General features: G+C 40.3%; 4 protein-coding genes across 6 annotated transcripts; 1 reads left to right on the top strand and 3 right to left on the bottom strand.

Annotated features, from left to right (window-relative positions):
* Window positions 1-84,108: 84,108 nt before the first annotated feature.
* Window positions 84,109-114,978, bottom strand: shcbp1 (SHC SH2-domain binding protein 1). The gene is made up of 13 exons (XM_073070087.1): window positions 114,772-114,978; window positions 111,537-111,704; window positions 110,818-110,933; window positions 110,278-110,486; window positions 109,255-109,350; window positions 104,738-104,971; window positions 104,209-104,383; window positions 101,981-102,101; window positions 97,909-98,040; window positions 92,376-92,494; window positions 88,963-89,049; window positions 85,969-86,113; window positions 84,109-85,493 (listed from the first exon to the last, which is right to left on the bottom strand). The coding sequence occupies exons 1-13, from the start codon at window positions 114,902-114,904 to the stop codon at window positions 85,138-85,140; spliced, it is 2,091 nt and encodes a 696-aa protein (XP_072926188.1). The 5' UTR covers window positions 114,905-114,978; the 3' UTR covers window positions 84,109-85,137.
* A 7,706-nt stretch (window positions 114,979-122,684) lies between these two features.
* vps35 (VPS35 retromer complex component) lies at window positions 122,685-164,424 on the bottom strand. The gene is made up of 17 exons (XM_073070086.1): window positions 164,309-164,424; window positions 155,376-155,474; window positions 153,605-153,701; window positions 152,831-152,954; window positions 152,028-152,210; window positions 150,433-150,646; window positions 142,722-142,805; window positions 141,846-141,955; window positions 141,218-141,314; window positions 137,128-137,276; window positions 136,775-136,982; window positions 134,307-134,462; window positions 133,556-133,678; window positions 129,420-129,599; window positions 128,894-129,133; window positions 127,303-127,446; window positions 122,685-125,703 (listed from the first exon to the last, which is right to left on the bottom strand). Exons 1-17 carry the CDS (start codon window positions 164,309-164,311, stop codon window positions 125,524-125,526), a joined length of 2,391 nt encoding a protein of 796 aa, XP_072926187.1. The 5' UTR covers window positions 164,312-164,424; the 3' UTR covers window positions 122,685-125,523.
* A 282-nt stretch (window positions 164,425-164,706) lies between these two features.
* On the top strand, window positions 164,707-189,416 carry orc6 (origin recognition complex, subunit 6). Its single transcript, XM_073070625.1, has 7 exons — window positions 164,707-164,836; window positions 170,115-170,244; window positions 172,822-172,985; window positions 185,670-185,759; window positions 188,060-188,172; window positions 188,275-188,346; window positions 188,872-189,416. Exons 1-7 carry the CDS (start codon window positions 164,772-164,774, stop codon window positions 188,997-188,999), a joined length of 762 nt encoding a protein of 253 aa, XP_072926726.1. The 5' UTR covers window positions 164,707-164,771; the 3' UTR covers window positions 189,000-189,416.
* Window positions 189,417-191,254: 1,838 nt separating this feature from the next.
* Window positions 191,255-276,034, bottom strand: mylk3 (myosin light chain kinase 3). Of its 3 annotated transcripts, none has more exons than XM_073070085.1 (13): window positions 275,880-276,034; window positions 235,080-235,173; window positions 230,206-230,680; window positions 227,044-227,561; window positions 226,828-226,933; window positions 219,305-219,398; window positions 217,267-217,376; window positions 214,742-214,883; window positions 214,137-214,207; window positions 211,130-211,258; window positions 202,602-202,754; window positions 196,897-197,029; window positions 191,255-194,941 (listed from the first exon to the last, which is right to left on the bottom strand). In XM_073070085.1, the coding sequence occupies exons 1-13, from the start codon at window positions 275,970-275,972 to the stop codon at window positions 194,867-194,869; spliced, it is 2,193 nt and encodes a 730-aa protein (XP_072926186.1). In that variant the 5' UTR covers window positions 275,973-276,034; the 3' UTR covers window positions 191,255-194,866. The 3 variants fall into 3 exon arrangements, with proteins under 3 accessions (XP_072926186.1, XP_072926184.1, XP_072926185.1); XM_073070083.1 differs by lacking the exon at window positions 275,880-276,034 and adding an exon at window positions 239,000-239,787; XM_073070084.1 differs by lacking the exons at window positions 191,255-194,941; window positions 196,897-197,029; window positions 275,880-276,034 and adding exons at window positions 200,228-202,439; window positions 239,000-239,787.
* Between the last annotated feature and the right edge of the window lie 12,324 nt (window positions 276,035-288,358).

The following is a 288,358-nucleotide window of genomic DNA, read 5'->3' as shown; positions in this document are numbered from 1 at the left end:
AGGAATTTAATTATAATTGAGCGTGGCTTATCTTCTCTGTCTCGGGTAGGCCGCGGGACGATCGCGCGATATGCCCTCTCAATTTCCAGCTCCATAGTCGAAGGAATCACCAGCGCATCCCACAGCAACTTTCGTACAAACTCCGTCATAGACAAACCCTCCGCTGCTTCGGGAATGTTGTATATCCTGATATTTTTCCGCCGTGATCTTCCCTCCAGGTCAAGCAGTTTACTTTCTTGTTGATTTAATATTTTTATCATCTTACTTAGCATCTGTTCCACATTTTGCACGTGATCTTCCACCTTCTCAATTTGAGTCTCTGCCACCGCTATTTTTTGATTGGCATTGGCGAGTTCTGACTTAATATCATGTAGATGCTGTTTTATATCTTTTTGGAACTCCCGTATCTCTTTCAAAATTTTTATCATATTTGCCACTTCGCCTGAACGAGGCCCATTGTCAGCCTTGCATTCGGGTAGGAGAACTGCTCACTGCACCCCTCTCGTCCACAGGCTCTGCAGTGATGCTCTTTTATTTCCATTCTTTTTCCCCATTCTTGCCCCTCTTATCAGTTCAAATACTTACAAAAAAATCCTAAATTTGATGGGTTAATGGGGCAAAATTTGCGTTTTTCCGGAGGAGCTATTGACTTAAGCTGCCATTCTGGACGATGACGTCACCGGAAACCCAAAACAAAAACTTTCAAATAGAAAAGCAACTTAGCACCTTACAACATCTATCAGAAATTTTTAGCTTGAGTGTATCTCAAATCATGTAATGGTTCACTGAGAGATGACTTTTGATGATTTTTGAGTAATTTTCATATCCTTTCAAACAGGAACCCACCTAACCATCTGCAGGGTGAGGACAGCTGAGAAGTAGTGGCAATAGACTTGGGCGCAAGTCTAGGATTTGATATTGAATTTATCAATTTACAGTTTTAAACTTCTCCAGGTTAGCAGCACCTTGACTGTCTGGTAAAGCCCCTAAAGAAAAGCCATTTTCTCCTCTCCTCTAATGAAGCAACAGACAAGATCAATTTTCTCCACACAACAACATGTACCAACATGATCTTTGCACTTCGCATATTATCTCACATCTTCACATAAGCAAGAGATAATCTGTAGATGTTAGAAATCCGAGCAACACACACAAAATGCTGGTGGAAATACTCAGCATCTTAACATGTTTGCTAGCACCATCTTCTTAAGATGGGTCCAGTGAACAACACAATCAAGGATGACATCCTCCAGACAGTTCAGGAAATAAGTTCTTCCACTACTTCTTTTTCTTTCCAATGTGGTTCTGATACTGTTGGACCATGCGATCTACATTTTGGTGATGTGTTGTTTGAGCCGATCGAGTGATCTGGCACTTTACTGTCTCTGAGGGACTTCCATGAAATTTTGAGCAAAGTGTGTAGCCTAGAGGCCAAAAAGCCCGGAGACAGGACGGGAGCCCATGATCGACCTCATTTCGCACCAATCTCGCCAATTACTGCTTTGAGGAAGATTGGAATCATCGAGCTGAGTACAGAAGATGAGCACAAGTTCAGTGCCATCTACCAGCCTCTCGCTCACGGCTGTCTGCGGAAGGTGCTGACATGCGATGGTCTCTCTTGCCTTCATATCCACTGCTCCCAGTGGAAGATCCCTGCGTTTGAACGGTCTCTCGCTTGATGCTGCCCAAGTCCTGGGTCATGGTCAAGGTTTATTCGATACTGTTTGTGACTTGGACTCCGTAGTTCATGTTATGAAGTCTTTCTGGTTTCTGGTTGTTCTTTTTTATTGCTATTTTGTGCAATTTTGTTTGGGGTTTTTGAAGATAACGAATGCCACAGCGCTGGTTTAGGTTAAAATTAAACTGAGTTGGACTGAAAATGCCTGCAATATTTCAATGACTTTGGTGGTTTTGTGTTTTATATTTTGTGTTTTGAGCTCTTCTTTCCCATTTGCATGATTTGTTCCTTTTTTTGTGCATTAGGAGTTTGATGTTTTTCTTTGAATGGGCTCCATGGTGTTTCTTTGTTTGTGACAAATCTCAGGGATGTATACTGTATACATACTTCGATAATAAATGTACTTTGAAATTTAATGTCCAGATTCCTGCTGGGCCCTTTTGACTTTCAATACATTATTACTTAACATAAATTGAAAAGAGGAAGATTTTAGAAAATCATTTGAAAGTTTGCAGAACTTTGGAAGTGCTCACAAACTGTGTTCAATCATAAATTGTTCAAGCAATTGAAATGGTGATTTTGTTGGCTTATGATCTGTTAAGAATAGCAGAGATATTACTTAATAAACAGCTGGTGACAATTATTGGAAAACACTTGGTGTGCAAGTGAATGTAACCAGTCGGGTGCAAAATCCTCTGAAATAATAAACCAAAGTGATTGAGAACAACCATTGTATTCCCTGTGTTAAAGTGGGCTGTTGAAGGAAGGTTTTCTGTGGGTCAACACTGAGGAATCGCGCAGTACAAAATGGTTGTTTCTGTTTAATTGAGCCGACCAATTATCTCAGTGCCAAAGCAACTTGATGATAAATAATGTATCAAATAAAATACTTTAATAAGCAACATTATGTTGCTGAAGGTCAGTTTAAGTAAAAACCAAAATATGCTGAAAATACTCAGTCGTGAGATAACAACTATGAAGAGAAAAGCTCGGTTAATGTTTCAGGACAATGACTTTTCATCTGATCTTTTCCTAAAACTTTAGTTACGTTTCCCTTTCCAAAGTTGCCAACAGGCCTGCTCAGCATTTCTGAGATTTTCTGATTTTATTGCAGATTTCAAGCAACTGCAATAATTTCCATTTGGATAAAAATATAGGTCAGTTGTGCTTAAGTATTTACTCGGATAATATTGGTGTAGTAAATGCATAGATAACATATTCCAGAACTACCTTATGCAGCAATTATGCAGACAATGGATTAGACTGAAGCTGCACAGTCCTACTACATATAATCATGAATGGTGGTAACAATTAAATGGTTAATAGGAAGAGGAGACTTCAAGAACATTTCCATTCTCTATGATGATGAAGCCAAGCACTTTATGGCTGCAGGCAGGACTGAAACTTGCACACTCATACTCATTTAAGAAGCACCAAAGCAATGATCCTTCTTGGCTTTCCCTGAGGTCCCCATTATCACACAAGCTAATATCCAATCAATTCATGATATCAATAAATGGCTGAGGGCACAGAGTACAACAAATACCACAGGATCAAGCCATATTTTAGCTGCAATATTGAAGACTTGCATTCCGGAACTTGTTCTGCTTCTGGCTAAGTTCTTTTAGTATAGTTATAAAACTGACAATATGAAAAATTTCCCAGGTACGCCCTGCTCAGCAAAATCAGGACACATCCAAATTGGTTAAGTACTATCCAATTAGCCTACTGTTGAACTCCACAAAAACAATGGGAGGTATTATCAGAATTGTTAACAAATTCTGTTGCACTTACTCACCAATAATCTGCTCACCAACACCACTCAGCTCCAGAACTCAGCACAACCTGGTCATAACATGGACAAAAGAGACAAACTCCAGAGATGTGGTCAGAGTGATTGGTCTTGAGCACAAGACAGTATTTGACAAAACATGACGTCCAGAAGTTTTGTTAAAATGGACCTCGGAGGATGGCTATCAATGGGAGAACACACTAGTGTTGGGAGGTATACCTTGCTCAGTTGTGGCTTTTGGAGATCAAACGTTCCAGCCACAGGACATCCTTGCAGGAATCCATCAGCTCCTTTACCCAACCTGTTTTAGCTGCTTCATCAATGACCTTAGATTTATCATCAGGTCAAACTTGAAGATGTTTGCTGATGATTGCATAATATTCATTTCCATCCACAACTAATCCTTCAGTGTGAGAACCCATGTTGTCCACAGCAAGACTTAGACATCATTCAGACATAGACTATCAAGTGGCAAATACTGTTTGTCCCACAGATGTGCAGGCAATGGACATTTGTGAGAAGAGAAAGTCTAACCACCTATCTTTGACATCCAATGGCATTATCTTGCTGAGTTCTCCACCATCCTAGGGATCACCATTGATGAGAAGCTCAAATGGAACCCGCCACATTAACGCTGTGGCCACAACTGCAGGACAGAAACATAGAAACTATAGAAACATAGAAAATAGGTGCAGGAGTAGGCCATTCGGCCCTTCGAGCCTGCATCGCCATTCAGTATGATCATGGCTAATCATCCAACTCAGAACCCTGTACCTGCTTTCTCTCCATACCCCCTGATCCCTTTAGCCACAAGGGCCATATCTAACTTCCTCTTAAATATAGCCAATGAACCGGCCTCAACTACACCTAGGTATCTTGCCAAGTGACCTGCTTCCCAATATCCAAAGGCACCTTTACCATCTAAAAGGTCAAGCCAGAAGTGAGATAAATGCTGTCCACTTGCCTGATTAAAGCATAACTCCAAAAACTCTCAAGAAACTCAGCACCATCCAGAACAAAGTGGTCTGTATGAGCGGTACTCCCTCTGTCCTGCAAAGCATTCATTCCCCGCACTTGCAGAGCACAATGTCTGCGGTGTGCGCTATCAGTCACCTAGGCAACTCCATCAGCACATCCCAAACCTACAATGTCCAACACTCTACCACCAAGAAGGGCAGAGAGAAGTAGAGTCATGGGAATGCCACCTCCAGCGATAGGTTCCCTCCAATTACACATCATCTTGACTTGGAATTAAACTGCTGTTCCTCATTTGATGTGAATTGTGCAATCCCCACCCAACCACACTTCTGAAGTATGTTTATCAGATATTACAGAAGCGTAAAAGAGCAACTAGTGATGAACAAGAAATGCTGAACTTGCTAGCAATGTTCAGATTCTGATCATGAATATCATAAATAATTTAAAAAACAATATTTTAAAGTAATATAATTATAGATTATTACAGATTTGTTTTGAGTGCAATGATCGATTCCAGGGACTCAATAACATTTTACGTATAGGCAATTTGATGCTTGTTATTCCACACAGAACAAGTTTCCATGAATTCTAAGGCAAGAATTCTTAGCTATAAATAGAAATGTTATAAACTAGAGCAGCAGGCTGCAATCAGCCAGAGTGGTCATTCGTTGGAGACACATCAGAAGGTTTAAGGAGGGCTCGGGGTTTATCGGCTTTTTCTCAGCATTCAGCACGAGAGGTCATTTGTTGGCGATGCAGCGCGAGGTTTGAGGGGAGCTCAGGTGCTCGTCAGCTCTTTTTCGACGGGTTGCCATCTGCACGGAGCCGATGAAGAAAAATGGAGGTGTGAGTGGAGCTGCCATTGTGTGAGTGGACAGTGTTAGAGTGGTCTATCTTCCGCTCAGCAGGCTTAGGCAGGCACAGCTGGAGGTTCGAAGTTATTTTTGAGTAAGTTTTTTTTTCTGTTGGTACATAGCTAGTGTGGTGAAAATGGATCTGGGGGTAGTGGTATGCTCTTCGTGTGAAATGTGGGAACTCTGGAAGACCTCCAGTCTCCCTAATAGCTACACCTGCTTAAAGTGCATTGAATGCTGCCCCTTAGAGACCATGTTAAGGAACTGGAGCCATACCTTGATCACCTTCAGCTCATACAGGAAAATGAGGAGGTGATAGATAGGAGTTACAGGAGGTAGGCACCTGAGTGACTGTCAGGAGAGGGAAAGAGAATAGACAGCCAGTGCAGAGTACCCCTCAATAATATAGATAGCACTTTGGATGGTGCTGCTGGGGGGGGCGGAGGTAACCTGCTGGGGGGTGGGGGGGAAGCCACAGTAACCAGGTCTCGGGTACTGAGTCTGGCTCTGTGGCTCAGAAAGGATGGAGGGAGAACAGTAGTGCAGTAGAGATGCAGGGTTCCTTAATTAGAGGAGCAGAAAGCAGATTCTGTGGACAGGAAAGAGAAATCGAGATGGTATATTGCCTCATATGTGCTGGGGTTAGTGGTGCCTTGGATTGGGTCCACAGAAATCTAAAAGAATCATGGTGTAGGTTTTCACAAATAAAACAACATGAGGTGTTTTATGTTTAAGGAAAAAAACCATACAATTCATTTATTGAACTCCAAAAAGCTGAACACGATCTGTGGCAAAAGTACTTTACATATTATGTCAGATCAGATCAGTCTCTTAAGGTGAACACCAACTCAGAGTCGGTGGTTGTGAATTATGTATGTTTCCACCAATTACATTACCCTACAGTGGCACGCGTTGACACCAACAACGTAGGTAGGAAAAGGGGAGAGGTCCTGAAGAGAGAGTATAGGGAGTTGGGTAGAAAGCTGAAAAGCAGGACCTCCAGGGTAGCAATCGCTAGATTGCTGCCTCTGCCACGTGCCAGTAAGGTTAAGAATAGGGTGATTTGTCAGATGAATGCATGGCTGAAGAATTAGTGCATGAGTTTCAGATTTCTGGATCAGTGGGATCTTTTCCAGGAAATGTATGACCTGTACAAAAAGGATGGGCTACAGCTGAATCCAAGGGGGACCAACATCCTTGCGGGCTGGTTTGCTAAAGCTGTTGGGAAGGGTTAAAATTCAATTGGCAGGGGGTTGGGAACCAGTGTGATAGGGCTGAGGATGGGACAGTTGGTATGCAACTAGATGCAGTGTGCAATGAGATTGTGAGGAAGGACAGGCAGATGAGAGGAAAGAATGCAGTCAGTGGGATAAGTTAAAGTGTAACAGGGGCCAAAATCAAAAAGATGATGAATACAGGACTGAAAGTGTTATGTTTGAATGAATGTAGTATACAGAATAAGGTAGATGATCTTGTAGCACAGTTAGAGACTGGCAGGTATGATGTAGTAGGCATCTCTGTAAAAAGGTCATAATTGAAAACTTAAAATCCAAGGATATTAAATCGAAGAATATCGCATTGAAAAAACAGACAATAGACAGATGGGGTGAGGTGGCTCTGTTGGTAATAATGAAATCAAATCCTTAGAAAGAGATGATGCAGGATCAGAAGATGTTGAATCCTAAGGGTAAAGAGACCCTGATAAAAGTTATATACATACCTCCAAACAGTCTTCAGAATATGGGCTTACAAATGGAGATAGAAAAGGCATGCAAAGAGGGTAATGTTGCGATAGTCATAGGGAATTTCAAGATGCAGGTTAATTGGAAAAACCAGGTTGGTTCTGGGTCCCAAGAGAGGGCAAAAATTGTTTTTCCCACTGTACATTACAACATAGCATGATGAGAACCCTAAAGGAAGTTTATACTTGGTTTGACTCTGGAGACAAATACGTTTGCATTATTAATTCAAAATGGTCTACACTATTATATGGAAAAAATAGAAAACCGAATCATGAATAAAGTACTTCAAAGTTCTAAGTTCAAAGTGTTTATTTATCAAAATACATATATACTACCATATACAGTACTACCTTGAGATTCATTTTCTTGCTGGCATTTACAGGAAAATAAATACATATGTGAATTTATGAAAAATTACACATAATAAAAGACTGACAACAAGCAAGGTGCAAAAGAAGACAAATAGTACAAATAAAAAAGTAGTGAGAACATGAATTGTAAAAGTCCTTGAAAATGAATCTGTAGACCATAGTATCAGTCAGAGTGGTGGTGAATGAAGTCATCCATGACAATTCACAAGCCTGATGGTGGGAGGGTAATAATCGTTCCTGAACTTGGTGAGGTGAGAACTATGCCCCATGGTAGTCACAAGAAGATTGCATGTTCTGGATGGTGAGGGGGATTTTTGAAGATGGACACTTCTTTCTTGTGACAAAGCTCCTTGTAAGTGTGCTCAATGGAGGAGAAAGCTTCACTTGTGATGGACTAGGCCGTATCCACAACTTTCTGTAGTTTTTTTCTCTTCCTGGGCATTTAGTGTTTCCATACCAGGCCATGATGCAACCAGTTAGGATGTTCTCCACTGTGCATGTATAGCAGTTTTTCATGACATGCAACTTCTAAGAAAGCAGAGATGCTACCATGTCTTCTGTGTGATGGTATTTACATGCAGGTCCCAGGACAGATCCTCTAATACACTAACGCCTACCTCCGATCCCCATTTTTATGTGAAGACCTAACTAAAGTTTTCATTTCGACACTGGTTCAGGTTTACTGCTCACTGAGATATGCACTTCAAATACCAGTGAAAACAACTTGAAAATACAAAATAAAGCAAGCCAAGTAGAGATTTGTGTTGCATAGCAAGTAATAACTGGCTGGAATACATATGCCAGGGAAGGTCATTATTATGAATAGCATGAAGGGACTATGCAATTAGAGATCAAGTTGATCAGCAGAAATTTGTCTGGAATTAAGATCTATGAAAAACAGGTGTGCATTTTAGTTCTGCCGGTCTTTCGCAGTCTCAAATATTCTTCTGTTCTTAGATGTTTAACCATATCCTAGACCATTTAAAATGATCAGATATTTGACCTAAAGCATTTCTCAATAAATATCAGTCATTCTTCCCCATTGAGCACATTTGCTAGGAAGTTGTAATACACTGGACAGCAACTAAGCAAGGAAAATAACCAAAGATCAAATGTCTAGGGAAAGGAATTACTCCTTTACGTCTCTCAAAGGCAGCTGAGCAAAGAGTAGAAATATCATGTATTAATGTAATGAGTATTCTTTCAGTTTTGACAGATGGTCCCAACAGTTCTGAAGGTTCTGTGATCTTCAGAGCTTTCTTTAATCATTTTCATCTGTATCCTTGTCGAGAAGTGCTCATTGAGAAAATCTATATTTTACATTTGGTTCTGTAAGAAATACCCAGTGGGATTCAGTATCATCAGTCACTCCCATAAGTCGGAGTGGAAGATTATGCACACAGCTCCTGATCAATGTCATGACCCTGGGGATAACCTGCTCTGGATCCACATTTCTTAGAAACTTGTACATTCTCAGTCAACTTGAAAATGACCCATGTTTGCACTTGTTGAATTGAAGTCTGAGGCAAATCATCAGCCTTTGTTATTTGATGGTCAGATGAACATAACTGCAGTCACAATTGCATTCACTTACTATGACAATGTACTGTCATAAAATAATACAAAATGAAGAACATACCATCTTTTGTCACAGCAATTATCATCCTATCTGACTTAATCAACATGACTTCTTAGTTTCCCAATATCTCTCACCTCTTCATCCCATCGAAAAGCCTTTCTCTTCTAAAATCCTAACAGTAACTGTGGCTTTGTTGTTTCATTGCCCATTTATATTAATCTTGATCAAGCCTCATATAAACCTCTCAGCATAATTGAAGTGAGCTGAGATTTAAATTGCTAAGACAAGATCAAATTTTATGTATCTGTCAGGCACCTGAGACCAACAGGAGTTTAAAATAGAGTTCCTGTTGTTTTCTAAGAGCCCAGCAGACCACGACTGGGAACGTTGATGGGTAGCTGCTTTGACAAAAGAACAATTCCAGATAAAGAGCTATTGATTATTTGCCCTTGAAGGTCTAAGGATTATGACCTGAGTGACAAAAAGTTAAAACAATTACAGTTATTATTCTTATGAAACAGAAAGATACTACACCTTGGACAGAAAGGCATGGTGCAGTCAAAACAGAATAATCAGTTGATCACAGAAGAGTCATGTCAAATAACTGTCAAACTAATCACTTAAAGGTGACGATCATGTAAGTTGTAGATTCTGCATGCTTATTAATAATCAGTATTACTGCAGTGTGACTGAGAAGTGCATGCTTATTAGTAATCAGGGATTTCTATGTTCTGTTAGACTTGTATTAACAATTAGGATTACTGCAGTGCTTGTTTCAAACCTACATCCTTTTAGATCTTACTAATAATCAGGATTAGAGTATGTTATTGTGCAGTACATTCTTAATAATTACTGAATGCAATGTTAGTTAATATTTCTTTGTAAAAATGTTTAGGGTAAAAACATTTTTCAGAAACCTTTCTCCTCAGTTGTTCTACAGGTCCACATGTTAGACTGTTAGACAAGGCAAAACCATAAGCATCCTCGCACCATTGCTCTGTTTTGGGATTGATTCACACCTGTTACTGCTGCAAACAGCCAGTTATTCACCCACAAAAGGCAGGGGTCTCCCATTGAATGGGAGCTGATAAAAGTTGTGCCACAGTAGCAAAGCAGTAAGTGCGACACTATTACAACTCAGGGCTTCATAGTCTGGAGTCCAATTCTGGCGTACTCTGTAAGAGAGCTTGAATCTCCTTCCTGTGTGCACGTAGGTTTCCTCCAAATGCTCCAGTTTCTGTTCACAGTCCAAAGATGTAACAGTTAGTAGGTTAACTGGTCATTGTAAATTGTCCTGTGATTAGGCGATGGTTAAATCAGTGGGTTGTTGGGTGCTGTCTCGGTGGATTGGAAGGGCCTGATCCATTCTGCATCTCTAAATAAAATAAATAAAGAAATTGATGAGATGGGCACAAAGAGCAAAACCAGAAAGGAGCTCTCTGCTCCTGGCTGTCCCTTCCCAGTTATCCTAAGGCCAAACCCTCATGGTCATGAGGTTGTCAAGTTTACAGATCATGCAGTGCAGTTCAGCCAATGTTCAATGATGCTGAATGTGTACTTTATCTAATTGCACATATCATTTGCTACATGCACAGTACCTGTGTGTGCAAGGTTTGTACAACTGAGCCGAGATCTATGCGGTCAGGGAATAGTTTTTGTAGCATCCCTTTCATGCCCTTGCCAGGTATTGATTTCCACAGCAAGCTGTGCATAGCCTCACAACACCGATTCAATAGAAGCACTTTCCATGTTGATATATCTACCTTTGACACCTGCAAAACTTGTGATTGCAGTCTATAAAGCAGTGTTAATAACATCAATCCATTGACATATTAATAGTTTGCTTTGCATAAGACAAGAGCATATACACTCCTCTACTGAGAGGTCTCATGTTAACTGAGCAATTACAAACATTATAAACCACAATAAACCCATACCAAACTTCCCTGTTCACCTTTAAATTATAAACTGATATTAACCTATGTGTTTTTTTGCAATTATTTCTGAAACCTGTCAGATACATTTGGAAAATTGAACACAACACATTGACTCTCACATTCAGTAAATTATTTTTTTCTTTAAAGAATTCATCACTTTCCAGTTACTGAAATCATGGCATTATCTCTTTAATTTTGTAGATTTTCTAGTCTTTTTATTTAAAAAGTAATATTGTCTCCCATCAAGACAGAAATACACTAAAAGCTGTAATACTATATGCCTTCGCCCCATTGCAGGCTAGTAGCTGTCCATGGTTCTGAAGTTACAGGATTTAGTGGAATTGATATCATCTGCTTAAACTGTAAACCTCCAAGTTAAACTGCACTTCAGATCAAGCACTGAAGCTAGTTGCAAAAAAAATTGTTGGAAGGTTAAGCAGTTCATAAATCAGATTTAGAGAAGTTCACACAGATTTTAACCACACTTTATACATTAATAAACTACTGCAGATTTATATTTCCCAGATTTATAATTTTCCCCCTTCTCTCAGTCTCTCATTTCAGTAAAAATTCTTTGAGCTCTTCAAAGTATTAGCTCAGCTGTCTACTTTTCACTCAATTCTAAGTATTCTATGAGAAAATTCCATGGGCATTTGAAGTATTATGTTTCTTTAAAACATATCTACCAACCTCCAGACTATATGAAATTTTAAAGCCAGTTTGATTGTATCCAGACATTTTTGCATTTTCATAGTGAATATTGGTAGAAATAATGAATACATAAAGTTTTTGAAAAGCATTTTCACACCTTAGTTAATGGTATGTTTGGATGTTAGAAAGGGGAAAACTAGAACTTGAGCTGTGTATGACCATTGGTACTGTTTTATTGTCAGTCTGTTCTATTGTAACTCACTGTTGTATCCAACCTGATTTTACTAATTCCAGTGTAGTCATTATAAGATGTTGAGAGGCATTGATTGTGTGGATAGTCAGAGGCTTTTTCCCAGGGCTGAAGTGGTTGACAGAAGAGGACACAGGTTTAAGGTGCCAGGGAGTAGGTACAGAGGAGATGTCAGTGGTAAGTTATTTACTCAGAGAGTGGTGAGTGCATGGAATGGGCTGCTGGCAATTGTGGTGGAGGCTGATATGATAGGGTCTTTTAAGAGATTTTTGGATAGGTACATGAAGCATAGGAAAATAGAGGGCTTATGGGTAAGCCTAGTAATTTCTAAGGTAGGGACATGTTCAGCACAACTTTGTGGGCCGAAGGGCCTGTATTATGCTGTAGGTTTTCTATGTTTCTATGTTTCTATCTCATTCATCCCCTATAATAATGAATAGGAAAATTCAATCTAGATAGTTTAGACAAACCTATATCTAATAATAGAAAGGTCAGAAACTAGGAAAAATATATTTTAGGTAATTAATGAAGAGGAGCTGACAATATATTTCGCCCATCTAAATAATATTGGAAGTATAGGAGTCATTGCATGAAAGGCTGAGAAAGCAGAAGCATTCAGTACTTGAATAAATTTGCAGCACAACTGCAAACCAAATGTTGGGAAATGGGCTTAAGTTGGGCTCTTCTTTCTCAGCCCCCATTGACCCCATGGGGTGACAGGAATTCATCCATGCAATAAATTTCTGGGAGACTAACCTGAATACTTTTATGACCTTTTAAACCTTGAAGCTGCAGTGGAAAGCACTGCAGTAAATAATGTGCTTTTAAGCCATTTAAATTAATTATCAATATTGCAAACTCTGGTCAGAAATGGCAGGTTCCGAAGTGGCAGCCAAAAGCAAGTACAGCACTTGGAAACAGCAGGGAGGCCTCCACAGTCTCAGAAAACCTGGTGGCTGTGAAGGGCTCCAGATCCGACTGAAGCTCAGGGACCTGAGGCCCCCACCCCACGTCCTTCTGGATAAGGTGCAGGCATTCAAAATCAGGATTGAAGCCCTCAGTACCAAACAGCTTTATCAGGAGTAATTGGGGTCGGCTGTGTATCCTGTTTCACAGATACATGGGTTACACCACCCCCTCCTTCACAATCACCCTCCCAGTTCTCAGGACACAGTGCTCTAACCTGTGGGGTTTTTGCATGGACCTGATGGCAGCATCAGATAAGGGAATTTCCTTTATGATAAACCTGTTGTGGTGCACGGATGTGGCGGTCTTGTCCCATTCTTGCTCCCCTGACCTGGAACACCTGGCAGTGAAGTGTTCACCATTCTACCTTCCCAGGAGTTCTCTGCTGTCATCCTGACTGCAGGGTGCATCTCACCTCGGTTAGAAGTTGGCGCTTCAGAGATGAAGTGCTATAACCAACAAGAATGAAACGGCGTATCACAGCATGGGGGGAGACTTTAATTGGATTAGCTTGAAGAAGTCCCTGCCTAACTGCTATCCATGTATGACCTACAACACTGGAGGAAAAGCACACGGGACCACTACTCCACCATGCCTACAACCACTCGTTCCCAAGCCCACACTTCAGTAGATCGGACCACATGCCTGCGTGCAGACCAGGATTAAAGAGTGCATCGTCGCTTAGGATGACAGTGAGGAGCTGGACAGCAGAGGCAGAGGGACGAACGCAGAAGTGCTTTGATTCAGTGGACTGGAACAACTTCAAGGATTCATCATAAATGAACATGCCACAATAATCATCAACTTCATAAAGACATGCATGGGCAAGTGTGTATCCATGAAAACATTCTGAGTCTTCTTCAATCATAAGCCCTGGATAAAAGAAAGCTAAATCTTAATAGATGTAAGAGATGGTGATCCAGAGTAATATAAGAACTCCAGGCACAATCTCCAGAAGGATACTGTGCGCACAAAGGGGCAATTTCAGACTAAACTGGAATCACAGAGGGATGCTCGGCAGCTGTGGAAGAGCTTGCTCAAAATTACATCCTACAAGGCAAGATCAGGTAGCATTAATGGCAACAAGCCATCACTACCAGAGGAGTTCAATATCTTCTTTTACACGCTTTGATAGGGAGAGCTATGAGACACCATTAAAGCCCCCACATCCCCCAATGACCTAGTAATCTCAGTCTTCGAGGTTGGCATCTGGGCATTCTTCAAGAGGGTGAATCCATGAAAAACATCTTTTCTAGATGACATTCTGGCCAAGTCCTAAAGATCTGTGTGGACAAGATGGATGTAGTTCCAAATGGCCGTCATAGCTGGGGTGGTGGTGGGGATGACCTTCCACTACCTATGAAGTGTTGTGAATGGGATGTGTCTCAAATTAGCCTCTGATAATCAAGTCCAAGCCCTGGCCTTCACATGGTGAAACTGTTTGCACTGACAGGAAAAGGACCGAAGGCAGGTCACAAAACCAGTTGCTTCGGGCAGGTGGGAATCATAAGCTTGGGAAGGCAGCACACCTAGAAAACCCTGATTTAAAAACTCAGCTGCCTTGCTCCTATACCCACTTTGGGAGAAAACCCTGAGGAAGGAATCCGGAATCCAGAATTCAACATCATTCCGGTAGTTCCTGCAGTTCAGCCATCACCAAAACCTTATGCCTGGCGTTCCCTCTGACATCAACATTTGGACAGAGAGGGGGATCATGACGCTTGGGCAACTCATGGGCTTTATACATCTCCTGCCCAGGATTGGTGACAAAAACCTCCTCAATCAACTCAATACGTGGGGTGATGGGCAAGTGGCAATGGTGACAGGCGTAAGGTGGTGTTAAAGCCACTAGTCATGGATCTGCACTCAGGCGGCCAAGGCAGAATGGTCATTCTCTTCTCACAAGACAAGGGCATGTCTTCAGCAGCCACCTTGGTGACAAAGCAGCCCTCTTCAGGGTCCGCACTGCTCTCCCCTCATGGACAAGGGTCTGGAAATGTGACCTCACCCTATCTTGTCAACATACTGCAGCTGACTAGACATCTATTTTGCAGTCAAACTACCTCAAAAACCACAAAAGAAAGAAGAACCACCAGAAAGCCGAGCAAACTCTGTGTTGGAGCCTAGAACGTCAGGACCCTCATGGACAACAGGACCAGCGACAGATCAGAGAGGCAAACTGCGCTTGTAGGACACGTGCTTCAGAAGTACAATGTCGACATTGCAGAGCTCAGTGAGACATGCCTGGCCGAGGCTGGTGAAATCACAGAAGCTGGGGCTGGCTACATGTTTCTCTGGAGTGGCACGGGAAAGGATGAGGCTACAGAAGCCAGAGTTGGTTTTGCCATTTGGCCCACAATCGTCAGGAACCTGGAGTCTCTCCCCAAAGGCATCAACAATCACCTCATGGTAATCATGATCAGTGCCTAGGTACCCAGCATGACCTACACCTCTGAACAGAAGGAGCTGTTGTACCAGGCCCTCAGCCAGCTACTACGCTCTGTACCCAAAGATGACAAGATCCTGCTACTGGTCTGATTTTAGTGCCCGAGTAGGCAGAGACCATCAGTCTTGGCCAGAGGTCATTAGCAAGCATGGCCTGGGGAAGGAGAATTCAAATGGGCAGTTACTACTCACCTTCTGTGCAGAAGATGGGCTAACAATCACCAGCACCCTCTTTCAGCTTCCAGTCATCCACAAGGCAACCTGGATGCACCCACGCTCCGAGAACTGGCAACTGATTGAGTAAGTGATCACAAGGCGCTGAACCACCAGGGATGTGATCATCACCAGAGCGATGAGGGGTGCAGACTGCTGGACTGACCGCATCCTGCCAAGACGCAGGCTGTCATTTCAGATCAATTTCATTTCATTTCAGACCTGCACGGGTGCCAGCAGGCTGACACTAAATAGAAGCACCACTGCTCTTCGAATGTGCTGATGCCTTTGTAGAATGCCAGGCACTAGGCATCGTGGCCTTTGGCCAAGCCCTCCCGACCAGTCACAGGGATATTGAAGGCCTTCGAGGACGCTTTCATGCAGTCTTCATAGCGTTTTGTGGGGCCTCCCTGATTTCTGGTGCCATGTGCCAGCTCGGGAAAGAATAGCATCTTTGGAAGGCAGTTGTCTTCCATCCAGACCACATATCCAAACCATTGAAGATGAAACTTCATGATCAGTGTGCCTGTGCCAGAGCTCTCAGCCCTTCGTGGCACTTCTGTGGTGGGGACTGTCGTGCCACGAGATGCCCACGACCTTGTGAAGGTATTGCAGGTGGAACTTGCCAAGCATCTAGATGTGCCTGCGGTAAGGGATCCATGTTTCACAGCCATACAGCAGAGAAGGCAGAACAACTGCCCTGTAAAATGCCATCTCGGTCTTCAGCCAGATGCCATGTTCTCCCCACGCATACGTCCATAGCCTGCCAGAGGATGCCCCAGCTTTTGCAAGTCTGTTTGAGACCTCTTGATCTGGACCGCAGGAGGAGGTGAGGCAGCTTCCCAGATAGGTGGAGGCTTCAACATGGTTGAGCCATGTGCCTTCAGTCTCAAAAGAAATAGACAAATGCTAAAGAAATGGCAAGGTTTCCACCCAATGCACCACAAGGCGTGGAGAAGGACAACAACATCCATTTAACAAGCAGATCTCTGCAATGCCAGAGGGGAAACCACAGAGAGTAACAACTCAACATACCCTAACCCTCTTGATATACTATACTGTTCCCTATCTCCTCTCAGCACTAGCACCGGTTATTACCTAGTGTAGGACTAAGCTCTCCTCCCTTGCACAAAGAAAATGCCCCCTTTTATACCTTCTAACATTCCTTCTAAACTAGAACACAATTATCATCCTGGTTATACACCATCATTTAGTGATTCTAGCTACACCTCTTTATCTGTTATGACCTTCAGCCCAGTTATAGAGTTTAGGAAACAGAGTCTGTAAGGAGGAAAACATTTTTCATTTTCTAATCTTGAGGAAATATGTTTATACAGATCTCCAGACTATCACCACATTCTAAGCTGACATCACTTGGTCTTCAACCTTCCATTTTAGTTTGTCATGCTCCAAGGAAGAATCACAATTAACTCTTCCCTTGCACATGCCTTGCTCTCTATACACACACAGAGCACAATTCCAAAGACATATTCAAATTCGCTGACAACATCACTGCTCTTGGACGAATTACAGGAGGTGAAGAGTCAGCATACAGGAATGAGATAGGACACCTGGTTCAGTGGTACGACAACATCAACCTCACACCCAACATCAGTAAAACAAATGATCTGATTGTAGACTTCAGGAAGAGGAAGGGGGGTGGGGGTAAACATGCTCCAGTCTACAATGGGGAATCAGCAGTGAGGACGGTCAGCAGCTTGAAACCCCTGGGCATTGACAGATCAGGTGACCTGTCCTGGGCCCAACACATGGATAGAATCACAAGGAAAGCACACCAGCATCTTTATTTTCTTAGTAGATTGAGGAGGTTTGGCTTGTCACAAACACTCTAACAAACTTCTGCTGATGTGCTGTTAACAGTATCCTGACTAGTTGCAATATTGTCTGGTGCGGTATTTCAAATTCGCAGGAAGATAAGAAGTATTCCAAACTGGTTGCAAAATAATTTGGGCATCAGATCTATTTACTCCATAAAACATCCTGACTGCTTTCTCGAACACATGCTCCATCTAGTATTGCTCTCAAGGGATAAAGAAAAACTTGCAAATGACTGAGGTATGTGCACATATGTCTGTGGACCTTTGCTTAAGTAGACACTTCACATTAAAATATTTCCCTAATTTCACTTAGATTGTCAATTTACTCTCCTTCCCTCCCCTGCTTTTCTTTCTGCCATATGCCCCATCCTGCCTGAGAGAGCAGGCGCAGTTTGTTCACAGTTCCTCAGCCAATACCACATTCCATTTAAGTATAACCAGAGTTTTGAAATATCGCTCTGTTCCATTTCCCTCCTTTCTGTGCAGAAGAAAACCTGGCAGCCATTCTCCTTTGAGAGCTAGTCATCGAGAAAAATCATCGTGTTCTTGTGATCCAAGCAGAGCGTACTGGTAAGAGCTGGATCAGGACTCAGGCTTTTGTAATTGAGGTCTCTGAGTAACTGCATTGTGATAGTGGTGAATCCTATCCTATCACAGTCTAACGATTGGCAAGTGTGAGGAAATTCACTTCTTTAATGTTGTAATTTTTCAACACAATGCAACAGAAAATAATATTAAATGAGAGAAGCTGACAATGGGCATTGATATCATGAGCAGAATACAACAGGTTCCTTCTGTGATTCACACTTGCTAACCTAGTGCATTCTCTGTATTAGGGGTGCAGAGGCCAGCACAGACATCCTCCCCCACTCCCCCCACATCCTTCTGCAATCACCAGGAGGCTTCCAGTCCTGTGATTCTCCCTCCTGCTGATCTTCTGACCTTCAACCTGATGATTAAAACATAAGGTATCCGCTGATTCTTATTTCTGAATGCCACACTAGCTTTAAGAAAGTGGAAGTGATTTGGCCTCGCAATTATTTACCAATAAAGTCATCTTCAGTCACTGCTACATTTAGAGGGACCAGCCCTCAGATCAGATAAGTGTCAATGAAAGCATGCAAAGACAAAAAGATATAAGCTACTTTTCTAATGCAGGTGCTAGAAGCTTCCACATCAAGGAAATGTGTTGGGAATGAAGTGGATTTCATTCCAGGAGGCAATTAATTAACAGTATAAAAAAATCTACTTTCAGTACTCAAAGATAGGATTGTCAAAACCGTTCCTAGTTTCCGATCTTAATCAGGTGGACATTGTGATAGATGGTAACAGAGGTTAAGAGATCCTTACCAATACATGGGTGTATACAGCAGTTAGCAGAGAAGGTCTTTAGATACTTAGCTCTGGGTCAGATCACTTTTAAATGAGTGTGGCCTTCATAACCAGTGCAGATCAATGGGTATTTGTTTCATTGGATAAGATAGATTTTAAAAACACAGATACATCTCACTGGAAGACACACTTCAAACTTATATCAATACAGCACTACCAATTCTCCTTCCATAGGGGCAACGCACCCAGCGACACATGTGAGATCATCACATCCAGCACCTGAGTCTTCTTAACTAAATATTGAATATTAATGCTGCTCTTCAGGTCACCACTAGCAGAATTGAGATTGAACTTGACAGACTAGCTCTCAGTAGGACTGTTGAAAAGTTTAATGGTAGGCGGTGGAGTGCATAATCACGGTCAGCAGTAAAGACTCATAAACCTATTTGATCTGAATGGAAAAAACTGCAGGCAAGTCAGAGTAAAATAATTAGTAATGTACTGATATTCAATGTAATATAACATAAAAGTAATAGAATATAATTGTGAAAGAATCCTTGCAATGTAACTTGTAATTCTTACAATTTATATAAGATGGTACCATCCTAATTTGGGTGCTGTAACTGCATTACAAAACTAGTCATTCATCAGTTTAAAATTATTCTGTGTGTTATTTAAGTACTTAACTTTTTTACATGAAATTCCTTCTGCTTTAACTTTAGAAAACATTTATATGTGTATTTACTGTTGCTCCATGAAAACAGTAATGGAAAAACTTCAAATTTAGGCTGCAAGTAGTTAAATTACAAATTCAAAGCTGTATTATACTGAATCTTATGGGCTTCTACTTGCACAAAACACTAAATAGTTGGCCTTGAAATTACTCAATAAACAGCCGTTACGATGAACAGTGATATATTTGGAAACAGTGATTGTTAGCTATTTTGAAAAAAAGATACTGAATATTTATATCAATTTCACCTGTGAAGCAATCGCTTATTCAATATAAGTTGTTTTTAAATTGACTTTTCACCATTTAAGTGTCATGCAAAGACCATTCAATTTTCATCAACGTTTTAGCAGAGTAGCATATTTCTAAAAGCTGGAAAAAAACTGCAGCTCTCTCTCTCTCTCTGGAATTTTAAAATTTAGTTTAGTGGTGTAAATAGAGGAGTATAATAGCAGTGATTTAGGTAGAAAATTTTACATTGGGAAACCATTTTAACATTGAGCTTCAGAGCTGTGAATCAAAACAAGATTAAAAAGCTGCCTTTGTCATTTGTATGTTACAGGATCTCATTGCCTTCTTGAAGCAATTTGTATTCCACAGCTCTCTTTATACAATTGAATATTAACAGCAGAAAGATTCATAATAAAGTCCAGACTCTTCTAGCCTATCATAGATGATAGCCAATAATTTAATCATGATTGTTACATTGCAAATAAAATGAAACTGATTGATGTATTTAAGTACTCCATTTCAAATATAGGAAAATTCTGTGAGGTAAACAACATCAACAACAATTTTGCAGTAACTGAGATCAAAGAAGTGTCTGATTTCTCTTATCTGTCTTTCCACTAACTCATGCCACTGTTCGTATTGCCTTTCAAAGTACATTAGCATCATTTATAGGCAGAATTGCGGTACTGCAACAAACAGGCTTTAAATGCTTTAGTAACAACATCATGATATAAGCATTATTGTACAAAGCAATCATCAAGATACTTTTTTAAACTTTGACCTCTGGCCTTAATTCCTGAGGGTGTCAAATGTCAAATTTAACACAATAACTATCCATATTTACCCACACTTCAAAAATTTCTTCAGGCATACAACCTGGACCCCCATAGCCTATGAGTTTTGTAAAACCATTAAGCAGTTAAAGGTGAAAATGTCGATTTGCTCATCTTTGCCTTGCAGCGCTCAGCTTAATAATGAAACCTACTATAAAGGCAAGAGGGAGTTTTCAACAGCAGCACAGAATAAAAGAGAATACATCAATGGAAACCAATTCCATTTGAAGAATGCCCAAATAGTTTCTGACCATCAACAATCGCTAAATGAATGTGTGGATTCCAGGGAGCATCCACATTGCCATTAAACAAGAGGATTCCATTTGGCCATTTGTCTGAGGAAGGAACAAATTGAATTCTTGGCTCCTGGCATTCATTTTACTCAACCGAAAATGGTTCATGATGCAGTCACAAGAGGCCGCGCTCTGATAGGGAGTTCACAACAAGGTAAACTAAGGAGGGAATTGGATGTCCTTGGACACAAGCCATAGAATGAAAGCAAGCCTGCATTCAAGAAAGTAAATGAACTGTTAACATGAAGAAATCTGCAGATGCTGGAAATTCAAACAACACACACAAAATGCTGGTGGAACACAGCAGGCCAGGCAGCATCTATAGGGAGAAGCACTGTCGACGTTTCAGGCCGACACCCTTCGTCAGGACTGTTATTATTTATTGGAAAGGGAATGAAATATGAGTTCATGTTTTCCTCATTGGAAATGCAAATGGTTACTGGGACTTGTAGCAAGAAACTCAAAATGATTAATGCTTTATGACATGTGCTCTGATTGACAGACAAATGCTTAGATCATTTACTAATCAACTCAAAGAGACGCTTTGCAATGAGGACTGATAAGGTCTCTGTAACGTGTTCCCCAAAATAGACCATACAGAGATCACTTAGGTGGAGAAGATTTACCAAATGTGCTGGTCATCTTTGTATCTAAAGTAGCAGGCCCTCAGGTCAACAGGACAAATGACAGTATCAAATCAGGTCTGTGATTGTCATTCACAATAAACAATACCTTTCATTATTTCTTTACATTCTTACATTCATTGAAATAGTTTTATGGACATAATCTTGGAACATACCTCTCTTTGCAAATTCATTATTCACTTCACACACCACTTCCAATACGGTTGTTGACAAATGAGAATCTTTTACTCCAGATCTGTCACATTTTTATTTCATGAATCCTTTGAAAGCTAGTGTTATTCTGAAAAGAAAGAGCAATGAAGGACTAAATATTTGGTCAGGCATCCAGTGTTATATGTAGTTTACTTTCCAACAGAAAATAGAAAACAGAGTCAACTGTGCGCATACAGAACAGTGCAAAAGTCTTAGGTGTGTATATATATATATATATATATACACAAACGTATATATAGCTGGGCATTTTTTGCATACTTTTTTTGTCAATGTGGAGTGGAGAACGAGTTTGTAAATCCGATGGGAGCAAAACATGTTGGAGAGCCATAGGAGGGGTATGGGTCAGGTAGCAGCGAAGTGCCAGGGATGAGGGGAGGGGGGCGCGGGTGCTGACGTACCCAGCCCTGAGACACCAGGCAAGGTCATTTGATTACAAACAATTAGTTTATTCTTCATTGCAGAATGTCTCTCTTGTGCTTCCTGCTCCCTCCCCTCTCCCTTCCCTTTTTCCCAACCTTGATTCCCCTCTCTCTGCTCCCTTCTCACTCTCAGTCCACAGCAGAGGCCCGATATCAGAATCAGGTTTATCATCACTCACGTACTGTATGTCATGAAATTTGTTTTTCTTTTGCAGCATCAGTACAGTGCAATACGTAAAATTACTACAGTGCTGTGCAAACGTCTTAGGCACCCTAGCTATATATATATGTTTCTCCCAACTGTTCATGAACAACACTGAAGTAAGAATTATGGCTGCTAATTTGTGCACATCCCTAAACGTAACAATATGGAAATAAATAGTGAGCTCATTGATTATGGGATAAATATTGACCAACACGCCAAGGAGAAATTCCACAATCTTCTTTAACATACTGCTATATATTCATTTAAATTCACCTGAGAGCAGCTTGGCTTAACTTGTTATGTGAATGATGGGACTTCTGCCATTTCAGCACTCCCTCAGCACTTCACTGGACTGTCAGCTTCAACTTTGTGCTCAAAGCACTTGCGTGTGGCTTGAATTGACAATCTACTGGTAAGTATACTCACGACCGACCAACACATTGAATCTCTGTGGAATATGGCAGAGGTACATCCAAAGCAATCAGCAATAATGCAATCAGATGACTTCAAAGTGATTTTTTAAATCATGTTTCCATCCAATAGAACTAATTTGTGTTGTGCCCACAACTAAACATCTCAGTTTAGCCAAAACTTGAGTACATTTTTATTTAAACTGCTGGCTAGATGACCATCAGGGCTAGAACATATTGATTACCCACTGAGGGCAGTTGGCTGAAAGCATAATACTGACAATCTACATGCTCCATTAGCAGACGATTTCTCCCTAGCTCCCAAATGGTCCAGCTAGATCCTGGTCAATCTGATTCCCCGTTTCATTCACTCATCTTCTTCGGTACATGCACTTTGATATTCACACCTAACAAAAATCTACTCATGGAAAATCAAAACTGCTGATGCAGGAAACCTGAAGTAAAACAGAAACCCCTCACAGGTCAGGCAGCATCTATGGAAGAGAAGCAGAGTTAACATTTTATGTTGAAATATTTTGTAAAAAATCACCCTTGAGACTGTTAGCTGTCTCATTATCCAAACTTTCAGGGTTGAGAATTTTACTCTTCCACCCCCTGCAGCATAAAAACCATTTTCTTGAATTCACTTCTAAATGGCCATTTTAGATTGTACCCTGTTGTTCTGAATTTCCTTAGAAGCCAATAAATTTCCCTCCAGCTGCTTCAAAGTCTTATTTTTAAAGTTCAAAGTAGTGCAAATTCCATTTATGTAGAAACTTTAATATGGTATTATGCCCAAAAGCACTTCATGACCATTGTCAAACAAATACCGGGGAGCCGTGACACAGAAAGATGGATTTTAGAATCATCTTAAAGGGAAAACCAGCATAAGAGAGGCGGGGAGATTTAAGGAGGTGCCCCAATTGTTTCAAAACTATTTGCATTCATTCCTTTTATATTAGAATGTGTGATTTTTATCAGAAAGGAACTCAAAAGGCATATGCTTTGACATTTCAAGAGTACTTGGTGATTAAATAATAGTGAAAAGGAGCAACCAAAATTGAGAAGCAATTTTAACATTTTCAAATAAATCATCTGAAATTATAGGTTACATTAAAAAAGACCACTTTTACCTGCTTTGTGTGCAATTCAATGGCACGATTTTAGTTATAAATGAAGGGCATCTGAAAATCCTGGGACATAAGCCAGAATTCCCTTTTGGATTTACTAAGGTCAAAGTTGTTCTTGTGTTCCAATTCTCAGTGGTTATGGACTTGATTCTATAAATAACCGCATATTACTGATAAAGGACATGCAAGCAAGTGTAGGACTTCAATAATATTTTACTGACAGCTTCTCCATAGAACATCCTGGTTACATTTGCTCTTGTACACAGACATACCAGTACAAAGAGGTAAAAGCTATTTTCAAAGAATTACATTTGACATTAATCTTTATAATTTAATGGATAAAAGCTAGCAATTATGAATTTTTCATCCAATGTAATGTTGTAACAATTTACCTTCTCCACATTTAACTGTATTTCAGTTGGTAGCACTAAAATCTCAGTCAAAAATTAGGGATTCAGGTTTCACCATGAAAAGCAATCGATGCTGAAGCTCCGGTGCTGGAGATTCAAGATTCAAGATTCTTTAATGTCATTTCAGTACACATGTGTAAAGCAGAATAAAATAATTGTTACTCTGAATCTGATGCAGCACAAAAAATAACAAGATAAAAACACAACTATAATTAAAATCGCTCTAAATATAAATGCATAAGATAGTTTATATACCTAGATTGATTGTATATCCATAAAGTGACACTCGGCACAGGAGTGTCTTAGAAAAGATGTGCTGACATTGGAGAGGGTCCAGAGGAGGTTCACAAGGATGAATCTGGGAATGAAAAGATTATCATATGATAGCTCTGGGTCTGCACTCGCTGGAATTCAGAAGGATGAGGGGTAATCTCATTGAAACCTTTCAAATGTTGAAAGGTCTAGACAGAGTAGATGTGGAAAGGATGTTTCCCATGGTGGGAGAGTCTAGGACAAAAAGGCACAGCCTCAGGATAGAGGGGCACCCTTTCAAAACAGAGATGCGGAGAAATTTCTTTAGCCAAAGGGTGGTGAATCTGTGGAATTTGTTGCCACGTGCAGCTGTGAAGGCCAGGTTGTTGGGTGTACTTAAGGCAGAGTTTGATAGGTTCTTGATTGAACATGGCATCAAAGGTTGCGGGGAGAAGGTCAGGAACTGGGTTTGAGGAGGAGTAAAAAAAGGATCAGCTATGATTGAATGGCGGAGCAGACTTGATGGGCCAGATGGCATAATTCTGCTCCTTTGCCTTATGATCTTATAAAATGACTGACAAGAAATGATAAGCTAGTGGTGGTTGTGCGTGTGGAGAGGTAGGTGTGAAGGTAGATGGGGCAATGTCCTTTCATTCTTAGACTATGTCTCCAAACTACGGCAATCTCTGCTGGATCTAAAATATTCGGGTACCATTTCCCAGATGGGCAGAGTGATTTCCACTATATACAGGGCAATATTTATAACCAAAGCAAGAACGTTGAATGTTAGTCATTTTCAAATTGTAGCTTGCATCATCGTTTTGTATGTAAATTGGCATTCACTCCCCTATATTCCAACAATGGACATTTTTCAAATTGGCTGCATAATATTAATAAAAGGAAGTAATTCAGCCCATCAAATCCATGTTAGCTCCTGTGAAGAAATCCTATTTGTTCCATTCCATCTTGTCCTATTTCCCTGTAGCCATACAAACCATTCTCTCATACACTTCCTATCAATTCTTCTCTCATCCCTTCTTCTATCAACATATATCAAGGACTAATTTACAGTAACCGATTAAACAATGTGGAGCAAGTTTTTTTTTAACAGTTAAAGTGCTGGGTCCCTGGAATACACTGCCAGGGATGGTGGTGTAGGTACAATAGAGGTGTTTAAAAGGCACCTAGACAGGTATATGAATGTGCAGAGAATGGAGGAAATATAGATGGGTTGATTGAATGAATTGGGTTAGTTAGTTAACTGGTTTAATTAATTAATTACTGGTTTAATTAGTTCAGCACAACTCAATGGCCAAAGGGCCAGCTGTGGGGTCTATAGTGTTCTTGTCCTACGTTCTTTGTCTCACCTGCTACATCTTTGTGATGGGGATAGAAACCAGAGCACCAAGAACTGTGCTGTTTCAGTCACAGGAAGAATATATAAATTCCACATAAAGATCATACCTATCCTTGAGACAGTGAGACAGCAGCACTAACTGTTGTATCACTGTGCATCTCATGTTAAGCAAAGGTTGGTTAAGATGCAATAACATGCTTTATTAGAGTTCTTGTAATACAAATCCAACAAATTACTTTTGACTCTGTAAGTATCAGTTTCAATATATCAATGATGTTGGTTTGAGAATGTTCTGGTATTGCCTCATCCTTTCTACATGATGAAGCATAAATCCTGTTTTAATTAAATGTGTTTCCAAGGACAGTATCTTGAATCTAATTGGAAAGTTGCTGCAGGAGACTGGAGAACTGAAGAAAGATTTAAAGACTATGTCGCATAGTGCCAAGTTGTTGAGTTCCCCGTGACTGAATTTTACTTCCAAATAAAATTCAGTGGGCATTGGGAATCTATTCCATAATGTAGGTTGAAGCCTGCACGTGTCACCTGTTACTCAAGCCCTTTACAGCCTCCTTTCATCTGTCCATAACTCTATCACTCTCCGTTAGTGTCAGAATCTACTTTCACCTGTCTGCTCACAGTCCTCCGACTTGAACTTGACCTGCACTCCAATATTCCACCAAGCTCCTGCCTTTTCATGCCTGTATTTTTATTGACCTTCATCAAATGATAACTAATCTTACCTCCAAAATCCTTCTCCTCATCTCTATGACAACCCCCACTAGTTTGAATGCATCCACTTGCAAGCAACACCCCCTCTAGCCAATCCAGTGAATTTGCAGTATTGGCCAACAGTTAAATGAACCTTTACAGACCCAATACAATTTCTAGCATTCAGAGCATCTGTAATTTTATCCAATTTTGTCCATTGGTTTATCCAGCCGATCCTAATCCCCTATTCACTTTAAGTCAATTTTTTAGCTACGTATTATTGAGCTGTTACAAAAATGAAGTTTTATAAAATTTAATTTTTGTCCTGTATTGAGGCTTATAAAGGAATGTCAGCTAATCATAATTTGTTTATCGATGGCTGTTTTTGAAAGATGGTAACATAACCTTGGACAATAAGGAAACGGGATATGTGAATTGTCGTGATGTATAAGGTGCTATGTAAATGCAAGTGGTTGCTGTGAATAATAGTATTCCACACTGAATACTCCAAACATTTCTCAGATAAGGCTTCATACTACATGTTGGCTTTTTATAGAAAGAAATTTAAATGCTAATTGTAATAGACCCTTGGGCTTAATTATTGATTTACATTCATTAATAATTCAAAGAAAGAAGAGCCTTGGTTCTAATAATGCCTAACATCTCAAGCAATCGCTTTTAACATTAAAGTATCACGGTAGAGTAATAACAGATTATTGACCAGAGCAGAGATCCAGCTGTGCAGAGAGCTGGTGATCAAACAAAAACTCCACAGTGAGCACCAGAAGTGAATCAGACAGGAGATGTGTGTATTAAATGATTTTCAAATCAATGACATTTTAAAATGATTTCTCTCTCCTCACCTTTCCTTATTCTGGTATTATGCCTTAGAGCAGTTGACTGAATCTGTAGATTCATGCCTCATTTAAACTATGCCTTAGTCCACAGATATTTATAAATGCATTTTTTTTCTCATTTTATTGCACTGCAGATATCAGGATTGACAAATCTTGTATCATTAAAATAAAATTGTATTCATAGCAGGTTAAGAACTTTTGATGTATTTTAAGGCAACTTAAATCTGCTAATACCTGTCTTTAACGATAGGTGCAAAGATGACACACAATATTGCAGATATGCCTTCGGCCAATATTAAAACTGAGCAGTGCCCAGGGAGTAGAAATTCACATTAGTCACCTCATGCTGAAGACCTTGGCACGGTAGCAGGAAATATCAGAAATCCAAGTGCTCATTGATTTTCATTACATTTTGAACCACAGAAAAGGGAAAGAAGGGAAACACATGGAGTAGATTTTCTATAAAATTTGTTATCAGCAAATTTGTTGATAAAACCTAAACTTGCCTTCAATGTTAAAATGCATCTTTATTGATAGATTCTCCTTAAAGGTAAGGATAAAGACTAATCTTTGTTAGGCCAACTGAATAATATCCAAAAAAATATTTTATTCTGTTTGAACCAAGTTAAAATCACTCTTTCTGTATTTCACAGTTAGGAGCTTAGAAAATCAAAATTGCACCACTATTCTCTCTCTGCTTGATACATAACAAATATCAAATATTGTGTCAAACAACAACACACACAAAATGCTGGTGGAACGCAGCAGGCTAGGCAGCATCTATAGGGAGAAGCGCTGTCGACGTTTTGGGCCGAGACCCTTCATGCTTTAAATATTGTGTAATGGCTTCTCTGTAATGCTAACTGCTGAGGTAATGGGTTCTCTGTAGCCGAAATGTTTGGGTTATGACTAGATAACAGGACTTGGCCAATGGGAGAGATGTTAATCTTGCTTGTGTGTCTGAAGGCTGTAGGTTCCGCGGGCTTTTGCCAGAAGGCGCGAGGGGAATGAAGAGAGGAGACGCGACTTGAGCGAGTCGGTGGGCGGGAGTCCAGAGGTCGGCGACGATTGAAGGAGGATCCGCGAAGGGGAAACAGTGAGCTCCAACGATTTGTGCACCTTAGACTGGTTAATACGATTATTGGCACCTTTTTCTTTTATATTTTGTTTCTCTACGAACCACATAGTCAAAGTAAGAGTTATAAAATCTTAATCGTTTAACCGCATATTGTGTACTGTTTGTTATTTCTGGGTACTGATTTGAAACTGGGGGACATATTGCACAGCATCCACCCAAACAAGAGCTCTAAAGTTCAGCCAGGCAGGGGGTTATCACCCCCGAGATCATGCCAGTAGGCAAAATAAGTGTTACAATTGTTTTTAATTATTCCATACTGTTTTCATCTATTGCCCGAAGTATATATTATATTGGTATTCAATACATTAATCATAGTTGTCAAACAACATATTTTTATCATTAACAAATTAATAGCTTTTCTTTTAGAGAAAGTAGCCTTACCTCTGAGACAGAAGGTTGAAACCCAGCTCTATGTCATAAGCCCATAATCTTGCCTAGTACTGCCAGAGAACAAGGATTTTAGAAATCCAGAGACCCGTCTGGATATTGCAAAGGTTGAATTGCATGATAAGGATCCATTTTTATTGTATGAAGAAGATCAAGAAGTTTTCCTAGTGTATGGCTATACTGTCCTTTGGTGTTTGAAAGTGGTTCAGCCTTCTCAGACATTTGGGATTTACTGTCACCAGCAGCAGAACAGCAACACGTAAGGATACAGTCTTATTAAGAAGTAAGGGGCTCTTTTCTGACAATCAGTCAGGTATTTCTATCTAATCCTTTAAAAATATATTAACAAATTAGTTTAAATTATACATTTGCTCAGAGGAGGGGCCAGCAGCTTTCTGAATTACGAGATGATTTTACAGAACACACAATATATTTAACCTATCAGCACCAGGAAATAAGTACAAAGAACTGAGCAGGTCAAGCAGCATCTATGGAAGTGAATAAACAGTCGACGTTTTGAGCCGAGACCCTTCTTCGGGACTGAAAAGGAAGAGGGAAGATGCCAGAATAAAAATGTGGGTGGAGGGGAAGGAGGCTAGCTGGAAAGTGGTGGGTGAGAAAGGAAACTGATAGGAGATTAGAGTGGACTGTAGGAGAAAGGGATGGAGGAGGGGACCCAGGGGGAAATGATAGGCAGGTGAAAAGAGGTCAACTGAACATAAGTAGCCTCAGTGGGTCCAAACGGCGAGACCTGGAAATGGATTTGGAAACCATGTGGAACAAGATGGCGATGAAGACAAGCTCCCAAGAAGGTTATGTGGCTGTGGTACTGGGTCTGGGTGAGTGCATGGTCAAAGAGTTGGAGGGCAGCAGAGATCACAGCTGGGGAGCAATGAAAGAGGGTTTCACAGAACTTCTGTCGAAGAGAAGATTTAAACTTCTTCAGGGTAGGCATACCTCAAAGAGACTTCGCAGCAGAGCAGCAAATCATAAGCACAGGAAAGTCTAAAGTAACATCACATCTGGTACAAAGGTAAGCAATGGACTGGAAATTCGCATAAATAGTTTGAACTGTGTTCACTAGATAATCTGGAATTCCTTCTAATTTCATTAAACATTCAACCTGAATTACAATAACGCAAGAACAAGCCATGTCCCAAGGACCAAATGGACCAACCTGCAGCACAACATTGCCAGACAATTTGGAGAAAGCATATTATGAACATCCAGAACAGAACCTTTTAATAATTGACCATATCCTAAGGAGAATGGAGCCAATTAGTGAGGCATCCTGCAGATCAATATCAAAAAGAATTGCCTTCTTGTCCAAGCTACCAGTTTACTGATGCTGCTGCCCAGGTTTACACAAAGAAGGCAGTGTGTAGGATAGCTCATGTATGCATAATGAAGGTGGGGAGGGGGAAGTCTTTATAAGAGCCAAACATTTTGAGCTGTAAGGAAATGTTCATGTATAGGGGATAGCCTGTAAATAACAATGAACAAATCAAAGTTGTAGCTTCCTCATTCACTAATCCTTCAAATACATGAGATGATACCACAACACTGAGGAAGGTTAGTCGTGAATAGTTTGTGTTATGAAGAGCTTCTGAAACCAACGAATATGAACTCAAGAAGTAACTCTTCCATTCAATAATCTGACCCACCATGCTTGCATATCCTTTGACTTCCCAGAGATTCGAAATACCGATCCAGGCCAGTCCTGAGCATATTCACCAAAGGCCCACTCATACAGAGAATTTCTAAAGATGTGGTGAAACAATTTAAGGTCTAATATTTGTGTTGAGGGATAAATCTTAATTTTGAACTGCTGTCACTATTGTATGCACCAAAAGACGTCAAGACGTCTCTCAGAGATTCCTCATACACAGAAAATATGAAGCTCACTTCAGTTTTCACCATTGTTTAAGGTTTGCAAATAGAGGGAAGTTGTCAATTAATCACAAATTACTTCAAAGCCATAGCGTAAATTTATTTATAATACCCTAATATTTTCACAAAATAGATGACAGTTCCACTGTGACATGCATCTCTGAAACTAGATGTGATGAAGTATAGATCTTCCACACACAAATACAGGAACATTGATATCCAAATTCCAGTACAGCCCATCACATCTGTACAGTCCATTGCACTCCAGCATTGAATTCCTTACACCACAATTTCTTTGCAGCCTGCCAACAATTACACTCATAATGTTATATTTTCAATTTCTTACATGTGCAAAAGGAACAGAAGCAAAAGAGAAGACCTTCAAACAATGTAAATTTTGAATGAATCTGATTAATTTACACATTTTTTTAAGTCTGGTAAGTGCTATTAATGTTTATGTTTGTTTTCATTCCTTTAACTTTTGTACTAGTAATCACATTCAACCTTTTGAAAGCTGGCTCAATCTGAGTATGTAGATTATCAACTGTCAAAGATTTCTGTGAGTGGGAAGCTGCTCTGAGGGAATTCACATGCATTCTGTACTCTAGAGTGAAACAATTTATAGTCCCCCTTCATTGTGTGTAATTGCCAGAAGAGTTATGGCCGGGGTTTTTACAAATGCATTACAACTCTGTACAATTCTACTCTAAAATGTATTATTCCACATTAATTGCTCTCCTATTCCTCGGGAATTTTCTATAAGACCAAATCATTTAATTTTTACAGGCTGACTTAATCAAACTTACTTTTAGTGAACATTTGTATTACAGCATTGTAAATCTGAAATTTATCTTCCCAACACTTTCCTTTTCAAGTAAATTTTGCTGCATCTGGGCTAAGTGTGCAGAAATAATAAGTAGTGCCTAATGTTCCAAAAGTGAAGTTGCTAAGGAGAAATTCAAATTCCAGTAGCTGTGCGTTTATACTGTCAGTAGCAATTGAATTGGCCAGACTACAAATTAATGATTAGCAATGACTTTGAAGTTCCAATTGTAACAATAAACTCACATTTGTTTGGGGTCCATTTCTATGGTGCAAAGTAAAGCATTTTGTGCTAATTAAAATGTAAAATATATTGCTGATACCAAGAGCATTTCAAGTGGTACATCCAACATAAATCTTTCGCTCTTCAAGGTCATGCATTGGGGGGGGGGGGGGGGGGGGGGGAAGAAATTCCCTTGCATCAAATGAACATTTTATCTCAGCCCTTGAGAACCACGGCTCTCTCAGCAGATTGAAGGACTTGATGCCGAATTCAAGGCTTTTTTACTGTGAACTTGTACCTCACCAGGGATCATATTGCTGTAGCCTGAGGGGTATTTTGTCCTGGGTACACTTGTAACATGTTAAGCTCACCATACTCCTTAAGAAAATCTAATGTAAACCTTGACTTCCTAAAATTCAGCAAAGAAACTCAGATTTTAATTATTGTGCAGATGCAATTTGAGAACTTACATAATCTAAAATTTTATGAAGTATTTTCTATTTCCTAATAATTTTGATTGTTTTCTGTATGAAATTTTAACACTCAAAGTGCCATTGTGGCGACCCACTTCCCAGCGCACTCCAACCCGCTCACAAAGTGGTGCGCGCCAGCATTGAGGCCAGTCCCAAAAAGGGCGCCAAGCCTGCTTCACCAGCAAGGGGAAAAGCCCGCGTGTGGGACGGGACTGTGAATACGCGCCCCCTACAGCATTCCCGCCCAGGGAGGGCGGGATCAGGAAGGCTTTAAAGCGAGGCCGCGAGGTTTGAATAAATCTCTTTTGCAACTGCAGCTCACCGACTCCGTGTCGTTATTTGAATGCTGCGTGTAGCACACCGCTACAATTGGTGACCCCGACGGCCCAAACGATATTTGGACCGGAGATGAACGACGCTAAGCTTTGTTAAAACTGCTAAGCTTCTGGATGCTGCGACCTCACCTATGGTTCCAGCAAGCAGAAGCCCAATTCCACATTTGGCAGATAACCTCGGATGCCACACGTTACTACTACGTGGTGAGCTCCCTCGACCAGGAGACAGCTGCCCAGGTTGAGGAGTTCATACAGTCGACCCCGGAGGACAGCAAGTACACAGAATTCAAAGCCTTGCTCCTAAGGACTTTCGGACTCTCACGGTGCGAGCGAGCTGCCCGCTTACTGCACCTGGATGGTTTGGGAGACAGACCTCCATCGGCTTTAATGAATGAGATGTTGTCTCTGGCCAGAGGACACAAGCCCTGCCTCACGTTTGAGCAGACATTCCTGGAGCAGCTGCCCGAGGACATACACCTGCTGCTGTCCGACGCGGATTTCAGCGACCCCCGGAGGGTGGCGGCCCAGGCGGACGTGCTGTGGAAAGCCAAGAAGGAGAGTGGGGCGTCCATCGCACAGATCACCAGGCCACGCTCCCAGCAGCAAACCAGACCTGGCCCGACCACAGAGCCCGCTAACCCCAGAGGGAGGGGTGAGGAGGCCAACGAACAATGGTGCTTCTACCACCAGCGGTGGGGCGCAGAAGCCCGCCGCTGTAGCCCGCCCTGCAAGTTCCCGGGAAACGCCAGGTCCAGCCGCCACTGATGGCTACGGTGGCTGGCCATCGGGATAGCCTCCTGTATGTCTGGGACAAGCGGTCGGGACACTGCTTTTTGGTCGACACCGGAGCCGAGATCAGCGTCTTACTTCCTGACTATTGTGGACCAGTTCACAAGATGGCCAGAGGCGGTCCCGCTCACCGACACCACCTCTGAATCTTGCACCCGGGTACTGATTGCCACCTGGGTATCTCGCTTTGGTGTACCAGCCCACATTACCTCTGACAGAGGCGCCCAGTTCACCTCCAGCCTGTGGTCAGCTATGGCCAGCCTTTTGGGGACACAGCTGCACCACACAACTGCCTACCCCCCACAGTCGAACGGACTGGTGGAGCATTTCCACCGTCACCTGAAGTCGGCTCTCATGGCCCACCTCAAAGGGCCTAACTGGGTGGACGAGCTTCCCTGGGTCCTGCTCGGAATCCGCACGGCGCCCAAAGAAGATCTGCACACCTCGTCGGCCGAGTTGGTGTACAGCGCACCCCTGGTCGTCCCAGGGGAGTTCATACCAGCCCCAAGGGGGCAAGAGGAAGAACCCGCAGCAGTCCTGGGCAGACTAAGCAAGAGGCTCGGTAACCTGGCCCCCATACCCACTTCGCAGCATGGGCAGAACCCGACCTGTGTACCCAAAGACCTGCAAAACTGTAAGTTAGTTTTTGTACGGTGGGGTGGACATCGGGCACCGCTACAGTGGCCCTACGAGGGGCCGTTTACGGTGATCAGAAACAATGGGTCCACATTCGTGCTGGACATTGGGGGGAAAGAGGAGGTTTTCATGGTGGACCGACTCAAACCGGCCCACGTGGACGTGGCACAGCCGGTCGAGATTCCAGCACCGCGGCGCAGAGGCAGACCTCCCAAACAGAGTCCGACCCAGACTGTGAACATTGGGGGGTGTATCGCCGGTTCTGTGGGGGGGGGGGTTATGTGGCGACCCACTTCCCAGCGCACTCGAACCGGCTCACAAAGCGGCGTGCGCCGGCATAGAGGCCAGTCCCAAAGAGGGCACCAAGCCTTCTTCACCAGCAAGGGGAAAAGCCCGCACGCGGGACGGGACTGTGAATACGTGCCCCCTACAGCATTCCCGCCCAGGGAGGGCGGGATCAGGAAGGCTTTAAAGCGAGGCCGCGAGGTTTGAATAAATCTCTTTTGCAACTGCAGCTCACCGACTCCGTGTCGTTATTTGAATGCTGCGTGTAGCACACCGCTACAATTGGTGACCCCGACGGCCCAAACGATATTTGGACCGGAGATGAACGACGCTGCATCTGTTCATGCAGTTTTGTTAAAACTGCTAAGCTTCTGGATGCTGCGACCTCACCTATGGTTCCAGCAAGCAGAAGCCCAATTCCACATTTGGCAGATAACCTCGGATGCCACACGTTACTACTACGTGGTGAGCTCCCTCGACCAGGAGACAGCTGCCCAGGTTGAGGAGTTCATACAGTCGACCCCGGAGGACAGCAAGTACACAGAATTCAAAGCCTTGCTCCTAAGGACTTTCGGACTCTCACGGTGCGAGCGAGCTGCCCGCTTACTGCACCTGGATGGTTTGGGAGACAGACCTCCATCGGCTTTAATGAATGAGATGTTGTCTCTGGCCAGAGGACACAAGCCCTGCCTCACGTTTGAGCAGACATTCCTGGAGCAGCTGCCCGAGGACATACACCTGCTGCTGTCCGACGCGGATTTCAGCGACCCCCGGAGGGTGGCGGCCCAGGCGGACGTGCTGTGGAAAGCCAAGAAGGAGAGTGGGGCGTCCATCGCACAGATCACCAGGCCACGCTCCCAGCAGCAAACCAGACCTGGCCCGACCACAGAGCCCGCTAACCCCAGAGGGAGGGGTGAGGAGGCCAACGAACAATGGTGCTTCTACCACCAGCGGTGGGGCGCAGAAGCCCGCCGCTGTAGCCCGCCCTGCAAGTTCCCGGGAAACGCCAGGTCCAGCCGCCACTGATGGCTACGGTGGCTGGCCATCGGGATAGCCTCCTGTATGTCTGGGACAAGCGGTCGGGACACTGCTTTTTGGTCGACACCGGAGCCGAGATCAGCGTCTTACTTCCTGACTATTGTGGACCAGTTCACAAGATGGCCAGAGGCGGTCCCGCTCACCGACACCACCTCTGAATCTTGCACCCGGGTACTGATTGCCACCTGGGTATCTCGCTTTGGTGTACCAGCCCACATTACCTCTGACAGAGGCGCCCAGTTCACCTCCAGCCTGTGGTCAGCTATGGCCAGCCTTTTGGGGACACAGCTGCACCACACAACTGCCTACCCCCCACAGTCGAACGGACTGGTGGAGCATTTCCACCGTCACCTGAAGTCGGCTCTCATGGCCCACCTCAAAGGGCCTAACTGGGTGGACGAGCTTCCCTGGGTCCTGCTCGGAATCCGCACGGCGCCCAAAGAAGATCTGCACACCTCGTCGGCCGAGTTGGTGTACAGCGCACCCCTGGTCGTCCCAGGGGAGTTCATACCAGCCCCAAGGGGGCAAGAGGAAGAACCCGCAGCAGTCCTGGGCAGACTAAGCAAGAGGCTCGGTAACCTGGCCCCCATACCCACTTCGCAGCATGGGCAGAACCCGACCTGTGTACCCAAAGACCTGCAAAACTGTAAGTTAGTTTTTGTACGGTGGGGTGGACATCGGGCACCGCTACAGTGGCCCTACGAGGGGCCGTTTACGGTGATCAGAAACAATGGGTCCACATTCGTGCTGGACATTGGGGGGAAAGAGGAGGTTTTCATGGTGGACCGACTCAAACCGGCCCACGTGGACGTGGCACAGCCGGTCGAGATTCCAGCACCGCGGCGCAGAGGCAGACCTCCCAAACAGAGTCCGACCCAGACTGTGAACATTGGGGGGTGTATCGCCGGTTCTGTGGGGGGGGGGGGTTATGTGGCGACCCACTTCCCAGCGCACTCGAACCGGCTCACAAAGCGGCGTGCGCCGGCATAGAGGCCAGTCCCAAAGAGGGCACCAAGCCTTCTTCACCAGCAAGGGGAAAAGCCCGCACGCGGGACGGGACTGTGAATACGTGCCCCCTACAGCATTCCCGCCCAGGGAGGGCGGGATCAGGAAGGCTTTAAAGCGAGGCCGCGAAGTTTGAATAAATCTCTTTTGCAACTGCAGCTCACCGACTCCGTGTCGTTATTTCAGCGCTGCATGTAGCACACCGCTACACCATCTTCATTGCCCTACACTCCCTAATTCAAGTAGAGCATTACAATGATACAAAACATTTAATAATGAATTAAGATCCAAAAACACCTACAGTAGCTGTACTAAATTGCCTTTCAAATGAAAATATATGTTTCCTTAAAATGTGACCTTACCAGCTTATCTTATCTATGAGTTGATTGTTAAAATAAAATAAGTATAATAAGATTTAGAAACTGTCTGTTTCTCAAAGGCAGACGAATACTTCTCAGGATTCAGTCAGCATCAGAAATTGCAAAGTCATGTAAACATTCTTAAATTGATTTGACTCAGAACTCTTACAAGTGTCTCAATTATTCTATGCATTTTTATTTAGAAATATCTATAATTTGTTTAAGATATGTATAGTGTTGCTATCTGTGTACCATGATTAAAGTACTGGAGAGTATAACATCGGTAGCCGAGCGAAGGGCGCTGAGTAGGCTACGGTCAATTATGGAAAACCCTGAACATCCTCTACATAGCACCATCCAGAGACAGAGAAGCAGTTTCAGCGACAGGTTGCTATCGATGCAATGCTCCTCAGACAGGATGAAGAGGTCAATACTCCCCAATGCCATTAGGCTTTACAATTCAACCGCCAGGAGTAAGATATGTTAAAGTGCCGGGGTTGATTGTATTTAATGTATTTAAGTAAACTACTTAAGAACTTTTTAAAAGCTATTATTAATGCTTTTTGAGAGAGTGATTTAGATGCATATCATATTTTTACTGAGTTAAGTATTGTATGTAATTAGTTTTGCTACAACAAGTGTATGGGACATTGGAAAAAATGTTGAATTTCCCCATGGGGATGAATAAAGTATCTATCTATCTATCTATCTATCTATTTTAAAATCAGAATTAGAATTAATGTCACTGGCATATATCATGAAATTTATCATTTTGCACCAGCAGGACTTTGCAATACATAATAATAAAAATCTATAAATTTCTATAAATAATGTATATATAATTAAATTAAATTAAATGAGTTGTGCAAAAAGGGAGGGAAAAAGTAGTAAGGTTCATGGGTTCAATCTGATGGAAAAGGGAAAGAAGCTATTCCTGAAGTCTGAGTGTATATCTTTAGGCTCCTCTGCTGGCAAAATAGAGCTGCAAAATGGAATATAGAAAGAGACATACAAAGGATCTAACAATACTGTATAAAAAATAACATTCCGGAAAAAAAATTAGACATGAAAACTAACATCAGTGGGAAAAGGAGTAGATGTGTTGAATAATTTCTTTGCATTGGTATTAAGAGCTAAGAGATAGGATAACATCATAGATATGTCAAGAAAAGTGATGTTAATTTGGTTACAGCATCACATAAATATTAGCTTAAGCCATGGATTACTAATGAAGAAAATAATAACACTAAAAAGCATCATATCCCAGCACCAAATGATTTCCATCTTGGGAAATCAATAATCTTCTCATATTTGCTTATTTTGAAACTATCCCATTTGATCAGAAAATTGTACATTTTTCTATGATTTAGAAAGATCAGAGAACATTAACAAGGAAAATTATACATTAACTTACTAATAGCCAGGATTGCATAATTAAGGATGTAAAGAATGATCTCCTTGAATTCTTTCACTTGGCCAGAAAGAGTCATCATTGAACTAAAATGCCAAACACGGAAACCTGACTGAATTTTGGAAGTGGTGATTAAAATTGTGAGAAGATCTGTGGATTTAATCTACATAGTTTTAAAACATTTGATGAAATGCAATATGTAAAACTGTTCGCTAAAGGTGGAATTCATGGAACTGAAGGCGAGTTATTAACTTGGCTAAGAAATGGGCCGAGTGTTAGGAGCTAAGTCAGGTTAATGAACAGGTGTTCAAATTGGCCTCAACATTCCATCATATTCATTTGATTGAATAGAAAGCCCGCATTCAAGTCTGCTTTTGGCACAAAGACAGCCAACGTGAACTGTGTAGATGGAAGCATGAAAGTACAGGTATATATCTTGAAAGATTAGGTGGATGGAAAAATTGCAATAAGTAATCCTTATGTAGGGAAATGCAAAATTATCTGCTTCAAGCCCATAGACAACAAAATGCATCCTATTTAGTGAAAACCTAGAACAAGTGGAGATTTAAAAGACATTTAAGATAATTAGCTGTTGCAGATACATATTGGAAATAATGAAAAGGCTAACTATATATGACATTTTACTTAGAGGAGTACTAGGAGGAAGTAATACAAAACCCAATTTAGACTATACCTGAAGTACTGTGAGCCGATCTGAACACCATAACTTATAAAGAATACATTGGCATTGAAGAGACTGAAGCAAATATATACTAAAATCATTCATAGGCTCAACAATAACTTACAAGATGAAATACCAGAAAATAAAAGAAATTACTGACTGAAATTTAGACTAAGGAGGGAGTTGGTCAATGTTTTCAAACTGGTCGTTAAAGAAGCTATTTCCATTGGTTTGGGAGTCTAAGACAAGGCATCAAAGCTGAAAACGTTGCGTCTGGCTTTTCCAGACTTCTGCTTGCAATGGCTGTTAGAAGTTCTGAAGCATCTTCCATAAAAAGCAATTAATGTTAGGTCAATCGTTATTTTTAACAACCAAAGATAATTAATTTAATGGCATAACATCAAAGAGTCAACTGGCATTCATTTGATGCTATTTTCCCATCACAAGATGGAAACGTTAAGGAAAGTTCTCAGTGCTGAAGATGAAAAAAGACAAAGAGTGGAATATTCTCCTTCATCTACTAAACAGACCTGAAGCAGACACTGTGATGTCAGCTCCTTGCTGTTCTTTCTTCATGATATTCTGTTTCAATGAATGCAATGGAACCAAGTTTCGGAAGGGCAATACAATAATTGACTGATGCTATAATACTGGAAATCAAAATTTCATTTGTATTCCCTGTTGCCTATTGGCTGTCAAATCATATTTGTATCTGATTACAGTAATTTAACCTCTGATCTTCTGCAAGATGGAAAGTTAACTACTTTAGAGAGTGCTCTGCTAATAAATGAATATTGAGTATTGCAGTCAATGACATCTGCCAGGTCATTAATGAAATGGAATTGAAGCAAAAAAACTACAGATTCTGTACATACAAAACAAAAGCAGAAAATGCAGGAGGCATTCAGTAGGTCAGATAGTATCAGCAGGATAAAAAACCATTGATGTTTCAGGTCAAAGAGCTTTTGTCAGAACTGAAAAATCTTACACTGATAAGGGTTTTTTTTACCCAAAACCACAAGTCTGTTTCTTTCTTTGCTATCACTGATTAACCTGCGAAATGGCAGAATGCAGTTGCTCAAATACATATTCCTATTTATTCTTGCAGTTATCCTACAGAAACAGACAGTATAGCCCATCATGGTTATAAGTATGAAACATCACTAATTCCAACTTTTTCCTCTTTTATCCAAAGCAGTATCAATTTTTCCTTTATTTCCTCAAATATAAAGGTTGTTGAAGGCACACTGTAAATCCAAGTCGTTTGCTTCATAACCAAATCAAACTCAGGATGAATTAGCTTTGTAACCTTGTTCAGCATTTATCATGATTGTTTTTTGTCTAGTATTATTCATTTTTTATTTTGCTTTTAATCTGGATGTGCATCCTAAAGCATTAAAATGTAGAATTAAATATTTGCATATTTTTTCATTTAAGTCCCTATTTAGACCCAAAACTGATAATGATCTGCACATTCACACACATGCTGTGGAACATGAAAAGGTAAGCAGGTTCAACCATTGAGATCTGCCTTCTTCTGTGGGCAGAGACCCAGCCATGGACCTGTACCTGGATATCATCGTAGACAAGAAGGACACTGCTGTCTCCAGTGCTTTAGTCTCTAGATCATTCCAGGTAGCAGCCATATATTGTAGGCTGCAGCATATCCCCACATTTATAATGTGCCAAAGACTCTATAAAAGGAAAGAAGAATTCATCACCTTCTTTCTCATTAGAGAGCAGCAGGGAGTACATCCCTCTGCAAAGGAAGACATGGCCAACAGCTGGAGTTGTAAAGTTGTAATGTTCTAACCCTGAGCAGCCCCAAGAATATTGAGTAATTTCCCATCAAAACTGTAGTGAGTTCAAGCTACGTATTTGATCTGATCTGATCTGATCTGACAACAGTCCATTCATGCTCGGTAACTCAGTGCATGTAGATCTCATCTCTAAACTACCCTTCACCATATGGAAAGAGCTGGGATCTGAGATGACTGAAACAAGAGTAAGATGGAATGCATCTGGCATGGGTTTCCCAGGCAATGCCTTCTTAACAATGTCATCTTATGTGTAACCGAACTGTTATCCCAAACAATAGTGGAAGAATTGGAACTGGATTTGGAATTGGTTTGTTTTTGTTACATGGCCAAGGTAGGTACTGTGAAAAGCTTGTCTTGCATTTCAAATCATTGCGCAGGGCATTCATGTAGTACAAAATAAAGCAGTAACAGAATGCAGAATAAACTGCAACAACTACAGAGAAAGTGCAGGGCAGCTAGACAACAAACAAGATCGTAATGAGTCCGTCTTATCATACCAGGTTACCATTCAAAAATCTTATAACAGCAGAGTAGAAGCTGTTCTTGAGTCTGGTGGTACATGATTTCAAGCTTTTATAAATCCTGACCAATGGGAGAGGGGAGAAGAAAGAAACACCAGGGTGGGTGGGGTATTTGATTATGCTGGCTGCTTTACTGAGGTCATGAGATGTATAGACAGAGTCCATAGTGGGGAGGCTTGTTTCTGTGATATACTGAAATGGATGCACAACTCTGCAGTTCCTTGTGATAATGAGCAAAGCATTTGCCTTATCAAGCCATGATACATTTGGATAGCATACATTCTATGGTGCATTGATAAAAATTGGTAAATATCAACAAAGGCATACCAAATTTCTTCAGCTTCCTGTGGGAGGTGATTTTTCTTTATGCCTATTTCTAGAGATACCCTGTTTATACTTGGCCTTTAAGAACAAGCAGGTTGCTATCTATTTCTATTCAAGAGACAACTATGATAATATTAAACAGAATTAATTTCCTTCCTTTACTTCCTATTGACCTTCATAACACCCTGTTCCCTATGAACCAATAAAAACATGAAGGACCACATGCAGTCTCAGCTCTCAAGGAGATAGAGTGGCAGCATTGCATTTCTTTTTAGAAAAGGCTTCCCAATTGAGACAGAACACACTCATGGTGTGTTTTATTTTGTTGCACACAGTCATTATTCATTTGTAGATGAACACTCAATACTCAAGACCCTGTTATCTTCTGTTGCATTGGGACTTGAGTTGATTAATGCCTCAACTCTTGTTTGATAGCTAAATCTTCACTGGAAGCTGCAGAACGATAGTTAAAGGCTTAAAACTGTGCAACAAAATAATACATTGAAAAATTTAGTATGATATTTTACAGATCAGTTTGAATTTAATGAAGTCTCCAGGAATGAGAAATATAACAATAGAAGAAGCTGTTGCAACATTATTTTCATAAAATTTAACCCATTTGAGCTTTACCACTCCAATCATTTCCATCTCTTTCCTATTTTTGTCTTCTCCAGCTCTTCCCTATATTCTGGAAGGCCCTCCCTAAATCTCTCCACCCATCCTCTTTATGGGCTTCCTTAAAATCCCCCTCAAGAAGCACAATTTGAGTTCTGTTCTTAATATCTGTCTTTTGGTCTGCTATCCATTTCAGTTCTTGATGCTTCCATGAATTTTCTGTGGATGTTTTTCAGCATTTAAGACTCCATTGACAAAAATTTGTATTTCATCATTTTTTATTGTGCTACAGACATTTTTTTTAAATCACCTAAACTGTGAAACTTATTAAATAATCAGTAGATAGTTAGATAGGTAGATACTTTATTGATCCTGGAGGAAATTACAGTGTCACAGTAGCATCACAAGTCACAGATCTACATATATACAAATATCAGAAGAAAAGTAAGAAAGAATAAAAAATATGTTATCTGAAACAGTCTAACAGGAGGGGGGAAGGTCGTCGCTTCCCCAGCAATAGTTTGACCCATTATGGAGCCTAATGGCCGAAGGGTAAGAATGTCCTCACATAGTGCTCTTTGAAACAGCACTGTTGTCTTAGTCTATTACAAAAAGTGCTCCTCTGTTCAGCCAAGGTGATGTGCAAAACTGCTAGGATTTTCCGTAGGGTCCTTTATTCTACTACAGTCTCCAATGTGTCCAGTTTGACTCCTATAACAGAGTCAGCCTTTCTGGTTAGTTTGTTGAGCCTGTTGGCATCACCCGTGTTGATGCCATTGCCCCAGCACACCACCGCATAGAAGACTGTACTGCCAACACAGACTGGCAGAACATGAGAAGCAGAGACCTGCATACTCCAAAGGATCTCAGTCTCCTCAGGAAGTAGAGGCGACTCTGGCCCTTCTTGTACACAGTCTCTGTGTTGGTGTTCCACTCAAGTCTGTCATCCTGGTGCACCCCCAAGTACTTGTAGGTCCGCACCACATCCACGTCCTCACCATCAATAGTAACAGGGAGCAATGTAGGCTCAGTCTTCCTAAAGTCCATCACCGTCTCCTTTGTCTTACTGATGTTGAGCTGCAGATGATTCAGCTTGCACCATTTGACAAAGTCCTCCACCAGGGCCCTGTATTCATCCTCCCATCCTCCCTTTATACATCAAACTATTGCTGAACGATCAGAGAATTTGTGCAATGTTGTATCTAAAGTCTGAGGTATACAGGGTAAACAGGAAGGGAGCCAACACACTCCCTTGTGGGGTCCTGGTGCTGCTTATAGCCATGTCTGACACACAGCTCTGAAGCTGCACAAACTGTGGTCTGCCAGTCAGGTAGTCCATTATCCAGGATATGATGGAAGTGTCAACCTGCACTGAAAAGAGCTTTTCCCCCAACAATGAGGGTGGTATGGTATTGAAGACACTTGAGAAATCAAAATAAGCATGATCCTGATAGTGCTGCCCTGCTTATCCAAAATGGGATTGCTCCTGAAACCAAGGAACATGGTCAAAACCTTCAAGAAGTATCACCTTAGCCTTTACCTGAGCTAAAGGAAAGGCTGCACTGGAGAGTGACTAGTGACCAGGTGCAGCATGTTTGGGTGCAGTGATTATGAGACACATTGAAACCCAGTAATTATTTATTTGAGTGTAAGAATTCTCTGTTCAGGCAAGTACATTTATAGATAAACATAGGATGGCGTATTTTAATATAATCTCGTCTACTTTCCGAATAGTTTACTGCTTTCTTTTCCTCAGAGCTGAACAACGGGTTGTAGATTACACAACACAGCTCCACTTTGAAATGTTAATCAAGAAAGGGTGAATGTTTCCCAAGAAGTGAGGAATGCACAAAGGAAATTGTGTTCAGAAGTTACAGATCCAATATTCCACTTGGCAGGACTTCCGCTGAAATTGGACACAAATTATTTAAAACATGAGCAAATGCATTTTCCCCCATCATTTTATCCATGAAAAATAGTCAAAAAGGGTCCAATTTTTGGATGTGTCGTATTCTGCCTTGATCAACCACTGATGTCTCCAAGTGTCTTGGAACAGAGGTCGTTGCTCCTCAAATAGAAGATGAGAAAAGGCTCTACTCTACTCATGGCCACACCAACCAGACTTCCATTTCTATCATTAATTCTCATCCTAAGTTTTCAAAATATAATAAACAATCAACAAATTCTTAAATGCAACAGCAAAAAATAAATGAAAACAGAAAAAAGTAACAAGTTCAAAAACTGAAGAGCAGAAAGACTTAAGTTGTTTCATTTCCTGTAATAAATGTTTGCAGAAATTGATGTATGTACTGTAATTATGGCATCTGAAAGATTTACCATAACTTGAGGCAGTTACTGCTATTGCAAAACCTGTATCTACTTCAAGCAGCTGTAGAAATCCAGTGATGCTTCATCATCTGAGTGTAACAAATAAATTTGGAGAGTAAATGCTCCAACTCCTGACGATGTAATAAAGCAAAAGTCATTGATAAAGCACCTGAGGATCACAGAACCCAGGACCCAACCCTGAGAAAATCAGCTCTAGCAATGTCCTCAAAATGAGGTGATTAGCCTCTAGTAGCAACAGAAATCTTTCTTTACACCAGGTACAAATACAAGCTGCGGGCAGTTTGCTCCTTGAATTCTCATTGAATTACAGTTTTAATAACACTCCTTAATGCAATCCCCCGAGCAGAGCCTTGATGTTACAGGCAGTCCATTCCCACCTCACCAATCAAAGTCGGTTCTATTGAATACTAATGAAACAAAGCTTCTCATCAATGGTCACTGAGAGCAGGTGACCTGATCATTGATGTATTATGTGCACCTTAAATTGAAATGTTGATTATACCTTCCAATCTGTTCTCAAGCATCAAAAAAGGGATAGTAATTACCAAGGTTCAATATGTCCTCTTTCTGAGGACAAACATACAAGTATACATGGACATTTTTTTTCAAGTTGCCAATGTTAAAGCGGTTCTGAAACTTCTTGGATAGAACCATGGCTAGTTCTGGAATATAGGTCTTCAGCAGCATAGACAAGTGATCCCGATGCTGTCAATCACTTCTTCGGTTAGTACGGAATAGTTTACAGTACACTGCTTGAAGAATGGATTGTGGCTTCAGAGGAACATGTCTGGAAATTCACCACTCATGTTAGAATGAGGATGTTCATGATTTACTTGTTTATCATCTAATGTTTAAGAATACAGGATTAAATGTTTAAGAATGTTTAATATTATTAGAGAGCTGCATTGCTCTTTAAACTCCTTCCCTATTTATTATTTCTAAACACCTTATTATCACTGAGGCTATACTGTTTGCTACGATAGTTCTCCTTCACCATTCACCATCCCCTTTTTCCTCACTTACCCTATCTCCTTGCCTGCTCCTCCCTATATTTCTTTCTTCGTGGCTTTCTGTCCTCTCCTTTTATATTCCCCCTTCTCCAGCCCTGTATCTCTTTCACCAATCAACTTCCCAGCTCTTTGCTCCACCTCTCCCCTTCCCGATTTCACAGACAGACAGACATACTTTATTGATCCCGAGGAAAACTGGGTTTCGTTACAGTTGCACCAACCAAGAAAAGTGTAGAAATATAGCAATATAAAACCATAAATAATTAAATAATAATAGGTAAATTATGCCAAGTGGAAATAAGTCCAGGACCAACCTATTGGCTCAGGGTGTCTGACACTCCGAGGGAGGAGTTGTAAAGTTTGATGGCCACAGGCAGGAATGACTTCCTATGATGCTCAGTGTTGCATCTCGGTGGAATGAGTCTCTGGCTGAATGTACTCCTGTGCCTAACCAGTACATTATAGAGTGGATGGGAGACATTGTCCAAGATGGCATGCAACTTGGACAGCATCCTCTTTTCAGACACCACCGTCAGAGAGTCCAGTTCCACCCCAACAACATCACTGGCATTACGAATGAGTTTGTTGATTCTGTTGGTGTCTGCTACCCTCAGCCTGCTGCCCCAGCACACAACAGCAAACATGATACACCACAGACCTGTCACCTATCACCTTATGTTTCTCTCTCCCCTCCCCCACCTTTTAAATCTACTCCTCATCTTTTTTTCTCCAGTCCTGCTGAAGGGGCTCGGTCTGAAACATTGACTGTACTCTTTTCCAAAGGTGCTGCCTGGCCTGCTGAGTTCCTCCAACATTTTGTGTGCATTGCTATGATAGCTTGGCCCACTCCTATTTAGACATAGGTGGCACATTTGTTATTTTCCAGCCCTCCACATATTTCTTACAACTTTTGGCGGTCGAAAGGTTAATGTAAGTGCTTCAGCAATCTTAAACAAAATCTATTACATAGCCAGCCTCTGGAGAATTCTGTCAAATTTCACCCCGTTCATTGTGCTTACTATCTCCTCTTTTTGACAGTTTTCATATCATTGGTAAAAACTGATGAAAAGCAGTAAGTATCCCAACATTCCCCTCTGTCTTCGTGGGCTCCCCTTATCACCGACGGCTTTGTGGATTTCTTCTGGGAGCTGTAGTTTCTTCCCACGTCGCAACGATGTCCTAGTAAATAAATTGGCTGTTACAAATGATCTGTTACAGTAGGTTAATGGCAACAAGAACCAAAGGGAAGCTGATGGGCATGTGAGAGAGAGGATCTGTCCCAGATGTACAAGGAAATAAAGATGGGGAAATGGAGCTGATAGGATTGCTCCCCTGGGACTTGGCATCAACCTGACATGTTGATAGGCTTAAACAAGAGAAAACCTGTAGATGCTGGAAATCCAAGCAACCAACACCAAATGCTGGAGGAAATCAGCAGGCCGGGCAGCATCTAGGAAAAGAGTACAGTTGCCGTTACAGGCTGAAGGGTCCTGCCGAAGGGTTTTGGCCCGAAACATCAACTGTACTTTTTTCCTAAATGCTGTCTGGCCTGGAGAATAGCCTCCTTCTGTAGGATTATAAGTATATGTCTCTACCCTTGGGTCATGTCAAGTTCCCAAGAAGTTCTGCTCATTCACCTCAGTAAGATTTAAGTGGAATGCATTCCAATTGAATTCCATTGTCATCTCCACGTTCTTAATAAGAGTCCATATCCTTTACTCAGTGGTCCCCAAACACCGGGCCGCAAAGCATGTGCTACCGGGCCACGAGGGAATGATATATTTGGTGATGTGAAATTATATGAGTCAGCTGCACCTTTCCTCATTCCCTGTCACACCCACTGTTGAACTTCAACGCACGCGAGGCCATTACGCACGCGAAGTCATTACCCACGCGAGGTCATCAGTCGCCTAAACGCAGTGATACCCTAGCACCAGGGTCTCGTGTAACCGGCCTCCTCACACGGCTGGCGAGAAGTGCCATTGCTACTGGCCTGGACCGCGGACAGATGGGCGCCGCCTCTAAACCTGTTTAGCACACCGATTGCTCGTGGGGAACCCAGTGCTAAAATATTCGCAGACGACCTAATTCGGGCTTAGGGTTTCATAAGTAGCAGAGCAGCTACCTTGCTGCAATCTACTGAAAGTCATCCCTCGAGCCAAACTTTTGTCACCCGATAGATCCTACCTACCTACAAGGAGAGTGGGCACACACCCCGTCACACTCCTCACTTGGTCGGTCAGTTGCTCTCTCTGGACTGCGACCTGGTACTTTGACCTCCGGCCCTGACCTTGTCCTCTCACTGGTGTGTTGCAACGATTTTATATGTTCATACGAGGAAAATATGCGCTGTGTGTTTAATATCCAGACATTACTTAAAATGTTATGATGCTATTGACTTATAGGTAAGTAATAATTGACTTACCACTATATTCATGCGAGGAAAATACGCGCTGTGTGTTTAATATTAAATCTGTTAGATAAACACATTTAGAAATGAAATTGAGTGTATTAGCCCCTTATAAGTGACTTATAGTTGACTTATCACCTATATTCCAGTTGTGATTAACACCCCCACCCCCCACCTCCTTCGGTCGGTCCGCAAGAATATTGTCAATATTAAACCGGTCTGCGGTGCAAAAGAGTTTGGTGACCCCTGCTTTTACTCCATTGATCCCAGAAGATTTATAAAGTGTTGTTCGTGAGTGTTTGCATCCTTTCTTTCCCTCCATCTTGTTATTGTCCAGCACTAGTTAGACATTCACCTACGTTATTCAGTGTGTGAACCACAGTACATCTCTTACTGATGAACTGTATTCACCCCAACCATGTCATGGTTTGTCCCCAGGGCCGCTTGGATTTCAAACTGCAGTTGTGTGCATGCAAGCTCTGGCCTACTGTATTTTGTCAGAACAGTGTGATTTTGAGCATGTCACACGGGATGATTAGAAAACAGAATAATATACTGCCCAAATTTTTGCTGAAGCATGGTTCACAGATTTTTTAAATAGGAAATGCCATTACCTAAAAATGCTATTGAATTAACTGGAAGCCCAGAACTATTCTGCTCATAGCAGCACTTTTAAACTAATACCTGAGAATCAAACTAATTTGATCAACTTGTAAAGTGCCGAGATTTCCTTTGACATCAATAAATCACTCTGGCGGCTTTCTGGAAGAAAATCTTCAGTAACAAATACGGAATAATAGTTGGGTTGTGTCAATATGAATTAAGTCAAGCTGACCCTAGCAATATTTTAAAACTATTATAAAATTTGAGTGACTTAAAATTTTTTTGTACTTTTGAGATGAGCACACATCAGATATATAATTTGTGAACAAGTCAAGGCATTTTTCATAACAACTGCAATTATTTCCATGGTCATATTTCAAAAAGCTGCATTTTTTCCAATGAGTTGTATATTATCAGTGAAAATTGACCTAAATATTGCTATTACCGCTCCTGTGTAAATAACATCAGTTAAAGTCTATAAAACTGTTGACTGAGTTTATTCTAGGATTCCTCCAGTCATTTAGCTTGGTTTGAAGTGGGTTTCAGCCTGGGCAGCAATGAAATATTTGTAAAAATCATCTAGGAAAAAAAGGTGGGTAATTAATTTACCACCTTATCGTTCTGACAGCTGACAAGTCTGTACTGAAGCTTTAGTGCACATGTTAAAGGTACTGCAGACAACTACTGTACACTGAAATGTGTAGTTTGATGCGCATATTGTATGTTAATTAATTTTGAATGTATTATATTGGTATAATTTATTGATAATATGAATCTAGTGTACAGACCACAAATAAAAGAATAGTTTGTGCAAATAGACAAAATAAGATGATTCCTTCACATTTTACACGATAAATAATCACATTACCATCAAAAAGATGTAAATTGAATAATAGATTAAAAATATTCAACCGGATATGGTTAATTTACTCAAACACTTTCGTAGTATGGGTAAACAAAGTACATTTTTGACTTACAATAGCATATTCACAGAAAAAAGAATGACCTGAACCGTCAATGTAAAATGCTATTGAAGTACCACTGTGCTGGAAGTCAATGTATGCCTTTATTTTATCGCTTGCTGAACAGAGCAGCCTCAATCTTCAAACTTTCTTCCTGTTTTATATTACAACAGGTACTGAAGGATAGTAGTAGAGATGGGGCTCCATGTTACAGATACCTGAATGAACACTTCATTTTTCTGAAATTTGAATGTAATGAGTCCATGAGACACAGGATCAGAATTAGGCCATTTGGCCCATCGAGTCTGCATCACCGTTTCATCTTGGCTGATCCATTTCCCTTTCAGCCCCAATCTCCTGCCTTCTCCCCATCTCCCTTCATGCCTTGACTAATCGGAATCCACCTCTGCCTTAAATATACTTAAAGACTTGGCCCCACATCGGCCTGTGTCAATGAATTTCACAGATTCGACACTCTCTAGCTAAAGAAATTCCTTCTCATCTCCATTCCAAATGGAATTTATATTCTGAGGCTGTGTCCCCTGGACTTAGACTCCCCCACCATAGTAAACCAAGGACATATTCGGCACAGCTTTGTGGGCTGAAGGGCCTGTATTGTAACATGTTTCTATGTTTTAAACATCCTCTCCACATCCACTCTATCGTGGCTTTTCATCAATCAATAGGTTTCAATGAGATCCCCCCTCTTTCTTCTGAATTCCAGTGAGTACAGGCTCAGAGGCATAAAACACCCCTCATATGATAAGCCTTTCAATCCTGGAATCATTTTCATGAACCTCTTTTGAACCCTCTCCAATGTGAGCAGATGCTTTCTTAGATCCCGGACCCAAAACTGCTCAAGATACTCCAACTGGGGCCTCACCAGTGCCATATAAAGCCTCAACATTACACACTTGTTTTTATATTCTAGTCTTCTCCAAATGAATGCTAACATCAAAATCAGAACATAACTGCCTGCTGTGTTCCACCAGCATTTTGTGTGTGTTGATCAAAATCAGAATCACCGGCATGAGACGTAAAATTTGTTAACTTAGAAGCAGCAGTTCAATGCAATACATAATCTAGCAGAGAAAAAAAGTAATAATTAATAAATAAATAAATAAATAAATAAATAGATCGATTATGTATATTGAATAGATTTTTTTTAATGTGCAAAAACAGAAAATCTGTATATTTTAAAAAGTGAGGTAGTCTCCGAAGATTCAATGTTCATTTAGGAATCAGATGGCAGAGGGGAAGAAGATGTTCCTGAATCATTGAGTGTGTGCCTTCAGGCTTCTGTACCTCCTACCTGATGGCAACAGTGAGAAAAGGCTATGCTGGAGGTCTTTAATAATGGACGCTGCCTTTCTGAGACACCGCTCCCTAAAGATGTCCTGGGTACTTTGCACGCTAGCACACAAGATGGAGCTGACTAGATTTGCAACCTTCTGCAGCTTCTTTCGGTCCTGTGTAGTAGCCCCTCCATACCAGACAGTGATGCAGCCTGACAGAATGCTCTCCACGGTACAACTATAGAAGTTTTTGAGTGTATTTGTTGACACGCCAAATCTCTTCAAACTCCTAATAAAGTACAGCCACTGTCTTGCCTTCTCTATAACTACATCGCTATGATGGGACCAGGTTAGATCTTGATACCCAGGAACTTGAAGCTGCTCACTCTCTTCACTTCTGATCCCTCTATGAGGATTGGTATGTTTTCCTTTGTCTTACCCTTCCTGAAGTCCACAATCAGCTCTTTCGACTTACTGATGCTGAGTGCCAGGTCGTTGCTGTGGTACAACTCCACTAGTTGGCATATCTCACTCCTGTACGCCTTCTCATCACCACCTGAGATTCTACCAACAATGGTTGTATCATCAGCAAATTTATAGATGGTATTTGAGCTATGCCTAGCCACACAGTCATGTGTATATAGAGAGTAGAGCAGTGGGCTAAGCACACACCCCTGAGTTGTGCCAGTGTTGATCATCAACGAGGAGGATATGTTATCACCATCTGCACAAATTGTGGTCTTCCAGTTAGGAAGTCGAGGATCCACTTGCCGATGGAGGTACAGAGGCCCAGGTTCTGCAACTTCTCAATCAGGATTGTGAGAATGATAGTACTAAATGCTGAGCTATAGTCGATGAACAGATTCTGACAAAGATGTTTGTGTTGTCCAGGTGGTCTAAAGCCATGTGGAGAGCCATTGAGATTGTGTCTGCCGTTGGCCTATTGTGGCAATAGGCAAATTGCAATGGGTCCAGGTCCTTGCTGAGGCAAGAGTTCAGTCTAGCCATGACCAACCTCTCAAAGCATTTCATCACTGTCGATGTGAGTGACACCGGGTGATAGTCATTAAGGCAGCCCACATTATTTTTCTTAGGCACTGGTATAATTGTTACCTTTTTGAAGCAAGTGGGAACTTCTGCCCATAGCAGGGAGAGGTTGGAAATGTCCTTGAATACTCCTGCTAGTTGGTGGGCACAGGTTTTCAGAGCCTTACCAGGTACTCCATTGGAACCTTCCACCTTGCAAGGGTTCACTCTGTTTAAAGACAGTCTAACATCAGCCTCTGAGACAGAGATCACAGGGTCATCAGGTGCAACAGGGACCTTCACAGCTGTAGTTGTGTTCTCCCTTTCAAAGCGGGCATAGAAAGTGTTGAGTTCATCTGGTAGTGAAGCATCACTGCCATTCATGCTACTGGATTTTGCTTTGTAGGAAGTAATGTCTTGCAAGCCCTGCCAGAGTTGCCGTGCATCTGATGTCTCCTCCTACCTCATTCAAAATTGTCTCTTTGCCCTTGAAATACCCCTCCACAAATCATGCCTGGTTTTCTGGTACAGGCCTGGGTTGCCAGACCTGAATGCCACAGATCTAGCCTTCAGCAGACGACTAATTTCCTGGTTCATCCAGAGCTTTTGTTTTGGGAATGTACAGTATGTCTTTGTGGGCACACACTCATCCACACAGGTTTTAATGAAGTCGGTAACAACTGCAGCATACTCATCCAGGTTCGAAGATGAATCCCTGAATAGAGTCCAGTCCACCGATTCAAAGCAGCCCTGTAGGCGCTCCTGTGCTTCCCTTGTCCAAACCTTCTCAGTCCTCACTACTGGTGCTGCAATCTTCAGTCTCTGCCTGTACTCAGGGAGTAGAAGTACAGCCAGATGATCAGACTTCCCGAAGTGAGGGCATGGAATAACACAGTAGGCATTCTTGATGGTGTAACAATGGTCCAGTGTGTTGTTTCCTCTGGTATTGTAAGCGATCTGTTGATAGTAGTTACTTAGTGATTTTTTTCAGACTGGCCTGGTTATAATCTCCCAAAATGATGGTGAAAGCGTTAGGGTGCGCTGTTTCATGCATGTTGATCCCATTGTCAGATCATCTAAAGCCTGCTTGACATTGGCCTGAGGTGGAATGTAAACTGCTACCAAAATGACCCCAGAGAACTCCCGTGCTAGGTAAAAAAGATGGCACTTTACTGCTAGATATTCCGGGTCTGGTGAGCAGAATTGGGCAGCACTGATATATTTGTGCACCAAGAAGAGTTGATCATGTGGCATACTCCTCTACCTCTGCTTTTGAGAGACTCTATAGATCTATCCTGACGGTGTATAGTAAACCCGTCAATCTGGATCACTGCATCTGGTACAAAAGGGGTTAACCAGAATTCTGTGGGAAAAAAGGACACACGGTCCTAATGTCCCTCTGATTCAGCACCCTGGCTCTGAGATCATCGATTTTATTCACCAGAGGCTGCACATTCGCCAGCATACTCATCCAGGTTCGAAGATGAATCTCTGAATACAGTCCAGTCCACCAATTCAAAGCAGCCCTGTAGGCGCTCCTGTGCTTCCCTTGTCCAAACCTTCTTGGTCCTCACTGCTGGTGCTGCAGTCTTCAGTCTCTGACTATACTCAGAGAGGTAGTCAGTATAGGGAGTTTCAAACCCTGTTTCCTTAAACGCACTTGTAGCCCCAATCTGCACCCTGTGCCTCTTCCGAGGTGTCCTCCTTGGGCACTTCACGGTTTTAAGCAGCGATAGTTCATTTAAACATAATTAAGACATCCTTGTTGACTGTACTGACCTTGGAAGCAGTTGTGCTTTCTAGCTGTATCAGGCTGAAATGCAGATGTTTAATCATATCCATTGAGAGTACTGCTGCTACTCAAGTTGCACCTACATTATATATGCATTCCTCACCACCGACTCAATCTACAAATTAACCTTTAGGGAATCCTGCAGAAGGATTCCTGTTCCTTTGTACCTCAAATGTTTGAATTTTCTTTCCTCTTAGAAAATAGTCCACACTTTTATTTCTTCTACCAAAGTGCATGACTATGAACTTCCCAACACTATTCCATCTGCCACTTCTTTGCCCATTCTCCTAATCTGTCAAAGTCCTTCTGTAGCCTTTCAGATTCCTCAACACTACCTGCCTGTCCACCTATCTTTGGATTGTCCACAAACTTGGCCACAAAGCCATCAATTCCATCATCAAAATCATTGACATTGTTATGACCCCAGCCCCCTCCTTTGTGAGAATCGCAAGAGCCCTAGTCAAGGGGGGGTCAAATGACCCAAGAGGGGGAGAGACGTGCTGAATAGACACAGGAAAATGGGAGAGAGAGGGAGACGTGCGGAAGACCACGTTCCCCTGGGAAGCAGAATAAAGTGACTCTGACTATTGTCTCATGAAGAACACGTGTAAAGCCCTCGGGCAACGTGGGCTGGTTGAGAGAGAGATTGACACCGGCGATCCCGTGAGGAAGATAAAAGGTGGGCTGCTGAGGCGGGGCCACAGACGCACCAGAAGGGACGCTAGAAATCCTGCGACGGCCGGTGGTGGGGTTCGTGTGCGTCTTTTCCTTGCCTGGGATTGGCGACCTCACCACGGAAGAACGGCTTAGCTGCAGGGGAGGCCACAGATGAGAGTCCACTCCCCAACGAGACTTCCGAAGAACCGAACTCCTACAGGTTGGAAAACCTGTCGGGTAATTTTCATTCAATTCTCTCTCTCTCTCTTTCTAACAAAAGTGCACCAACGCGACACCACAACGACGGCAGCTGGTGGAACTGCAGTGACCGCAAAAGACTTTTAGATATCCAGCAAACAATATATATCTACATTACCCCTAGACAACGATAGAGCTTATTTCTGATTGATTGTTACTATACCTGTGCTTTAGATTGAGTTGTGACAACGTATATGATCTGAATGTTTTGTATTAACCATACGTTTGTGCCCCTTTATAAATAAAAACGTTTGAAAATAGTAGCACCAGGCTTCAGCGGACCTATCTATCTTTGCTGATAAGTCACCCGGTTACTGGGGAACGTAACAAGTGGGTTGCTCATCCCGGATTTGAAACCAAAGGGGAGGGTCAGTAAGTCCAAACTTAAATCTGGTTACGCAGGTAGCCAGACAGGAAACCAGCAAAGATGGATGTGGGTGAATTTATGAGAAACCCGACTGTAGAGGCGCTAGGGACGGCTACCAAATCAGACTTGGTAAATCTGGCAAAGGGATTAGGCCTCGCAGAGGTGAGGTCATCAATGAAACGGGGTCATGAGCTCCAGCTAAAGCAGCTAGAAGCAGAAGCAGAAGAGAAAGAGAAACAAAGGAACCATGAATTGGAGCTGGACAGGCGAAAGCAAGAGCGAAGAGCTCAAGGGCAAGAGAGAGAGGAGGGGTTTGATGTTAGTCGGGCGTTGAGGTTGGTCCCCCCCTTCGAGGAGACGGATGTTGATAGTTATTTCTTGCTTTTTGAAAAGGTGGCAGTGAATCAGAAGTGGCCCAGAGAGCAGTGGGTGGCGTTGTTACAAAGTGTGTTACGAGGAAAAGCACAGCGGGTATATGCCGCGTTGCCCCCAGAAGGGGAAGGGAATTATGATCAAGTAAAGGAGGCCATTCTCCGAGGTTACGAGATAGCACCTGAGGCGTATAGACAAAGGTTCCGAAATTTAAGGAGAGGGTGGAATCAAACGTATACCGAGCTAGCCCATGAGAAGGGTGTGCTCTTGGATCGTTGGTGCACCGCGGAAAAGGTGGCCGAGAATTATGGGTGTCTCAGGGAGTTATTTTTGATTGAGGAATTTAAAGGTTGTGTTCCGGAAGAGATCCGGATGTATTTGAATGAGAGGACGAATCAGTCCATCTCAGAAATTGCTAGGTTCGCAGATGAATATACCCTAACCCACAAGACAAAGTTTTCCTCGCCAAAAAGTTACCAGAGAGACCGTGGGAACGGTAGAGAAAGACCGCCGGCTGAGGCAGAGATCCCGCTGGGAGCTAATGGTAAAATTGAGGAGGAGAGGCAAGACGGCAGGCGAGGTCCTGGCTTGACCTGTTTTAATTGTGGAAAGGTGGGTCATATTGCATCTAAATGCTTTGCTCCGAGAAAGGAGCCAGAGAGAGGGAAAGCAGCAATCCCTATCGGGTGTGCAGTGGTAATCAGAAAATCGGCAAGAGGGTCCCAGGGGAGCAGAGAGCGCGAGGGGTCGGAGATTTATCTGTGACACGGAACCGTGTCTGTGAGGAAGGGGGACCCGCCAATTCCCATACAGATTTGGAGTGACACGGGGGCGGAGCTATCATTAATTAGCTGTAACGTATTACAATTCGGACCTCCGACGGGCGAGGTAGCCCTGAGAGGAATAGGAAAAGGGACAGAAAGGGTGTCTTTACGTAGGGTCATTTTGGATTGTGAGCTGGTGTATGGATCAGTTGAAATGGGGGTGCCATCAGAATTCCCGAGAACTGACGTGGATGTCCTCCTTGGGAACGATTTAGCAGGAGGAAAAGTTTGGTCGGCCATAACTATGACCCGCCGACCGGTGCGTGTTGAGGCCCCGCCCATAGAGTCCCCGAGCTATCCCGCATGCGCGGACACTTGCAGCCTGTCGAGAGCGGCAGCTGAGAACGGGAGCAGTTTAAAATTGGCCCGTTTTGATGTGGCCCAGACGTCTTTACCAACCCTGTGCCACGAGGGTTTCGAGGGTGGTAAAACGAGGAATAGTAACGTAAAAGGGGGTAAGGGAGAGAAGGTAGCTCTTCCCTTAGCGAAGAAAAAGGTCCTAGAGGTAGGAAATAAAGATGAGAAACAGATAAAGCTGTTAAAAGGTCCAGGGTTGGACATGGATGATTCTAAAGGTGTTCCCGATAATGAAATGAGGGCAGTCCTAAATGAAGAGGATGCCATTACCTTGAAGAGGTCTGCTGGGTTGGCAAATGGGGTTGTTTCAGCCCGCGGGGTTGAGTTTACTCCGGAAGTGAGTTGCCCAGAGAGTAACTGGGAGGATCAGGGGAATTTAGAATTTGAAAAGGGTAAGGGTATTGAAAGCCTGGAAGAGGCCAATGCCCCGTTTGAGTGTGTCCAAGATGGGGATGCACGTGGTCCTGAACCTAGTCACGGAGCTCAGAAAAAGTCTGAGGTATTTGACTCAGCTGGACGAGACGGCCGTCCTTTTGGAGCAGATAGACTTGGTTCGGAAAAAAAGGGGTTAACCTTGGGAAGTGTGAGTTCCCAGATGGTTGTGCTGAAGGGGGTGTTCAGAGTTAATGTGGAGTTTACGAATGGGGAGATAACTGTTGTTGTGGAGGAGAACGGTAAATCTGTAGTTCCCAAATCAAATGAAAAAAAGTTAAAGTCTAGATTGATGCCTGCGCATCGATTACAGGTTGATTTGGAATGTAAGGGTGCCTCACACGCTATTGTTATTCAAGAAAGCGCTGTGAGGAAGCCGAAATTTAAATGCGGCCGGAGAAAAAGGTTCGAACTGAAACACATCAGCCTGCATGGTCTTGACAAAAGGGTTAACTACCTGTGTAGCATTAAAGAATTGGGTGGAAATTCCCATGATGGACTAGGTTGGGGACACGGAGTTAAGAGAATAACCCTCGTGGAAAGGAAAGGCGGGAGAGTACCTCACCAAATTACTCAAGTTTCCCACGGGGGGACTCTCCGGAAAAGAGTCGGTGGTTAATAGAAAATGCCATTTTTAAACAGCAACACCGGTTGTACGGGTTTGCGCCAAAGCCTGTGAATAATAAAGACAACCCTTTGGAGACCTGCCGGTGAAATAACACGACCGAAACGATTAGTATTTGTATAAACTTTTGTAGATGCACCTAAGCTAAGATCACACCTCCTTAGTTTTGTTGCTGAAGAAAATAAATAAATAGGTGGTTATTGAGCTGAAGTTTGATGCTACCAGACTTTAGTACGGTACACGATGTTAAGATATTAAAGAAAGGGACACTGTAATTGTTACCTGTTTAGATACTGACTTGAATGTATAACGGTAGTACTCTGTGAAGAGAGGAGCTTGTGTATTGTGTTAGAAAAAAAATCCTATAAGACTCTGTACCAACTTGTTTTTAACCGCTAGTAAAAAACTTTTAAGAGGGGAGGTGTTATGACCCCAGCCCCCTCCTTTGTGAGAATCGCAAGAGCCCTAGTCAAGGGGGGGTCAAATGACCCAAGAGGGGGAGAGACGTGCTGAATAGACACAGGAAAATGGGAGAGAGAGGGAGACGTGCGGAAGACCACGTTCCCCCGGGAAGCAGAATAAAGTGACTCTGACTATTGTCTCATGAAGACCACGTGTAAAGCCCTCGGGCAACGTGGGCTGGTTGAGAGAGAGATTGACACCGGCGATCCCGTGAGGAAGATAAAAGGTGGGCTGCCGAGGCGGGGCCACAGACGCACCAGAAGGGACGCTAGAAATCCTGCGACGGCCGGTGGTGGGGTTCGTGTGCGTCTTTTCCTTGCCTGGGATTGGTGACCTCACCACGGAAGAACGGCTTAGCTACAGGGGAGGCCACAGATGAGAGTCCACTCCCCAATGAGACTTCCGAAGAACCGAACTCCTACAGGTTGGAAAACCTGTCGGGTAATTTTCATTCAATTCTCTCTCTCTCTCTTTCTAACAAAAGTGCACCAACGCGACACCACAACGACGGCAGCTGGTGGAACTGCAGTGACCGCAAAAGACTTTTAGATATCCAGCAAACAATATATATCTACATTACCCCTAGACAACGATAGAGCTTATTTCTGATTGATTGTTACTATACCTGTGCTTTAGATTGAGTTGTGACGACGTATATGATCTGAATGTTTTGTATTAACCATATGTTTGTGCCCCTTTATAAATAAAAACTTTTGAAAATAGTAGCACCAGGCTTCAGCGGACCTATCTATCTTTGCTGGTAAGTCACCCGGTTACTGGGGAACGTAACAAGACATATAAAGTGAAAAGTAGTGGTGCCAACACAGACTCCCATGAAACTCCACTAGTCACCAGCATGCAAGCAGAAAAAGCTCCCTTTATTCCCAGTATTTGCTCCCTGACAATCCACCAATGTTCCATCCAAGCTGGAATCTTTCCTGTAATACCATAGGCTCTTAACTTGTTACGCAGCCTCATGAATGGCACTTTATCAAAGGCCTTCTGAAATCCAAGGACACAGCATCCACCAATTCTCCTTTATCTATCCTGCTTGTTATTTCTTCAAAGAATTCCAACAGATTTGTCAGGCAAGACTTTCCCTTAAGGAAACTATGCTGACTTTAGCTGGTTTTATCATGAGCCTCCAGTTACCCCAAAACCACATCCTAACAATTGACTCCAAAACCTTCCCACCCACTGAGGTTAGGCTAACAGGCCTATAATTTCCTTTTTTCTGCCTCTCTCCCTTCTTAAAGAGTGAAGTAACACTTGCAATTTTCTATTCCTCAGGAACCATGCAAGAATGCTTTGATTCTTGAAAGATCATTGTGAACTCCTCCACAATCTCTTTAGCTACTTCTTTCTGTACCCTAGGGTGTACACCATCTGGTCCAGGTGACTTATCTACCGTCAAACATTATAGTTTCCATAGCTCCTTCTCCTTAGTAATGGCAACTTCACTCACTTCCTTCCTCTGACACTCTGAAACTTCCATTACTACCTCTCCTGCATAATTTTCCAGTGGTCTGACATGTACTCTTGCCTATCTTTTATACTTTATATAAGTGAATAAACTTCTGGTGCCCTCGTTAACATTATTGGCTAACTAATTTTTGTATTCCATCTTTACTGTCTAGTGACTTTTTTAGTTGCATTCTGTTGGTTTTTAAAAGCTTCCCAATCCTCTACTATATGCCCTCTCTTTGTCTTTTAAATTGACTTTAGTTTTTCTTGCCAGCCATGGTTACATCATCCTGTCTTTAGAATACTTCTTCTTTGGGGTGTATCTATCCTGTGCCTTTCAAATTGCTCCTAGAAACTCCAGCCATAGCTGCTCTGACATCATCCCTGCTTGTGTTCCCTTCAATCAATTTTGGCCAACTTCTCTCTCATTCCCTTTACTCCACTGTAATAGTGATACATCTGACTATAGATTCTCCTTCTCAAATTTCAGGGTGAATTCTATCATATTATGATCACTACTCCCAGTCTCCCAGCCTCCCAGACGGCCATATCTGCATCAGGTGTGTCGAGCTGCAGCTCCTAAGGGACCGAGTTAGGGATCTGGAGATGCAGCTCGATGACCTTCACCTGGTCAGGGAGAGTGAGGAGGTGATAGAGAGGAGCTATAGACAGGTGGTCACTTCGGGGCAACGGGAGACAGACAGGTGGGTCACAGTCAGGAGGGGGAAGGGGAAGAGTCAGGTACTAGACAGTACCCCTGTGGCTGTACCCCTTGACAATAAGTACTCCTGTTTGAGTACTGTTGGGGGGGGGACAGCCTACCTGGGGGAAGCAGCAATGGCCGTGCCTCTGGCACAGAGTCTGGCCCTGTGGCTCAGAAGGGTAGGGAAGGGAAGAGGAAGACAATAGTGATAGGGGACTCTATAGTTTGGGGGTCAGACAGGTGATTCTGTGGACACAGGAAAGAAATTCGGATGGTAGTTTCCCTCCCAGGTGCCAGGGTCTGGGATGTTTTGGTTCACGTCCAAGATTTCCCGCGGTGGGAGGGAGAACAGCCAGAGGTCATGGTACATATTAGTACCAGTGACATAGGTAGGAAAAGAGAAGAGGTCCTGAAAAAAGACTACAGGGACTCAATTGAGAAGCAGGACCACAAAGGTAGTAATCTCAGGATTACTGCCTGTGTCACATGACAGTGAGGATAGGAATAGGATGAGGAGGAGGATAAATGTGTGGCTGAGGGATTGGAGTAGGGGGCAGGGATTCAGATTTCTGGATCATTGAGACCTCTTTTGGGGCAGGTGTGACCTGTACAAAAAGGAGGGTTCCTCTTGAATCCCAGGGGGACCAATATCCTGGCGGGGAGGTTTGCTAAGGCTACTGGGGAGAGTTTAAACTAGATTTGTTGGGGTGTGGGAACTGAACTAAATAGACTGGGGAAGAGGAGGTTGGCTCACAAATAGAAAAAGCTTGTAAACAGTGCAAGAAGAAGGATAGGCAGGTAATAGAGAAGGGACGCGCTCAGACCGAAGGCTTGAGATGTGTCTATTTTAATGCAAGGAGTGTTGTAAACAAAGTGGATGAGCTTAGAGCGTGGATCAGTACTTGGTGATATGGTGTGGTGGCCATTACAGAGTCTTGGATGGCTCAGGGACAGGAATGGTTACCTCAAGTGCCGATTTTAGATATTTCAGAAAGGACAGGGAGGGAGCCAAAAATGGTGGGGGCGTGGCACTGTTGATCAGAGATAGTGTCACGGCTGCAGAAAAGGTGGACGCCAGGGAGGGATTGTCTACAGAGTCTTGGTGGATGGAGTTTAGGAATCGGAGGAGTCAATAGCTTTACTGAGTGTTTTTTATAGACCGCCCAATAGTAACAGGGATATCGAGGAGCAGATAAAGGGTGCAGAGGAGATTTATCAGGATGTTGCCTGGTTTGGAGAACAAGTCATATGAAGCAAGGTTAGCAGAGTTGGGACTTTTCTCTTTGGAGCGTAGAAGGATGAGAGGGGACTTGATAGAGGTCTACAAGATTATGAGAGGCATAGATAGGGTGGATAGTCAATACCTGTTTCCCAGAGCATCAACAGCAAACACCAGAGGGCATATGTACAAAATTAAGGGAGGGAAGTTTAGGGGAGACATCGGGGTATGTTTTTTTACACAGAGGGTTGTGAGTGCCTGGAATGACTTGCCAGGGATGGTGGTGAGGCTAAAACATTAGGGGTATTTAAGAGCCTCTTGGACAGGCACATGGATAAAAGAAAAATGGAGGGTTATGGGGTAGTGTGGGTTTAGTATTTTTTTAAGGATTATATGGGTCGGCACAACATGGAGGGCTGAAGGGTCTGTACTGTGCTGTATTGTTCTATGGTTCTATAGGGAAACAGATCCTGGAAAGGTGTAATAATAACAGAGTTGTCGTGATGGGAGATTTTAATTTCCCAAATATCGACTGGCATCTCCCTAGAGCAAGGAGTTTAGATGGGATGGAGTTTGTTAGGTGCATTCAGGAAGGTTTCTTAACACAATATGTAGATAAGCCTACAAGAGGAGAGGCTGTACTTGATTTGGTATTGGGAATGAACCTGGTCAGGTGTCAGATCTCTCAGTGGGAGAGCATTTTGGAGATAATGATCATAATTCTGTCTCCTTTACAATAGCATTGGAGAGAGATAGAAACAGACAAGTTAGAAAAAAGTTTAATTCCAGTAAGGGGAATTATGAGGCTATCAGGCAGGAAATTGGGAGCTTAAATTGGAAACAGATGTTCTCAGGGAAAAGTATGGAAGAAATGTTGCAAATATTCAGGGGATATTTGTGTGGAGTTCTGTATAGGTACGTTCCAATGAGACAGGGAAGTTTTGGTAGGGTACAGGAACTGTAGTGTACAAAGGCTGTAGTAAATCTAGTCAAGAAGAAAAGAAAAGCTTACAAAAGGTTCAGAGAGCTAGGTAATGTTGGAGATCTAGAAGATTATAAGGCTAATAGGAAGGAGCTTAAGAAGGAAATTAGGAGAGCCAGAAAGGGTCATGAGAAGGCCTTGGCGGGCAGGATTAAGGAAATCCCCAAGGCATTCTACAAGTATGTTGAAAGAAAAAGGATAAGATGTGAAAGAATAGGACCTATCAAGTGTGACAGTGGGAAAGTGTGTATGGAACCGGAGGAAATAGCAGAGGTATTTAATGAGTACTTTGCTTCAATATTCACTATGGAAAAGGATCTTGGTGATTGTAGTGATGACTTGCAGCAGACTGAAAAGCTTGAGCATGTAGATATTAAGAAAGAGGATGTGCTGGAGCTTTTGGAAAGCATCAAGTTGGATAAGTCGCTGGGACCAGATGAGATGTACCCTTAGGCTACTGAGGGAGGTGAGGGAGGAGATTGCTGAGCCTCTGGCGATCATCTTTGCATCATCAATGGGGACAGGAGAGGTTCCGGAGGATTGGAGGGTTGTGAATGTTGTTCCTTTATTCAAGAAAGGGAGTAGAGATAGCTCAGGAAATTATAGACCAGTGAGTCTTACCTCAGTGGTTGGTAAGTTGATGGAGAAGATCCTGAGAGGCAGGATTTATGAACATTTGGAGAGGTATAATATGATTAGGAGCAGTCAGCATGGCTTTGTCAAGGGCAGGTTGTGCCTTAAGAGCCCGATTGAATTTGTTGATGATGGTACTAAAAACATTGATGAAGGAACAGCAGTAGATGTAGTGTATATGGATTTCAGTAAGACATTTGATACGGTACCCTATGCAAAGCTTATTGAGAAAGTAAAGAGGCATGGGATCCAAGGGCACATTGCTTTGTGGATCCAGAACTGGCATGCCCATAGAATGCAAAGAGTGGTTGTAGACAGGTCATATTCTGCATGGTGACCAGTGGGGTGCCTCAGGGATCTGTTCTGGGACCCCTACTCTTCGTGATTTTTATGAATGACCTGGATGAGGAAGTGGAGGGATGGGTTAGTAAGTTTGCTGATGACACAAAGGTTGGAGGTGTTGTGGATAGTGTGGAGGGTTGTCATAGGTTACAGCGGAACATTGATAGGATGCAAAACTGGGCTGAGAAGTGGCAGATGGAGTTCAACCCAGATAAGTGTGAGGTGGTTCATTTTGGTAGGTCAAATATGATGGCAGAATATAGTATTAATGGTAAGACTCTTGGCAGTGTGGAGGATCAGAGGGATCTTGGGGTCTGAGTCCATAGGACGCTCAAAGCAGCTGCGCAGGTTGACTCTGTGGTTAAGAAGGCGTACAGTGTATCGGCCTTCATCAATCATGGAATTGAATTTAGGAGCTGAGAGGTAATGTTGCAACTATATAGAACCCTGGTCAGACCCTACTTGGAGTACTGTTCTCAGTTCTGGTCGCCTCACTACAGGAAGGACGTGGAACCCATAGAAACGGTGCAGAGGACATTTACAAGGACGTTGCCTGAATTGGGGAGCATGCCTTATGAGAATAAGTTGAGTGAATTCGGCCTTTTTTCCTTGGAGCGACGGAGGATGAGAGATAGATAGATAGATAGATAGATACTTTATTCATCCCCATGGGGAAATTCAACTTTTTTTCCAATGTCCCATACACTTGTTGTAGCAAAACTAATTACATACAATACTTAACTCAGTAAAAAATATGATATGCATCTAAATCACTATCTCAAAAAGCATTAATAATAGCTTTTAAAAAGTTCTTAAGTCCTGGCGGTTGAATTGTAAAGCCTAATGGCATTGGGGAGTATTGACCTCTTCATCCTGTCTGAGGAGCATTGCATCGATAGTAACCTGTCGCTGAAACTGCTTCTCTGTCTCTGGATGGTGCTATGTAGAGGATGTTCAGAGTTTTCCATAATTGACCGTAGCCTACTCAGCGCCCTTCACTCAGCTACCGATGTTAAACTCTCCAGTACTTTGCCCACGACAGAGCCCGCCTTCCTTACCAGCTTATTAAGACGTGAAGCGTCCCTCTTCTTAATGCTTCCTCCCCAACACGCCACCACAAAGAAGAGGGCGCTCTCCACAACTGACCTATAGAACATCTTCAGCATCTCACTACAGACATTGAATGACGCCAACCTTCTAAGGAAGTACAGTCGACTCTGTGCCTTCCTGCACAAGGCATCTGTGTTGGCAGTCCAGTCTAGCTTCTCGTCTAACTGTACTCCCAGATACTTGTAGGTCTTAACCTGCTTCACACATTCTCCATTAATGATCACTGGCTCCATATGAGGCCTAGATCTCCTAAAGTCCACCACTATCTCCTTGGTCTTGGTGATATTGAGACGCAGGTAGTTTGAGTTGCACCATATCACAAAGTCCTGTATCAGTTTCCTATACTCCTCCTCCTGTCCATTCCTGACACACCCCACTATAGCGAATCAGCAAACAGCGACCAATAGAGCTGTATAAGATGATGAGAGGCATTGATCATGTGGATAGTCAGTGGCTTTTTCCCAGGGCTGAAATGGTTGCCACAAGAGGACACCATTTTAAGGTGCTGAGGAGTAGGTACAGAGGAGATGTCAGGGGTAAGTTTTTTACTCAGAGTGGTGAGTGAGTGGAATGGGCTGCTGGCAATGGTGGTGGAGGCAGATACAACAGGGTCTTTTAAGAGACTTTTAGATAGGTACATGGAGCTTATTAAAATAGAGTGCAAAGCACAGAATCAAATATCGCTGTGATGATTGTACGCTCTAATATCAATTGTTTGGTGACAATAAAGTAAAGTAAAGTAGAGGGCTATAGGCAAGCCTAGTAATAGATAGATAGATAGATAGATACTTTATTCATCCCCATGGGGAAATTCAACATTTTTTCCAATGTCCCATACACTTGTTGTAGCAAAAACTCATTACATACAATACTTAACTCAGTAATAATATGATATGCATCTAAATCACTAACTCAAAAAGCATTAATAATAGCTTTAAAAAAGTTCTTAAGTCCTGGCAGTTGAATTGTAAAGCCTAATGGCATTGGGGAGTATTGACCTCTTCATCCTGTCTGAGGAGCATTGCATCGACAGTAACCTGTCGCTGAAACTGCTTCTCTGTCTCTGGATGGTGCTATGTAGAGGATGTTCAGGGTTTTCCATAATTGACCGTAGCCTACTCAGCGCCCTTCGCTCAGCTACCGATGTTAAACACTCCAGTACTTTGCCCACGACAGAGCCCGCCTTCCTTATCAGCTTATTAAGACGTGAGGCGTCCTTCTTCTTAATGCTTCCTCCCCAACACACCACCACAAAGAAGAGGGCGCTCTCAACAACTGACCTATAGAACATCTTCAGCATCTCACTGCAGACATTGAATGACGCCAACCTTCTAAGGAAGTACAGTCGACTCTGTGCCTTCCTGCACAAGGCATCTGTGTTGGCAGTCCAGTCTAGCTTCTCGTCCAACTGTACTCCCAGATACTTGTAGGTCTTAACCTGCTCCACACATTCTCCATTAATGATCACTGGCTCCATATGAGGCCTAGATCTCCTAAAGTCCACCACCATCTCCTTGGTCTTGGTGACATTGAGACGCAGGTAGTTTGAGTTGCACCATATCACAAAGTCCTGTATCAGTTTCCTATACTCCTCCTCCTGTCCATTCCTGACACACCCCACTATGGCCGTGTCATCAGCGAACTTCTGCACATGGCAGGACTCCGAGTTATATTGGAAGTCAGATGTGTACAGGGTGAACAGGACCGGAGAGAGTACGGTTCCCTGTGGCGCTCCTGTGCTGCTGACCACTGTGTCAGACCTACAGTCTCCCAACCGCACATACTGAGGTCTATCTGTCAAGTAGTCCACTATCCAATCCACCATGTGAGAGTCTACTCCCATCTCCGTTAGTTTGTGCTTTAAGATCTTGGGCTGGATGGTGTTAAAGGCACTAGAGAATATCTAAGGTAGGGACATGTTCGGCACAACTTTGTGGACCGAAGGGTCTGTATTGTGCTGTAGGTTTTCTATGTTTTTTTCTACTCCCTGAAGTTCCTTTACCTTAAGCTCTTTAACTAATTCTGGTTCATTGCACAACACCAAATACAGAATAGTCGGTTCCCTAGTCAGCTCAATCACAAGCTGCTCTAAAAAGCCATCTCGGAAGCACTCTACAAACTCCCCCTCTTTGGATCCAGCTCCAACCTAATCTTCCCGATCTACCTATATATTGAAATCCCCCATGCCCATCATAACATTGCCTTTATGACATGCATTTTCTATCTCCCATTGTAATTTGTAGATCACATCTTTGCTACTGTTCAGATGTCTGTAATGACTCCCATCAGGGTCTTTTTACCCTTGCAGTTTCATAGCTCTACCCACAACAATTCTACACCTTCTGATCCTATGTCACCTCTTTCTAATGATTTGATTTAAATTTTTACCAACAAAGACACTCTACCCCCTCTGCCTTCCTGCATGTCCTTTCAATACAAAAGCTCCCAGCTATAATCTTTCAGCCATGATTCAGTGATGTCTAGAATGTTATACGTGCCAATCTGTAATGTGATACAAGGTCATCTACTTTATTCTGTATACTGTGTGCATTCAAATGTAACACCTTCAGTCCTGCTTTCATCACCGTTTTAGGTTTCGTCCCCATTTCACATTGCAATTCATCCCTTTGACTGCATCAACCACTCCTTGCTCGCAGTCTCACTACACACTGCCTCTGTTTGTAAACTAACTACCCCATCCTCAGCCCGATCACTCCAGTTCCCGCTCCCCTGCCTAGTTAGTTTAAAGTCTCCCAAACGGCTTTAGCAAACGTGTCCTCAAGGTGTAACCCATGCCAATTCTACAAGTTGTACTCCCCCAAAAGAGATCCCAATGATCCAGAAATCTGAACCCCTGCCCCTCGAACCAATTCCTCAGCCATGCATTCATCTGTCAAATAATCCTATTCTTACCCTCACTGGCGAGTGGCATGGGCAACAATCCAGAGGTTACTACCCTGGAGGTCCTGCTTTTCAGCTTTCTACCTAGCTCTCTAAAATCTCTCTTCAAGACCTCCTCACCTTCCCTACCAATGTCATTGTTGCCAATATGTACAGTATCTATAAGAAATATTCATCCCCCTTGGAAGTTTTCATGTTTTATTGTTTTATGACATTGAATCACAATGGATTTAATGTTGACACTGATCAACAGAAAAGTCACTTTTGTGTTAAAGTGAAAGCAAATTTCTACAAATTGGTCTAAATGCATTACAATTATTAAACACAAAATAATTGATTGCATAATTATTCAGCCTCTTCAAGTCAGTATTTAGTAGATGCACCTTGGCGGCAATTTCACCTTGAGTCTATGTGGATAGGTCTCTATCAGTTTTGCACATCTGGACACTGCAATTTTTCCCCATTCTTCTTTACAAAACTGCTCAAGCTCTGTCAGATTACATAAGGGTCATGAGAGAACAGCCCTTTTCAAGTCCAGCCACAAATTTGCAATTGGATTGTGGTCTGGACTCTGATTTGGCCACTCCAGGGAATTAAAGTTGTTGGTTTTAAGCAATTCCTATGTAGCTTTGGCTTTACGCTTCGGGTCAATATCTTGCTGGAAAACAGATCTTCTCTGAAGTTGCAGTCCTCTTGCAAACTACATCAGGTTTTCCTCCAGGATTTCCATATATTTTGCTGCATTCATTTTACCCTCTACCTTCACAAGCCTTCCAGGGCCTGCTGGAGTGAAACACCCCCACAGCATGATGCAGCCGCCACCATGCTCCTAGGGATGGTGTGTTTTTGATGATGTGCGGTGTTTGGCTTATGCCAAACATAGCATTTAGTCAGATGGCCAAAAACCTCAATTTTGGTTTCATCAGACCATAGAACCTTCTTCCAGCTGACTTCAGAGTCTCCCACTTGCCTTCTGGCAAACTCTAGCTGAGATTTCATGTGAGTTTTTTCAACAGTGGCTTTCTCTTTGCCACTCTTCCAGAAACTGCACGCTGCATCCGCAAAGGAAACAGCATTATGAAGGACCCCATGCACCCTTCGTACAATCTCTTCTCCTTCCTGCCGTCTGGGAAAAGGCTCCAAAGCATTTGGGCTCTCACAACCAGACTATATAACAGTTTCTTCCCTCAAGCTATCAGACACCTCAATACCCGAAGCCTGGACTGACACCTTGCCCTACTGTCCTGTTTATTATTTATTGTAATGCTTGCATTGTTTTTGAGCACTTTATGCAGTCCAGTGTAGGTCTGTAGTCTAGTATAGCTTTCTCTGTGTTTTTTTTATTGCGTAGTTCAATCTAGTTTTTTGTACTGTGTCATGTAAACCATGGTCCTGAAAAACGTTGTCTCATTTTTACTATGCACTGTACCAGCAGTTATGGTCAAAATGGCAATAAAAGTTGACTTGACTTGACTTGACTTGACTTGAAAGCACTCAGGCAACAGTTGTTGTATGCGCAGTCTCTCCCATCTCAGCTACTAAAGCTTGTAACGCCTCTAGAGTTGTCATAGCTCTCTTGGTGGTCCCCTTCTTGCACTGTCACTCAGTTTTTGAGGACAGCCTGCTCTAGGCAGATTTATAGCTGTGCCATATTCTTTCCATTTCTTGATGATTGACTTAACTATATTCCAAGGGATATTCCATGACTTGGAAATGCTCTTGCATCCACCTTCTAATTTGTGCTCTTTAATAAGCATTTTGTGGAGTTGCTTGGAATGTTCTTTTGTCTTCACGGTGTAGTTGTTGCCAGGACACTGACTCACCAGCAGTTGGACTTTCCAGATATACATGTATTTTTACTACAATCAATTGAAACACCTTGACTGCACACAGGTCTCCAAAAATACATCTCCATTTAACTAACGATGTGACTTCTGAATCCGGTTGGGTGCACCAGTGATGATTTGGTGTGTCATATTAGAGGGGGATGAATATTTATGCAATCAATTATTTTTTTTTATATTTGTAATTAATTTAGATCACTTTATAGAGATCTGTTTTCACTTTGACATGAAAGAGTCTTTTTCTGTCAATCAGTGTCAAAAAAGCCAAATAAAATCGACTGTGATTCAATGTTGTAAAACAAAAAAACATGAAAACTTCCAGCGGAAGGTGAATGCATTTTATAGGCACTGTACCAAGACTTCTGGCTGCTCACCCGCCCCTTTTAGAATGCCATGAACTCGATCCAAGACCCTGACTCTGGCACCAGGGAGGCAACGTACCATCCAGGTGTCTCTATCACATCCACAGAACCTCATCTCTATTCCCCTAACTATGGAATCTCCCATCATTCCTATAGTCCGCTTCACCTCCATTTTCTTCTGAGCCGCAGCGCCAGACTCAGTGCCAGAGTCCTAGTCACTGCGTCTTCTCCCTGGTAGGTCGACCCCTCAACAGTATTCAAAGTGGTATACTTACCACCGAGGGGAATGGTCACAGGGGTACTCTGTACTGTCTGCCCATTTCACTTGCTTCTGACAGTCACCCGGTTACACACCTCCTGCAAACCAGAGGTGACCACTTCCCTATATGAGCCGAAGGTCATCAAGCTGCAGCTCCAGTTCCTTAACATAGATAGATAGATAGATAGATACTTTATTCATCCCCATGGGGAAATTCAACATTTTTTCCAATGTCCCATACACTTGTTGTCCGTTAGTTCTCTGAGCAGCTACAGCTCGATGCACCTGGTGCAGATGCGCTTACCTGGGAGGCTGGTGGTCCCCCGATTTCCACATCTCACTCGCAGAACAAAACACAGCCTCTGGAGCCATTCTCACTGTATTAATGAGACATGTCCTTGAGTAAATCCCTAAATATAGTATGAAGTAGAAGACCAGGAGGATGAATTTACAGGTTTATTGACGTATTTGAAATACTTGTCTTAAAAGGTTTGAATAAAGTTGTTTTTACCATTTAATGAAAATTCTAATTGTATAAGGGATTCGTTATCATTTCTGATTAAAAGCCAATCAACGAAAGTATTAATTCTGTTTCTTCCACTGCAAATAGAAACGTAGAAACATAGAAACCCTACAGCATAAAACAGGCCCTTCAGCCCACAATGCTGTGCCAAACATGAACTTACTTTAGAAATTACCTAGGGTTACCCATAGCCCTCTATTTTCTAAGCTCCATATACCTGTCCAGAAGTCTCTTAAAAGACCCTATCGTATCCACCTCCACCACCACTGCCAGCAGACCATTGCACGCAATCACCAGTCTCTGCAGAGAAAAATTACCCCTGACATCTCCTCTGTACCTACTTCCAAGCACCTTAAAACTGTGCCCTCTCATGTTAGCCATTTCAGCCCTGGGAAAAAGCCTTCTATGAGAGCACCTCTCATCCTCTGCTACTCCAAGGAGAAAAGTCCGAGTTCACTCAACCTATTCCTATTCTCATAAGGCATGCTCTCCAATCCAGGCAACATCCTTGTAGATCTCCTCCACATCCTTTCTATAGTTTCCACATCCTTCCTGTAGTGAGGCGACCAGAACTGAGCACAGTACTCCAAGTGGGCTCTGACATGGGTCCTATATAGCTGCAACATTACCTCTCGGCTCTTAAACTCAATCCCACGGTTGATGAAGGCCGATATACTGTACGCCTTCTTAACCACAGAGTCAACCTGCGCAGCTGCTTTGAGCGTCCTATGGACTCGGTCCCCAAGATCCCTCTGATCCTCCACACTGCCAAGAGTCTTACCATTAATACTATATTCTGCCATCATACTTGACCTAACAAAATGAACCACCTCACACTTATCTGGGTTGAACTCCAACTGCCACTTCTCAGCCTAGTTTTGCATCCTATTGATATCCCGCTGTAACCACTGACAGCCCTCCACACTATCCACAACACCCCCAACCTTTGTGTCATCCGCAAACTTACTAACCCTTCTCTGCACTTCCACATTCAGGTTACTTATAAAAATCACAAAGAGAAGGGGTCCCAGATCAGATCCCTGAGGCACACCACTGGTCACCGACCTCCATGCAGAATATGACCAGTCTACAACCACTCTTTGCCTTCTGTGGGCGCCAATTCTGGATCCACAAAGCAAGGTCCCCATGGTTCCCATGCCTCCCTACTTTCTCAATAAGCCTTGCATGGGGTACCTTATCAAACGCCTTGCTGAAATCCATATACACTACATCTACTGCTCTTCCTTCATCAATGTTTTTAGTCACATCCTCAAAAAATTCAATCAGGCTTGTAAAGCGTAACCTGCCTTTGACAAAGCCATGCTGACTATTCCTAATTATGCCTCTCCAAATGTTCATAAATCCTGCCTCTCAAGATCTTTTCCATCAACTTACCAATCTCTGAAGTAAGGCTCACTAGTTTATAAGTTCCTGGGCTATCTCTACTCCCTTTCTTGAATAAGGGAACAACATCTGCAACCCTCCAATCCTCCAAATACTGCATGATCTGCTGCGAATTTCCAGTATATTTTTTACATTGCAGATATCTAGCAACTTGTGCATGATTTGATTTATTATTCTGTTGTCTGCATATTGGGTAGGCAACAGTGAGGTAGGCATGAAGGTGCAAGTCTTTTTATCATTGGACTTTATATGCAAAACTTCAGTAACCTATTTGAACTCAATAAACATTCACAAGTGGTGTCAGAGGAGGTAACCCTTTCATGAAGCAAGCCATAAGTGTTCCAATGAAATGAGGGTAAGGTCAAGGTTATTATGCAGTTAGCACTATGTGAAAATATATGGTTTAAGAATGAATTTTATTGTATGTGGTAATAGTATGATTTTTTTGGAGCAATATGTTGTTGCCCCATTAAGAACAGAGGTTAAGCCACTCTATTTTATTCCACCTTTTTACACTTGAAAATTGCCAGGAAGACCCCATCAACTGCATAGGAACCAGGTTTACATAGAACAGTACAGCAAGTTATAGGTCCTTCAGCCCACAATGTCTGTGAAAACAACGCTGCCAGATTAAACTAAGCCTCTCTGCTCGTGCATGATCCTTCGCCCTTCAGTCCCTGCATGTTCATGTGCCTGTCTGAATGCCTGCATATCTAAAAACGGCACTTGAGGTAACCACTCCTGTCCCTGAGCCATGGGAGTGCAGGCATATTATATCCTTCGCCCTTCAGTCCCTGCATGTTCATGTGCCTGTCTGAATGCCTCTTAAATGCCATCATTATGTCTGCTTCCACAACCACCCCAGCCACCTGCTGCTCTCTGCTCCAGAGAAAACTTACCCAGCACATCTTTAAATTCTCTTCCTCTCACCTTAAATCTATGTACTATTGTATTTGATATGATATCCTGAGAAAAAGAGTCCCTACCCTATCTCTCATAATTTTATAAACCTCTATCGGTCTCCCACCAGCCTCTAATGCTCCAGTCTGTCCAACCTCTCCCTACAGCAAATACTCTCTTACACAGACAACACCTGTCTGAACTTCATCTATTTTCTATGATCCAATAAACCTCCTGCCTGCGTTGGACTGGAACACTGGCTGCCCTTTCAGTCAGGTAGGCACTAACAGCTTTAGAATTTTTTTTAGGCTTTAAATTGATGTTAATTTTACACAAAAGATAAACAAGAATAATTCGAATCCAGAGGAAAACAGTCTGGTAATATGCTGATCATCTTCCACAGAAGCTGCTTGATTCTCTGAGTTTCTCGGAGCAGTTTACTTTCGGCTCAGAGTAACAGCTCTGGACAAAATCATCAAGTCCAGGTTTGTAAGAAAGGCTGAAGCCTTCAAGTAAACTTAAGGGTTTTAAAACAAAAGAAATAAATTAATCCATGTAATAATGAAATACTGTGGTGAACTACATATACCTGTCTGGACACACCTCCCCTGCTGACTGCTCCTGTGGCTCCTCCCACAGACCCCTGTATAAAGGCGATTGGAGGCACTGCTCCTCCCTCAGTCTCCAGGATGTAGTGTGATGGTCACTTGCTGCTGACGGTGCTTTCTTCCAGCTAATAAAAGCCTATCTCTCGCCTCACATCTCCGAGAGTTATTGATGGTGCATCAAATACATAATTTAAACAAAAGTTAACAAATTTCATGACACATGCCAATGATGATAAACCTGATTCTGATTCTGAGTCTGATTAAAAGTTCTCTATTTCCTTTAAATCTTTATTTTAAACATTATAAATTAAAATAACTGAGAAAGCAGAAGTGAAAAAAGGTTAACTTTATTTAAATTTGGTTATAAGAGAGTGGATGTAATTTTTTTTGTCTTGTAAATGGTGTCTCAGTAGATTAATTTGAAGGATGGATTCTTTCAGAGGAAATTAACTTGAATTTAACTGTCAGTGAGGAATTCATCTTAATGCTCTGGTTTAACATAGAAAGGTTATACTACAGAGCCTATAAAAAGTATTCACCCCGCCCCCCCAGAAATTCTATTGTTTTACAGCATTGAATCACAGTGGATTTACAGTGGTGCTAGAAAGGTTGTGAACCCTGTAGAATATTCTCTATTCTGCATAAATATGATTTAAAATGTGTTCATATCTTCATGTAAGTCCTAAAAGTAGATAAAGAGAACCCAATTAAATAAATAGCACAAAACATTATACTTGTTCATTTATTTATTCAGCAAAATGATCCAATATTACATGTATTTATTGGAAATATTTTGTGAACCTTTGCTTTCAGGAACTGGTGTGACCCCTTGTGCAGCAATAACTTCAACCAAACGTTCCCAGTAACTGTTGATCAATCCTGCACATTGGCTTGGAGGGATTGTAGACCATTCCTCTGTATTAAACTGTTTCAGTCCATCGGTCTTTCTGGGATACCTTACATGAACAGCCCTCTTCAGGTTATGCCACAGCATCTCAATTGGGTTAAGATCTGGACTCTGACTTGGCCATTCCGAAACACAAATTTTCTTTTATTGTTAAAACTATTCTGTTCCACAGCATGTCAATTAGGTTAAGATTGGGACTCTGACTTGGTCGTTCTAAAACACAAATTTTCATTTTTTTTTAACTACTCTGCTGTTGAATTACTTGTGTTTGGGATCATTGCCTTGTTGTATTATCCAACTTTTATTAAGCTTCAGGTGACGGATCACTACCTTGACATTCTCTTGTTAACCATATAACATATAACCATATAACAATCACAGCACGGAAACAGGCCATTCCGGCCCTCCTAGTCCGTGCCGAACTCTTAATCTCACCTAGTCCCACCCACCCGCACTCAGCTCATAACCCTCCACTCCTTTCCTGTCCATATACCTATCCAATTTTACCTTAAATGACACAACTGAACTGGTGTCTACTACTTCTACAGGAAGCTCATTCCACACAGCTATCACTCTCTGAGTAAAGAAATACCCCCTCGTGTTTCCCTTAAACTTTTGCCCCCTAACTCTCAAATCATGTCCTCTCGTTTGAATCTCCCCTACTCTCAGTGGAAACAGCCTATTCACGTCAACTCTATCTACCCCTCTCAACATTTTAAATACCTCGATCAAATCCCCCCTCAACCTTCAACGCTCCAATGAATAGAGACCTAACTTGTTCAACCTTTCTCTGTAACTTAAGTGCTGAAACCCAGGTAACATCCTAGTAAATCGTCTCTGCACTCTCTCTAATTTATTGATATCTTTCCTATGATTCGGTGACCAGAACTGTACACAATATTCCAAATTTGGCCTTACCAATGCCTTGTACAATTTTAACATTACATCCCAACTTCTGTACTCAATGCTCTGATTTATAAAGGCCAGCGTTCCAAAAGCCTTCTTCACCACCCTATCTACATGAGACTCCACCTTCAGGGAACTATGCACTGTTATTCCTAGATCTCTCTGTTCCACTGCATTCCTCAATGCCCTACCATTTACCCTGTATGTTCTATTTGGATTATTCCTGCCAAAATGTAGAACCTCACACTTCTCAGCATTAAACTCCATCTGCCAACGTTCAGCCCATTCTTCTAACTGGCATAAATCTCCCTGCAAGCTTTGAAAACCCACCTCATTATCCACAACACCTCCTACCTTAGTATCATCAGCATACTTACTAATCCAATTTACCACCCCATCATCCAGATCATTTATGTATATTACAAACAACATTGGGCCCAAAACAGATCCCTGAGGCACCCCGCTAGTCACCGGCCTCCATCCCGATAAATAATTATCCACCACTACTCTCTGGCATCTCCCATCTAGCCACTGTTGAATCTATTTTATTACTCCAGCATTAATACCTAACGACTGAACCTTCTTAACTAACCTTCCATGTGGAACTTTGTCAAAGGCCTTGCTGAAGTCCATATAGACTACATCCACTGCCTTACCCTCATCAACATTCCTCGTAACTACTTCAAAAAATTCAATAAGGTTTGTCAAACATGACCTTCCACGCACAAATCCATGCTGGCTACTCCTAATCAGATCCTGTCTATCCAGATAATTATAAATACTATCTCTAAGAATACTTTCCATTAATTTACCCACCACTGATGTCAAACTGACAGGTCTATAATTGCCAGGCTTACTTCTAGAACCCTTTTTAAACAATGGAACCACATGAGCAATACGCCAATCCTCCGGCACAATCCCCGTTTCTAATGACATCTGAAAGATCTCCGTCAGAGCTCCTGCTATCTCTACACAAACTTCCCTCAAGGTCCTGGGGAATATCCGGTCAGGACCCGGAGATTTATCCACATTTAAATTTCTTAAAAGTGCCAGTACTTCCACCTCTTTAATTGTCATAGGTTCCATAACTTCCTTACTTGTTTCCCACACCTTACACCATTCAATATCCTTCTCCTTAGTGAATACCGAAGAGAAGAAATCGTTCAAAATCTCTCCCATCTCCCTCAGCTCCACACATAGCTGACCACCCTGATTCTCTAAGGGACCAATTTTATCCCTCACTATCCTCTTGCTTTTAATATAACTGTAGAAGCCTTTCGGATTTACTTCCACCTTATTTGCCAAACCAAACTCGTAACTTCTTTTAGCTTTTCTAATCTCTTTCTTAAGTTTCCTTTTACATTCTTTATATTCCTCGAGCAATTCTACTCCATGCTGCCTATATCTATTGTAGACATCCCTCTTTTTTCGAACCAAGTTTCTAATATCCCTTGAAAACCATGGCGCTTTCAAACCTTTAACCTTTCCTTTCAACCGAACAGGAACATAAAGATTCTGTACCATCATAATTTCACCCTTAAATGACCTCCATTTCTCTATTACATCCTTCCCATAAAACAACTTGACCCAATCCACTCTCTCTAAATCCCTGCGCATCTCCTCAAAGTTAGCCTTTCTCCAATCAAAAATCTCAACTCTAGGTCCAGTCCTGTCCTTCTCCATAATTATATTGAAGCTAATGCTATTGTGATCACTGGACCCGAAGTGCTCCCCAACACATACATCTGTCAGCTGACCTATCGCATTCCCTAACAGGAGATCCAACACTGCCCCATCTCTAGTCGGTACTTCTATGTATTGTTGCAAAAAACTATCCTGCACACATTTCACAAACTCTAAACCATCCAGCCCTTTTACAGAATGAGCTTCCCAATCTATGTGTGGAAAATTAAAATCTCCCACAATCACCACCTTGTGTTTACTACAAATATCTGCTATCTCCTTACACATTTGCTCTTCCAACTCACGCTCCCCATTAGGTGGCCTATAATACACTCCTATCAGTGTTACTACACCTTTCCCATTCCTCAATTCCACCCAAATAGTCTCCCTAGAGGAGCTCTGTAATCTATCCTTCCAAAGCACCGCCCTAAGATTTTCTCGGACAAGCAATGCAACACCTCCTCCTCTGGCCCCTCCTACTCTATCACACCTGAAGCAACTAAATCCAGGAATATTTAGTTGCCAATCACACCCTTCCTGCAACCACGTTTCACTAATAGCTACAACATCATAATTCCAGGTATCAATCCACACTTTAAGCTCATCCACCTTTCTTACAATGCTCCTAGCATTAAAATAGATACATTTAAGATACTCTCCACCTCCTCCTCTCTTTTCATCCCTAGCAATGCATTCAAATTTATTATCCTTTTCTTTCTTCTCCCCTACAACTTCGGGCTGAGCGCATCCCTTCTCCATCAACTGCCTTTCCTCCCTCACACACTGTCTACTTACTTGCTCTACTGGTGAACTAACCTCCTCTCCCATAGTTTCCTCAAATTGATTTCCGCCCCCCCCATCTTACTAGTTTAAAGTCTGCCCTGTAGCCCTAGCAAACCTCCCCGCTAGGATATTGGTCCCCCCAGGATTCAAGTGTAACCCGTCCTTCTTGAACAGGTCACGCCTGCCTCAGAAGAGGTCCCAATGATCCAGAAACTTGAATCCTTGCCCCCTGCTCCAATCCCTCAACCACGCATTCATCCTCCACCTAATTCCATTCCTACTCTCACTGTCGCGTGGCACAGGCAGTAATCCCGAGATTACTACCTTTGCGGTCCTTCTTCTTAACTGCCTTCCTAACTCCCTATACTCTCGTTTCAGGACCTCTTCCCCTTTCCTACCTATGTCATTGGTACCTACATGTACCACGACCTCTGGCTCCTCACCCTCCCACTTCAGGATATCTTGGACGCGATCAGAAACGTCCTGGACCCTGGCACCAGGGAGGCAAACTACCATCCGGGACTCCCGATCACCTCCACAGAACCGCCTGTCTGAACCCCTGACTATCGAGTCCCCTATTACTATGGTCCTCTTTCTTCTATCCCTACCCTTCTGAGCTACAGGGCCGTCCTCTGTGCCGGAGGCCCGGCCACTGTCACTTCCTCCAGGTAGGCTGTCCCCCCCAACAGTACTCAAACATGAGTACTTATTGTCAAGGGGTACAGCCACCGGGGTACTCTCTAGTACCTGCCCCTTCCCCTTCCTGACCATGACCCACCTATCTGCCTCCCGTGGCCCCGGAATGACCACCTGCCTGTAACTCCTCTCTATCACCTCCTCACTCTCCCTGACCAGGCGAAGGTCATCGAGCTGCAGCTCCAGTTCCCTAACTCGGTCCCTCAGGAGCTGCAGTTCGACACACCTGGCGCAGATGTGGACGTCCGGGAGGCTCGGAGACTCCAGGACCTCCCACATCCGACACCGAGAACAACAAGCTGCCCTCACACTCATACTTCCCGAATAACTGAAAATAACAAGAACTAAAAGATAAGCCTACTGTGCCCTCTTCCGCCTAAGCCCTCTGAGCCCAAATGTCTGTTAAATGTCTTGACACAATTTTGAATTCATTGTTCCCTCAATGACTGCAAGCTGTCCAGGCCCTGAGGCAGAAAAGCAGCCCCAAACTATGATGCTCCTTCCACCATGCTTCACGGTTGGGATGAGGTTTTGGTGTTGGTGTGCAGTGCCCTTTTACTTCCAAACATAGCAATGTGCATTTCTGCCAAAAAGTTCAACTTTTGTTTCATCTGTCCACAGAATAGTGTCCCATAAGTGCTGTAAAAATCCAGGTGGTCTTTTGCAAACTTGAGACATGCAACAATGTTTTCTTTTTGGAAAGTAGTGGTTTCCTCCATGGTGTCCCTCCATGAACACAGACTTTAGCAAGACCTAGAGATTTCTGCAGGTCTTTTGTTGTTACCTTTGTGCTCTTTTTCACCTCCTCCAGCATTTCTCTTGTTGTGATCTTTGTAGGATGCCCACTCCTTAGGGAGAGTAGCACAGTAATAGGGAGAGTAGCAACAGTACTGACTTTTCTTCATTTGTAGACTTTTTTATACTGTGGACTGAAAACATTTAAGTCTTTAGAAATGCTTTTGTAGCCTTTTCCAGCTTCATGCATCTCTACCTTTTTTCTTCTAAGGTCCTTTGGAAATTGTTTTGGTTGAAGCATAGTGCACATAAACAGATCTTTCTCGAGAATCGCAAGCTCTGTCAGTAGCCTAACATTTTTTAAAGGGCAGGGCACCTCTACAACCACGTCTCCAATCTCAACCCATTGATTGGAATATCTGACTCCAAATAGCTTTTGTAGAAGGCATTACCCCAGAGGTTCATGAACTTTTATGAATTTAGACTGTGCTTGTTTAAATGGTGTACTCGGTAATAATGAGAAAAAGTCCATGAATTTGTATGCTATTAGTTTAGGCAGATTGTGTTTGTCTATTATTGTGACTTAGATGAAGATCAGACCACATTTTATGAGTAATTAATGCAGGAAAACAAGTAATTGCAAAGGGTTCACAAACTTTTTCTTGCAACTGCAGTTTGGTTTTCTGACACTGATCAACGGTAAAAGACTCTTTCATGTCAAAGTGAACACAGATCTCTACAAAGTGATCTAAATTAATTACAAATATAAAACACAAAATAATTGATTGCATAAGTATTCATCCCCCTTTAATATGACACACCAAATCATCACTGGTGTAAACAATTGGCTTTAGAAGTCACATAATTAGCTAAATGGAGATCTGTTTTTGGAGACCCGTGGGCAGTCAAGGTTTTTCAATTCACTGTAGTAAAAATGCACCTGTATCTGGAAGGTCCAACTGCAGGTTAGTCATATCCTGGCAAAAACTACACCATGAAGACAAAAGGACACTACAAGCAACTCCGTGAAAAGGCTATTGAAAAGCACAAGTCAGGAGATAGATACAAGAACATTTCCAAGTCACTGAATATCCCTTGGAATACAGTTAAATCAATCATCAAGAAATGGAAAGAACATGGCACAGCTGTAAATCTGCCTAGATCAGGCCATTCTCAAAAACTGAGTAACCATGCAAGAAGGGGGCAAGTGAAGGAAACCACTGAGAGGCCTGTGACAAATCTGGAGGAATTACCAATTTCAGTGGCTGAGATGGCTTACAACAACTGTTAGCCAAGCGCTTCACCAGTCGCAGTTTTATGCAAACACAACAAAGAGAAGGCCGCTGTTGGAAAAAAAAGCTCACATGAAATCTCAGCTAGAGTTTGCCAGAAGGAATGTGGGACACTCTGAAGTCAGCTAGAAGGCTCTATGGTCTATGAAATCAAAATTGAGCTTTTTGACCATCAGACTAAATGCTATGATCGCACATAATCAAAAACACACCATGCCTACCGTGAAGCATGGTGGTGGGGGCATCATGCTGTGGGGATGCTTCACTGCAGCAGGCCCTGGAAGTCTTCTGAAGGTAGAGGGTAAAATGAATGCAGCAAAATACAGGGAAATCCTGGAGGAAAGCCTGATGTAGTCTGCAAGAGAACTGCAACTTAGATTTGTTTTCCAGCAAGGCAATGACCCCAAGCATAAAGCCAAAGCTACACAGGAATGGCTTAAAAACAATAAATTTAATGTCCTGGAGTGACCAAGTCAGTGTCCAAACGTCAATCCAATTGAGAATTTGTGTTCGACTTGAAAAGGGCTGTTCACTCACAATCCCCATGCAATCTGAGAAGTTTTGTAAATAATAATGGGAAAAATTGCAGAGTTCAATTGTGCAAAGCTGATAGAGACCTATCCACACAGACTCAAGGCTTAATTGCTGCCAAAGGTGCATCTAATAAATACACACTTGAAGGGAGTGAATACATATGAATCAATAATTTTGTGTTTTATACTTATAATTAATTTAGATCACTTTGCAGAGATCTGTTTTCACTGTGACATAGAAGAGTCTTTTTCTGTTGATCAGTGTCAAAAAAGCTAAATTAATTAAATTCACTGTGATTCAATGTTGTAAAACAATAAAACATGAAAACTTCCGGGGGGTGGGGGTGAATACTATTTATAAGCTCTGTGTATCAACTTATCTCTAAAAGCTTGTAAGAACGGGACAAGATAAAGTGGCTGAATAATTTCATTCTAAATGGTGCCATTTTTTTCTTCAATATTCTGTGATAATATTACTTTGGAAAAACAGAAATTAAAGAGTACAGCTATGAATTAGACCACAAGACAACATTAATTTTCTTCCAAATCTCAGAACAGTGTGCAGAAATGATAAATTGATCTCATTAACTTGAGATGTCAAAACACTTCTTTCTTTTTTGGGAGGATAGGTGGAAATATCAATGTAAATAATTAAATGAATCAATATTAAAATAAACTCTTAAATGAAGTAAACGCAGCACCAATGAGTGGGAATACACATATATAAATACAAATATCAATTTCAATTTTATAAATTTGTTATTCTACCTTCACAGATTTGCATTGTTTTATATTGAGATATAAACTTATCTTATGAAAATAATGCTTGTGATTCTTTTATTAGTCTCTTTCTAATACTGAAATTATATGATCCATCTGCTTGTCCTTTTGTCTTCCACAGAAATTTACAGTATTGTCTGTGTACTCACTCTTGTCCAGAATATTAAAATGTATTCTATGTCCCTACTCAAATTAGTTTATGGCAAATGGTGGCAAACCACCAATGATACAGAAAGATATAGACATTTAATCTGAATGGGTAGTGTCTGTTGATAAATACAGAGTAGGTGAACCGTTCTGGAAAACAAATATTATTCTAGATCTGGACTATACATACAAAGGAAAGCATCGTCCATCAACAGGGAACATCACTACCCACTTCCCACTCATGCCATTAGGAGGAACATACAGAAGTCTCAGGACTCACACCACCAGAGTCAGGAACAGTTATTAGCTCCCTACCATCAGGTTCCTGAAACAGAGGAGACAACAACACTCACCCTATCACTGAACTGTTTCAACATCCTGCTGTCTTTCAAGGACTCATCATCACACGTTCTCAATTTTTTTTGCTTATTTATTTATTATTATTGTTTCTTTTTCATTTGCAGTTTATTGTCTTTTACACATTGGGTTTTTGTCTGCTTTGGGTCATTATTTTATTAATTCTATTATGGATTTAATTCTATTATGGTTCTTGGACTTGCTGAGTATGCCCACAAGAAAACGAATCTCAATGTTATATATGGTGACATAGATGTACTTGAATAATAAATTTATTTTGAACCAAGCAGTGACAATATAAAGGAGGGTACTGATCTTGCTAGAACACAGTCATACCATTATGTAAGACATTTTAAAGGAAGATTAAAATCAAAAATCAGTGAAAATTTATCAGATTGAGGAATGCAAGGTTGTAATTATGTAGGAATTTTTCATAGATTCAGTGGAGGTTACAGTGGAACTAAGGGTTAATTATGGTGCACTTGCAAATGTTTCTGCTGATTGACGAACTAAAAGCAAGGCATTATTGTCTGATGATTACCAAAGGGGAAGCTGGAAAATAAAAACACGTAATTAAAATTTCAGTCAATTTTTAAACCACAGAGAGCTTTTTAAGCAGAAAATATAATTAAATTGGACTTGCATTAAGTTTTAAAATATATATATAAAAGAAGAAAATAGCAGGGAAGAGGCATTTGTTTAAGTAGCAGCTCAAAATTGTTAGTAGTCTTGAGGCTCAGAAAAGCTTCCTTCCCTGTTGTAATGTCTACTTTGTTTTATGTCATGTCCAGTGGTTGTTGTCCATCGTACCCGACGATGACAGGAAACCTGTGCAGATTTTAAAATGGAAAAGTCATTGCATTGGGCAGTTTCATTCTATCGACCTCAGAAGTCTGGGTCCAGCAGTACAAACAAGCACAAATTGGGTCTAGCTTGATTGCAATAGATGATAACAACTTCTGTACCTTGCCTTGCCCTTCATTGTCCATGGAGTGTTACGGTACCACCTTCCTGGCCTGTGCGCCGGAGCTGATTTTGCCTGCTAGGACAGGTATGTCCCCATCTCATTAGGGTATGAGGCTACCACCTGATTCCGAGTAACAATTATTTTATTCTCCTTTACACTTGTGTATTGGAAATGGAGGTATATGGGGTTTCCAGGGAGTAGTAGTACCATCGGTGAAGGGGTTGGGCATGTCCATTCTGGGGCAGCTCACTCACATTTGGTCCCTGCTAGACACTCAGCTCACCTGTGGCTCCATGTAGCTGTTTGCATGCGATAATGGCCACACCCCTGTACACCACTCCAACAGGCGGACTAAACAGGTGGAGGCTGGGTGGCAGCCTCAAACGCCGTTGAGATAGGGACATGCCTGTCCTAGCCTGTGAAGTCAGCTCCAGCAGACTTGCATTCCAAGAATGAAGTGCTTATCATATGAGGAGCAACTGATCACTCTAGGTCTTTATTCATTGGAATTTAGAAGAATGTGGGGGGAATCTCATTGAAGCATACCAAATGTTGAAAACAGTGGATATGGAGAGGTTGTTTCTTATTGACGGGAAGTCTAGGACCAGAAGGCACAGCCTCAGAATAGAGGAATATCCATTTAGAATGGAGGAGATGAGGAGGAATTTCTTTAGCCAGAGGGCAGTGACAGGTGGCTGTGGAGGCCAGGTGATCAGTTGTGTTTAAGGAGGAGGTTGAGAGGTTCTTGATCAGGCAGGGCGTGAAAGACTACGGGGATAAGGCACCAGAATGGGGTTGAAAGGAAATTGAATCAGCCATGACGAAATGATGGGGCAGATTCGATGAGCCAAATGACCTAATTCTGCCTCTATGTATTGTTTTATCCATTCAGCACAAAGTAACTAGATTCAATATTCATTCCAACATACTTGGTACTTTCATTGAATAATAGCTGGTTGCCTACTGGAATTAACATTCAAGGAAAATCTAAATTAACTACAAATCATTATAAAATAAACTCATTGGTTCCAAAAGAAAACTAATTGAGTACTTAACTAAAACTTTTTTTTTGAAATATGGATCTCTAACTAAATGAATAAAAAGGTAATTAATTGCACAATAAAAACATGAACTAAATGAAATGAATGTTGACAAAGTAAACTAGTCATATTTGGAAAATAAACACAGTAGAATGTAGTCTCATCTTTATTCAATTTTATCTCTCATTATGTTTATATTGACAGTATTAACTCAGTATTAATAGTTACATGGTTTCACCTGATTATCAAGAATCTTCCTTCATCCAATACAACGCAAGTTCCCAAATTCATCCACAGTACATATAAATATAGAATTGTTCAATGCTGATAATGGAAAAATAACCAACTGACAGGACCTATATCTAGCCATATTGATTAGGTGCTAAACTATTTCTTTGTTTAATACCAGCCCCCAACCAAAACTAAAAGCAAAAACAAAAATAGCAGGAATAAAGTTAAATAAAACCAGTGTTGAAAATAAACAGATCATAAATTAAGGAAGACACAATAGACTGTGGGTGCTGTAACAGGGAGCATAAAGCTGAAGGAACTCAACAAATCAAGTAGTCTTTGTGGAGGCATATGGGTAGTCAACGTCTTGAGTCAAGACCCAAAAGCAGGACTAATGTAGTGTCTTAACCATAAATATTACCCATCCCTCTGCCTTTATTAGTGCATTCTGACACACTGAGTTCCTCCAGCAGTGTTTCTTTTAAACTCTTAAGAAATTAATGAATGTGTACAAAGGAAGTATGGCTGTAAAATAAGCCCTTAGAGTTCACAAGCAGTTTTCATTTTTGGGATTTAAATGTTTTTAGCAATGGCATGTGAAAAGTTGAGTCTAACCAACTATAAACTTTACAAATTCAATTTTACACTACTAAATAAATTGTGACAAAATTGCAGTTTAAGAAAATGCCTTTCTAAATGACCTTAGATACATGTTAAATTAACTGGTTATAATTCAACACAAATACCTGTATTTCATCAAAAGGTTCATAGCTTAAAACATCATAAACCTGAGTATATATACCCATTACTGAGAAGACCCTTGGACTGCAGTATTATCAAGAATTACAACATTTTCTTATTTGCTTGCTGTTCTGTCATTTTACGTCTTCAAAGCGGCTGTACAACTTCTCTACAAATGTATTTCATATACAATGTTTTCTGTACACAATAAAATTAACAGTATACAATTCCAAAACTTCCTTTTCCATTTTTCTTAAAATGATTACCTACAATGGATGGGAATACTTCTTGTGATATTAAGTTATTCATCTCACTGTCTACGGTTTCATTTAATCTGCTTCTAGACTGTTCCCTCTTTGTTGCAGAAGTAGAAATTAATTCATTTGTTATTGCTTCATCACATTCAGTGACATCAGTGGGGTGCCAGACAACTATTTCTTCACATGCAGTAGGACTACACTCGTCAATTAATAAATCTGGTACATGCTGTGCTATGCCACAACCAGAATTTAATTCCAAGTTTTGTTCATTGAAATCATTTTGCAAGTTCTTCTTTACCTCCATGTCACCTACAGAACAGAAACACAAATAAACCTTCAGATTTATTTTGTTGCAAATACTATTTTTCCTAGTCAGGATAGCCCAATATCATTTTTATAAAGATAACTAATTTAATTGATTTTCCAAATGGTAGACAAGGATGCGTGAACTTCAATTCCTGACAACAAATACATTTTTTGAACTACATTGTTTGTAAGAAAAATGCTCTGTAAATAAGTTCAATAAATAAATACTGAAATCAACTTGGCACTAAGAAGGTGCTAAGTAAATTATGCCAAATATCAAACTTTTATTGACCAAGCTTTCAGAAAATATACCAGTGTAGAAAATTAATCTAAAGATTACTTGATAATTTGCAGTCTTTATAAACTTCGCCTTATGAAATCAATTCTTTCTATTGTTTTCCCCAATTCTGACTACATTCTGTATGCAAGAAATCTGACAAAGAATACAATCAGTTCACAAGCTTTCTTTTCCACTTACTTGTAAGCTGCTGTACAAAAAATGGTTTCATTTTTGTGAAGTTAATTGCAAATTTGGACATTGTAATGCCATAGTCTTCATGATTATGGATCAGATTATTCATCATTGTTATTTTTGGCATGTCATATAGTTGCTCCATGAAATTCTGCAATGAGTTCAAACAAGTTTCATTGGGATTCATATGATTTATACCACACTTACTACTCACAACCAGTTACATATTACACCTAATTATAGGATACTTTCCAGCACATGCTAAAACATTTTAAGAATAGAATGCACTATTCCTTCATTAAATTGAATTTTATATGCTCTGTTTTAGAGCCTGGAAATATAATCACATGTAAAAAAAAATGTAAGGCAAAGATGCTTTCAAAATTAATGAAATGAAGTTTCTAAATATCAAAAAATTACGATAAAGAGCAGTAAACTGTAGAAACTAAATCAATCAATATTTGGTGTGACCACTCTTTGCCTTTAAAACTGCATCAATTCTCTTGGGGACATTGTCTTGCAGTTTTATATGAAAATTGGTTGGTAGGTTGTTCCAAGCATCTTGAAGAATTTGCCACAGTTCGTCTGCAGACTTTGGCTGTTTCACTTGCTTCTATCTCTCCAGGTAGGTCCAGGCAACCTCGATAATGCTGAGATCAGGGCTCTGTAGAGGCCATTCCATCTGTTGCAGAACTCCTTGTTCCTCTTTTTGCTGAAGATAGTTCTTTATGACCTTGGCCATGTGTTTGGGGTCATAAGCTTGAGGCTGATCAGATGCCTCAATGACAGTATTGGGTGTTGGATAAGAATCTGTTTGTACTTCTCTGCATTAAGGATTCCATTATTTCTGACCAGATCGCCAACTCCATTTGTAGAAATGCAGCCCCAAATCTGCAAGGAACCTTTGCCATGTTTCAATGTTGGCTACAAGCACTGTTCCATATAGTACACTCCAGCTCTTCTACAGATAAACTGCCTCCTGTTTGAGCCAAAAAATAAAATTCTGATTTTGATTCATCAGTCCAGATTACTTGCTGCCATTGTTTAGCAACCCAGTCCTTGGTGTAGGTGAGCCTCTTGGAATGCCTTTTTGGCAGCAACTCCTCCATGAAGATACTTCTGATAAGACTTCTTAAAATTGTAAAGGGGTGTACTTGGGTTCCAGTGGTTTCTGTGAGTTCAGAATTGATAGGAGTGCTGAACTTCTTCCAATTTAGCAGGGCCATTAGTATGATGCATCTCTTGTCTTCGGCACTCCATATCCGTGGCCAGCTACTGTGTTTCTGGTGTTCAACCTTCCCATTTATTTGCACTTCTTCAGTAGAACTTCTACAGCACACCTTGAAACTCCTGTATGCCACAAATTTCTTCTTGGAAGAGACCTTGCCTATGCAGGATGACAGATTGTGTCTTGTTGCTAATCTCACTCTTGCCATGGTGTAAAAATTGATGATTTGAAAGTAAAACTGTTGCACCTAGCACACCATCATCTATTAGATTTGTTGTTCTTCACCCAGTTTGATTTCTTCTACACCCATTTCTGTTCCAGTTAATCAGTTTAGTTCATTCAGTTATGTCATTTGCATCCGGTTCAATCGCTGCTCTGCACTGAACTTCAGCTTGCTGCTCCGTGAGGTTTACTCATCTTTGCACCAAACTGTGGCTGTGGCCTGCAACTATCATAGTGTGGACTCACTTCTGTGAACTTCACTTCTGAATATCATTTGCTTACTTTTCCTGTTTGCATGTTTTTCTCTGCACATTGGATGTTTTATAGTCTTTCTTTTTTAAAAACGGGTTCTACTGAGTTTCTTCATTTTGTAGCTGGCTGTAAGGAAACAAATCTCAAGGTTGTATAAAGTGTACTTACTTAGATCATAAATGTACTTTGAGCTTTGATCATTAACATCCTGTTTGCTAACTTTGTTTAATCATGCACAGGGCTATATACCTAAAAATAATCAAGTTTTTACTTGAAAAGTGGCCTGTTACTTCATGTTATTTTCTTTAACAAAATACAAAAATTTCTCTTAACACCTAATTTTTTGAAAATGAATGTTTTGGAAATCTAAAATGTCCTCTTCTGTACTGACACACTAAAGCAGAAGACAAAGAAAAAAAATCAACATCTAAAACAAAACAGAATATAGTATGCCTAAGGCTTTTACACCAAACTGTATTTAACAAAAATGCAAACTTTTCATCACTAATTGTTTGAACATACTGTACAAGCTGGAGTTGGATTGTTTTATTATTGTCACATGTACCAAGTTTATAGGGGAAAGCATACTGCTCATACAGTGCTTTGAGGCAGGACAAGGTAAAACTATAACAGAATACAGAATAGTGTATCTACTGTAAAATCATTAACTGAGAACACTACACCTAATATTGGCACTTTATCATATGTAACTTCAGCATCTTTTAAATTGTTATCATTCTTTTCTTCTTAAGCCCATCGCCCCTACTGGGGCATAGGCCACCGACAGTTCTGTCCTGGGCCAGTCTTTCAAATTGTCCCCAGCTGTAGTCCATTTTCAAAGATTTCTCCTTTTCCAGGGATGAGGTCTTTGGAGCTTCTGCTGGCATTTCTTTAGCACTGGATTTTTAGGGGATGGAGTTGTTAACCTCTTACCCAACCCTCCTCCTTTCACAGCAGGGTTTGGGACAATCCATGGCAGAGGTATTGCTTTATTTCTTTCTTTCTTTTTTAAAATAAATTCTGCCTCATTATGCACAAAACCATTTCTATTTATTTTTACTTCTATATCTAAATCCTATAAAGATCCCTTATTATTTATTCCCCCTCTACCATTAACAAGCTGTTGTAAGTATAGCTTTTAGCCAAATATCTGGTCAATCTTGTTGTCTTATATTCCTTCTTAAATCTCTTATCTGTTCCTATTTTGTGAATGAATTGTTTCTTTATATTTATGTTGGTATATAAATACAAGTTTCTGATGTTGTACTACTTACATCCCCAACTATCACTGAACTTACCTTAACAAGTATTCCCTCCTTGCAGTGATGTATATCATTACCAAACAGCTCACATGTACTGCTAGGATAAATTTCAATGCCTGCTCCCTGTTGAAAATGCAAACATTGGTAATTTTTCTAAGGATATCCTATATAAATTACTATTTTAAATGCTTTCATTGATTCCCCCAAGGCAGTGCCAAAACCCTCCAAGACTGAGTGCATTGACACACATTTATGTACAATATATTGCAATGCAATTGTCTTTTTTTAAACTTCAATAACAGATTTTGAATTTTTTTCTTAAAAATATAAGGCATGTGTTATGGAAATAAAGTTCAAGACTTGTTGGTATGAAAAATGCTCTATAAACAAGTTAAATATATAAGTATGAAAATCAACTTGGCACTGAAAAAGTGCTCAGTAAATTATGCCAAAAATCAAACTTATTTACCAAGCATTCAGAAAATATACCAGTGTAGAAAATTAATCTAAAAATTAATTGGTAATTCACAGTCTTTATAAATTTCACCTTATGTATTGTACATAAATGTGTGTCAATGCACCTAACCTTGGAGACTTTTTAGAAAAAAAAGACAATAGAAGTTTCCTAATCTATTAGTCTTTTGTTCTTTAACCATTGGAATTAAAAGTAGTAGCAGATACATAATGTTAACTAATCCTATAAAATCTCACTCTTTCCTCAAAGTAGAATTCTTTTTATAAAAAATGTTAATGCAATTTTAAGACCATGGAAGTCCTTTTCACGAATTTAAAATTAACCTCTTCACTTCCATTTTCTTTTAGAATGTGGGTAAATTGGTTTATTTTAGTTTAAAAAATGATACAGTAACTATGTGAAAATCTTGTGAAAAGACAAAGTATGCAATATTACTTCAGCAAAATTCAATTAAATTACTTAATAGAAAGCAAAGTATGAACAGTTTGCAGTTTAAAAATAAAATCTTCTCAAACCAGTATTTCCTAAGTCATAATCAATAATAAATGTTAGCATAAATTAAATCTCGTTGGAATATATTTCATTAATGGCGAGTTAAGTTTCTAATTTCATCCAGTTAACAATCTCAGAAAAATACATTTTGAATCAGTCATTGCACCAATGGCTTAACTTTTTGCATAGCATCTGCAAAATGAAATGGGGCAAATCAATATTTCACAAACCACTATCTCTAACAAGGAGAACTTTGAGTAGGAGATAGGAACAAAATCACCTGCTCTCCTCTTTCCATATCACACATATCCCAACTTAGAAATTTGTCAATATTTCTAAATCATCATTGCATTAAATTGCTCGAGCAACCTATATGAACTTCCCAGACAAAATGCAGCAGTTTATGGTAGAAGTTAACTTTCATCTGTTCAAGAACAACAACAGTGAATGAAAAAGCCCATCATTAAAACAACTGAATAAATTTTTAAGAGGCAAAAAACATTTTCAAAGCTTTTGTTTTGTCACAGGACAAAGTGCCAAACTGACAGAAGGAAGGAAGGAAGTCCTATTTATGATATTTTCAAAAAATTGTGATATTCTGTTTTAACCCACCATTAGTTACATATAATGGATAGAAGTCTAATTGATTGAGATTTTTTTAAAAAACACAAAAGGCAGCTTAATAATGCTTGATAAATATTGCTAAACTGATTTTTAATTATAAATTTAGTGGCACAGTATTTGCAAAGTAAAAATAACAATTCAAATAGATTTCCTTAACTTTTTAGTGCATTTAGCTTAAGTACACTAAAACTCTGCCAATTTAGGATTTTGCAGGTGCCAAACTGGTAAGTTTTCTACAGCATTGGACAGTACTTAAATTAATTTAAACATTTTTAATTTACTTTTTTAAACTATTACATAGTGGTATAATAAATGCTCCAGTTAATCAGGTGATTTAAAGGAGTGCAGAAACAGTGTCCAAGTTTATTTAAAGAAAGAGCAAGAAACAGTGCTGGTGTATTAAAAAGGAGTGCACGAAACAGAGCCAGAGGACAAGGGAGCTGGATTAAAAATAACAGAATTACTGGAGTTTTACTCCAACACTGAATTTACAAAACTATTAATTTAACAATTAGTGAGCAATTTAAGGAGTTAACTAATTAAGGAATGCTTTTGGAGTGATCTACACTTCTAGAAATATATGGTTAAATCAATTATGGAATGCTCCTGCAAATCACTGAAGAAAATACTGTAGAAAAATCTCTCTGCATCTGTAATAAGAAACGCTAAAGGACAAAAATCTTTTGTCAGAACTGAAATCTTTTCAGGCTGAAATGTTTCACTTCCCACACGTGCTGTGTGACACTGTGCAAGTTCCCAGCTTTGTCTGTTCTTATAAGACCATAAAATATAGGAGCAGAATTAAGCCACTTGGCCCATTGAGTCTGCTTCACCATTTCATCACGGCTGATCCAATTTTCCTCTCAGCCCCAATCACTTGCATTCTCCCCATATCCCTTCGTGCCTTGACCAATCAAGAATCTATCAACCAGTCCCTTAAATATACATAAAGACTTGGCCTCCATAGCTGCCTATGGAAAAGATTGACAGATTCACCACTCTCTGGCTAAAGAAATTCTTCATCTCCTTTCTAAAAGGACACTCCTCTATTCTGAGGCTGTGTCCTCTGGTCTTAGACTCTCCCACCACTGAAAACATCCTCTCCACATCCACTCTATCAAGGTATTTCACCATTAGATAGGCTTCAATGAGGTCACCTCTCATTCTTCTGAATTCTAGTGAATACAGGCCCAGAGGCATCAAACACTCTTCATATGACAAACCATTCAATCCTGGAATCATTTTTTATGAACCTCCTTCGAACCCTCTCCAGTTATAACAGTTATTCATATCTTGCTTCCTTGGTTTAGATACTGTTACTTTATATGAAAAAAATATCACAAAAATCTATAATTGCTCATTTCACAAAGCCACTACACACTTTGAGCCTGCTTTATAAAATATTTAACATTTAAATCCGTATTTTTGTAAAGATATACAGAGGAAATTAACACTTATGCTTGCCAATATAATTCTAAGACTAAAAGAGCATGCATGACCAGAGGGAAAGAAAAGCAACTCAGGTTAATCTACATTACTCTCAACATCTAAGCGACATGAATCTTACCTCAACACAGAATATGGTGTTGAATACACTAAAAAAAAACCTTGAATACCTTTGTAAAATGCATTTCCAGATCATTAAATTGCCATAAAACTGATATTTTTGTTGAATTTAGACCTCGATAATTACAAAAAAATTGCAAGAGTATTATTGATCCCATTGATCAAAATTAAAATGCAACTTTATGTTTTAATCAAAATCTCCTATGGTATCACACTTTGCTAAAATCCAAATGTGGAGGGATGATGACACTTTTCAACTAGTTACAGTTCTGAATATATCATTAGGCTATACCTTTGCTCCATATAGGTCACAATTCTTCATGTGCAGTTCTGCTCCTGTTTTCAGCACAACCCCTGTACAGTCACATTGTAAAACACAGCCCTCGAGAATAGTCTGGCCTTTGCGGACACCTATATAATTAAAATAAAATACTTTGCTAAGGTCACTGAATATTAGTCTAAAGCTTTCAAAAGTTCAAAATAAAAACACCTGTATACTTCATATTGATAGAATAATCAGGTTTTAAGTATTATTTAGGGAATTATGGTCAAAATTATCAGCAGATAATGCATTGAGAAAGGTTAAACAAACAGAAAAGACTGCATTGCAATTTGTTTCTCAACAATAAATTTCAATGCTTTTTTGGTGCAGTAAGTGCAGAATTCCTTTCAATTTTGTCTTACACAGAGTAATAAAATTTTAAAGGAATAAGAAATTCTGAATGCTATGCCCAATTGAAAGAGTAGTTTAGTTTAGTGCCTATCCCAGTATTTTTATATCAATACTCAATATCTATATCAATACCGTATTTCAATACTCTGCCATTAACATTTTCAGGAAAGAAATAATTAACCAAAATCTATAAATGAAATCTGCATAACTAATAAACAACCTTTTACTTTCTTCACAGACCGGTTTTAGACTGCAAAAATGATAATTGCACAACTAACCAGAGACAAAATTTCAGAGCAGAGCACAATAACTTTTTTGGCCTATTTTGTATCCCCGTATATTACATATTCTGCCTTTAGAATAAAACAGCCATAGATCATTTGTATTGCATCATTAGATAAAGATCTCAACATACTGTTATTATTTGAACCATCTACTATTACATTTTATATGTTTTACACACTAGTCATTAATGTGGTAATTTAATGCAAGATTAATTCAAATTCCAAAATATTAACAGAAGTTGTGACTCATTGTATTATTCATGAAAAGCAACAGAAGTCACATAACATGGTCATGTACTGTCAGCTGATTGAGATCTGGTTCAAAAGCTACACTTTAATTGGCCTGAAACTTCAGATTAAATGTTAGCAAATCCCCATATAACAATCAGTGTGTATTATCACTGTGCAAAACCAGGAAAGTGTGCAGGTAAACAAGTAAAAGGCATTCCGTGTACAGAAACAAATGGGGAATTTGCATGTCCTAATTAAAGATGATCAACTATTCAAAGTACAGGAATGAGGAATAAAATTCAGACCTTAATATTATAAATAATTTGTAACCTCAGTTTATCTCTATCCCACTCTTCCATTTTCCCTTCCCAATGTACTTTTGGTCTTTTATAATTTGTTACCTAGATAATTTCTGCATTTTATAGTTGCATCTTCATATTACTCTACAAATCTTGAAATCAAAGAACATTTCATTATACCATTGACTTTACTTGAACTTGACATGATAGCCGTATTATTTTTACCAAGCATCACACCTTCCATTTCTTATTTTAAATTGAAAACTTTAAAAGCATTTGTTTCTGTTACCAGTTTCGGATATGGCCTAAGTGCGGAGTGAGAGACACTGAAGCAGGTCGATAGTTCACAGACTTCAATTCAAACAGTGTTAAAGGGAAAATAAAACAAACACTAGGCCAAACAGGGCTGTTAACTAAAACTCTCAAATGGAAGACAAAGCCAACACTGCGGCTGAAAAGAACAACTAAACATTAAACGAATACCGCTAGTCTTCAGAGTCAGCCGACTCGAAAATCTAATTTCTCAGGGAAGGCCGAATGCAAACAGGAAGCAAAACGTTGCTATGCTCTGTTCAAGTCTCAACAAGCACAATGCCAATAAGAATGGAGGTAAATACTATCACGATTAAACAATAATTAGCTGACACCTGCAAATTCTCAAGCGCAATTGCCGTATCTACTGCACTGCCGAATCCATAGTTGTGACAATTCCACAAATGTCAAGTAAATCATAGTCATAGTTTTCTTGCATCCAATTCAGAGGGGAAAATAATTTTTTTTAAATAAAAGCTGATCATTTGACAAATAATTATAACATCCTATAAACTTTTCCAAATGTCAAATTATGTCGGGCCATTGGGCCACAGGAGAAGCCAGACAGGGTTCAGAAGAACTAACCTGGGTGGAGGCTATGCTGCCTCTGCTTGCTACTCAGAGGCACTGGAGCGAGTGACTTGAATTTGGAACTAAGGCAGCATGCAGTGAAACCGAGGGGCTGCTTTGGACATTTCCTTTGTGCTTGCAATCACGTGTTGAACTTTGATTGCCACAGACTGCTTCCCTTGTTTGGTGTGAGACAGGCGGCGAGGCAGCAGTGTTGCTTTGGTTGTAGCTGGGACTAGGCCTCACTCCTCGGGCTTGTGTTGTAGAGCGAGGTCCGGTCTGTTAGGAGTGGCCTTTCCATCAATGTTTCCCTCCAGTGGTGGATCAGTGGAATTACAGGCTAGACTGCCGGGAACCATCAATTTGCGGGACTTGTCGCTCAGGAACTTGGTCTAAAATATGTTTTCTTAAGTGACTATGTTCTTTTTGTTCCCTTCTCATTATTTTGAATGCACATGTATGTTTTTGCACCTGGTCCCAGAGGAATGCTGTCTCATTCGGATGTCTGCATGTATGGCTTGAATGACAATTAAACTTGATTTGATTCTATACATTATACAACCTTGACATTCATCTCTTAACTATCCACTTTTTCTCTCTCTCTCTCTCTCTCTATATATATATATATATATAGAGAGAGAGAGAGAGAGAGAAACCTTAAGTATTTCAGTTTTAATTTCTGATTTTGTGAATTAACAGCAAGTTAGTATTAGTTAGCAACAATGATTAATAATCCAATTGCCTTAACTGTGCTAAAAACATATTTTTCAAAAAGATGAGACTAGAACTAATGCTACCCAACTAAGTGACAGCTAACAAGTTTCTATTGTATGTTTAGGAGAAAATAACTACCGTAATTTATTAACTCAAAAAAGTCTATCATAGCCAAGTCAGATCAAGAATAAATGTTTTTAAAAATACTGCAGTTATTGCAATCTGAAATAAAAACCAAAAATGCAAGAAATACTCAGAAGAGATAGCAATTGTTGAAAGTAAAACATGATTAATACTTTGGGTCATGTGGAAGGCTGTTTGATTGTTGTGACTAACCCCATTCTTCATCATTGCTGCACTTCTGACATCAAGTATGCTAATAGGGAAGATAAATAATTTGTTCCTAGTTCACATTGGTTAGGGAGGTAGTGAGTACCAATGGTTATTTAAGAACATATTTAGATGAACTAGTGCTCAAAATAAAACAGAGTACAGGCTGCCTCCAGGTTACACATTGGTTCCTTTCCTGAGAACTGCACATAAATTGACCTTTTAACAACTTCTCACTCAATGTCAGCAAAACCAACGAGCTGATTATTGACTTTAGGGGGAGGAAACCAGAGGTACGTGAACCGGTTCTCATTGGGGGATCAGATGTCAAAAGTGTTAGCCACTTTAAATTCCTCAATGTTATCATTTCAGAGGGCCTATCCTATGCCCAGCACACAAGTGCAATTACAAGGAAAGCAGCACCTCTACTTCCTTAGTCGTTTGCAAAGATTCAGCATGACATCTAAAATGTTGACAAACTTCCATAGATGTATGGTGGAGAGTATATTGACTGGTTGCATCACAGCTTACTATGGAAACACCAATACTGTACCCTTGAACAGAAAATCCTACAAAATTAGTGGATACAACCCAGTCCATTACGGGTAAAGCCACCCCCACCACTGAGCATGTCTACATTGAGTACTGTCACAGGAAAGCAGCATCTATCTTCAGGAACCCCCACCATCCAGGTCATCCTCTTCTCTCACTGCTGCCGTCAGGAAGGTGGTACAGGAGTCTCAGGGCTCACACCGCCAGGTTTAGGAACAATTATCACCCCTCAAACATCAGGCTCTTGAACCAGTAGGGAAAACTTCACTCGCCATATCACTGGAACTGTTGCCACAACCTATGGACTCACTTGCAAGGACTCCTCGTCTCATGTTCTGGATATTTATTGCTTATTTATTATTTCTTTTGCATTTGCAGGTTGTTGTCTGTTGCACGGTGTTTGTTTGGCACTCCTGTGGGGTGAGGCCTTTCATTGATTCTATTAGGGTTCTTCGATTTACTGATAATGCCCGCAAGAAAATGAATCACAGGGTTGTATATAGTGACATATATGTACTTCGAAAATAAATTTACTTTGAACTTTCCATAAACGAGTAAGAAACAATTTTCCCCATATACACTGCATACACTTCATATCATTTCACCAAATATCTCTACATTTACCTTTATACTATTCATAATTAAACTAATGGAATACATACTTGGAGATACAGCACAGAGAAAACCCTTCCAGCTCTCTGAGATGTGCTGCCCCAGTAAACCCAAATTCAAACTTAGCCTAATCACAAGAAAATTTACAACTACTAATTAAACTACCAAATGGTATGGTTTTGGACTGTTGGAGGAAACCAGAAACCTGGGAAAACCCCACACGTTCAACTGGGACGACATACAGACTCCTTACAGTTGCCAACAGAATTGAACGCTGATGCCCCGAGCTGTGATAGTGTCATACTAACTGCTACTGTAGCGCCATACTGTACAGAATTAATACTATGTGAGGCCCTCAGGGTCAACCATGAATAGTGCATCCTAGCTAGCTACATGATACTCATGCCAGTATGCAAGCCAGGGCAGTACAATATGAAGAGAAAGCTGTTGCCCATGTAACAGGCTCCCCCTCTCCATGTAGCTGATGAAGCCAAAGGAATGGCAGAGACCGATACAGCTTGGCACCAATGGCATTGCAGGAATTGCCAATCAACGTTGAACTTAATGTAGGAATGCCTTAGGGACTCCAGCTCCAGATTATTCCTCAGGGTTTACTCCCGAACCCCTCCCCATGAGTGGGTATTGCTGCAAGGCAGAGGTTTGAGATCAGAGTTTTCCTTCTCCTAGATGAGCTACCAACCATGGCTGATGAGCCCATCTGCCTGAAGCGACTGGTTTTAAGGCACCATAACCCACTTTTGCCCATTTTACTGTCAGTGGAAACTATTCCACCAAGCTTAGTAACTAAACCACATGTGAAGGCCAAGAGCTGGACTTTATTGTCAAAGGCTATTTGAGATACATCATTGGGAGTATTTAATAAGTAATTGGATGTTATCCCCACTATGTTACTTGACTGTGACAACCTTAAGGAACCAATGAAACGCTAATATTGCTTGTTGGACATCGTTAAAATTTTACTGAGAATTTACATAAGGTCTATCTTCCAGTTATCAAGCTATCTTTAACCCAAGGAGCCTCTGTTCAGTGATAACGATGCAAGTATGAAGATGTTGAAGACACGAGAGTAACCAATACAACTATCATGAAGCAAATTAAAGTATTAATAACAAATAAAGCTCAACCGAGCAGAATTGAAATATGTGACTCCTAATAATTATTTTATATAAAAATATAGGCCCCATATTCTTCTACCCTTTTAAACAGAATGCATAATACTATACTTACATAAAATACCCTCTGTAGCATCATACTGAATCAATTTCAAATTGGATATTTTTACGCAAGTGGCTGTGCAATCAATAAAGGTGTCTCCTTTGCCTTCTTTCACTAGAACAATGTCATCAGGAAGTCCATACCCTAGAGATTGGGAAAAAAAAATCTAATCAGTAAAACTCCAAGACCTGGGCCTCAATAGTCCCTTGTGCAATTGGATCGTGGATTTTCTCACTTGTTGACCCCAGTCAGTCCCGATTGGCAACAACATCTCCTCCACAATCTCCATTAGCCCCTGTTGTACTCACTTTACACCATTGACTGTGTGGTTAAGTACAGCTCCAAAATCATATACAAGTTTGCCGATGACACCACCTTTGTGGGCTGTATCAAATGGTGGTGATGAATCAGCATACAGGAGGGAGACTGAAGAATTTTGGTATGGACCCCAGATTCTGAGAGCTTTCTATAGGGGCATGATTGAGAGCATCCTGACTGGCTGCATCACTGCCTGGTATGGGAACTGTACTTCCCTCAATCACAAGACTCTGCAGAGAGTGCTATGGACAGCCCAGCACATCTGTAGATGTGAACTTCCCACTATTCAGGACATTTACAAAAACAGGTGTATAGAAAGGGCCCACGGGATCATTGGAGACCCAAATCACCCCAACCACAAACTGTTCCAGCTGCTACCATCCGGGAAACTGTACTGCCAGGACCAACAGGCTCTGGGACAGCTTCTTCCACCAGGCTATCAGACTGCTTAATTCATGCTGACACAACAGTATTTCCATATTATATTGACTATCCTGTTGTACATAATATTTATTTAAATTACTATAATTACACATTTGAATAGAGACATAACATAAAGATTTTTACTCCTCATGTATATGAAGAATTAACTAATAAAGTCAATTCAATTCAATTTGGCTGTGTGGTATAATAACAACAACTCCTCACTCAATGTCAATAAGTCCAAGGAGCTGATTGTAGACTTCAAGGGAGGGAAACCAGAGGTCTATGAACCAGTAATTATCAGAAGATCAGAGCTGGAGAGGGTGAGTAACTTTAAATTCCTGGACGTCACCATCTCAGAAGACTTGTCCTGGACCCATCATATAATTGTAAAGAAAGCGTGACAGTTCATCTGTGTCCTCAGAAGTCTATGGAGATTTGGCATGTCATCATAAACCTTAGCAAACTTCCATAGACATGTGGTGGAAAGTGAGCTGACTGGCTGCATTAACGGCCTGGTATGGGGACACCAATGCCTTTGAGTGGCAATTCCTACAAAAGGTAGCAGGTTTGGCCCAGTACATCACGGGTAAAACCCTTCCAACCATTGAACACATCTACGTGAAACATTGCCGTAGGAAAACAACATTCATTATCCAAGATTCTCACCACCGCGGACATGCCCTTTTCTTGCTGCTGCCATCAGGCAGAAGGTACAGGAGCCTCAGAACTCTCATCACCAGGTTCAAGACAGTTACTACCTCTCAATCATTAAGCTCTTGAACAAAAAGGGATAACTACCCTCGCTTAAGGACTCCTTTATCTTATTAGTTCATGCTCATTATTTTTTGCTATTCATTTATATCTGTATTTGCAGTTTGTTGTCCATTGATCCTGTTTACAGTTACTGTTGTATAGATTTACTAAGTATGCACACAGAAATTGAATCTCAGGGTTGCATGTACTCTGATAATAAATTTTACTTTGAACTTTGAAAATATTTTCAAATTTAGTGGAATAAAGTTAATGTATTTGTAAAATAGAAACAGTTCTTAAAAGACAAGATATCACAACATTCGTGATGTAGCATCACTTTGTGGAGTAGCAAAGTGTTGTTGAAAATATTAGATGTTTCCAGTTTGTGCTATTCTGCTCTCTACAATTTATGAGCTACCATTCAGCTTGCTTGCTTGCTGAACTACCGTACTTGGTCTCCAAGCTGAACAAATTCTCAGGATTTTAATTTTTTTTTCCTTCTTTACCCAACTAAATTCCTCTCTCCCTATCCGGGTACTCCTTCCAAAAACAGACAATTCCGAGTGAAGCTTGAGACAGAATTAGATGCAGATAGCTGTGGCCTCATTTGCATGCAATTACATCCTATAAGAATAGACCTAACAACATAAATTGCAGGGATGTTCAAATCTTGATTAGCTCAATGGCATTATTACATGCTTTGAAAGGGAAAATAACAGTACACTTGTCCACAGCCAGATCTTACTGAATGGCAGAACAGTCTCTATAAGCCTAATGCCCTACTCTGGCTCACATTTTTAATGTTCTTCTGTTCTTGTGAATCTTCACAGCATCCAGTGATCCTGTGATCTCTGTCTGAGAGGCCAATGTCAGAGCATCCTTCAAAAGCATGAATTTTACTCAGCTTTGGAGTACCTAGACAACAGCAAAGCATATGTCAGGCTGCTGCTTATCGATCACAGCTTGGTGTTCAATACCATTATTCCCTCAGAATTAAACACCAAACTTTTAAACCTGGGCCTTTGTACCTCCCTCTGGAATTGGATTTTCAAATTTCCACATCGAGAGATCACAGCAAGTACAAATCATTGATAGCATCTCCTCTTCATTGACAATCAACACAGGTATGCCTCAAGGATGCATGCTTAGCTTGTTCCTTGATTCATTCTACACTTGTGAATATGGTTAAGCACAGTTGAAATGCTATCTATAAATTCATAGACAACAACTCCGTTGTGGTAAAATCCCAGATGGTGACAAAAAAGCCTACAGGAATGAGACAGATCAGCTGATTGAGTTGTGTCATATCAATAACATCAACAAGATGAAGGAATTAATTGTAGACATCAGGAAGATGAAGTAAGGAGAACACAAATCAGTCCTCAGTGGTGTAAAGTGTGAACAGCTTCAAGTTCTTGGGTGTGAACATCTCAATCTGTCCTGGATCCAACACATTTATGCAAATATAAAGGTGGCACTCTAGTGGCTCCACTTTGTTAGTTTGAAAAGATTTGGTAACGTCACCAAAGACTGTTGCTACTTCTATAGATGAACAGTGGAGAGCATTCTGACTGATTGCATCACAGCCCTGCATGGAGGCTCCAATGCACATGATGACAAGAGGCTGTAGACTCAGCCAGCCAAATCATGGGCACAACCCACCCCACAAGGACATCTTTAAGAGGAGCATCCATCGTTAAGAACCCTCACCTTTCAGAACATCATCTAAGCACACTACTACCATCAAGGAGGGGTACAGAAGCCTCAACACCCACACTCAACAACCAAGGAACAGCTTCTTCCCCTGTCATCAGCTTTCTAATGGTCCATAAATACTAAATCATTATTCAACTTGCTTTGCACTATTTTGCAAGTTATGAAAAATTGATGTCTTTGTACTGTACTGCTGCCACAAAACAAACAAGTGTCATCCAAGATGGTGATAATAAACCTGATTCTGAAATCTGTTCTCCTTCAACTCTAGCTTTCCAATCACCTCAAAGTTTAATTATTTCTGTACTCCTTGATCCCTCCTGTTAGATCCAACTGTTTAACTCTTAAATTAGACTGTTGAATTGATATTTTCTTTACAGTTCAACAATTCATTATCTGCTTGTATTTTATATAATTACTTACATACAACTAATCGTTTACTATTCTTCTTAGTGGCTATCATACGTATAAGCAAGTTTAATATGCCTCTCGTGGTTATACAAAGTATAATTCTGTAAAGCTCTGGAAGCTTCTTTGTACTACATTATTTGAATGATGACTTTCTTATTGGTTAACTCTTACCTATAAATTTGAATGGAATGTTTTCTTAATTATGGGTATAAAATAACTAAACACAAAGTAGCACCATATTAATCTTAGTTCCTTTGTCTCGCTTTGCTTAGTTGACCTCAATTACTATCCATTCAACTTTCCTTTGTTATGTCAACTCTTATCATGAAGCAACAAGTTTTGTGCCTCTTTCCTGACTTCTGAAAGAATCTTGGATCAAAAACATCAGAACCCAACAATCCCTTTCCTCAAACACATGAATAAGACCTGTTGTGTATAAAAATATATTTCCTCTGGTGCTTACCTTCCACTTGAATGGAATCAGCAATTCTGAAATAGCCATTTACACTGTAACGGCCAGGACAGATGATAACAACATCTCCTTCATAACAGCCATTTATTGCTGCAAGTGGATCACTATGAAACTAACAAAGGGAAAACAGCTTTCAAAACAAATTTCACAAATAAAACATTTCCTATACCACCAATCTTTAGGCACTCTTCAATTTGGAAGTATCATGATAGTGCAGTTCTTCGTTTCTATCAAATTTATTTATACTAATCCCAAGCAATATTCATACTTTCTTATAGGCCCCAGGGGGTAATTGTTATTCCCCTCTGTGGCACATCAGTCGGCAACCTTGCCATTTCCTTAACATTTTGTCTGTTTTTTGTGAAAAACAAGGTCAAGTTGCCAGTTCGACACTCAACCCAGCATGGATGGACAGAGAGCAAGGAGCCGGCCGGAGTGCAGTGCTGATGCCCCTACACCACCAGCCAGTCCAAGCCGTTATACATTTGTTTAATGATTAGAAAAGCCACAAGTGAAAGAAGCATCACTCTACCAAAAAGCTGCTTGTTGCATTAAAGGCTGCTGGGAAATACCAAAAGATCCACAATGAGTTGCCAACATTAAGCCCCAATTCTAACTGGCATCTTTAGAATGTACCAGTCATCAAATGCAAACACGAGGAAATCTGCAGATGCTGGAAATTCAAGCAACACACACAAAATGCTGGTGGAACGCAGCAGGCCGGGCAGCATCTCTAGGAAGAAGTACAGTCGACGTTTCAGGTCGAGTCCCTTCGTCAGGACTAACAGAAAAAAGAGATAGTAAGAGATTTGAAAGTGGCGGGGGGGGGGGGGGGGGGGGAGAGACCTGAAATGAAAGGAGAAGACAGGAGGGGCAGGGATGAAGCTAAGAGCTGGGAAGTTGATTGGCAAAAGGGATACAAGGCTGGAGAAGGGGGAGATCAAATATACTGTAAAGAGAAAGTACACAGTTAACAGCAGGGCCTTAACAGTACTGATCTACAAAGGGATCTTGGGGCCCAAGTCCACAACTTCCTACTAACAAGTGGCTATGCAAGTTAATGGGGTGGTTAAGAAAGCATATGGCATACTTGTCTTTATTAGTATGATGCAACCAGTCAATTCGAGTCAGGAAGTTACGTTGCAGCTTTATAATACACTAGTTGGACTATATCTAGAGTACTGCATTAAAATTGAAAAAAAGAGGGGTGGGTGCCCAGAATGCATTGCCAGAAACAAACACAATAGAGATGTCCAAGGAGCTTTTAGACAGGCACATGAATATGCAGGAAATGGAAAGCTACATGTAGGCAAAAGGAATTAGTGTAATTAGGCATCATTAGGTTAATTAATTAGCACAAAATCATGGACTAAAGTGCCTTTTTCCTGCACTGGACCATTCCATGCACTAAAAGCTTCCGGAGACCAACAACGTGGCTGAAGCCCCCAGCATTTATATAACATCAGGTTATATTTGGTGCAGCAGATATAACCAAATATATATAACCAGATATATATATATATGCATTAAAGGCTGCTGGGAAATACCAAAAGATCCACAATGAGTTGCCAACATTAAGCCCCAATTCTAACTGGCATCTTTAGAATGCACCAGTCATTGGACAAATGGTTTTAGGATGGAAGGCATGTTTGTTTTGATGTTTTTCATTATTTAAATGCAAAACAACTTTTTTAAAAAGTTTCATTTTCCTCAACTGATGAGTGATTTTGAATGTTCCTGAATGTCAGGAACAAAATTGGGGATGCAGCTTTGTCATTTTATTTCTCAACTATTTTGTAGTCAATTTTGACTATGACCTAATTATGTCACACAATGCTATACTACTGTACAGGGCAATGGGATTTTAGATAAAGATTTAACTTAACAACAACTCAGCAATTAGGAAATCATGGAAGGCAATTATAAACTTGCCATCATGTTCTGTTAGAGAATTGCTACACTCGGTTCACTCAAGCTTTCCCCTCAATCTTTGTGTTCCATCACAAGTTAGCTGAGTAAAAACAATTTACATGACATTTGCATCGACATAATTACTGCGAAATAAAACAAAGTATTGCAAATATTTGATGCCCTTGTGCTGGCAACATATTAAAAGATTTACTGTTTTCTTAAGACTATATTTTTGATTATATTCTTGACTAAACTGGCTGATGTTTATTCAATATTGCACTTCCTAAATGGTCAATGAAAATTATTACCTCTATTGGTTGTTCCTGAATAAAAGAATCTGGGTTTAGTTTCTCCTTCAGCAAAGATTGCAGTAGATTAATGGTCATGGAGCTTGAAACAACATGAATAACCTTTTCTCCCGAAGAGCGAATTCCTTTGGCCTGCTTTCCTGGCAAACCATAGCCATCCTGGCGCAGAACATATCTAAAGATAAAGTTATTGGTTTTTAGGAACTGATGTTTCAGCTATATAAAGCTTTAATCCTATCAGTTATATTTTCCCAACCATTTCATCTTAATTTCATTCTAACTCCCATGATTTCAATACCTTAAAATTTTAATTTTATTTTACTCCCTTTGTAGGATACTGTATGTAATACATTAACTAAATGAAATCCAGGTTCAAAGAATGCAAGACGTTGCTGAAAATTGTTAAAGAATAGTTTTGTCATGGTAGCAGTTACAAATCCGTAATCATTCTAAATTTTCACGACTTTCTATATTAACAGGAAAAGCATAATATCAGTTATAGAAAAGTGCAAACCTAAAAATGGATTACCTGTAAAGTGGAGACTCCATTATGCGAAGCTTATATTTAAGCTTATCCAACTCTTCACAAAGTTTAACACCTTCCACTATGGAAACATTACTCAATTCAGATTCAGAATCACCTACAGTGATATTATTTCTCACTTTTATAAATTCTTTATGTATCTCCTCACACTTTGATAACAGGCGATTGTATTCAGCAATGAGATCAGCAGGAACACGATCTTCAAGAATATCATAATACCTGAAATGGGAATAAAATATTCTCCATTAGTAGATATTTGTTACCTTAAAATAAACACCCATTTGCCTTTTCTGCACGTTACTGCTGTAGTAGCAAATACTGTTACTTTATCAGAGTACTTATGGAATATACAGCAAACTTCAATAATTCACCATCAGACTATTAAGAAATGCTGAAGGCTTGGCACCTGGCTTGATGAGTGATGTTTATTATGCTTCTTTCTGACTCACCAGACCCTTGGTCCGGGTGCTGTACTTAAACTAGATTCCCTAGAAAAGTTATTATAATACTATGTCACATTTTTTAAAAGTGAGCTGAAAATGCATTACATAATAACAGACGTAACCTCCAATAGTCTGGAAATTGTGGTAGATCGAAGTCCCCATTGTGCTGGATTATAATACTTTTACAGCATGTAATGCAAATCCAATCAATCCAATGCAACGATTTAAGTTTCACAAGATTCAACATACAAACTGCAAGATTATTGAATTTCACTAAGGATTACTACACCTGGTGGCCACTCTATTAAGTGTGTGTCGTTGTTGAGTGCCGTCGAGTCAGATTTTCTTGGTGACCCTACAGATAGTGTAGTTGCCCACAGGGTTTTTGTGGCAAGCTACAGAGTAGATTGCTAGGCCTTTCTTCTGCATACACACTGCTGCTGCCCAGGTTGGGACCCTGGCTGGATTCGAACTCAGGACCATCTGCATGCAATCATGGTTAAGAGGTTCAGTTGCTGTTCAGGCTAAACTTACAATGGGGAAGAGATGCAAACTAAGTGACTGACTGCGGAATGATTGTTGGTGCCGGGGGGGGTGGGGGGTTTGAATATCTCAAACTGCTGATTTTCTGGGATTTTCATACACAATCGTCTTCAGGGTTTGCAGATTATGGTGTGATAAACAAAAACAAACAATCATCCGGTGAGTAGCAGTTATGTGGGTGAAAATACCTTGTTAATGGGGGGATCAGAGAATGGTCAAGTTGTTTGAAGCTGACAGGAAGGTGACAGTAACTCAAGTAACTACACATTACAACAGTGGTGTGCAAAAGAGCTTCTCTGAATGCACAGCATATCAAACCTTGAGGTGGATGGGCTACAGCAGCAGAAAAATCACACACATACATTCAGTAGCCCCTTTATTAGATACCTCATGTACCCCATATAGTGGTCACTGAGTGTATATTGGTTGATTAAGAATAAAATATAGATGCCAACTTCTACAATCAAGTTTATATATAAAGACAGGATTTTATGCAATTGATTTAATAAGGGTGTAAGCCATTCAAACAAAACTAAATTCAACTTTCCTTCTATTTTAAGTCTGCCATCTTTGAGTAGTTCAATAATTGATTTCAGAATATAACCGTATAACAATTACAGAAGGGAAACAGACCATCTCGGCCCTTCTAGTCCGTGCCGAACAAAAACTAAACCACCTCATTCAGTCTTGAACAAGGGTCTTGGTCTGAAATGTCAGCTGGTTAGTCATTTCCATTGATGTTTAACACAGCACGGATGGAAAGCATGCAAGGAGCCGGCCGGATTCGAACCCAGGACCACTCCCCTCGAAGTCCGGTGTAGATGACGCTACACCACCAGTGACAGCAAGATCATGAAGTCTGCTAACATCAGCTGATAGATATCAGTATATGGCAAGACCAAACCATTCCAAAAAATCCATAATGTAAAAAACCTGTTAAAATTCAATGTCAATTTTTAAAGTAAGAATAAAAGGACCAAAACATTGATAGTATAGTGCAAAAAATATATTATGACCAGTTTCATCAGAAAAAAGTGATGAAAGTTGGTGATTGACTAAATAAAACAGGTATTCCAATAACATTACTGCAGAGTGCTGAAACCCTGAAACTTTATTTGTTAAATCAAAGTTTAAAAGATAGCAAACTCAAAAGCAGATACAATTTCAGTTTGCTTAGAGCACCATCTGGTGTCAAGAATCAGTCAAATTATAAAAGAGAGCAAATTAATAGTGAAGCTCACAGTGGTGCTGAGAAACTAGTAGTGTAGAGGACCCTGACTGGAATGAGATTTAGACAAGGAGTTGAAGGGTATAACTTACTGTCAATTTCTTCTTGTGAAAGCTGCTTATATGATGCAATGTGCCTATGATCCTGTTGCAAGTAAGCTTTTCATTGCACTTGGACACATAGGTACTTGTGCATAAGCCAATATCTCAACTTTGGACTTTGAATAAATTATGAAGCTTATGCAAAGCAAAATTCGAACATTTATTTCATTCGGGTTAACATTTAAAATATTAAGTGAAACTAACTAAATTTGAAAATGTTTTTAATAATTAAATAATCGATCATGGTCCAACTTCCTTTAAATTTTCTTTTAAAAATTATTTATACAATACATTACATTTTTAACTTAATATATTATTTCAACTCTAGTGGTATATCACAGGACCTTTACAATTAAGATGACCAGATTCTCACATCCATTAGGGATCAGAGCGACTCAATAGTTATACTTTTATGCTTACAATAGCTTAGTCATCAAGTTATAAGGCTAGCATCCAAGAAAAGTGGACTATTGATTTGGAAAAGTAGGAGTGAATCCCAGCATGTCGGTTGGAATTTTTTTCAAATAACCCATGAAATCTGGCACAGAAAGTTCGCATTGGTAAAAGTAACCATGGGATAATAGATCATCATAAAAATCCATGACTTGATGTTTGTTAATATTAAAACAGATGAATGAATTTTCAGTATTTTGACAACACGCTTTATTGGGTACAGGAGGGTGGAAGTGGGAAATTGGGTAGACAATTGCCACGTGGGTCAGTACAGGTGTAATTGTGAATAATGATTACATTTCACAGGCTGAGGTGTTGCTCTCCCGTGGGTTGCTTCTACTGATGTCAGAGAACTTTTCAGATGACAGTGAGTATGTGTCAGCATGACTTTAAACACCAGCTCTTAAGGATCAGTGACCATCACCCCGAGGATGCTTGATAAGTGAGATATTGGCTCTGTTGAATCATATACATTTGATTCGCTTTTAGCCCTGTGGTGAAAGCTTAATTGTATTTTACTGTTTAACTCGCGTGTAGTTTGTTACCCCAGATGTCCTGTTTTTCATCTTGCTAAATTTTCTCTTTAGGACCTCTTCTCTTCTCACTCCTATGACTTGGTACCAATATGTACCATGATGTCTGACTACTCACCTTCCCCCTTTAGAATGTCGTGGACAAGATCCAAGACATCCCAGACCCTGGCACATGAAAGGCAACATACCATCTGGGTCTCTCTATGCATGCAGTCTCTTCAACCTACTCCTCTAACTATAGGATCTCCTATCACCACTGCCCTTCTCCTCTGGTCCCTTCCCTTCTGAGCAACAGTGCCAGAAACATGGTGGCTGTGGCTCCCTGCTTGTAGGTCGACCCCTCCCCACCCTCCAAAACAGTATACTCTCTGATGGGATAGACCTGCCCTCCTTTAAGTTCTTAACATCCAGCAGGGGCTTGCAATCATGAAGAATGTTTAAAAAAGACAGTAACACTTTGATTGGCCATGTAGGAGGCGCTGCTTCCCAGCATTACTGGTCACCTTCCTGTCGGCTTGGAACAGTCTGGCTGTTCTCCTCTGACCTCACTCATTATTAAGGCATATTTGCCCATATAACTGCCGTTCACTAGATTTTTTTTTGTTTGCTTTTTTGCAGCATCCTCTGTAAACTCAGCAGTTTCTGTAATACTCAAACCACCTTGTCTAGCACCAAAATCAGAATCAGGTTTAATATCACCAGCATGTGTCATGAAATTTCTTAACAGTGTCAGCTGTACAATGCAATGCATGATAAATATAGAAAAACAAATTACAGTAAAGATATGTATATTAAATAGTTAAATTTTAAAATAGTAGTGCAAAAACAGAAATAATTTAAAAAGTGAGGTGGTGTTCATGGGTTCAATATTCACTTAGAAAATAGGATTGCGGGGGGGAAGAAGCTGTTCCTGAATTGCTGAGTGTGTGCCTTCAGGCTTTTATCCCTCCTTGACAGTAACAATGAGAAGACAGCTATCATTGCATGGTCAAAATCATTCAGATTGTATTTCTTCCCAGTTCTGATGTTTGGTCTCAAAAACAAATGAACCTCTTAACCATATCTGCTTGCTTTTATGCATTGAATTGCTGCCACATGATTAGCTGATTAAATATTTGCATAAACAAGCAGGCATACAACTGTACCTAATAAAATGGCCATAGAGTGTAGCTGATAGTACGTTTAGACAACATATACCTACAGCTTCAATCTTGGTTCACAACATCTGACAAAGTAATCAAAGTCATCATCTTCGTCATCTTCATCCCAGATTCTCCAAATATGTTGGTAGAAAAATCTGAAACATATTCAATATTAAAGAATTTACACTAACAGCAACTTACCTTAAAAGTTAAATACATAAATAAACTAAATTATTGATAGGCTGTAAACATCAACTTGGCCATATAACCTGGAGACTCCTAGACTGAACAAGCTGCAATCTGAAAGCTACCACTAATTTACTGAGGAATTTCAATGCCAATACCAAAACAAACCCATTGCAAAATGAAGCTTTAAATTTACAGCTTTAATGTAAAAGAGTGGTTTTCCACCTTCCCCCTCCCACCCAGGTAATTCATAAATATCTTAGTAAGAGTTATTGACCCAAGTCAGGCTCATTAAATAACAACCAATAAAGTCCAAAAATTAAAAAATGGGTAGAAGACCCTTTGATTTCTATGTTTTTTTTTTGCATATCCCAGTTTTATATATAAAAAGTAATGAAATTTAGAAACTAAGCTCATGCTCAATTTTTTGTAATATGCTTCCTTGCTCCTGCTGATTATTTCATAAAATGTTATTTCTCCCCCCCCCCACTGTGAGAAATAATTTCAGTTTTGTACACCTGCCAGAATTCTCACTTGCCTCCAAGTAAAAATGAGTAACACCACACCTGCAAAATACTTTACAACATTTTGCCACCAGTGTACCTATTTTCCGGGCATCTTACCATCATCCATCCACCTTCTTTATCATTTGCTACTGAAATCTGATGTACCCCATTGCTCTGTTGGCTGTTCTCCTTGGGTCAACTTGTGAAGACTTTATATGTGAGCAATGACCCATGCACCATAGTCAACATGTATCGTAAGTATTTGGTGTTAAAAAACATAGCTCTTACTGGTCTAGCGCCTCTAGACTGTTTATAGTTTCTATTTACTTCTAATATACAAGTCTGTACTTTATAGAAAATGTCAAAAGTAATTTTAATTAAGTCTATTACCTGAGATGTTCGATAGCAAGTGCTGTTTGATCGAACTCTCCAGACTCTTCAAAAACCACGTATAATTCCTGGAGAGGCACAAGGTGATCTTTTGCCTCAAGGTAACTTTCCATTGCTTCCATGTTCAGAGAATATGTTTCAGACTCATAAAGGAATGGTTCTGTCAGCTTTACCGCTGCCCTGAGGCTTGAAGTCTCCACATCAGTCACCTGAAATTGTTTTCAAAACAAAACCAGTAAAAAAAAAACAGCATTTTATTCCTTAATTATGCTTAATTTGTATGATTTAAAATGTAAATGTAGCATGTTTTTATAGTACAATAGAAAATAAAAGCATTATAATACAATTTGGATCAACCAAACAGACACGTTTCCGTTATTGGAATAACAAGGATCCAAACCCAGAATATCTCAGAGAGTATAAATACTATACTTTATTGGTAATTACTCACCACAGTTGGATTCTGATATGGCAATAAAAACCTAGATTGTGGTGCTTGACAGTTAACGTCACTATAAATGCTCTGAGCAGAATATTTACCTCAACCAGCACCTCAAATGTATCATTGGACCAGATCGCTTGCCATCCATATGGTTCTAGAACCTTCTCCAAATAGTCTGCAAAGAAATCCTGCACTTCTGATGGCTTTGTGTCACCTATTTTAAAAAAAAAACAATCAAACCATTCTCAATGATTTACATTCTTGATTCAAAATTATTCAAGAACTTTATCCAACATTCTGCATCATAAGAATAATAGATAATTATAAAAGGCAACCATATGTCAAATTTTAAACTTGTCCACAGGTTTTAGAAAATGCACCTTATAGTGGATATTACACAATTATTTTTTTAAAATTACCAAACATAAAATTTCTTCTGGTTTTTCAAAACATTACACATTATTTTCAAGCCTTCTTTGCACCCTTGGTAACTACATTTCATCAGCCTAGGAGCAACAATGTCCCACAGAATTTTACTGTACTTAGATGCACACTTAAGTCAAAACTTGCAATTCCTTTCAGGACCAGCTATCCATCTATTTAATTGGTAAAATATTTAACTGCTTTTAATGCAGGAAACATTCTTCCTTCTCTAGCTTTGCTTACATACCTATTTTTTTTAAAGAAACTGTCATTATTAAGTTAAACACTTCCCAGTACCTGTCTTGATCAAGTTTCAAAGATCTAGATCAGTGTTATTTAACTGTTTTTAGAATTCTAAAATAAATGTCAAATATCATTGATTTAAATTACATACCCAAGATGTAGTCCTGGTAAGCCTTATATCTTTCATAGTATGATAATTGTGTTGTATCAACAACTTCTGGAAACGTGGTAGTTCTTCCATGGAAACCTCTTTTCAAAGTGATGCCTTTGTTAGAACCATTGCAATTTACATTACTTTCCTTTTCATCTTGAGAGAGACCTGAAAGTAATTTAGAAATGCATTATTTACTGCTCAGGATATTCTTAAACAACTAAAATAAACACAGTGTGACTAGTTCTTTTTAAGATTATGGACCAGAACATTACAAAACTAACCCACTTGCCTAAACCATCATCCATAATGCCCTCCGTGACTTGATTTTTCTGGATGCTAAATGTAAGTCAAGCGAACTCTCCATAAACAGCTATTTTGAGATATCAAGGTGACCTTTAATGCAGAATGAGCTCAGAGTTGCAAACAGGCTTAAGTGTTCTAAAGCCTTAGATTACATGCTTAGAGTCCTGCTGGAGCTAAATGCAGTTACTTCAAGGAGTCTATGGGAAAGAAAAATATACTTTTGACTGAAATCTGTGTTAAATCTCCATGAGCTATTTACAAGACCAGAAGACAGAGGAACAAAATTAGTCATCAGCCCATTGAGACTGCTCTGCCATTCAATCATGGTTGATCTATTAACCCTCTCAACTCCATTCTCCCCCATAACCTTTAATGTCCTTATTCATCATGAACTGATCAATATGTTTGAAATCAAAGACTTCACCTCCACAGCCCTCTCTAGCAATAAATTCTCACAGATTCACCTCCCTCTGGTTAAAGAAATTCTTCATCTCTGTTCTAAAAGGACATCCTTCTATTTGAGAGGCTGTGCTCTCTGGACCTAGACTCCCCCCACTAGCTGAAGCATCCTCTCCATATCCACACTATCTAGACTTTTCAATATTCAGTAGGTTTCAGTGAGATTCTTCCCCCCCACCCCCCCCCCCCCACCACCACCATTCTAAACTCCAGGAAGTACACACCCAGAACCATCAGATTCTCCTCATATGTTAAACACTTTAATTTCTGGGATCATTCTTGTAAACCTCCTCTGGACCCTATCCATTTTTTTTTAGATATGGGTCCACTGGTCATGAATAACTGTTATTCTCTTTACATGATTATTAGCAGACAGTGCAGGTATATTCCATTAATGCAACAATATTGTAATCTGCTGGGCCAATTGATCTTATTGATAGCTGATAGATCTGAACTTCTGCTCCACCATTGGACTTGTTACTGAGTCCAAGATCAGCTCAACTGATATGCTGAGAGGGGTTGGATGTATGTTGTATTTACCTTCAATTTTATCCCGGGGTGGTTGGTGTGTTAAGGACAACCCACTTAGTTTAAATGACTTGAAGACAGTGTGGAAAAGATTAGTTGCAGGTAGGTCTTACTTTATTTAATATTCAATTATTTGTTAGTAGCTTTAATTTGTCCCAAAATGTATTTTTGATGTAATTATTATTTTTCTGCATAGCCACATGAATTGTTTTAAAATGTCTCATGCAATATTTTTAAAAAGCCTTATACAGCACAAGCTGTCAAAGACAATTGTGGCTTTATACATTTCAAAAAGGCATTATTTCTAAAAATAGAAAATGTATTAAATCAGAACATTTAATTAACATTTTTAATCACAAATGTTTACTTTAATGTAGCTTCAGTTATCTATGCACAACTCTGGAGTAAAAAGGGAGCTTAGAGTAAAGGAACCCTTAGGAGACATACGAGGGGTGATTAATAAATTCGTGGCCTAAGGCAGAAGGAGTCAATTTTAGAAAACCTAGCACATTTATTTTTCCTACATTTACACACTTAGTCCAGTGGTCGTGGAGCATACGGGTCCCTTCTTTGTAGAAGCCGGCATCTTGGACCTCCGGAAGTGGTCCACGGCATGGGTGATTGATAAGTTCGTGGCCTAAGGTAGAAGGAGATGAGTTATTAACTTCAAACTTTCTGCATTTTCACTCAAAGAGTTGAACTGCACATGCATGTAACAAGAGCTATATAACTCATCTCCTTCTACCTTAGGTCACAAACTTATCAATCACCCCTGCTGTGTACCACTTCTACAAAGAAAGGATCAGTATGCTCCATGACCCCTGGACTAAGTGTGTAAATGTAGGGTGGGACTACGCTGAAAAATAAATGTGCTAGGTTTTCTAAAATGGACTTCTACCTTAGACCACGAACTTATCGATCACCCCGAGTAGAATTCACCCTGCAGTTCAGAGGGAAAGCTAAAACTGGAAATATCAGTATTACAGTTAAGTTAAGGTAACTACAGAGGCTGACAAATGCACTAATTTTGTCACTGGTGAGCGATATTTGTTAATACTAAAACAAAGAGGAAGTGTTAGAGGCCATACAACAAGATTCTTGGAATAAAAGCTCTAGAGAGACAAACAAAAGTGTCAGTGGAAGAAATAAAGAGTAGAATAGGATTGTAAGTAAAACCAAACAATGAAACTGGGAAACAGAGTTCAGGTTATACTGAGGCAATGAAAAAGAACTCAACAGAAACATTTTTTTTTTAAATCAAACAGTCTCTTTTCTACAACATTCAATATTAAGACCTGGACGAGAATCCACCTGATGATTAGTATCTGGCTCTAAGCAGGCAGGCTATACTGCACAATTCGTGTCGAAATAAACCTAATCTTTCCTCCAACCTTAAAAACACTGAACGTCGCTTTCATCTTATTTACCCTCAGCTTCTTGAATTTAAGAGATTTTATTTTAGGCTCCAGTATCTGATCAGCTCGCAAAAATAAATATTTTCTCCCGTCAGTTCACGGCGCAACTTATGAAACCTGCAGGCGAGGTTTGAACGCCTGGTTTGCCCTTCTGTCACTTCCCTTAGCCCAGACTGGACTATGTGGCAAGTTCCCACTGAGATGAAAGATCGTTGAGTTGAAACATTTGTTTCTCGTCACGTCTCCTGAGTTATTTATTGTGTTACTATACCCACGGCACCCGCTTTATCAGCTGGGTCATGCGGTCTGCGTAAGGAACTTTATGGCGTTGCCCGGGGCTGGTAATTAGGACAAACCAGAGTTGAAAAAACTGAAGCTGGAGGAAGTCAGCGGGCCGCGGGCGGGGGAGAGGACGTTTCGGAAAGGTCGTATCAATGAGGATGATTCGGGCCGGGGGCTAGGGCGAGGGGTCTGTCAGCGGGTGTCCAGGATGGGGTTGGACCGTCCGCTGCTCCTTTCACACTCACCTCCGGCTCCCGCTGTCAACGCCGCGGCAGCCTCCTCCCTGCCCCTGCCCCTGCCGCCGAGGCTGGCCGACTCCGGCTGCTCGCCTGCGTCCTCCCCTCCGGCCAGCGGGTCGTGACACTGCTCCTCGGACATGACTGCGCTCCCCCTGACGGGTCGGAAACCGCTCACGCCCCACCACTCCTCCCGCAGCCGTTAAACTTCACTCCCGATTCAAAATTTTGCCGCTGGAACCCGTTGACGGCTCCCCGCTCGGCCGCTCCGATTGGTTAAACAAGCAGCCAATCGAATCCAGCCAATAGGCGTACACCGGGAGCACTTCGTCCAGATATTTAGGGACGAAGTGCTGTTAAAACTGTCATCAATTATGAATTAAAGTCTTCATTTTGATCGACGATCCTTTAGTCTTACTGAATGGTGCCATCGGGAACATAAGCAATATAGACAATCTGTTAATACAACCCCGGTGATTTGAAAATGGAGTTCATTCATCTGTGTAGAAGTAACATTTCTCTTCTGAACTGTGATTATAATAAATCAAATCAAGCTCTTACGCGTAATAGTTATTTCAAAAAAAATTAAAGAGAGAGACGTTTAAGGGAGTTTGAGATGGGATGGGTCTTTAATAATGTTACAAGCGCGCATGGAGAGTTAAGGATTGTCTCCAGACCCGGTAGTTGAGTCCCAATGATGTGCCGAGCCGTCCTGATCACCCGTTAGAGTGCTTTGTGATCTGTCTTGCTGCAGCTAAGAGTAGCACGCTGTCAGTCATCAGTCTGCTCGCTATCACACATCGATAAAAGTTAGCCAGCAATTTGGGGGCAGATTTGCTCTCAAGCACCTCAGGTTGTATAGTCGCTGTTGTGCCTTTCCTACTATCGACCAAGAGAGTGATGTTCAACCCAAAATTCTTGAAACTGGAGACCCTTCCCACTACTTCACCATTTATGAATAGTGAGGCTTGTTCGGGAGCTCTTGTCATCCTGAAGTCAATTATCATTTCTTTTGTCTTCTTGACGTTGAGTGACAGGTAGTGGTCCCTGCACCAATCGGACAGCTTCGGCACCTCCTATCTATATACAGATTCGCTATTGTTTGTGTAACTTTACTTTATTGTCACCAAACAATTGATACTAGAGCGTACAATCATCACAGCGATATTTGATTCTGCGCTTCGCGCTCCCTGAAGTACAAATCGGAGTAAATATAATAAAAATTTAAATTATAAATCATAATTAGAAAGTAGAAAAGGGAAAGTAAGGTAGTGCAAGTCAGGTCCGGATATTTGGAAGGTACGGCCCAGATCCGGGTCAGGATCTGTTCAGCAGTCTTATCGCAGTTGGAAAGAAGCTGTTCCCAAATCTGGCCGTATGAATCTTCATGCTCCTGAACCTTCTCCCGGAGGGAAGTGGGACAAAAAGTGTGTTGGCTGGGTGGGTCGTGTCCTTGATTATCCTGACAGCAGGGCTCCGATAGCGTGCGGTGTAAAGTGAGTCCAAGGATGGAAGATTGGTTTGTGTGATTAGGCCACAGTTGTGTCGTCTGCAAACTTGATGATCGAGTTTGTAGCATGAGCTGTCACAGGTGAAGAGAAAGTAGAGAAGTGGGCTCGGTACACACCATTGCGGGGCACCAGTGTTCAGGGTTAGAGGGTTATTTTGCACGTGCCTAGTTCCGATTAGTGAGTAAGTTCAAGATCCAATTGCAGGTTAATGTGCCGAAACCTAGATTGTGGTGCTTAACAGTCAGCTTGTTCGATAATTTGGTGTTAAAGTCCATTGGTGTCAATGAAAAGCATCCTTACGTGGCTGTCTTTGTGCTTCAAGTATTCCAAGACAGAGTGAAAGCGATAGAAATGGCGTCGTCAGTTGTTCTATACACCTTATACGCAAACTGTTGCCGGTCCAAGGTAGCCGCGATTATGTCCTTGATATGGGACACTACTAATCTTTCCAAGCACTTGTTATGTTTTACACTATTGTAAAATAGTGAATGTTATTGGAATGACATTTTCTTACTCAATGTCTTAAATATTCTCCAAATGGAAACAGTTAAATTAATGCACTAAAATTAAAATTGCAAGGCTAGCTCTTGGCTCAGGCGATAGTAAATAAAATAATTTGGAGGTTTGTAATAGCACACTGTTTACAATTTCCACTGGAGCAAAATATGTTGTTGGTTAATAAGTAGTTGAATATGTTAGAAATAGTATCTGGGTCCTTGGGATTCTTGATGCTGTTTAGACAGAGTTTATAAACACGATTAAGTCTTAAAGGAGTAAAAATGACGACCAGTATGAAAAGTGTAAAGTCAAAGTTGTTCTTAATCAAATTATGTCACGAGAATGGGATGGTTGATTTAATTGTTATTTAATCGCTATGATAGTTGTCCAAAAGCTCAGTGGCAGATTTGACTTTTCAGTTCTTTTTCCATAATTTCACTCAAGGCAAATGACAAATGGTTGGACTCATAATTCTGTATTTTCCTTCAGTTTCATAGCCAAGTTCAAGCAATGTAGTGGAAGAAAACAGGCGTAACTTTATAGAGCGTAACTTATATTGCACCAAGTTGATATTGAATAGTTATTACTATTAATGTAAAAAATGGTGAATTAGTTTATTATTGTCAAATGTACAGTGAAAAGTTCTTCCATTGCACGAGCAATTGTTGAAATTACAAAGCATGTGCTGCACAGGTTAAAAGAGTTTGTCTTTTAACGTGTGAAAGATCCGCTCAAGAGTCTGATAACATTAGGATAGAAACAATTATTGAGCCCTGTGGAAAGCTTTTTCTTTCTATCTATCTACACAAAGACCTGTAATCTTTGGATTTCCAAAGAAATTGTCACACTCTAAATGCACTACGTAACACTGGAGATGTTCTAGCAGATTTTAGACAGCAAGCACCCATTAACAAAAGCAACAGAGACAAATTACACCACACTCAAAATACTGGAGGAACTCAGCAGGGCTGGCAGTATCTATGGAAAAAAGTAGTCGACTTTTCGAGCCGAGACCCTTTGGCAGGACTGAAGAAAACATACGGTGCATTCTCCTTCATCAATCGTGGGATTGAGTTTAGGAGCCGAGAGGTAACGTTGCAGCTACATAGGACCCTGGTCAGACTCCACTTGGAGTACTGTGCTCAGTTCTGGTCGCCTCACTATAGGAAGGATGTGGAAACCATAGAAAGGGTGCGGAGGAGATTTGCAAGGATGTTGCCTGGATTTGGGAGCATGCCTTGTGAGAATAGGTGGAGTGAACTCGGCCTTTTTTTTCCTTGGAGCGACAAAGGATGAGAGGTAACCTGATAGAGGTGTATAAGATGATGAAAGACATTGATTGTGTGGATAGTCAGAGGCTTTTTTCCGGGGCTGGAATGGCTAGCACAAGAAAGCACAGGTTTAAGGTGCTGCGGAGTAGGTACAGAGCTGTCAGTGGTAAGTTCTTTACTCAGAGGGTGGTGAGTGCGTGGAATGGACTGCCAGCAGTGGTGGTGGAGGCGGATACGATAGGGTCTTTTAAGAGACTCCTGGATAGGTATATGGAGCTCAGAAAAATAGAGTGCTATGGGTAACCCTAGGTAATTTCTAAGGTAAAGACATGTTCGGCATATCTTTGTGGGCCGAAGGGCCTGTATTGTGCAGTAGGGATTTTCAATGTTTCTAAAACAAAAGATGAGTAGTAGATTTAAAGGGTGGGGAGAGCGGGAGAGGGAAACGGTCGCGATGAGGCCACATTCAGGTTGGAGGCACAATACATTATATTCCGTCTGGTTAGCCTCCAACCTGATGGCATGAACATCGATTTCTCGAACTTCCAGTAATCCCCCCCCCCCCAACCATTTCCCATCCGATTTTCCCTCTCTCACTTTACCTCCTTGCCTGCCAATCACCTCCCTCTGATGCTCCCCCCCCCCCTTTTTCTTTCTACCATGGCCTTCTGTTCTGTCCTATTAGACTCCCCCTTCCCCAGCCTTGTATCTCTTTCACCAGCTTCCCAGGTGTTTACACCATCACCCCCCCCCCCCCCCGTTTCACATATCACCTTGTGTTGCTCTCTCTCCCCTCCCCCACCTTTTAAATCTACTAATTGTGTTTCCTTCCAGTCCTGCTGTAGGGTGTCGGCCCGAAATGTCGACAGTACTTTTCTCCATTGATGCTGCCTGGCCAGCTAGAGTTCCTCCAGCATTTTGTGTGTTGCTAGGATTTCCTCTGTGACTGAAAGACAAATCACACTGTATTTTTGTGTAATTGCCATATTTACCAAACTTCCATGGATTATTTTTTCATCTATCTGAAGCAGATGGGCTTCGGTTTAACAGGTCACGTGAAAGACAGGTCACCAGATAGTGTAGTACTTCCTGAAGAATTAATCTAGATTTTTCTTAAATTATCTTCCTGGATGTTAAATCCACAGCCTTTTGACGCATAGGCAAGAGAGTACTACAAAGAAAGTTTTATGTCTTTATAAGTAACTGTGATACTTCTTACAAAGACAAGTACTACCACGAAGTGGGGTGATGAGAAGTCTTGGCCCAAATCGTCGACTGTTTACTCTTTTCTATAGTTGCTGCCGACCTGCTGCGTGCGCGTGTGTGTAAGCGGAGCGAAGGCTGGAAACAAACTCCTCACCAAGTTGAAGGAAACTGTCAGTTTCATAGGAGGCAAGTTATTATCGTCGCAACACTAATGCAAATTATAGCCGAAGACATGGTGGGCTTGGCATTAAAGGCTCATGTTTTCAACTGTCTGCCTGAAAACAATGCCTGTACTCAGAAATTTGAAAAGGTAGCAAATTAGTTTGGTCCACTGCCAATCTTTGGAATTATGAAAATCAAAAATCCTGTTTGTAAGACTGAAAGAGGGTTGTTAATGGGTTTGACCCAGAGACGGGAAATTCTGCTCTCAGTATGGGAGAGTTTACATGCTATCTGCTGATGACACTACAGATCAGCTAATTATATCTCTTTGTAATGGTACCCTATCATGAAAAAAAATATCTGGTGCATTTTGTTAAGTGATAATAGCAATGAAGGTTAAAATAATTGGTTGAAAGTTGGCACTTTGAGAGATGAAGCACTTTATAAATGGAATTTTCTTTTCCCATGTCTTGCTTGGACTGTTTAATCATTGTCACCAGAATACTGTCCAGTAATTGTTAAGGATTCACTATATATGCAATATTTAATCCAAGTACATATGCAACTTTCCAAAACCACTGTTGTAATTAAAATATATTGTCACTAAAAAATCTAAAGGATTGTAAGGATTTAGTTGAGTCTATCCCGTCAAGGACTTTACTCCATTTATCTAATATCCAAAAGCTCAACACCATCCTTTCTCCCCTCCACCCAAATTAATTGTAAAGCTTGAACATTAATTTAACATTTTCATTAATGAATAAAACAAAGTAATAAAGCCAGTTGCAAGATTGTTTGCTTCAAGACTCTGGATACAATTATGACTGTTTAAACTGGCTGATTCATTTTCATCGGGCAACTTACGAATTACAAAAAGTTGTGTTCTTGTCAACTCCTGCATGACTACACCAACTTGTATTGGTAGGTGATCTGTGTAGAGATCAGTGTGAATACTAGTTCTGTATTCATGGGAAAAGGTCAAATCATCAGATCTTACCATCTCTATTTATATTACCTTTTAACAAATAAAAATGCCAATCAGCACAGGGTAAGTAGTAATAGGGTAATATTACTATTTTACGCCAGTGTCAACCAATTCAATGTGTCTTCATAATTCATTTGTTCCAGTCAAACTTGGAAATATTTCAACCAAGAACAAAGGTAATCAAACTTAATTCTCTTTTAGACAAAATGCTACTCATAATACATTTCCAGAGTATGGTGATAATCACTGAGGCAATAGAATTGAGGTGTTAAATTATACAGTATTATGTCACAATACTCATAGGATATCCTGCCACTATTTCCCCCCTCCTATATACACACTACATGAATTCAGAGAGGTTGGTGGCACACAAGCGTATTGGCTGCAATTTTATTTCAACCTCTTCATTCAACTCAGTATAAGACAGTGGTTTAGAAACTTTGATCTGCATTCTATGGATCATTTTATGATACTCTGTAACTTCCCTTTTTACAACTTTTTTTGTTTCTCTTCTCAAAATTAAATGATGACTGTACAATAGAACTATGAGCAACAATCCTTTTGCAGATACATTTTCAGATCATTGGTACATTGCATAAGCTATGAACTTATCTAGACATATCTGCACAAGATGAAAGATATGTGAGCATCTTAACTTTCACTACAGGGCAAGCCCTCTTTGTTCTGCTCTGAATGACAGATGAAGGCTTATTATAGCACTATTTAGCACATGCCGACTTCCAGCAGTGCAATTCCCCAGTCACATATCCTCTCCCCATCTTACTATGTCCTGCAATTCTTATGACTGTCAACACTCCTTTTGATTTTTTCTAATCACATATTTCATGCAATTGGTAATTTACAATAGCCAACTAACCTAAAGGATTACCTTTGGAATGTGTAAAGAAGTCAATTCACACCAGAAGCCCAGGTGAATGCAGGGCAAATACACAAGCCCAATATAGCACCCAAGGTTGGGGTCACATGTAGAACTGTGAGGCAGCATCCCCAAAAGGATGCTTTGAACTGCTGCACTACGTCATCTTTCAGGATTTCCAGGGAATAAAAAAAAAATCACCTATCTCAAACTGTTTATTGAAATATTTAAGACTTAACAGCCAGAAGTTTCATTACAATGGCCAAGTTTGCACATGTACACTTCATTTTGTTCTCATTTATGATAGCGCTGAAATCTAACAATAGTTAGACACAGATACTCCAGAAATTCATGCCAACTCTCGATAGTTTGAGACTTAAACAGATAAAATGCAGACTTGAGTTCAACATTGATTTCCAGTGCCTTCTATGAATGTCCTTGTGATTTTCCCCCTCTAGCTGCACATTGATGCAGTATCATTGTTAACTACACAAGGAATTTATCAATCACATTAGCCATTCCAAGTTTCTAAAATAACAATGCCTTACCAGTTCTTGAGAAACTGCTAAATATATCTTCTGCATCATTATACAAAGAGGACTCAAGAATTTGTAAGGAGACCTCCAAGCTAATGTAACCATGAAGCCATATAGGCAGCTCCACTTTAGGCATTTAAGGTGACTTAGTATGTGACCCAAGACTCAAGTTTCTGCAGATGTCAGTGCAGACAATATTCTGACTCTTGTATGGAGGCTCCAACATGCAGGGTCAGAATGCTCTGCAGAGGGTTGTAGAATCAGCCAGCTCCATCACGGGCACGACCCACTTTGCCACTGAAGACATCAAGAGTCGGTGCCTCAAGAAAGCAGCATTCGTCACTAAGGACCCTCACCATGTGGGACATGCCCACTTCTTGCCATCACCATAAGAGAAGTAAAGGCACCTGAAGCAGCTAGTAGTCCATGAACACTATTATTCCTCTTTTGCACTATTCTTGTACCTTATAATAATTAATGCTTACACTGTAAGCAACTGCAATTTTTGATTTTACAAGCCATAACAGCATGATTTTTACATTCACTCCCTAAATTTTTTCAACAGCTGCCCTACCAGATAAAATTCTTCTCAGTATCAACGTTTCAGATCCTGACTTCTAATACCAGCTGAAATACAACTCCGTAATCTGTCTTGTAGTATTGCTTCTACTTTTTCCAGGGTTAATGTTGATATTCAACTTTTACACAGCATATTCAAAAAATATAATTTTGTGGTTCTAATCACAAAATGCTAATTACATTTTTTGCATCCCATTCCTCAACTGTAATCTACAAAAATGTTAGAAATATCCCCATTAGATTTTAAACTGTACTCAATCCATATTTTATGTTTTGAAAACAAAGTACACACCCAGCACTTGGTCAAGCATTTTAATAGTTTTTGTTGAATACATTGACCATAATACTTCAGTTAATTTACAAAGGAATTATAAAGCTTACAAGTATGTTACAGTGATTTCCAAAAGTATATTTCATTTCTCAAGAGGGAAATGAATACATGCTCAGTTGCAAGGATACATGTATACAAATACATCTGAATACAGGGAACACAACCTTTTTAATCAATTTAGCAGCTCAAGATTTTATGAAGTATGCAATGTACCTAATTTTAGAATAGAGTCTCATAACTATTATAGAATTCAACACTACAACTATACCTATAGCAGAATATAAAGAGAGTAAGCATTCTAGGGAAGCAATATCAATATCTAAAATAGACAATGCAATAGTTTCAACAAAGATTAAGAAAACTGACCAACCAATTTAGGAAGAAAAACACAAATTAGGTCATGAACTCACCAAAAGCAGTGCAATTCATGGAGTACTCCTCATCTGCTAAACAAGCCATCCCTACCCTTAAAATGCATGAAGTTTTTACCCTATGTCACCTGCTTAACTGCTGTACATTACAAGGCAGATACTTTAAAAAGTGTGCCATTTGTAGACTTGGACAGACAATTGGAAAGCTTTAAATGAAAAAAAAAATGCTCTTTAAATGTTCAAACATGTAAATTACCCTGTTCTGAGAACCTGGCTTCCAAATCTTCATGGATGTTTTTCTTTGTTCAATTTGAGGCAATTTCTTAAAGATGTAAAATGCTAAAACACATTTCTTATCTACATTGTGTAAATTAATTCATTGCTTCTAGAACACTTAGCACATTCAGTGTATTAAATTTTGCTTTACTTTTGCCTTTGTTACAGTTGAGCAGAGCTTGCTTTATATAATTTGCCCTTGTCTAATTAGATGATAAAGCACAAGAGCAAACAGAAATAATTGTATTTATGAATTTCTACAAAGAAAGACACTGATAAGAGAGTTGCATGATATTAGGCACCACCATATACAAAATAACTGCCTACCTATAATCAAAGTTATCAGGATAATTTTAATACCTGATGGCAAAAATATCAATCAAAAGAAATGCATCTGGGCTTTGAATAATTCGGACAGTTTGATGTTACATGTAGCATAGTTCAATCTAAGGCATGTAGAACTGTTATACATCTTTAATGAGACAGACAAAAGGACATAATTCACATGGCTCTTGAAAAGGATTGTTAAGTTCTCTTGTTCTGCTGGTGTTGTAGAAACAATAATAGAAACTTGAAATTTAAGTAAAATAGTCAACAATATCCAGGTAATAAACATTCTATAATGACTCTATAACATAAAACTTTACTGGTTTCCAAACAATTTGAATAAAGAAAATAATGCATCGTTTTCCCTTCCATCATCACTTTGAGAAATCTGGTCCTGAATAAACTGTGATGCAAATAGCACCAAAGGTCTCAGATTGTGAACATTCAGCAGAATATGAAGCTTGAGGCATTGCAATCAAACAGTCCTTTCTCAAAGTCCATTTTTTTTTTACTCCCAGCTCAGTGGATGGATTGCAAACTAAAGCCGAAAACTTGACCAGTATTTTTCCTAACCAAAGGAGCCACAGTAAAAAGCAGAACTTGACTTGCATTCCAGTTAGGAAAATATGACCATCTATACAACTTTCCTTGTCTATCTGGTGAAATTATTCGTTGGATAAACATGATGAACTTTGGAATTCTCTATTTTCAGATTATGATTGTTTTACTTGAGTCCTGTAAAGTGGAGGAGCCAGAAAATGTAGTGCAATGTACTGGTCTGAAAATTTCAATATGGAAAGTGTACCTACTTGCCCAATATTTAAAAAGCTTATTACTTTGTGAATATATTTATCTGCATTTACAAAATGGAACACAAATACAACCGGTTTTAGTTCATTTAATGATAGTTTAAGAATTTTATCCTAGTTCCAGTATACACTCAATTGGCTAAATTGTTCTATTCATTACAGTATATTTGTATAGTAGGAAAATGTAACAATTGTGTTAAAAGATTATGCCCATGGAAGAGAAACAAATATCAATCTAGTTTAGTTTAGTGTGGTGAATAATAAACTTTGTTTCTAAAGAAAACTGCAACATCAATATATTATGAAAGATTAGTCACTAATTGATTCAAGAAACTTGTTTATAATACTCATAAATACAATGTAATTCCTTTGTTTTCAAATTATACAGGTGAGATTTCTGCATTTTGTAGAAGATATAGTTACAACTTACACTTCTCAGAGGTGACTGGAACCATTAACTACATCCATATGATCTAACCCATAAACTTAATTCCTTCAACATTTACCATTCCATCCAATGGGATATTTAATAATCTGAATCATGAAGAAACATTTTGCACGTGTGGCTAATCCAGGTAAATAAAGCATTGGCTTTTAAATAAAGTGACAAAACTTAGTGAACCACTGCAGAAATTTACTTAAATGAGCTACGTAAGTAAAGTTCAGGAACTAAATCAATGATTTTACAACTAAACTGTAATAAAAACTTTAAATGATCAATTTGGTCATTGTGATTAGTCTTTGCTCAACTTGAAATGGACGTGAATTAATTGTGCTGTGAAAGATAAAATATCCTTTAATCGCATCTTGAAATATTTTTAGTTTCACTTGCTAAATTCAAAGGAATGTCTTCCTTGATAGAACTGGTCAACAGATAGAAAATAATATGATACAATTCAATGGCAATCCTATTGTCTTGGCATGTCTAAAAGGCACATTCCATAACCATCTACAACAGAGAAGGTGGTGTGATAGAGATTTTAATTTGTTTTCTGGAATCTATAATTTTATGGGATGCTAAGTTACAACACAAGACCCTCATAAATTGGTCCATCAGCTTCAGGTGATTCTCTCCGCAGACGCAGGTGCTCCAGTGTGTTGTGAAAGTGTTTGTTAATTTGCTCAGTTTCTTCACTGGATTCTAAGTTCGGAAGATCTTCTCTTATTTTTTGAATAAGCTGATTTAAGACTTGAATTGTCACCTGCAATGAAAAGTTTGTTGGAGAAAGTCAACTTTAATCATGTTTATTAATAAACAATATAGAATTTAGAAGTCCAAACAATATTGTTAAGCACCAAGTGCAGAACCTCCCCAGGTTATAACAGGATACTGTTCTTGACAATGATTTGTAAACTAAACAATTCACAAGTCATAAGTGGAACTGCCTGGCAATATTTTTAAATAAAAACATAAGCGAACAAAGGGCAAAGTGTAGCTAACCAGGGCATTTAACTCAACCAGCTATGCTGCAAACCAAGCTTCCACCAGCAGAAAATGCCTATAGCTCCAAAGCAGCTAACAAGTCCTCCAAAAGTTCTCTCAAGTGCTTATGCAAATGTGTAAGCTGTTATGTTCGTAACCACAGAAAATCTTGCATAAATATCAACTAATCGCTACTATGTATTCCCTTGATTGGTGCTGCTTAAGCTCAACACTGGGTTGGTCAAGTACCAACTATTTCCTGTTCCACATCTGCCCACTTAACCTCAACCAGACCCACATACTAGCCATGTGCTTCTATATAACTATCAATGTGAAATGCTCTGTAGGTCAAGCAACATCTGAGAATAGACAGAGTTAATATATCAGTGACTCAAGAATCTAAACCAGGTCAGCCATCCAAAATATTAACTCTTTCTCTCTGAAGATGCTAAGAGATGTTGAATAATTTCAACATTTTGGTTTTATTTCAGATTTCCAGCATCAGGCTTATTTTGCTTTTGGAAAACTACTGAAATTGATATTTGATAGTTTCAATTCTTTTCTGATAGCTCTGCTTCAGTAATTCTTTTCTTATCCAAAGTACCGTCACATTTTCCCTGTCTTACACCAGCTCCTCAATCCAACACATTTTCCAATGAACTCTACAAAACTGGCACAAACTACAATTAATTGTGTGACATTACCAGTCTTTTCCAGGCTTGCATCACATGTTTAATCACACCACTCTTATGAAACTCAAGTGTCTTCAGCTCCCTAAATTGCAGCTTTTGGAAATTACCCTCTAAATATATATTCCCCTTTAAAAGAGCCTTCTCAAAAACCACTAAATACACCTGTGATCATTTCTCAGTTCCTTCTTCCCAATGGCTAGTGCCACAGTGCTTATCCAAGTAGTATCTTTGACTTAGTGAATTCTCAAATCTTTAGACTTTAGGTGCATCTAGAATTAGGGCAATTGCAAAACTGAAACTGTATAATCATTAAAAATACAGCACCTATAATCACATAACGTTTATTGTATTAGGAATTACCCATTTGCCTTTGCTTGCTTTTCGTTCTTTAATTTCAGGATTTATCTGCTTTTCCTTCAGCTTGAATGAATCATCAGCCCACATTCTCTTTATAGACATTGATAAGCCAGTTTCCAAATTTCCTGTCACTTCATTTATTCCAACAAATGCAACATAACTCAATAAGATGAATTAGATCAATTGAGTAGAACGCTAATATGCATAGGTTGCATCTTAAGTCTGGGTGACTCACCACAGCAGTGATCCAGAAGACTTGTCAGAAGATTTTATATAAAGGAACATTAAAATTATACAAATAAAGAATTTAAATATAAATTTAACCTTACCGCCTCATTTTCTTTCTCATAAAAATATATATATCGATTAAGGATTTCAGTGAATAGCTGTACTTGTAATGAGGGATCCATGCACTGATTAGCTATCTTCAAGGCCTTCTTAAGGCACTCCATTACTCTCTTGCCATCATGGATCTTTAATGAGGAAATGGGGGGGGGGGGGAGAAACCAATGTGATAATTCAGTGTTAGCTCACAGCATAAGATTTATACTATAAACATTTAGTATAATTCTTGGATTATTCAACAGTACTTAAATATCAACTCATTGCTACGGAAACTTCAATACAAGTACTGAAACTCCAAGTGATATCCATATCCCAGAAACTGATAAGTGGCTAATACATCTTAAGAAATTAATATGAAAGATTATGACAATCTTGAAATATTTTGTAAGTGTGAACAAACATTCTAAGGAATAAATACACTAGAAAAGTGATTTATCCAGATCTAATTTTTAAAAAACTTCAATTTATAATAATATAAATCTTACAATATTGACAGGGTAAACAGTGTGAACAACTGAAGAGCTTTAGAAGTAAAAATATAACCAAAATATCGATAAATAATAATAATGCTTATAACCACAAGAATTTGAAAAAACAGCAGAGAGAAATTATAATGCAGAGTAAGCTAACAAACAATATTTTAAATTTATTTTACAGCATAAAAGGATGCACAAAACATTTCCAGACATGTCAAGATTTAATTGGAACTGAGCCCATGTTTCATTGCCACTTCTCTTCCAGGAATGCTTAACCTGAAATAGTTCTACCCTGCTGAAGATTCTTCAACCTGAATAACAACCTCTTTCACTTCCTACAGATATGACCCAATTCGAGTATTTCCAGCATTTTATTTTCATTTCAGTTTTCCAGATTCTGCAGTGTTTTTGATTTTCAGGAGTAAGACTGGACATGCTAAGCAAAGAAGCTGATCCCCAGATTACGAATAAAGTCCATAGGGTTTAAATCCTGTGAAATTATTTACCAAACAAAATGAATATTAAAGTTTCACATTTGAGTGCATTCAGCAGAAACAGGTAAGTATTTAATCTAACAGAACTAGCAATAGTGAAAGGAAAGTTGAATCAAGGAAGTGATTTTATTTTTTTAGTAGAACAGGCTTGATAAATCTATTGCTATTTCTGTTTTAATGTTCAAATTGAAATGTTCTTGTTGTATTCAAATGATTTCTTAAATAGGGTTTCCAATAAAATTCCATAGATTAAAATATTTCCGCAACAAGCTATGAAACCATATTATTAAAACTTAAAAGCATAAGAAGACCTACAGATGCTGGAAATCCACAGCAAAACACACAAAATGCTACATGAACTCAGCAGCCCAGGCAGCGTCTGTGGAGAAAGAGTAAGCAGTTCACGCTTCTAGTCAAGGCCCTTAATGAGGACTCCGATGAAGGCTCTCCACCCAAGACATCGACTGTTTACTCTTCTCCATAGATGCTGCTTGACCTACTGAGCTCCTTCATTAAGACTTAACTATGAATACAATATCTTAATTAAATTTAATGAATAACCAGAAAAATGTAAATGCTATACAAATGTAATATCACACTTATACCTCTTCGCCATTCTTATCTGTATTTCGTCCAGACCAAAATAAATGAGCACAGATACTGACAGCACGACACTGATCCGGCTTTTTTAGCAACTTTGAAGCAGCCAGCGCACATTGTGTCCTCAAAGGTTCATGGTTCTCTTCACTAAAACATTTCATTCTCTCAAATGTTCCAATTATTAATGTGATTGCTGCCAGCTGTGCCTTAGAATCACTGATTTCATCTTCATACAAGGAGAATGCCTGTAACAGTACAATTTGAAAAAATACAGAAATGGTTTTCAGACTGGTTTATTATTTCATTCACAGCAGAGATTATCATGAATTTACATATAACAGAATTGTAAATCACTGCACCTCAGTAACATATCATACTAATCATCTTATTTAATTGGAAATATTGTGATCGACTTGAAAAGATCCAGCAGTCATATTAGTATAAAGTGACTCCTCCAAATCTCAACCTTTATCACTTAATTTATCATCCTTTTACTATTTGTAACATGGACGAACAACTGCCAATACTTGCCTGTGACATAAACTCGTAAGCCACAGTTTCATGATTCTCAAATCCAATATCTCCAGCTGCAAGTGCTCCTTGCAGAAATAGGCGAAGGGGTAATTCAGCAAGCTCTGCTTTGATCAGGGCACTGATGGTCTGATGGGCAAAAGAAAATATCTTCTGGCACTTCTTTTCCCATTTTTCATCCTGGCAAAGATCAGTGGAAAATAAGTTTCAGTTACTTGAGGAATTATGCCTTGTATTCAAAATTTACAACCAAATGATTTTATGAACGGTGTTTGCTTTTAACTCTGGTCATAATTATGGAAAAGCCTGACCAATGTAATTAGGTTTAGAAATACATATTAAATGGTCAATATAATTGGAAAAGTTCAGAACATTTGAGCACTTCAAAGCATTGCAGAACTTGCTTTTGTAAACTACAAAAAAGGCACAACCATCCTAACAAGTTAAAACTTTTACTATGGTGCACAGTGACTTAAATTCCTAAATATATCACCATGTTTGTAAGCTGTCTTCGTGCAGTAGACTTCACGCATACAAGATCCAATAATGAAAGCAGAGGCTTCTAGACAAGCTTTAAGTTTAAAATGAATGTTCAATGAAACTCGGGACAGCAAGACCCTCATTCTAAAATTCATTGCCAAAAAGTTGCCCAAGTTGTGTGGGAAGAGGCGAGATAATTTAATGCATTACATAATCTCAGAATGGGGTGTACAGTGGAGAAAATTAATAGAGAGTAGGATTTCAAATATATTGTCTTGACAGATTGCAAGTCAATATAAAACTGAGCAAACTGTGGTGTACAAGGAATTTATGAATAGTAAACAGGCTGGCAAGAGGCCAAACCTGTACATAATATTACATATATTCTACATAAATGCAGCAAGACATAATCAAATTTTGTTGCAATGAAGGCTGATGTACTATTCGTATACGTAAAAATTTGCTGAACCCATATGCTATCAGTAACTGATGTACAAGGGCCCCACATCTCACTGTTTCAAATTATTCCACTTTTTAATTTTCTTCCAAACCACATCTCAATTTTGGTATCAGCCCAAAGTCTTTGCAATCTTTTCCACAGTCCACAATGCCATTGAGCTTGGTCTCATAGCAAACTTGAATACATTGCATTTGATCCCTTCACCTAAATAATAGAATAGGGATTACCCATTCATCAACCCACGCCAATATTCCCAATACCATGCATTTCAACTTTTTTTTTTTTAAAAGCTGTGTTGCATCTTATCAAAATCCAGTACATCAGTAGAGTACTCTTGAAGACTAACTGGTTATATTAGTACAAACGCTACTCAATTTAAATTGGTTAATTCAATGCAAATATTCTGGTCAGGTTGGTTGCACTTGTTTCCTTAAATTTTAATCTCAGGAATGCTTGATCACAACCCAGTGGATGCAAGCAAGGCATGTTAAAAGCCACCTCATATGCCCAACTATCACCAAGTTACAGAAATCATTTGTTGATCCCAATTCAACTGGATAGAACTATCAAACTTGAATTCATCCAGTTAAAATACAAAAAAGTTAAATTAATCTGATCAACTATCTGCTCAGCTGAAACAAATCTTCACTTGCAAAACATACCACTAACAATCAAGTACTGTTAAACTGTGTAAAGTAAAACAATGCATTCTTCCATTAAAATATATCAGTACTTAGCCAGTCACTGTTAACACCATTAACAGCTGTAGAAAAAGGCAATAGAGACAAACACAAAGCATGAGGAAACAAAATACATTTTCTCTGCTCTATTGGTATTCAAATTACTAGTTCAAATTCTATAAAAGATTACTGTTGAATCTGACCTAGTGACTTTTGTTATCATGGAGGATGATGAGCAGACACAGCAAACCGAAAGAGAAATTGAAAGTGGTAACAGACTATTATTGACAGGAAGAACAGGACTGTCAAACAATCAATGGAGATGTAGGGCAGGAGACAGCCTGTCAAAGGTGGTAAAGAAGCATCATAAAGGAGAGAGATTGAAAATCTAGTTGAATGGTACCACAACAACCCCTCACTCAACATCAGCAAAACCAGAGTGCTGATTATTGACTACAGGAGGAAGAGATCAGGGGCCCATGAACCAGTGCTCATTAAGAGATCAGAGGTAGCGGGACCAATAACTTTAAATTCTTAGGGATTATTAGACCAGAGCATCTGTTCTAGGACCAGCAGACAAGGACCATTTCAAAGGCATGGCAGTGCTTCTACTTTTAGAAATTTGTGCAGATTCAGTATTTCATCTAAAACTTTGACAAACCTCTATAGACACAAAATCTAGTATGTTAATACTAATGTCCAAGAATAGAAAAACCCACAAGAAGCGGTGGATACAGCCCAGTCCATCCCAGGAAAAGCCTCTCCACCACAGCCTCTCATCTTTTTATTTTTCCCGTCCTGCTGAAGGGTCTCAGCCCAAAATGTCGACTGCACTCTTTTCCAAAGATGCTGCCTGACCTGCTGAGTTCCTCCAGCATTTTGTATGTGTTGCAAGAAAAGGGGATGGCCTTTTTCCAAGAGACAGGGTGGAAAGAGGTATAGATAAGATAGCCATGGGAGTCAGTAGGTAGACAGTTTACCTCTAAAAGATGAAGACAGAGATCGAGAAAGTGGAGGGAGATGCCAGAAATGGATCAAGTGAATTTAAGTGAATCAAATCGATTCTGAGGGTAGTGTATAGTGACATACACAGTGTATACTTTAACAATAAATTTACTTTGTCTTTGAATCAGATCATTTAAATGAACTCATCTACCTTTCCTTCTTTCCAAAATCCATCTCTTTCATATTTAAAAGATATCAGAAAGCATCTTGCTTATAAAATTTAGATAATACAGATAATGATTAACAAACAAATGCAGGGGAAAAAGCATCCCATTATCAGAATGGTTGAATACAAGAAATATCACACAGATCTTTGTAACTAACTGAAATCTATACCAACAACTCAATCTTTCACTTTGATGAAAATCTATGCACCCAATATGATAAAGAAAGATAGATAGAAAGGAAGCAACAGGAGGAAAGTGACAGCTGAAAACTGATGTAGACCAACCACTGATTGGCAGAAATTCTCTCTACCAATTCCTGTGGTCTCAAAAGTAGCCATCATAATCAAAAACCCAACCCACCCTGGATGTCTTCTCTTCATCTCCATTCCATCAAGCAGAAGATACACAAGCTTGAAAACTTACACCACCAGTCTCAAGGACACCTCCTACTCCCACTGTTGCAAGACTCACGAAAGGGCCTCTTGCACAATAAAGATGAACCTTCGGCTTCACTATTTACCTCATCACGCTCCTTGCAACTTATTGTGTTACTGCACTTCCTCTGTAACTACCACTACATTCTGCATTGTTATTGCTTTTCCCTTTATACTTGTGTTTTGAAATCTGTATAGATGACATGAAAAATAGCTTTTCACTGTATCACAGTACCCATGATAATTATAAACCAAGTGAACAATTAAAATAAGAATGGAACAATGGTAAATATTAGAATTTAAGCAACCATGCACTCTAGTAGGCTAATCACAAAATTAACATGCAAGTCCAACAATCATTGGATAAGGTGACTGGCACATTTGCCTCTACTGCAAGGGATTACAACGCAATGTAGCAACCTCTTGCTGCAGTTATATAGCATAGTAGATAAAAACATTGCTTATTGTGAACAGAAATGGCCTCCTCACCCAAGAAATTTGACTAGAATGATGTGCAAAAGTGATTGCTGCTAGATGCTAAAGTGTTTTAAGTGTACACTTGAAATTGTATTTTCCTCATCAGTACTAAATTGACCTCCTCTATTCAAATCCAATAACTTAGTCATTCACGGCCCTCTTTACTGTTTGATAAAATTTATTTTCTACCTCCTGTAAACTGAGGCTGAAACTCCAAATTATCCACATACATTCACTGACCATTTAGAATTCTGTCCTGAAATTACATTGGGTTAAAAGAAATTGAGGAAACAATCTTCCTTTTACGATAAGCATTGGACCAACGGCCTTGGGGAATAAAAATGAAAATTATCAAGACAGCCAACCAAATTACATTCAATTTCTTTGTTCATTCAAAGTAAAGTTTTTAAAGTTTTAGAAGATTCCACCTTACCACTTTTGAATTCTCCTTATAGCAGAATGCCAACTGATAAGCAGCAAAAACCAATGGTGGTAAAGTAAAGCGAATACGTTGATTTCCACCAGCACCAAAGTGTTTTCTAGCACTGTTTAAAATCTAATTGAAGATCAAATTATAAAAATTAGGATGAAATACATATAGGCAAAGCTGTAAAACAGGTTCTTAATGTCTACAGTATATTTTCTGGTATCTGACATACAGATAATTCTGGGAATAGAACATCAACTAAAATCTTTGAATAGAGACTTATATAGTGATTAAGTAGAATTATAACTCCCACTGCCAACTTTAACATCTAAACAAGTAAATTTAGATTAATATGCAAGTTTTGTATGTTAACTACATATACATATGGGAAGTTAATGAAATTCTGAGAATCCACTGCTCTAGGAAGTTTACGTTAGAATTAATGAACTACAAACATCAACTTGAGAAGTGAAAAGAGCATTTTCTGGTCATTGATATCAGGTTAGTTGGTAGTTAATTTTATTCATTTGTTATAGTTGACATCTAATCAAGTACAGATAAGGATTTTTAAAACAAATCTCAACCCATAAATAATCGACAGTATTAAAATACAGAACACACAGTCCACATCAGTCAAAAACAATAGGGATGCACAAAAAGGAATATGAAGCTTCCTGTAAACAAACAGATATAACTTAGCATCAACCTGTTAATTCTTTTTCAACAAGAGAACACTGAAATTGGTAAATTAGCATACCAGATACTGTTGATCAGGATCATCAGATTGAAATAAATGGATGAATCTACCAACAAGGCTTTGTTCCTCAGCAAAATCTTCTGGGTCAGGATCTTCTGCTGGCTGATCGGGCTGATCTTGAATCAATGTCGACACCAAGTTCAGAATGGCATCCACCTATTTACAGAGGAAACATGCATAAAAGCAAACATCAAGTTTCTCCCTGGCTATATACCACAATCATTGTGCAAAGTTAATACAGAAAATCCTCTGAACTAAACAGATGTCCAAGTTGATGAAATTCATCAACTAAATGTGACCATGGCTTCCCTCTCCATAGACGCTGACTGGGGGATAGTTCCAGTATTTTGTTTTAATTTTCAATTTCCAGCATCCCCAATATTCAACATCAGTGGAAAAAAAAACTAAATGATACAGTGATAATATTTCTATTTCATCTAAGAAAAATACATCTGGCAGGGAATAAATTAACGAAGAAAATATTCATTTGCAGTAGATGTGAAAGGATTTAACAAATATATTGAAGATGAAAAACACAAAAATAACTATATTCTGGCAACAATTCAAAGGCAATTTTATGTTGTTAGCCATATTCCCTTACTTAGCACATAGAAAAAAAACACATAGGTTTTAAATGAGCAATTTAAACCTCTCCCACCTCCACAGTTTCGTAAAAGTACACACAAGATCAATTTTTTGCTTAAACCTCAAAATTAAAGCTAAAACAACCCATTATCTCCTCTGAGTTAAATCCGTTTTACTATAGTAAAGTAGCAGGCATTCTTTGGGTAAAATCTATGAGCAAGCTATAACAACTGAGATTCTACTCAAGTACTAAGTTACTCAAGGGAAAAGCGAAAGTAGAGTAAATGTCTAAGGCTACATCCACACTAGACCGGATAATTTTGAAAACTTCAATTTCACGTAAAAACGATAGGCGTCCACACTAAGTGTTTTTGAAAATACTTCTGTCCACATTAAAACGGGTATTTCAGCAAATCTCCTCCCACTGCACATGCGCAGGACACATCTATCGAAAACAAGCGACATGTTTGGTGTCAAATCTCGCCGTGAAAGAGTTGGTGTGCATTTGTTGAGTTACAGACTAGGAAAACTTAAATGACGGACAGCTGTTGGCTCTCGCGCAGGAGGACTGAAAAACTAAAAAAAAAATTACAAATACCGGAGCATATGGAGACAACCAACAGGGAGTTCATGGACAGTATGACCCAGTTGATGACGAACATTGAAAAACTGACTAACTCTGTTGTATTAATAAAGCCCCTTGTTAAATGTATAAAACACATCTGCATCAGTATTAGCTTGTATTTCCATACAATATTACATTAGGCTGTTACACATCTATTGTCAGAGAAGTACTTGCATAAATAGGTAAACTACCTTCATACAAGCAAGGACAGAAAACAGGGCAAAGTGAGTATACTTATCTATTCAGTAAGTTATGGGTCAAAATATTTGGTGAGTACATTTCTAACTCTTCTGGCTTCAGTCTCATCGCCGTTTGTTCTGAAATTGTTAGGTTGTGTTCAAGAAAACAATGAAATGGCGTGCTGCCATCACCATCTGTTTCGGTACGTTATGACAGCATTTTTAGATTTCTCCGGTTACCCCATCCACACTGCTCCGGCCAAGCAGCATTTTCAAAATTACACACTTCGGAGGGTGTTTTAGAAAAGCTCCATTTTCAGGGGAGGAAAACGCCATTTTAGTGTGGACGGAGGGACAAAACGAAGAGAAAAAGCTTCGGTTACAGATTTATCTGGTCTAGTGTGGACATAGCCTAAATCTACTTGGTGCATTGTACAGGTTTCATCCTTCTACTGACCCTGTTGGATCTGAAATATATTTGGCTTTTTCCAACAAACTTTAAATCAATAATAAAACAAAGTTTGAAACCCTGTTCATTCCATTAATAATGCAGTGCAAAATGCATTACTAAATTTGAAGCAATTTGTAAAATATGAATAGAAGTGTTCAATTTTGCCAAAATTTACTAAATGAATACAATAGTACACAAGTCACACTGATGTCCAAATTGCTTCATTCCAACAGTACCAGCCCCAGGCTTAATGAAAATATATACAAAGTAAATGGCATCCATTAATTATTTTTAAACCAATGCCCAAAAAAAACTATTTTTCCTTACCTTTATAGGACTGGTGTCAGCATAAATTTAACTTGGATTCCAAAAAGAAAAATTAAGCAGCCCTGAAATATTCCTAACAATACCTTCAAAATATCCTACTTGGCAAAACAAATCTCAGAACTGACCAAAGATGATATCAAAATATTTACACTGGTACAAAGCAGAAAATAATTCCATACTTCATAAGAGCCAGGAGATATTTCAAAACCGTAATCTTAAATTATTTTTCTTTGTTATCACTTTAATTATCCGAATTAAGATTTTCCTCTCCTTAGATAATAAATGCATGAAATGATCTTACCTGTTCCTGACCAACTATTTCTGTATTATACTCAAGAGCATTGCTCAATATGTAACAGCTCATATTTTTGCGTGATTCATAGTCAAAGTATTCAAACAAAGGATGGAAGTGCTTCAACTTCAGGACAGTAAGTATATTGTTGTAGGTGTCGATGGGAATCTTTAGAAGTCGTGTTAACTCTTTAGAAACTGCACTGCTAGTAGCAATACTATTTGCAGAGGGGAAAAGAAACGGGAAATTTGATAATTCATTCATTTTATGACTCTCAAGATATAATATTCTGTTTAAATAGAAAATAGTAATGTAACAATTAAATTATTAATTACAATTCAAGCACATATAAAAATACATACTGTTCAAGATTAAGTTTGTTGAAAATCTCCACAGTAGTTTCAAGAACCTTATCAACATAGTCCACCCGTTCAGGATAACACTTCATGGCCAAGTTGATAAGAGACACTTGTAAAGATACCACATCTTCAGAAGGCATATCCTGTCTTGACTAAAACAAACAAAGTCATTTGACTAAAACTTTTCCGTCCAAGCTCTAATGACCATTTTAGAGTCAACTGAAGAATATCACAGAAAGATCAATATGAAATCTGATGGCAGTTACTTCTATTGTGCAGTTATTTAACATGCACAGTACAAACACTGACCATGTTTGCCAATTCTACACCAATTCTTTAGTAGCACATCTGAAAACAAATCTTTACATCTTTTAGCTTTTGCTTCTTCAAATAAATATCTAACTTTCTCATTCATGATACAAGGGGATTGCCTGCAGTCAGAGCTAAAAGGGACATCACCCATCCTTCAAAAGTAACTCTCATAAAGCACAAATATGTTAATGCACTCTACAGGAAAACATTCAACATTTATCTTCAATCTAATATTAACAAGGTGACTTGAAGAAAGATCAGAAATAGGGTTTAAATGATACAATAGCAGAGATATAAGGGGAAAAAATGTTGTGCTTAGACTCCAGAAGCACTTCAGCCATTGGTAACACAAAACAGAGAGCAGAAATAACATCTCCTTCTCAGTGACAATCAACACAAGTGCACCCCAAGGATGCATGCTTTGCCCACTGTTCTACTCTCTCTACCCTCACTGTGTGGCTAGGCACAGCCCAAACATAATCTATAAACTCGCTGATGACACAACTGTTGTAGATTGGCTGTTGCAACAACAGCCTTTCACTCAATGTCAGTAAGACCAAGGAACAGATAGTGGACTTCAGGAAGGGGAAGTCGGGAGAGCACACACCAGTCCTTATCGAGAGCTAGGATTATAGAGAGAAAGGGAAAGACTGAAAAACATTGATTAAAAAAACAAAGATAAACATGCATTTTTTAAAAATCCCTGATCTGTGTAGATAATTTTGTGACAACTTATTGGCTACCTAACCAAAATCCCCACAAAATTTCTCAGCCTTCCTTGCTTCAGAGTAGTTAGTCCCAGAATCTCAAATTGCATTCTGTCACCATAGTTTAATTCTGCGATGAATCTACACTGAAAACCAATGTAATATCCTTTATGTAACAGGTGCCCTAAACAATGTACATTTCTTTAAAAGTAAATTTCTAGCATTATGTATGAAGTTAGTACTATTTTTTCTACCACAAATTCTACCAACCTCAGCAAGGTTCTACATCTACATCTTTATTTGCTCTCATGTTCAGTACTATTTCAACTCTAGATTCTGCTCATCAAGAATCTCAATATCCAAGCAAATATTCTTGTATAAACACAACAGATTCTGCAGATGCTGGAATTCCAACATAGTCAAAATGCTGGAGAACTCAGGTCAGGCAACATCAATAGAAATGTTTCAGGCTGGAAAGGAAGGGGGAAGACAGGAGAAATGAAGGGTGCAGGGAGAGGAGGGAGAACTCTAGAAGGTGATATGAGAAGGACTGGTGAGTGGGAAAGGTAAAGGGCTGGAGAAGTAGTAAGCTGAGAGGAGAGGGAGAGTGGGTCATGGGAGAGAGGGAAGAAGGTAGGGCACTGGGGGAATGATAGATAGGTGAGGAGAAGAGGTAAGAGGACAGAATGGGAAATAGAGGAGGAAGGAGGCAGGCAAAAAAAAACCAACCCAAAGGTGAAATCATTGTTCATGACATTTGGTTGAAGGCTACCTAGACACCCATGAGGTGTTGCTCCTCCACCCTGAGAGTGGCTTCATTGTGGCAGGGGAGGCAGCCATGGACTGACACATCAAAATGTCAGAGGCCTCTGCACTCGAGCATTCTCTATGGTGAGAGAGTTTGCTGATTCTCAAGTCAGGGAACTCAAATAAGCAACATTGCAGATTGTACTATGAACAGCGAGCTGCTGGCCTCTCCTCTTGCAGTGGCAGGAGCAATATCTCCCTCTGTGCCCCTCATTAATGAGGGCCTGTAGCGATGTTAGCTGGGCAGTAGTTTTTGATGGACTCTAGATCATGGTATTTGGGGATTTGCTACTGCATGGTGGATGGTGGGGGTGCTGATACTTCTGCTGGGAGTAAGTTTGGGGGGGGAAGAGGGCTGATGCTTTTGCTGTTGATTGTGCATGGGAGGAGGTGGAGCTTTGGGGTTCTAACATTTTTCTGTCATCATTCTTAGTGGGGGTTTTTTCCGTTTCATGGATGTCTGCAAGGAGTAAGGACTGCAGGTTGTAAACTGTTTACATTCTCTTGATATTAAACTGAACCACTGAAAGGACCAAATGAACTTAAAGGCAGGGTGGAAGTTGGAAGCAAAGTTGATTAAATTGATGAGCTCAGAACGGGTGCACAAAGCAACACTGATGCAGTTATTAATGTAGCGCAGGAAGAGTTGGAGGCTATGACCAAGGAAGGCTTGGAACATGGACTGCACCATGTAGCTTAAAAAAAGGGCAGGCATACCTGGTGCCCAAAAAGGGATCCCTGGCTACCCCTCGAGTTTGGAGAAAGTAAGGAGCCAAAGGAGAAATTGGTGAGGGTGAGGACTAGTTCTGCCGTATTGAGTAGGCTGGTGGGTTTGAAATTCTGGTTGAGCCTGCCAGATGGATTAGGGTGGTGTTGAAGGGGAATTAGTTATGCTACGTCAGTTTTCTTTCCTGTCAGGTAGTCACCATTACATTGACCTGCACCTTAAGTCTTTTAGACTCCCTGCACTTCTGAATGAACAGCTTTTCAGTCTGGATTCTCCATACTCAAAGCCAGAGCAAAGATCAAAACTAATACCTCGAGTAGTTCACTTTCTGCCCGTCATTCTGAACAACCAAATTATTAGAATGTTTGCTGCCTAATTTTCAACATCATATTTCTCCTGAACAAAAAGAGGGAAAAAATAATTGAGATCGCCTTCTGAAAATTGAGGTGGCAGAGCTGGCTTTTTGCTTATTTTTGAAATTAATGTTTAGTGCTTGCAGATAATTGTTCCAAATTCTTAATTGCAACTTGGTTTGCATTCCAACTATTTAAGATGCTGTAACCTTCTGTCATTAAACAAAGGCTAATTATGTTCATTTATTTAATTGGTAAATGACATGGTAGCCACAGATGTGCAGCAGATTCATGTCTAAATGCGAACATCCTTAAGTAGTTCCCTCAAGTTTGACGATTATGAAAATGACACTCTACTGTCAAGCTTCATTTAAGAACTTTTTTCTGTCAATTAATTGCCCATTAAACCTGTCACAAAACTATTACCAATGCAAGTACATTTTAATGCTGTGATAAATCTTACTGATGAACTGAACTTTTATGGCAATAGAAATATGAAATTTCTTATCACATTTATTTTCTCAAGATGATTTTTTAAAATAGCAAATTGTACCTTTTATGTTTTCTCATTTTTTCTTTTACACTTGTGTTTTTCTTCCTTCAAATTTACTTCACTTTTCATTCTATACAAGTTAACACTGAATTCACCCACATTTTCATACTTCATCTGTCCTCCCATTTATTTTCCAATCTTTACATTTAAGTAGGCAATGAGACACCCTATTGACGGCCCTATTTTTGCTGGGCCTAGATTACCAGTTTCCTTCACTGCATGGCTATCATGGTGACCATTAAATGACTACGTGGGCAAAACATATTTGTGTTGAAGGATGCAGTGGACTGTCCAGCCAGCTGCAAGCAGTTTTCTAGACTGCTCCTGCAAGTATTGACACAGAAGTACACCTTGCTATTATAGTTAGGGCTAAATCAACTTGCTCATCCTTGTAAAGCATTACAGAAGCTTTGGTTGAAATGACTGACATTTCAGTAATGCATTAATTTACCGAATAATTTCATTGTGCACACAAACCCTGGCAAAATTGGCAAGGTTTTGTCCAAGTTATCAATATTAGTGTAATTATCAAGTTTACAAAATGGCAAAATTATTAAGTGATGAATTGAAATAAGGACCTAAGACTAGGAACAGCTCTTCTAATAAAGGATGCAAGTCCAGTCTGCAGCCTTACCTGGATTACTGTAGCTACTTGTTGAGAAAATATATCAAACAACTTTATATCAGCAGGGATTCCAGGACCATCTTCACGATGCGCAAACAATGCCAACCTAAAAATGGCAAGATAATATCAAAAATTAAGTGAAATAAAGCCTTGGAGCTACATTTTTCATAATGCATGGATACTGTTAAAACCTGTTAACATTGCAGTCTAATTTGGAAAATAATTGTGATTAGAGGATATGTTAACCAAGATAGCAACTCTCCTGCTCCCTTCCCTTGAGGTACAGTATGGTATCTTTTACAACCACCGCCAAAGATAACCTATCTGACATTGCAGCACTCTCGCAATGTTGCATATTAAATCAGCCTAGATTTGTGTGATTATCTTTGAAGTAGAACTTGAATCTGAAATGTATTGATTCAAAACAACTTAGCAACAGCTGACCTGCAGGAAATGGAGGTGCCAACTTCACAAATAAATTCCAACATACAACAACGCAAAAAAAAAAAAGATAACCTAGTTTTAAACCAAGTTTGATTTTAAAAAAATATTGGCCTGAAAATGTTCAATGGTATCATTTAATGAAATTGTAATTCAAAGAAACACACTTGGTTTCAATTTACTTAATCAATCCTACCTGTCAATTAATGCAATGATAATGTTTTTAACATTAACACTTTGGTGGAGCTCTGCACAAGAACGAAGGAATGGATTCAGTGTCTGCAAATGAAACTCATCAGGGAATACCTGTTAAAAAAATAATCTGCTTGAACATTCAAAAGAGTTGCACTTCATAAAATGTCAACAGTGAAGACTTTATCATTTCAATAATGAAAGATGTCATACAATGACTGGGAGTCTTAATTCAAAGGATGCTTTTGCAAACAAAAAAAGCCTAACCCCTACAGCAGCACAATTCAATGGCATGACACTTTGCAGATTCAAAAAGGGGTGCACATCTGAGATCCTGTACTGACGGCTAGATAAGGGTTTGGCAACATTTTTATCAGTCCTTTCTTGGCTTTTACTCCAATCAACCTAAATTATAACTGTAATCTCCCATTGGTCGCTTCCTCTTCAACTGCCAGATTCTTTGCACCTTCTTGGTGTTTTACTGATACAATATTTAACTGACACTCTAGGCCCTTAGTCATATTACAATTATCCCTACATTTAACTCCTTTCTACAAATTACAGCTTCCAGAACTTTATTTTAATTCTTCGTATATTTTAATAATTGTCCTATTAAATAGATTTTCAGAATTTGTTTCTATTTCAGCCTACTGGTTGCATTTGTCTCCAAACCCAGTGACCAGCACAAACTATATGACTAAAGTGCTACAGTAAGGAGCAAGGCAGTATTCTACCCCTTTGAACTCTGCTGTCTCTCAGTATCTTTCAGCACATCTGTAAACTTGAAACATGCAGAAATTGGGGCACTTTAAAATATGGTTCCTGAACTTTTATTAAACAAAGTTCAGTATACTTGGAAAAAAAAGAAAATAAACTTTACCTGAATAATACATTCCATGAGATATTCCTGAGCCAAACCATCCCTGCAGTTTACAACCTGCTCTAAAATTCCAGTTAACACAATCTAGGGACAATAAATGAAAATTAGATACATAGGTCAATTAGAACATTCTCACCTCAAACATTGTGAGTTTAATCCAAATAAGCATTCAAAAATCATAACAGCCTGACATTCCAAAGTCCCATGCATTCAGATGTACAGGAAATTTTAAACAGAAACAAATTCCATTTCATCTGACAGGTCCGATTTATTATTAGTTCCTGTGCTGGAATAATTTTCCTCACCATCTTTACTACCAAAAAGAAAGACATGTTTAACACATTTACTTATAAAATCACACAAATGGGAAAGTGGCTCCATCATTGCCTATTAAGATGACTGCACTTGAAACTGATCAGTGCTTTAGAGAACAAAACTGAAACTATCATGGTAAATTATTTCCTTCTATAACATTTCTAAATAGGAATCAAATTCCAACTTCATTAGAAATTGGGTTCAATGTATTCTCCAAGTTCAAAGTAAATTTATAATCAAAGTAAATCTTTGTCACTGTATACAGCAGCTTCATTTTCTTGCAGGCATACTCAATAAATCCATAATAGAATAATAACCATAACAGAATCAATGAAAAATTGCACCAACTGGAGTTCAATCAATGTGGAAATAAAACTGCGTGGAACAAAAATAAAAAAAATAATAAGCAATAAATATTGGAACCACAAGATGAAGTGTTCTTGAAAGTGAGCCATAGGTTGTGGGAACATTTCAGTGATGGGGCAAGTGAAGTTGAATGAACAGCCAAAGGGCTGTTCAAGAGCCTGATAGTTGAGGGGTAATGACTGTTCCTGAACCCAGTCTTGTGAGCACGGAGGCTGTTGTACCTTCTTCCCAATGGCAGCAGAGAGAAGAGACCATGTCCTCAGTGGTGGGGGTTCGCTGAGGTTAGATGTTGCTTTTCTGCAACAACGCGCTATGTAGATGTGCTCAGTGGTGGGGAGGGCTTTACTCGTGATGAACTGGACTGTATCCACTACTTTTTGTAATATTTTCTGTTCAAGGGCATTGGTGTTTCCATACTAGGTTGTGACATATACTGTCCACCACACATCCACAGAAGTTTGTCAAAGTTTTAGACGTCATGCTGAATCTTGGCAAACTCTTAAGTAGAGGCACTGCCGTGCTTTCTTCATAATTGCACTTATGAGCTGGGCCCAGGACAGGTCCTTTGAAACGAAAACACCAAGGACTTAAAAGATGCTGACCTTTCCCACCTCGAATTTTCCAATGAGGACTGGCTCATGAACCTTGGGTTTCCTCCTCCGGAAGTCAATAAGAGGTTGTTGTTGTGGCACCACTCAGCCAAATTTTTAAACTTCTCTCCTATATGCAGATTCATCACCACCTTTGATTTGGCCTATAACAGCAGTGTCATCAGCAAACCTGAATATGCCATGGGAGCTGTGCTTAGGCACACAGTCATAGTGCAAACGAAGCAAAGCAGGGGCTAATCACACAGCTTTGTGGTGCACCTGTGCCAATGGAAATTGTGGAGATGTTGCCAATCTGAACTGACTGTGGTCTGCAAGTGAGGAAAACGAGGACCCAATTGCACAAGGAGGTATTGAGGTTAAGGTCCTAAAGCTTATTCTATATTCTATTAGTTATTCTATCAACATTCCTCAAAAATGCTTTCTGCATTTAAACAGTACACAGCATTTACAAGCTTAAAAACACAACTAATGATTGCAACACAATATTTTTTATAAAGTTAGCACATTCAAAAGAAATATATTCTCACACTCTGGAACATGTAAAACTGTAAAAAGTAAAATATCGGCCTTTTCCACACTTCTGGCAGCGCATTCCTACCATGTTTAAAGAAAAAACAACCCTGCTCCAACATCCCCTGATACTTTCCACCAAACACCTTATAGTTATGCCCACTCTTACTGTGCTTATGAAAAGTATTCACCCTCCTTGGAAGTTTTCATGTATTATTGTTTTACAACAGTGAATCACAGTGGATTTAATTTGGCTTTTTGACACTGATTAACAGAAAAGACTTTCGTGTCAAAGTGAAAACAAATTTCTACAAATTGGTCTAAATTTATTATAAATATTAAAAATAATTGATTGCATAATTACTCACCCCCTTCAAGTCAGTATTTAGCAGATGCAACTTGGCAGCAATTACAGCCTTGAGTCTGTGTGGATAGATCTATCAGCTTTGCACATCTGGACACTGAAATTTTTCCCCATTCTTCTTTAGAAAACTGCTCAAGCTCTGTCAGATAGCACGGGGATTGCAAGTGAACAGCCCTTTTAAGTCTAGACAAAAATTCTCAATTGGATTGAGGTCTGGACTCTGACTTGGCCACTCCAGGGCATTAACTTTGTTGCTTTATAGCCATTCCCATATAGCTTTGGTTTTATGCTTGGGGTCACTGTCTTGCTGGAAAACAAATCTTCTCCCAAATCACAGTTCTCCTGTAAACTGCATCAGGTTTCCCTCCAGGATTTCCCTGTATTTTGCTGCATTCATTTTACCCTCTACCTTCACAGCCTTCTAGGTCCTGCTGCAGTGAAGCATCCCCACAGCATGATACAGCATCACCATGCTTTACGGTATGGATGGTGTGTTTTTAGTGATGTGCTGTGTTTGGTTTATGCCAAATATAGTATTTAGTCTGATGGCCAAATAGCTCAATTTTGGTTTCATCAGACCATAAAACCTTCTTCCAGCTGACTTCAGTTTATCACATGCCCTCTGGCAAACTCTAGCTGAGATTTCACGTGTTTTTCTCCCTCCCAACAGTGGCTTTTACTGAGCCACCCTCCCATAAAGCTGCGACTGGTGAAGCACCCAGACAACAGTTGTTGTATGTGCAGTCTCTCCCATCTCAGTTAATGAAGCTTATAACTCCTCTGGAGTTCTTCCATAGGTCTCTTGGTGGCCACCCTCACTAGTCCTCTTCCTATGCAATCAATTATTCTGTGTTTCATATTTGTAATTAATTTAGAGCACTTTGTAGATCTTTCACATTGATACAAGTATTTATTTTATTGATCAGCATCAAAAAAGCCAAATTATATCCATTGTGATTCAATGCTGTAAAACAAAGGATGAAAACTTCCAAGGGGAAGTTATAGGCTTAATAAGCTGGTAAGGAAGGCGGGCTCTGTCGTGGGCAAAGTACTGGAGAATTTAACATCGGTAGCTGAGCGAAGGGCGCTGAGTAGGCTACGGTCAATTATGGAAAACTCTGAACATCCTCTACATAGCACCATCCAGAGACAGAGAAGCAGTTTCAGCGACAGGTTACTATCGATGCAATGGCCTCAGACAGGATGAAGAGGTCAATACTCCCCAATGCCAATAGGCTTTACAATTCAACCGCCAGGACTTAAGAACTTTTTAAAAGCTATTATTAATGCTTTTTGAGATAGTGATTTAGATGCATATCATATTTTTTACTGAGTTAAGTATTGTATGTAATTAGTTTTGCTACAACAAGTGTATGGGACATTGGAAAAAAAGTTGAATTTCCCAAAGTATCTATCTTTCCATCCAGGGGAAAAGTCTGACTATCCACTCATTCCATGCCTCTTATCTTGTACCACTGTATCATGTCACCTCTAATCCTCCTTCACTCCAAAGACAAAAACCCTAACTCCTCAACTTATCTTTATAAGACATGCTGTCTAATCTAGGCAGCATCTGGGTAAATCTCCTCTGCACTCTAAAGCTTCCACATCCTTCCTAATAATGAGGCAGGCTGCATTGAACACAATACTCCAACCGGACTTTTATAGAGCTGCAACATTACCTAATGCTCTTGAACTCAATCCCCCAACTACTGAAGGCCAACACACCTTGTAGAGAGTATTTCCACAATGCCGTTGAGGAAGGAGATCCACAACTTGGACCAAGCAACAATACAAGTATGGCAATATATTTCAGGATGGCATGCAAGCTGAAGAGAAACCTGCAGTTGATGATGTTCCTAAGTACAAGTAACCACTTCCCCCTTTGCTGGTGGAATGAATGTTTAGGGCAGTGTATGTGGTACAATTAACTGCTTTTTTGTTAAAAGATACTGTGCTTATTGAGCTTTCTGAGCTGCACTCATCCAGAGAAATTAGAATTTCATAAACATAGAACAATACAGCACAGGTACAGGCTCTGGCCCAATACATCTGTGTGGACCACAATGCTAATCTACTGCACATGGTCTCTGGATCCCTGCCAGCCATGTGCCTGCCTAAATGCCTCTTTAACATTGTAATTATTGCTGTTTCAGTTCTCCTAGTAGCATGAGCCAAGTTGGGAAATTATATGACCAAAAATGTGCTGGAAGAACTGTGGAGAATCTGTGTATACATACAGTCAATGTTTCTGATCTATGACCCCTCAAAATTAACGTAGTGTTAGTTTTCTATAGGAGAGAAATTGGGGGAAGGACATGTACAAAGAGAACATCTGTGATGGAATATGTTGAAATAGCCTGACGGCACTTACTGCTATTAAGCCATTTCAGGAATGGACAGGAGGAGGAGGAGTATAGGAAACTGATACAGGACTTTGTGATATGGTGCAACTCAAACTACCTGCGTCTCAATATCACCAAGACCAAGGAGATGGTGGTGGACTTTAGGAGATCTAGGCCTCATATGGAGCCAGTGATCATTAATGGAGAATGTGTGAAGCAGGTTAAGACCTACAAGTATCTGGGAGTACAGTTAGACGAGAAGCTAGACTGGACTGCCAACACAGATGCCTTGTGCAGGAAGGCACAGAGTCGACTGTACTTCCTTAGAAGGTTGGCGTCATTCAATGTCTGTAGTGAGATGCTGAAGATGTTCTATAGGTCAGTTGTGGAGAGCGCCCTCTTCTTTGTGGTGGCGTGTTGGGGAGGAAGCATTAAGAAGAGGGACGCCTCACGTCTTAATAAGCTGGTAAGGAAGGCGGGCTCTGTCGTGGGCAAAGTACTGGAGAGTTTAACATCGGTAGCTGAGCGAAGGGCGCTGAGTAGGCTACGGTCAATTATGGAAAACTCTGAACATCCTCTACATAGCACCATCCAGAGACAGAGAAGCAGTTTCAGCGACAGGTTACTATCGATGCAATGGCCTCAGACAGGATGAAGAGGTCAATACTCCCCAATGCCATTAGGCTTTACAATTCAACCGCCAGGACTTAAGAACTTTTTAAAAGCTATTATTAATGCTTTTTGAGATAGTGATTTAGATGCATATCATATTTCTTACTGAGTTAAGTATTGTATGTAATTAGTTTTGCTACAACAAGTGTATGGGACATTGGAAAAAAGTTGAATTTCCCCATGGGGATGAATAAAGTATCTATCTATCTATTTCAACTGGTCTTTCAGATTTCCTGTATTTTCAGCTCTTTTTAAATTTTCATTTAGGCAATAGACAATAGGTGCAGGAGTAGGCCATTCGGCCCTTCTAGCCAGCACCGCCATTCACTGTGAACATGGCTGATCATACACAATCAGTACCCCGTTCCTGCCCTCTCCCCATATCCCTTGACCCTGCTATCTATAAGAGCCCTACCTAACTCTCTCTTGAAAGCATCCAGAGACTTGGCCTCCACTGCCTTCTGGGGCAGAGCATTCCACATATCCACCACTCTCTGGGTGAAAAAGTTTTTCCGCATCTCTGTTCTAAATGGCCTACCCCTTATTCTTAAACTGTGGCCTCTAGTTCTGGACTCACCCATCAGCAGGAACATGCTTCCTACCTCCAGTGTGTCCAATCCCTTAATAATCTTATATGTTTCAATCAGATCCCCTCTCATCCATCTAAATTCCAGTGTATACAAGCCCAGTCGCTCCAATCTTTCAACTTATGACAGTCCCGCCATTCCTGGAATTAACCTTGTGAACCTACGCTGTACTCCCTTAATAGCAAGAATGTCCTTCCTCAAATTTGGAGACCAAAACTGCACACAATACTCCAGGTGGGGTCTCACCAGGGCCCTGTACAGCTGCAGAAGGACCTCTTTACTCCTGTAGTCAATTCCTCGTTATAAAGGCCAGCATGCCATTAGCTTTCTTCACTGCCTGCTGTACCTGCATGCTTGCTTTCATTGACTGATGTACAAGAACACCTAGATCTCGTTGTACTTCCCCTTTTCCTAACTTGACTCCATTTAGATAGTAATCTGCTTTCCTGTTCTTGCCACCGAAGTGGATAACCTCACATTTATCCACATTAAACTGCATCTGCCATACATTCCCCCACTCAGCCGTCCAAGTCACCCTGCATTCTCATAACATCCTCCTGACATTTCACACTGCCACCCAGCTTTGTGGCATCGGCAAATTTGCTAATGTTACTCTTAATCCCTTCATCTAAATCATTAATGTATATTGTAAACAGCTGCAGTCCTAGCATCAAACCTTGCGGTACCCCATTGGCCACAGCCTGCCATTCCGAAAGGGACCCGTTAATCACTACTCTTTGTTTCCTGTCAGCCAGCCAATTTTCAATCCACGTCAGTACTCTGCCCCCAATACCATGTGCCCTAATTTTGCCCACTAATCTCCTATGTGGGACTTCATTAAAAGCTTTCTGAAAGTCCAGGTACACTACATCCACTGGCTCTCCCTTGTCCATTTTCATAGTAACATCCTCAAAAAAACTCCAGAAGATTAGTCAATCATGATTTTCCCTTCGTAAATCTCCGCTGACTCAGACTGATCCTTCTACTGCTATCCGTATGCATCATAATTTCCTCTTTTATAATTGACTCCAGCATCTTTCCCACTACTGACGTCAGGCTGACCGGTCTATAATTCCGTTTTCTCTCTCCCTCCTTCCTTGAAAAGTGGGACAACATTAGCCACCCTCCAATCTGCAGGAACGGATCCTGAATCTATAGAACACTGGAAAATGATTACAATGCTTCCACGATTTCTAGAGCCACCTCCTTAAGTACCCTGGGATGCAGACCATCAGGTCCCAGGGATTTATCAGCATTCAGACCCAACAGTCTATCCAACACCGTTTCTTGCCTAATATAAATTTCCTTCAGTTCGTCCATTACCCTAGTTCCTTTGGTCACTATTACATCTGGGAGATTGTTTGTGTCTTCCCTAGTGAAGACAGATCCAAAGTACCTGTTCAACTCATCTGCCATTTCCTTGTTCCCCATAATAAATTCACCTGTTTCTGTCTTCAATTTTGGTCTTAACTATTTTTTTGCTTTTCACATACCTAAAGAAGCTTTTACTATCCTCCTTTATACTCTTGGCTAGTTTACCTTCGTACCTCATTTTTTTCTCCACGTATTGCCTTTTTTGTTATCTTCTGTGTTCTTTAAAAGCTTCCCAGTCCTCCGGCTTCCTGCTCATCTTTGCTATGTTATACTTCTTCTCTTTTATTTTTATACTGTCCTTTACTTCCCTCGTCAGCTACGGCTGCCCCTTACTCCCCTTAGGATCTTTCTTCCTCTTTGGAATGAACCGATCCTGCACCTTCTGCATTATTCCCAGAAATTTACAGAGAAACTACAAAGGGTTTTGCTTATTGAAAATTCTATTCCAAGTGAAAACTTGGTTATTAGCAGTTTTTTAATTATTAAATTCTGGTAAATTATATCTCTCTGACCTAAAGCAGATATCAAGAAAAATGCCAAGTTTAACTACAGGGCCAGAACTCATACCTGTTTGTAGCGCTCCACGTTAACCCCTTCTAGCTGGCTAAGTCGGACTAGATTTGTACCAACAAGAATTCTTAGTTCTTGACGCTCACGTTCCCGTTTTTCTCGGTCTCTGCTATGACCCTGGTGCTGCATTCGGACCCAGAGTTTGTTCATTTCTGCAAAGTTCAGTAGCACAAAGTCCATAGAATCATTGATGTCTCCAGTTACAACTTCTCTGAAATTCAAAAGCACAAGAAGTTGAAAGCTGTTATATAATTAAATACAATTAAATTTTGGATTACCTGTGAAATGATAAAATCCTAGATTTTCAGCCTGCAATTAGTTTTCAAAATTAAGTTAAGGATTTAAACATTTCATATTACAGATCAATAAAGTACATTTACAAACTGTAATAATTTGCAATGATCAAAGATTAGTGTATGAATTCAGTAGAATGGATAAGGGGAGCTAATGGATGTCTGCATTTGGATTTTAGGAGATACTTTGATAAAGTCCTAAATCAACTATGTTGGGATGTGTATCAGTGTTGACAAATCTAATAATTGGAGGTAACCTACTAATATAGATCTAGAATTGGTTAATCAGACAAAATATAATAGAAATGATCTTTCAGGGCCACAGGCTGTTTCTGTTCCCACCCCACCATACAAAGAGAAGATCTTACTTTACTTGCTATCATTTATTAAATTTGAAACACTTCTGATCCTCAGGCCAATTTTTTTCCAGCAGCTTTATTTGCTTTTTCCATCAGAATTAACACCATGTTTAATTTTTTTCTGTAGTCCATGGTTGTACCAGTGATGTATTTTTATATCTATGTCTTTTGCAGATAATATTTTTATTATTTAAATGGTAGCCTAATCTCAAACCTGTTTTTTTAAATCCGCTGCCATCCACCTTGTCTATTATAATGGAATCCCTCCATTATCTCCCCCTTTGCTTTTCAGCATGTCCTTCCTAAATGCAAAGTAACCTAGAATAGCTTAAAAAGTCTGCTTAAAAGACCTCATCCTTCCACCTATCCAGGTGATGCCAATAAGGACTATCACTCTGGGCTTTTTACACTAACTCTCCAGAATGTCTGCAGTCATTCAATGACATCCTTGACCCTGCCACTAGGCAGGAAGTACTTAATACAATGTGTAGAGTTTTAAATAAAAAATGTTAACTTTGTTCTTCTCTATATAAACAATCAAGCACATATGAAGTGTGGCAATGCAATGGTTAGTGCAACGCTATTTAAGCTTGGGACGAGCCAGAGATCAGAGTTCAAGTTCAACATTGTTCTGTAAGGCGTCAGCGTACATCCTCCTCTTGGAATATGTGGGTTTTCCCTGGGTGCTTTGGTTTCCTGTCACAGTCCAAAGTCATACCGGCTGGGTTAATTGGTCATTGTAGATTTTCCCGTGATTAGGTTAGGGTTAATCAGGTTTGCAGGGTTGCTGGGGCAGCCAGGCTTGAAAGTCTAGAAGAGCCTAACCGTGCTGTATCACTAATTAAAAAAAAATACAATTTCCTTTCAAACACAAGTTCTTAAAAAAAATTGAGCATTATAATTTGTAATGAATCACATTTTTTAAACAAAAATTACTTACTCTGTCTCTTCCCCTTCATCGGGCAAAATATTTCTGGTACATTGAAGCAAATAGTTCCTCAAGAACAGTCCTCGTAAGGGATGCTGTACTCCACGGCACATTTCTACCAGATCCTTAAGAATATCCTTCCTAGACTGTGAAAATGACTTGATGTAGACAACTCCAACAGTGATGAGTAAATAGCTGAACACGTTACAAAAAGAATAAGCACACATTCAGCATGGCTGCAAATCTAATTTGATGCTTTACTTTGAAAATCATGGCCACAAACTGTTACACCCAAGTTTTAGAATCATTAGCATGTTAAAAAAAAGTTCAGATTAATTAATTTAATGGCAATAAATTCTAAAGTTAAAGACTGATATTAAATACAACCCTAATGTGCAACATGTCAACCAACTTTAAAGTTCCCAAAAACAATTTCATATGCACAACAATGAACTGTTTGATAGGAACTCCAACTAGTAAAAGCACAGAATATTTATTCTGCAGTCCCACTTGAAGAAAATACTTACTTGCTTTAAAAAATATGAAAATAGAATACTATTTATAATACACAAGTTCTAAACACCTTGTAAAAAAATTCCTTTTAATGTTGATTTGGTAGCAGCTTGGAAGCAAGATGAATTTTTTTTTAATGGGTACTTCAGTTAAATAGATTTTTATTTACATTCATAAGCCAGTCAGATGTTGATTCATAGCCACAGGTTAATACCAGATGTGAAAACACTATGCATTTCAGTTATTTACTGTGAAACTAAGCAATCCAGTTGCCGCTGACCTGTAAAGTGGAGTATACTTACAGCCTAGGAATAATATTGCCAGCGTACTGAACAAGTTCATACAGGTCAGCCACCTTTCTCCCTTTGGCAAATTCATCAGTCAGATAAACTTCCAAATAATGCAATTCATCCGAAATTGCCATGTCTAGCCTTGCATTAAGGATCAATACACATCCAAAACATCTCCCAGAAAAAAATAAAAAGGAAAAACTCATTTTTTTAAACTCTTAAAACAAAATTATTCATCAAATCTGAAAACTGTCCTAATTAAATGATACAATATTTAATACACAGGAACTCAACATTTTCCTGGAAAAAATATCATTTAGGGTTGGGGAGAAAAAAAAATATGAAATTGTTCTCCATGAGCAATGACTCCGTTTACATAACATGAAATAATTTCTTACCATGCACTTGGGAATTTAATGAACTGAAATGCTATCAAAGTCACATGTGGTCAAGATAAAAAGTAGTAATTTGATTTCATATAGAACTTTTCTTGACCACACAGAGTTTAAAAGGCACTTAAGGCCAATAAATGTACATTTGTTAATGTTGGCAAGGTAGCATGAACAGGTGGTTGTGCAGCCCACAGCTTGAGGTGCAAGGCTGAAGTTTACCTCATCACTTTCTTCTCTACTGGTCTAACGAACAAGTCTTCTCTATTTTCTCCCCTCTTCCGAACTATGAAAAGTGAATCTATTACCAAATCCTTATAAACTTAAATACAAAAAGGATTTTAATTACATTTTGAACAAAACACTACAATTCCATACAAAAAAATTTAAAGGATACAGAGTTCATAATAACTCTTTGGTGACAACATGGAAGTTCGCAGTTCACCTAGCATATTTGAAGCATGTTTTAATGCATCCATCAATTTATTCTTGTCCTAAATAAAAAAATGGTTAGAGATGTTAATAAAATTTAATTATTTCCAAATTAAATCTAAGCTTTTAAATGGAAATCATTCCTTTAATTTCAGAGTAAAGTGGTAATATCTAATCATTGTCATGACAAACTAACCACACAACCTGCATGAAGTTATGAATAAAATTGCACAATGAATTGTTAACTTTGGCTACATACACATACAAATCCACAGCAATTCCACTGTTGATAGAATACCCGAATGTTCCTGTGAATTCAAGGCAGACCTAAAATTGTCATCCAAAGAATTTTACTTAAATTCCAACAATAGTCGAGGATTTTATTTTACAACTAACATGGAAGCACTATTATATTTTACAAGACTTGTACTGAGACGTCCTCTTGAAAGACTTTATTAATCAAAATCCATGTCTGATTTTAAGAAAAATGATTCATTGTTCAATCAAAGGTTTGCTTTGGGATTTTGGGTAAATCTAAAAGGCTATTCACTGATTATCCAGAATTATTTCACCTTCCCTCACTTCAGAATTCAGCTTCAAAACAAACTACACACAATAACTACCAAACCTATTGGCAACATAACAAACACAGCTACCGCAATTCTCAAATGTTTATGTATAAAAAAAGGAACTGCTACAGAGCAGATGAAAATGTATTCTTTAAAAATCTTAGTATTTTTGACTTCTAATCACAGCAAAAGCTGAATTAATGTAAAGCAGTAAGCAAAAGGCTCAACTATTTTTCCACTTCAACACACGTACATTGATTTCCTGTTTGCTAAATAAGGTTATCTCCTACCGGAAACTTCTATTGTGCTGAAATGTAACTAGAGTCTAGAAATATTTCACTCTGAAAGGAACAGTGCTAAAAAAAAAATTGGCTTTTAAAAAAAGAGGAAATGCATATGCATTAATCATCACCTTTGGCAGTAATTTAACTCAACCAATCTCTAGTTTTGTTATTTAGATAAAAGTGCACCCAAGTTCCTAAGAACATAATTAGATTTCCTGTAGCCTTTTTTAAATGTATACCACAGTCATCAATGTAACGTTTACTCTTTCAAAGTAAAAACAGGAATGAACAGTGCAAGTTTAGAAGTCAGTAAAGAATCTACTTCAAGCTATGACAATTCTTTTTTCCTCCAATCTATGTCAGTAATGCCTTTGAAATAGGCGTCTTTATTTCCTAAGAACAAAGCAGCCTGAAGTTCTTTCCTTTGATATGGCATTGAATCAAATCAAAATGAGTCCCATAAATGATTTTTTGGTTTTAAAATTAGGCTCAACAGACCTTACCCTCAAAACACTTACAAGGGAGCCACAGAACAAGGATCAAAGCTGAAACTGGAGCCTTTTTTGTCTACTCAACCCAAAGATATTAAAGTATTAGAAAAACATGCATCATCTCAACAATAGTCCACCAGCTCAGTATAACAGAAGTTACATTCATGAGCCCACAATGTTAAGCTAACCTATATAAACCTACTCCACTGTCAATCTAACCTTTCCTTCCTGCACAATCCATGAACATCCAACTTTACATCATTGTACCCAACAGACTTTTTAAAAATTTCCCATGCCACTCTATTCAAAGGATAAAACCCATTCAGAAACCCCACACATTTTTCTTCCATTCCACAACCACAATGTGGAATGCACAAGAAAAACAAACTTACCAAGCATCTTTTCATTTGAAAAGACTGAACCTTAACAGTCTGAACAGCTTCATCGAGCAACTTTTCCTGCTCATCTTGAGGTGACTGCTGAGTTGTAGGCTGCAGAAAAACAGGAGAGTGAACATTATTTTCATGGAGTAATATTGACGCAGATTTGCCAGTTTATTCTTTTGATGCAACTTTTAATAAATTACATTCAACAAGTTCAGTCCAGCAAATAAATCTGGCAAAATAGCACTCTTCAAAATTCTGATAGCTTTATAAGAAAAAATATGCATAAAATCTTACAGGAAATTCATAACACTTCCACCAGTTATGTCACCCTTTTACGCTTGTCCTCTCATATAAACATGTAGCCCATTGCCAAAACTCGGATTCTACTCAAACCAAATATTCCACATCTGCTTGGCTGACTTTTGCCAACAAACACCAGGAACCAAGTGACAAGATCTTGGGTAGCAGCAGTAACATGGCAAATAATCAGACAATATCAGAAAAACAGAACTAGCCTCATCACAAATTCTACTGGAAACCTTCTATACCAAAGTCCCAGACTTAATTTCACTATTTGTTATAGTTAAACTATATATTTACTAGAATGTTACCTGGATTTCAGCACCTAAGTTATAGAGAGAGGTTGAACAAGTTAAGTCTTTATTCTTTGGAGCGTAGAAGGTTGAGGGGGGGACTTGATAGAGGTATTTAAAATTATGAGGGCGATACATAGAGTTGACGTGGATAGGCTTTTTCCATTGAGAGTAGGGGAGATTCAAACAAGAGGACACAAGTTGAGAGTTAAGGGGCAAAAGTTTAGGGGTAATACAAGGGGGAACTTCTTTACTCAGAGTGGTAGCTGTATGGAACAAGCTTCTGGTAGAAGTGCTAGAGGCAGGTTTGATTTTGTCATTTTAAAAAAATTGGATAGGTATATGGACAGGAAAGGAATGGAGGGTTATGGGCTGAGTGCAGGTAGGTGGGACTAGGTGAGAGTAAGTGTTTGCTATGGATTAGAAGGGCCAAGATGGCCTGTTTCCATGCTGTAATTGTTATATGGTTATAAAAGTAGTTAAACCAAAACTCATTAAAAAGCAAGGATGCTCAACTTGCTGAATATTTAATGTATTTCAGATTTCCAGTATCAGCAGTATTGCCTAAGATTTATTGTTCTTTCCAAAAGCCACTTTCATTCACAAACATTCAAAAGCTTCAAAATAAACTCTAAATTAAAAGTAAAAACTATCAAAGTACAAAATTAAAATCACTGAAAAAAATTGATTAAAATAAGTTAACAGATAGAATAAAATAGAGAGAAATGCAAAGTTATCCATGTTTGTTGTAAGAATGAAGAACAGAACATTATTCTGATGCTCAGATAGGAAGCATACAGATAACATCAGTTACAGTTGTGTATGTACATCCACTGATGCCTCTGGACCCATCTTCAGTGATGTTCCTGAAATCATCGGGTGTTTTGGGTCTTTCAACATCATACACCCTCCTCCAGGTGACCCAGCCGGGGCTGATCAGACCCCAGCTTGTGTCCAGATGGCTAGCTATTTATGACTCCATGGCTCCCCTCTTTTGAGCCACAGCCATCTTGAGGCCCTCTCTGTCGCACTGGTGCTACTGCGGATGGCTCACCTCTTCCTCTCTCCCTCGATGCCCAAATTGCTGAAGGCTCTGGCTAAGGAATGGGCTGCGAATCCCTTGCAACCAACCTCCACTGGGAGACACCTCGCTCTCCATCCAGCCTGCTGGCAGTTGCTGACCAGTCCCGTGTACTTGAAGAGCTTTCTTTCAAAGGCCTCTTCCAAGCGATCTTCCCATGGGACTGTCAGCTCCAGTATCACCACTTGCTTGGTAGACTCAGACACAAGGACAATGTCTGGTCGCCAGGTGGTGGCTGTGATATAGTTGGAGAACTTCAGCTGCCTTTTGAGGTCCACCAACAGCTGCCAGTCTCTTGCAGAGGTCAGGATGCCTGCAGATGTTCTTTAGGCGGATATTGGCTGCTCCCCAGCTCTGACAAAGGCAATGGCCTGCTTAGAGGGTCAGGATCACTTCGCCCACTCAACTCCTGCACTGATGGCTTCAGCAATGGTCTTCAGGACCTGATCATGCCTCCATCGGTACTGTCCCTCACCAAGTGACCTTGTGCAGCCGCTGAGGATGTGCTCCAGGGTTCGTCTCTTGGAACACAGTAAGTAATTATAAAAGTGTGATGTTGGCTTTATTGCAAGGGGAGAGTACAAAAATAATGGAAGTTTTATACAACAGCAAAGTTTACTAGACTGATATAAAGCAGGTATATTTGGAAGAAATATTAAGCAAATCAGGCTTTTGCTTACAGGAGTTTCAAAGAATGAAAGATGTTTGTAGAAACCCGAAGGAATACATTACTGTCAGCATGCTACCCTTTCCCTCCCAGAAGTATAGATTCATGCAGTTTAGAGGGAGTGCGCAAGTGTCCTCTGACCACAACAATGATTCATGGCTTTGAATTAAACAGGGACAAAGAAATTAGGCAACAATTTAGTAATCAGCTGCAATCATTGCCACATGAAACAATCTTAGGATAACAAAGATTTTCCACACCCTTGACTGAAATGGCTAGGGGCATCCATCAAGTGAGGTAACCTTCATATCGATGATGCCTTCCATCACATCACAACTGATCTGCTAAATGAACTAGATTCAGAAGAGATGTAGCAGTTAGAACAGTAGGCATTCAAAAAGATGTTATGGTTGGCAAGTTCATTGGATATTTTAAAATGGCAAAATTAAGGACAGCTAATGGGTAATGGGTGTCAAAGCAGCCATTAGTGTGACACCATTACAGCTCAGAGTGTTCCAGAGTTCAGAGTGCAATTCCAGCACCATTCTATAAGGAGAATCTGTACAACCTCCCTGTGGAATGCAGGGGTTCTCCCCCCCCCCCCCCCCCAGATGCTCCGGTTTCCTCCCACAGTCCAAAGACGTACTGGGCAGGTTAACTGGCCATTGCAAATTGTCCCATGATTACGTTAATTGGGGTTACGGGCTGCTGGAGGGAGTGGCATAGCTTGAAAGGCCAGACGGGCCCTACTCCATGCTGTATCGCTAAGTAACTAAATAAATATGTGGGTACTCCGTGGCAAGCAAAGGACCAAAGGACCGTTTCTGCTTGTATCTATGAATTGCTGTGGGCTTGCAGTAGCAGGGCGTCTTCTCACAATACAGCACATTTCCCACCATCATCAAACCACGAATCCCATTCTTGCTCAGCTGTAGACTCTCTTCAAGACACCAGCAGGCAACTTAGAAAAAAAGATCTAACAAAACATTCAAAACTATCAGAAATCTGTAGAAATACACATGTCACAAATCTCTAGACTAACAATTCACCTTCAGTTTGTAATCTTAGATGGCCCCAAATACGAGGTATTCAAGTACAAAAATTACAATATGCATTTAAACACTGGAACTAGTACACTTTATACAGCAATAAACCTATAATGAATGGATTAAATCATGAACTGCAGTTCTGCCACAGCTAGTTGTGAATTATAATACATAACATCAAGTTACTTAAGGGAACTCAATACACAAATGTAAAATACAAAGTAAGCGTTTGCAACAACTTTTAAATCAGAAGTAATGAGCAAATGAAATGTCATACCTCCCAATACCTCCATCATAAAATGTTGCCAATTTAATTAACTCAACTGTGATATTAAGAAATGGCTGAATGTATGGGTACTGTCTTCAGGGATGGACTGATAGGTTAACTGCTCTGTTGTAGGAAAGTTGCAGCAAATTAACAAGGGTGATGGAAATGTGAAAGAAGTACATGCAGGACTGCACAAGGCTAATACAAAAAGAATTTTACTTTATTTGGAGCTGGTGTGAACTTGATGGGCCAAATAGCCTTCTCCACTATAACTAAGGTACAATTTTTCAATGTAGTTCTATTGAATTTCATGCCAATTTGTGAGTATGCAGTTCAATATTTCATTCAAACTAAAATGCAAGAATCCATCTGCATGAAAAATTGCTTAGAGATGCGCTGTCCACAAAAAGCAGAACAAATGAAAGCCCATGCGATTATTGCCCGTCAGTCAACTGAATGAGCGAAATGGAGTGGACAGAACCATTAGAAGCATTTACTCACCAAAGATCTACACACTAGTGCTTGTTTAGATTCTGCCAACATCACGCGAGATCAGACTTCATTAAAGTCTTGGCCCAACAATGAACAAAATGAAGAATTCTAAAAAGGTGGGGAAAAAGTACTACCCTTGAAATCAAGCCTTTATTCAACAGAGTCTAGCATCGAGAAACCTGAGAAGTCAATGCAATTCTGGTTGGCATCACACGTGGGGCAAAGAAGGAAAAGATTTTTCTCATTGGAGTGCAAACTTAGCCCAGGATATAAATGCAGGAGTTCCTCTAAATACTTTTTCACTAGCAGCTTCCTCAATGACCTTCCCACAAGAAAGTCAATTGCATGTGTTCAGTAAAGATTAAGGGTTTAGCTCCAAGCAGATAATTAAGCAATCCGAGTCCTCATGCATCATGGAATGACATTCCGACAATGATTGATAAATGACAATATTATCATCACCAGTTCTCAAGCATTCTGACCAATTGGCCTCAATACCTTAGTAACACCAACATGACCAAACAACATACTGGAGTAATCAAAAAGCCGAAACAAAAACAGGCTGGTGCAAGGTATCTGAAATAAAAGCAGAGATGCTGGAAATAATCCCAGCAGGATAAGCCAATATCACATATAGCAGAAGTGGCCAATTCTGATAGAGACTGAAAAAGTGAGTCAGCTTAACAATGAGAGAAACCAGAAGGCCACAATCTATCCATACAGAAGTGTTGTTTCTCAAACTTACATTGGGCTCCCGAATACAAAGGGAGGACAGACAGATACATTGAAGTGCAATGGAAAAACCTAGAGGACAGGTGGTGCCTCCATGTACTTCTAGTACTTACTATTCTTATATAAGATGTCCAACATATGCAATATTTTGCTTTTGTAAACTTTGGTAAATTACATCCCATTCTACATTCCACCACCTCCATGTTGTTTCAACTTGTCAAACAACCAGTTTTGGACTAGCTACCATTTTCTCTAGCTGATGATAGGAATTGCCCTAGGCCACCGATACAAGCTCATTATCATTCATTCCATCTCACCCCAAAACAAAGTCACGTTCTAATTGAGATCTTTCCCAGTCTTACTGTTGGATTCACCATCATTTCTTCTGCCTTACTTTATCCAATACCCTTATGAGTGAAATCTCCAATGGGGGATTGCATTTGACTTTCTCCAGTGCTTTCCCTACTAGTCTCCCGTGCCATCACACATTCATCTATCCAAATATTTGCCACCTTGATTATAAATTTACTTTTAACTTTGATCATGTAACACTTTCATCTCTGTTGGCCCATATTGACTATTTATGATCCAATATCAAATTTAATACATTGATCTTCACATTTAAGTTCATTGCTGTACCCAACCCTTATTTCCAACAGTTTTATAACAACTTCTTGTGTAACAACCCCCACCACCACTTTCACCATTTCCCCTTTTATCTTATCATTTGAGAGTTTGGATTAAATACAGTTTGTTTTCCAACTATCGGTTTCAACAACCCAACAATTAAAGCTGCCATTCATCCTTCAACCCTCACTGAAGGCCATTTCTGTGACCAAGCTTTTGTGTTGACTCCTCCATGGAGACCAGCGAAAAAAAGATGTCAAATTTCTTCATTCAGTGCTTTAAATTTCAATGATTCCATGATCATCATTCAATTTGATTACATTTCTGAAATTTGCTGGGAAGTGTGGGTTCCATAATATTTTAAAGAATATTACATTTCAACTCAGCTGCAGAAAACAAAACAGTAGATTTACAATCTTTTTTATTGTGGGGGGTTGGGGCAAAGTAACTATCATTCATGATACGTGGCAACAAGTCTTTGCTTGGGTATCAACCAGATTTACACAAAGTTACAAATCAATTTCACCCATTGTTATTTGTCAAAAGATGTATCTCATCAAATTAGTTGCATTTTTCTCCTACAAGTCTGGTATTAAGGAAGGCTCAAAATCTTTTCATACCAACTGCTATCAATTGATAATTAGCAGAAATTTTATAAATCCAATAACAAGTCACATGTGAATCAATCGAACTGCAATATGCTCATTTCATTTCAAAATTGGTGCAGGAGGAAGTCTAACATTGTGTAATTGCAGCCAGCTTCCCAACTTTCAGAAATGCAAAATTCAACAGCTTAACCACCATGGAAGGTATTGTTGTTGGCGATGATATCCTACCTTGCCAAGCTATTATCACCAAAAGCAGCATGATTTTGCCCATTTATAACATTTGAAAAATATATAAACTTTCCTTCAAGTGCACCAGACAAAGCACTTTAAATATTTTAGGGCTCATGATTGAAAGGACATCAGAACAAAGCAAAAGAATCTTGTTTGAACAGATCACATACCAACTCTACTCACTGACATCAATAATTCAAAATGGAACAAATAGCTGCACACTTAGACTTATTTATTGACCAGGAAAATACAGCACTCATCATTACTGATGTTGTTTGTTAGATGCACTTTTATTGGAAAAGGAATCGGCAAATTATGTTATTTCACCATTATCTACCTACAAGTACTTCCAAGCTAGAATTACTAAGATTGGCCAACTTCATCAAGGTCAAAGCTGCTGCTAATGTCTGGCTCCAGAGTGGGTATCTTTCCCTGCTCTTAGTGATCTGAAATGCAATGAAAGTGTTGGCATGAATAACTGATGTATGCTAAACAAGGCACACACGCTCTCAACAACTGGACAGCACTGAAGACTGGTAGATTTGCAAATGAACATGCAACATATTTTGTTTAGAAAAGGTACTCTTTTACGAAAAAATGTTAAGATGTTGTTCACTGTTAATGAGGCTTAAAGTAAACTAAGAATCATGCAGGTCTACAATCAAACTCTTAAGTTTACATTTAGAATAATGAAATGTCTGCAAACAAGCACTTGATGCAATAGCAGCTCTCTAGTTCAACTGTACAATGCTGGAAGGAGAACAAATGAAAAAGATAATATCTTCTACCAGAATGGCTAACGTGTCAAACCTTCTGTTTCAAGTTCTCTTACTCTCTACACACATGCTTAATAATTTTTTTTTTTAAATTATTGTGCACATTCAAAACAAATTTAATAAAAGTTAAGCTGAGTGCAACTTGACATGCAATTTATGAAAATGAAAAGTTACAATTTAAAATAAATTATTGAAGCTCTTTTTAAAAATTAAAATTGGTTTGGAAATATTTATCCTTGTTTGTCAGAATCTAAGGATAAACGCTGGAGTCCAGAAAATTTGATGCAAACAATTTGGTTTTCAAACTCTCCAAACTACAAAATATTGACCTCAATACTAGTTTAAATAAATGCTCATATCAAAAAAAAGAGAACAATTTTTAAAACAATAATATAGAGGAAAGTTCACAAAAGCAAATATTCTTTGTGATTTCTTCTCATGTTGGGTCTAATGCAATTCAACTAGAGTTGCCTTTGAAAAATAAATGGCATTCATTACTTGAGAATGTATACATGTAAATTATACTGAACACATCAATTCTAAGCATGTATTCTGAGCAATCATCTACACTGTACACAGAAAATATACAGTAAAAATGTCATGGGTGGACAGTAACTTCAAAATCAGGCTTAATATCACTGGCATATGTCGTGAAATTTGACATTTTGTGGCAGCAGTACAATGCAATACATAATTATTTTTAAAAAGCTATAAGTTACAATAAGATATATGTATACACACACAAATAAATTAAAATAGTGCAAAATAAAAGCAAAAAATAAGGCAGTCTACATGTGTTCATTGCTCATTCAAAAATCTGATGGCAGAGTTGTTCCTAAAACATTCAGTGTATGTCTTCAGGCTCCTGTATCTTCCCCTTGATTGTAGCAATGAGAAGAGGGCACCCTGGCTTATGGGGCGCGGGGGGGGGGGGGGGGGTCCTTAATGATGATGGACGCCACCTTTTGAAGATGACCTCTTTTGCTGGGGCGGTTAGCGCCCGTGATGCAGTTGGCTGAGTTTACTACTTTCTGCAAGACTCACTTATAACACAGGTAAGTGATTGTCAGGCTGAAACTGGTTGCGATCATTTACCAGACACGACAGAAATAAAGCTTCAAACATGACATACCTCTACTGCTTGTGAATTAATAACACCTCAAAACAATCCAAACACTGGGTTGCTTAACTATGTGTTTACGATTCTTAGCAATATTCTGTGTTGATAAGCATCAGAAATACATTATTGATCGTTTTGAGACAGATTATATTTTCGCCATGAACCAGTACTACAGGATATTGTGCTTCAACGAGGGAGACATTTTTATAGGGAGATAAAACGATTTGCAGGTCATCCTTAGTATTTTTCCATAGTAGTTGATGACAATCAAGCAGACGGCTAACCATAAAGGCAACACGGTACTAAATTGCGTCGCTTACTTCAGTCTAGAATGAAAAATAATTTAAATTTAACACAAAAAGCAGATCAGCCTCAAGGCCTTCTTTTATTTTAAACCATCACCGTAGCAGCTTCGAATACCCTACCGTTCGCACTCATTGCTTCCTCTTTTATAACTTATCTATGTAATCATGCACGGCCCTTTCCCAAGGACCACCAGCTCCTGTCAGGAGTAACCAAGCAGTCCCCGAACCATACCGGAGGCAGGCCAAGGCCAGGCCCAGCAACGCCCATCCACACCAGTCTCTCCATAACGTTGAAATCCAAGAACACAATCGCCAGCGCTACCCACAAGCAGACACACTGCATTTAACGATATGCATGAGGACTACATGAGGACTTAATACGCCAGCACTCACCATGATTTAGAAGCTCAAGCCAGCAAACGCGGCCCCAGTCACCTGACACTTACTACTTCAGGCCCTTCAGGAACAACCAGAATAATTAGCTTAACTGTACAGCCAGAGGGCCCATGCGTCAAGTGATTGATGTCTGGATTGGCCATTGACAAGCCGCAAAATCTAACACGACAACAATTTTACACCAATCAGCAGCGTGGGTAGGGTACAAGCTCCTGGTTTTGATTGGTCAACCTGAGCAAAAGGTGATAAGTTCCGGTGTAATTGATTTAGCCAGTGCGCAAAAAGCTTCTGCCTGCGCGTTAGATGATTGATATTGAGCGCGTCCAATCAACATTTCCAGCTGCCGGGGTTCGCTCGGAGCTGCAGCCTATTGGCGACAAACGTGGGCGGGTCCACCGAAACGCGCGCGGTTTTGGGTTTGGACTTCATCGAGTGGCAGGGACGGCGGACGAGAGGAGAGATGGAGCAGGACGTGATCGTGAGGTTGGCTGCTAAACTCGGAATCGAGTCAAAGAAGGTCATCTGGTGAGTGCCTGACCTTTAAAGCACCCTCACAGTCCGAGAGATGGGACAACGTTCCTGGCAATACATGTATGGGGCAGAACATCGCCTTTCAGTCCTTGGCTTTGTCATGAGTCCCAGTCTAGTGAAGTTGCCTCTCACTCTAAGTGTGAGCAACAGTGTTTACTTTCTAGCAGCTACCGATCTGCCCTAATCCTCCCTCGGCAATGGACCACATGCACCTCCATTGACATCTTCAGCGGTGTCTTTGTTGATTTCCCACCAAGGTCTTGCTTTTATTCTGGTCTTTTTCAATGTATGGCTTAGTAATATAATTTATATTTTTGTATCTGCGGGTCTGTAATGTTGCAAGCAACTCGACTTTGCAAATCAACTTTTTTTAACGGAGCAGGGGATTTCTTGTTTCTCTGGTGAACTAAAGTTATTTTACACATTGAGCCAATGCCAGCTGTGAGAGCAATACCCGTTACCTCATTCATTTCACTATCTGTTCTGTCCCTCATCCACTTAATCCACCCAATTTCCTAACCTAGCTGCAGTAAGGGTGATTTTCAGACTGATTGGTCAGTCTATTCACCAGCACCTCATTGGGATGTGTGGAGAATTTTGAAGGGAAGAACATGCGTACCGGTTTAGATCAAACCTGGGTCTCTGGAGCTGCAATGTAAAAGCATCTCAACAAAACTTCAATAATCTGCTATCTAACCATTTACAAATCCTGATAGTTTGGTATGCAGCTTATGAGTTACTGTTTGCCTTGTGCCATTCTGCCTTACTGGGGCTCTTCTCAAACTTCTGACCTGCTTCCCACACTCTACTTTCTTGCTATTGCCCCAGTTCCTGCACTTTTTCACACTAGCTGGGTCTCTATTTCTATTCCACTCACAAGGGTTGCCTTGCTTTTTGAACTTGCTCAGCTCACTAGGAAAAATATCATAAAACTGTGAAATAATATGTATTTGGTTATCAATAGGGAAGCAGATCATAAAACCTGGGAGCAGAACTGGGCCATTTGGCTCATCACATCTGCTCCACCATTTCATCATGGCTGATCCAATTTTCCCCATAGCCCCAATCTCCTGCCGTCTCTCCATATCCCTTCATGCCCTTACCAATCAAGAATCTATTAGCCTCTGACTTAATTATACATAAAATCTTGGCCTCCACAGCTGCTGTGGCAAAGAATTCCATGGGTTCACCACTCTCTGGCTAAAGAAATTCCTCCTCATCTCTGTTCTAAAAGGATGTCCCTGCTATTCTGAGGCTATGTCCTCTGGTTTTAGACTCTCCCACCATAGGAAACATCCATTCTATCAAAGTCTTTCACCATTCGATCGATTTCTGTGATGTCACCCCTCATTAACATAAGAAATAGGAGCAGAAGTAGGTCATCTGGCCCATTGAGCCTGCTTTGCTTTTCAGTAAGATCATGGCTGATCTGACCATGGACTCATCTCCACCTACCTGACTTTCCCCCATAACCCTTAATTCCCCTACCATGCAAAAATCTATCTAACCTTGTCATAAATATATTTACTGAGGTAGCCTCCACTGCTTCATTGGGCAGAGAATTCCAGAGTAACCGCTCTTTGAGAAAAGTAGTTCCTCCCCATCTCCATCCTAAATTTATTTCCTCAAATCTTGAGGCTATGTCCCCTAGTTCTAGTGTCACCTACTAGTGGAAACAACTTTCCTGCCTCTATCTTACTTATCCCTTTCATAATTTTATATGTTTCTATAAGATCTCCTCTCATCCTTCTGAATTCCAGTGAGTGCAGTCCCAGGTGATTCAGTCTCTCCTCATAGTCTAACCCCCTCATCTCTGCAATCAACCTGGTGAACCTCCTCTGCACTACCTCCAAAGCCAGTATATCCTTCCTCAAGTTGCTTCTCTACCAGAGGCCTTTAGGTTCAGACCCAGGGAATAACTCAAACACAGTTTACTTACAAGTACATACTGTTTATTAGCAGGCTTGCATCTCAGCTGAGCTTGAGAAAATCTGCAGCCAAGTAAGCCCAGAATAGTGTTTGGAGCTATTGATATACATTGTTATCACATACATATTCTGATAAGGGGTACACAGTGTAGTCCTCGGGCAATAAACACTTCTTTATTCATACGTTATTCTCACAGCTCGGCTTGTCAAGCTGTCAATAAGTCAGTTAGGTTTTAGCTTTTTTAACTCTGCATATAATTCCTCAAAGTAAGGAGACCAGTACTCCAGATGCAGCCTCACCTCTGCCTGATGGAACACACACAAAATGCTGGTGGAACGCAGCAGGCCAGGCAGCATCTACCAGCATTCCACCAGCATTTTGTGTGTGTTGCTTCAATTTCCAGCATCTGCAGATTTCCCCGTGTCTGCCTGATGGATCCATTTCTTTCCAGATACCTTACTGTTTCTTTTTAATGATAGCTTCAAGCATTTTCCCAACTACAGATGTTAAACTAACTGGCCTATAGTTACTTGCCTTTTGCCTTCATCCTCTTTTGAACAGTGGTGTGACATTCGCCGCCTTCCAATCCGCTGAGACCTGCCCATAGTTCAGAGAAATTTGGTAAATTATAAGCAAAGCCTCAGCTATAGCATCTGCCATTTCTTTCAGTACCCTGAGATGCATTCCATCAGAACCAGGGGCCTTATCTATCTTTAGGCCCACAAGTTCGCTCAGCACTATCTCTTTAATGCTAGCTATTATATCAAGGTCGTCACTTCCCATCATATCCACATTATCTCTCTTTGGCATGGAAGACGTGTCCTCCACCGTGAAAACTGACTCAAAATAGTCACTCAAAGCCGTGGCCATTTCCTCATTACCCAATATCAATTCCCCCTTCTTGTCCTCCAAGGGACCTATATTCACTTTGACCACCCGTTTCTTCTTTATGTAAATATAAAAACTTTTACAGTATGTCTTTATATTTTCTGCTAGTTTATTTTCATAATCTAGCTAATGTTCACTTAATGGTACTTTGTTGCTTTTTAAAGTTTTCCCAATCTTCCAGTTTCTCACTACTTGTATGCACGAGCTTTTAGTTTGATGCCTTCTTTTATTTCTTTAGTTATCCTAGGCTTGTTCTCCCCACACTTATTGTCCTTGCTTTTAACTGGAATATACTTTTGTTGAGCACCGTGAAAAATCTGTTAGAAAGTCTTCCACTGTCTCTCACCATATAGCCTGTGTTCCCAGTCTACTGTATCCAACTCCTCCCTCAGCCCATTGTAGTCTCCCTTCTTTAGGCATAATACACTGGTTTTAGATCAGACTATTGCATCCTCCATTTGTATGAGAAACTCAACTCATGCTATGCTCACTCTTTCCAAGAGGATCCCTATCAACAAGATTGCTAATTTTACCTGTCTCATTGCACAGGACCAGATCCAAGATAGCACGTTCCCTTGTAGATCTTATGAACTTTAGTGAATGCAGGCCCAGAGCCATCAAACGCTCTTCATATGACAGAGAGATGTACTCTGGAACATCTTCTAATCTGGCACCACAAATGACCTGAGCAAGCTGGACTGTTGGGAGTTTCACTCTTCTTCTCAATCCTTCACATTTTCATCTGCACTTTGATTTTTTGGGGTTAGGATCATCATGGTCCATAGTGCAGCAATTAAATTTGGAAATTATGTGAAAGCTGAAGTTGGAGGTCTGCATTAAATCTGGTACCTAGGTTTAGACCAGGGGCTCCCAGCCATCTTTTTTAAACGTCATAGACCAGTACCATTAAGCAAGAGGTTTGCGGGCCCAAACTTGGGGACTCCTGGTCCACACAAAATCATACAGCAAGAAAGCTAGGGTTGGTGGAGATATTTAGAAACATAGAAAACCTACAGTGCAATGCAGGCTCTTCGGCCCAAAAAGTTCTGCCGAACTTGTTCCTACCTTAGAAATGACTAGGCTTACCCATAGCCCTCTATTTTTCTAAGCTCCATATACCTATCCAAAAGTCTCTTAAAAGACCCTATCGTATCCACCTCCACCACCGTTGCCGGCAGCCCAATTTAGCAGGATTGTTTTTGATAATAAAGCAGTTTTGATCTCTGACATGAGTAACAAATCTTTGGCTAAATTGTTTGCTTCAGAAGCTAACCAGGTCTATATCATAATTACCAAGACACAAAAAAGGCTTCATTAGCAGATGGGACTGTTATGGTGACTCTAACATGTAGTTCAGTGGTCATTTGGAAATCAAGTATACCCAATTTGCACACCACAGTTCAGTTTCAAGAACATATCTGTGGGCGGTCTTGAAACAATAATAGACTAACAGTGCCTGAAATATGTTGCCTCTTATCAGTGACTACAGTACACTTGGTGGAAATATAATTAGGAGCAAGCGTCTTTATCGCCCATGTCATTTATTAAATGACACAGCGATAGTTCTAATTCGCTTTTTCGTTTCACTTTTATCAGATTGGGAGTCTCAATCTGTACCATGACTATGTCAAAGACTTTCCACATGCATAGCTCTATTGGTGTAAATGTGAAAGAGTCACATCTCATTCAGTTACAGCATTTCTGCTCCTATCAGCCATTCACTTGAGCTATTACCGGTTCTAGTTGAGAAGAGTGGCACTGGATCTAACCAGTCCAACTCTAAGAATGTTGTGGTGTTCATGAGATAATCTGTTATTCATCTAAACTCCAGAGTGTAAAGACATATTCTCAATCTATAAGTTGGTGTTGTTTATAATTTAAAGAAGTTCTGTATGTATCATGGACGCTACTGTGAAAGATTGGTGTAGGAGATTGGTCTGTTTTCTATTTGTATTGTATTTTGTGTTGCGTGTTTATTAAGGGTAGTCATATTGGTTTAGAGCTTGATAGAAGCAAAGAATTTAGTTATATATTCATGCTTTGTCTTTGGATCATTCTAGTTTGGATAGAGCTAGAGAGTGGGCTGGGGGTAATAATTTTTTTGTTTACTTAAAATCATTTGAATATTCTTGAATATATTTAAGAACACATGGCTTAAGTATATTTAATACGCTAAGACTGTTTATTTTGTTATACCATTAGTTTTAGTTTCATTAGTTTTATCATTTCATGATTGTTTTGCTGGTTTGTTAATAAAAGATCAAACGTATTCTTTGACTTCGGGACATTGTTGCGGTGGATAATACATCATACAGTATCAACTCCCATGTGCTTAGTCTCTAAGCAGTTTGATTTGTTTAAAGTACAACTGACTTTGGTTTGTATTTACTTTGCAGGAAAGGGTTATTATTTATTCAAGTCATGTGAAATAAATCTCTTTTGCCTTATTCCTCAGGAAAGCAGAGGAATATTTGCGGTTGTCTGAAGTGAAGTGCACAGGGTTTTCTGCGCATCTGACAGCAACAAGCAGTGCTGTGATGTGTCTTGATCTTGCAGCAACTTCACTTAAGCATCCATTTGACAAAGTAAGTTGAAAGCAGTTAAACCATAGACAAAGATTTCTACATATGGGGATATCAAATTTGTGCAGTGTCCGATGGCTACTCAGTAATTGGTGAAATTCAGTTGTTTGTGCATGGTTTTGCCTTTTCTATTGTTCGTCCCTACTTCTGATCTTGTGTGGAGTTCTCACCTACCATTACTCTTAGGAACCATTATCTTGTGTCCCCACGCTAGCTTATTGCAGCATTCGGCAAGTTAATATTTTGTAAACATTAAGCATTTTGCAAAATGTATTCCAGTGGAGACTAATATAGAAAAATGTGTTTGGTATCTTTCATAACCTCACTACCCCAAAACAATGCACAGCTTCAGAATATTTAAGGTGTAGCTATTGCTACAGTATTTGCAACTTAGAAGCCAGAGCTCCATGAGTTGTAATAGAATAAATTACCAATTTTCAGCAATGGTTGAAGGATAAATTCCCTCTTTTTAAGATATTGCGAAGGAATGCAATTCTCTATTTAATCAATTATAAGTTATAGGTTGCAAGCACATTAGATGGTCTATAAAAGGTTAATATTTTAATGAATCCAAAAATTTCTTTCAATTGTTTGACCGTAACACCTAGGTGCAGTGTTAGGCCATTTGACTCATAGAGTATGCTCCGCCATTTCACCATGGCTGATTCATTTCCCACCCAATCCCATTCTTCTGCCTTCTCCCCATAACCTTTCATGCCCTGACTAGCCAAGAACCTATCAATCTCTACCTTAATTACGCCTTTGGCAGCAAATTCCACATATTCACTACCCTCTTGCTAAAGAAATTCTTCCTCATTTCTGTTCTAATTGGACATCGCTCTGTTCTAAGGCCTCTGGTCCTAAACTCCCCACCATAGGGAACATTCACTTTATCTAGGCTTTTCAGCATTGGATAGGTTTCAATCAGATTCCCTCTCATTCTTCTGAATTCCTGCAATTACCGGCCCAGAGCCATTGATTGCTCATACGATAAACCTTTCATTCTCATGAGCCTCCTGACTCCTCTCCAATGTCAGCACATCCTTCCTTAAATAAGGGGTTCAAAAACTGCTCAAAGGGAGGCCTCACCAGTGATTTCTAAAGCTTCAGCATTGCATCCTTGCTTTTATATTCTAGTCTTGAAATGAATGCTAACATTGTATTTGCCTTGCTTGCCACCGATTCAACCTGCAAAATAACCTCTAGGGAATCCAACATGAGAGCTCTCGAGTCCTTTTGCACCTCGGATTTTTGACTTCTCTCTCAGTTTAGAAAATAGTCTATGCTTTTATTCCTTATACCGAATTGCATGACCATACTCTTCCTGACACTGTATTCCATTTTCCAATTCTTTGCCCATTCTGTCTGTCTGTCTTTAACCTCTTTACTTCCTCAGCACTATCTACCTTTTCACCTAATTTCGTATCATCTGCAAACGTGGCCACAATATCATCAATTCTGTCATCCAGATCTTTGACATACAAAGTAAAAATAAACAGTCCCAACACTGACCCCCTATAGTCACAGGCAGCCAATCATAAAAGGTTCCCTTCATTCCCACTCTTTGCCTCCAGCCAATCAACTAATGCTGTATCCATGCTAGTACATTTCCTGTAATACTATGGGCTTTTGTTAAACAGCTTCATGTGCGGCACCTTGTCAAAAGCCTCCTAGTGCACAACATCCACCGATTGTCTATCCTGCTTCTTATTATTCAAAGAATTACAACAGATTTGTCAGGCAAGATTTTCCCTGAAGGAAACAATGCTGACTTCAGCCTATTTTATCATGAGCTGCTCGGTACCTTGAAACCACATCCTTAAAAATTGACTCCCAACCACTGAGGTCAAGCAATTTTGTTTCTTTCCCCCTTCATGAAGAGTAGAATGACATTTATAATTTTCAAATCCTTCGGAGCAAAGCCAGAATCTATTGATTCTTGGAAGATTATTACTAATGCTGCTACAATTTCTTTAGACATCTTCTTTCAGGACCCTGAGGTGTAGTCCATCCGGTCTAGGTGATTTATCTGCCTTCAGACTTTTCAGTTTCCCAAATACCTTCGCTTTTGTAATAGCAACCATATTCACAGCTAGCCCTTGACACTCGTATTTCTGGCGGTATGCGAGTGTGTTCCACAGTGAAGACAGGCGGAAAATAATTATTAAATTTGTCCAGCATTTCTATGCCCCCTATTAGTGTTTCTCCAGTGGCCTGATATCCACTCTCACCTCTCTTATCCTCTAAATATATATCTGGAAAAAAATTGATATCCTCTTTTGTATTTTTGGCTAGTTTTCATATTTCATCTTTTCTCTTCTTTTGGTTTATTTTAGTTGCCTTCTGTTGGTTTTTAAAAGTTTCCCAATCCTCTAACTTCCCACTAATTTTTGCTCTATTATATGCCCCCTCTTTAGCTTTTATGTTGGCTTTGACTTCCTTGTCAGCCACGGTTGCATCATTCTGCCTTTTGAATATTTTTTGATGTTTTACCAAATTTGCAAAAGCATTCCATAACCGGTTTTTTTTGGTCACCATGCAGAAAATAAGTTTTCATTTAATTTTATGTTCTTTGTTAAGGATTTTGTCATAAGACTATCCGGATTGAACAAAAAAGTTTACCAGACCCACCTGAAAGCTTTGGAAAGTATCCTTGGTGTACACACTCCACTGGGAATCCGAGATCTAGCGGTTCAGTTTGGCTGTATAGAAGCAGTTAATGCATCAAGCAAGATACTGCAGAGGTAAAGTTTCTCCTTTGTTTCAATACATCCTTTGCACAACTTTATAAACCTATTGATTAATGGCCTTTTTAAGTAATTTCTTGGACAGTTTAAAACTTGTGTTATTTGGCCTTGTTTATTCAAATCATGTAGTATCTACCTGAAATAAGATTCTCGAAATATTTGATTACAGTTTGTTGAAAGCCAATCAGCTTGTCTTTTTATTTTAAATAAAATCTTCAAGATTGTTTTGCTTGCAGCTATGACAGGGGGCTGTTAGTAGCTGTGGAGCAGGAGTTTGCGGAGTAACTTGGAGACAGTTTCTTGGGACTTTACGCTCCAGTCTTGAAAAGCAACCAGGACTTGTGTAAGGAGTGTCGAATTGCTTGGGTTAATAGTATCTAGGCAAGGTAGAAAGCTTAAAAACTGGACCTCCAGGGTAGTAACCTCCAGAGTGCTGCCTGTGCCATGCTCCAGTGAGGATGAATTGGCAGGTGATTGCGTGGCTGAGGAACTGGAGCAGGGGCAGGGTTTCAGATAATGGGATAACTTCTGGGGAAGGTATGACATGTACAAAAGGGATGGGTTCCACCTGAACATGAGGTCCATTGTCCTTGCAGGCAGGTTTGCTACAGCTGTTCAGGACAGTTTAAACTAATTTACCCAGGGGATGGGAACCTGGGTAAATTAGTGCTGAGGATGAGGTTGTTGGCTTACAAACCAAGGTAATGTGCAGCGGGACTCCTATCAAGGAGTGGCTGATGATAGGGCTAAATTGCAGCCAACAGGGTGAGTTACAACATAAAAGCTGGACAAAATCGAAAAGGGTGAATACAGGCATATAATGGAGCAGAAATTAATGGGAAGTTAGAGGATTGGGAAGCTTTTAAAAACCAACAGAAGGCAACTAAAAAAGTCATTAAGAAGGAAAAGCTGGAATACAAAGGTGAACTACCCAAGAGTATTAAAGAGGATTGCAAAAGTCTCTGCAGATACATAATATGTCAAAGGAAGGTGAGAGTGGATATTGGACTGCTGGAAGCTATGTTGGAGAGGTAGTAATAGTGGACAAGAAAATGGCAAACAAACTGAATAAGTATTTTGCATCAGTCTTCTCTGTGGAAGACTCTAGCAGTATGGTGGAAGTTCCAGAGTGTTAACAGTCTGAACAGTGAAGGTTCTTGTAAAACCAAAAGGTCTAAAAGTAGATAAGTCACCTGGACAACATGGTGTACATCCCAGGGTTCTGTTAGAAGTGGCTGAAGAGATTGTGCAGGCATTAGAAATTATCTTTCAAGAATCACTAGGTTCAAGAATGGTTCCAGAAGACTGGAAAATTGCAAATGTCACTCCATTCTTTAAGAGGGGAGACAGGCAGAGGAAAGGAAATTTTTAGGCCAGTTAGTCTGACCTCAGTGGATGGGAAGATGTTGGAGTTAATTGTTATGAATGTATTTTTGGGATACTTGGAGGCACATGATAAAACTGACCAAAGTCAGTATGGTTTCCTTAAGGGAAAATCTTGCCTGACAAATCTGTTGGACTTCTTTGAAGAAATAACAAGCAGGGTAAACAAAGGAGAATTGGTTGATGTTGTGTACTTGGATTTTCAGAAGGCCTTTGACAAAGTGCCACAAATGACAACACAAAAATACAACTGCAGATGCTGTGGATCAAAGAATACGTACACAACGCTGGAAGAACTCAGCAGGCCAGGCAGCATCCGTGAGAAAAGAGTAGCCAATGTCTCAGCCCGAAACGTTGGCTACTCTTTTCTCACGGATGCTGCCTGGCCTGCCACAAATGAGCCTGCTTAACAAGTTAAGAGCCCATGGTGTTACAGGAAAGATACTAGCATAGATAAAACTGTGGCTGATTGACAGGAGACAAAGTGTGGGAATAAAGGGAGACTTTTGTGGTTGGCTGCCAGTAACTAAAGGTGTTCCATGGGTCTGCGTTGGGACTGATCCTTTTTACGTTATATGTCAGTGCCTTGGATGACAGAATTGATGGCTTTGTTGCAAAGTTTGCGGACGATACAAAAATAGATGGAGGGGCAGGTAGTTTTGAGGAAGTAGAGATAATGGCTGATCCATTTATCCTGTCATCCTCAATCTTCTGCTTTCTCCCCATATCCTTCCATGCCCTGACCAATAAAAAAAAATCTTATCAACCTCTGCCTTAAATCTACATAAAGACTTGGCCTTCACAGCTGCCTGTGACAACGAATACCACAGATGTACCACTCTTTGGCTAAAGAAATTCCTCCTCATCTCCACTCCAAAAGGATGCCACTCTATTTAGAGTCTGTGTCCTCTGGTCCTAGACTCTCCCACCAGAGGAAGCACCCTCTCCACATTATGATCAGCCATTATGAAATGGCAGAGCAGACTTGATGGGCCAAATGGCCTAATTTTGCTCGTATATCTTATGGTCTTTATTAGCAAGAGCCAATAAAAAGAAGTGAGGTTTGAGCGAAGCAGCTATTGTGTGAATGGTCAGGCTTTGGCTCAACAAGCTTGGGCAAGAACAGGTGCAGGCTAGAACTGAAGTTTGAAAGTTAGAGACATAACAAGTGTAGGCAGGATGGTAGTTCAGGCATTGGAATGCTCCTCCTGTGAGATGTGGGATTTCAAGGTGCCTAATGGTCACCCTGATGGCTACATCAGCAGGAAATGTACCCAACTTCAGCTTCTGATTAACAGGGTCAAGGAACTAACTGGAGCTGGATGCATACAGGTCCATCCAGGAAGCTGAAAAATTCATGGATGAGTCTTTTACTGAGGTGGTCACACCCAGACAGTAGATTGGTGATCACCAGGAGAAGTAAGCAGTCAGTGCAGGGTTTCCCCGTGGCCATTCCTCTCAGCAACAAGTATACTCCTTTGGATACTGCTGGAGGGGAGGGGCGGGGGGGGGAGAAATGACCTATCAGGACACAGCAACAGCAGCCGGGCCAGTGGAACTATGGCCGGCTCTGAGGCTCCACATGGAAGGGTAAAGTCAGGTGGTGATAGGAGACTCAATAAATGGGTTGGGGGGGGGGGGGGGGAGGGATGCACAGGAGAAGCCAGGATGGTGTATTGCCTCCCAAGTGCTAGGGATGGCGCAGATCGGCTGAACAGCCTCAGGTCGTGATGCATATTGGCACCGACGACATATAGAAAGGGGGAAGAGGTCCTGCACAGTGAGTATAGGGTGTCAGGGAAAGGACAGGTACAATCTCTGGGTTACTCCCTGTAACACATGCTAGTCAGGGCTGGAATAGGATGATGGTACAGATTAATGAGTGGCTGAGGAAGCTGGTGCGGGGTGGGGGGGGCAGGATTTCAGATTTCTAGATCATTGGGAGCTCTTCTGGGGAAAATCTGACCTGTACAAAAAAGGACTGGTTTACACCTAAATTTGAGAAGGACCAATATTCTTGCAGGCTTGCTAGAGCTGTTTAGGAGGGTTAAACTAATTTGGCGGGGGGTGTGGGAACCGGAGTGATAAGGCTGAGGGTGGGCCAGTTGGGTTACAAGCAGATGTAGTGAGGCTGTGAGGATGGACAAGCTGATGATTGGGCAAAATTGTAGTCCGTGGTAGAAGGTGAAGTGTAATAGTGGGGGGCAAAATTGAAAAGAGTTATGAATACAGGACTGAAGGTGCTACATTTAAATACACACAGTATACGGATTAAGGTAGATGATCTTGTAGCGCAGTTATGTTGTGGGCATCACTGAGCTGTGGCTGAAAGATGATCATAGCTGGGAGGTTAACATCCAAGATACACATTGTATCAACTGGACAGGCAATTAGGCAGAGGGGGTGGGGTGGTTCTGTTGGGAAAAATGAAATCAAATGCTTAGAAAGAGGATCGGAGATGTAGAATCCTTGTGGATAGAGTTAAAAACTGCAAGGGTAAAAATACCCTGATGGTAGTTATATACAGACCAGTAGCTGGGTTGTCAGGTACAAATTACAGCAGAGGATAGAAAAGCCATGTAAAAAGGTGTGCTACAATATGCAGTTAAATCAGGTTTGTGCTGGATCCCAAGAAAGGGAACTTATAGAGTACTTATCAGATGGCTTTTTAAAGCAGCTTGCAGTTGACCCCCCCCCCCCCCCCCCACAGGGAAAGACAATTTTGGATTGGGTATTGTGTAATGAACCAGATTTGATTATGCAGCTTAAGGTAAAGGAACCTTTGGGAGGCAGTGATCATGATGTGATAGAATTCACCGTGCATTTTGAGAGTGAGAAGGTAAAGGCAAATGCATCAGTACTCCAGTGGAATAAATGGAATTACAGAGGCATGAGAGGGGAATAGGAATTGGCCAAAGTTTATTGGAAGGGGACACTAGCAGGGATGATGGCAGAACAGCAATGAGTGGAGTTTCTGGGGGCAATTCAGATGGTGCAGAATAAATACATCCTGAGGATGAGGCAACCATGCCTGACTTCGATGGTTGGGAAGATATTGGAGTCTGTTATTAAGTATGATATTTCAGGATACTTAGAGGAGCATGATTTTCTCAGGAGAAAAGTTGCCTGATAAATTTGTTGGAACTCTTTGAGGAAATAGCAAGCAGGATAGACAAAGCAGGAAAGTGAATGGTGTTTACTTGGATTTTCAGAAGGCCTTTGACAAGGTGCCACACATGAAGCTGTTTAACAAGGTTAAAGCCCATCGTATTACAGGAAAGATACTAGCATGAATAGAAGATTGGCTGATATGCAGGAACCAAAGAGTTGGTGTGCTGCCTTTATGGCAGTTATTTAGTTTATAATATTTTCGCGTAGTAATTTGTTAGCATTTTTTTAGTTAAAGTTAGGATTGTTTAAATCAATTGATTTGTCTGTAATACATCGCGGCTGCGATGACGTCACATCCGGGTTCGCCGCGTCTTGTGGGGAATTACCGGTTTGAGATTCACGCAAGGGTGGGGGTCACTCACATGTGCCACCATAACGCTGACTAGGGTCTCTCTATGCACCAAAGACACAGTGAAAGCAACGCTTTTTCACCATGCGTTAATGTGAAGAGTGAACAGTAAATGGTTAATCTTACTGCGGTCTCGTTTGCATTGATTCTGGTTTATCTCGACGTTTACCTCGGCGTTACTTCACACCCGAGCGAGAACGTTACAGTTGGAATGAAAAGGGCCTTTTCTGGTTGGCTCCCGGTGACTAGTGGTGTTCCACAGGGGTTGGTATTGGTACCACTTCTTTTCACATATTTCAATGATTTTTGGATGATGGTATTGATGGGTTTGTGGCCAAGCTTGCAGACAATCCAATGATAGGAAGAGGGGCTAATAGTGTTGAGGAAGCAGTCTGCAGAAGGAATTGTACAGATTGGGAGAATGGGCAAAGAAGCTGCAGGTGGAATATAATGCAGGGAAGTGTATGGTCATGCACTTCAGTAGAAGGAATAAAGTCATAAACTATTTTCTAAATGAAGAAAGAATTCAAAAATCCAAGGTGGAAAGGGACTTGCAGTACCTGTTCAGGATGGTTAACTTGCAGGTTGAGTTGATGGTGAGGAAGGCAAATGCAATGTTTAGCATTTATTTCAAGAGGACTAGAATATAACAGCAAGGATGTGATGCTGAGGCTTTTTTTTGGTCAGACCACACTGGTGTATTGTGAGCAGTTTTGGAACCCCTTACCTAAGCAAAGATATGCTAGCATTGGAGGGGGTCCAGGGGAGATTCGTGATGATTATTCCAGTAATGAAAGGGTTAATGTATGTGGAGTTTTGATGGCTCAGGGCCTGTACTCAGTGAAGTTTAGAAGAGTGGTGGGATCTCTTTGTAACCTATCTAATGTTGAAAGGTTGAGATGGAGTGGATGTGGAGAGAATGTTTCTTATAGTGGATGTGTCTAGGACTAGAGGGCACAGCCTAACAATAGAGGGACAGTTATTTGCAACAGAGATGAGAAGGAATTTATTTAGCCAGAGGGTGGTGATTCTGTGGAGTTCATTGCCATGGACAGCTGCGGCAACCAAGTTATTGAGTATGTTTAAAGTAGAGATTGACAGGTTTTTTGCTTCAAAGGTTATAGGGAGAAGGCTGGAGAAGGGGGTTGAGAGGGATAATTAATCAGCATGATGGACTAGCAGAACAGACTCAATGGGCCAAGTGGCCTAATTCTGCTCCTATGACTTACAATCTTATAATTGACTTAATGGGCATTTTTAGCAATTATTTTCTGTTGTTTATCCAGGTATAGGAGACCATAAATCCCCTAGCTAAGATTTCACTGTTAGTATTTTTCTCCCTGGAATTTGATGAAAGAGCTTTGAAAGAGAATGTAGCACTTTTGAAGTTTACTAATGAATACTTGTACAGCCAGAGGCTGCTGGCTCTGTAGAGGAGAAAGGTGGCCTTCTCATTTTTCACTCCTTGGAAACGGGGCCTGGTGGGTGGTTTCATGGTAGCCGATGATGCCTACCTCCTAGGTTTTATTTTATTTCTGCTGTTTGCTATTATGCATTGCAAAAACATTGCAAAATCTAAACTCTACGGTTCTTTTTTTTACAAAGAAGCAGCATTAATTTCATTTAAATGAAATCTGCTGCAGACTACGGTTGCCTTCAGTGTAATTCTAATATCTCTGAATTTATAATTTATAACATTGCTTAGTTTGTATTGTACTAACTGATCATAAGATAGATGTGTTTTTGCTAATTAAACAAATTTGAATCATGAGTAATCTGATTCCAAACTTTTGTGCAGGTATGATCACACAACATACCTAATAATTGTTTAATGTTCAAATGGACAATTCCACGTTGTCACATTATGCTAATAAAGTTCATTGCATTCAATGAGTCCATTGACACCATCTATTACATAGGAATTTAGTATCTGTTGTTTAGGATTCTTATCAAGTAATCATAAAAACTTTTTGAAATGACATTAGTAATCTCTCAATAATTGTTGCTTTAACTAATGTGAAGCAGTACCTGTATATAGTAAGTAAAGCCAAGAAGTGAGACAAACTTGGATAATTTTCTCCAGCGCCTTGATGCAGTGGAGACTTGACTGAAGTTTATGAAATTGAGATGCTCAGAGGATAGACAGTTGGAATCTTTTTCCCAGGATGAAAATGACAAATGCTAGAGGACATACTTTTAAGATGAGGGGTGAAAAATGTAAAGGAGCTGTGAGGCAAGCTTTGGGAAGCGGGTATGATGATGGTATTTAGACAGGCATATGAGCGTGCAGGGAATGGGGGGATTAGTTTAATGTGATGTCATGATTGGCACAGACATCACTGGCTGAAGGGCCTGTTCCTATGCAATACTGTTCTGCATTTTACTACTGTAGGAGTGAACAGTAACTAGATTACCTGATTACATCCAAATTTGTCATTTGGTTGCAATACTTTTCTAGTTTCAAGGTCTTTGAACCAAATTGAGTCCTTAGATCCAGATCCCTGGAGCTTCTGGTTTAATATGGTGCTAGTGAAGTGCTAATGCGAATTCTAGCGTGAGGTACAATACGCTGTTTGGACAATCTAAATGCTGGGTCATATGGACTGGAAAGGCAGGATGTCAAGAGTCGAGCGAGGTTGCATTGCTCTGGATGCCGAGCTCATTTGGAGAGGTCAAGAACAGCTTCTCTGGCAGGAAAGTCTAGGCCCAAAGCAATTCATCAGCAGTGGCGCCCATTCCTAGTGCAAGATTCGGACAATTTACATGCCGGCCCAGATAGTCTGGAGGCTTCTCACCCTGCAACGGGTAAGGTTGTGAGACTACCCCCGGCTGCTGTGCTTTCTGTCTGTAAACTTTGTGGCAGTTTACCCCACTACTATGATGAACTTGACAACGAGGCTTTAGGCCTACTCTGGGCTGCTCTGAGGATTTGGATCCAAGGACTCAATTTGGTTCAGAATGCTGTTGTTGCTTGCTTCTGTTGTTTATATGATTTGGTTTTTTTTTCTCCGTTCTCTGTGGATACTGGGGGTTGGTCTTACTTTTTTTTTTAATTGGGCTCTTTCGGGTTCCTTGCTTTGTGACTGCCTGCAAGCAAACAAATCTGAAGGTTATGTAATTTATGCATTCTTTGAAAACAGGAAAGCATCAAAGTGTATTATTATCAAAGTCCAGCAAAATAGTATCTTGCTATGTCAAAATGTTAGCATTATATCCTCTGAATATTGAGATTGAGGCATTTTGTGAGATGCAAACTCACTTGGAGAAATGCAAACACGATGAAATCTGCAGATACTGGAAATTCAAACAACAACACACACAAAATGCTGGTGGAACACAGCAGGCCAGGCAGCATCTATAGGGAGAAGCACTGTCGATGTTTCGGGCCGAGACCCTTTGTCCTGACGAAACATCGACAGCGCTTCTCCCTATAGATGCTGCCTGGCCTGCTGTATTCCACCAGCATTTTGTGTGTGTTGTTGTTGGAGAAATGCAAGTTTATTCTTTACTATTCCTGTTGATATTTAATGGACTAATAAGAGTTGATGCAGTACAGCACATAAATTCGGAGGGCCTCTTTAGATGACCCTGTAAATGGCCTGATTCTGGTAAGGAAGATTGGTCATAACAGAAATTAATGACTGGTTATAGTATATATTAAATTAAGTATGGGCAGTGTTTGGGTGATATTTAGAAAAACATAGAAAACCTACAGCACAATACAGGCCCTTCAGCCCACAAAGTTGTGCTGAACACTTCCCTACCTTAGAAATTATTAGGCTTACCTATAGCTCTCTATTTTACTAAGCTCCATGTACCTATCTAAAAGCCTCTTAAAAGACCCTATCATATCCGCCTCCACCAGTGTTGCCGGCAGCCCATTCCACACACTCACCACTCTCTGAATAAAAAAAAAACTTACCCCTGACATCTCCTCTGTACCTGCACCCCAGCACCTTAAACCTGTGTCCTCTTGGGGCAACCATTTCAGTCCTGGGAAAAAGCCTCTGACTATCCACACGATCAATGCCTCTCATCATCTTATACACCTGTATCAGGTCACCTCTCATCCTCCTTCGCTCCAAGGAGAAAAGGCCGAGTTCACTCATAAGGCATGCTCCCCAATCCAGGCAACATCCTTGTAAATCTCATCTGCACCCTTTCTATGGCTTCCACATCCTTCCTGTAGTGAGGCCACCAGAACTGAGCACAATACTCCAAATGGGGTCTGACCAGGGTCCTATATAGCTGCAACATTCCCTCTCGGCTCCAAAATTCAATTCCACGATTGATGAAGGCCAATACACCATACACCTTCTTAACCACAGAGTCAACCTGCACAGCTGCTTTGAGCGTCCTATGGACTCAGACCCCAAAATCTCTCTGATCCTCCACACTGCCAAGAGTCTTACCATTAAGACTATATTCTGCCATCATATTTGACCTACCAAAATGAACCACTTCACACTTATCTGGGTTGAACTCCATCTGCCACTTAAGAAATGAAAGGATTATGGCAAGTGTATTTAAGGCGATTTGACAGAAAACAGACATTTCTGACTTGTAGAGTAATTTGCTCACAGACTGAATAGAACCCTTGTGCAAACCTGGAAAGTACCTGTACTGTCTCATTTAACACCACCCTCCCCCTGCCAATTCCTCATAAATTCATATTACATAATTTTCCATTATATCCATATATTTATCTTATATTTAATATCCATCCACTTAAGATCCTTTCTGGTGCTTATACCTACTAACTTAAAAAATAGATAGGTATTTTCAGATTAAAAAGTATCTTGCGCTCTTTGTAGTTTGCCACATTCCAAAGTTGGTGCTATTCACAAACATCTATATTGTTCCTTCGGATATAATAATCAGGTTATGGATTTGTGGAGTAGCCTTACTTGGGCACCTGGAATTCAATGTAATTCAACTTTCCTGTTGCTGCATTTGCCTCAAGCAACCATGGAGAAAATTGAAGATTTAATAATCAGTGTGCTCCTGCTTAGCTTTGCAGGAGGAGAGTGATTTGTTTAAGTTCTGAAATTTGCTGTGTCCAAATGCAGTGCTTATGTGTGAGCCAGAATGGCTAAGCTATAAGAGTTTGGGGGGAGGAGAGGGGAAATAGTTTCAGAAGACCCTGCAAAACTGGACAAAATAATTGTTATTACAGAAGATTCTTAAATGGCACTTCGTGTGTTGCCGTTCTCATTATCGCATCAAGGAATGGGATATATTGTTTGGCAAAATCAGAATTTTGAAGAGTTACCTCTTCCAGTGTAGACCCTTAGTGAAGCCATCGCGTTAGGAACTCCTAGTAGTAACTTCTGCAATAGATTTTTCTCCCAATGTTCGTAGTTACAGCCAGGGAGATACCCGACTGCTTCGTTTTCAAGTACTTAGAGCTAAAGGTAGTTATTTTAAAGTATGTCAAACTTGTCTTTAATTTCTTTCCTTGAAATATTTCCAAACTCAGCTCCTTTCTAAATCAACATCGACTTTTATTTTTTCCAAATTCAGCTTAGTTCAGTGTCTTTTTTAAATAGATCTCATTTTGCTTACCTTTTTTTTAATGTGATTGTCAAACCACAGCACCCCAAGTGCATTACTGTCAACCTCTAACCAGAGTACTTGATGTGATGCCTACTGTTAAAATCCATCAGCTTCCGATCATTCTTTTGCCGCCAGTACATAGTTGCTAGGCAACCAAAGATCTTCTGTGTTGTACTTAAGATGGCATATGTTTGTATTAAGGTGGTATGCATGCTAACATTTGTATGTTTAGGGTACTTGAGCAATAAATTAGTGCATAGAAGGATATTTCAATACAGGCAAATAGGATTAGTGTAGATGGGCAGAAAAGGTCAGCATGTACATAGTGAACTAAAGGCCCCATTTGTGCTATATGTCTCTGACTCAGCTCTAACTCAACTCGACCAAAGGTATTCATGAAGACAAACATCAGAAAATTAAAGGTCAATTAATATGGCTTCAAATGTAGGGAACTGTTTGATGCTGTGCAATGGAAGAAAATGACAAAACGTTTGAAGACATCTAAATTAATTTGAACCCAAGTTAAGTTATCATGCATACATGGCAATATCAACAACATTGTCCTGAGGAAGAATAGCAGTTGGCCTTTTGCTTTTCGTGCTCCTGCTGAATGAGTGACTATTTTAAAATTGCAATTTTAGTTCCTGTAATAGCTTGGTGTCAGGTTTTTACTATGGTGCTGTATACTGACATGCTTTGAAAAATGAACTGAATATATACCAGAAATAAAAACAAAGTACTGGAGACAAATGAAAAATCCCTGACCTGAACTATTAAAGTATTCGTGGGATGAGAGGGTTGTCAAGAAAGGCTAGGCAGTCTGGGTCTATATTCTTTGGAGTTCAGAAGAACAAGGGGTGAGCTTATTCAAACATACTAAGGGGCTTGGCCAGGTAGAAGTTCAGGTGCTTTCACAAGTAGAGTCACATTCAAAAGAAGGTAGCTCCAGAAATGGAGGTGCACAGAAATTGTTTCACTAAAGGTAGTGAATGTCTAGAATTCTCTGCCCTTGGTGGTGGAGGCCAGATCAATAGATGTTGAAGGAGGAGATAGATTAATGTTTGAAAGATTGAGAAAATGAATTTTTTTTTTCAATGATGAGAATGTAGTAAATCTAAAACTAATTTCAAAACAGTCACAGAATAACGTTTCCTCTTGTCCTCACATACAACCACATGGGCCTCCACATCCAACACGTCATTCTCTGTAACATCCGCCATCTTCAATGGGATCCTATCACCAAACACATCTTTACCTTCCCTGGCTCTCCATTTTCTGCAGGGATCACTCCCTCTGTGATTCCCTTGTCTATTCTTCCCTTCCCACTAATCTCCCTCTTAGCACTTGCTGCTCCAAGTGGCCAAAGCTGTACACCTGCCCATTAATCTCCTCCCTTGCCTCCATTCAGAGCCCCAAACAGTCATTCCAAATGAGGCAACAATTTCATTTGGTGAGAGCCAATGTCAATTTAGGGACTGCTTTGTCGAGCACTTTGCTTTGTCTGTCTAAAGCTGAATTTCCCAATAGCCAACCATTTTAATTCATATCCCCAATCCCATTCCAACATGTCGGTCCATAACCTCCTCTTGCCATGATGAGACCACTCTCTGAGTGGAGGAGCATCACTCCAAGAATGCCATGAACATCGATTTCTCCTTCCATTAATTTTTTTGCTCTCTAGTTTCCTCCTTCTATTCCCCAATCTGACCTTTACCTGTACCTCTTCTCACTTGCCTATCACCTCCCACTAGTGCCCCTCCTGCCCTTTTCCCCATGATCACATTCCTTCAACTATTTATCTTTCCCACCCACCTGGCTTTACTTTTCAACTTCTAGTTACTCCTCTCTCTCCCTCCACCTTTTTATTCTACCCCCCCCCCCACCTTTATTTCCAGCCTTGAAGAAGGTTCTCAGCCCGAAACATTGGCTATTTATTCATTTCCACAGGCGCTGCCTGATCCACTGAGCTTCTCCAGCATTTTGTGTGTGTTGTACAGATCAAAAGGTCAGCCATTCAGGATGGAGATGAAAAGAAATTAAATAAACTTTTTGGAATCGCTACCCTGGGAGGTACCGTTTTTAACTATTGCTAAGTTTGTAGGTATTAAGAGAATCTGGGTTTAAGTCAGTGCACAAAAATGGCACTGATTTATTGAAAGATACAGCAAACAATGGAGGCTAATTGTCTTATCCTTGTGTTTCTTGTACTTGTGCTCCTTCAGATATGAAACCAGTCTATCGGAAGCACAGCAAGGTGATCTTGATTTCACAAAGCCTCTCTTCACCACTGCAGCTCTGTATACTGCATGCAGGTGAGTATCTGAGATTTAATTATCTAATACCTATGAATTTCTCGATATATTTTAGTAATTTCAGCTTAAAATGGATAATCAGACATTTTGGAAGTTAAATATGAAGGGAAAGTGCACAGTTAATGGCAGGACTGTTAACAATGCCCTTTACCAAGGGATATTGGGATGGTAATGAAAGCATATTGCTCTTTGCCTTTATTAGTCAAGGAATTGATGTGAAGAGTCAGGAAGTTATGTTGCAGATTTATACAACTCTTGTCAGGCTCATCTGCAATTGTGCATCCAGTTCTGGTCACCCCATTATAGGAAGGATGAGGAGGCTTCGGCAAAGGCTCAGGAGAAGTCTACAAGGACACTGCCTGGGTTAGAAGGCAGGTGTTATGAGGAGATGTTGAACTGCCTAGAGGTGCTTTGTCTGGAGTGAAGAGGGCTGAGTGACGGGTAAAAATTTTAATACATTGTGAGGCACATGGATGGAGTGAACAGCCAGCATCTTTTTCCCAGTGTCGACATGCCTCATACTGGAGGGTATGCATTTAAGATAAGAGGAGGCAAGTTCAAACAATCTGTGCAAGGCAAATGTTTTTTAAATGCAGTAGTGGGTGCCTAGAATGTGCTACCAGGTGTGGTAGTGGAAGCAGATACAACAGAGGCATTTAAGAGGTCCTTGAGTGCATATATCCAGAGAATGGGGCATATGGACCATGTGTAGGCAGAAGAGATAGTGTCATTAAGTCATTGGCTTAATTAGTTCTGCCTAATAGTGTCGGACAAAGGGCCTGTTACTGTGCTATACCGTCCTACCTATTTTGTTAATTGTGTATAGAAGTTTTTTGGAGGTGCAAAATGCAGTTTCAGTTCATTTTAATGTCAGTTTGCACAGCATGTGCAGAAACTGCAAATGTAGTTTAGTAGCAGAATAGTTGTTATAGGACTGTAATATTTGCAAATTTAACTTAATCTGTGTTTACATGTTCATGAGAACTTCCAACTATTACACTCTCAAATATGCTTCTTATAAATGAAATTTACAACTGTGACTCCAAGTACACAGCATTTCTTCAGTGGATTTAGAATGACATGTCTCCCCCCCAGTTATGTGGCTTTTGAGGTGACAGGTGAGGCCAATTTGAAATTTAAGGATTTTGCCAGAAGCTGGTTGACAGGACAGTTTGGGCAGTGACTAGCTACATCTGCTTACACTGATCTTCTGTGTGCTCTAGCTCTTCATATTAGTCTGAATGCTCTTTTTGGGCCAGAGACGCTCCTGGGGTTTGGGCGGTGGAGGGAGCCACAGGAGTGAGATTTCTTATTTTTTGACGTCTACCTGGTAATCTTGGAATTGATTACACTGTGAAATATGTAAAAGATCTGGCAGGACAGATGATTAAAGGGAATTAGAGTCTCACTGCTGGGGATATATTGGTTTGGGAGAAAACAGTCTTATTGTTTGGCTTTTTCTGCTAGTGGATTTGGAGGATTTTGTGAAGGCAGTGTTGGTGTTCCACTGCCTTGAAAGGACTGCTGTAGGTAGTCCAAGTCTCAGGAGTTATATGATTGGGCAGGGATCACTGTGGCCTATTATAGATAGGTTAAGATAGTATGCCTCGAATATTGATTTCCTCAAACGACTATCATTAACATTTGCCTTTAACAGATGGATTTTTGATTTTGCTGTGCATTTTCCGCTCACAGGAAAAATCAATGCAGGGCAGTGATTCTGGTAGCAGGTGAAGTGTACTTTGCTGGCTGGCTGTAGACAATGAGCTGTAGGCTGTGGGTGAACGAAGTTAATGAGCATTTTGGGGCTAATAATCATCTGTAGGTTCCATTTATGTGGGTCCTATAGATTTAAGGGGAATTGGGTTCAGACTGCTTGGAATGGGACGGTGATCTATGCATGTCATAAAAGCTTTTTGTTTTATCGACCTGCCCACTTAATTGAGACCAAAGCCAAATCAAATAAGTTTTAAGTTGCATCAAATTGTAAGGATTGTCAGAAAGACTATATTTCACTTTTCATAATTTTGTTATTGATACCAAGATGCATTGTAGATTGAAAACAAAAAATACTGGGTTCACCCAGCAGGATCAGGTGGGGGAGAAAGAAACACAGATAACACCCTTCAATGGAAGCTCTTCACCGGTTCTATGAAGGGTTTTTGACATGAAGTGTTGACTTTCCACAGATGCTGCCTGGTCTGTTGAATGCATCCAGTATATTCTGTTTTTATTTCAGATTTTCAGTATCTGGTATTTTGATTTCTAATTATACAATGGATTGTTCTGGTGCACTTTAGATGTTTGAAAATAAAGGTTGATAAGACAAAGTTCATTACTTCATCTGGGGTGAAGAAGACCGTCTTTGATCGACTCTGCTCTCAGATGGAACCATTCGGAAAAGTTGTTTGCAGTGAGTTTTGAAAGCTATTTTGTTAAATTAATTTAAGTGCAGTCAATCGGAACAGAACTATAATGCTAATTACAATAATTGTATATGCCTGATTCTTCATAGATGAACTTGATGAAAAATCTAAAGGGACTAAAAGGCAAAGGACATTCATGGAATTATTAGAAAAGGTAGAAGGTAAGAAATTAGTTTTTTTTTAAATAAACACAAAATGCATTTAACAAATCAACTAATCACTATTTATATTAGCATTTTCATGATGGAAGTCATTTTCCAAAGCTACTTCTTCATCCCAAATCTCCCAAAAATGGAGGCATAAAGGGAAAATGCATGTATCTTTATTGAGATGAGTTATTATGGATAGTGTCATAATACTATGTAAAGCCTGAATTCTGCTGTGTTCTTGTGGATCGCGGTTGTGTTTTCCTTTGTACATGGATCTGAAGAGGATCGCTGATCTGTATTAATTTCTATGAGCATTATGATTTACTAATCTAGCCTGGTTCAAGTAGAATTTTAGGTCATGGAGATAGCAATTTTGAAGAAACCAATCATTTCTTTATTTGGCATATATTTTCTTCAAACAGAAGAAACAGTACTGAGCAGTGCTGATCTTTCTCCATTAATCTATTGAAAATGGATATGGTAAAATTCATCACATTTTTGTGTAAAAATAATTAAATCTGTTCTAATTATTGACAGACAAAGAGATTCCAACAGAACCCAAACGAGAGAAAGCTGAACCCAACAAAACAAAGCATCAGGATTATGAAGACTGGAAAAGACGAATTCTAGAAAATGCAGCCAAAGCCAAGATGATAAATTCTTAGTTTCTTATTTTGTATTAACTACCAGTGAAGCAACCTAATGTATAATTTATTGGGGATGAGGGAGAGACCTATTATTTTATAGCTGCTGACTTCATTTTAGAAACCAAGTTTTCAAGTTACGACATGCCTTAATTTGTACAATCCAGTCTATCAATATGACGACTCACTTTAACTACATGGTGATGCATAAATGAACTTGGCAAACTTTGTGATTAATTGTGAATTTACTACTAAAATAGCTAGTATATGGAAGTCTTCAGATCCCCTTTTGTAAAATACATTACATTTTAATGCATTTTGTGTACATTTTAAGAGCTTGTCTGTTTTTGAATTGTTATTTGTTCTTTATTGATTTTTGAAGTAGAATTTGTTTTAACTTTAACATTTAAAAAAAATAAAGTTGGATTATCCTTCCAATGTTTGGGATTTGTTTGTAAAACAAAACATGCTGAAATTCTGGAGTGCAGTGGACAGTCTGTCACAAGATTCAAACAGCTGCAGAAACTGAGCAGATCTGGCAGTTTATAGAGGGAAGTGGATAGTCAAACGTCATCCACACTGGCTTTTGCTCAGTTACTCCAAGTTTTTGTGTTGCTGCGGATTCTGGTAACGTGTAGAGTCTTGGTTTTGGTATGGGGTATGGAGGCTGACTGGGGCTGTGTCTCCATGCATTCATCTGACCCAAGTATGCTGAGTGTGACTGGGATGCTTTCACAACAAGGTGGGTGTGACTGCACAACAGGCTAACATGAGCGTTGTTAGACCGAACTGGAGCGGCGTAGAGGAGTTGATTTCTATGCTTTTGCAAAAGGTTGTGCAGAGTTAGGAGGTTGTGACTTTACTTCTGGAAATGCTGCGAAATTTTACAAGGGTTCTGCAACAAACTTTTCTCATGTTAACTGAGACAGGGACAGCTTGTTCTTTTCCTGATATAATTCTTGTCTCTGCCATGTGGGAGCCACTATAAAATACCCAGGAATAGCAACGTGCTGCTGAGTAATGATTTGATGTTCCCCCTGAGCAGAGGAGATGCTTGCAAGCACATCGTGGTCTTTGAATGGCAACATGTCATTAAGGGGCAGATTGGGATTCTATGTAAATAGGGAAGTGCTATACTTAATTAGATTGCTTTTATGCAAAAGCAGAGATATGGGCTCACGAATTTGAATCTCCAGAAACAGACGTGTATCTCACATTATATAGTTTATCCTCATAGTTACTTTGGCTTCATCCTAGCATGAACAGCACAATGGTGTAGTGGTTAGCACACTGCTTTATAGTGCCAATGACCGAGGGTCAACTTCTGCAGCTGTCTGTAAGGAATTTGTATGTTCTTGCTGTGATGGTGTGGGTTTCCTTCGCTCCCACAGTCCAAAGACGTACCTGTTGGTAGGTTAATTGGCCACTGTAAATTGTCCCATGATTAAGCTAGGGTTAAATCAAGGGTTGCTGGGTTCATGGCTCTAAGGGCAGGAAGGGCAAACTCCACACTATCTCAAATAAAATGGGCATCCTCCATTCACAATGTTTATTGATAATCTTTTCTCTTTTCCAGTTCTAATGGAGTTTTCAGCTTGAAATATTAATTCTTTCTCTTCCATCAGATATGGGCTGACCTGATCATTCCCAGCATTTTCTGTTTTTATGTGGGATTTATTTAAATGGTTGCTTGTTGCTAAGTTGCATAAAGTAACTAATCAACCAATCATCTTAAAAACTACTCAGTTAACAGAACATGAAGTGAAAAAGCACTTTTTTTTGCTAGCATTCTATCAAATACAAAGAAAATATTGGAAGATGCCAATGAGATTAAGGTCAAGGCTGAAGTAACAGAGAAATCCATTTAATATCTATTTAGTTTAAAAGAACAGTATTTTTTTAAGTAATGATGTGAGGTTAGACTTTTTAGGGCTGGAAAGGTTGGTGCATAGTAATTATGTCTAATTCACCACTAAAGTCTTATTCACACTTTATGTAATAAAAGCGGAGTGTTTTAGGGATTTAATTTGCTATGAAGTAGTTCAGAAATACCTGAAATTCTTGTCAGTTTACTAATTTCCAAAGATCAGATTTGATAAAGTTGCAAGATAGTTTTCCCTGTGAAGGAGCAGAGAATCACTGACAGCAGCTTCTAGAACTGCACATGTAACAGAGCTTGGGGATATTCCCAGAGTTGTAATTGTCAGGACATAATGGCTGTCTTGTTTGTACCCTTTCGATAAAATGTGTTTATAAGAGACAAATAATTAGAACAATTACATTTTTGAGGTGCTTTATTTTTGAATGTTGTGTTATATTTCAAAGTTAGACATTGCAAAAATTCAACACATTTTAGCTATAAAATTAACTTTTTAAGTTTGCCTTCATGGAAGGTCATGCATACACTTTTACTGAATTATGGAAGCTGTGATGGCTGAAAACTAAAATAACGTTCCATATTCATAGGCATAAATTTCATGCAGTTCACATTTTAATTCCCAAAAAAAAAAGCAGCAATACATATTCTTAATTCAGTTTCTTAAATATGCATGCAGGTAAAACTTTCTCCGTTCTAGTTTTATATAAAGCTGTTGAAGTTAAAACGTGCAGTTTCAATATTGCTGTCATTCCCCAGCTTTGCATTACGACCTTACTATTCTGAAATATAGACCACAAGAACATAAATCAAGTCACTTGCTCCTCTTGAAACTATCGGCTCAGTGAGGTGCATCGGTGGCTGTATAGTTAATTGATGTGTTAATTTCTAGCATTTTACCTATGGGCCATCCAGCGCTGTTAGAGGTGTCATTTTTCATAGTATACCACTGTTACATTCAGTTATACAAAGCAATTGCTATCACAGTCTGAAAGATACTGCTGGGCAACCGGTGAGAAGGTGAATTATTTCTTCCTAAGCTTTGAAATCCTTGAATTTATCAAACTGCTTCATTCAAAATGTTGTGCTGGTTGTATGTAAAGAAGTTATTTTCCTGAAGAATGATACACAAAGTATCTCCACTTTCCTCAGGAAAGTTATAAAGTCCTCACTGTATAGTCCAAAAATATTGTGTTTAAATGTAACAATGATAGCTCTTTTCTATAGCAGGCAGTGAATACTGATTTCACAGCTTCAACCCCAAAAATTGATGCCAGTACACATTGCCCAACTTTAGGGACTTTAGAGTGAGGTAGCATAGCCACTGAGCCGGGTAACAGCTGGCTTGTAGTCAACCAAATATGAACCAATCACCTGTTAATTTAATCCTGTACTCATCAAAATTTTGTTCTTCCCACATTACTCTTGTGTCTCCCCTAGATTTTTCCTCTCACCTATAGCTAATTCACAGTGCCCGATAAGCCTACTATTCTATTCGGTTACAAGGTGAACTTCATACAGACAGTACCAGAGATTAGGATTAAACTCAGTAGGCCAGTCTATTGGAACCTGGGACATGCTTTGATCGTCCTCTCTTCTACTATTTACTGGAGCTTTCAGGTTCCGGAGAGAATGATTTATTGCAATATTCAGGGGCCAATTGCTGAGATTTTTAAGATCCCAAGAGTATTATTAAACCCTTGCAATTATCACTGTGAATTTGTAAAATAAGGTTTTTATTTCCTTTGAATGTTACTACATACCAGTCCTCTTAACAAAGCCTAAAGAGACATAACCGAAATAGCACAAAGCTTGTGAGTTTTCTTTGAGATCATGTTTTGAGATAAAGTGGCCTAGTTAGTTTCTGAAACACAGAGGCATTAGTATTCTTGCAGGAAAAGAAGAGCCATGAGTGTTGAAGATATTTTTAAGGGTATGTATACAGGGCAGTGACAATAATTCAGTGAATGTTTGTGTATTTCTATTGAGTTGTGAATTCTACAATGTTGAATCCTATATCCATTTTGGCCAGGGTTTTCTACTTGGCCTTCTGAACTGTTGAATTGTGTAGAGCAAATCAGTCAGGAAACTCTCAGACTGTTTTGCTCTTTGGGTCTCTCAAGGAACCTTGCCTTCAGGACCAGAATCATCATTTTGGTGCTGACCGAAACTTGAATGCAGAAGCTGGCATATATCGCACAAACATCTGTGAATTTGTCAGTAACCACCTCTACCTTTATTAGGATTCTGAGACATGCAAATTGGGTTAAAGAGGATGTGAAAGCTTTGGGTCTTTCTTTCTTGTATATGCTTCGAAAATGCATTTCAGATTACTTCTATTTGGAACATTCAAATGAATTTTAAAAGAAAAATGTTTGATTTTAACTTGTCCTATATTATAGGCATTTAGGTGATTGGGAAGTCTCCTCCTCTGCCATTTTGATAATCACATTATAAACTCTCCAGTGGAAGAGATACTGTTCACGCAAAACCTCTCCAATCTCAGATCTCAAATTAAGCACAAATACCAGGATTGCCTAAGCCTGCTTATATTTTCATAACTAGCACAGAAAATAATGTGGGGCTGCATGGGAGGAATGGGAAAGGGCAGGGAGATTAATGTAGTAACGTTAGAATCAATTGGTTTACAGGAGACTGGTACCTGACCATAAGTCTTGCATTGCCATAGTGACTAATAGCCCATTTCTTTCATCAGCTGTCAACTGAAGGTTAGTACTGCTGAGAGTTTTTGGATATGACATTATTGTGCCTCTTGGAGTACTTCTATTTATAGCACTATACATCTTCTACAGCAAAAATCAATTCATAGAATTTTCTAGAGCAGCATCTACTTGGTTTAATATTTGAAAAATTAATTACGGTTGTCTTTGCAATTGTGTTAAATTTCTAATAAATAGTTTCAATATTGATACTACTGATGTTAAACAAGTAAAAAATTGCTATTGACTTAATAGACTTAAAAAAACACACTTATTATCATTTCCCCAATGATGAATTCAGGCTGATAAAGGATATAATTTAATTGTGTTAAGAAGATAGGGTGGGGAACAATGCCCAGTATTATTTTTAAGAGGCTACTTGGTTGCATTCATTTTCTTTGCCATTCCAACATTACTCAGAACACAGTAATATCTAGAAAACAATAAACAGGTTAAAAAATGACGTATTCATCACAATGCGAAGCTACTGGCAATTTCTTTTGAATGTTCCTCAGAAACTCGATATTAATGTTTCCAAAATGTTAATACATGATATAATGTTAGCAATAAAGCAAATTTTACCTGGAAAAAATCTATGACACTGTTAATGCCAATCTATATACTCACTTTGGTTAATCCTATGACTTATACTTGACTGTAGTAACATTTTGGTTGTCAGGTATAAAACACCCTGCACCTAAATTAACATTAGTAATAAAGCTTAAAGTGTTTTTAAAAAAAAATAAAAAAGATTACTGAAGGATTATGTTGCTAGTGATTCATCCTTCCAGGGATTTAATTTCACTTTCTATTGTTCAATGTCTAGTACAATTTTCTAGTAACTAATCTATAGCAATTTTCAGTCTGCTTCATTGTAGGATGAAGCATTCTTTTTTAAATTCATTCTTATCAGATTCTCATATTGTCAACGTGTCAAATTGCATTCTAGTCATTGGTTAGTAGGTTGACTTTACGTAATTATAATTTTGCATAGCATTCTAAGAGGCATCTATTGAGTGATGACTCTTCATTAGAAAGGTAAAGGTGCTACCAGATCTGGTAAATCTTTGGGGAAAAAGAGTATTTTCCATATTTCTGCTTTTAAAGGTCATATGAATTTCATCATTCAGTTTGGCCAAATTTTTATGAACAGCTGCTTAAATGTTTAAAATATAGCATCTGAATGTAGTCCATACAAAAGGAAGATCCTCCAATTCTGTGATGATAAAGCGCCTGATTTGTTATTTACCAGGCTGTACCATTTCTTCTGTTGCTGTATCCCAAATCACGGGCTAAGCGTTCTTGCACAAACTCTGCTGTCTGATCTTTTTGAACCTGTTTGCTGCAGCAACTGCGTAATAATTTTTCTGTAAGCACAAATGAAAATTAATCATTAGTCTTGCCTGCACTCTAAAAGTGTTAGCATTTTATTCTTCTGCTATGTGACCTTTTATTATATGCAGTAACATCCCATGACAACACTATGTATACTTGGTATAAATCTAACTTTGCTTTTTCCTCCTATTAGTATCACCATTGTAATCAGGAGTAACATGTAGGTGGTAGAAATAATGGAGCCACACAAGGTATTGAAACCATGCTTTAGAAAAATATCTTTACTATATTCTTCTGGGGCTGTGGTATAATTGGGTCGTTTGATTCGAGCTAGTATATTTTACAAAAGCCTGCAGGAAAAAATTAACTGTACATGTTTGCCTATTATGGTAGGTAAAATACACCTAGTATGGTACAGTCATGGTCTGATCAAGAGTATGGGGTTATTCAGTTTATCTCAGTGAATGTCCCAACTTAATGAAGGGAAGGGAAACACAATTTGTGATCCTTGTTGGAAAGTTGACATCAACTGAAGACAGGATTAGTGTAGGGCTTGCTTTTCCACCCCTTCAAGACTTAGTGCAGGATGCACACAGAAGTCGAAGCAAATTGGGATAGCAATGGATTAACAGCATATGTGAACTACACAAATATCACAGAAAGAGTTGGCCAGAAAGCATAGAATGTTAACACAACATCCTTTGTTATAGTATTCCTCTGTGCCCAGAAGTATAGATTATTATAATAAATTGTGCATAAAATAGAATATGTCCATTATTACAGATTAATTTAGGTTAATTTCCCAAAAAGACAGGATCAGGCTGAGCCCAGCCAACACTTCATATTCACTTCTCACAGGATGTCCACATTTGTACTTAGCTTCTGCAGACGTTCTACTCCCAATAGCCTCCATCTCACAGCTGCAATCATTGAGTGGTAACCAGGTTACTGACAGCAGAAAGTAAGGCCTGACCCACAGAACGACCCTGATGTGATGTGAGAACCTCTGTTAACTGGGGTCGGACATGGATGTTGTATCCTAACTGTTGCCCATGCAGCAGACTCCCCTTCTCCACCCAGCGGATGAATCCAAAGAAACAGCAGAGTCTGATACAGTTTGGCACCAGCAGCATCACAGGAGTTGCCAGTCAGCTTTGAACTTAAGGTAGGACTGCCTTAGGGACCCCAGCTCCAGGTTTTTTCCTCAAGGTTTACTCCTGAAATCTTCCCCATGGGTGGATGTAGCTGCAAGGCAGCAGAGCTTTCAGATTCTTCTCTTGGATGACCTGCCAACCACGGCTAATGCACCCCTTCTGCCCGAAGGCCACTAACCCACCTTTGCCCCTTCTGTCAGTAGAGCTAGACTTGGCTGTCAGAGGCAATTTGAGGTGCATGGCATTGGGAGCATTTAATAGATAGTGAGAATTTAGCACTACCACCTCTACCAGCTATGACAACCTTAAGGAACCACCCTGATATCATTCTGACAACCCAGATCGTTAAAAGCCTGGTGTATTGTTTCTGCCTCTGATGATCAGAGGTATGGCAGTGGGAAACCATTAAATAGTCAATCAAGACTTCTTGAACAATTTTACTTTTTAATTTATTTGAAGCCATATTCAATTACTCATTGACTCAGTGCTGGATTAAAGCAGGTTCACCTGCATCTGAACTTCAGTACATTTGAGTTTTGGCGCTATAAAGTGCAGGCACGGAAGTCAAGAATTCTGTCACGCATTAGCAGCTGATCTTGTGCAGAACAGTCAGTAACTGTAAGCACAATAAGGCCCAATATGTTGCACATGAATCCAGCACTCAAATGAGCATGCTTAGGATTGACTTTGGTTTGTTATTATAAGCAGTGAGTTCCTAAATTTCAGATTTGAACCTTAAAGTGGATTTTTATTAACTTTTATGAGCATGTGCACAGAATTTACTATTTCTCACATGGGCAAAATCAATTAAACAAAAGTGAACCACATATTACCTTCCATAGGCGCTGTAACATGTACTTCTGTAACATCACTTGAGATCGAAGGCGGACTCTACACTTGTTTGCTTTCTCTGTTAAGTTGTTCAGCCATTTGTGTTTCAGGCACTGTGACGCACTGAATCTGCCACTGGTAATATTGGAAACATAGTGTTAGCACTGGAAGCAAATTAACACAAGTCATTAGATAATATCAACACCATTTTCTTAAAATCCAAAAACCAGTTCTTGGTTCTGATTTCTTTTGAAAGGTAACTGACCAGAAATATCAGTCTTGCTCCACAGATGCTCTGATAGAAGTCATAGAACACTACAGCATGGCTCTTTGGCCCATCAAGTCCATGTTGATTTAATGGGTATTTACATCATTAATGTTATTGAAAAAAAATAAGTTGTGGCTTTCATCTAATACCATTCCTCTGATTCCAGCATTAGCAAAGCCTTTTCCAGCTGGGTTAGAATTAACACAATGGAGAATTCAATTAATTTCAGAATTCTTAATATCAGCTTAAGAAGTGCCATAGTGAGATCACATCATAGTGCAATTTGTGAAGAGATGCAAAGCAGTTGCAGAAGGATATAAACAGATTAAGAGAATAGGTGAGGACCGATGGAAATATAATGTGCAAAACAGGTGAATTGTGAAAAAACTGAAAAGTGTTGTGCAGATCACATTTGTAAATAAATCAGTGAAAGTTAACGTGCAAATAGAGTAAGCAATTGGAAAGGAAATTGTCAGGCTAGCCTTTAGTGCAAGAGGATTTGTGTACAAGAATAAAGACATTTTCCTTCTAATTATATAGGGTCTGATGGGACACCAATTGAACTATTGAATACAGGTCTGGTCCCCACATTCATGATGTTTACTATTTGGAATAGTGTATGTGCATCGAGGATGTGCCAGATTGGTTTATTGGACTGGTTGCGGGGAGGGGGAAGAGGAAATACTTTACAAAGAGAAAAGTAGTGTGGATCAATACTGTCTCTAGAGGAATGAGAGGCGGACATTGAAAAATACTGTACAGGACTTACCGGTCAAATGCATCGTTTGGTTCAATAATACCGTGATTAAATGAAAAGCTTGCTTTGTGTACTGTTCATGCAGTACACAGTGCATTAAGCTACAAATGTTTGTAGAATAAGACAGCAATAATGAGGAATAAAGTGTAAAAGCTACTGAAAAAGTGCAGTACAGGTAGATGATAAAGTGCAAGATCGTAACAAGGTGAACTGTGAGTCTGATAGTAGTGGGATGGAAGCTGAACTTGAGCCGAGTGGTATGAGCTTTCAGGCTTTTGTTTCTAGTGCTAAACGGGAGAGGGGAGAAGAGAGAATGGCCAGGCTGAGTGGGGTCTTCCATTTTGCTGAAGCAATGAGACAACAGAGGGGAAGCTGGTTCTGTGCCCCAAGGCACACAGTAATTTATGATTAGCTGTGAACTGTAACATTAGGGCCAAATGTGTTTTGCTGGCCTTTTGCTATAATTGGGAAGGAGATATCCACCTACACAAAATTAAAAAGAGTGGATTCCGGTTAACTGAGACACATTGGGACCAGTACATTTTGGCCCAATTAAATGGCTGCCCCATTTGGTCAAAGTTTCATGAAAAAGCTAAAAATGTACAAAAATGACAAACTACCATTTAACTATGGAACAAATTATGTATCTAAATGAAATACAGAACAAATTTGGACACTACCAATACTACTACAGTACTACAGTATTATAAAACTGTAATATAATATTTTGGGCTGAGACCCTTTATCAGGATTGTTTACCCTTTCCCATAGATGCTGCCTGATCTGCTGAGTTCCTCCAGCACTTTCTGTGTGTTGCTTTGGATTTCCAGCATCTTCAGATTTTCTCATGCTTGTTAACTTTACTCAGTTGTATACAGTGGATTCTGGTTAACTGGGCCATCAGTTAATCGGGTACTATAAAACTGTAGTTCCTAATAGTTATCGATGGAGGAATTCGTCCACTGTATGCCACCAATGGACTGTAAAGGAACAAAACCGGCGCAGACACCTAGTGCAGATAATGGACTGCTTTCATACAATGCTTTCAAAAACTGCATCCTCCAAAGCTTTATTTTCATTGTTATAGACAAGATGATTGTTGATACTTTCAAATTCATTGTAGTTCCTAACTTGTTGAAGTAGTGAAATTGTTTCATTTTCACTTCTGGCCTCAATGCCCAAATCTGCAGTGAGCAAAGCAGTTCTGAATTGTCTTACTGCTTATTTCTCACCAACTATCAATGACAAAAATCACTGCTTTTGGAACAGAAACACACACAACTGATGGCATTTAAAGACTTCACTCTAAATATGACACAGCGTCTTGACAGCCATGAAAGGGCATGTGATTGAAGCTGGTCAGGGACTTCAGCAACAGTCCCCTGTCCCAATTAAGCAGCCCAAATAAACAAAAGGAATCCAGGTTATCTTCTCGATTGGTTTTTGTCCTTTAAGTGTTGCCCCAAACAAAATGGCTGCCTGATTAACCAATGGTCCAGTTAACCAGGATCCACTATATTCAACCAGGTAGAGTGAAGTTTACAAGCACAAGAAAGTCTGCAGATGCTGGAAATCCAAATCAACAGACACAAAGTGCTGAAGGAACTCAACAGATCAGTCAGCATCTATGGGAAAGGCTAAACTGTTCTGATGAAGGGTCTCAGCCCAAACATCGACTGTTTGCTCTTTTCCATTGATGCTGCCTGCCATGCTGAGTTCCTCCAGCATCTTGTGTGCGTTGCTTCTGAGAAAAATTTACATTACCTGCGTGTGAAAATGTATTTCCATAAAAGTTGCTGCACGATCTAGTGACATTAGCATGTGTCAGACTGATTTTTTACCACGTTGATGCACAGTTTAAAACTGACGATGAACTGATCTGGGCCATTTATGGATTGTTACTTTATATTAGCCAGCAACTTCTTGAAGCTAGTTCCAACAATTTGGTTATCAACAACTTAAAAACATTAAAGATTGAAGATTAAGGATTAGCTTTATTTATCATGTTCAAGTTCAAGTTTATAATCACTGGGCTGAACATAGATATAACCAAACAGAACAAAGTTCCTCCAGACCACGGTATACCCATAATACATATATCACACACAGTAGATAAAACAAAATATCACCATAAATAAGTTCATAAAATATAATCTAAAATGCATGTGAAGTGTGCAGCACAGGTAAACAAACAGCTCACAAACAAGTGAAAATCTGCAGATGCTGGAAATCCGAGCAACACCCACAAAACGCTGGAGGAACTCAGCAGGCCAGGCAGCATCTAGGAAAAGAGCACAGTCAACGAAGGTTTTTGGTCTGAAACGTCAACTGTACTTTTTTCCATAGATGCTGGCTGGCCTGTTGAGTTCCTCCAGCATTTTGTGTCTGTTGCACAATAAACAGCTCACTGTCCTAGTGACAAGACCTTGGTGGTGGCAGGATAGTCATTAGACTCACTGGGGACTGGCAATGTGGAAGCTGTTCCCCACTCCAGCAGTCCCAGTCCTGATGCCCCCGCACCTCCTTCCTTGACGTTAGTGGGTCAAAGTCTCTCTTATCTCAATTCATCATTGTTGCCGAGGAGGCCAACCACTGTTGTATCATCAATGAACTTGATGACGTGGTTTGAGCTGGATCTGGCAGGGCATATACATTGAAACATACAATGAAATGTGTATTTGAATCAAGTATGTGTTGCGGGCAGCCCAGAAGTTCCACCATGCTTCCAGCACCAACGTAGCATGCCCACAACCTACTAACCCTAACTCGTACATCTTAGGAATGTGGGAAGAAACTGGAGCGCCTGGAGGAAGCCCACAGGGAGAGTATACAAACTCCTTATAGACAACTACAGGATCTGAACCCCGATCTTAGAGCTGGCACTACCATCATGCTAACCGCTCGCTACCAAACCGCCCCACACAGAGTTTAGCTGATTCACCTTTAGATGGAAAGTTTAGCCTTTCAGTTAAAAAACTCCTTTTTACAGACAAGGTGGATTGGAAAATTGAATCTGTCCTCTGTAGAATTGGTTTAAGAATTCCTGCTTGAAGGTATAGCTAATCATAAAACTTAGAATCAGGTCTAAATATTGTGGGTTTGATGGTAGGTGCTGCAGTCAAATATTTCTTTAATAGGACTAGCTATGAATGATGTAAAATTTTGCAAAATCTGAGAGCCTTCAAAGCAATCCTTGAAAGTTTCTTCACAACAGCATGAATCGATATAAACACAGTTTACCGTAAACTCTAAACCAGTAAGTACGTGCAACATATTCTGAAGCCAGAATACGTTGCCAGAGTATTATGCCCTTTTTTCAAAATAGGTGGGTACTGCTATTATAAACTGATGTGCATTTTTACATTATGGTTTTTAAACAAACTCTGAGTATCTGTTCTAATATTTCACAAGAGCACACTACCTTTTAATTATGGTTGATATTAAGCATGTAGTGAAGTATTCTGTGTCAACCACAATGAACCAATATGCTCTACTTTGAATCTTAAGAGCAGGAAGACCTTTACATATTTTTTAAATCTTTGAATAGTGAATCCAGAAAATTCTCTGGACTGTTAATTATAGAATAACCAGAGGCACAATTTAATTTCCTGCAAATGCACTTGACAATGCTGGGTTTGAGCATAGCTAAGATTTTAAATACCAGTCCTCAACTGGGTGCTATTAATTAGCTGGGTGCTATTGATTAGCTTACTCATAATTTTAGGAGTAAAGATAAGATGCTCACAGATCCACTCATTAGCACCAAGGAAAGGCTGTTGATGCTCAAGTAAGTTCAACAGTGGGAGACAGTATTGATGATCTCATGGCTGAGATGGAAGGGAATAGCAAAGGTCCATGGTTTACTCATAGCACTGTATCAGGAGAATCGGCAAGTTATTTATTGTTAATGCTCTCACTAACTTAGGAAATGGAGGGTGCCTTCCATTCTCAAGAATACCATTAATGGCAGTGTCCATTATAGGACCCATATGTGCAATTTTTAGTAAGGCTCTCTTCAAAGTCTGTCTGAAATATTGACAGCTTTCAAAACTGGGGACTCAATGAAGCGAAGCTAAATAATTTTGATGTCTATCCCTTTAAGGTTTTGTTATTCTGAAAAGTTCTATAATAAACACTTTGTAGAAGAGTGGAATATTGAAATTTGCAAAATTAAATGTCTGTCAGATATATTTTCTAAAGTGGGGGGGCTTACTGGTTCCATTGTAATAGAAGCAAAGTGGGAAAAGGACATTGTTCTTTTTTTGTCTTGTGCATAAATCCCTAGCTTCTGCCAAAGGATTTCTCCTCAATACCTATCAGAAGACTTTTGTTAGATATCAAGTTTCCACAACTTTCTGTCGTTTTCTTCTCACCATCCTTTATAGGAAAGAATAATTCTTCAGATCATTCCCAAAGACCAAATGACAAAATTTTCTTTGCTCCCAGGCGTTCTTCTATTTTCTTTAGTAGATTTTGTTTATTTAATAACTCATTTTTTGAACCACATGTGCACAGGAAACCTGCAGATGTAGGAAATGAAAGAAATTTGCCCATGGAAGCTGAAGAACTACTATAGACTAAAGCATATCAGTATTGGCACAAGACTAATTAAAATTTAGGCCTTCATAAATGTTACAAAAAGAAGAATCACTGCAAAGAAAATTATGTTTTATATGTCTTACCATTTTTCTTTCACTAGAAGGTTTGAAACAAATTCTTTTGCTTCCTCGGAAACATTTTCAAATCCTTCATCATCAAATTCCCAGTTTGCATTGATAACATTGTTCATGGTTTCAGTGTCATGATCACCCAGGAAAGGGGATAAGCCACTCAGCCTGGAAAAGCAAACATCCATCATCACTCATTGTAATGGAACAGTAACTACTGCTAAGAGTATGTCTCTGAAAGGAATGACTTAATGGAGTAGAAAGCCTTTTCCTATCCCATGTTTTCTGCATAATACATTCAGTGCATAGGAAACTCAGGAGCTTTTTAACAGTAGACAGCTAAGGGCTAAAATAATCTACATTGCTCACAGCATACCCCAATCCTGACAAACCTTACTCAAGTATAAATCTACTTTTTCTTCTTCTCCCCATTTTATCCTCTTTCCTCCTGGAGAAGACAAACAAGGCCATTTGCACAATTGTTGACATACTATATTGTGGGAGCCTATTCCCCACAACATACAGGCCCTGCAAGGAAACATCCTTGGAAGATCTGTGAATTCTTCAACAAGATAAGAGTATGTGCTTGCACTAGCATTGCCCAAGTGAACAGCAGGTGAATTGTTGTTAATGGACAAAGCCGGTTTTATTTGAATGAGGAATGGCTGAAGAGGTGCTGCATTTCTGGCTGTATTTGGTGCTATTTTTGTATAATCTCACATTTTATGTAAGACATAGACAAAAACAAGGCAATTATTTAACAGAAACAGTGGAATAACAAACCCACAGTTTTGTTGCAAAGCTAATAACATCAGTGGTTACCTTAGTGAAGTTCAAATTAAATTCATTATCAAAGTACATATACTGTATGTTGCCATATACTGCCTGGAGGCATTTTTTTGCATGCATTTACAGGAAAAAATGCAATAGAACTTTACAAAAAACTATATATGCACAGAGACATAGACTGATAAACAACCACGTGCAAAAGACAAACTGTGCAAATCAAAATAACACTGAGAACATGAGCCCTTGAAAGTGGTAATGGTGAATGAAGATATCCATGGTGGTTCAGGAGCCTGATGGTTGTAGCATATTAACTGTCCCTGAACCTGGTGAGGTGGGGCTAAGGCTTTGGTACCTGCTGTATGATGGTAGTAGCAAGACAGCATGGCCAGGATGGTGGCATCCTTGATAATGGATGCTGCTTTTTGTGGCAGTATTCCATGTAAATGTACTCAATGGTGAGGAGAGCTTTGCCTCTGAAGGACTGGGCTGTATCCGCCACCTTCTGTAGCCTTTTCCCCTTCTTGAACATTAGAGTTACCATACCAGGCCACGCTACAGCCAGTTAGGATACTCTTCACTAAGCATCTGCAGAAGGTTGTCAAAGTTGTTAGTGGCATGCCAAATCAATACAAGCTTCTAAGAAAGTAGAGGTACTACTGTGCCTTCTTTGTGTGATGACACCTACAGTATGTGCCAATCCTAGGAAAGGTCAGAAAGATCCTCTGATATATTGATGCCAGGAAATTTAAAGCTACTGACCCTCTCCACTTTTGATCCTCTAATGAGAACTTACTCATGGGCCTCCAGCTTCTTCGTTCCATAGTCAATAACCAGCTCTTTGATTTTGCAGACATTGTGTAAGAGGATGTTACGGCACAACTAAGCGAGATTTTCAATCACCCTCCCACATGTCGATTCTTTACCACCTTGGATTCAGCCAACAACAGGGGTGTCATCTGCAAACTTAAATTCAGTAATGGGACTGTGCTTAGCCACACGATCATTAGTACAGTTTGAGTACACCTTATCGAAAATGCTTGGAGCCAGAAATGTTTCAGATTTAGGATTTTTTCAGGTTTTAGAATATTTAATGAGGTAGTTTGGGTTCGTCCTCATTTCCGACTCTGAATTTATCTGCTAGTGGTTAGGAGTCGTTCTCTTACACTTGTTCATAACATATATGTCAACAGTAAAAATTATTACATACCATTAATATTCTGAAAATATAATGTGCGCAGGTTAACAAAAGCAGCTCAGCAGTTGAACACAAATGAACAACGGCAGGCTTTCATTCTCCACCTATGATGTCATATGTAGATTAAAAGACAGTATATTGTATTTGTATTTTACTTCTTTTTAGGTTTTATGTAAGATATAAAAATAATCAGCATTGTGACTTGTTCTGGTGTTAGATTTTCATCAGCAACGACTTTTGCAAACAGTGAATCTCTCTGCTGCTTCGTGATCAGATGCTTTACCTTTAAAAATTTAATGCCGTGTCACTTCTGAAATTTCTGCAACCAGCCTGCTGAATATTCACAAGTACCTTCAATTTTCAGTTCATCATGATAGATCTTCGCTTGTTTCATGATTAGCATATCATTAAGCAGCAAATGTTCACTCCAACGCTGACCAATCCACTCTTTCAATACACAATCAAGATCTTTATTTTTCACTTTATGCAGCATTTTTCTACTTCCCATTAAGTCTGTTCATTACATATATGAGATCACTTCTCAGAACTGTCTGTGAAGTACAGTGACCCATGCAGCACCAGAGAACTTTGTGATGTTCCCAAGATTCATGTGGGAACTTCAGTGCTGTGTGGAATATTCCATTTATGATGTCAAGTCAGCACTCAAAGAAGTTTTGGATTTTGGAAATTTTAGATAAGGGGTACTCAACCAGTATAAAGTGAACAGAATAGGAAGCCCTTACTTATAAATACTTTCATAAATGGATGGTTGTTTCATCGATTTATAAAGGTATTTATGTTTCACAAGGAGAATTCTTTTCTTATACTGTTATCAGTACATAAATGCGGCATGCACAATTGTTGCGATTATAGATTCCGTTTCCAGTGATAGAATGACCAGGGATCTTACTCTTATTATTCATCCTTAATTGTGCTTGGGAAGGTCAATATGGACCTCTTTCTTCAACTGCTACAGTCTCTGTGGTGAAGTTTATTATGTTTTGAATGCCAGAAAATAATTAAATGAAAAACATGGGAATCCAAGAGAACAAGTATGTTACATTTTTATTTTTATTGAGGTGCGTACTTATGATGTGGTATGCCATTCACATACTTTTATATATAACGCCTAATTAATTAGTTAAACAAACAAAGGTTTCAATAGGTTACATTTAATGTCAGAGAAATGGATACAATATACATTCAAAAATTCTTTTTCTTCGCAGACATCTACAAAAACAGAGGAATGCCCCAAAGAATGAATGACAGTTAAAAAGTTAGAACCCCAAAGCTGCCCCCCCAAATTCCCCTCCCACGCACAAGCAGCAGCAAGGAAACTACCCCCCCCCCCCGCCACCCCCAACCACCAGCACCCTCCACCGAGCACTCAAGCGTGCAGCAAAACATCAATAAAGACACAGTCTAGCAGTACCCCAAAAACTACTGGTTCATCCAGTAATTCGACATACCACAGGCTCTCTCTCTCTCTCCCTAATGCTTAATCAAACAATATAGACAATAGACAATAGGTGCAGAAGTAGACCATTCGGCTCTTCGAGCCTGCACCGCCATTTTGAGATCATGGCTGATCAATTCCTATCAATACCCGGTTCCTGCCTTGTCCCCATATCCCTTGATTCCCCTATCCATAAGATACCTATCTAGCTCCTTCTTGAAAGCATCCAGAGAATTGGCCTCCACTACCTTCCGAGGCAGTGCATTCCAGACCCTTACTTACAATACTACTGAAATATTAAATACACGACACTCCTCTCAGTTTAGCTCTAAACTCCAAATTAATATAGAATACATGCTAACTCAAATATGTAACATTTTGCTCTCCTGTCATCTTATACACACAGTATACTATATAACTACCATATAGCCATCCACAGCATAGTAAATTTGAAATTGTCCCATTCAGGCCTAAAGATTTAATCACTGTATGGAGGATTTCTTACCCTTGTGGGATAACATCTTTCTTGACGAGGGGAGGTGGGAGTGGTCACTCTCGTTGGCAGGTGAGACTTGAGACTGTGAAACAGTCTCCGTTACTGGGCCTGCTCTGTGGTGGTTACAGGTGTTGACTCTGGGTCTGCAGGAAGTGGTTCCGACAGCTCTGGACACATTTTTGATCACCTCTGCAGTCCCTCGCCAAGACTACTTGCCCAGGAGTGAAACACCGAACCTCCTTGCTCGAGGAGCCCTCGACTTGGCTCAGCTCTTTGTGCTGCATGCTCCTTCTGAGTTTGAATTTGGGGACATCCAAGTGTGAGCACAAGGGACGTCCCAGGAACCACATAGCAGTTGCATTGTTGGTTGTGGAATGTGCTGCATTGCGATATGAAAGGAGGAAATTGGCGAGCGTCTGATTCGGTGTCAGTGTAGTGTGTTCTGCTGACATTGCTCGCAGAGTGTTCCCGAGACGCTGGATAAACCTTTCTGCCAAGCCATTTGTAGCTTGGTTGTATGGTGCAGATATAATACCTCTTAATTCCATTCATTTTCAGGAATGACTGAAACTGTTCCACAACAAACAGTGGTTCATTGTCGCTAACTAAGTGTTCTGGAACACCAGTCCTTGAGAAGAGGCTTCTCAACACATCAACAGTGTGCAAGGCTGTGGGGGGCCATTGGGAACATTTCTGGCCACTTTGTAGCTGCATCCACTGTTATCAAGAAATTTTCTCAGCACATTTGTGTAAACCTCATTTGTCAATAGTATGACCACAGTAAGCAATGCTTGGTTTAAATAATTCACACTTGTTGCATCTGAGCCCATCATCTTCTAATCTTTTTAACACTATCTTGAGATTTCGGAGATGTTCCTTGTCATCCTTACTGGTGACAATGATGTCTGCTAGGTAGCACCAAGAGCCTAGACAGCCTTTCAACACCTGGTCCATAGCTTTCTGCCAGAGCGCAGGTACAAATGCTACTCCAAAAATAAGCATATAAGTGATAAAGTCTTTTGTGTTTATTGTGAGAGACACTTTAGACTCTTCTTCCATCTCCATCTGTGGGTAGATCACAGCTTAGTACGCTTTGCCAAAGTGTTTCCCTCCAGAGAAGTTTGCAAAGATATCCTCTCTCTTGGGCAGAGGATATTGATCTACTTTTAGCACTGGGTTGATGGTGAACTTAAAATCACCACAGATCCTGGCAGACCCGTCGTTGTTGGCTACTGGAGCCACTGGCATTAACCATGGGCTCTACTCAACCTTAGGAAGAATTCATCCCACCTCCATGTGTTCTAGTTCACTGGCTACTTTATCATGGTATAAAGAACTGGATGGGAATTGGAAAAACTTTGGTGTGGCATTTTCCCTTAACACTATTTTTCCCTTGATATGTTTGAGTTTTCCATCCTTGAACACTGCTGTGGCATCATCCACTACCTCTCTTAACTTGCTTTCAGCTGACTCTACTTCAAGGCGTGTGGTATGCAGATGGTAGATTGATCTCCAATCAATTTGTCATTGTCTCAGTCACTCACCCCCCCCCCCCCATAGTGCTGGCCCACCTGTTATTACCACATACAAGCCCAATGTGGCATGTTGGTTACTGTATTTCACTGTAACAAACGTCATTCCCACAGGAGTTATCTTCTGCAGTATAAGTTCTCAGTTGGATATCTGCAGGCTTCAGTTCAGTATCTTTAAAATGTCATTCAAAGTCATTTTGTAGAATGACTGAATCAGCTGAGGCAGTGTCCAATTCCATTTTAATTAATTTGCTGTTCACTTCTGGTGTAAGCCATGTTGCTTGTCTCCAGTTAGTTTTCACATTGTAAATCTCAAGGCTACTCAGTCCTGTGTCATTCTCATCAGTATCAGATTTATCATCAACAGCATGCAGATTAGCACTCTTTTGAAACTACAACTTGACTTTTTATCTTTTTCTCTTCCCTGTTTAATTTTTGTCTGCCCGACATGGGCTTTGCATGTGTTCTACTTTGCAAGCTTCATCTTTAAACCTGCAATTTGTTCAGCCAGTCAGGTTTCGGTTTAGACATTGCAATTTTGTTCATGCCCACTTTCATTCCTGACTACAAATCAGTTGCATCTCTGGCTGCTGTTTCCATTAATAATGATTTCAACTGCACTTATAAATGTGGACTGTGCTTCAGTTAGGACCCATTTTTGAATGCTTTCTTGTAAGTTCCCACCAACTAAATTGATTACATCATTAAACCCATTACTGAAATGACAATGCTCAATCTCTTCAATTCAGCCATGTAAGATGAAATGGCCTCCCCTTCCTTTAGATTCTGCTTATGAAACCTAAAGTGGTCTGCAATCAACAATGGTTTCTGTTCTAAATATTACTCTCACGATATTAGCAAAACTCATTTCAGCTGGTTTAGTAAGAGCAGTTAAACTTCAAGGCTTTTTCACCTATTAAACTCAGCAAAACTGGCACCTGCCTTGCACTGGCTATTTCATTTGCTTCAAAATACTGCTCAATTAGCTCAGTATATATATTCCAGTTATGCATTATGCAAATAAATGCGTCTATCTTTCCAACGTAGTCAGCCATTTCTGTTTTTTAATTTATTATCATTATCATATCCTCACTGTTTATGAACCTCTGAATGTTATCCTGATTTTTTTTAACTTGACTGTCTCCCTCCTCTTGTAAAGAAATGCATTCTGCAGTTCAACAGGTTTAGACCTGTGGTTCATTTTGAATCTTACTCCTCACCGCTAATATGTTGTGTAACTCTAAAACATAAAACTAATCAAATGAAAAACATGAAGTTGGGAAAACTGTCTACTTTGCTTTTACTTTAGTGAGGCGTGCACTTATGACGTGGTGGTGTGATGACATACAGGGTGCCATTCATGTACTTTTATTTATAAATCATGATCAATTATGTAAATGACAAAGAATACTTAATCAAACTATATATTTTCAATATTACTGACATAGTAAATACACAACAAAGTTGACCCAGTATCAACAAAGATATGGTAATGTATATCTAAATCAGGGTAGAGTATGAAAAAAATTGGCACTTCGAACATAGGAGGGCTTCAGAAGGTTAAGGTGAAACACTGGCAAATGAGACTAGTTCAGATGGGCACCATTGTTGGCATGAAAGGCCTATCTACATGATGTATGACTCTATGAGTTGCAAATAGTGGCTTTCTTATAGAACCACTGTCCATCCCCTTCTACAGACAGAGGTTGTTAGCTTGGAAGGTACTGTTGAACAAGCCTTGGAAGACTGAAGCAGTGCACTTTGCAGTTGATACTGTTGCTATGGTACACTGGTGGTGGAGGGGGGAGGGGAATGTTTAGCATGGAGGGAAGATTGAGTGTCAAGACAATGCCAATCAATATTTTTGTATCCTACTCTATCAATTGTTGATGTTGTTTGATTGAAGTTTAATCTTGAATAAACAGTAAATTGAATACATTGACTTATCGACTTAGGGGGAAGGAGACTTCCGTTCTTCAGAAATATCTGGGCAGACAGCAACTGGGCTCCTTATGATGTTACCTAACATGGATATAGACATCAAATAAGATGGGTCACTGTGCACAAGCACATTTGTTTCCCCTGCTTCTGAATAATGCAAATCAGAGGGCTAATCAATCATGAGGCTTTTGGTACAGGTCTTACAAAACAAAGACTTTGTTCAATTAGTATTCCTGATGTTATTTGTCTGCTAGCTAAAAACAGAGAGCTAGAGGTTATATTGATTCAGATATCGCCATTGTAATAATAGGGATATTGTCAACATTTTTCATCAAACTGACAGCAAATTCCTGAGAATGCTCATGAATAGGTTGGCACACAAACCCTTTAGAGGCTATCAGTAATCCCTGTTCCATTGCTTTGGGTATTCCCTTGTATAATCGCCAAAATCAATGTCAAAAATTATACAAACTTCAAAATTTTACAAACTTAACTGCAAATATCCTTTGATTGCTGTGCTGGCATACGAGCCAAAACCAGCAAACTCCCAATCATATGTTACTTTTATGTCTATAGTTCACTTCAAACACACAATTTCAAAATTCTTTGGATCTTCAAATGAATAACAAATATTACATTTTATTTATTGAAATGTTATTTTGCTATTTCGACTCCCTTCTTAATCTTATACATATGTTCCGACTAGTTTTGTGGTCTGCGACATGTTGAAAGCATTAGATTAAAAAAAAGTTTCAATCTCCCAGTTCGCGGACTTCGAGCCTTCTCCATTGTTTTTGCTGCTCAGCCAGTTTGATAGCATTGTTGATACTAGATATCAGGGACCCCATTATTTCATTTCTGACCAACCAATATCAGGATAGGGAAAATTCATGCCACATTTATTGTCAGATCTTCACAGATAGTTTTGTTTAACATCAGCAACCAGTGCCGTTCTTTCACCCTTATTAAAAAATGCAGGCCAATAGCAAGAACGTGACCATCCTGTCAACCCACATAATATAGTTCTTTCCCTACTCCTGAATAAAATTGACTCTCATTCATTTTAATCTTAAGTCACTCCTTCACATGCTCCACCTAGGATAGAAGGTAATTTGCAACGTATTTGATACTCACAACATATAGGTGATAACTCCCACACTCCACATGTCAGTGGAGAATGAAACATAATCGTAATTCACCACTTCTGGAGCAAGGAATTCCGGGGTACCAAAATTAATTTTTAGTTTTTCTCTTGGCTTATACCTGAAGAAAGAAACAATTTGTCTTCAGTTAAGAGCATAGAGCATAAAATATAGAACACTAGAGCATAGTACAAGCCCTTCAGCCTTGGATATTATGATGACCTTTTAATCAATTCTAAAATCAATCTAACCCTTCCCTCCTACATAACCCTTCAATTTTGTATCAAGCATGTGCTTATCTAAGAGTTTGTTACATGTCCCTAATGTACCTGCCTCTGCCACCACCCCAGGCAGGCATTCCGAGCACCTGCCACTCTCTGTCTAAAGACCTTACCCCTGACATCCCTCCTATACTCCAATCATCATAAAATTATCAACCTTTTGTTAGCCATTTCTGCGCTGGGAAAAAGTCTCTGGCTATCCACTTTTTCTATAGTAAGATGTTAGATCTGTTCCACATTTTTACATTTTTCTTAATGCTGTAACTTTCCTTAAACAGTTGAACGGTGCAATAAAGGAGTGGAGTTAGAGAAAGCAGAGAAGTGCTCCAGTATAGACATAATATATTCTGCAACTTAGCATAATAAACAAGGCAAGTAAAGTGGACAGTGAGCATTGCTGGAACATGCTCTCAGATTGAATTTGAAATTGTTTTGGAATAATCCACACCAAGGCTTTCCCTTCGTTGTGTCACTTACATGAGAATTTAGCTGTTGGCATAAAAAAATATCATTACAGCTGGGTCCGTATCATAAGAATATCTGATTCAGTTAATCAGTGTACTATAGATGTAAAAGATGTTAAAATAGTCACAGTCTTGGTTTGCACTTTTTCTACCGCATCGTCTGCAACAAATCCTGAAACAGCTGCTATTGTATTTGTTAATGGCGCACGATAACCTGGGTTAAGGGTTCAATTCCTTGCTACTGAATAATACCTCTGAATTTAAGGGGGCAGAATTTTAGTTTCTTTTTACCGTATATTTCAGATTGATAAATATAATTACCTTCACAGCAACCTTACAGTTGTGTTTTCACATAATTTATACCCACACGTACAAGGTGCTGGAGGAACTCAGGAGGAGAGGCAGCGTCTATGAAGAGGGAAAAGCAGTCGACGTCCCTGGTCAAGACCCTTCACCAGGACTGGAAAGGAAGGGAGAAGAAGCCAGAATAAGAATGGGGAGGTGGGTGAGGGGGAGAGGAAGGAGTAAAAGCAGGCAGGTGAAATCAGGGTGAGTGGGAAGGTTGGTGGACGGTGGAGGGGAGATGAAGTAAAAAGCTGGGAGGTGATAGGTGGAAAAGGTAAAGGGTTTAGTGAAGGGGGAATCTGATAGGAGAGGAGAGTAGGCCATAGGAGAAAGGGAAGGAGGAGGGTCATCAGAGGGACATGTTGGGCAGGTGAGGAGAAGAGAAGGGGTGAGAGAGGATCCAGAATGGGAATGGAGAAGAAAGAAGAGGGAATGAATTAGAAATTACTGGAAGTCATAGAAATCAATGTTCATGCCATCAGGTTGGAGGCTATCCAGATGGGATATGAGGTGTAACTCCTCCAACTTGAACTCCTCATCATGGCAGTAGAGGAACACATGTCAGAATAGGAACGGGAAGTCAAATTGAAATAGTTGGCCTCTGGGAAATCCCACCTTTTGCAGCAGACAGGATGGAGGTCCTTGCCAAAGTGGCCCCCCCCCTCAATCTATGTCATGTCTCACCGATAGAGAGCAGGTTGCACTGGGAGTACCAGTCAGACTTGCAGGGGAAGTGTTGCCTCACCACAAAGGACTGTCTGGTGCCCTGAATGCTGGTGAAGGAGGAGTTTTAGGGGCAGATATAGCATCTGTTCCCGTTGCAGGAGTAAGTGCCAGTGGGGAGGGTCGAGTGGACCTGTGAGTCACATAGAGAGCAATCCCCAGCGGAAGGTGGAGGTGTGTTGTTCAGTGGTAGGAGCCCATTGTAGACAGTGGAAGTCATGTTGTGCTGGATGCAGAGGCTTGTGGGATGGTATGTTTCCTTTGTTTCCAGTCTTGATTACGAGTCTCAGCCTGAAACGTCAACTGTCTATTACCCTGCGTAGATAATACCTGACCTACTGAGTTCCTCCAGCACTTTGTGTGTGCTGCTCAGGATTTCCAACAGTATGAGTACATAATTTATTGTTTGTGTTATTGTTTGCATGCAAATTCTAAAATAGTTGCCAAATACGTTTCCATGGATAATCATAATCTAAGAACCTAACCTCTAGACACTGTTTTATGCTACTGAAACATTCCAGTTCAGTCAGATGTGCAGATTTTCTTTCTGTTATGTCACCCCATGTATAAGGGACTTTCCCCACTACAGACCAACAATACAGGAAGTGCTTCAATGGGTGCTTAATCTTCCCAAAGCCAGAAGAAAATTTGGAACTCTAATAAAAGAAAACTGTACTTAAATTTATTGCCAGTGGGAGTTTCAACTGGAGGCCAGGATGTACGTATAAACAGCAAAACATATCCAGTAGAAAGTATAAGGATAGTAAAATTTAAAATACTCCTAATCGTTGGACATCTCTCTGGATATCTTAATTTTCCTTTCCGCCCCTGGTGTTTATCTGTAGGCACACTGAGAGGGTTCCACTTCCAAAGCAGAATTCGAGTTTTTGCACTATTTCCAGTTATAGCCTCTAGATGGCGTCAATGACCAGGAAATTAGCCTAATTTTGCTTCTATAAATAGAAGCACTGATACCAACTTCAATATTCATTAAATGTCAGAAGCTGGTGGTCTAGATTTGCCAATACGTACACATATAAACTACACAGGTCTTTGCAAAATCTAGAATTGTACTTTATTTTAAAATGCACCTTATTATTTACCAATGAACAGGGCTTTATTACAATCGTTTTAACTTAGAATGCTTGAAATCAAATAATTTATAATGAATATAAGTTAGCTTTACCTTCTGGCCAGACCAAAGTCAATAATCTTGATTTGATTTCCTGTGGTGTTTACACACAAAATATTCTCTGGCTGTAGACAAAAGAAAGGCATTTTTGTAAAGTCACAGCTTCTGGTACGTGTAAGTGCCTCTGTCCAATCCATCCTTAACGTGCCCATAAATCATAAGACTAGCAAGATTAAAATGATCAAAATGTATTCCAATGTTTCACAAGAACTTTAATTCAATTTTTTAAAATATTTATATATTTAGTGGTTATTTTATCCTTTGTAATTGCTGACTACATCTCCACCATTCCACTACCTGTCAAGCAACCATTCTCCCTACTTCCAAGGATCTGTGTCTCTTTAGAGGCCTGCAGTGACCAACAATCTCATTATTACATCTCAAACTTGATGGCTGAAGAGAACTTTTATAAAGTTACATTTTGTTTAAGTTAGTAAAATTACTGTTGATTACCAATAAACCATAACCAGATTACAGCCAAAGATCAAAAACTGAAAATAAAAATGCAAGTTTGATAATCATGAACCACAAAGAGATTATTGTTTTCTTTAATTTCAATTTTTTTTGCTAAACAGAGAGATGTAATTTAAAAAATGTACCTTCAGGTCTAAATGCAGCACATACTGTTGATGTACGTATTGGATACCTTCACAGATCTGCTTCACAAAGATGATGGTGTCCAATTCCGTGAGCTTATAGTTTTCATCAATGATTCGATCAAACAGTTCCCCACCTCCAACACTACAATCAATATAATGTAAGTTAAATTAACAGCACTTTCAATTAAACAGATATATTGCAAAGAAAACAGAATTTTGAAATAAAAGCAAACTTATTTAGAGTTTTGCTGTTCGAATTTAGTCTTGAGTTGCGGTTGTAAAACACTCACACTGGTTTTCCATCCCCCTTTCCTAATGATTTTCTTGAGAACTTCTTAATTTAACTTCTTGGATGCTGACAGAATTTATCACCTGTTCCTAACTGCTCTTCGAACTGTGTGCCTTGCTTGGACAAGATTCAGCCACGCTGTTAGACCTGGAGTCACGTATAGCACAGAATGGGGTAGGATGGTAAATTTCCTTCCGGTAGGGTTTAATGCACTTTAGCTATTGGTACTAATGACAAGTTTAATTCCAGATTAGTAACTATATATTAAGGTTCAGACTTTAGCTATTTATTCTTATCCTCGGGGGTAGTGTGCCTTTTACGTACACCTGAGAGAGAAGATAGGGCCCTAATTTAACTTCTCATCCATTATTATCACACGCTTTCAGTACTGCAGTGAGATGTCAATTGAAATTGTAGCTCCAAGTCTCTTGAATAGGCTTGACTCAGGCTGCTGTCTCTGTCCTAATGTTGACAACTGTTTCAGGCAGTTTTGATGCCTGAGATAGAACATATGCAAAAAGTTCATTGCAGGTACGTATGAAGTGCTCTGCTATCAGCATTTGTGTACGTCCACACGATGGAGTACTGACTGGAGTTCTGCTCTTCACTCCCCGATGCAACTATGACTAAATACTGAGAGATTTGAATGGTATGCAGCCTAGGGACTTAGTCATAAGTAGAGTCTTATTCATAAGTATCCTTATCATGAAAACAATTTAAAATAAACTCCCTGGTATCATTGAAGGGGTGCTGGTGAGGATAATGCACAGTATTCACACGGCACCCAGCTTAATCGTGTCATTAAAATAAGCCCACTGAGCTCTGTACATGAATATAAATCTATGTTGGTAAGACTTGGGGAGTCAAGCGCTCAGTACATGGAACAGGTGTTTGTGCTGAAACGTTCTCCTCCAGTATGTCATTATGGCCAGGGCTATGGAACTGAAAGTGAGCTGGAGCTCAATTGCCACTTCCAGGATGGTTCATTTCATTCTGGAAACGTAATGAGATTTTACTTAATTAACCTACTGACATGTTTTCCATATCTGGGGCACAAGGCATCATTCCTGTGCAATAGCAGAGGAACATGAACAATACTGTCCTCAGATTGCTCCTATCTGACAATAACATGGTCACTTCAGTGCAGGACTGGACTAGAACATGTTCTAGGTAAGTATATTCTTTACTAGTATCCTTGGTAAAACACAAAATGCTGGAGGAACTCAGCGGGTCAGGCTGCTTCCATGGAAATGAATAGATGGCTGAAATATTGGGCTGAGACACTTTTTCAGGATTTCCAGGTTCTGCACACTTCCTTGTGTTGATAATTAGTATCGCTGGTGCCCTGTACTGCGCCAACCCTATCTGCATGCACCCTAATGTTGATCCCAGTTCTCCAACCCTGCCATCATCCAACAACACTGAAAATTCCAGTCTCCATCCCACCGCTCCCTCAAGAGATTGGTATCCAACAGCCATCCTGGACCTGATCATTGAAAGGATCAGGCCTTTCACATTTTGGCCCCAATATTATGCATAATAAACTCAATTATGACTGTGGCCACCAGCCTAATAAACTAGTTTTAAGGGAAGAATCAGTGATCAGCACACACATTTGTAGGCCCCCAGCTGTTGAACCCACCTCTAAGGCTGCAGTAGAATTTTTAGGCCAGAAATCTTAGTACTCATTTGATTCAGTCTGTCACAAAGGTTAGTAACAGACTATTAGCAAATATACACCCAGCCACCTCCCATTTTTATTTTTATAACTACATGAATCATTTTGTGGGCAGCTTTTCAGGTTTCTGATTGTTTCTGCTAAGATTCATTGGAAGAACTGTTTACCCTTCCCTGGAGATGAAGCAAAGTTCCAACCTATGAAGGCTGAATCATATTCCCATCAAATTGCCACCAGTGGAACAGTAAATAGTATCAAAGCTTCATGCATTTCAAGCAATAAAAAAATTATGCACTCGTAAGTTCCTGTAAAGTGAAGAAACAACCTTCCCAGACCATTCTAGGAGTTCTACCCCACACCCAGATGCTAAGGCATGAATTCATAAACAATTCATTATCAATTGCGGTATTAGAAGATAAGTTGCTCCCCAAGTCAATAGTTGTTCTATTTGCATGGCAAACAATTTCAGGAGGTTGGCATGAATGACTCCAAAGTGCAAAGCACAAACAATGTCAGAATTGTAAAGTAATTTTCAGTGCAACTATCAAAACCACTTACTATTCCATAATCAAGGTGACGTTGTTCCTGGCTTCAAAGGCATCATAAAGCTGGATCAGGTTGACATGACTTAACTGATTCATGACAGATATTTCATTTTTTACTTCTTCCTAAGCCAGAAGACAAATCGGATTAAGAACAGGATGTTTAAAACAGTGACGCTTATTCTAAGAAATGTTAGGTTCACTGGTGCCTATTTTTCAGTATGTAGATGTACATTTATAAGGTAAATCATCTCATACAACATTTTGCAGAATACTTTAACAGAGGGTGATGCTCTATCTAAATCCTTATTGAGCTGGCATAGTTGAACCTCTGTTCGGTTATTAAATGGGTCATTAGCTTCAGTTTTTTTTCTGATCGGCTTCCCAAGTTTGTTGGTACAAATGTACACAAGTCTTTGTGGTCTTGACAGGTGTTTCAAGATTCAGAAGCCTTCAGAAAGGCTTGGAAAGTGCTAATGGACTTTTTGCTAATGTCAAGACTTGGGAACAAGCTGTCAATAATGGATGCATTTCTGGATATACTTCTTGGAAATCAGCTTTGGAGCTGGACAAGGCGCTGGAAGAGGGAGAGGGAATGAGAGTGTTGCTGCCTCCCAAGATGGTCACGGAGCAATTTTCCTGCCTGGATGTCAATGAAGCTTCAATGCCTCCTCCAGGATTTCCAAGTAAATTTTCTCAAGTAATATGGCCCTACAAGTGAGTGTGCAACACTTCACCTCTGATTGGGAAATGAAGCAGGGTGTGGAGTGTCAGTAGGGGATCACATTGGGACCAGTACTGACATTCCATTATTTTTTAAATAATTATGGAAAAATATAGGATTAGTCCATAAGTTGAAGTCTTAAACTGAGGCAAGGCTAATTTTAATGGGATCAGACAGGAACTTGCAAAAGTTGATTGGAAGAGGCAATCAGCAGGTAAAGGGATGTTTGGCAAGAGGAAAGTTTATAAAAGTCAGATAGGCAGAGTTCAAGGCCAACATGTTCCTGTTACAGTGAAGGGCAAGGCTGACAGGATTAGAGAACCCTAGCTGAATTGGGATATTGAGGCACTGGTCAGAAAAATGGAGGATTATGTCAGGAATCAGCAACTGATTCCAAGCAAAATCCCTTGAAGATGTAAGAACTACACAGGAAAAGAATCATTCAGCCACAATTCACAGTAAAAGCTGCAACAGTGGGCCTGGCCTTACGATGCCACTGACGGCAAACACCAGCTAAAGGGTAGGGTGGCTCTTTAATTTAGTATTTATATTCTTAGAGATACACCCTCCTGCCCAGTGAGCCACACTGTTCAGAAGCCCACCTAGTTATCACTAGCCTGATCAGAGGACAATTAACCTACGAACCGGCACATCTTCTGACTGTGGGAGGAAACCAGAGCACCTGGAAGAAACCCACTCAGTCACAGGAAGAACGTACAAACACCTTACAGGCGCTGCTGAAACTAAACTCTGAACTCCAGAATGTTCCGGGCTGTAATAGGCTTGCACTTTGTCAATATTCACTCTCACCTGTGCCAACAGGTTGAGGCTAGGCAGTTCTCCAAGGAGAGGGAGCGAAAACAAATGGAAGGGTTACACCATTTACTTTTATGCTTCTACCTCTAGCCAAATACAGAACAGCAGACAGCAAGCTGAGTAGCCTAACACTGGACGAAAGAAACACTGACTGTGCTCTTTCTCCATAAGGCTGGGGCATGATAAAAATTTCAAAACGATAAAAGAAGAGAACTGACCTGTAAATAGTACTGAGTTTTCCAAGAGGAAACAACATTATTAGCAACGTAGGGCGGATGTGATGCTGGGATTTACACTCACATAATGTAGTTCATTACAATCACTGTAGTTCACTACAATAATGTTGGAGTGGCCCAATTAGGAAAACCAAGCAAGAGATGAAGCACAGACATGTAAATCGGAATCTGTGTCATCCACCAAACTTACAGCACGAAATAGCATCAGGTTTCCGCAATTAAGTTGAATGAGAGAAGTGATAAACAGGAACGAAAATTATTTGAAGCATGGAATTTACCCTCTCCTTTGGTCCTTTAACCTTTATTATTTTGGCAGCAAGTTCAAGGCCTGTTGAGGTTTCCGCACATTTATGAACCTGGCCAAATCGACCCCTACCAATATAAAGAAATAAAAATTAATTTACATAACAACTGGAATTTGTACCATTTGCTAACATGATCTTTGTTAACAGCATCATTATTATGTGGTTAGGACAATGTTTCCAAGCCCACAAAGAAAATTTTACACTGCACAGTGGACTATGTCAGTGGTTGTCAACATGGGCCATATGCACTCCCACTCCCAGGACAATGCCTGATTTTGTAGGGGCCACAGGAGATTTTAACTGGGCCATGAAAAGTTTAGTGTTTAAATGAAATATTACTAAAATATATGAATGAAAAAGAAATTAATATGTGTAATTTAATTAAAACCCTGAATGAAATTCATGGAAAATATGCTAGATGATGCAAATGAGGCAACAAAACAGCTTAGCCTGTTTGTGGGGGGGTTGTTATCTCTGCTCTTGCTTGACCATACACAAATCACTGTTTGCACCCTGCTAAGCCCTGCTCCACATCCAACCACAAATCACTGATTATACAGTGAGCAGGCGGGTGCGACTCTCTAACAAAACCCTTACAAGGAAAAAACTGCAATCTCACATCAAGCAGGGAGACTATTATTGCCACTTTTCTTGGAAATCTCAAACTTTTCAGCTCAAATATCAGATGCCACAAGTTGCTGCAATTTCCCTCTCTGGCCACTCGTAAACTAGAATTGCAAGATGACGATCTAATTGTATATCTTGATCATTTGAAACAATCGCAGTCTGATGTGGAACTTCAGGTCAGAGACCTGCTGGAGATGCATGATCCAGACTGGGTGGTGGATCCATTTGGGGGGGGAATGTGAATGATGTTGACGTCACATTGCAAGAATGTCTTATTGAGCTGCAGAGTGATATAAGAGCTCAAGCAAAATCCAAACACAGCAAGCAAAGTTTCTGGATAACTAGAAGGGGATTGATGTGGAAAGGCTGGCATGGTCATGTTGCGGAAATCTAATTAAGACGGTTATTAGTATCACAAATGAACTGCTGATTGGGCGGGGCTGTCTGCAGCAAGGCCAGTCAACGAGTACACAGCAGGAGGATGGGTCTGTGTGGTGAACTACATATACCTGTCTGGACTGCTCCTGTGGCTCCTCCCACAGACCCCTGTATAAAGGTGATTGAGGCCTGAGCCCGGCCTCATTCTCCAGGATGTAGTGTTGTTCATTCTTCCAGTCAATAAAAGCCGATATCTCGCTTCTTACGTCTCAGAGTGAGTTATTGATGGTGCATCAGTCTGTTTGCCTTCTACTGACCCGTGTGTGTTATAATAAATTATAGAAACACAACATGAAGGCTGCAGTTGGTGGAGTAAGATCATCTGTCAGAAATGGCTGAGCTGCAGAGAGGCAAGAACACATGAAGTGTACCTCTGCATCACTGTCTCCCACTACAGTTTCCACAAAATCCCCCATTCATTGCTCATTTTAAAAACTGCTGTGCCAGGCTGGTTTCTTGCATCCACTGCATCGTCCAATGTCAGCACTTGGCTGCAGAAAGATTGGGTGTATGGTCACATGATACTCTTGCTGCTGGAATAATGGCGGTCAACTTCATCAAATCAAATGCCCTTCAAAATTGCCTTTTTTCAACAAACTTTGTGAGGAAAACAAAGATTTTGAATGGCTACTAATGCTTACAGAGATACAATGTTTATCAAAATGTAATTGTCTTCCTCATTTTGTTGCCCTTTGAGATAGTATTGTAGCTTTTCTAAGTGATTAGCAGTTTGGAGAACAAATTGTTGCCGCAAAGTCCGACATATTTTACCCCTACAGATATATTTGAAAAACTGAATTTAATAAACAGTTACAAAAAATAAACTTACAAACAAGAGAAAATCTGCAGATACTGGAAATCCAAGCAACACACACAAAATGCTCTCAGCCCGAGCCATCAACTGTACTTTTTTTTCCATAGATGCTGCCTGGCCTGTTGAGTTCCTCCAGCATTTTGTGTGTGTTACAAGGAAAAACTGCAATCTCACATCATGCAGGGAGACTATTATTGCCACTTTTCTTGGAAGTCACAAACGTTTCAGCTCAAATATTGTATGCCACAAGTTGCTGCAATTTCCCTCTCTGGCCACTTGTAAACTAGAATTGCAAGATGACAATCTAATTGTATATCTTGATCATTTGAAACAATCGCAGTCTGATATGGAACTTCAGGTCAGAGACCTGCTGGAGATGCATGATCCAGATTGGGTGGTGGATCCATTTGAGGTGAATGTGGATGGTGTTGACATCACATTGCAAGAATGTCTTATTGAGCTGCAGAGTGATAGAACAGCTCAAGCAAAATCCAAACACAGCAAGCAAAAGTTTCTGAATTACTAGTGATATTCCACAGCTCCAGGAGAAAGCAAAGTTGTTTTTAATTGGATTCCCCAACCCTTCTCTCGTTGGATGTGGTTTTAGTCAAACTCTTCACCTGCTATCAAAAGCCTGTACTCATCTTGATGTTGTGAAAAGAGGAGATCTTCAATTATCTTTAATCAAGTTACAGTTTTTCAAAAGCTTGCTAGTTCGTATCAGTCGCAAGGATCTCACTAAATACCCAAAGTAACAGCATTAAGCGTTTTTTCAGTGCTGGTTGGAAGAATTGCAGGCCATTGTAGATTGGGTATTGAGCAATGAGGAAGGGTTAGATAGCAATTTTGTCGTGCGAGACCCCTTGGGTAAGAGTGACGATAATATGGTGGAATTCTTCATTAAGATGGAGAGTGACATAGTTAATTCAGAAACAAAGGTTCTGAACTTAAAGAAGGGTAACTTTGAAGGTATGAGTTGTGAATTAGCTAAGATAGACTGGCAAATGATACTTAAAGGTTTGATGGTGGATATGCAATGGCAAGCATTTAAAGATCACATGGATGAACTACAACAATTGTTCATTCCAGATTGGCAAAAGAAAAAACCAGGGAAGGTAGTGCACCCGTGGCTGACAAGGGAAATTAGGGATAGTATCAAGTCCAAAGAAGAAACATATAAATTAGCAAAAGAAAGCGGCACACCTGAGGACTGGGAGAAATTCAGAGACCAGCAGAGAAGGACAAAGGGCTTAATTAGGAAAGGGAAAAAAGATTATGAGAGAAAGCTGGCAGGGAACATAAAAACTGACAGTAAAAGCTTTTATAGATACCTGAAAAGAAAAAGATTGGTCAAGACAAATGTAGGTCCTTTACAGTCAGAAACAGGTGAATTGATCATAGGGAACAAAGGCATGGCAGACCAATTGAATAACTATTTTGGTTCTGTCTTCACTAAGGAGGACATAAATAATCTTCCGGAAATAGTAAGGGACCGAGGGTCCAGTGAGATGGAGGAACTGAGGGAAATACATGTTAGTAGGAAAGTGGTGTTAGGTAAATTGAAGGGATTAAAAGCAGATAAATCCCCAGGGCCAGATGGTCTGCATCCCAGAGTGCTTAAGGAAGTAACCCAAGAAATAGTGGATGCATTAGTGTTAATTTTTCAAAACTCCTTAGATTCTGGATTAGTTCCTGAGGATTGGAGGGTGGTTAATGTAACCCCACTTTTTAAAAAAGATGGGAGAGAGAAACCGGGGAATTATAGACCGGTTAGTCTGACATCGGTGGTGGGGAAAATGCTAGAGTCGGTTATCAAAGATGTGATAACAGCACATTTGGAAAGAGGTGAAATCATCGGACAAAGTCAGCATGGATTTGTGAAAGGAAGATCACGTCTGACGAATCTTATAGAATTTTTTGAAGATGTAACTAGTAGAGTGGATAGGGGAGAGCCAGTGGATGTGGTATATTTAGATTTTCAAAAGGCTTTTGACAAGGTCCTACACAGGAGATTAGTGTGCAAACTTAAAGCACACGGTATTGGGGGTATAGTTTTGATGTGGATAGAGAATTGTTTGGCAGACAGGAAGCAAAGAGTGGGAGTAAACGGGACCTTTTCAGAATGGCAGGCAGTGACTAGTGGGGTACTGCAAGGCTCAGTGCTGGGACCCCAGTTGTTTACAATATATATTAATGATTTAGACAAGGGAATTAAATGCAGCATCTCCAAGTTTGCGGATGACACAAATCTGGGCGGCGGTGTTAGCTGTGAGGAGGATGCTAAGAGGATGCAGGGTGACTTGGATAGGTTAGGTGAGTGGGCAAATTCATGGCAGATGCAATTTAATGTGGATAAATGTGAGGTTATCCACTTTGGTTGCAAGAACAGGAAAACAGATTATTATCTGAATGGTGGCCGATTAGGGAAAGGGGAGATGCAACGAGACCTGGGTGTCATTGTACACCAGTCATTGAAGGTGGGCATGCAGGTACAGCAGGTGGTGAAAAAGGCAAATGGTATGTTGGCATTCATAGCAAAAGGATTTGAGTACAGGAGCAGGTAGGTTCTACTGCAGTTGTACAAGGCCTTGGTGAGACCGCACCTAGAATATTGTGTGCAGTTTTGGTCCCCAAATCTGAGGAAAGACATTCTTGCCATAGAGGGAGTACAGAGAAGGTTCACCAGATTGATTCCTGGGATGGCAGGACTTTCATATGAAGAAAGACTGGATCGACTAGGCTTATACTCACTGGAATTTAGAAGATTGAGGGGGGATCTTATTGAAATGTATAAAATTCTAAAGGGATTGGACAGTCTAGATGCAGGAAGATCGTTTCCGATGCTGGGGAAGTCCAGAACGAGGGGTCACAGTTTAAGGATAAAGGGGAAGCCTTTTAGGACCGAGATGAGGAAAAACTTCTTCACACAGAGAGTGGTGAATGTGTGGAATTCTCTGCCACAGGAAACAGTTGAGGCTGGTTCATTGGCTATAGTTAAGAGGAAGTTAGATATAGCCCTTGTGGCTAAAGGGATCAGGGGGTATGTAGAGAAAGCAGGTACAGGGTTCTGAGTTGGATGATCAGTCATGATCATACTGAATGGCGGTGCAGGCTCAAAGGGCCAAATGGCCTACTCCTGCACCTATTTTCTATGTTTCTAGAATATTATACAGTGTATATTATAAATAAAATAAAATATCCTATTTGGAGCTCTGAAATATAGTTTTATTTTTCATAGACACCTGTAACATTATATTTAACATATAATACCTATTACTGTTAAAACAGAAATATCGACTGTATATTAGAATAATTGGTACAGCTCACCAAAAAGCAACAGAGACTGGGGAGGATGGGGGGGAGCCACAAAGGCGGAGTTCAGGAGGGTTAATGGCGCCTAACGGCGACCCCTTTGCTTGCGTCTTCAGAAACAGCTCTACTTCCATCTTTAATATCTCTATTTTTCCCTTTCAGTGTTCTTTTGAAGACCCTGACCTGGAGTTACACACTGACTATGGTTCTTTGCAGGAATGGGACCCGCTCTCAGGGTTTCATAACTGGCCGTCGTTTGGCATGCCAAGGGTTCGGGTTAACAGCTCCGCTCACCTTCGGATGACCGAGATTTCGTGGCTGTGGAGACGGGGGGATCGGAGGTCGGTGTCCAAGCAGAAGACTGGTGTGTTGTGGGAGATGGGAGATCTATGGCTGTGTGCCCAGAGACCCGAGATCTTTGGGCACGGAGCTCGGAAAAAGCGACGCCATGGACTTTTAACATCGTAAACCAGCGAGTTGTTCATTATGTTTACCCTCTCGCTGTGAAACGGAGACACCTCTTTTGCCCTTATTAGGGAGAGAGAGAGCCGGTGGTATGTCAAATTCCTGGTGAACAATGTAATCTTTGAAGTACGGCAAGTCTGTGTCTTTGCTGTTGCTTTGCTCACGCGTGTGTGCTCGATGGTGGGTGCCGATGCTTTTTTTTTGCCATTGGGGGGTATTGTTGCTTGCTGCCACTTATGCACGGGAGGGGGAAGCTGGGGGAACTTTGGGGTTCTAACATTTAACTGTCATTCATCCTTTGGGGACACCCCTCTGTTTTCTTGGATGGTCGCGAAGAAAAAGCATTTCAGGATGCATATTGTATACACTTCTCTGACATTAAATCTATCTTTGAAACCTTGAAGCAAAGATAAATAAAAATCAGAAGTGGGTCACAAGCAGAAAAGGGTCGAGAACCTATGGATTACATTATTGTAAATTTGGTAGAAATTGGCCGATGTTGAAAAATGCCAATGGAAAAGCTGGGGTAGGCGCGGAACAGTGGAACACAAACTGCTACTTAATTAAAATTTCTGTTCTGTTCATTACATCTTGAATAGCCTAGTGGATACAACCTGTGTTGCATAATATTATTTAAAACATTTTAAAAATAAATGTATCTAGTAACATCTTACTCCCAGTTATTTGTTGTTTACTAACACAAGAGATTCTGCAGATGCTACAAATCTAGAGCAACACACACAAAATGCTAGATGAACTCAACAGGTCAGGCAGTGTCTATGGAAATTTAGTTTATTGTCCTCTTCAGTTGGAGCAACTGTTCTTGGTGGAATGAGGTTCAGTTAGTAGTGTCAACTCTCCCAGCTTGCTATTCTAAAACTGAGATCTAGCAGACTGTTTTAGGTTCCAGTAGGTGAGGGAAGTGGTGAAAGATTTTATCTTCAATTAATATCTACATATTAACAGAGGTTACTATTTAGTTCCAGGCCTTCTTGCCTAACTCAGGGATCGAAGAAGTTTACAATATAATTGTAAAATGATTATTAATATTTTACCATGAATTTCTGAGAAGTGACTGAATATGGTGTGATGAGAAGCAAGACTGAACAAAACTGAATTCTGTTCTCTAACAATAACAAAATCATTTGACAGGTCTGTACTTGACACTATGGATGTAAAAAATATTGTGTAATGTACCGTCTGGGTAGCCTCCAACCTGATGGCATGAACATTGACTTTTCTAACTTCCGTTAATGCCCCCCTCCCCTTCTTACCCCATCCCTGATATATTTAGTCCCCCCCCCCCTTTTTCTTCTCTCTCTCTGCTCATCACTCTGCCTGTTCTCCATCTCCCTCTGGTGCTCCCCTCCCACCATTCCTTCTCCCTAGGCCTCCCGTCCCATGATCCTTTCCCTTCTCCAGCTCTGTATCCCTTTTGCCAATCACCTTTCCAGATCTCAGCTTCACTTCACCCCCTCCTGTCTTCTCCTATCATTTTGCATTTTTCCCTCCCGCTCCTACTTTCAAATCTCTTACTACCTTTCCTTTCAGTTAGTCCTGACGAAGGGTCTCGGCCGGAAACGTCGACAGCGCTTCTTCCTATAGATGCTGCCTGGCCTGCTGTGTTCCACCAGCATTTTGTGTGTGTTGTGCAATTTAGAATCCTTTTACATACATTTTTAAATAGTGATTTCTGGGATTACATTCCTCAACGGTAAATAGTTATTTAATAATTACATTGCTATCAAACCGCTTTGTAGTCATGTCTTCTTCAGCAACTCCTTCATCAGTAGTTGACCAAAATCTGAAAAAATTATCTGAAAAATCGAGGAACACCTACCCTCCTAGCACCTCTTCATGGTGAACGGTGTATACGGAGGCGACTTGAATTTGTTTGGTGGACACAATACGATGACTGAAAGGGGCTGGTGGTGATGGACTATCATCTGAGAAACAAAATCAAAACTTTAAAACAGGCATTACAGGTGGTTTCAGAAATAACATTGAAAGTGAAGTGCGTTGGAAATGACATCTAGTTTATGAAAAGTCAACCCACCGATAATGATTTTGAAATCTTCTGACTTTTCAACATCTCCCTGTGTTTTCTCTGCTTTGGCTGTGGTGCCTGTGGAATCTGTTTCTCCCTTTGCCAGTTCACTCACTTTGTCAGGTTCTTTGCTGGCCGTCAGGGGCTCTTCAGAATCTCTTGATTCGCCACCTTTTTGTGAATCACAGTGGTTTTCTGTTTGATTCTGACAACCCTGAATGCTTCCCTCACTTTTCTGACCTGATTGGGTTTTGATGCCTTGTGAAGCTTGTTCCTGGTTTTCAGACTGTTTGGAAGGTTTGCTGACTCTCACATCTGCTGCCGCAGTGATGGGTTTTGTTCCCTTTGCTGATTTCTGCCATAAATCAGATTTTGCGATGTCTGTTGCCTTTTGCTGTTCGTTGAGCTTTTTGAGGGGTTCCTTCAGCTCTTTAAAATTTATAGGCTCATTTTCTTTGGTGACCTTAACACCCAGATTCACTGCCTCGGTAGGCTTGGATGGCCTTCTCTTTATTGAGCCAGAAGTCCTGTAAAATAGTTGCAGTGCAGCATAAAGAGCAGTGTTTGCAATGATTTATACAGAAGTAAATCCTGATTTTTTTTCTCTATTCACAAGGTCCTGAGATAATATGTAGAAGAAAGCATGTATACAGGCTTTGGGGGGGTAATAGAATTACCTCATTTGAAGACAATTTATCTCTTAATAAACACCCTTAATCAGCTTTTCATATAACATTAGAAATTTTTTTTGAAGTAAAATTAAACTTCTTTGATACCAACACAACCTGTATGTGCCTTTTTGAACGGCAGAGTATAAAATGCATAACGAAGCATTAGAATATGATAACAGTATTGCTTAGACTTGCCCGTTTTGTTTCTGGTTGTTGAGATATATGAAAGATATCAGACAAAGTGGTTGAGGCAGATGCAATAGTACAATTTAGTGTACATGGTGGAGTGGTGCCTAGAGGGATATGGGTTGAACCTATGGAATTGGGACAAGCCGGGTAGGCACTGTGGCCAGCATGGACTAGTTGGGCCGAATAGCCTGTATCCATGCTATGACTCTATATTGGAGGAGGCACAAAAAAGAGCCACCAAACAAAGGATAACAGAAAATGACAAAAGGTTGAATAAACAGGAAGCTGTGTCTTGCAAATGAGATGTCAAAGAGATTGGCCTACAATGTGTTGCTCTGGCAATAGTGCTGCTGAGTCAGTGGAATTCCTCATCTTCAAATGGTGAAATCACACCACAATTGGCAATCAAGGCAATTAGGATACAAAGAAGGAAGAAAAATGAGAGGCCAGGACCCAGAGAGCTAGTGGCTGAAACACATCTAAATTATTGGGGCTTTCCTCTTGATCTGGAATTCACCACCCGAAAGATGGTTGGAAACCGATTCGATTGTCCCATTCAGAAGAGAATTGTTCACGGAGTAAAGCTAGAGAGGTTTAAGGAAATTAGGCAGGGAATGGATCTAACTAGATTATCCTTGTAGAGAACCCAAGCAAGTTCAGAGGTTTGACTGGCCTCCGTCCACATATAAATGCCTCTATCACACTAATATTTGGTTAATTAGCTTCAAATTTATGAGTCATGACCCCATTCTGATAAGGTCGGCATGGGTCGTAACACATGGAGAATAGATAGGCAGGTTTTAATTGATTAAAGTGTTTCTACCGCATCATAATTATACATAACAGTTTTCAATTCATAGGGTCACTTACAGAATAACATGCAATTGCTTAGCCGTTCATTATTCATCTTCAGTATTCACACGAATACACAAATTCAATAAATATTAATACGCCATCAATTAGAAGAAAATTGGAGCATGCTTGGAAATCAAAACCTCTGCATGTATTACTTCATTAAGTTTAAAGGTTTCAGTGAAACTCTTAGAATAACTTATTAAAATTGTTAATCCTAGACAGCCTGTTGTGCAACTAAATACTGACTCAAGCCATCTAGGACTTGCTGCATTAACTCTAAATGTGGCAGCAGTGTCAAACTCCCTCTGTATCTTAACGAGACGCAGTGCTACAATCATCTACTTAATTTAAGCTATTTACATTTCCAGTGGATCTTGGTGGAACCGCACTTAATTATAAGCAAATTATGTCATTGAGATCATAATAAGCTAAGTCAGCCCGAAACATCGACTGTCTATTCACTTCCACAGAGGCTGCCTGACCTGCTGATTTCCTCCAGCATTTTGAATGTGTGTTGCTTTGGAATTTTCCAGGAAGGCAAGCACAATAATATCAGTAGGCGCTGTAGATGATGGAAGCGTGCAGCAAACCAGTCCTAATGTCTTATAGAGGGTCGCAGTAGTTGAGCGAATGATAAAGGTGAAGTGGAACATTGTAATTTTGTTGATAAGAACTGAACATGAAGACATAGATTAAGATTGTCAAAAGTTAAATATTTCATGTCTTTTTTTTTGCTACACTGGGAATGGTAAACAGATGGAATAGATTTATTAGAAAATTGTGCAGACAGAAATCCAAGAAACTTTAAAGAAACCCTGAATGCTACAATCAGGGCATTTTCTGAATTTTGCAATAAAAGAAAATAATGTGGCTGGATAGTAGTTCCTGTCTAATTAAGTAAAAATGACTTGTTATTAACAAGCAACACAAACAAAATGCTGGTGGAACGCAGCAGGCCAGGCAGCATCTATAGGAAGAAGCACTGTCGACGTTTCGAGCCGAGACCCTTTGTCAGGACAGTGCTTCTTCCTGTAGATGCTGCCTGGCCTGCTGCGTTCCACCAGCATTTTGTGTGTGTTGCTTGAATTTCCAGCCTCTGCAGATTTCCTCGTGTTTGTTATTAACAATTTGCTTTAAAAAATCAAAAAGGGGCTTGGTTATGACAGTATCTTTTGTAGGTAACAGAAGTCCCAATAATAAGAAGCACAATGCTATGTACACAAAATGATGGAGGAACTCAGCAGGTCAGATGGCATCTATGGAAAAAAATACAGCCAACCTTTCAGGCTGAAACCCTTTATCAGGACTATTGTTCTTTAAGATTACAGTTATTTTTATTGCATCTAACCTGTTTCATTCATTTTTTTAACAGCTTAATTTAGGGTTAACTAGAGATACAAACATAAAAAAGCCAAGGACATAAAATAGATTGACGTTATGATGATATAATCATTACCTTTCTGGAAGCGATGTAGAGCTTTCATCAAACTTTGACTGGTCAGTAGCCAATATGATCTCTGGAGCTTCTGTCGTGATTGCAGCCTTGGTCTTATCATTTTCCTTTCCCTCACTTCCCTCAGTCCTCTGAGCTTGATATTCCTCATTCTTTGTGCTTACTTTAGTCATTTCTTTCTGCTGGTCTTCTGCTGATTTCTGACTCTGTGTGCATTCTTTACTTTCCTTCACTCTCCTTGTTACAAGACATGCCTTTTTCCTGCTGGCCGCCCCAGAATTATTTGTCTTCACAGGAGCTCCTTGAGAGTCAACGCATCCCAAATCTTTGTGCTTGGCTGCAGTCTCTGAGGGCTGACATGTGGGGGTTCCTTCTTTACAATGAAGCCTTGTCTGTCCTTCAGTTAGAACAATGCTCTCTGCATCTTTAAATTTCTGGCTGTTTGCACAAGACTGAGTGCCTTCACATTCATTGCTCCCTGAGTAAGGAACGTTCAACAACATATACTTCATTTCATTAATAAACAATGTGATCCTATTACGGTTATTTAAGATTATACAGAGAGATTGTTATCCAATGTGGATAATTGGCTTCAATGTGGATATATGGTTTCAACATCACTAAATGGATTCCCATTCAATTCTGCAACCTTTTTAAAGGCAAAATTAAAGAAATATATTTTGGAATGTAATCTACGGAAATGAAAGAGACAGCAGAAAAGTTGAAATATACTGTTTATCGGGTGAAAGTGGGCTATACTGACTTGGCAGCTTTAGCAAAGTCAATTTGACAGAGAGCTTTGTATTAAACATTGGATAAAGGGTGTAGGATTTAATTGAGGTTTGGAATATTTATAGGCAGGTTATATATTTTTATGTATTTCTGAGTACTTAAGTACATAACTGGCAAGATCAGTCTTTATTGCTCATCCCTCTTTGCCCCTGAACAGTGCAGCTATCTAGAATATTTTAGAAATCATTTTCGGAGTCAATCATATTGCTGAGGTTCTGGAATCACACAAGGGCAACTCTGAGTGAGGATGGTGGATTTCTTCCACGTGAGATCAGTGAAACCTGTAAGGCAAGAGGAGTCTACTCTCTCATTCTAGTGATCCGTGCTTGCTCAGTGCCAGAAAGACTTTGTCAAATGGGGAGATGAGCCACTCATTGCAGGGACGAGTCTCTGACCTGCTCTAAGAGCTGGGCATTTACATTGACATTTAGAGTCGCACAGATGTTTATTTCATACTTTATACTTTTCAGGACTTACAAGGAGGCCATTCATCCAATCAAGTCCATGCATCCAGGCCACAACTCCATTTATTTCCATGTCATAATATTACTCCTTTGATTTACTACTTGGGCAGAGAAGTGCTGGTCAATTTAAAGCACCACTGTCTACAATGGTCAGTTTCAAGATGAAGCACAAGACCTGATTTAAAGATTTACCTTAATTCAGTGTACAATGGTTAATAAATTTCAGATAAAATTAATAAAAGATGGGGAAACAGTTGTGTAAGAATGTATGTATGGTTTAAAGAGATGAATTTCCCCTCTAGGATAGACTCCAGATTGTAATGGTATGGGGATCTCAGCAGTGGCCGTGCTGAAATCTGGGGGTCGTGGTTAGACTTTTGCATTTGGAGACAAACCAACCTGATCTTAGGTCTTGTCTGAAATTCTTATGTATTTAGTTTACTTAGAGACAGAATGCAGAACAGGACCTTCTGGCCCTTTAAGCCACACCACCCAACAACACCGATTTTTAACCCTAGCCTAATCATGGGACAAGTTACAATGACCAATTAACCTACTAACCAGTAAGTCTCTGGACTGTGGGAGAAAACCGGAGGACCCGGAGAAAACTCACACGTTCCACAGGGTGGACATACTGATTCCTTACAGATGACTCTGAATATGACTCTGAATATTACTGAACTCTGGCACCCCAAGCTTTAATAGCATCGTGTTTATCAGTACATTGCCGTTACACAGTGATTAACAGGAAGGGGAAGCCAGATATTCATCTATGCTCTTTTCCAACATTACAACAAAGTTAGCAATTTCCCTAATGCAATTTTGAGCATACATGCCAATTTCAAAAGAGTATTGGTAGAGTTCATCATGTACATTGACTGTATAAATGCCTGCACTTTTGGACCCTATACTGTATCCGCATGCACCTTCTACGTATAAATGTCAAAGTCAGGACAATCAAAACTCACAGATTCCCTACATTCTTGATTTCTGCAAAGCAATTGTAAGTGGTAAAATAGCAGATGTTGCTCGTTCCAGCAGAGCGAACGTCAGGGATCCCAAGGCAAGGCTGATGCTGTCCTCGAGAACATTACAGATTCTTTGCAACACACGAAAAGTGCTGGAGGAACTCAGCAGGCCAGGCAGCATCGGTGGAAAAGAGCAAACTGTTGACGCTTTGGGTCTCAGCCTGAAGCGTTTACTGTTTACTTTTTTCCATAGATGCTACCTGGCCTGCTGAGTTAGACCATAAGACATAGGAACAGAATTGGGCCATATCACCCATCGAGTCTGCTCCACCATTTAATCATGGCTGATCCTTTTCTATTCCCTCCTCAGCCTCATTCCCCAGCCTTCTCCCCGTAATCTTTGATCCGTGTCCAATCAAGAATGTATCAATCTCTGCCTTAATTACACCCAACGACCCAGCCTCCACATCTGCCTGTGGTAACAAATTCCTCAAATTCATCACCCTCTGGCTAAAGGAATTTCTCTGCATTTCTTTTTTAAGTGAACACCCCTCTATCCTGAGGCTGTGCCCTCTGTCCTAGGCTCCCCCATCATGGAAAACATCCTTTCCACATCCACTCTGTTTAGGTCTTTCAACATTCAAAAGGTTTCAATGAGAACCCCCCTCATTCTTCTAGTGATTCTGCATTCCTAATGCACTGATGCTCACCCTGCTGGCTGCAATTTTGTCCTATCATCTGCCTGCCCTTCCTGACAGTCTGACTGCATGCTATCTTTGCTTTTTTTACCGTCTGTCCTATCCTGAGTCCCTTCACTCCGGTCCCATCGCCCTGCCAAATTAGTTTGAACCCTCCCCAACAGCTCTAATAAGATTTCCTCCAACATTTTTTGTGTGTTGCTCGTGTTTTCAGCATCTGCAGTTTTTCCCTTCTTACAGATACATTGCAGTTGTTCGTACTGAACATTTCTCTGTGATCTCAGAAAACATAAATATAAGCTCATGCTAGTTCCTGCACTGTTCTCAAAAAGTCAATCTTGGAAAGTGTAGTTATATTTAAGAGCTGCTTCCTGATGAGAGAGCTGTGAGATAATGCAGACAAGGCACATCAAGCCTCAGTTATCTTCCTTATTTCTGGTTCAACGAACATGTAATAGCTTCTATTTTTGCGTGATTTCTTCTGGCCATTAAGATTTTAGAGAAACCTGCTGCAACCCCCTTGGAGTTTAAGACTGTGATTCCAGTCTGGGCTGGACTATGAAATGAAGTTAGATTGACCGTCTTGCATCAATCGACCCAGGACTGCAGGAGATGTGACTGTCCCTTTAAATGATATTCATATGGAGCTTTTTCATTATTAAAATATGCTATTTTGTGAGTGAATGATAGGGTTCTGGCCAATAGTGTTAGAAAATTTCACAGAAGATGAAGTTTAAGTTTGCACAGCTGTTAATGTCATTGGGTGAGTTGGATGCCAGAAAATCAATGCTGGGGCACACAAAGCTCACCATACAACAAAAATAATTGGATCTGACTCTTCTAGTAACATCTGCAAAATCGGCTGATTCCACATTAACATGATTTTCATCTAAAGTATTCTTCTACTGAAGATACTTGGATGAATTTTTAGACCCTTAGGTTTTACAAGGATTTTCTGAAGGTATAAAATGGTTTGACAAAAGGCAAACTTAAAACTTCCTAAAACAGCAGTTACTATATTGGTTGTAGATTCCTAGTTGTGGTAATTATTGATAGTTAATACCTTGTTGGTAAAGTACTTAGAAAGCTGTCTTTCTCTAAACACATATGCATTTCTTTTGTTGTAACCAGTATATACTCAGTGGCCACTTTTTTTGACACACTTCTGCACCTGTTTGTAAATACAAATATCTAATCAGCCAGTCATGTGGCAGCAACTCAATGCATAAAAGCATGCAGACATGGTTAAGAGGTTCAGCTGTTGTTCAGGCCAAACGTCAGAATGGGGAAGAGATGTGATCGAAGTGACTTTGACCGTGGAAGTATTGTTGGTGCCCGACAGGGAGGTTTAAGCATCTCAGAAACTGCTGATCTCCTGGGATTTTCATGCACAACAAACTCCAGAGTTTCCAGAGAATAGTGTGAAAATACAGTGAGCAGCATTCTGTGGGTGAAGATGCCTTGTTAATGAGTGAGATCAGAGGTGAGTGGCTCTTTTAAACTGCTAAGGAAAGAGACAGTAACTCAGGAGACCACATGTTACAGCAGTGGTGTGCAAAAGAGCATCTCTGCATGCACAACTCAACAACCTTGCAGTGGATTGGCTACAGCAGCAGAAGACCACGAACGGAATCAGTCTAAAACTTATTCTACTGTAAATAAGTAAAGAGATAGCTCAAATGCATTACTTTGCTGAGAAATTGTGCTAGGGCCAGTTAGTTTCCATAGTAGGTCCAGGTTAATATACAAATCAGTTCTGACTAAATACACCACATTCATTTAAAGATTTAGTACATTGAATCACATGGACTTGGCACATATAGTGGTGCACATGATGATTTCAATCTAATACATACATGCACCAGGCTGTAAATGTACAACTATGACGCCAAACTGTACGCAGTCTCACTTAAACCTGTTCACTAATTCTCATAGCGTATGTGCTGTGTCTGTACCTTCAAACACCTCTCTGTTTAACTGTACTTGGATTCCTCTGTGGCTAAATCCATGTTTGGCTTTGGCATCTTTTTCTTCAACTTTAGTCTTTGCCTGTTAAGAAAAAGTTTTACAACATTATACTACAACAAGCAGAAAATGAAATGTGAAAACCTCCAGCTTTTCTTTGTGTTCGAGGTTGTTCCGGAAGGTGGTAACATTAAGTGAGTGCGGAGGAATGGTGAAGCTGGGTTAAATTGCTGGATCAGGTTGTCGTTCCTTTTCACACCATGAGCCTCATAGGACAGCCTCAAGGCTCATTTTGTCATTTCCATAGCATTTAAATGTTTTTTTTTTACAAGGCCGAGTTACTAGCTCGATGCTCAACCCAGCAAAGGAAAGCGTGCAAGGAACCGGCCAGATTCGAACCAAAGACCATTTGCCTCAAAGTCCGGAGCTGAAGCCACTGCAACACCTGCCAGCTAACGATCAGGAGACTGTTGTTAACTGGAGAGGGCGGCAGCTGTGACTGGGGCGTGTTGTTGGACATGGTCTGGTCGACACCTGTATTCTTTGAATATGAGATTGAATGGGACACTTTTCATCTACATGGGTGCATATTACGGCTAGCACCCTTTAGAACCCATTGCATACAATGCACATCAAAAAACTGGGTCCATACACGGCCAGAAGTCTATTCCTGGCATAAGCACAGCTGTCCAATTTTTTGACCTTCATCTGTATGGCTTTCCATGCCTGCATATGGCTCACAATAGGCATGCACTGCCATTTTGAAGGTTATTTAACCATTGAGGAGCAGGAGGTTACCAGCCCAAATTTCCAGAATGCTGTAACTCACAGCCTTGCATACTCAGAACTAAGGGGGATGTACTTGCCATAGTGGGAATGTAGTGAAGATTTTTAGGCCATTTTCTGCAGGTGCTGTAGAAAGGAGATTTTGCATAGGGAGCTGTATTGTTCAGAGCTTAGAAGGATGAAAGATCTCATTGAAACTCTTGAACCAGTGGGGATGACTTCACTCAACTTCTCTTCAACTTCACTTGCCTCATCAGTGAACCATTCCCACAGCCTATGAACTCTGTTTCTAGGACTCTTCATCTCATGTTCTTGATATTTATTGCTTAATTATTAATTTTTTTCTTATGTATTTGCACAGTTTGTTGTCTCTTGTACATCTGTTATCTGCCCTGTTATCTGTCTTTCATTGGTTCTATTATGCTTATTGTATTTACTGAGTATGCCTGCAAGAAAACAAATCTCAGGGTTGTATGTGGTGTCATATATGTATTTTGATAATAAATTTACAGTACTTCGAACTCTGAAATAAAATTCTTTAAAAATGGATTTTTCCCCAGCTGATGAGTATAGAACCAGGGGTCACAGTTTGAGAATCAGGGGTAGGCGATATGACACTGAGATGAAAAGAAATTTCTTCACTCAGTGGCTGAGGTACCTTTGTGACATACAATGCAAGATCAGAAAGCAGTCACTTTGTATGACAACGTGTGAATGCTCTTGCTTTTAAAGAATCGCAGCACTGGCCCGTTCACCAAATATCCCAAGACAGGCAAGTAACAAAAGTTCATAAGTGCCACACTAGAACTTGCCAGGGCTGGTACAAAATGAAAGATTCATGATCTTTGTCCCCCTACTCTTTGTAGATACCTGCATCACATCAAAATGGAGAGAGATATTCAATTCTTTTACAAAGGCTGTAACGTGATAGTCCAGAATTTCCTACCAGCATCATGTCACGTGTGCTTACAATTGTCTATGTGCTAAGCCCAAATTTATCTTTAGTGGTTTCTGTACCAACTTGCTATAAAGTTCCAGCCTAATCATCAGTAAGAAGACACTGTGGGCACCCAGACCTCAGGCACATGAATATCGTCATGTAGGGGCTGGGAAACTCCCCCATGGACGGTCCGAAGCCCGGCTGGACAAGTCTCTAACCACCCCATCCCATAAAGCCCTGATGCTACAGAAGTGTCAGCAGAAGCTCCAGGGGCCTCACTCCTGGGAAAGAAGGATACACCGAGAAGATGGGCTACACCTGGGAATAGTTGAAAGACTGGCCCAGGACAGAGGACTCGGGCGATCTGCTGTCAGTGGCCTATGCCCCAGCAGGGCTGATGGGTTTAAGAAGGGTCTCGGAGGGTAGAATAAGTTCTGGCCACAAAACAAAATCACTTCCACAGCCAAGCTAAGCCACATCCTCCGGCTTGCCAGTTATCAAAGCTATAAAAACGTGACTTCACCTAAATGCCTCTGATAGTCAAAAACATTCAAAATGTATTTAACAGATAATTAAAATACTCAATGACTAACATTTTTTGAAAAATAAAACTGAAGCCTCAAAAAACTTAATAGCAATTAAAGATTTTAAATGAATGTAATCAATTTAAAAATGTAAGCTAACTTTTGCCTCTGTCTGTCACAGCCATTCTTCACCATTCAAAGGAGTGAAGAGGTGATTTCTTCACTGAGTCAAACCTGCTACAGTATCTCCTGACAGCTACTCCTGCATCAATGTTTCACCGATGGATTCAAATGAATCCAGCATTGGCACACAGTCAGGAAAATGCCGGCCAGTATTGTGAAGGATTATATATTTGCACGCACAGACACAGTTACGAATTCTAAAAATTGATGACATTTACATATGGAAATGAGAAAAAATGTGCATGGAACTGCTAGCATTCCCCACTAATCTAGGCCAATAAGTTATATAAATCACTAGATCCATGGCTTCTTTGGTTCAGGTTATACTTGATGAACTAAAATGAAGCTTCAGACTGACAAAGTACAGCAAAGTAAAAGTGAGAGCAGTTTCCATATTAGATGGGTAAGGACGCAGAATTTGTTAACTGGACATTAAAAGTACATACAGTAGTCACATCTTACAATTGTGTGCTTAGTTTACACAATGAGGGGAGGGCATTTACCCTATCATGACAATCCCACTCCCAAATGAGCAACCCCATCAGTCCTTCTCCGAATTTTCCTTACCCCTGTAATTTATTCTCTTTCACACATACCTATCAATTCCACTGTGATTTTTTAAACATCAAAATACACGGAAAACTAATTTACAATTGTCATTTTACAATATACAGTACCATAATATCCTTCAGAAACAGAAGGAAATCTGAGCACCCAAAGGAAAGCTACTCAGTCACAGTGAGAAGATGCAGATTTGTTAATTTTTATTTCTCTGTCTGGCCTGCTGAGTATTCTGAACACTTTGTTTTACTTCAGATGTCCACAATTTTCAGTGTTTTGTCTCCTCTACTATACTGTACAACAAAGCCATGTGCATTGCAATACTTTAATCAACTACTTCACTAATAACTTTTTTAGACCTCTGGTCTAAAATATGGCCTCAAAGTTCTCTTGTAAACTCTTCTTGAGCACACATCATAATTTTTAACATGTTGAAGAAATCTTGCTCCAGATAATTTCTTTCTGCACTAATTCTTTAAATTTTGGGAACATGCTATAAAGTTCTGATTTTGTCTTCAGTCATTGGTTTACAAGTAGTAAGGACCTTGATCACAACAGGATTGGGCCAGTACAGAAACCGTGTATTCAAGTTATTAATTTTGGTACAGAAAATAATACTTTAATAGAGTATGGTATAAATTTCATTATTTCACACATGACTTCCCTATTTCTATTGAGACAAAGACAACCGTGGGGATAATTTTGATTCTGTTGGAGAAATGTAGAACAGTCCCTTTTTCCAGCCAAAGTCAAAGTCTTTTCCTTAACTTGTATTACTTTACATATTATGAGTGGTAAATTCTCCAGTCATAAGTGCACAGTGAATGAGTAGATATTATAAAGAATTTTCATTCTATACATTGCCTGTTCATTAAGTTATCTTTATTTTACGATAGTTCTTATTGAAGTGACTGACCTCTGAAAATTCTGTTAGGCTTCCTTTTTTCCAAGGTACTGTTCCTTTAAGTATAAACTGTATTATGTGAGAATTTTTGAAGGTTTCACCCACAAAATGAATGGCTTTATCAACAGCTGACACCATTTTCTCAATGCCTTCTAACTTCTCCTTTTGCTTTGTCGTGCCTTCATGCACCGAGGTAACCAGCTTGAGCAGTTCCATGAATAAAGGCTTCACCTCTGACTGACTGAGGCAGTCAGCATGTTGCAAGAAATTAGTGCTTCCTTTCTTCTCACCCACCACTTCATTGGTGCCTTTTAATGTTTTTAGTATAACAATGTTCTTTTCCAAGTCACACATTTCTTGAGACATATCCTCCAATTTCGTAAGAACTTGTCTTTGGAAGTTTACTATTTGATCTACCTTTTCATTAAGAAGACTCAGTTTCCCATCCATCGTGCTTAGATTATTGGCAACACTGCTTTGACTTGCACCAGATGGTTTCTTTACTTGAACAATAGACTCACTTTTTTTCTGAGAGTCAGGATTACCTCCTTCATACATTCTGGCCAAACAAGTGGCCAGGGAGACTTGCGCACTCATGTCGTCAAAAATGAAGACAAAAGAAAAGAGATTTTCAAAACAAGTCAGCTCACACTTTATGACATTGCCTCCTCAATAAATAATGTCCAAATCAAAACAATCCATTGAGTTCATAAAGTTTTGTTTTTTGTCTGCTAGTCTCTGGTTTGATTATATTGTCAGAAGAGAACAATATTGGTATCTGCTTTAGCCTTGTCTTTGAGCTCCACAGGTCTCTGTCACTATTACCCTTCACAGATTCTTAAATAACCTAGCCTGCTTTATGTAATCTGAATTCTTTTTTGCCCTTTGACGTCACAGAAATGTTTCTGGGTGATTAGCATATTTTTGCTTGAGAACCCGATGATAAGCATGTCATCTGTTGAACTAACAAATCATGGGTCTTTTATTTGCAAAAACCATAAAGACCGATACATTTGAAATAATTTGTTTTAAAATGTTGCACTATTCACAATTACAACCTTAAGATGAAGTACAAAGGATTAGCTGATTCATATATGCAACTATTTACAAGTGATGAAGGATATATGTTCTCAAATGGTAATGTATCTAATGACCTGATGCCTGCTGCCAGATGAGACAGAAATAGATGGTGATGACAATTGCATTATTTTTTTCTCTGTCACATGCCTATAATACTTCAGACTTGGTTGTAGGATAAATTTATATTAAGGAGTATTCTGAGTATTGCTTTAAACTCCTCTGAACTAACACAGAGTGCAACCTCCCATTTGAATGTTATCTCAGACAGAATGTAATGTAATGTCCAAAACCATTTTGAATAGTTTGCAATTTTCCATTTCTCTCACGTTCTGAGGAATGACCATGGTACCAGTACTTTCGTAAGGACCAAATTTATTTGCTGCATACATTTACAAGTTAAGTTCCTGTGGTGTGTTGGAGTTACATACAACAAAAACAACTACATTCAATAAATTATACAGAATGAAGAATGATGTACAAGTAAAGTTAGAAGTGCAGATATGGAACAAAATGTACATAAATACATAAATACCAACATTGTAAAAAGTGGTTTAAAGTGCAGTGACTGAGATAATAGATAGAGTGTTGTGTGTGGGTGTGTGTAATTAGAAGGCTTGATGGTTCCTAAGTATCAAAATTACCTATTAACTGTTTAGCTGGTAACACAGCTCATCCAGCTTGTATTTTACAAGATCCTGGCAATGCTCACTTAAGAGGGGTGATTGATAATTTTGTAGCCTAAGATAGAAGGAGTCAATTTTAGAAAACCTAGCACATTTATTTTTCAACATAGTCCCATCCTACATGTACACACTGAGTCAGCAGTCATGGAGCATACGGATCCCTTCTTCGTAGAAGTGGTCCACGCAGGGATGATTGATAAGTTCATGGCCTAAGGTAGAAGGAGATGAGTTATTAACTTCAAACTTTCTGCATAATCACTCAGAGTTGAACTGCACGTGCATGTAACGAGAGCGTCTTGGACCTTCAGGAGGTCCTCAGCAGCCGTGATTGATAAATTCGTGGCCTAAGATAGAAGGAGATGAGTTTAACAGCTCTCATTTAACAGCTCTCATAACAGCTCTCACCCCTCGTAGAATGCATCTAGGTTGCATCTAGAATGTATATAGATTACAAGTATCAAGGTCTTCCTGAAGAGAAAAGCAGAGGAGCAAATACATTGTTTAATCAGTTCTACAAGATATGCCCCTCAACCATCAGGCTCTTGAATAAAAGGGGTTTACCTGGCCCATCACTGAAATGTTTCCACAACCAACTATCTCAATTTAAAGACCCTTTATCTCATGTTTCATTATTTATTGTTATTTATTTATATTTGCTTTTGCACAGCTTGTTGTCTTCTGCACTCTGGTTGATCTTTCATTGACCCTGTTTATAGTTACTGCTCTTTTGACTGACTAAGTATGCCTACAAGAAAACAAATCTCAGGGTTGTATATGGGTGACACATACGTACTTATATAACCAAATTTAATTCTGAACTTTTGAGCTTTTTTATTTGTTTGGTCACGATATGCTGTTTCTCAGAGCGCGCTGTGTACAAATTTATGGCTGGGATCCCTACATTTTAACAATAATGACTAATGTAAAGATTTTTGGATCATCTTGAAATTGTGAAGAAAGCTATGTAAATACAAGCTTCCTCTTTGAACAAATTTCAATGGACACAAAGAAAACATTCAACAACACTATTCAAACTTAATGTAAAGAACTTGTATCACAGTTCCAATCAATGAAAAATAGTGAATGTAGTATCCTTTTATTGATTGCTATGTTCATCGATGGATACATGTACTTGATCAAATTTTATTATATTGAAGCTTCATTGTAAATTGCTATACTTATCTTTTTATTTTATTATACTTCCTCATGAAGTGAATACCACCACATCAATCCAAACATAGGTACTTAAAGAGTTAATTATTCTTTAAAATTTGGCAATTAGTGGTTTAAGATGGTGATGCACTTGTCATTTATCTAGTAAACCAAATGCAAAGATTTCTGTTTTGATCCTCGATCACAGTTTTCCTAGAGAGACTTCCAGAGCAGTTATTTATTGTGCTATTTCTGAGTATGAGAGAAATACTTCTGAACTGCTGTTTTCAAAGGACTCATTTCTAATTCTTTTAAAATTTACAATATTAAAGTTTGGGTTCTGTGTTACCTAACTTATTTGATTCAATGTCACTCCCTTAAGTGCTCTTGGTACCTTAGTTTCATACAAGTTCGCTCAAACTACCTCATCTGAGAACAAGTAAACATAGTGAGCCATAGCTATGAAAAAATTCACTTTGTTCAGTAAGTATTGGTTATATTCAAAGAACAAGACAAGTCAGAGCAGACTATCCCCCTTACATTTGTTGCCTTGCTTGGCTTGTGCTAACAAATTCCTAACTTTGCATATACTGTATCCTTCATGTAGCCAGTTCTGACCCTCAGTCAATAAAATCTGCAGATACTGGAAATCCGAAGCAACACACATAACATGCTGGAGCAACTCAGCAGACCAGGCAGTATCTGTGGAAAAGAGTCCTGAAGAAGAGTCTCGGCCTAAAACATCAACTGGTTACTCTTTTCCATAGATACTGCCTGGCCTGCTGAGTTCCTCCAGCATTTTGTGTCTGTTGCTGACCCGCAGAGCTGGGCAGTTTCTGATTCTAGAAACCTGTCTGCTTTATGGCTCTGTTGGATTAAAAACTAGCAACATAAAAGTTGTGAGTAGATTGATTAATTGTTAGTGGCAATATAATTAATTATATTTACTTTACCGTCAATACAATGACACCAAGGCTAATTTTTCATCTATTTTCTTACATTCCCCATTTCTTTTTAATGGGTTCATGATTAAAAAAACAAGGTGATACTTTTCCCAATTGTTCTGAATGGAAAATGGGCCAATGAAGAAATGATAGCTTCATTTCACAGCGCTCCATTCAATCATTAAGAATTGCTTTGAATATTGTTTGTGATTCATTCTCTCAAAGGGTCTTCCTTAACATCAAGGGGAGCAACACACACAAAATGCTGGAGGAACTCAGCAAGTCAGGCAGCGTCTATGGAGAGGAACGAACAGTCAATGTTTCAGGCAGAGACACTTCTTCAGGATAAGATGCTGCCTGACTTGCTGAGTTTCTCCAGCATTTTATGTGTGTTTCTCAAGATTTTTAGCATTTGCAGGATCTCTTAATGCCAAGGGTTTTGTTCTGAGACTCCATTATTGGACATTAAGTTTTGCAGTAACCATTGTGACCTCCTCCCACTGTCAGTAGGCTTTGGTATTCCTATTACTTGCTGTCCAACAAGCATATGAACTGCAATTCTACTAAACCATTGGAGAGCTATATTTTTGTCATGGTATTTCCCTTCCACTTGGATATGTAAATCATGTTTTATCTTATTACATTAGGGCTACTAACTTATATTTCTATCAGCACGGAGATCACAACAGCTACAAATAAGTATAATAGAATTTGCTGTGCTTGACACATGTTCTCCATACTTGGTTATAAAGTATAGCCCCGAGCTATAATAGTGTTGCACCAACTGCTATGCTACTGTGTCACCCCTACAAGTAAATGGAAAGTTAGCTACAACTGTTAGCTGTGTTGTTTGCAATTCTGGTTGGCACGTTATAGTAAAGACATAATTGCACTGGAGTAAGTCCAGAGAAGATTCACTATAACGTTAGCTGGATTAGGGGAATTTGGAGAACATGGATGTCAAGCAATGGAGAGATGGCCACTACTGGTTCAAATGGGATTTGGGTGGAGCTTTGCAGATGGAATTTTATCCTGACAAGTGTGAGGTGCTGCACTTTGGAAAGTCAAATCGGGGTTGAATATGTAGTATATAGTAAATGGCCAGAATGCTGATGACTAGGGAGACCTTGGGGTTCAAATCCATTGATCCCAGAAAGTGGTATTATAGGAAGATAGGGTGGTGTAGACAGCATATGGCATGCTTGCCTTCATAGGAAAAGGTAGAGAATATAATTTATTTCACTTTATTTATAGCACAGGAAGGCCCTTTCAGAATCTAAGTCACACCAGCCAGCAACCCACAGATTTAACCCCAGCCTAATCAGAGGACACTTTCCAATGACCAATTCACCAACTAACGGGTACGTCTTTGGAATGGGGGAGGAAACCAGAACACCCGAAAGAAACTCCCACACTCATGGGAAGGGCATCCAAACTTCTTACAGACGGCGTCAGATTTGAACTCCCCACTCTAAAGCCCCGAGCTATAATAGTGTTGCACCAACTGCTATGCGACTGTGTCACCCCTACAAGTAAATGGAAAGTTAGCTACAACTGTTAGCTGTGTTGTTTGCAATTCTGATTGGCACGTTATAGTAAAGACATAATTGCACTGGAGTAAGTCCAGAGAAGATTCACTATGATGTTAGCTGGATTAGGGGAATTTAGTTATGAGCAGGAAACTGGATAGGCTGGGTTTGTTATCCATGGAGTGAAAAAGGCTGAGGGGTGAACTGATATGAGTATGTAAGTTTACTATAGTGGTAGATAGAGGGTATTCTGCCTGGAGGTCGGTGACTAGTGGTGTTTCACAGGGATCTGTTTTGGGAGCCCTGCTCCTTGTGGCTTTCATAAATGATTTGGATGAGGAAGTGGTAGGGTAAGGTGGAAAGTTTGCAGGTGACACAAAGGTTGGTGATACTGTGGATACTGTCAAAAGCTGTCATAGGTTACAATGGAACAGTGTGAGAGTGGGGATTTGAACCTTTTGCTTGTCGAAGCTTCAGCAAGTAGAGGCTTGAATGAGAAAAGGTGAAAAGCTGGAAGTAGATTTTTTATCATTTTATTTATTGTTTCCTTCTTTATAATTGCATGGTTAGAGCAGTAGTGATGCCAGGCAGGATAGCTCCTCCTGTGGGATGTGGGAAGGCAGGGAGACCTCCGGGGTCCATAAGGACGTTGCCCGTCAGAAGTGCATCCAGATACAGCTTCTAACCATCTGTATTAAAGAGTTGGAGCTGGAACTGGATGAACTCCGGATCATTCGGGAGGCTGAAGGGGTGATAGACAGGACACATACAGCGGTAGTTACACCCAAGGTGCAGGACACAGGGAACTGGGTGACAAGTCAAAAGGGGTTAAACAGCCAGGGCAGAGCACCGCTGTGGGCATCACCTCAACAACTGGTATACCACTTTCAATACCATTGGGGAAAGACCTGGCAGAGGAAAGTCACAGCAATCAGGTCTCTGGCACTGAGTCTGGCTCTGTGGCTCAGAAGCAAAGGCGTGAGACGAGGCACGCTGTGGTGATGGAGGATTCGTTAGTCAGGGGGACAGAAAGGAGGTTCTGAGGAAGAGGCACGCTGTGGTGATAGGGGATTCGTTAGTCGGGGGACAGAAAGGAGGTTCTGAGGAAGAGGCATGCTGTGGTGATGGGGGATTCGTTAGTCAGGGGGACAGAAAGGAGGTTCTGAGGAAGAGGCACGCTGTGGTGATAGGGGATTCGTTAGTCAGGGGGACAGAAAGGAGGTTCTGAGGAAGAGGCACGCTGTGGTGATGGGGGATTCGTTAGTCGGGGGACAGAAAGGAGGTTCTGAGGAAGAGGCACGCTGTGGTGATGGGGGATTCGTTAGTCAGGGGGACAGAAAGGAGGTTCTGAGGAAGAGGCACGCTGTGGTGATAGGGGATTCGTTAGTCAGGGGGACAGAAAGGAGGTTCTGAGGAAGAGGCACGCTGTGGTGATAGGGGATTCGTTAGTCAGGGGGACAGAAAGGAGGTTCTGAGGAAGAGGCACGCTGTGGTGATAGGGGATTCGTTAGTCAGGGGGACAGAAAGGAGGTTCTGAGGAAGAGGCACGCTGTGGTGATGGGGGATTCGTTAGTCAGGGGGACAGAAAGGAGGTTCTGAGGAAGAGGCACGCTGTGGTGATAGGGGATTCGTTAGTCAGGGGGACAGAAAGGAGGTTCTGAGGAAGAGGCACGCTGTGGTGATGGGGGATTCGTTAGTCGGGGGACAGAAAGGAGGTTCTGAGGAAGAGGCACGCTGTGGTGATGGGGGATTCGTTAGTCAGGGGGACAGAAAGGAGGTTCTGAGGAAGAGGCACGCTGTGGTGATAGGGGATTCGTTAGTCGGGGGACAGAAAGGAGGTTCTGAGGAAGAGGCACGCTGTGGTGATGGGGGATTCGTTAGTCAGGGGGACAGAAAGGAGGTTCTGAGGAAGAGGCACGCTGTGGTGATGGGGGATTCGTTAGTCAGGGGGACAGAAAGGAGGTTCTGAGGAAGAGGCACGCTGTGGTGATAGGGGATTCGTTAGTCAGGGGGACAGAAAGGAGGTTCTGAGGAAGAGGCACGCTGTGGTGATGGGGGATTCGTTAGTCAGGGGGACAGAAAGGAGGTTCTGAGGAAGAGGCACGCTGTGGTGATGGGGGATTCGTTAGTCAGGGGGACAGAAAGGAGGTTCTGAGGAAGAGGCACGCTGTGGTGATAGGGGATTCGTTAGTCAGGGGGACAGAAAGGAGGTTCTGAGGACGAGGCACGCTGTGGTGATAGGGGATTCGTTAGTCAGGGGGACAGAAAGGAGGTTCTGAGGAAGAGGCACGCTGTGGTGATAGGGGATTCGTTAGTCAGGGGGACAGAAAGGAGGTTCTGAGGAAGAGGCACGCTGTGGTGATGGGGGATTCGTTAGTCAGGGGGACAGAAAGGAGGTTCTGAGGAAGAGGCACGCTGTGGTGATGGGGGATTCGTTAGTCAGGGGGACAGAAAGGAGGTTCTGAGGAAGAGGCACGCTGTGGTGATGGGGGATTCGTTAGTCAGGGGGACAGAAAGGAGGTTCTGAGGAAGAGGCACGCTGTGGTGATGGGGGATTCGTTAGTCAGGGGGACAGAAAGGAGGTTCTGAGGAAGAGGCACGCTGTGGTGATAGGGGATTCGTTAGTCAGGGGGACAGAAAGGAGGTTCTGAGGAAGAGGCACGCTGTGGTGATGGGGGATTCGTTAGTCAGGGGGACAGAAAGGAGGTTCTGAGGAAGAGGCACGCTGTGGTGATAGGGGATTCGTTAGTCAGGGGGACAGAAAGGAGGTTCTGTGGAAGAGGATGAGTCCCGGATGGTATGTTGCCTCCTGGATGCCAGGGGCATTTAGGCATACATATAAATAGGCAATACATAAAAGCTCACAGTTCTAATATGGACAAATGGGATCAGTGTACATGGGCCAGAAGGTTGTGCTGGATATTAGAACTTGCAATATAGCACTGATTAAGCCCCAAGGAGTCCATGCTGACCATTGGGTACATCTACGTTCCCCTTAGCACAGCTCCGTACAATGAGAAAAAACACTTATAACATTCACTCACAGCTTAAAAAGCACAGACACAACATTGGTGACTCAAGACATAATGGTGAACCAAAGGATCTGTTTCTGCACTATATAATCCTCTGATTCTAGATGCCAAGGTGAGTACCACAAATTCATTGGATGGAAAATTACAAAGCATAAACATGAATTTATTGGGATTTGAAAGAAAAAGAATCCAACAGAAGCAAGAATCTTTCTGTCTCACAGTTCAACTCATCCTCTATTTTTATGAACTATTTTGATTCATGCCATCGGTTATTCCTACTTGAAAGAGGAAACATATTTCCGTAATTGACTGAATGTGTCGGCATATACGTACTGGCACAAACAAGTAGAAATTCTGACTGGAGTTAAATTGCATGAAAGCCAACTGGAATTTGTTGACATACTTGCTTCAAACATTTTTAGCCGGTCTTGTCCATTCATCACTGCAATATCAGTCTTCCAATATCAGAATTACCACCATACAATATTGCAAGTTAACCTGTTTTGTTAGGAGCTACACTGTGTATGGACAGTCAACCCAGCCTCTCTGTTGTTTCCAAAGGAGGCATTAGTGATGTCAAAGAATTTCACACCTAACCGTTACAAGGTTACAAATGTTACACATGCAAGCATATTCAAAATCGGACTATTCAATATATGTAGTTCTTCAATTAGTCAAATGCCAGAGGTCAACATTCTTATCTTACTGGAGAAATACTTGGGGAATGCAGAATCCAAACCATTTGCATTGACGTGACTTTTGCATTCCAGCCTGAGTGATCTGAATGTTATCGCGACAGGCAAATCCCTTGAAAGGTCCCAGGCGATTAAGGGGAACCATCAAGATTCAGCTTCTGTATTAGTGATCGACTGAGTTCATTTATTTTTACTCAGAAATCATTACAACACTTTTTAAAATTATTAACTGAACTTAATATAGTGAACATCACTAAGTCAAGCGAACAGAAAAATTATAGCCTGTGTATTTTGTAACTGGATAATCATCCCTATATTTTTCTCCAATATATTTTCTCAACAGAGGCTACTTATTCATGGAAAAGAAGACGGCAATGAATTCTGTTTTCAAATAATGTGTTTTCGCGAGGAAGTTGTAAAAAGTCAATGTTACAAATTAATTTTTTGAGGGAAACTGGAGTAAACATGACCCTGCAACCTAACCTACTAACTTTTGTTCACTTTATGTTGTAGCCAAATTTCAGGAATGCCCCCAAAGAAAGATAATTGTAACCTGATCCACCTGCCAGGAAAATGGAGGTTGTGCACTCGGCCTGATCTTGCACTCCATGAAAGCCAGTGGATATAATATTAAATAGGCAAAGCAACACACACAAAATGCTGGTGGAACACAGCAGGCCAGGCAGCATCTATAGGGAGAAGCGCTGTCGACGTTTCAGACCGAGACCCTTCGTCAGGACTAACTGAAAGGAAAGATAGTAAGAGATTTGTAAGTAGGAGGGGGAGGGGAAAATGCAAAATGATAGGAGAAGACCGGAGGGGGTGGGGTGAAGCTGAGAGCCGGAAAGGTGATTGGCAAAAGGGATACAGAGCTGGAGAAGGGAAAGGATCATGGGACGGGAGGCCGAGGGAGAAAGAAAGGGGGAGGGGAGCACCAGAGGGAGATGAAGAACAGGCAGAGTGATGGGCAGAGAGAGAGAAAAAAAGGGGGGGAACTAAATATATCAGGGATGGTGTAAGAAGGGGAGGAGGGGCATTAACGGAAGTTAGAGAAGTCAATGTTCATGCCATCAGGTTGGAGGCTACCCAACCGGTATATAAGGTGTTGTTCCTCCAACCTGAGTGTGGCTTCATCTTAACAGTAGAAGAGGCCATGGATAGACATATCAGAATGGGAATTAAATTAAATAGGCAAAGGCAGTTTTTCATCAAATCCCTCTGTTTTACCTCCAGCTGAATTGTATCAACACAGCATGGGTTTATCACAAGGCTGTGTGCTTAGCCTCCTGCTCTGCTCACTTAGTACTTATTGCATGTCCCAGTAACAGCTCCAATGCTGTACTTATTTAAAGCTGCTGTTGTGGCTGAATTGAATGTGGTGATGAATCGTCGTATAGGAGAGAGATTGGAAATCTGGTTGAGTGGTGCCAGAACAACAACTCAGCAAACCCAAAGAGCTGATTACTGACCACAGGAAGCAGCAGTTGGAAGTCCTCATCAGTGACTTTGAGGTGGAAAGGGTCAGTGTCTTTAAATTCCTGGGCGATAACATATCAGAGGATCTGCCCTGGGACCGGCACGTAAGTGCGATTTTCAAAGGATCACGTAGTATCAGCGGGTCACCAAAAGCTTTGGTGGACTTCTATAAATGGTTGCCTCACGGCTGGGTGAAACGCGAATGCTCTGCAATGGAAAGGACTACAGAAGGCGCTGGGACTACAGCCCAGTCCGTCACAGGTGAAGCCCTCCCCACCACTTCATACATTTACATGGAGCACTGCCACAAGAAGGTAGGATCCATCATCAAAGACTCCCACCATCCAGGCGGTGCTGTCCTCTTATTACTACCATCAGACAGGAGGTCTCACACCACCAGGTTCAAGCGAAGCTCTTCCCCTACATCAGGCTCCTGAACCCGCATGGACCACGACTCTGAACTGATTCTACGACCGACAGCCTCACTTCCAAGAAACCCTTACAACTCATATTCTCATTATTTTTAATTGCACTATTTGTTTCTTTTGTACATTGCTTGTTTGTCAGTCTTTTTTATGTGAGGTTGGACACATAATAGGAATTCTACTGTATTCCTTTTTCCTGTAAACGCCTGCAAGAAAATGAATCTCAGGGTAGCATACAGTAATTCTAATAAAAAATTTACTTTGAACTTTAAATTTTGAATAAAATTAACTGGGACTTTTTTCTCTGCCGAGGTTTAGCAAGTTGTAGATAGGTGAAAATGTAAAGTATTGAAGTTCTCATGCCAATCGTGTTTCTTCATCCCACCAATTCCTAAATAAAGACAGGGCAATAAAGTGGAGGGCTGTACTACTCCACTGAGGTTCTTGCAGTAAGCAGTATGTCACCATAGTGACTGTATTTTTTAATTTTAGTGCAATGAAGCCAAATTTTCCAGACATGAAGAGACCTTACGAGTGTAATGCAGTATTTCCTTCGGATCTGGTGAGTTAAACCCCATGCATAGCCCCTCTGTGCTGCCCAGCCCTCCCCCAGCAATCTGTGAGACTGTGATGTTTCAGCTTCCCTGTTTTGGAATCATTCTGAATCGTTTATATTTCTCTAAGTACTGGACGTTGGAGGAGTCATTTTGTAATGTGTGCTCGCCCAGCAGGGGGTTAGGGGGATATTAGAAATTCCAGAAGGTGTTGCTAATGGTTGGTAAATATAGCCTTACAGAGCCTACTTACAAATGGAAAGTTAGAATTATCTGGCCTATAATTTCTCCCTCAGAGTTCCCCTTTGAATGCACGTTACTGAGAAAAATCACTGCTCCACTCATTTTTCTCCCCATGAGATACAATGCATTGTAGATAGTATTTCAGCAACTCAGTTAAGCGGCTTAGTGCAAATTTAACTTTTTTCTTTGGGAGTATTTCATGTTACAGTAGGTGTAAATTATTCTGAATTGATCAAACTAATTATAACTATGAAACGAGACTATGCAACTTCCTATCTTCTCTCCACAAACACAGGAATCAATTTACATCTAATTCTTTGTGCAAAGAATAAAAGCTGCACCTTAGCTGCTTTAAGAATATGGATTTTTGTGATTAAAGATGCAGGTTTTAGATTTACTTACATAACTCAAGATTGTTTAATGTCATTTCCTGTACACAAGTGTAAATGACAACAAAATAATCAAATCAAGTTTAATTATCATTCAAACCATATATAGATTCAGCTGAACAAGACAGCGTTCCTCTAAGGCCAAGGTGCAAAACATTCAAAATAGCAAGCAAATATTCAAACTAGTGAGTAACATCATTCAAAATAGTGAGAAAAGAAGTATATTCACTTGAAAAAAAACGTACATAGTCCAAGACCCAGAGCGACAATTTCTGGCAATCGATGGTACAGTCTCCCAGCAGTGCACGGATGCACACGATCCAGCCTGTCATTCCAGTGCTTGAACACATGAGGGCAGCACCAATGGGAGAAGCCAGGCCCCAGCCGAGCGCTGACACCATGCTGTAATGCTTCCCAGTCTATTCACCTGGCCTTTAGCAGCAGGCGAGCCTGAGGTTTGAAGCCTAATCCTCACTACAATTGAGGCTACACAGCTCCACGTCAACTTTCCCTCCACCAGACAAGGGTAACAGGCCCACAGCAACTTACATTATCACTGTCCAACAGAGTCTTGAGATTGCAAGTGAGATGTCTGAGACAATCTCCCATGGTTAAACTGCACCATCTTTGCAGGCAGGTCAGCTCCTCTGTACCCAAATCAGCTCCTCCAACACATCCTCCAACATCACAACGCGCTCCTCTGATATCCTGGCGGACTCTTCCGAAATCCGGAACAGCTCCTCCTACATCCCGGTGGGTCCCTCTGATATCCCAGCAGGCCCCTTTGACACCTCAGCTGGCTCCACCGCCAACAACAGTCCAGCTACTCCGGTCAACGAGCGGCTCACTGATGAAGTAATCCTGCAGTACCCAATGTTCTTGGAGTAGAATTGTCTTTGGATCATAAAAAGCAAATTTTACAAAGAGAAAAACAGCTCTGGTTGACGCCCGAGAGACCGCTGCACTCACACAAACTGCCATCTTACCGAAGTCCAAACACTCCAGATCCAATACAACACAAAAAATCCCACAAAAGATAAAGAACACAATAATAATCATAAAAATAATAAAACGCACAATGAATATAAATACATAAGATAGCTTATATACAGGGATTGATTCTATGTCCATAAAGTGAAACGAGGCTGTACATAAGGTGACTGACAGGAAATAATAAAGTAGTGGTGGAGTTAGTGGTTAGAGGTGTTGATCAGCCTTACTGCTTAAGGAAAGTAAGTGTTTTTGAGTCTGCTGGTCTCTGATGGCAGAGGGACAAACAGTACACGAACAGGAATTTTGGGATCCTTTGTGATGTAACTGGTCTTTTTCTGGCACCTTTCTGTATTTGTGTCCTTGATGGTGCCAGTGATGTGTTGGACAATTCTGACTACCCATTTTAGAGCCTTCCTGTCTACTGCAGTGCCGTTTCCGCACAAAGCAATGATGTAAAATGCTCTCTATTGTTCATACGCAGAATGACTGATGCACCATCAATAACTCTCTCTGAGACGTAAAAGCGAGATATCGGCTTTTATTGACTGGAAGAAGGAACAAGCAGTGGTTGACCACCATACTACATCCTGGAGACAGAGAGGCCGGGCTCAGACCTCAATCGCCTTTATACAGGGGTCTGTGGGAGGAGTTACAGGAGCAGTCAGCAGGGGGCGTGTCCAGACAGGTATATGTAGTTCACCACATTCACCCCCCCCCCCCTTTGTTTTAAAAGAGAGTCCCCATGTGGCGAAGTTTCTTACAAGTATATTTACAGGTTAAGTCTATCAGGTGGTCAAATCTGTCGCTGCGATCTTCGTAGCACCGGCTGTGATTGCACAGGTGCCGGTGGTGATTGCACCAGAGATGGAGGTTGTGCTGGTTCCGGCCTAACTGGAGGTGTCAGCCCACTAGGCGTCAGTGATCCCTCACGCGTGTGCAAGGCACCTGGAATATACGCGTACGAGACGTCCGGTATATGAGTGTCGTGAGAAGTCTGTGTAGGGCTTGGTGTGCGCGGTGTCACCTCGGGTACAGGGTTCATAGTTACCGTGGAGTGTTCGGGGTTGTGGTCTGCTGCTCCTGCGGGCGCCAGGTCGCGGATGGAGACCATGTCCTCCCGCCCATCAGGTAAGACCACGTAGGCATTCTGGGGGTTTGCATGTAGAAGGTGAACCCTCTTGACCAGCGGGGAGTATTTATTGCTCCTCACATGTTTCCGGAGCAGCACTGGCCCTGGGGACGTCAGCCAAACCGGTAGGGTGGTCCCAGTGACAGGCTTCCTGGGAAAAGAGAATACTCGCTCGTGAGGGGTGGTATTGGTGGATGTACATAAAAGGGAGCAGATAGAGTGGAGTGCCTCAGGGAGGACCTCCTGCCATCGAGAGACCGGCAACCCTTTTGACTTAAGGGCTAAAAGTGTGGCCTTCCACACTGTGGCATTCTCCCTCTCCACCTGTCCATTTCCCCGGGGATTATAACTCGTGGTCCAAATCCAATCTTTCCGGACGTAAAACGGTTTCCATGTTTTAAAACTTCCAGTCAATAAAATTGATGCACCATCAATAACTCTCTCTGAGACGTAAAAACGAGATATCGGCTTTTATTGACTGGAAGAAGGAACAAGCAGTGAGTGACCACCATACTACATCCTGGAGACAGAGAGGCCGGGCTCAGACCTCAATCACCTTTATACAGGGGTCTGTGGGAGGAGCCACAGGAGCAGTCAGCAGGGGGCGTGTCCAGACAGGTATATGTAGTTCTCCACAATGACATCAGTATGAATGTGTAAAGTCCAGCTCTCATCAGCCTCCTCAGAAAGCAGAGGCATTAGTGAGATTTCTAGACTGTAGGATGTGTTCTGGGACCTTGTGTATGATGTGAACTCGCAGGAGATTGAAACTGCTTGTTCTGTCCACTGCTTTGCCACCAACGTAAAGGGGAATGTGCGTTCTCCTGAAGCCGATAACTATCTCCTTTGTCTTGTTGACGCTGAGGAAGAGATTATTTTCCTGGCACCAGGCCTCAAGCTCTTCCACTCCCTCTCTGTAGACCATCTCATTGTAGTTGGTGATGAGTCCCACCATTGTTGTTCCATCAGTAAACCTGACAAATAAGATTGTTCGAGTGTTTAGCGGTGCAGTCATCTGTGAACGGAGCATATAGCAATGTGCCCAGCACACAGCCACAGCCCTGGGTGGGGGTGGGGGACACCTGGGGCTGTGTGCTGAGCCCATGACCTTAGAACGACCCTAAAAACAAAATCATTAGATTTAACTTTATTTTTTCTTTACACAAGTACAGAATGCTTGATTGGTTTCTTTGTCCTTGTGAACATTTTTTAACCAAAAGAATTATAGGTAGTAGATAAATGCTGAGACCTCTGATCACATGATGACAATTATCTGGAGCTCACTAGGGTCCTTTTCAGTAACTGGACAGTAGGACAGAATTGCACTAATTTAACGTATTAACAAAGGAATATATGCTAAATTTGTAGATAAATGCTATTTCCTTCCATTAGAAAGGGAAGAAGATGAGGAATGTGTTTCATTTTGTTGTCCAACAGCAGTTCATAGAGACAAAAATCATAAAATGGCCAATGAATTGTTTTGGGAGAAATTGTTTGAAATCTTTTTCAGAGGAACTGGTTCCTACAAAGACCTTAAAACCATAAGACTGAACTGGGCCATTTGGCACATTGAGTCTTCTCCACTATTTCATTGCGACTGATTTATTTTCCCTCTCAACCCCATTCTGCTGCCTTCCCCCATAACCTTTAACATCCACACTAATCAAGGACCTATCAATCTCCTCTTTAAATAGACCAAATTACTTGACCTCCTCAGTTGTCTATGACAATGAATTCTACAGATTCACCACCATCTAGCTAAAGAAATTCCTTCTCATTGTGGAAGCTGAGGTAAGGCCAGGGTTAAAGGCAACAGACAGGCAGGAATAGCCTGGGGCAGTTATAGTCAAGTGAGACTTTTGAAGGTGAGACTGCCGGAGACACCTCTGCTTATTACAGACAAGGTGGGTGGGGTGGGGGGTGAGAGCAGCACTGTGTACTCAAGCCAGACGAGTGAGGCCTCTGTAGTGAGACTTTTCACTACAAAATATTGCGTCCCTTTACACAACAGGGAGTTCTAGATACAGACAAGATGGGAATAATGGAAGGATGTGAAACACACCCAACAATGAAGGGGAAATTGCTTTACTAACTTCAAAGTGTCGGCTTGTAGTTTCTATTGACTTTTAACATCTCTATTGTGAATGGTGATTGATCCTGCGAGTAAGGAATTCAAAATATACAATTTACCAAGTTAGTTTATCTGTAACTGATAAACTAATTCCATGTAAGTACAGCAGTTTCCCTGTCCTGGCTTCGGAACAGTGTGGGTGTCAGGGGCCCGTGTTAAGTTTGATAGATAGATAGATAGATAGATAGATAGATACTTTATTCATCCCCATGGGGAAATTCAACTTTTTTTCCAATGTCCCATACACTTGTTGTAGCATAATAATGACTCTTATGGAGTCATAAGAGTGCACATAATTCTCTGGAACTTCCATCCCCAATGGGATCCCACCACCAAGCACATCTATCCCTCCCTACCACCTTCTGCTTCCTGCAGGGATCGATCCTATGCGACTCCCTTGTCCATTCATCCCTCCCCACTCATCTCCCTCCTGACACTTATCCTCGCAAGTGGAGCAACTCGCACCTGTCCCTACACCTCCTTCCTCAGCATCATTCAGGGCCCCAAACTGTCCTTCTAGGTGAGGCGACACCTCACCTGTGAGTCTGTTGCGGCATCTACTTTGTCCAGTGCTCCCGATGTGGCCTCCTGTATATCGGTGAGACCTGACATAGATTGGGATACTGCTTCGCCAAGCACCTATGCCCCTCCACCATACGAAGCAAGATCTCCCAGTAGCCACCCATTTGCATTCTGACATGTCAGTCCGTGGCTTCCTCTACTATCGAGATGAGGCCACACTCAGGTTGGAGGAGCAACATATTCCGTCTGGGTAGCCTCCAACCTAATGGTATGAACCTTGATTTCTCGAACTTCCGGTAATGCCACTCCTCCCCTTCACCATTTCCCATCCCATTGTCTCACCTTACCTCCTTACCTGCCCATCACCTCCCTCTGGAGCTCCTCCCCCTTTTCTTTCTTCCATGGCCTTCTGTCCTCTCCTATCAGATTCCCCCTTCTCCAGTCCTGTATCTCTTTCACCATTCAACTCCCCAGCTCTTTATTTCACCCCTCCCCCTCCCAGTTTCACCCATCACCTTGTGTTTCTCTCTCCCCTCCCCCACCTTTTCAATTTACTCCATCTTTTTTTCCTCCAGTCCTGCAGTAGGGTCTCAGCCCAAAACATCAGCTGTACTCTTTACCACAGATGCTGCCCGGCCTGCTGAGTTCCTCCAGCATCTTGTGTGTGTTGCTTGTGTTCTGGGTTCACTTATTTTAGTTATTTTATTAATGGCGATGACATAATTTCTGTTCTCTGAAATGGCCTCCTGTTCTGAGGCTGTACCCTCTGGTGCTCAACTCCACCACAAATGAAAGCATCCACTCTATCTAAGTGCTTCTTGGAAGACTTGAGGCTTGGAGACAGATGTCACTGGAGCAGATTCCATTGTGAGGTCTGAGTACTGAGGCGAGGCCATAATTTCTGAGGCAGTGCAGGTACTGGACAAGGGCTGGAAGTATGCAGGACAGGAGAAAAGTGGCAGAGTGTTGGGAACTTGATGTAAAAGACATAGTTGAAGATTCAGTGGCTTGAGACAACGCATCATTGGACAGGAGGAGGAGGATGAACAGTATGTCCATTCAGGTGGTCAGCTTCACAGTCAACAGGAAACAGGTTTTGAACATTATGCATTACTTTGACAGTGTGAATGGGTGGATTCTGTACCAAACTGTTATAAGCCATAAACTGTTTCAGCTGCTTTTGTCTGGAAATCAGTACCGCAGCGTTAAAGCCAGGACCAACAGGCTACGGGGACAGATTCTTTCTACAAGCCATTAGACTTTTAAACGCACATGTCTGTACATTGCGACAGAGTCAACACACAAAGATCTCTGCTCGCTCATGTTGTGGGACAGATGCAGATTTAAATAAATTTTTAAAATTCTATTACCACAGAGAACAGGCTGCCAAGATGGAGCTGGAAACAGTGCTCTTCGATTAAGCTCATGGGCTGTAATTTCCTAGGAAATGCTGACAATCCTGCATCAGGCCACTGGCATTTACCCCAGAAAAAGACACCAAGTTTGAGACTTTCGTGTCTAAATGCGAACTTATTTACTTCCTTTTAAATTGTTCATTTTGTTTGTTCTGAAACAAATTTCCGACATCTTTGACGACTGCCAAAGTTGGAGAGAGGCTCTGAAGCCTGACAAACTTTCTTGACAGCAAACCACTTTGGAAGAAGGCTCTGAATGATGATGAGATTGTGGTTTGTAGGGATGGAAAGATCAGCAGTGCATTTGGGAACACAACCTATCTCAGCCTGCTGGTGCCCCGCAGCCTTTAACACTCCACGGCCTTTTATCAAACTCCAAATGTACTTAATTTAAAAATAGACTTTTAAAAAACAATAGTGAATGATAGATGCTGAGATGTGCATGCTTAGTTTCAAATTCTGTTTAGATTAGATCATTTTTCTTACAAAAGGTCTGGTTTTCAGCTGTGCTACCCTTAGGAATGTACATATTTTTGATATATTACAGAGGGGAAAATATTACATATGTTTCCACAAGTCGAAACCAGATCTCAGGAAAATCGGAGGAACAATAGCAATATATCAAAAGCCAACTGACCTCCTAAGCTGCACAAAGCTTTCACTATGCAAAAGCACAAGCATTCACGGTCTTTAACTACAGCTTCTGTGCTTGGAAAGTGGATCAGTAAAACATTGTCACAATATTAACAGCTTCATGACTCAAATTAAGTTCCTGAACTTTGTTTCATTTCACCAGCTACTAGGGCTATTGCAATTAATTTGAATATATTAATTTTCATATTTCAAAAAGACTGAAATTTATTGTACAGTATCCACAAAAAAAAGAGCTGCCAACCGATTGTGTCCATTCTAACCGATTCTACATTAAATAGTTTGCACAGTGTGGCAATGCTGAATCCTGCATGTATGGAGACTCTCACACAAAACCCCGAACAGCAGAGACAACACCGGAACTTCCCCTGTGGAAAAGCTCTCCTGACGGAGAAACTGTGTAAAGGAGTCAAAGTGTTTACCGTTCTTTGTCAAACTGAATATTCTTTGCTGATTCTTAAGTAAAGAGAGATTGCTTTCTCTGATACAAATTAAAATACTTAAGGCTTCTTTCCTCAAAAATGGCTTGTATTGCAAAGCAAACAATTAATATACTTTATTAATGATTCTCACAAATCCTCTGTAAGAACAAAACCCCCTTTGTGAGCCTTGCCAGTGCGGGATGGTTACTGCTTCCATCAGCTTTTTAATCCATTTTAAAGAAACCATGACTCATGGCATTGTAACTCGGCAGGAAATCAACTCCATTTGTTATTTTAATAGAGTGATCCTCTTTGTAGAAACAAGTAATCATTTTTTTTGATTCATGAAGAGCAGCTGTAGATTTCAAAATCTGATGTGGTTCTATAGGGACACAGCTGAAAATCTCTGCAATGTATCAGTAAACATAATTTTAGATTTCCATATCTAGTCTATTCAGCCCATTGGGTTTCTCTTTGCTTTTCTCCCAGCATTCCCCTGTAATTAATTCTGTCTGACATGCCTATCAACATCACCCTGATTCTCCTAACACCCCTACCTACACTAGAAGTCTTTCATAGGGGCAAACTAATGAGCAAAGAGCACTGCTTTTGGATGATCATAGGTTAAGGGTGAAAGGTGAACTATTTAAAGGGGAGGTTTTTTACTCAGAGGGACGGCGCGAGTGTGGAACGAGCTGCCAACGGAAGTGGTCAATGCGGGTTCGATTTCAACATTTAAGAGAAATTTGGGTAGGTATCTGGATGGGAAGGGTATGGAGGTCTGTGGTCCAGGTGCAGATTGATGGGACTAGGCAGAATGACAATCTGGTATGGACTAGATGGGCCAAAGGGCCTGTTTCTGTGCTGCAGTGCGCTATGACTCCATGTGGAGGAGGCCAGAGTACCAGAGGAAAAAGTTAACAGGAAACTTGTGAAAACTCCACACAGACAGCAGCTGAAGACAGGACACATCTGGATCACTGAAGCAGAGCCATCAGCACAGTCTCTGAGACACTGTAACTGTGAGTCAGAATTCCCAGTTACTGGTGAGAAAATTCAATAGCAGGGAATGAACTGTTAATGGATTCAGTTTTAAATCACACTCACACCTGCACTTTGCAAGCTGGAATTAAAGAATCCTCTATTGAATCATTTCTGACTGACCTGAAAGAAATTCTTTTCATAGTTAAAGCCAAATTGATTCATGGCTTCTGAGCTGGAGACGACCTTGGTGTGAACTTTATTTAATTATTCCACCTAAAGCTTGCTGTGGAGCCAAGATATTCTAGGTAACTCAAAATTAATCACCAGTAAAATAGCTCTAGGTGCTTGCTATTGTCTCCAATGTTGTCATATGCAATTTGTGAGAGTTTAATAACAGTTTTATAATGTACACATATTATTGAGGTTTAATGTCATCTGTGGAGCCTGGCCTATGCATACTTAGATAAATCAGCTTAGTTATAACAATATAATGCCATGCTCTTTACCCCAGGGTAGGGGAATCCAAAACTGGGGTGAAATGGGAAAGGTTGACAAAGGTCCTGAGTGTTAACTTCAGCACACAAAGAACAGTGAAACACGAGGACTGATCTGCTGGAGGAAATATTTGAGATGTATCTGTAGTAAAATTGTAAAGTTCAAAAGTAATCTTATTCTCAAAGTACATGTACATTCCTGATATTCATTGTCTTGTGGGTGTACTCAATAAATCCATAGAATAATGACCATAACATAATCAATGAAAGACTGTGCCAACTTGGTTGTTCCACCAGTGTGCAAAAGACAACTAATTGTGCCAATGCAAAAGGAAATAAATAATAATAATAATAAATAAATAAGCAATAAAGGGAACATGAGATGAAGAGTCCTTGAAAGTGAGACCATGGGTCCAGTGAAGTTATCCCCTTTGGTTCAAGAGCCTGATGGTTGAGGGGTAGTAATTGTTCCTGAACCTGGTGGTGTGAGTCCTGAGGCACCTGTACCTTCTTCCTGATTACAACAGCGAGAACAAAACATGTCCTGGGTGATGGTTAATGGACTGGGCTGAATCCACTACTTTTTGTAGGATATTCCATTCAAGGGCTTTGGTGTTTCCACACCGGGCTGTGTTGCAGCCAGTCAATAGATTCTCCATTACACATCTGTAGAAGTTTGTCAAGGTTTTAAATGTCATGCTGAATCTTTGAAAACGCCTAAGGAAATAGAGGCACTGCCTTGCTTTTTCCATAATTGCATTTACATGTTGGGTCTGGGACAGTTCCTCCTAAATATTAACACTGAGGAACCTGAAGTAGCTGACCCTCTTTACCTCTGATCCTCTGATGAGGACCTGTGGTTTCCTTCTCTTGAAGTCAATAATCAGCTCTTGCTGACATTGAGTAAGAGGTGGTTGTACAACTCAGCCATATTTTCAGTCTTCCTCCCATAAGCTGATTCATCACCACCTTTGATTCTGCCTACGACAATGGTGTTGTCAGGAAATTTGAAGATGGCATTGGAGCTGTGCTTAGCCTCATGGTCATAAATGTAAAGTGAGTAAAGCAAGTGTTAAGCACACGGCCTTGTGGTAGCCCTGTGCTGATGGAGATTGTGGAGGAGATGAGATGATAGTATTATTCCAGAAGCAATTAGATAAGTACATAGAGAGGTGGGGCTAAACTCAGGAGATTGGGACAAGCTGGGTGGGTGTGCTTAATATGGACTCATTGGGCCAAAGGGCCTGTATCTGTGCTGTATTGCTCTGTGACTCTAGTAAGAAATTTAAGAGCTTTTGGGCCCACAAAATATGTATTTACAATGTAAGTACCTCCCACAAAATCCAGATGTAGCCACGTTTTATAGTATTACTGTTACTTCCAAGTTATACATACCAATGGTGACTGGAAGCTGGAATGCACAACCTTGTATGGGTGATAGAGGCGGGTACCTTCACTGGACTTAAGCATCTGAAAGTACTCTTGACAGAGAAAGCTGCAAACAAATTCTGGTCATTGGGAATAGATCGGAAAGGAATCATCATTCATGGATATGACGGGCTGACTCTGATTTTCAATGTGGAGCTTTGGTTGGAGATGGTCTTTGGTAGAATGTTTTTTTAAAACTATAGATTTGTACTATTTGCTTTTAAATGCAGATTAAAGCGAAAATGTTGCCTAATAACTTTATCACACCTCTCCAGAAATATCATGCATTCTTCCACTAAAAACTAAATTTTCCACATTAGTAGCATCTGCTTTCGAAACTTCATTCAGGGCCATGTTGTTACAAGCCTGTCTTTCATGTCGCTGGTCTGTATAAATGTGTAGAACGCCCACCCTGCTGGGCTCACAGGAATACAAATTTCTTTATAAAATCTTAAGCAAATAGACTAAAGAAACCTTTAAAAGCATTTGATTTGCTTTTGTAAATGTAATGGTGAATTATGGACGCAGAAACAAAATGTAATCAGTTCATATTTTGCTTAAGATATTTTTACTTATTAAAGGCCAGGTTTACAGCTGTACAGAGACAAGCAAATTAACAGTCCTCACAACTGAGAATATGTATTTACATATATAAAATAGTAAAGTAAGTCATTATTTTAGGCAGTAAAATTCAAACAAGGTCCATTTTTGTGACTGTAAGCCACTGCTGTGTATTCAGTTGGCAATAAATTTCCAATGCTGCATGTGAGCATTGCCTACTGGAAATAGAGCCTCCATTCATGAAAATATTGTCACAAATATGCATTTGTTTTCTGCTGCCTAAAATCTTCTTAACTTCATTGTGCCTCTTATATTCAGCATGGAATTTTTAAACAATGACTCTGACTAATTCAAATTGTGAATGAAGTCTTCTAAATTTATATTCCATTAATCTCAAAAGAACTGAACTACAGGACCAGAAGACAATGTGTGTTTCTACTACTCTGTGTGTTTAATAGAGCAACCCAGGATGAGTTTCTTTGTGTGTTTTATTTTGTATAAATTAACCACATTATATTGTTTTCCTTTGTTTGTTCTCAAAACTTTGAAGTTTTTATTAATGACAGAAAACCCTTTGAAATTGGACGGCAATGGAAAAAGTAACAGGATCACAATGCATGGGTAAATCCTTGCTTGTTTGAACCAGTGCAATCATTATTTGGAGGGTGAATGGTGTTGGACAGCATAATTGTGGATTAACTAAGATGAGAACCAGTCTTCTGGAAATAAAACGCTGACACAATTTAACTTCCGACTGAAACTTTGTGGCTAGTAAAACCAGCTGTTGTGTGAAGGACCTCAGACTGCACATGTGGAAGTGCTCCAGCGGGTTGGGTTGCCTATTGGATACAGTCAATGTTCCACAACCACACGGGAGGCCAGTGGGGACAACAGCCTTGTACAAGATGATCTTAGTGGACATCTGGATATTGTGCCAGGCTCTGCCTAGCCATGCAAATATTGGCGTTGATTCCTTTATCCAAGGGACCATCACAGGATGTATTTAAATCCCTTTGTTACCCACAGTGTTGTGCCTTTGACAGTGATGGAAGTCAGCACAGGAGCAGAATGAAATAAGGTCTCTGTTTTGACCAGACTGATGGTGAGGCCAAATAGATATCAGGCTTCTGCGAACTAGTCAGTGACCAGTTGCAGATCAGACTCCATGTGGGTTGCAAGAATGCAGTCATCAGCACAGAGTGCTTCGAGGATGACTCTTTTAACCATCTCAGATTTGGATTTTAGATGACAGATCAATGATCCATCAAATCAGTACTGTAAGTACACCCCGCATTTAAAGTCCCTGACCATGTGGTTGAGTATGCAAGTGAAGCAGGGGTTGAACAGCATGAGGGGCCAGTACACATTCTTGCCTCACGGCATTTGGGATATTAAACGTCTCTGAGGCATCCCCATTTGAGAGGACAAGGCCAATCATAGCATCATGAAAGAGGCGAGTAGGGTCAACAATCCCAACTTTGTCAAGATTGTCCAGAGCGCTTCTCTGTTAATCATGTCACAGGCCTTGGTTAAATCTATGAAGACAATGTACGGATCCAGATTTTGCTCGATACATTTTTCTTGAACCTGGTGAAACCTGCTCTATGTCTCGGGCAGGTTCTTCTCCGACATGGTGGCGAGTAAGCCGCTGAGAATGACACGGGCTAGGAACCTGCCGGTGAATGACAGCAGCAAGGTGTTGCAGTAGTCACCGCAGTCAGCTTCGCTGCCTTTGTTCTTGAAAAGAGGTGCCATCAACATGTCTCTGAATTCACTGGGCACGCCTTCATCTTCCCAGATGTTCATCAGAATTTCACAGAAGGTCCTTCATGCAACTGGACCCATTGACTTGTAGATCTCAGCAGGGATTCCATCTTCTCAGTGTCTTTTCCAGAATGTAAGCAAGCAATGGCTTGTTTGACCTCAACTACTGTAGGAGGGAGGTTGGGCCTGTCAGCCGTGGATTTCTGGGGGATCTAACTGAGTGCAGCCTGGTTTATAGTGGAGGGCTTGTTGAACACGTTGCTGAAGTGCTCTCTCTACCTGTCATTAATGCTCTTTTTCTCTGTGGGCAGGACTGTGCCATCTGCTGAGAGACGGGGTTTGGTGCGTGGCTTGTGCAGTCCTTAGTTTTTGAGTGTATTTGTTGACATACCAAATCTCTTCCAACTCCTAATGAAGTACAGTCACAGTTTTGCCTTCTTTATAACTGCATCAATATGTTGGGACCAGGTTAGGTCCTCAGAGATCTTGACACCCAGGAACTTGAAACTGCTAACTTTCTCCACTTCTGATCCCTCTATGAGGATTGGTGTGTGTTCCTTCGTCTTACCCTTCCTGAAGTCCACAATCAACTCTTTCGTCTTACTGACATTAAGTGCAAGGTTGTTGCTGCGACACCACTCCAGGAGCTGGCATATCTCATTCCTGTTTGCTCTCTCATCACCACCTGAAATTCTACCAACAATGGTTGTATCATCAGCAAATTTATAGATGGCATTTGAGCTATGCCTAGCCACACAATCATGTGTATATACAGAGTAGAGCAGTGGGCTAAGCACACACCCCTGAGGTGCGCCAGTGTTGATTGTCAGCGAGGAGGAGATGTTATCACCAATCCACACAGATTGTGGTCTTCTGGTTAGGAAGTCAAGGATCCAATTGCAGAGGGAGATACAGAGGCCCAGGTTCTGCAACTTCTCAATCAGGGTTGTGGGAATGATGGTATTAAATGCTGAGCTTTTGTCGATGAACAGCATCCTGACATAGGATGTTGTCCAGGTGGTCTAAGGCCATGTGAAGTGCTATTGAGATTGCATCTGCCATTGACCTATTGAGGTGATAGGCAAATTGCAATGGGTCCAGGTCCTTCCTGAGGTAGGAGTTCAGTCTAGTCATGACCAACCTCTCAAAGCATTTCATCACTGTCGATGTGAATGCTACTGGACGATAGTCATTAAGGCAGCTCACACTATTCTTCTTAGGCAGTGGTATAATTGTTGCCTTTCATATTTCCCAGTTACACCATCTGCGTGGCTCAGTTTCAGTCAGACAGACCACCTGTGAGATCTATCATGTTTTCCAACTTTCACTATTTCAATGTTTGAGCAATTATAATGGCTCTGCTGATTTCCTTTGCATATCACCAAGCAACCCAATTTATTAACAGCCAGCATTACTCCAAACTAGCTTCTGATGACCAAAGCCTTGAATGTGATTTTTGTTGCAACTGGAAGCAGTGATGGCAGTCAGTTCAGATATCTCCAGTTTGTTGGAGATTGAGCCAAGACAGCTGCAGTATAAGCTCATAGTGTTGTCATCATGTCTCTGTGTACTGGGGTTGAAAGGGGCCTTGAGGACGAGTAGTCTCCCAAATGATGACTAGGATTACTCCCTCTGGTCCATCTCCTCCTTGCCTTTCTTCCATGGTCCACTGTCCTCACTTATTCGATTCTTTCTTCTTCAACTGTTTACCTCTTCCAAGTATCACCTCCCAGCTTCGTACCTCATCGCCTCTCACCTGATCTCACCAATTACCTGCCAGCTTGTGCTCCTTCTCCTCTCCCCACCTCTTATTTTGGCCCTTGCCCCCTTCCTTTCCAGTCCTGATGAAGGGCCTTGGCCCAAATCGTTGACTGGTTATTCCCTTTCTTTGATGCTGCCTGACTTGGTGAGTTCCTCCAGCACGTTGGGTTTACTCCTCAAAATTTCCAGCATCTGTGGAATCTCTGCAGATTACTAGGATTACAGGGAGCAGCCAATCCTGCCCTACCAGCACCCAATGGCCCGTCCCACATCCAGAAATGGTGGATGAATCTGCTGCTCTTTCTAAGGAAGATAACTTTGCCACTGCTGCTCGCTGGAGCTTTGCCGTTGCGTTAGCAGGCTGTGGTTGAAGATTGCTGCTGCTTCCGCTGACAATGTGTCACTCAAAGTCTGGACTGTGCTGCAGTCTTCCGCGAGACTTTATGCAAAAACTCAGTACTGTGTGGGAGCACCAGGAAAAGGAACACAGAGGACATGCAAGAAGGACTAAACGGTTAACATTTGTGCAAACATTGCTTGGAATGTTGGTTTAGTGCTTCTTTACACTTTGTGATTAGTTTTGGAATACCTTACCCTGAGAAGAGGATGTGACCACCCAACTTTTCTATGCCCCTCATGGTTTTGTAAACCTCTGGATGGCTACTCCTCAGCCTCCAGGGAAATCACCCCCAGCCTGTACAGACTCTCCTTATAATAATTCAAGCCCTTCAGATCCAGCAAAGTACTTGAGAGGGTTGTACCATCTCGAGCTTAGTCACTTCCTTCTTATAATACAGCGACCAGCAACCAGAACTGCACACAACAGAACAACATCTTGAACCACTGCAACATGATGTTCCAATTATTGTACCCATTACTCCATTTTATGAGGATAAATATTCCATAGCCTTCTCTACCACCTTTGGGAATGTGTCAAAGAGGAGCACTGTCTCGTTCAGCTGGTTTAAATGACAATTTAATCTGTTCTGAATGATATTTAAACTTGAATTGGTGTTGCCATTCTCAAGGAACCATGTAGTTGTATCACTTGGTGTCTCTGTTCAACAACAAGCCTAACCACCATTCCTCCTCCCATGGCCCTGATGTTCACTGTGTATGTTCTGCCTTGGTTTAATTTCCCAAATTATATCACTTTACATTTGTGTAAGCTCAGTTCCATTTGCTATTCTTCAAATTCATGCAACACGATTTCCCACCTAGAAACCCATCCTGACTGTCCCTGATCAGTTCTCGACTTTCTATATGCAGTTAGATTCTGTCTCTCATAATTCACCCCTCTCCACCAATAACTTTCCCACTGATGCTGGGCTCACCAACCTCTAGCTCCCTGGTTTGTCCTTGCAACACTGATTAAATAAAGGCCATTTCCCCACCTTCCGGTCTTATGGCAACTCGCTCATGGCAAAAGAAGATCCAGGAATCCCTGCTAAGGATCCTGCACTATCTTGTCATGCTTCCCACAATGTCCTAGGTTAGTGCTCAGGATCTTATTCACCTTTATTCACATCACAGCCGCCAACATTTCCATTTGATGCACCATCAATAACTCTCTCTGAGACGTGAAGTCGAGATATCGGCTTTTATTGACTGGAAGAAAGAACAAGCAGTAGTTGACCACCATACTACATCCTGGAGACTGAGGGCCAGCTCAGGCCTCAATCGCCTTTATACCGGGGTCTGTGGGAGGAGTCACGGTCTGTGGGAGGAGCCACAGGAGCAGTCAGCAAGGGGGGGCATGTCCAGGCAGGTATATGTAGTTCACCACATTCACCCCCCCTTTTGTTTTAAAAGAGAGTCCCCATGGGGCGAATTTCTTACAAGTATATTTACAGGTTAAGTCTATCAGGTGGTCGAATCTGTCACTGTGATCTACGTAGCACCGGCTGTGATTGCACAGGTGCCGGTGGTGATTGCACCGGAGACAGTGGTTGTGCTGGTTCCGGCCTAACTGGAGGTGTCAGCCCACTAGGCGTCAGTGATCCCTCATGAGTGTGCGAGGCGCCTGGTATATGGGCGTACGAGACACCCGGTATAGGAGTGTCGTGAGGAGTCTGTGTAGGGCTCGGTGTGCGCGGTGTCACCTCGCGTACAGGGTTCATAGTTACCGTGGAGTGTTCGGGGTAGTGGTCTGCTGTTCCTGCGGGCGCCAGGTCGCGGACGGAGACCGTGTCCTCCCGCCCATCAGGTAAGACCACGTAAGCATACTGGGGGTTCGCATATAGAAGGTGAACCCTCTCGACCAGCGGGGAGTATTTATTGCTCCTCACATGGCACCTGTGCAATCACAGCCGGTGCTACGTAGATCGCAGCGACAGATTCAACCACCTGATAGACTTAACCTGTAAATATACTTGTAAGAAACTTCGCCCCATGGGGAATCTCTTTTAAAACAAAAGGGGGGGGGGGGTGAATGCGGTGAACTACATATACCTGTCTGGACACGCCCCCTGCTGACTGCTCCTGTGGCTCCTCCCACAGACCCCGGTATAAAGGCGATTGAGGTCTGAGCCGGCCTCATTCTCCAGGATGTAGTATGGTGGTCAACTACTGCTTGTTCTTTCTTCCAGTCAATAAAAGCCGATATCTCGACTTCACGTCTCAGAGAGAGTTATTGGCTTTTATTGACTGGAAGAAAGAACAAGCAGTAGTTGACCACCATACTACATCCTGGAGACTGAGGGCAGGGCTCAGGCCTCAATCACCTTTATACCGGGGTCTGTGGGAGGAGCCACGGTCTGTGGGAGGAGCCACAGGAGCAGTCAGCAGGGGGCGTGTCCAGACAGGTATATGTAGTTCACCACACCGCTTTTGTAAAATCAATACATTCCAGAACCTCACTCTTCCCTAAATTCCCTATCTTTCATGATCGTCTCCAAGACAAATACAGATGCAAAGTATTGATTTTGGACCTCACCCTTCATGGCTCCACACGTAAACAATCACACTGATCCTTAAGTGAACCCGCTCTTTCAATATTAACCCTTTAGCTCTGAATTTACTTACAGAATCTCTTAGGATTCCCCTGTACTTATCTACCAAAGCTATCGCATATACCTTTTTTTGCCTACATCCTAAATCACATATTCTCCTCAAGACATTTGTTAAATCCCACCTGCCTATACCTGACATATTCCTTGCTCTTTTTCTGACTAGAGACTCAATATCGCTCATCAGCTGGGATTTCCTAATCCAGCCCTCCCCCTCACTCCCACAGGAATATGCTGCCCCTGAATGTTCCCTCTCTAAATGTTAAATACCTAATGCCTGCCAGACATCCCTTTAACTGTGAACAGCCTCTCCTAATCAACCTATGCAATCTCCTGTCTAATGCCATCAAAATTAGCTTTACTCCAATGTAGACATTTAACTTGTAGAGTTGTCCTATCTTTTTCCCATAACTGTTTAAAAATTAATAGAATTATGGTCACCAGGCCCAAACCCCCAAAAGCCTTAGCCTCTAGTTCATCCTTATTCCCCTGTAAGAGCTGGAGTGTTGCTCCCTCTCTAGTAGGGCCATCTACATTTTAACATAATTGAGAAACCTTTCCTGGACATACAGAGGCATGCAAAAGGTTGGGCACCCCGGTCAAAATTTCTGTTACTGTGAATAGTTAACTGAGTAGAAGATGAATTGATCTCCAAAAGATCAGTGTATTATTTTTGTTTTGTACAATCTTAGAGTGAAAAAAAGGAAAGGAGCACCATGCGAAAGTTTGGGCACCCCAAGAGATTTGAGCTCTCAGATAACTTTTACCAAGGTCTCAGACCTTAATTAGCTTGTTAGGGCTATGGCTTGTTCACAGTCATCATTAGGAAAGGCCAGGTGATGCAAATTTCAAAGCTTTATAAATACCCTGATTCCTCAAACCTTGTCCCAACAATCAGCAGCCACGGGCTCCTCTAAGCAGCTGCCTAGCACTCTGAAAATTAAAATAAATGATGTCCACAAAGCAGGAGAAGGCTATAAGAAGATAGCAAAGTGTTTTCAGGTAGCTGTTTCCTTAGTTCATAATGTAATTAAGAATTGGCAGTTAACAGGAATGTTGGAGGTCAAGTTGAGGTCTGGAAGACCAAGAAAAGTTTCTGAGAGAACTGCTTGTAGGATTGCTAGAAAGGCAAATCAAAACCCCTATTTGACAGCAAAAGACCTTCAGGAAGATTTAGCAGACTCTGGAGTGGTGGTGCACTGTTCTACTGTGCAGCGACACCTGCACAAATAGTAGATCGATCATGCTTTGGGCTTGTGTTGCAACCAGTGGCACAGGAAATGTTTCACTGGTAGAGGGAAGAATGAATTCAATTAAATACCAGCAAATTCTGGAAGCAAACATCATACTGTTGGTAAAAGAAAGCTGAAGGTGAAAAGAGGATGGTTTTTACAACAAGATAATGATCCTAAACACACCACAAAATCCACAGTGGACTACCTCAAGAGGCGCAAACTGAAGGTTTTACCATGGCCCTTATGGTCCTCTGACCTAAACATCATCGGAAATCTATGGATAGACCTCAAAAGAGCAGCGCATGCAAGACGGCCCAAGAATCTCACAGAACTAGAAGCCTTTTGCAAGGAAGAATGGGTGAAAATCCCCCCAGCAAGAATTGAAAGACTCTTAGCTGGCTACAGAAAGCATTTACAAGCTGTGATACTTGCCAAAGGGGGTGTTACTAAGTACTGACCATGCAGGGTGCCCAAACTTTTACTTCAGGCCCTTTTCCTTTTTTTGTTATTTTGAAACTGTAAAGGATGGAAATAAAAAAGTAATCTTGCTTAAGATATTAAAGAAATATGTCATTTTTAACTTTATGCCTTTTGGAAATCAGGTAATCTTTTACTCGCTTAGCTATTCACAGTAACAGAAATTTTGACCAGGGATGCCCAAATTTTTGCAAGCCACTGTATGTCTGTCCCAGTCTATTGTATTACTAAAATCCTATTACTCCTGCATCTATCTGTGATCTTCCTATATAGTTGCTCCTGTAATTCCTGCCTGTGACTTGGAGGTCTGCAGTTCAATCCTATCAAACTGACCATCCCCTTTCCCCATCCAATGTGAGATCTGGAAAGAGCAAATGGCACTGTAATCCAATTTAACTGCAAATCAACCAGCAATCTGCATGCAACTGGTGATCGCTGTAAACAGGTTAAATTGCTTTAAACACGGTACTCCTGCTCCTATGTGATTGATCCTCTGTGTGAGTTAAACAAATGCCCTGAGATGTACTATTGATGTCCTAGTTGACAGAAATGTTAGATCAGCACTCCACGCTGAGTAATGTCACAACCTCAAGAACTTCCTAATATGGCATCCAAAGCAACGGGCACAACAAATGTGCTTAGGCAGACTTGGAGCCATGAAGGCATCTACAGCATTCAAAATACAGAAGCATGTAGCAGAAAATTTCTGGCAGATTTATAATGCCAACACTTGCTTTGGAAAATTACAACCTGTAGACGACCACCACACACACACACACACACACACACACACACACACACACACACACTCTCACACACACACACACACACACACACACACACACACACACACACACACACACACACACACACACACACACACACACACACACACACACACACACACACAACCCTCTTCACATCCCAGGCAACAGCAGCCTGGTGTTTGTTGTCAGCCTGAGTTGTGTCAAGGTGAGCTAACTCATGAAACTCTCCTTTCTTATCTAAAGAAAGACATTCTAGTCTGAGTAGGTTTTTGTCACTGTAGCACTATGGGTTTCAGAATTTCACATTGACAGTGGGAGGCCTTGTCATGCAGATATTTCAAGTGGTACATTTTTTTTGGGCATGCGCAATGGGATTTCACTCATTTCTATGCCTCATACCCTTTTCCGTTGCCACTTGCTGATCTTCATTTTAAAGAATTATTTTCTAAAAATGCAGAGCTCAGAGTCAGATTTTTATTAATTATTGCTTTCCCATCATGAGTAAAGCCCTCTCCACCACTGAGCATATCCACATGGAATGTTGTCACAGGAAAGCAGCATCCATCATGCTCTCTTCTCACTGCTGCCATCAGGAAGAAGGTACAGGAGCCTCAGGTCTCACACCACCAGATTCAGGAACAGATATTACCCGTCAATCCCCTTGAACCAAAGGGAATAACTTTACTCAACTTTACTTCCTCATTGAAATGTTCCCACAATGTATAGACTCACTTTCAAGGACTCTTCATCTCATGTTCCTGATATTTATTGATTATTATTATTTCTTTCTTTTTGTATTTGCATAGTTTGTTGTCTTTTGCACTCTGGTTGAACGCCCAAGTTGGTGTGGTCTTTCACTGATAATTATCCTACTCTGGATTACTGAGCATGCCTGTAAGAAAATGAATCTCAGAGTTGTATGTGGTGACATGTGTGTACTCTGATAATAAATTTACTTTGAACTTCGAACCATGGACTTTTTTCTGAGCCACAAGAGTTACTTAACCTGGTTGTTAGTTGGTTGATACTATGAGATGACGACAATGTTAAGGCTTGGTTTTGTCAAAAATCTGCTGATATATCCAATCTTTAGCATTATTTTGGTGAAGTATAAATTTACTTTGTACAATTTATTACATGGTAAAAAAATGCAGCATTACCTGCCTGAGGTGATTACAGGTAATAAGATATTTCTATGCCCACATACTTTTTTCCCCATTGCTGCCATCAGGAAGAAGGTAGAGGAGCCTCAGGACTCACAGCACCTGGTTCAGGGACAGCTATTACCCCTCAACCATCAGGCTACTGAACCAAAGGGGACAACTTCACTCATCTTCACTCGCCCCATCACTGAACCGATGAACTCACTTCCAAGGACTCTTCATCGCATGTTCTCGATATCTATTGCTTATTTACTTATTATTATTATTTCTGGTTTTTCTTCCATGGGATTTGCAGTTTGTTGCCCCTTGCACATTGGTTAGTTGTCTGTCCTGTCCGGTGTACTCTTTCATTGATTATATTACGTTTCTTAGATTTACTGAGAATGCCCGCAAGGAAACAAATCTCAAGGTCGGTGATAAATACATACTTTGATAATAAATTTACTCTGAACTTTGACCTTTTGAACTTTTTATATTGCAGGATATCTCCCTGTAACATTCCCCATGGTCAGCTGATGAAAATCATTTTTTTGTATAAACAAGAAGTTCATGGGCATGGGACAAGTTGTCTTTGTAGAGGCAATAGTCAGCCAGAACAAAGATTACATTATAACAATTGGCACAATAAAACCAAATTGAAAACTTTAACTTGGCAGTTTACTATAGCACCTGTTCAAAATGTGAATAACATAACCAAGGATCATAGTAACAGATGATGGATCTGAAGTTCATTGTAATATTCCTAATAATTAAGTAGTCAATTTCCCATGGGTCTGCAGATGGAGAAGGACGAGATGAAAGGGAACTAGAGGGCAGGAGGGAACTGCACAATGAAAATTCACTCCCTTTACTTACTATGCCTTTTGAAATAATTTCTAAATCTTTTTATTTTGAGAGAATAAAATGAGGGTTGAGGATTAGCTGGAGGCTAGGATACAGCTTTTTTGGACTTCCCAAATATATTCAAATGTATTCCCATTACTTTAGAGAAAATAAACTTCCGTAGATAAACGTGGTTACCACCGAAGTTATAGCAATAAAGCCAAGGAATGCCAAGGAAATTCACCCAATAGGTATAAGGTTTTCCCTTTTATTTAATCTTTCCAGCGGTTCTGGACATTTATGTTTTTATCTTAATTGTAATTTGCATAAATAAACATATTCATACTTTTTGTTCCATGGATTTTTTTTAATATTCAGCAGCATATTACCACCTTCAGCAGGATGTAGCTGAAAGGATCCTATTGGGGGAATGTGTTGACCAGGGGAGAATCATGCTGGGGACCAGTCCGAAGTTGGGGGGGAAGTTTGAAAGTGGGAGTTGGAATCACTTAGGAAGACAATTGGGAAATGGATTAAACAAAAGGGTTGGAAAGTATTGGGATCGTTTGGGGCAATAGTCAGAATGGGGTGTCACAGATGGTCAGAGAAGCAATCAGCATGGGTAAAAGGTCAGACTTAGCCGTGGAAATGGTGGCAAGGTTGTGGGGGGGATCGTTTGGTGGAGTCAAATGAGAATGCAAAAGACTATAAAGCCATAAGACCATAAAATATAGGAGCAGAATCTGGCTATTTGGCCCATTGAGTTTGTACTACCATTTCATTGTGGCTATTCTAATTTTCCTCTCAGCCCCAATTTCCTGCCTTCATGCCTTGACTAATCAAGAATCTATCAACCCCTGACTTAAATATACAGAAAGACTTGACCTCCACAGCTGCCTGTGGCAAAGAATTCCACAGATTCACCATTCTCTAGCTAAAGAAAGTCCACCTCATCTCCATTCTAAAAGGACGCCCCTCCATTCTGAGGCTGTGTCCTCTGGTCTTAGACTCTCCACATCCACTCTATCAAGGCCTTTCACCATTTGATAGGTTTCAATGAGGTCACCCCTCATTCTTCTGAATTCTTGTGAATACAGGCCCAGAGCCATCAAATACTCTTCATATGATAAGCCATTCAATCCTGGAATCATGTTCATGAACCTCTCTTTGAACCCTCTCAGAAAGGGTTCTAAGAACAACAGCAGCAGAGGAGAGTGAAGATGTATCGACCTGAAAGAAAATGAATCAAGTTTGAATCCCTTTTTTGTCAACGGCAGCTGCAGAGTGGGTTTGTGCATGCCAGTTAACATGGGAAGTTTGTTTAACTTTAACATGGATGCATAATTATGAAGCAATTGATGGTAGCTCTAATAGCTTTTATAGAACATCAGATTATTTATCTTAGCCCTAACTTGCAACACATAACAGAATCAGATTTAATTTCCCCAGCATTTGTGGTGAAATTTGTTAACTTTATGGCAGGAGTACAATGAAGTACATGATAAATAAATGCAGAGAAAAAAGACTGAGTTACATTAAGTATATATAAGTCTATTAAATAGTTAATGTATGTAGTGCAGAACAACAGAAATAATAATGAGGTAGTGTTCATGGGCTCAATGTCCATTTAAAAATCAGATGGCAGAGGGGAAAAAGTTGTTCCTGAATCACTGAGTGTGTGCCTTCTGGCTTCTGTACCTCCTTCACTACAGTAACAGGGTAAAGAGGGCATGTCCTGGGTGGTGGGGGTCCTTAATGATGGACTCCGCCTTCCTAAAGTATTGCTCCTTGAAGATGTCTTGGACACTACAGAAGATGGTACCCATAATAGGGCTGGCTAATTTTACAAATTTCTGCAACTTATTTTGATCTTATGCAGTAATACCCCACAGCCCCCGCCCCTCAATACCAGACAGAGACGCAGCCAGTCAGAATGCTCTCCACGGTACATTTGTAGAAAGGTTTGAGTGTTTTAGTTGACAAACCAAATCTCCTCAAACTCCTAATGAAATATAACTGCAGTCTTGCTTTCCTTACAGCTGCATCAATACGTTACGTCCAGGTTAGTTCCTCAGAGATATTGACACCGAGGAACTTGAAATAGACCACTCTCTCCACTTCTGATCCCACTCTGAGGACTGGTTTGTGTTCCCTCGTCTTACCCTTCCTGCAGTTCACAATCAGTTCTTCAGTCTTGCTGACGTTTACTGCAAGGTTGTTACTGCGACACCACTCAACTAACTGGTATATCTCGCTCCTGTACGCCCTTTTGTCGCCATCTGAAATTCTTTGAGCATAAAGGTATTTATAAGGGGAAGGAGAGTACTTTACCCTCTTGCAGAACCTTGGGAGTGCTAGACATTCCAAAGAAAATTACCAAAAATCTCTGAAATAAGTTTATCAAGTTCACAAACTAATGAAGATCAGTATCCATTTAAAGTTTGTTTCTGTAGCATCATCTTGTCTGCCGAAACAATAAACTCCTGTTTGATATTAAAATCCAGAGAATCAGATGTTTTCATGCACACATTTAGTAAACTGGTTCTTGTTCGGATGGAGGGTCTTAATTTTGAAGTTTGAAGGCAATGCAGAGTTTCTTTCACAACCATCTAGGGACCCATTTAATAGTGGCTCTGGTTAATACACAAATCATACCTTTCCAAGTAAATTAATAATTTATTGAGCATTACTACAGCTTTTCTTGAATGAACTATTCCTACTGAAGTCAAAGTAGTGACATAATTTTTTTAAAGATGGAACTGTGGCATAATACAAGTCAGCCACTTACAATGCGAAGAAGGGATTCTTAATGTTAAACAAAGCAGTAAATGATTAATAAATTTAACTATTGTATTGATCAGCACCTGTAAATTATTTCTATTTACCTTAAAAGACTAGATTATCTTTAACAGACCTATTCTGTTATTTTTATTTTTAGTAAGCGTAAACGTCGATAATCTTACCGCAAATCTCTTTATATAGTCGGAGACGCTAAATCCTCCAGTAGTAAGACGGACAGATCTGCACAACTGTGAGTCTTTATACAGCATTTCCATTATCCCTTTTTTATTTATAAATCTCTGTAGAACAAATAGTGAGCTACAATAAAGACTATCCCTGTGAGGACACACAATGGGTGTTTACTTGATAGGCAGTAATGTGATGTGCCAAGTATTTCATCTTATCAGCCACTTCTTATGGCATTTCAAAAATGCTGCTTTAATATTGACAGGGTAAAGTGCGACAGCTCATATCTACAGCTCTGATATTTCCTTCCTGCGAGACTGATGGGGCTTCCTTTTTGCCATCAGAAAACACCTTGCAAAATGCAAACACAAATAGTAGGGTTAATTTGTGGTCTTTACACATGACATTTAAAGAATTCTCTCTTTCTGATCATTTTATGATTACACAATGCTATTGGGCAGGGCCTTGCTATTCATAAATAATAGCCAAGGCAGAGACTTAGTCTTCCCAGTTTGTTCGTACAGGAATTAGCAATCATAGCTTTGTTGTGACAGATCCTGTTTACTAAAACCACCCATCTGCACTTGCCTATCTTAGGAAAGTAGCAAAGAGGATGTGGCATGGTTTTGTGTGAGTGTATGGTAAGTATTTGCAAAGTTGCGTATTCTCCATCCCTCGGACCAAGACTTCACTCTGTCAAGTCCCTATGGTAACAAGTGTGTGACACCACATATCAAAACAATTCATACACTGGCATCTTCTACTACTCAGAACTACAGTGAATATATGCTCTCATTGACATCAAAAAACACCCAAAGAAGATGAAGAAGAGTTTAATTAACCTGTGACCTTCAGACTAGTCTCCAGACACACAAGAGATTCTGCTGAGATAGAGTAAATGCTGGCGGAAGTCAGCAGGTCAGGCAGCATCTATGGAGGGGAATAAACAGTTGATGTTTTGAGCCGAGTTCCTTCATTAGGACTAGTCTCCAGATTATCTTCCAGAACCAATTTTGAAAATAAAAGTCTGAAGCTAGAAACTAAAGAAGAAGCTTACTGGAAATGTGCCTTGATTCATCAGGCAGAGCAGGGCAGTTTTCTAAAGTGCGCTCGATCTCAGTTTCAGATTAACCCAGGGTCTATTATCGAGATCACATGAACTGTTCAGCAAAAAAAAAAGTTTAACAGTCTAAATATTGAAAAAGGATCTAATGCTTTCCTGGAGTATTTGACAAATAAGCTCTTCTCAGGCTTCCAGGTGGGTGCAGGTATTGATTTTAAACAACTTTTCGATGACAAACTCTGCCATCATCCCTGATGAAGATGGCAGAGTTCGTCATTGAAACATTGATTAAAATCGATACCTGTACCCAGCCGGAAGCCCGAGAAGAATTTATTAATCTAAATATTTTGTTATCAGCTTTCTATATTAACCACGCATCAAGGGCTGTTTTAACTCTTTCCATCCAGTGGAAAAAAGGAGGATGCAAAAATGTAACTCTGCTCAACATTGTATCTGCATTAATGCTCCTCCTACCTTTCTCCATCGAAATTCCTCAACCTGGCCCTTTACTTCCTTCATGTGGTCATCTAACCTGGCCTTGAATAACTGTACATTTCATTTTCCCCAAATCTATTCTCAACCAATAAAAAATAAGCTTTCTTTATTTTTTTATCTTGTTTGTATCATCCTTGTTTCCTTTTCAATTATAAACAATAATAATGCTCTTGTTTTCCTATTGAGTACTACCCCTAACACTAATACTGGATTAAGAGTAAGTCTTCCCTCGTAAGGTTCTTACCTTATTCACTCAACTTTTCTGGTCAGTTAACTTTGGGGAAGTTGAAATCCACTCTGAATATTTTTCTATAGCTTTTTCTCATATTCCAAATATGTTTCTAAATTTCTTCCTCCACCTCCTTGCCCCACTCATTGTCCTTTATTATCTTTAGTCTCTATCAAAGTGGATTCCATTTTCTGTCTTAGTAATGAGTGGGTCACTTTTTTCTACAGACATTATATTATCACAGATCAGTGAACACTCTCGATTCATTTCTTTCTCACTCCACCTTTTCTATTGTGTTCTGCAATGCTCAAATCCCTGCTCTGGGTACTGACACATTCCCAGCCATGTCTTAATAATCTCAGAAAAAAAGATTGCTTTCCTGTAATGTATAATGGTCAGAAAATTTGAATAATTATTACTAGCACCGCATCTCAGATGATTTCCAATCATCTTAACATTCTTGTTCTATAACTTAATTTGTTCTCTGGCTACTAAAATCCTTCCTCAGTTTAATTGGTGCTAAACTCTCTTGTCCTGTTCAATTTACACTTTGGCTTATGTCATTTCTTGTAGATCTCTTCCCCAACCTTCCAGTGTTAAAGCCCTTGCCACGTTCGCTCCAATCAGACCGGGGCTTCATTAATCAATGCAAACTGGGGATCCTCTGACATTTCTGATATCACTTCACTTCTTGAGGAGTGAACACATTGCTTCATAAAATCTGGCCAAGCTATAAAAAGCCTCAAAAATTTAAATGGTGAGAGCTAAATTTATCTTCAATTGTGTTTGTATTTTGTTTCACAGTATAGTGTATTTTGTCTGTATGTCAATATATACAGTAAGTATGGTCTTTGTACCTGGATGATCATGATGCTACAGCAAGCGTTTCAATGTGCTGTACTTGTGCACATGACAATAAACTCAACTTGATTTAACGTGGCAAAATTGCTTTTGTGAAGACAAGGAGGAAAACTCAGCTGGTCTCCAAAGGAATATTATAGGATACTCCCACACCTTTACTCAGTTCAGGCTGCCTAGTGTTGGCCCGTCCCAGACACAGTGAGGTGAATAAAAAAAAGAATCAGCACATTCAGCCTACAGTAATGTGTTAATAGTACCAGCCCATGGAATGCAACTTTTCATGAAAGAAGCTTTTTTCGCCTTTTTTCTCAATTTCTCAGCAACGTTGTTGTGGTCTACATATCAAAGTGTGTAGAACAGCTTTGAATCACACAGAGTATCTGTTATTATATTCTGCATTGATGTTTACTACTGCCAATAAAAGATACTCAGCTCTTCTGATCACCTCATTCTGATCAGCAACCTGGTAAGGAAACTGCATTCACATTGAGTTGAGATCCTGGTGCTTGGTGGAAAATAGAGAACAGGATTCTCTAGGTGGAGCGACAATGATAGCAGGCAGTTACTGCAGCTACAACAAGGAGCTCAGAGTGTATTTTGCCCTGTAGATCCAACATGTGCAGTTGTTTCTGAGAGTGAATAACATCATCCAGATCCCAAAAGAGGGAATAAAACAGAGGAACAGAATACTGGAGGAGAGAAAAGTGACATTCACTTAAAGGAAATTTGGAGAGCTGTTTGTAAATCCACCGGCTGAGATACTGGTGATAGAGAAGACTTACGCAAAACTCCAACCTGACACGTGGAAATTCAGCCAAAGTGGATTAGTGTTTAATAGTTAAAGAAACATGCATGATTGCTGATCTCAACTAACAAATAAATAATATCATTTACTTATTTGTAAATGAAATGAGAGTAATTCTGTGATGTCACTAAGAAGACATGTTGTCCTTTACGTAAAGAACTCTGCCATCCCTATCCAGTCTGACTTATGCGTGACTCAGGATCTGTACTAAAGACTCTGACGTGACCCTCAGATAGACCACACCTGTTACATTGATGCAGAATTGATCACCCATCATTGACCTGGGAGCAAGAATAAGTCCTTTGCAACATGTACAACAAGCTGGAAGAACTCAGCAGGTTGGGCAGCATCTGTAGAAACCGCAGCTGAGTTCCTCCAGCTTGTTGTACGTGTTGCTTTGACCACAGCATCTGCAGTGTACTTTGTGTTTAGAATAAGCCTCAGGCGCACTCTGCCTTTCAATAAAATTTTGGCATTTATTGGGCCTGACCCCAGTTCACTCGACTTACCCCAATAATCAAAAACACATCAATCAATCACTGGACAGATGAATATGCATTCACCCCCATCAGCCCCCCACTGCCGGTCGTCCCTCCCACCACCACAACTCTCCTACTACAGGTGGACACGCACCACAATCACCAGCCCCACCACTACTGGTGGACCCTCTTCTCCACCAACAGTCCACTACCACCTATTGGCACCCCTCCCTGCACCCCCCCACCAATCTAATATTGCCAGTGGATATTCCCCTTCACCAACAGCCCAACACTGCCAATGTTCACTGCCCATCACCACCTGCCCAATACAGCCAGTGTTCACTACCCACCAGCCAGTCCAACACTGCCGTTGATCCATCCCTCCACAATTTACCAGGAATAATGACCCCAGCCAGACGCCTTTGACTGGGTTTGGCTTTCCCAGATCCTTCCCTCTTCCTCAGTTACTGTCACAGTCCCAGTGTCCTCTAAGGAAAGTAAGGTCATTAAACGGTGAGCAAGCAAATATTAATAAACTGCATTGCTAGCAGAGCATATTTCAAAGCTAGTGTAAATATAAATCAGAGCTCTGCGTAACTTAACACCTTTTTCAAATATAGCACAACTAGTATGTCAACAAAATCATTGTGATCAGAGCATCTCAACGGGAAACTAATACCAAAATTGTTTGTGTATTGTCTAGTTTAAACATGTGCACAACTAGCAGATCCCTGCCTTTAACAAACTGATCTGCCAGACAATCTGCTATTCTGTGTGGCCGCTCCTAATGGTAGAGTGAGAGTAGAGCTACTAGGACTTGATGTTTCAAATCCTATGATAAAGTCGGCACTCTCGATGTTGGCAGTAGGCTTGGAGTGGTGACGAGGAGGGTAGCTACGTCATCGGGGTCATCAGGTGGGCACCCCTCCTTCTTTGACATTTTGTTGATAAGCTCACAATGTCTCCAGAGGGCTCAGCAGTGCTACCTGGCATCCCAGATACAACCCCCTCAGTTCCGTACCCTCCTGTCTTCATCTTGCAGCCCAGTTGTTGTCTTTCCTTTCAATCCAAATCCAATTGCTGCTTTCTTCTGCTGCATTTGACAAGGACTTGATTGCTTGTTGGAAGGAGACACCCCTCACCCCCATCTCCTTCAATAGACTGGTTGTAGATGTAGCAACGAATCCCCTGCATCCCACTTCTACCGGGAAAATCTTGGTCTTCCAGCCGTTCTGAGCAGCTTCAGTTGCCAGTTCAGAGTACTTGGAGAACTTCATCCTGAATGAGAATTAGGGGAAGGATTTAGAAGTATGTGGAATGAGCTGCCAGAGGAAGTGATTGAGGCAGGTACAATAACAAATTTTAAAAGATAGATAGGTACATAGATTGGAGAAGTTTAGAAGGTTATTCCGGCAAATGAGACTAGCTTGGATGGGACATCTTGGTCAGCTTAGACCAGCTGAGTTATAGGGCCTTTTTCCATGCTGTAAAACTCTATGACCCAATGAATCATGAATATATTATTCATCAGTCAGCTATGAATAATCAATTTAACTCAATATCCTGATTTCAAATACATTGTTTTTTATTTGGAGATAAAGCACAGGAGTAGGCCCTCCTTGGCCAACGAGCCTGTACCGCCTATTACACTCATGTGATCACTTAACCTACTAAACCGTCTTTCCTTGGAATGTGGGGGGTGAGGGGTACTGGAGATCCCAGACGAAACCCATGTGGTTACAGGGAGAACATACAAACTCATTACAGACAGGGGTGGTAGTGAACCCAGGGCACTAGCATCACAATAGCAATACACTTACTGCTATGCTACTGTGCTGCCCTAATAGTTAACCAGATTTTATAATGTATGAAAAATAAATGGCTTTAAAAACCCATCCTGGCAAAATCAAACAAAATAGTATCTACCGAGGGAAACAACATGCTGTAAATAATCAGAGGTCAGAATGCACTTTTGTAGAAAGAAACAGGTCAATGAGCTGAATCTGTTGTACTTTAATGTATTTCTGCTCTATTTTTGGTCTATTTCATTAAATTCGATTATCGGTCTCCCTCCTATATGGCAATTCTTTACCTGTTTTGATTCAGCCAAAAGTAGTGGTGTTGAAAACTTAAATACCTTACAACCAACATATTCCTGAACTGGCATGGATAATTTCACACACTACAATTCTGAACTGTTTCTACTGCTCACATTGAAGGACTCTTTACAACTCCTGTTCTCAGCATTATTTTCTTTATTTGCGCAGTTTGCTTCTTTTACACGTTGGATGCCTGTCAGTCTTTGTTTTCATCACTTTACTTTACCTTATTGTCACCAAACAATTGATACTAGAGCGTACAATCATCACAGCGATATTTGATTCTGCGCTTTGCGCTCCCTGAAGTACAAATCGAAGTAAATATAATAAAAATTTAAATTATAAATCATAATTAGAAAATAGAAAAGGGAAAGTCAGGTAGTGCAAGTCAGGTCCGGATATTTGGAAGGTACGGCCAAGATCCGGGTCAGGATCCGTTCAGCAGTCTTATCACAGTTGGAAAGAAGCTGTTCCCAAATCTGGCCGTACGAATCTTCATGCTCCTGAACCTTCTCCCGGAGAGAAATGGGACAAAAAGTGTGTTGGCTGGGTGGGTCTTGTCCTTGATTATCCTGGCAGCACTGCATGTGGTGTAAAGTGAGTCCAAGGATGGAAGATCGGTTTGTGTGATGTGCTGGGCTGTGTCCACAATCTTCTGCAGCTTCTTCTGGTCTTGGACAGGACAACTTCCATACCAGGTTGTGATGCACCTTAGAAGAATGCTTTCTACGGTGCACCTATAAAAATTAGTGAGGGTTTTATGGGACAGGCCGAATTTCTTCAGCTTTCTCAGGAAGTAAAGGTGCTGGTGGGCCTTCTTGGCAGTGGTCTCTGCTTGGTTAGACCAAGTCAGGTCATTTGTGATATTCACCCCGAGGAACTTAAAGCTTTTGACCTGTTCCACCTGCGCACCACCGATGTAGATGGAGTTGTGCAGTCTGCTACTCCTTCTGAGTTCAACAACCAATTCCTTCGTCTTGCTGACATTGAGGGATAGGTTATTGTCTTCGCACCATGCCACCAGGTTCTTAATTTCCTCCCTGTACTCAGACTCATCATTACCCAAGATAAGGCCTACAATTGTGGGGTCATCAGCAAACTTATATATTGAGTTTGATGGAAACTTGGCTACACAAACATGGGTGTACAGTGAGTACAGCAGGGGGCTGATTACACAGCCTTGTGGGGCACCAGTGCTCGGAGTGATTGTAGAGGAAAGTTTGTCCCCTATTTTTACAGCCTGGGTCCTGTCTGTGAGGAAGTTGAAGATCCAGCTGCAGATCTGAGTGCTAAGACCCAGGTTCCGGAGCTTAGGAATCAGTTTATTTGGAATGATGGCATTAAAGATGGCAGAGCTGTAGTCAATGAAAAGGAGCCTTACATACGCGTCTTTATTCTCCAGGTGTTCTAAGGAGGAATGTAGTGCCAGAGAGATGGCATCTGCCGTTGACCTGTTGCTCCGGTAGGTGAATTGCGAAGCATCGAGGTTGACTGGTAGGTTATGGTTGATGTGTGCCATAACCAATCACTCGAAGCACTTCATAGCAATTGATGTCAGAGCCACAGGTCGATAGTCATTCAGGCATGCCACCTTGCTTTTCTTCGGCACTGGGATTATCGTTGCCTTCTTAAACCACGAGGGGATCTTAGACTGAAGCAGGGAGCAGTTGAAGATGTCAGCAAATACTCCAGCTAGCTCGCTTATCATAAATTATAAAACTTATCATAAATTTGAAAATTTTCAGAAATTCTTTTGTATTTCTTTATCTTTTTCTGTGAATGCCTGCAAGAAAATGAATCTCAGGGTAGTATATGGCAACGTAAACATACTTTGATAATAAATTTACTTTGGACTTTGAATGAAGAACGCTCACCTGAAAACTGGGAGCAGAATCTGGAAACAATTACCCAAGCAAAGTCGACATTGGGGAAAATTGAGAAAAATAATTGATTCCCATTGATATAGGAAAAAGGTATAATGTAGCTGAAAGAATATAGCCAGTTTACAGACTTGGAAATGTTCAACAACATAAAGATATCCATGAGCTTTTATTTGTCATGTGTCAGTTGAAACATACAGGCAGTGGCGGTAATTGCCTCCCGATCGCTGGTCATGATCACTGGCATTGTGAAGCTACACTACCAAGGGTGCTGCCCACAGCATAATGCATACACCATATTTCACAAAATGTGACATAAGTTTTACAATAATATTTATTTTATTATCAGTTTCAAATATTTCTTCAGTTAGAAAAACATTGGCACTCCTAGAATCATGATCACTGATAGTTCTCTCCTTTGGGTTTTTAGAATGAAGCTCCCCTGCCTTCCTAGTGTCAAAAAGCTATCCCAAACATATTCGAATGTGTGCTTTCAATTTTCTGTTTACAAGCACGTTTGATAGTGGGCTTTTTTAACTAAAAAAATTTTTGAGACGAGGGCAACATTGATAAGTTAGAATCCATTTCCCATCTCCAGTTACCTGTTGCAAGAAAAAGTTCATGAACTCTTTGCAATTACCTAGTTTTTTGCATTAATTCCTCATAAAATATGGTTTGATTTTCACAATAATAGACAAACAGAATCTGCCTAAACAAATAACACAAAAAAATTGTACTTCTTTGCGTCAATACTGAATACAACATTTAAACAAGCACAGTCTATAAAACCATAAGAAGACCATAGGAGTAGAATTAGGCCATTCAGCCCATCGAGTCTGCTCCAACATTCCATCATGGCTGATTCCGGATCCCATCTGCCTTCTCACTATATCCTTCATGCCCTGACCTATCAGGAAATTGTCAATTTCTGCCTTAAATATACGCATGGACTGTGGCCTCCTTACCTCTTTTCCAAGGGGTCTCCCCCCACAATTCTGAGGCTGTGTCTTGTTCTGGATACCCCCCCCCCCCCCCAGGAAACATCCTCTGAACATCCACCCTATCTAGTCCTTTTGACAGTCGGTAGTTTCAATGAGATCCCCTGCAAATCCTTCTAAATTCCAGTGAGTACAGCCCAAAGCAGCCAAACGCTCCTCAAATGTTAACCCCTTCATTCCTGAAATCATCCTTGTGAACCTCCTTTGGATTCCCTCCAATGACAACACATCCTTTCTGAGATAAGAGGCCCAAAACTGTTGACAATACTCTTCTGTCTTATAAAGGCTCAACATTATCTCCTTGATGTTCTACTTCCCTTGAAATAAATGCCAACATTGCATTTCAAAAGTTCATTTTAATGTCAGAGAAATGTATACAATATACATCCTAAAATGCTTTTTCTTTGCCTTCTTTACCACAGATTTGCTATCTTTACCACAGATACAACCTGTAAATGAACCTTCTAATAAGGCTAAATACGGCTAACTGGCTTATAATTTCCTTACTTTTGCCTTCCTCCCTTCTTAAAGAGTGGAGTGACATTTGCAATCTTCCAGTCCTCCAGGACCATGCCAGAATCAAATGATTCTTGGAAGATCAAGACCAATGCATCTGTTATCTCTTCAGCAACCTCTCTTAGGACTCTGGGATGTAGTCCATCTGGTCCAGGTGACTTATCCACCTTAAGGCCTTTGAGTTTACCTAACATTTTTAACTTTGTAATAGCAATGACACTCACTCCTGCTCCCTGATACTCACAGACCTCTGGCACACTGCTAGTGCCTTCTATGGTGAAGACTGATGTAAAGTATCCATTAAGTACATCTGGCATTTCTCTGTTCCCCATTACTACCGCACCAGCGTCATTTTCCAATGGTTCAATATCAATTCTCACCTCCCTTTTACTCTTTATATAAGTGGAAAAAAAACTTTTGGTATCCTGCATTATATTATTGGCTAGTTTGCCCTTATATTTCATCTTTTCCCTTCTTATAGCTTTTTTAGTTTCCTTTTGTTGGATAGATAGATAGATAGATAGATAGATAGATAGATAGATAGATAGATAGATAGATAGATAGATAGATAGATAGATAGATAGATAGATACTTTATTCATCCCCATGGGGAAATTCAACTTTTTTCCAATGTCCCATACACTTGTTGTAGCAAAACTAATTACATACAATACTTAACTCAGTAAAAAAATATGATATGCATCTAAATCCCCGTCTCAAAAAGCATTAATAGCTTTTAAAAAGTTCTTAAGTCCTGGCAGTAGAATTGTAAAGCCTAATGGCATTGGGGAGTATTGACCTCTTCATCCTGTCTGAGGAGCATTGCATCGATAGTAACCTGTCACTGAAACTGCTTCTCTGTCTCTGGATGGTGCTATGTAGAGGATGTTCAGAGTTATCCATAATTGACCGTAGCCTACTCAGCGCCCTTCGCTCAGCTACCGATGTTAAACTCTCCAGTACTTTGCCCACGACAGAGCCCGCCTTCCTTACCAGCTTATTGAGACGTGAGGCGTCCCTCTTCTTAATGCTTCCTCCCCAACACGCCACCACAAAGAAGAGGGCGCTCTCCACAACTGACCTATAGAACATCTTCAGCATCTCACTACAGACATTGAATGATGCCAACCTTCTTAGGAAGTACATTCGACTCTGTGCCTTCCTGCACAAGGCATCTGTGTTGGCAGTCCAGTCAAGCTTCTCGTCTAACTGTACTCCCAGATACTTGTAGGTCTTAACCTGCTCCACACGTTCTCCATTAATGATCACTGGCTCCATATGGGGCCTAGATCTCCTAAAGTCCACCACCATCTCCTTGGTCTTGGTGATATTGAGACGCAGATTTATAAACTTCCCAATTATCCAACTTCCCATTCACTTTTGCTAGCTTATATGCCCTTTCATTGGCTTTTATGCAGTCCTTAACTTCCCTTGTCAGCCACAGTCGCCTAGCCCTGCCACTTGAGAACTTATTCTATGGGACATATCTATGCTGTGCCTTGTCAACTATTCCCAGAAACTTCAGCCACCTCTGCTCTGCCATCATCCCCGTCTAGGATCAAAAAAGTATGCAGCCCTGTAGGGTAATGCCTTCTACAAAAGCAATCTGGAGTCAGGTAATCCAATCAATGAGATGAGATTCGAGGCGTGGGTTATAGAGGTGCCCTGCCTATAATAAGGACACACAAAGTCAGGTTACCAACAGAGCCTGCTCTTCTTAAAAGGAGCTGTTTATGTGTGCCATGTCGCTGTTTGATTACTGTATATGTTTGTGAAGTTGCGTGAGGTGGTGAATCTTCTGGCCAGCCTTCTCACCATTCCGCCATTGGCATGTGTGGGTGGCAAACAATATACCAAAGTGGCTCAGGAGAAACTGAGTAACAGCTTGTCCATGTAGATTGTCCGAGTGTAAATAGGCTTTTCCTTACAGTCAACCTCCTCTTCTAATGTGAAAAAGGTGAAAAGAATGCCCAGGAGTAACGTTCAGTGAGGCCTTTTCAATTAATGGTAAATTTTCTCCAATGGTGATGGCAAAAGAAAATTAAAAATACATTTCTAGGATTCGGAATCCAACAAAGACAAAATGCTATGTAAAATTAATAGAAGCTTGTATTTACTTCAGAAGAGCCCCCAGTAAGATTACTGCTAAAATTCAGTTCTGAAGACCAAATAGTGAGTTTCTGACTCCCTGTTCTCTATGCCAGCAAAACATATGGGAGACAGATGTTTAGCCCCCATTTTTATTATATTTTACACATCACCAGCACCAGTGCAGCAGCCTTGCTGGAAAATAAAGGGACCGCAACCACTGGATCAGACTTCGAACAGATGATTTCTCTCCCTGAATGAAGTGTGGAGTGAATTTCAAGCTCGGCATTGGTGAGCACGTTTTGTTAAGTAAATGTCACTTGATAGTACTGTCAATGCTTTGCTGGCAATTGAGAGGTAATTCATTGGATTGGATTTGTCTTGCTTTCATAAGCAGAAGATTCCTGAACGCATTTACGAACATAATACTTCCATTATAAGTGGACAAGCATCCAATTAGTATATAAATAATAAATATACCAGGGTTGTTCACCCAAATCTAAGTACAGGGAAGATGACATGAAGGACATTGTGCAGTCTGGTCTATTAATGTTGCACATTACTCAGGGAGAAATGAAGCAGGTGGCCCTTTGACAGGAGAAATACGTTTGAAAATAATGGCCAGAAGAACACCATCTGAGACCTTCCAGATTTCCGTCTACACAGATAATTATAGCTACAGGAAAGTAATTAAACTCAAGAGCATGCTGTTGAATGTCAAGAGTGGGCACACTGGAAGAATCCCAGGATAGGTTCTGCATCAGTATTTAATGTCACATCTTCAGACATAAATAATTACTTCAGCTGGAAGTTGAAGCAAGTTTAATGACATATTTTCATAATTTGTAAATCATATAGTGTTGCACAAAATCCACGGTACAGGAACAAGTCATGATTTGAAATATATGTGAACAGCTTAAGTAGTGTTTACATAATGCCCGAAGTCCATTGTGCCAAAGAGTA

Source organism: Hemitrygon akajei, chromosome 17 (genome assembly GCF_048418815.1).
Source record: "Hemitrygon akajei chromosome 17, sHemAka1.3, whole genome shotgun sequence".
In the NCBI taxonomy this organism is placed as follows: Eukaryota; Metazoa; Chordata; class Chondrichthyes; order Myliobatiformes; family Dasyatidae; genus Hemitrygon; species Hemitrygon akajei.
This window is presented reverse-complemented; position numbering and strand designations above follow the sequence as displayed.

Excerpts from the sequence above, each read along its gene's own strand:
- orc6 (XM_073070625.1), top strand. The coding sequence starts at position 164,772 with ATGGAGCAGGACGTGATCGTGAGGTTGGCTGCTAAACTCGGAATCGAG. Across the intron at positions 170,245-172,821 it reads TTAAGCATCCATTTGACAAA|GATTTTGTCATAAGACTATC; the intron begins GTAAGTTGAAAG and ends TTCTTTGTTAAG. Across the intron at positions 185,760-188,059 it reads GCTCTGTATACTGCATGCAG|ATGTTTGAAAATAAAGGTTG; the intron begins GTGAGTATCTGA and ends GGTGCACTTTAG.
- mylk3 (XM_073070083.1), bottom strand. The coding sequence starts at position 239,584 with ATGAGTGCGCAAGTCTCCCTGGCCACTTGTTTGGCCAGAATGTATGAA. Across the intron at positions 217,377-219,304 it reads TTAAAGGACCAAAGGAGAGG|GAAGAAGTAAAAAATGAAAT; the intron begins GTAAATTCCATG and ends CTTCTGGCTTAG. Across the intron at positions 214,884-217,266 it reads GTCACCTTGATTATGGAATA|TGTTGGAGGTGGGGAACTGT; the intron begins GTAAGTGGTTTT and ends TATTGATTGTAG.
- vps35 (XM_073070086.1), bottom strand. Across the intron at positions 152,955-153,604 it reads AAAGAGTTATTATGAACTCT|ACATGGCAATTTCGGATGAA; the intron begins GTATCCTTTAAA and ends ATGCAAGGCTAG. Across the intron at positions 134,463-136,774 it reads AAATAGTTGGTCAGGAACAG|GTGGATGCCATTCTGAACTT; the intron begins GTAAGATCATTT and ends CTCTGTAAATAG.
- shcbp1 (XM_073070087.1), bottom strand. The coding sequence starts at position 114,904 with ATGTCCGAGGAGCAGTGTCACGACCCGCTGGCCGGAGGGGAGGACGCA. Across the intron at positions 89,050-92,375 it reads GTGACCTATATGGAGCAAAG|GGAGCAGGCATTGAAATTTA; the intron begins GTATAGCCTAAT and ends CATTTTCAACAG. Across the intron at positions 86,114-88,962 it reads AGGAGGGAATACTTGTTAAG|AATTTCATGGAGCAACTATA; the intron begins GTAAGTTCAGTG and ends AACTCATTGCAG.